Raw genomic sequence first — 240,774 nt, 5'->3', positions numbered from 1 at the left:
TATTACTCACCACAAAAGAAAGGGAGACATAACGATTTCTATGAGTTGTTCCCAAAAGCTCAACAAATTAACTTGAAGGGTGGAGGTTAAATGCAACGTGCGTCATAATCTACGCCTTCATAGATGGCGTTAATTGAATTATTTTATGAAAATACACTTTTTGCAAGTTATACTTTAAAATTTTGTGACGAATTATTTGTTTGCACTCGTACATACGCAATATCAATATAAGAAAAAATAGTTTTGTTAGAATTTAAACTCGATTCTTTCAAGAAAGGCATACAAATACAATAATGTATCGGCGATTCAATCCAATATTGTGTTTGTAATCTTCTTGAAAGAATTGAGTTTTTAGTTTGTATTGGCGCAAACAAATAATTAAATTAACGCCATATATGAACGCGTAGATTATAACGTACATTGTGTTTTAAAACTCTGTTCACATCACTGCATACTTGTTATTCATCTCTATCGCATTTACAATATTTGGTGATGAAGTCTATTACTTCTTTACTGTGTATCACCATACTTACATTGCATAAAGTCCAGTCGTATAATTTAAATCTGTGTTTGCTGAAAATTGGACAGGACACCAAGAAAAATGGAAGGAAATGAGAAAGGTGAAGGTTCGGAAATATACTTAGCACACATTTGGTCGATTAGGGATAGAGGGGAAGGAACGTCAGGACACGGAGAACATTATTTTGATAAGATTCGTCATCAAAGAAAAATAACTAATTGTTTTTTTCAAACGTAGAGTGTACTTTTATATTTAACATTTTAAAGATGTTACCAAATCACTTGAATAAGGCAAAAACATTCAAGAAATAAAAAAGCTGTAACAGATTATTACTTCATTTTAAAACTTATTTCTTTAACAGTGTCCTTCCTTGACCTTGCTGAAATCTGAAAATAAAGAAAAAAAATAAATTAGAAAAAAAACTCTTAATTTTTTTTTTACCATGAAACATCTATTTTTGTTACTAGATGTATTTAAAAATACATATTTTTTAACAGTTTGACTGAGGATTGATCATTCCTCCCCAGCGACTGGCTCTTTTTTTAAAACTTAAAATAAATATATGCTATAAAAATAAATATATGTTATAAAAGTAAATATATGTTATAAAAATAAATATATGTTATAAAAATAAATATATGTTATAAAAATAAATATATGTTATAAAAATTTGGTGCGACTGAGGATTGAACCTTTCTCCCCAGGGAGTGGAATCAATCGCATTAACAAGAAAAACTGAGAAACATCCTGATTGGGTAGGACCGACATTTACTTCGCATATTAACTGCTGTAATGCCGTCTAATTTCAGAGAAAAGCGTATATGTCGGCGTATCTGTGGGTAAATAATTATAAACAATAATTAGTCGCCTCAAATATCAATACAAATTGATGATATCTTCCGAGTAAAAATAAATGCCGCCGACGAGAATTGAACCCGCACCTTCTGAAGTCCGGTCAGGTGCTCTGGACCACTAAGCTTATTTCCAACACGCCAAATAATTCAATACGTACTAGTACTTCAATCAAAAATTACTGCTTTTTTTTAAACTTCCGATTTTATTGTCCGGGTTAAATCTTCCCCATAGGAAAAACTAAACCCTTCCACACACTTTTCCACAAATGATCATCTAGTCAATCGACATTATGCAAGTGCATTATATAAGCAAAGTAAATACAAAACAACACAAGAACAACACGTCAACTCACCAGAGATCAAATGGGAAAATAATTCACCGACTCCAGATATTTTCATATCAGAGGGTTCGGCTCGGTAGAACTTCTAACAGGGCCTATAAATCCTACTGATCCCCCAACATAAATATTTAAAAAATCTTTTGTTATCCTACATGTATTCAAAATGACCGACTTTTGCATCTTTATATATAATTTTTTTGATAGATCTAATACGCTTAAATTTAATACTGAATATTATTGCATATAATAATTTGTTATCCTTTGTGCTATGCTTAAAACCTTGTCTTACAAACATTAGTTTATCATTAAGAAAATAAGTGTTTATATATATATATTTTTTTTTTTATAAAGAAAGACAAACATTCCCGGGTTACGAATAACCTGACACTATTTGAAAATCTCCTACTACCACCACAGAAAGCGGAAAATGTTGCTTGTGTTGTGATGGAGGACTTAGTCAGCCGAGGAATTTAACACGCTACGCCTGAGTGGGACCCAAGCGCGATGTCAACTCGGCCACCGACCGATGCGTGATTTGCACCAAAAGTTCATAGACTAGCTGTAAAAATAGATGTTAAAGAATGTTAGAATTAATAGTACAGTTCATTTATATCTTACAAGAAACTGCAACGATTTTAGGCTTCCTAAAACAAATTTATCGGGAACACAAAACAATATTTATTGTAAAGGTTTTAAAATGTTCAATGAACTCCCGGTATTTGTCAAGGAAGCTAAAAGTCTTGCAGTTTTTCGTGGATTATGTCTCAATGTTGTGAAGTCCAAATTTTAGTTTGTAAGTAGTAAATAATAATAATAATAATAAATTTGGATGATTTGTATAGCGCCGTTTTTGTGTAAAATCACCTCAAGGGCGCCGTACATATTTGTATACATTTCTATTATGTTATTACTAACTATATATGGAGATAATATACAGTACCATACTTACCTGGTAGGTCACTTAAGATTAACACTTAATTAATATTAACTACCTAATTGTTTATTAGCGAAATTTAGATACAGGATTTAGAACTAATTGGATATAACTGGACTTTCTCTCAGGAATGGTATATTTAATTTAAGGGTACGACAGCTTAAAAAGGTAAGTTTTTAGTTTAGACCTGAATTCTGTTGGACTTGTTATGGGATCTTAGTTCTGGAGGGAGTTTATTCCCCTAGAAAAGAATATATTAGGTATAAGATGTAAAATTTTATAACTAAATAAAATATACTTAAAAAAGCATGCCAATACTATTTGTGATTTTCAGCTGATCACAAATTGTTGAATGGCTAAAAAAACAAAATGGCGCTTATTGGCCATTTGATGACAATGCTACAATTGATGACAATGCTACAAATCGAAGACTTAAAATACGATTTCTTATTAAATACTCTAAAAATACATACATTAGAAGATAGACGTAAAATAAACGATTTAACGTTCTTATTCAAAATACCTAACTCTAAATTCGACTGTTGTGAACTCCTGCAACTTATAAACATACATACACCCACAGTAACAACACGACAAAATACAATATTCTACAGCAGCACACATAAGCGTAACTACATTGCCCACTCTCCGATACAACGACTTCACACCATGAGAAATCATTACTTGGGTGATGTTGACATATTCAATACCAACTTGGCAAGTTTTGTGGATCATTTAAAACATTTATTTCAACAATACTCCTAAACACATCATGTAAACCTACAAATAGCTGTAATTTTCTGTTTTTGTTTCTTGTGTTTGTATGACTTGTTGTATAGCTTTTATCAAATGTAATTTTATTCTTATTTTTTATGTTTCAAAGTATATGTCAAATTAAAATTATACTACCAACCATGTAAAAGCCCTCTGGGCGTTAAATAAATAAATAAAATAAAATTGAATTTCTGTGGAACAGGAGTAAATGGCTGGGAGTGTTACTTACTCTGTGCCTTACTGCAGTTTTCCATCTTCATGATACACTCGTTGACGAACTCCTTGTGAGTGCCGTGCAAATCCTTGGCACAGACGATGGAAACATGACGAGGACAAAAATTGGGACAGTCACTTTGGCTGGCCATAGCGGAACCCAGCATCAGAAACACTGTAACATGCAAGGAATAAAATGAGTACGGATAATTTATCAAAATACTGTAATGTGACTGCATGCCCATATCTAAATAAAATATTAGTAATTCCGAAAATATCCGAAGGCCTTGTCCTAATATATGTAATGCTATGTACCTATGTTACATCTCAGCTGATCCGGGCTAAAACTAAACATAAAAAAATATATATTTAAGGCGATGCACTACGTCGTGTAATATTCTGAATCGAGCCGCTATCAATAACACACCTCACGTAGATGGCGATAAGGCTTAAATTCCCGCTTAACACCATCCACCTGTTTTGATTTAAGCATGAAAAAAACATGGCCAAAAAGTGCCTTTTATTTTATTTTGTGGATGTTCAGACACAAACCGTCTACCGTGGGATACACATATCAAAGATATATATTTAAAGACAAACATACTTCCTTTTACGGTTCTACCTAAATACAATATCACTTGTACAATATTACAAATCATACATAGATCCTCACACACTAACATCAAACCAGCATTTAATTCAGACATACACCAGCACAAAACACGGTCCCAAAATCTAATACACCTAGCATCGTCTACCCACACAACAAAATTTGGTATTAACTCATTACAATATATTGCATATAGACAATACAATGCGTTACCTAATGAAATAAAGCAATCAGTAACTAACAAAAAAATATTAGTTAAAACGCTTAAAGATTATTTCCTGAAAATGTTTTTAAACCAGTGAATTTTCGCTTGCTTTCATATGTTGGTTTACTATGTTTCATGTGTATAGATGTCTCTCAGTATTTCTAAAATCTCTATTCTTAAAAATGTATTTTTCCTTTTTTATTTATTTTTCTTGTCCTTTTCAATATGTTGTATTTTTTTAAAAGTGTAATATCCTTGTAAAATGTATTTTATGTGTCTGTACTTCCCGTAATGAGTTTTATCTCAACTCATTGGGAATAATGTGTTACTTACCATGTTTTTTGTAATACATTATGAATAAAAAAAAAATAAAAAAAAATAAATAAATATGTAAATGTTTTTCGATCATTTTATAAATAACTTAATTTGCCACATTATACAATAAAACCATAACTGAAAATGGGTTCGTAAGTAGGAGATATTGAACTTTAAAGCAGTTTTCATAAGCCTTTTACATTATTTTTTTCTGGGCTTATAAAAAGACTTATCTAAAAAATATTCGATTATTTCAAAGGCCAAGATGTATTCTACTCGCAGTATTTAATTAAAGCATCTGAAACATTTCTAGGTGACCAAATTTTCAAACCAAAAACACATGATTTTGTGGACTTAAGGAGAAAACACAGATACAGACAGATTAAAAGATAATTGTATAAAACAATAACTTGAGAATTCGCCTGCATTCTTACTATTTCTCACGGATTGACTTGGTAAATAATAATTAAAAATATTCTTTTACATGTAAATAGGGTAAAAGTAAGTAAGAAAATTATTTTGTATATAGACAATGCTCAATGTCAAATAAAAGTGTACACATATTTTTTTATGGAAGTTTAGAGATAAATCATAATTAATATTGGACAGAAGTTTGTTAAAAAAAAATTCCAAAAGTGTATAGTGAATGAAGTATATACGAATTTTCTTTTTTTTTATAAGAAAACGGACTTCAATTTCCTACTAAAGTACCATATGTATCAAAATATGTCGAAATCTTTCAGGTTTTGGTTTTCATTATACAATTCGCACATTCTTCTGTTTATATCCCTGACACCAGCATTTGTGCACGTCCGGCTAATATGGAATAAGTCGTTGAGAGGAAGCTACAAGCTAAAAATGTGTATATTCTAGGTATACCTTATACTGTAGGTAATAGGCATTAAAATCGCTTGACAAACGGAATTTAGAAACGTTCGATTTAAAGCACAAAACTGGTTTTTATTTATTTTGTAAATAATTTTATATGAAATCAAAAAAGTTAATCAAGTGAAACTGTCACAGATAATCTTAGCTATAATACTGTATTTTTAAGTTGTTTCCTTTACGCGTTCATACATTTTTTTCCATTATTTCTGGTTTTCACCCTTCAAGGGTGTTCTTGGCCATCATTTAAAATTATTGAGAAATGAAAGGTGAATTTAAATATTAATTTTATTTAAAGAGGAAAATTTCAAAATTATAATGAAATTGGAGTCGAGTTCAGACTTAGAAGAGATGAGATGTTGAATGGAGGGGAGGTAATTTTAGATAAGGCTTGATAGAAGAGAGGATATTTGTTTAGAGAGGGACAACCAAAACATATGTGATCTAAAGTTCCCACTTCTAGACCACAGAATGTACAATCTGGGGAGTCAAGGACGTGAATTTTAAAAAGATACATTTCTATTGAAAAATTATTTTTATTAGAAGTTTGCATTTTTTTGTTTTTATTGAGTAATTTAGATTTTTATTTGTATTCTACTCAAGCGAAGCGATAGGAAAACCTTCAATTTATCTATAGCACATTTTTTGGTATTCATAATGTCTGTCCACCAATTCGTTATAAAGATTAATCAAAATAGTGAACGAGTCGGAAAAGCGACCCGTTATCATGTAACAAATTAATGTTAACTGCGCACGAATGTTTGAAATGAAGCGCGTGTTTTGAATATTTTTCCCGACTGTACACCAATGCCGAAGGGATCAATGAAGCTAGTTCCTTTTATTTTATGATATTGTTGACATTAAACAAAACGACCCGTTCTCCTGCGGTAAATTTCAACAGTGTCCCTCAAACTGTGCTCTGGTGGAAAAAGCATTCATTGAGGCTAGCTCTAAACTCCGAAACTTATTAAAAACACGTTTTGTTTTGTTATTTAATATGGCATGAAAAAATTCACAGTGTATCTTTAAATGCAACTAAAGCATTTTTTGAGAGATTTTGGCTCTATTTCAAACGAGTCGTGTTTTATTAAATATTTTCACCATTTTCGTTTACTTATTTAATTATTATGGTTTTTTTAATATAAGCGCCCTCCCTTTAACATTCGTATTTACATATCTCCCTTTCAAACCATCTTTGAACGCTTACTACGGGGCCTTAACCAGTCTCTCCCGATTTTTGGGCAAACGCATCAGCCGCCAAGAACTAGACAAACCTCACCCCCATGAACCTGGGTACGCCTTCAAAGTCGTAAAACGTAGCAATCTACTTATGGCAGAGGTGTTGGCTAACCAATAAATGGTCCCGGGGCTGCGGTACCCACACCCGCCTCCCAAATTATAAATTGTACAAAATGTCGAGCAAATGGCTTATATGAGAATATCTGATATATTATTTTTAGTTCTAATTCTGCCACCTACCTCGCTTCTCAGAATTGTTTATTTATTAATTTTATTAACATTCGATGCACGAAAAACACAATCATCAAAATTTACACAAATTCATCACAAAATTCTATCATAACCGAAGATAACCTTTTGTAGAACCATTAAAATATATTGCGTCATTTAATCTTCGGGTTTTTTTTACATGTAGGTTATCAACACGTCTATAAAACATATACAACGTATAAATAAAAAACAAACTTTTCGAAAACAATATCTTTAAGAAGTGTAAGAACGATTTTTTCACTGAATTTGATGATTTCATAAAATTTTCAAAATCTGTAATAATCCTGTTATTATTTCAAGTATGCGGAGCAACTAGCTCATAGTGATATAGCCACAGAAGTTGATTAGGACTTTTACAGAACTGCCTTTGGGAAAATTATTTCTCTTAGGTCCTTTTTCATCCTTGGAAATCTGATCTATGTGGAGGTTATTTATTCATTAATTTTCGGGAAATCGACAGTTTAATTTAATCAGTTTGTACATAAGTAATATACAGCCAAAATAAAACCAATTATGGATTTCCTCCTTATGACTTTACCTCTACTGAGACAGTATAATATGGAATAAGTAAATTAAATTTGTAAGAAAGGAATATGAATTAAAAAATTATACAAATCAAAAGATTATATGAAAAGAAAAATTTACAAAACAATACATTTATAGCCATGGAGAGAGGTTGTAGATATAAATCAAATCATAATAGAGATATAAACAATAGAGACATAAACAACTGATTAAAAAACAACCATTAATATATGATCATCTCTAAATAGTATAAAATAAAGTCGTTATTCGCGTCTGTCTGTTTGTGCGCTTAGTTCTTCTAAACTACGCAACGGATTTTGATAAGGTTTTCACTGTCATTTAGATAATTTCTTCCGGAAGGTTTATATATATAATACATGCATATTATATATATGGAAAATAGCGAAAAGTCTCGAGTAACGCCGGGTGCACTTTAGCTAGTGCATGATAAATGGTTGTTTATCAGTAGTTTAAAATTTAATTTAAAACACATTATTTAGTAAGGGGGTAGTGAAAGCTCGAAAAAGCTTATTTTCACTTATTTTTTTGATTACCAAGTTTGAACAAAACAGAATCACTCGAAATTCATGCAAACAAAACAAAGTTTTTTATACTATGATACAGCTATTTTTATTACTAGATGATGTGTTTAAAAATAAACCTTTTTTTACTGGGTACTGGAGATAACCACGTTAACAACTGAACCAAATACCGATTGGGAAAGACCGACAATTATTTCGTATATTGATTGCTGTAGCCACATCCAATTTCAGAGAAATTCGTACATTTCCGCGTGATTACCACCAAAAAGCTACGAATTACGGGAAAGCGGCGTTTCGCGTCATTTGTGGTTGCTTCGTTCCTCTCGCATAAGTCGTGGTTCAGCTCGGCAGTTCGGCTCGCGTGTTTATACACACCTTTATATCACCACGAATGCACGTTTTAGGTATAAAAACTTAATGTGCAAAACTGCAAACGAACATAATGTAAACCGATTCATGTAATTAATAATTGCAAATTTTGGAAGTGGAAATCAGCCCACTTCCCGACATCCGATCTAGCTGCAACTCGGCAGATAGACTCGTTGTAAATCATAATACAAGGACGTATACGCATTTCTCTGATATTGAATGACATTACATCACTTAATATGCGAAATAAATGTCGGTCTTACCCTATCGAAATTTGGCGAGGGTTGGTAGAGTAGTTCAACTCCAGTTCTGGGTATGTAGGTTCAAACATTAGTCAAATCAAAAATGTTTTTTTAAACTTTAAATGCCATTTCAAAATTGAAATATGTATTACAGTTAAACAGTTTGGTTTTTAATTAATTTGCAAAATTGTATAAATGATTATATATAATATTTACCGAATGTGAAAAATAAGAAGAACTTCATCTTGGCACGAGTGTAGGAAATGTTATGACAAAATCATTGAGCAATTTGGCCGAAAATAATTTGGTAGACCTTATCTGAGGTCAATTTATGACTCTTGACATGACCTGATTCAAGTATTTGATTCACTTGAACGTGTCGTGTCTTTCTCGGGCGTCTCTGGCTTCTTCCACCATTCATATTAGCGTCATATTCTTCATCTGACTGTCCTGGCTATTTATATCTGGTCACCAAACACGGCTAAAGCCATTTCAGGCAACATTTTGATTCTGCATCGTGTTCTCATCACCAGAGCGATACTTGTATCTACAACCCTAGAACGTGCCGCTAATATACGAAATATTATTTTTAAATTAAAAATGAATTGTGAAATAGCGCAAATTATTATTAAATTTACTTGCGCACGCCGGGATTTAAACCGGCTAGGCCGTCTTCTCGCGCTCCATTCTCTTAATGCTAAATCACTATTTTGATTGATCTTTATAAATAATTGGTTTACATTATGAATACCAAAAAATATGCCTTAGATCAAGGCTGCCCAACCTTTTTAACAGTTGGGCCAATTTGACGATTTTGAATCACTGGCGGGCCACTGAATACCTGACGGTTCCTATTTCCATGGGGGGGGGGGAGGTTGTTAGAGAATTTCTATAAAACATAATTCCCCACAAAATGAGTGCTCCCCACAAAATATTTGAAATCCATGGGGGGGGGGGGGGGGGGGTTGTTACGGAACTTCGCTGAGAAAAAATCACACCCAAAAACATCATATGTGATTCCCCACAACAATTTTTCGAATTCCATGGGGGGGGGGGGGTGGCTACAAGATTCATTTCGGACGCAGAAAATATTATATAAAAAACCGGTGTATTTTTGTTTAAAAAGTAAGTTCAAGAGGTTAGATTTTTTCGTCGCTGATTCTTGTTCTGAGTAGCCTAAATAGCGATAAATCGCCTTCGTTGGCAACACTGGTGACCGCGCGCAAGCTGCATTGTTTGTTTTACCGCGGACCCGCGACACTTTTTCGAATTGGCGGATTGGCGGGTTTTTTGAAAATGGTTCACGCGGGCCACTTATAATTCGTTCGCGGGCCACATTGTGGCCCGCGGGCCTGGGGTTGGGCAGCCTTGCCTTAGATAAATTGAAGGTTTTCCTATCGTTTCGCTTAAAAATATAAATAAAAAATATTAAAAAAAATTTTTTTCAACATAAATGTATGAAAGCATAAAAGAATCAACTTTAAGCGCACTTGAAGTGAAATGACACTAAACTGCGCTATATAAATTCCATGTTATTATTATTATTATTTAAAAAATACAGTATTATAGCTAAGATTATCTGTGACAGTTTCACTTGATTAACTTTTTTGTACATTTTTACAAAATTAATAAAAACCACTTTTGTGTTTGATATCGAGCGTTTCTAGACTCCGTTTGTCAAGCGATTTGAATGCCTATTACCTATATTCGTGACGACGTAAGGGATACCAAGAATATACACATTTTTGGCTTGTAGTTTCCTCTTAATCTGCTCCACACGTCTAAGAGACCCTTTCTTAACTTCTCTGGTTAATTTGCTAGTCAATTGTGCCAACTTATCCGTGCCTTCAGCAAAAAAATATAATAAAAATATTGGACAATTTGTATAGCGTCGCTTTTGTGAGATATCACCTCAGGGGCGCTTTACAGTTGATGCAGGTATTACAAAAAATATAAATATTACAAAAATAAAGTGAATTTTTAAGTCGAATGAAGTATATCAAAAGGTGACAGCAAGAATCCTAGGTGGTGAAGAAACTGAACCAGCTGCTGCAGCGAGAATCTACCGCATCCACGAACAGTGCCAGCACGAGTTTCGTCATCCGTGGTATGTGTCTGCGCTAATAAAGCGCTGACACAATATCCTCACATAGATACCAGACCTTGGCAGCACCGCTGTGACGTTCGACGAAGATAGAAGATGGAGACTCTGCAGCAAAAGTGGTGAAGAAAATGGACCAGCTGCTGTAGCAAGAGAGTCCACCGCGTCCACCAACATGCCAGAAAGCGTGTGACTATTTCCAAATGTGCTATCCAGGGAAAAGAACTGCCAGAGGTTTAAAAAAGATGAGGTCCACCATTTGCACTACGGAAAAAAGAAAATATAAAAAAGAAACTGATGAATAAAAAAGAAAAAAAAATACTAGAGCAATAAAAAATAACACGGAGAATACAGAGAAGAAGAAAAAGCAGAATACTAAAACCGAAGAAAAAAAATCTAAATATTATATAGTTAGCCATTCCAAAAATAAATTAATATCACTAAATATAACATAACGCGTAAATTAAATTTTAACTTGTTTATTTTATTTGTCTCATTATTTTGATTTATTCAACACTATTCCTGTATTGTTTTTATTATTATACAAAAAATGAAGTTGTAAATCACTTGCTACAACATGGCGCAAGCAAGCATACCAAGAGTGGAAATTTATAAAAATATATAATAATAAATAAAGTATTAATAAGCCTTGTTTATTCTGCATAAACTACTGAGGTCAATTACACTGCGATGTCCAGTAAATAAGTCCCCCTTAGCTGCTTCTTCAAAGCTATGAAAAATTGTATAATGTTTGTATTGCAATTTGTAATACCATGTTGAAATACTATTTCATAATAAAATATGTTTTTACAAATAAATCAATATTATTTACAACTCAGCGTTTCAATTTATTTAAATTATAAATAAATGCTATGCACACATTATCCATCAACAACCACATTGGGTCAGGTCCGGCCGCTGCGTATTATCACGTTTATTAATAGTCTAAGATCCCTTAAAGAACGAACGTCACCGAGATGTTTATTTGATGAAACGTATTTTATATTTAATTTAATATGTCATTAATATATTGCATATCGGTTGCCTAGCAAATTTTAGTCCAGGGTATGATTAATTAATAATTAAAAAATTTTTTTTTTTAAACATTTCACCGGTTTGATTATTATACAAATTCTATACCAATCGAAAGTACGAAACCCATAGAATATGCAAATGTTAGGTTGCCTACTCTTTTCCGGTCACAACTCTCAGGTTGCCATGTATAAACAGGTAAATCGAAAAAGCATTTTGCACCGGTCTGATTATTGAATAAAAATTATATGAAATTAAAGATTATTTCATTATGAACACGATGGTATAAGGTTGCCTGCTAAAAATCAGTCCCGAATTCCGGTTGTCGAATTTTGAAAACTAAAACTTTTTGAAAACATGCCGCGAATTCTCGTGTGCGACTGAGAGGTCCCAACCAACCATCCCATGCGATAGAAGAGGACAAAGCATAGCAGCTGTCCGTCCATTAAAACAAAGAGAGTGCGCATGCTATTTGTTCTTGAAAATGAAAAGGATAGCGATAGACTCGTGCACTCTGTGCACTCTAGACTAGATGGTACCTTGTGACCGGAAAAGAGTAGGCAACCTAACGTTTGCATATTCTATGGGTTTCGTACTTTCGATTGGTATAGAATTTGTATAATAATCAAACCGGTGAAATGTTTAAAAATTTTTTTTTTTTTAATTATTAATTAATCATACCCTGGACTAAAATTTGCTAGGCAACCGATATGCAATATATTTATTGACACATTAAATTAAATATAAAATACGTTTCATCAAATAAACATCTCGGTGACGGTCGTTCTTTAAGGGATCCTATACTATAAGGTTTAATCGCGACGCTCGTTATAATCCAGAGGTTCATAGATGGCGTTAATTATTATAATACAATATTAAGAAAAATTATTTGCTGTACGCAATCCGAATATGAATAAATAGTTTTGTCGGTAGAAAAATCTTTTCAAGAGAAGCATACAAATTCAACATTGAATTGAATCACCGATACAAATCTTAAGGCGATACACTACGTAGTAATTTAAAATCATTTGTTTTGGTTTGAAAATTTGGTCGCCTAGAAATGTTCCAGATGCTTTAATTAAATACTGCGAGTAGAATACATCTTGGCCTTTGAAACAATCCAGTATTTTTTAGATAAGTCTTTTTATAAGCCCAGAAAAAAATAATGTATAAGGCCTATGAAAACTGCATTAAAGTTCAAAATCTTACGAACCCATTTTCGGTTATGGTTTAATTGTATAGTGTGGAAAATTAAGTTATTTATAAAATGATGGAAAAACATTTAAATATTTATGCCTGACATCCACAAAATAAAATAAAAGACACTTTTTGGCAATGTTTTTTTCTTGCATAAATCAAAACAGGCGGATGGTGTTAAGCGGGAATTTAAACCTTATCGCCATCTACGTAAGGGCTATTATTGATAGCGGCTCGATTTAAAATATTACACGACGTAGTGCATCGCCTTAATACCGCTTAGTAAAAATCCCTTAGATCCTGCGAGATCCCGCAGGATTTTTAAATGCTATCACGCAATCCCGCGGGATTGTCACTAAAAATGCTGTCATTTTTAAAATCTATTTTAATTTTTTTTTTTGTGGTTTTTATAGGTCCAATGAGACCCTGTCAAGCCAAACACGTGTACATGTGTTTAGGTACATTGATCTCGGATATTAAAATCCCTATATAAAGCAAATATTTTGTGTTTTAATTTCAAATAATCCCTTTCATCGGTTTGTGATCATACACTGTCTGCACTCCTTCCAAGATGAAATTCTTCGTCTTCTTTGCATTTGGTAAATATAATATTCTATATTTTTTTATAGATTGTCTTCTAAATAATGAAATTGACATGTTTTTAAAGTGATTTACTTGTTGACTTTGGTGTAGGTAATTTTAAGGGGATAATTCACCATCCTCTTCGTAGATTATCCTTAGGGAAACCGTTATTCTCTATTTAAAGTTTATTTATTTGACTAGCTGTACCCCGCCTCACGTTACTGTGACTCGGTCTGTCTGCAGATAGAGGAAAAATGGCGTTCTTTGTTTTAAAATACACGTTTTTAACTGTCACATATAATATAATCACATAAAAACACACGCGTATTTGAATGCAATAATTTGTCAAAATTTCAAAACAAACGGTCAAGTACTTTTGGAGATTTAAGATTTTGAACAATCGAACATAATTTTTATTTATATTGATTGATTGGTTTATGATGTCCGAATTTACTACTCAGTAATCGAACCTATCAACAGTAGCTATATATGAGTGCTACTGTATTTTTTTTATATCCCCTTTATATGCAGCTTTTGGTTTAATACCTGACTGTTTTATGGTGGAATTTTGAATATCATAAATATTGTATGCAAGAATTGAGAGAGGTGGGATTGGGCGCAAATTTGAGTAATTTGAAAGTATGTTGCCTCTTGTATGCTGATGATGCGGTGCTGATTGCTAATAGTGTGGATGATCTGCAGTCTCTCGTTTCTAGGATGAACGAAGTATGCATGAAGAATGAGTTAATGATGAATGTAAGTAAGTCTAAAGTCATGGTGTTTGAAAGAGAGAGTACGAAAACAGTGTGCAATATAGCTGTGAATGAGGAATACTTGGAGAATGTGGATAAATTTGTGTATTTAGGAAACATGTTTACGAGAGATGGGAAGGCTGACAGAGATATTGAAAGAAGAGTAAATGCAGGTAACTCCATTAATGGAGGACTGAACGCAGTTGGCGCTAACAAAAAATTGTCCAAAGAAGCGAAGTTAGCAGTCCACAATCGAGTGCTGGTACCTACCCTGATGTATGGAAGTGAGGCATCTAACTGGTAAAAAAAGGATGAAAGTAGATTGAATGCTGTTGAAATGAGATTCCTGAGGCGTATGTGTGGTAAAACCATGTTTGATCGTGTGAGGAATGTGGAGATCCGCAAAGAGTGCAAGGCTGATGTAAGCGTAATGAGTAAGATCAAGAAAGGGACGCTTAGATGGTTTGGGCATGTAGAGGGAATGAGCGAAGAAAGGAGTGTAAGGAGAATATACGATGCAAATGTGAATTGTAGCAGAAGTCGGGGACGCCCGAGGAAGACATGGCACTACCAAGTGAATCAGATACTCGAGTCGGTCCATGTCAAGAGTCAGAACAATAGAAGAGTATGTATAAGACGATGTATGAATGTGAATGAGGCAAGGAGTGTGTGGTGTGACAGGGTTGTTTGGTGGTCTGTCCTCTCTGCCTACCCCTGCGGGGAAACGGCGTGATGGTTAGTTAGTTAGTTAGTTAAATGTTGTAATTTCTTCACAGTGTTCTTGGTGATGGCCACCGCTCTGGCTCACCGATCATTTCCCGACTGCCCCCCGGTCTGTCCCTTGATCTATCAACCCCTGTGCGCCCGGAATAGCCATGGAGACTTCAAGACTTTCGATAACGAGTGTCTGATGGAAGTACACAACTGTAACCACGGAGAGGGTGAGTTCACATAATTGTCTATCTCTATTATTTTTATTCTTTTTCAGTAATCTCCTTACTTCTAAAGATTCAGTGGACAGCCAGACGCATTAATATGTGTTCATTATTGCGAACTGCTACAGAATGGAATTAGGTCTTTAATGTTCATAAAAAATAAATATAAATTAATGAAACGTTGGCTTTAGAAGGGGGTAGTGAAATATCCCAAAAATAAATCACCATAATAATATTATTGAACATATAAAAGAAAAACTAAAATTAAACTTGACAACAAAAATGATGGTCCGTGTAATTTGATCATAGTTTTGCGTTAAATCAGCGTAGAAAACAATATTAACGATTCTAAAACAAAAGATATGAAAAAAAGACAGAACTAAATGCAATGTAGATAGTGCCTTGGATAAATATAGCCATTTTTATTTTAATGTTTTAATTTAACATCTGTTGGCATTTTTAAAAGTTAGGATGTTTTGTTACAGTTTAGTTTTAGGACAATATTAACGCATACTGCTTTCCACTGTTTTCTAGCTCAAAGTTAACAAATTTTTTAACAAATATTTTTTCTTTGTTTTCAGATTACCAAAAATTCAAGAAAGGACACTGTTAAAAAACACATATTTAAAAATGATTTATATGCAATAAAAAGCTGTTTTATGTGTTCATTATGATTTATTTCCCTCCTTCTTTAAATGAACTGTTTCCATCTCCTAATGATAGCACAAAGCAAGCTTAGTGTAATTATTTTCAAACCAATCCCGCAATCATGCATCCCGCAATCCCGTATATTTGCGGGATTGAAAAAATAACTGTTTGCGTTGATAATGCCGCAATACCGCATCCAGAAATCACTTGGATTCGCTGGATTTTCAGTTGCGGGATTTGTGGGACTGAAAAAAAACTGTTTATATAGATAAGCGGCGGCCAATCTTTCACAATGAAGGAATAGCTGAATTTGATGTTAAGAAGAGATGATAGAGCAGCATCTCAAGCTCGGAAACTTCAAGACTTCGAATCAATTTTGAAAAAAGTCATGTCGCTTTTTGAGAACGGAGGTACGAGAGGAAGATACCTTCAGTTACCAGAGTTACCGCACTTCTTCTTGGTGACAGAATCACCAACTACTGTAGAAGCAAAGAGATCGTTTTATGGTGCTGGTATTTTGTGCACAAAAATGTTTGTTCACTTATGGGTAACAGGACTCTCCATAGTATTTTGTACGATCTTATTTTTTTCAATCAACGTCTTTGGCCATTTTTTTACAAAACTTAAATACCCAACCCAAAAAAACATTGAAAAAAAAACTTTTTTTTTCCGACTCTATGTCCGGGTTAAATCTTCCCCACAGGAAAAACTAAACCATTTCTGACACTTTTCGACAAATGATCATCTAGTCAATCCACATTATGCAAGTGCATTATATAAGCATAATAAATTTAAAATAATACAAGAACAACACGTCAAATCACCAGAGATCAAATGGGAAAACAATTCACCGACTTAAGATATTTTCATATCAGAGGGTTCGGCTCGGTAAAACTTCTAATTGGACCTATAAATCCTACTGATCCCCCAATATAAATATTTAAAAAATCCCTACATATATTAAAATTTTATACATAAATTCTTTGACAGATCTGATACTCCTAAATTTTGAATGAGAGAGTTAGGTATAATGCCAGTAGCCGAAATAACAAATGGTAATATTTTTGTAGTCTGAGAATGCCAAATTTTTTTAATCTCATTTTCTAAATCTGTGTATTTTGTTATTTTTTCCGAAACAAATTTTCGAATATTACAGGAATTTGGAATAGTGACATCAATAATTTAAGTTATTTTTAATTTTGTCATGTAAAACTATATCGGGTATATTATGACTAATCGTTTGGTCTGTTTTATCATAATTATTTTATAAAATTCATTTTCTAAAAATGAATTTGGTTCGTATTCATAATATGGTACTATATTACGGCAATCAATCAAGTTATGTTTAATTACCAAACTTTGGTAAAACTTCATAAACTTGATTATGCCTAAATGTATACTCGGACGGTGCTAATATAGAACATCCCGATATAATATGTTCTATAGTTTCCGGATATAATATGTTCTATAGTGTTCTATAGAATCGGATATGAATGACGACGGAGTGAATGTTACCGAAATTAGCATGGATGAGATAGAAAGCTCGATTAAATGTATGAAGAATGGTAAGGCTGTCGGGTTTGACAATATATATATATATATATTTTTATATTAGGCAATTCACCCTAAAGAGAGTGCTATGTGCCGTTAAAGTTAAGGGAGATGGTTATAATTTTATGGGAAATCTATACGGGAATAGGAAATCTCAAATATTGAAGTCATTCAAGTCTATGAACTTGTATAGAACTGAGAAAATGCGAGAATTGTTGAGAGAAAGTAAATAAGGAATACTAAGGGGAGATTGGTGGGTGATTTTTATAAGTAAACGATAAATGCCTTTGAAGGATGAATGATTTTTACAATTAAAGAAAACGTGATCAAGAGTCTCATTTTCCATGCCGTACTGGCAGAGTGGACTATCTAGGACCCGGATTTTAAACAAATGGGATGCAATGGAGCAATGACCAATTCTCATTCTCGAGATACAGGATATAAATCTTTTGGATTTTTTCTTGCCGTGGAACCAAGGTTTACTTGGAATATGATTTTGTATTCCAGCATAAAAAGCACCAGTTCGGGTTTTCGTATTAGTCCAATTTTCTTCCCAGGAGCGGATCATGTTGGATTTAAGAATTGGGATGACGTCAGAGATAGGAATTCTAAAATCTAAAGGATTAGAGCCAGAAATTGTTCCAAGTTTAGCTAGATAATCGGCTTTCTCGTTACCCTCAATTCCTAAATGGCCAGGGACCCAAACCAATATTGTCTCGAAATTTACTTCATTTAAAGATTTAAGGGTGTTTCTGATATTATAAATAATATAGTCTTCTGGTTTATGGATATTTGAGGAAATTTTCAACACTGCGCTTAGTGAGTCAGTGCACAGTAAGGCTCGTCGAATATTGAAAAGCTGGATTTGGCTCAAAGCTTGTTCGATTGCGAAGCATTCTGCAGTAAATATGGAAATTTCTTTAGGCAATTTATAAGAAAAATCTAAATCGAATTTGGGAATGTGTACCCGCAGCTCCACAATCTTTGTTATCAGACTTAGAACCATCTGTGTAAATGAGAGAAAATTCTGGAAACTTAGAAGATGTAATGTTTTTAAATTTTTCCTCAACATTTTGATTAGATGAGGTTAAAATATCAGTTCGGAAGTCTGAAGTTATAACGTTGGGGATATAATTGATAGAATCAAATGGGATGGTGAAAATAGGAAGGATAGGATCTTTTTGTAGATTTTGGAGGGAAGAAGACAGAGATTTGAATGAAAGAAAACTTTTTAGAAGGAGAGGAAGTCGATTTTTATCTGTCGATCTTTTTTCGTTATTTAAGTTATTGTACAAATAATCAAGGCTTTGTTCTAAAGGGTGACGCGATATAGAAAAAGATTTAAAAATATATTTATCAGCTAGAAATTGTCTCCTTAAAATTAAGGGGGGATCAACACATTCTACCTGGAGAGAATTAATTGGAGAAGATTTCATCGCTCCAATAATTATTCTGAGCGCTTTGGACTGAATTCTTTCAAGTTTTTTGTCCAAATATTTAGGAAGAGGATCAAAAAGAAATGTTCCATAATCCAAATGGCTTCGCACTAGAGCACCATACATTAATTTAAGAGTAGTAGGATGAGATCCCCACCACACTCTGGAAACAGCTCGCATAATATTTAGCCCCTTTTCACACTTAGCCGAAATGTTCTGAATATGCGGGAGCCAAGAAAGTTTATGATCCAAAAGTAGTCCAAGAAATTTAATTTGCTTAACGATTTGAAGAGGGACATTATCAAAGCAGACAGAAAAGGGGGGTATTTTTTTTTTGCGCGTAAAAGCCACTACTTTGGTTTTAGACGTAGCTAAATTCATCCCATTTGTCAAAAACCAAACTTTAATATTATGTAAAGCCAAATTCAATTCCTTCGCAGCGCGCGATAGATTTTTGTGTGATAAATATATAAGGAAATCATCAGCAAAATAAAGTCGCTTGATAGATGAAGGAATTACACTGTCTAAATCACTTATATATATATTAAATAATAATGGACTGATTACGGACCCCTGAGGTAACCCCTTCCATAGTTTGCGATTTATCGTTTTTGAGGAAAAGTGGATAATAATGGATCTGTCTGTTAGTAAATTAATAATAAATTGAACTAGTTTTAAGGGAATTTTTATTTTAATTAATTTTTCTTTCAAAATTTTAATTAATACATCGTCGTTGTTAAAAATTGGGGATGATCCTTTTTGAATAAAAACTGGTTTTCTTGATACCACTTTACATTTATTTCAAACTATTGAAACAGGTACAATATTTATAAAGAAACTGTGCGAATAACACTGCTACGATCGCTCTGACTTATGAGCTTGTTTATTATCGAGTTATTGTTGAGAAAAGAACGAAAAAACACATAATGCGAGCCTTTTTAAAGACTTCAAAACCCACTACATGTAAATAAAACACTTGTCATTGTGATGTCTAGCAGTAAAAATGAAACCTGCTATACCGACCAAATTGACACTATTTTCTAAGCAAGGACTCACACCATTTTGGTTAAACGTAGTAACTTCAAATTTCTAGACTACAGATGTCGGTAGACTGCAAAATTGAACATATTGCCAGGGGGCGGGATTCAAAAATTGCACTAAATTTTTGAATGATAATCTATTTAAAAATAAACTATAAACCAAACAGAATAAACTAAAAATTCTTAATCTAAATATACCACAAAAATACTAACAAAATAATTCAAAATAGCAGAAATTAACAAAATAAAACCCCCTTTTTTTATGCCCTACTGGTAAACTTATAAATTTAACTGTATAAATGCTGTTGAATTACTCTATTAATTAACTAAAAATAACTAGAAAATTATTAATCCTATTAAATAACCAAAAAAAAATTCAAAAATGACTAAATTACACACGTCTGCATACTAATTTTTACATATTTAAATAGTTCAATAACACAAATAATATAGTTTACACTGAACACAACACAATTATTGTTCCTTTTTTTTTCTTCTTTCTTCTCAGGTCTTCTGCTTGATCCATCCAAGGTGGAGTCGAGAAGATAAGCATCATAGTGTAATGTAAATAATCAATCCTTGGTAAGGTCCGGGACGTCAATTACAGGTTTAGTGTCTGAATCCAGGGGCATCAGACATATCTTTGTGATGGGCCTCACAAAGACTCCTTGAGGTGTTTTTAGGGTAACAACTCGTACTACTCCATCCGCTCCAGGGTGTGTATGCAGAATTCGGGCCATTTTCCATAAAGGTGGAGGTAAATGATCTTCCTTTAAAATCACCAGATCGTCTTTTTGCAGTGCCCGTTGAGTGCTGGTCTGCCATTTAGTTCTCTTTTGTAGTTCCATCAGGTAATCTTGCTTCCATCTAGACCAAAAAGATTGAATTAGCGAACTGATCCTCTGATATTGAGTTAGTCTGTTGTCCGGTATCGCCCGGACGTCTCTCTCAGGAATGATACAGGATTCAGTGCCTATAAGGAAATGGTTTGGGGTAAGAGGTTGGTAATCATGGATGTCGTCGGATAAGGAAGTTAATGGACGGGAGTTCAAACAGGCCTCAATCTGACAAATTAAGGTATATAAGAGTTCAAATGTTAATGAAGAATTGTTAGTGATTCTATATAAATGGAATTTTGCTGATTTTACTGCTGCTTCCCACAAAACTCCCTGATTAGGGGCTCGAGGGGTTATGAACTTCCACTCAATACCTCTGTTCACTAAATAATTTTGAATATTGTCGTTGTTTTCCCTCAAGCTGGTGTACAGCTCTTTGAGCCTGCTGCTAGCTCCTTTAAAATTACTAGCATTGTCGGAAAAGATCTTTTCAGGTTGTCCCCTACGGGATATAAACCTTTTTAAACTGTTCAAAAAAGCATTGCTAGATAAATCCGAAACTAATTCCAAGTGAACAGCCTTGGTTGAGAAGCAAATAAAGATACATAAATACGATTTTATGAGGGAAGCCTTCCTCAGCGTCCCACTTTTAATTAGAATTGGTCCGGCGTAATCTATTCCGGTGATAGCGAAAGGACGACTCGGCGTAATTCTTTCGGGTGGCAAATTTCCCATGATTTGATGACCGGTTCGGGGACGACATCTAAAACATACAACACATTTATGTAATATCTTTTTAATAGTATTTTTACCAAAGATGGGCCAAAATTTTAATCGTATTTCAGCTAACAAAGCTTGAGGTCCTGCGTGTAGGTTTACATAATGGTAGTGACGTATTATCAATTCAGTTAGCTTATGTTTAGCCGGCAAGATAATTGGGTGTTTTTGTTGGTAAGATAAATGTGTAGCCAAATTCAACCTACCGCCTACATATATTAGACCATCATGTAAGAAGGGATTAAGAGATTTTAAATTACTTTTCTTGTTGACGATGCCATGGTTTTTTAATTCTTTCAATTCCTTTTGAAAGGCGTGTATTTGAGCTGATCTCAATAGACATTTCAAGCCTGATTCCAATTCAGCCACACTTAAATTGTCTGAAATTTTACCCTTAACACTTCTGCAGTTATTGACAAATCGCAATACATACGCAGTAACTCTTTTCAATTTAATAAATGATGAGAATTTTTCAAATATCTCCCATTCTTGAATATCTGTGGATAATAGAATATTTTTGCCTTTGAGTTCAGGAGGGTTTGAACACGAAATATTTGATATAGGCCAAGCGTTGACTCCCTCGGTCAACCAACTTGGTCCATTCCACCATATTGCAGAATTTATCAATTTATCTGTAGTGGTTCCTTTTATTACAGCGTGATGAGGTAAAAAATAGGATTCACGATCTCCCTTTGACTGGTCACACACCTCCATATGACCTAATTCCTCATATTCACGCATGAATTGCATATATTGTGTCTTCAATTCGGGATTTGACACAAATTTTCTTTCTATATTTTTAAATCTTTTTTCAGCAGTGAGCAATGAACTTCCCAGCTGATCAATGCATGCTCGACGCGGTAAACTTACTACGTATCTACCGTCGTCTTGTCTAGTATGAGTACTAGCAAAACTGGCTTCACAAGCCTTTTCTTCATGATTTAGAATCTTAGTGGGATTAATCTCCTCCAATTTCCAAAATTTTTCTATTTGGTGACTTATTTTATTTATAGATAAATTACAACAATCTGATACAGGCCTTTGCTTTGGGTACATGTGGATTGGTCCTGATATGATCCATCCCAGTTGCGTACGTTGAAGTGTTGGTCCCGATTCGAGTTTCAATCTATCGTTGGTTAGGATTTCCCAAAAGCTCTCCACGCCCAACAGGATGTCGATGGGTGCAGCTATATTGAAGTTCGGGTCAGCTAGCTCCAATCCTCGTGGTAACTTGAAGTCTTTTTTCGCCATTGTCACTTGTGGTAAATTTGTTGTAATCTCCTGTAAAATCAGACATGATATTTCACTTTTATAATCAGTATGAAGCGAATTCATCTCCACTGAAATTCTCTTTTTTATGTGAGTGATGTTATTATGGATCCCAGAAACGGGTTTGTTTATCAATTCACATGGTAAATTTAATTTATTAGCAAATTCTGCTCTCATAAAATTTGACTGGGCCCCTGAATCAATCAGAATGCGGGCTTTAAAAATTTTATTGTTACTACCCACAACTCCTATGTTGGCAGTTGACAATAATATTATTTTTTCTGCTTTATCCGATGCAGAAAAATTCGATACTGAAACCTCGTTATCAGCATCCATATTGGAGGCCTCCCGCAGAGGTACCTCATTGTGTAGCAAGGTGTTGTGATTATCTTTGCCACAACGCCTGCAAGAAAAGGTTGCCTTGCAACTCTGTGCCTGGTGACCCACCTTTAAACATTTAAAACAAGCTTGGATTGATTTCGTAGCATCAATCCCCTCATGTAATTTTAATTTTAGAAATTTTTTACAATAATAAATATGGTGACCTTTCTCGTTACAATAAATGCAGTTGTTAGCCTTTACTGCTAAAAATACTGATGAATCTTTTTTGCAATTATTGTTGCCTAGTTGTGTTTTATGTAAGCTAGAAAATTTTTTCTCAGAAGCGTTCATCAGTTCCAATACTTGGGCTCTAGCAGATAAACATTTTAAGAATTCCTTTAACGTCGGTAATTCGTCTTGTAATATATATTGTTCCCAATTTTTTCGGGTAGCTGTGTCTAATTTATTTGATATTATATAAATAACCAATGGATCCCATTGATCTACCTTGACCCCGATATTTTGTAATGCCTTTAAACTAACGTTTGTTTCATCAATTAGATACCTCAATGCTACAGGCTCTTCTTGTTTCATGTCTTTTAATGAAAATAGAGCTTGGATGTGTTTATGAACGGTAGTTCTTAAATTTGCATAACGTTCATTTAATAATTCCCAAGCGGAAATGTAATTTAATTCAGAAATTTCTAGATTAGCAATTATCTTTAATGCGTTTCCCTTTAAAGTTGATTGCAAATAAAAGAATTTTTGTACGTTGCTTAAATTACTATTGCTATGGACTAAAGTCTTGAAGGTTTCGACGAAATTAACCCAATTTTTCTGATCGCCATGAAATTCCCGTAATTGGAGGTTGGGTAGTTTAATTTCCACCTTACTTTGATCGACGGATTCGATCGCGCCTTTGGCCGTTGCCAAAACTGAGAAATATTGGTTTTCGAAAGCTTCTCGTTGACTATAATTTTCAATTTCGTCTGAATCCGGTAACATTTCAATTTTCTGTTGAACTGCTTCGAATTCATCTAACAATGATTTCACCCGCTCATATCTTAATTTAATTTCATTTACCGACAATGCATTTAAGGAATCCGCGAATCGGGTTAGTTTTCCTTTGATTACGCCGCGTTTGTTTATTAATGACTTCATATTTTCCATTTTTAATTATATTTTGTTAATATCGGTTGACAATTATTTTATTTTAGCAAACACCCGTTTGAAAGAATACCACGACAATCTTGACAATACTATTTGAGAACACTATTCAATAATATTATATTCTTATTTTCAAGTGGGTAGTGATTTTATTTATAATATTGACTCTATTTAAGATTAATCTCGTTTAAATTACATGAGACCTGAATAAACATAAAATGGATGATAGGAAGGAAAGCACTGAATACTTATCTCAGATTTGCGATGTGGTCCACTTTCCTTAATGATTTCCAGTTTCAATCAATTTTGTATCCTTTTGGCTGCTGGTTCTTTGTTTTTTTTTTACATAGAATCTCCTGATCGTAATCCGGTTGAAGGATCAAATGTTAAAAATTGGGGATGATCCTTTTTGAATAAAAACTGGTTTTCTTGATACCACTTTACATTTATTTCAAACTATTGAAACAGGTACAATATTTATAAAGAAACTGTGCGAATAACACTGCTACGATCGCTCTGACTTATGAGCTTGTTTATTATCGAGTTATTGTTGAGAAAAGAACGAAAAAACACATAATGCGAGCCTTTTTAAAGACTTCAAAACCCACTACATGTAAATAAAACACTTGTCATTGTGATGTCTAGCAGTAAAAATGAAACCTGCTATACCGACCAAATTGACACTATTTTCTAAGCAAGGACTCACACCATTTTGGTTAAACGTAGTAACTTCAAATTTCTAGACTACAGATGTCGGTAGCCTGCAAAATTGAACAGTCGTAAGCTGACGAAAGATCAAGAAATGTGGCCAGAGTGCAAGAATTAAGGGACTGAGATATACGGATGTCTGTTGTTAATACACTTAAATTATCTATGGTTGATTTCTTTTTCCGGAAGCCATATTGATTAGGAGAGATAATTCTGTGATTTTCAACAAACCATTCCAATCTGTTCTTTATCAAGTGTTCTGCTACTTTCATTAAACATGACGAAAGAGCAATAGGACGATAGGATGAGATTTCAGATGGATTTTTGCCAGGTTTTAAAATCGGAAGGATTTTTTGAACTTTCCAGACTTCCGGAATAAATCCCGTTTCGAACATGTAATTAATTAGGGATAAAAAATATTCAACCGACATGTCTGAGAATGCTTTAATGAAACTATATAAGATTCCATCGGGGCCAGGAGAAGAGTCTGGAAGGGAATTGATTACTCGATTTAATTCACTTACTGAGAAAAAAGAGTCCAGCCAGCTAGAGTGAGATGGATAAGAAATAAAGGAAGGCATTTCCTCACATCTGGCAACTGACGGAGGAGCTATCTTATCAGCAAAACCTATAATAATTTCTTCTGGAATATGTTTAGAACGCTGCGGAGTATATGCCGAACCGAATTTTTTTAAATTGGACCTTACGGATGACTGGGGAGATTCGGGAGACAAGCGTTCACAGAATTTTCGCCATCCAGACCGCTTTTTGTTTTTCAAAACGCGTTTCGCTTCTGCCTGGGCGCGTTTCACAGAAAGGTAATTTTCAAAAGACATACATTTACGGAAAATGGAAATTGCTTCTCTTCTGGATTTAACGACACTAGTGGATTCTTCATCCCACCATGGGGTGGAATGTTTTATCTTAATGTTAAAATTACGTTTTTTAAGTGTTTTTTCTGCAGCTTTTATTATCATGTTAGGAAATAATTCACATTGTAAACTAGTGTTGACAAGGGAAGACTTAGATGCTTGAACAATGGAGTCTAATTCTGAAGAAAAATTTCTCCAATTCGCGTCTTTCGTTTTAAATTTAAAACTATTGTTTGTCGAAAAGGAATGCGTGGAAGATAGATGGTGGAAGGTAATTATTATAGGAAAATGGTCACTGGAAAGGGGATCTTTAAGAATGTTCCAAGAACATATGGGAATCACCGAAGATGAGCAAAGAGATAAATCGACTGCACTTTTCCGATGTTGAGGGGCAGTGAAACGAGTTGGAGATCCGTCATTTAGTATACATAAATTATAGGTATCCATAAAATCTAATAGATTATGGCCAGAACGGTTTGTTAACTCACTGCCCCAAGAAGGGGAATGAGCATTGAAGTCCCCAAGTATCATATACGGGGGACAAATCTGGGATATAAATGTTGACCATTCGTTTTCAACAAAAATTGTAGAGGGAGGGATATATATTGATAGTAATGTAATATCAGATACAACAGCTGCTACTATCTGAAAATTATTGGGGAGAGTGTGGAAAATAATTTGTTTAAAAGGGATAGAATTATGTATAATAAGAGCAGTGCCACCTTTGCCATCCAGTCTATCATGTCTTAGACAATGATATCCAGGAATCTTAAATTGGTATGAGGGTTTTAACCACGTTTCGGAGATGGCAGCAACTGAAATATTATGTTCATCAAGTAACTGTACAAGATCAATTTTGTTGGCGAATAGACTTCTACTATTCCATTGAAGTATTTTGCTCAGTTGCGGATACATCGGGAAGGCTAGAGAGTAAAGATTTCATATAATCGGCAGCGTTGGACGGTACTTTATTGTTATTTGAAAGGATCGTAATTAATAGGGTAATTAAAGTTTGAATAAAAGAAGAATTTTCAATCATGACTTTAGGTAAGATATCGGAAGTGGAACAGTTTTTTAAGGCAGTCCCATTGGAAGCCTGGGATTTATTATTCCCATTCGGGTTAAGTAAAAGATCATTATGTAGTTTTTTATCGAAAGAAGGAATAAATTTTGCATTAGATTTTATGGGTTTGAAAATTGTTTCTTTGTGGGAAGATGATAGAGGGGATTTAGGGGAAGAAAAATGAAAGATAGAAGCGTTAGACGTTATCTCTGCAAAAGATTTTTTCGTAGGAGAGAATAATTTAGAAGCCTGAAAGTAGGAAATGTTGTCTGCAGCCATTGACTGTTTGATATTTCTCTGTCTAGATAACTCTGGACAGGCCACACTAACAGCAGTATGGTTGCCCTTACAATTAATACAAATAATGTTATTCGTTGTATTATCTCTCCGCAATGGAAACAACGAGGAGGGGAACGACAAATAGGTTTTGAATGGCCAAAACGGCAACAGTTGAAACATTGGATCGTCGGGAATCTGTATACTTCAACGGGAAGAGCGTTATAATAAATAAATACACGGGATGGTAATGTTTGACCTTCAAAAGTAATAACAACGGATTGGGAAGGTTTCCATATAGTGGTGCCGGTGGAAGTATCCTTGAAATTCAAACGACGTGCTTTTAAAACTTTTGGAGTTAATTGAGAGTCATTAAGAGCGTCTACTATTTCTGTTTCTGATAGATCGGTTGGGATACCTCTTACTCTGCCCATTCTGGTTAAATTGAAAGTAGGTATGAAAGATTTAAATTTATTATTTGAAAGAGAACCTATTTTTTTAACAAAATCATTAGCTAATGTGGCTGATTTAAATTCTATGAATAGTTTGTATCGATCTTCCGGTTTTATTGATACATTTATAATACCGAGGTTATTGAGTTTTGAGCTAAAAATAAATTTACCAAAATCCAGAGGATGAATTATTTTCCCCTGTTCAGTCCTTTGGACATTGACAATAAATGGAGCTGAAGATGAAATAGAATACATAAGCTCAATGGCTTTTGCTTCTGGAGGAATGGTATCATTATAACTTCCATGAGAGATTGGGGCTTCGTTTGATTGTGAAAGGGATTTAATTTTAGGAGGTACATTAAGGCAAAGCGGAGGACGTCGTTTTCGTGAAGGAATGGTTACAGAAGTCTGGGTATCATCAGTATCGTAGTCGTCTACAATATTAGAAATGGGCTCAGGGTCCGGAGGTCGATTTTCATCTTCCTCCATTTCAACAAATTAAAAAAAATTAAACAATAATTATTATTTAAGAAATAATAAATGATACACGCAACTTCGTCGCAAACCAATAACACAAACAAAAATAATGAATACGAAAAGGTAACAATAAATAAATCTTATCTGTACGCCGCGCCGCCGTCAGTAAGCCGTCAAACACAGAGCACTGGTAAACACGACTGCACACTACCGAGGTTCGGTGACTAATCTTTGACAATATTGCTGCTGAATATTTTAAAGGAGGTAGCCGTGTAATTCTCATTTGGTTAATGATGATGTAAGTAAGTCTAAAGTAATGGTGTTTGAAAGAGAGAGTACGAAAACAGTGTGCAATATAATTGTGAATGAGGAATACTTGGAGCAGGTGGATGAGTTTGTGTATGTAGGAAGTATGTTCTAGAGAGATGGGAAGGCTGACAGAGATATTGAAAGAAGGGTAAATGCAGGTAATTCCGTTAATGGAGGACTGAACGCCGTTGGCGCTAACAAAAAAATTGTCCAAAGAAGCGAAGTTAGCAGTCCACAATGGAGTGCTGGTACCTACCTTGATGTATGGAAGTGAGGCATGGAACTGGCAAAGAAAGGATGAAAGTAGATTAAATGCTGTTAAAATGAGATCTCTGAGGCGTATGTGTGGTAAAACCATTTGATCGTGTGAGGAATGTGGAGATCCACAAAGAGTGCAAGGCTGATGTAAGCGTAATGAGTAAGATTAAGAAAGGGACGCTTAGATGGTTTGGGCATGTAGAGCGAATGAGCGAAGATAGGAGTGTAAGGAGGATTGTAAGGAGTGTAAGGATGCAAATGCGAATGGTAGCAGAAGTCGGGGACGCCCGAGGAAGACATGACACGATCAAGTGAATCAGATACTCGAGTCGGGCCATGTCAAGAGTCAGAATAATATAAGAGTATGTATGAATGTGAATGAGGCAAGAAGTGTGTGCCAAGACTGAGTTGTTTGGCGGTCCGTCCTCTCTGCCTACCCTTGCGGGGAAACGGTGTGATGGTTAGTTAGTTAGTTAGTTAGTTAGTAGATTCCGGAAAAGATATTGATTTGTATCTCCGATTATATGCTTCCTATAAATTTTATTAACGGTCCGCGTCGGCGTGGCCCACGTAAGGTCTGTTTACGCAATTTTTTTAAAATCGTATATTTTAAAATTAAGTAATTGGTTTAAACGAAACAAACGGCAAACGCACGCAAGTGATAAATAAACATGGAAAATCTATGTAGTTGCGGAAGTTCTGGCTTTCGTTCAACAAAAGGTTGAAGTGGTGGATGACATTAGTCTAACCCAAGTGTGTGATATGTTTACGGAACAAGATATCGACTCCACAAGAACTCTACTTACGAGTATTCTGGGCCAACCTCCAGGCCCCTCGACGAGAAGAATCGGTGAGGGAAAAAAGAAAAGGTCAATTACTGATTTGATTAAATACATGAGAGAAACTGACGGCAAACTTCTGCCAAAATTTGTTGTTTTAGACATTAATAAACTTCCACCAGTAACGTTTGATCATGCAGATGTAACTACTTTGTTAAAAGAAATAATAATAATTATTTTTTGGTAAACTAATGTTTAAGACAAGATTTTTTATGCATAGCACAAAGGGTAACAATTATTTTATAAGCAATAATTATTAGCCTGAAACACTCATCCACATTGAAAAATCTCCGCCCTTTAATTGGACGACCTTTTGGTGGGGTCGCAATCCTATGGCGGGATTCTCTTTCTGTCGACATAGTGGAATGCTCTGAGCCAAGACTGGCGGCAATACAACTAACTGTAAACAGTGGCAAAATATTAATTTTTTCAGTTTATATGCCGACAAATAAACCCGAAAATCTCGAGGAATTCAAAAATTGCATGAGTAAGGTAAACGCAATAATCAATGAAAGAAATTCGACGAGTGCGATTATTTTAGGCGATTTCAATGCAGATCCCAAAAGTTTGTTTGGCCGAGAACTAGAAAATTATTACAGTTCATCAAGTTGATGAACTGTAATACTTTTACATATGTGAGTGATGCCCATAGTACCACAAGCTGGCTAGATCACTGTGTCGTCACAAAAGCTCTGGAAAACGCTATAGCTAGCGTAGATGTCCAATATGATGCAGTGTGGTCTGACCACTTGCCAATGTTAATAAATCTCAACCCTCAATTTCTACCAGCCTTTGTGGAATCGTGTAATGATAATATTCCTTCTATATGGAATCCAAAATCGTATGTTGAAATAACAAAATATACTGAAACTATTAATAGCAAACTTCTAAATATAATTCAAGATTTCGACCAATCAGACCTTGATATACAATCACATGAAAATCAAATAAATTCCTCGTATAAAATGTTGTAGATGCACTGCAAAGTGCTGCCTCTACCACATTTAATAACACGAGTCGAAAAAATAGAAACATTCCGGGATGGAATCATTTGGTTGCAGCCAAATATGCAGCATCGAGACGAGCCTTTCTTTCATGGCTCGAGGCCGGAAAACCACTCTCAGGGCCGGCTGGCGAAGACAGGAAGAAGGACCGAACGATTTTCAAAGTAGCTCTGAAAAAATGCCAACAAAGAGAAATCCAACAGCGAATGGATGGTATTGCCATCTCACTAATAAATAAAGATTTCTATAAATTTTGGCAAAAAACCTCTTCAGAATTAAAAACCAACATGAAAACTCCTCTTTGTGTGAATGGAGTAAGAGGAAAGGAAAATTAATTTCGTAACTTCCTCTCCATGGCAGGTGAAGAAGTAGCGGAAAAATCTCTAAATGATATTGTGTCAGCACTTTAAATAAAAGCGCTGACACAATATCCTCACATAGATAACAGACCTTGGCAGCACCACTGTGTCGTTCGACGAAGACAGAAAATTAAGACTCTGCACCAAGAATCCTAGGTGGTGAAGAAACTGAACCAGCTGCTGCAGTGAGAATCTACCGCATCCACGAACAGTGCCAGCACAAGTTTCGTCATCCGTCCAGGTATGTGTCTGCTGCTAATAAAGCGCTGACACAATATCCTCACATATATAACAGACCTTGGCAGCACCACTGTGTCGTTCGACGGAGACAGAAAATGGAGACTCTGCAGCAAGAATCCTAGGTGGTGAAGAAACTAGACCAGCTGGAGCAGGGAGAGAGTCCACCGCATCCATCAACATGCCAGAAAACGTGTGACTATTTCCAAATGTGCTATCCAGGGAAAAGAGCTGCCAGAGGTTTAAAAAAGAGGAGATCCACCATTTACACTCAGGAACAAAGAAAATGTAAAAAATAATCCGATGAATAAAAAAGAAAAAAAAATACTAGAGCAATAAAAAATAACACGGAGAATACAGAGAAGAAGAAAAAGAAGAATACTAAAACCAAAGAAAAAAATCTAAATAACTCTTGGTGAAGAATATAATAAAATTCTAGTAGTTACTGATCGGTAAGTATATTATATCGGCAATGCATGATATTTTCAGTCGCTGAAAGATCCTGAAAATATCATGATCGGTGACGGGTCATTTAAATTAAATTATAATTAACTGTGATGCAAATATTTTTTTAAATATTAAAAATAATTTTATTTTACTTTTTTCTAATTATATAGGTAGCCTTTCCAAAAATAAATTAATATCACTAAATATAACATAACGCGTAAATTAAATTTAAATTTGTCTATTTTATTTGCCTCACTATTTTGATTTATTCAACACTATTCCTGTATTGTTTTTATTATTATACTAAAAATGAAGTTGTGGATCACTTGCTACAACATGGCGCAAGCAAGCATAACCAAGAGGGGAAATTTATAAAAATATATAATAATAAATAAAGTATTAATAAGCCTTGTTTATCCTGCATAAACTACGGAGGTTAATTACACTTCGATGTCCAGTAAATAAGTCCCCCTTAGCTGCTTCTTCAAAACTATGAAAAATTGTATAATGTTTGTATTGCAATTTGTAATACCATGTTGAAATATTATTTCATAATAAAATATGTTTTTACTAAGTAAATCAATATTATTTACTACTCAGCGTTTCAATTTATTTATATTATAAATAAATACTATGCACAAATCATCCATCAACAACCACAGGGTCAGGTCCGGCCGCTGCGTCGTTATAATCCACAGGTTCATAGATAGCGTTAATTATTATTATTATTTTTTAAATACGGATTTTGCAAGGTATTGCTTTACAATATTAAGAAAAATTATTTGTTGTACGCAATCCGAATATGGATAAATAGTTTTGTCGGTAGAAAAATTCTTTCAATTGAGGTATACAAATTTAATATTGGATTGAATCACCGATACGAATCTTAAGGCGATGCACTACGTAGTAATTTAAAATTATTTGTTTTTGGTTTGAAAATTTGGTCGCCTAGAAATGTTTCAGATGCTTTAATTAAATAATGCGAATAGAATACATCTTGGCCTTTGAAAAAATCAAGTATTTTTTAGATAAGTCTTTTTATAAGCCCAGAAAAAAATTATCTATAAAGCCTATGAAAACTGCATTAAAGTTAAAAATCTCCTACTTACGAACCCATTTTCGGTTATGGTTTTATTGTATAATGTGGAAAATTAAGTTATTTATAAAATGATCGGAAAAAATTTAATATTTCTGCCTCAACATCCACAAAATAAAATAAAAGGCACTTTTTGGCCATGTTTTTTTCATGCATAAATCAAAACAGGCGGATGGTGTTAAGCGGGAATTTAAACCTTATCGCCATCTACGGAAGGGCTATTATTGATGGCGGCTCGATTTAAAATATTACACGACGTAGTGCATCGCCTAAATACCGCTTAGTAAAAATCCCTCAGATCCTGCGAGATCCCGCAGGATTTCTAAATGCTATCACGCAATTGTCACTAAAAATGCTGTCATTTTTAAAATTTATTTTAAATATTTTTTTTGGGGTTTTTATAGGTCCAATGAGACCCTGTCAAGCCAAACACGTGTACATGTGTTTAGGTACATTGATCTCGGATATCAAAATCCCTATATAAAGCAAATATTTTGTGTTTTAATTTCAAATAATCCCTTTCATCGGTTTGTGATCATACACTGTCTGCACTCGTTCCGAGATGAAATTCTTCGTCTTCTTCGCATTTGGTAAATATAATTTTGTACATTTTTTAACAGATTGTCTTCTAAATAATGTACCTAAATTGATATGTTTTTAAAATTATTTACTTGTTGACTTCATTGTAGGTAATTTGAAGGGGATAATTCACCATCCTCTTCGTAGATTATCTATGGGATAACCTTTATTCTCTATTTAAAATTTATTTATTTGACTAGCTGTACCCCGCCTCACGTTACTGTGACTCGGTCTGTCTGCATGTAGAGAAAAAATGGCGCTGTTTTTTTTTTTAAATACACATTATTTGAATGCAATGCTGTGTCAAAATTTCAAAGCAATCGGTCAAGTACTTTCGGAGATTTAAGATTTTGAACAAACGAACATAATTTTTATTTATATTGATCGATTGATCGGTTTATGAAGTCCGAATTTACTATTCAGTAATCGAACCTATCAACAGTAGCTATATATGAGCGCTACTGTATTTTTTATATCCCCTTTATATACAGCTTTTGGTTTAATACCTGGCTGTTTTATGGTGGAATTTTGAATATCATAAATATTGTATGCAAGAATTGAGAGAGGTGGGATTGGGCGCGAATTTGAGTAATTTGAAAGTATGTTGCCTCTTGTATGCTGATGATGTGGAGCTGATTGCTAATAGTGTGGATGATCTGCAGTCTCTCGTTTCTAGGATGAACGAAGTATGCGTGAAGAATGAGTTAATGATGAATGTAAGTAAGTCTAAAGTAATGGTGTTTGAAAGAGAGAGTACGAAAACAGTGTGCAATATAGCTGTGAATGAGGAATACTTGGAGCATGTGGATAAATTTGTGTATTTAGGAAGCATGTTTACGAGAGATGGGAAGGCTGACAGAGATATTGAAAGAAGAGTAAATGCAGGTAACTCCATTAATGGAGGACTGAATGCAGTTTGCGCTAGCAAAACATTGTCCAAAGAAGCGAAGCTAGCAGTCCACAATGGAGGGCTGGCACCTACCCTGATGTATGGAAGTGAGGCATGGAATTGGCAAAGAAAGGATTAAAGTAGATTGAATGCTGTTGAAATGAGATCCCTGAGGCGTATGTGTAGTAAAACCATGTATGATCGTGTGAGGAATGTGGAGATCCGCAAAGAGTGCAAGGCTGATGTAAGCGTAATGAGTAAGATCAAGAAAGGGACGCTTAGATGGTTTGGGCATGTAGAGGGAATGAGCGAAGAAAGGAGTGTAAGGAGAATATACGATGCAAATGTGAATTGTAGCAGAAGTCGGGGACGCCCGAGGAAGACATGGCACTACCAAGTGAATCAGATACTCGAGTCGGTCCATGTCAAGAGTCAGAACAATAGAAGAGTATGTATAAGACGATGTATGAATGTGAATGAGGCAAGGAGTGTGTGGTGTGACAGGGTTGTTTGGTGGTCTGTCCTCTCTGCCTACCCCTGCGGGGAAACGGCGTGATGGTTAGTTAGTTAGTTAGTTAAATGTTGTAATTTCTTCACAGTGTTCTTGGTGATGGCCACCGCTCTGGCTCACCGATCATTTCCCGACTGCCCCCCGGTCTGTCCCTTGATCTATCAACCCCTGTGCGCCCGGAATAGCCATGGAGACTTCAAGACTTTCGATAACGAGTGTCTGATGGAAGTACACAACTGTAACCACGGAGAGGGTGAGTTCACATAATTGTCTATCTCTATTATTTTTATTCTTTTTCAGTAATCTCCTTACTTCTAAAGATTCAGTGGACAGCCAGACGCATTAATATGTGTTCATTATTGCGAACTGCTACAGAATGGAATTAGGTCTTTAATGTTCATAAAAAATAAATATAAATTAATGAAACGTTGGCTTTAGAAGGGGGTAGTGAAATATCCCAAAAATAAATCACCATAATAATATTATTGAACATATAAAAGAAAAACTAAAATTAAACTTGACAACAAAAATGATGGTCCGTGTAATTTGATCATAGTTTTGCGTTAAATCAGCGTAGAAAACAATATTAACGATTCTAAAACAAAAGATATGAAAAAAAGACAGAACTAAATGCAATGTAGATAGTGCCTTGGATAAATATAGCCATTTTTATTTTAATGTTTTAATTTAACATCTGTTGGCATTTTTAAAAGTTAGGATGTTTTGTTACAGTTTAGTTTTAGGACAATATTAACGCATACTGCTTTCCACTGTTTTCTAGCTCAAAGTTAACAAATTTTTTAACAAATATTTTTTCTTTGTTTTCAGATTACCAAAAATTCAAGAAAGGACACTGTTAAAAAACACATATTTAAAAATGATTTATATGCAATAAAAAGCTGTTTTATGTGTTCATTATGATTTATTTCCCTCCTTCTTTAAATGAACTGTTTCCATCTCCTAATGATAGCACAAAGCAAGCTTAGTGTAATTATTTTCAAACCAATCCCGCAATCATGCATCCCGCAATCCCGTATATTTGCGGGATTGAAAAAATAACTGTTTGCGTTGATAATGCCGCAATACCGCATCCAGAAATCACTTGGATTCGCTGGATTTTCAGTTGCGGGATTTGTGGGACTGAAAAAAAACTGTTTATATAGATAAGCGGCGGCCAATCTTTCACAATGAAGGAATAGCTGAATTTGATGTTAAGAAGAGATGATAGAGCAGCATCTCAAGCTCGGAAACTTCAAGACTTCGAATCAATTTTGAAAAAAGTCATGTCGCTTTTTGAGAACGGAGGTACGAGAGGAAGATACCTTCAGTTACCAGAGTTACCGCACTTCTTCTTGGTGACAGAATCACCAACTACTGTAGAAGCAAAGAGATCGTTTTATGGTGCTGGTATTTTGTGCACAAAAATGTTTGTTCACTTATGGGTAACAGGACTCTCCATAGTATTTTTTACGATCTTATTTTTTTCAATCAACGTCTTTGGCCATTTTTTTACAAAACTTAAATATCCAACCCAAAAAAAAACATTGAAAAAAAATCTTTTTATTTTCCGACTCTATGTCTGGGTTAAATCTTCCCCATAGGAAAAACTAAACCATTTCTCACACTTTTCCACAAATTATCATCTAGTCAACCCACATTATGCAAGTGCATTATATTAGCATAATAAATACAAAACAATACAAGAACAACACGTCAACTCACCAGAGATCAAATGGGAAAATATTCACCGACTCCAGATATTTTCATATCAGAGGGTTCGGCTCGATAGAACTCCTAACAGGGCCTATAAATCCTACTGATCCTTCAATATAAATATTTAAAAAATCTTTCGTAATCGTACATGTATTTAAAATGACTGATTTTCACATTTTTATATATAAATTCTTTGACAGATCTAATACGCCTAAATTTTGAATGAGAGAGCTAGGGATAATGCCAGTAGCCGAAATAACAAATGGTAATATTTTTATAGTCTGGAAATGCCAAATTCTTTTAATCTAATTTCCTAAATCTGTGTATTTTCTTATTTTTACAGAAACAAATTTTTGAATATTACAGGAATTAGTAATGGCGACATCAATGATAGGATTATTTTTTAATTTTGTCATGTAAAACTATATCGGGTCTTTTATGACTAATCGTTCAGTCTGTTAGTATAGTTTTATCATAATATATTTTATAAAATTTGTTTGAGCAGGATTAAGAGAATGGATTGAATTAAATAATAATATCTATTTTAAATGAAAAGTGTTACTTTATTTAGTCTTTACATGAGCTTAATTAAATGCTGTTCGCGAGCGCGCGATTCGATCCAGAATGACTCGCATCAATGCACGAGCATTGCCGAGGATTACCGAATCGCGCTCGACCCACACACCTGCACAGTTTCTACATAACCGTGCATCCACACATTCGCCTACAGAAACATGCAGAACTCAGTTCGCGTTAATAAAATTCATTTTCTAAAAATGAATTTGGTTCGTATTCATAATATGGTACTATATTACGGCAGTCAATCAAGCTATGTTGAATTACCAAACTTTAGTGAATTATTTTTAAAACTTGATTATGCCTTAATGTAAACTCGGACGGTGCTAATATGGAACATCCCGATATAATATGTTCCATATTTTCCGGAAAAGCCAAAAATTTTCTACAAAAATCATCAATTTGATTTGTATCTTTGATTACATGCTTCCTATAATTTTTAGTATTAATGACTCTATCTTGAATGGCAAGCATACATCCTTTTATTTCTGCTCTCAACTCTCCAATATTCAACCATTTGTTTGACGATAATTTGCGTGATTTGCGTTTTGATTTGAAAAAAGTGTTTTGCGTGAATAATTTTATTTGACCAGGAATCTAATAATTCCGGTTTGGGATTTATAAAAATGTTGGCATTCTCATGTTATAAATTTAAAGGTGCGATGTTTCTATCTGCCTTGCAAATTATTTTGTGCATTTCTGAACTATTAGCTTTCCTACGAAAATTTTTCTTAGCATTTCTACCTGATTTAATTAATGAAAATTAATTCGTTCTATAGCTGAATTTGGACGATGGCAATTAAAATTTGTTAGCGTATTTCTAATTAATCATTCTAAGTTATCTAAATCTGTATTATACCATTTAATTATGCCAAATGAGTACGTTAATAGAGGTATTGCCCAATTATTTATTGCTTTTACAAAATTTTTAGCAGATAGATTGAATTTTTTATTTTTTCTGATTCTAGTTTGAAATTTGATCTTAATTTCATTTTTAATACTAGTATTTGATTGTGGGTATCCTAAATACTTATAAACCTCATCCGTTTTCATACTAGTAATTTGGAAATTTCTAAATATACTCTCGTCCCCATCTACAATTTTGCCTTTCTCTATATGGATCGTTCTACATTTATCTAAACCAAAAGTCATTTTGATATCATCTGAAAAGTTTTTAACTACCTCGATCATTTTCTCTAAATTTTGTTCAGAATTCGAAAATAATTTTATGTCATCCATATATAATAAATGCGAAATTGTACTACTCTCCCTTGTACTACCCTTAACTTTTATTCCAAACTTGCTTTTAATTAAAATTGAGGAAAAAACGAAAAAACTTTTAACGGCAAAATTGAGGAAACTCATCTACTTCTTTAAAAACGTTAGGGATATCTTAAATAAAAAACAACTGAAACAAGTTTACTGTGCTCTTGTACAATCATCCCTTGAATATGGTATTATCAGTTGGGGTAGTGCCACAAATACTTGCCTGGAACCTTTAGCAAAGATTCAAAAACTAATTCTGAAGGTTATTCTCAAAGTCCCATTGAGGACGAGCACTGATTTTATTTTTAAGGCACTTCATGTTCCTAACTTGGAAAAATTGTATTAAAAAAATATCCTGCTTCATCAATTTAAAAATGCACATATGTTTGAAGAACGAATAAGCACTAGAGCCCTAAGACAGTCACATGTAAAATCTTTTAACATCCCAGTTTGTCAAACCTCTTATGGTCAAAGAAGTTTTAAATACAATGCTACTAAACTATTCAATTCTCTACCTACTGACATTAGAAATACGCAAACAAAAAGTTCATTTAAAAGTAAAATCATCGATTACCTCCAATAAACATATCCATTGAGTAATTTTAAATATATTGTCTTATAATACTTGAATTTTATAATTAAAAAAAAAATATTATTTTATTTTATTATTGTGTCATGTTTCTTAGTATGTTAACAACCGCTCTGTAAATTGCCATCTCAACACAGGCGTTTGCACACCTAGTGAGATGGGCAATACTTGATCACTCTGTTTATATGTAATATTATTTTATTATTGTGTCATGTTTCATAGTATGTTAACAACCGCTCTGTAAATTGCCATCTCAACACAGGCGTTTTCACACCTAGTGAGATGGGCAATACTTGATCACTCTGTTTATATGTAATATTATTTTATTATTGTGTCATGTTTCATAGTATGTTAACAACCGCTCTGTAAATTGCCATCTCAACACAGGCGTTTTCACACCTAGTGAGATGGGCAATACTTGATCACTCTGTTTATATGTAATATTATTTTATTATTGTGTCATGTTTCATAGTATGTTAACAACCGCTCTGTAAATTGCCATCTCAACACAGGCGTTTTCACACCTAGTGAGATGGGCAATACTTGATCACTCTGTTTATATGTAATATTATTTTATTATTGTGTCATGTTTCATAGTATGTTAACAACCGCTCTGTAAATTGCCATCTCAACACAGGCGTTTTCACACCTAGTGAGATGGGCAATACTTGATCACTCTGTTTATATGTAATATTATTTTATTATTGTGTCATGTTTCATAGTATGTTAACAACCGCTCTGTAAATTGCCATCTCAACACAGGCGTTTTCACACCTAGTGAGATGGGCAATACTTGATCACTCTGTTTATATGTAATTTTATTTTATTATTGTGTCATGTTTCATAGTATGTTAACAACCGCTCTGTAAATTGCCATCTCAACACAGGCGTTTTCACACCTAGTGAGATGGGCAATACTTGATCACTCTGTTTATATGTAATATTATTTTATTATTGTGTCATGTTTCATAGTATGTTAACAACCGCTCTGTAAATTGCCATCTCAACACAGGCGTTTTCACACCTAGTGAGATGGGCAATACTTGATCACTCTGTTTATATGTAATATTATTTTATTATTGTGTCATGTTTCATAGTATGTTAACAACCGCTCTGTAAATTGCCATCTCAACACAGGCGTTTTCACACCTAGTGAGATGGGCAATACTTGATCACTCTGTTTATATGTAATATTATTTTATTATTGTGTCATGTTTCATAGTATGTTAACAACCGCTCTGTAAATTGCCATCTCAACACAGGCGTTTTCACACCTAGTGAGATGGGCAATACTTGATCACTCTGTTTATATGTAATATTATTTTATTATTGTGTCATGTTTCATAGTATGTTAACAACCGCTCTGTAAATTGCCATCTCAACACAGGCGTTTGCACACCTAGTGAGATGGGCAATACTTGATCACTCTGTTTATATGTAATATTATTTTATTATTGTGTCATGTTTCATAGTATGTTAACAACCGCTCTGTAAATTGGCATCTCAACACAGGCGTTTTCACACCTAGTGAGATGGGCAATACTTGATCACTCTGTTTATATGTAATATTATTTTATTATTGTGTCATGTTTCATAGTATGTTAACAACCGCTCTGTAAATTGCCATCTCAACACAGGCGTTTTCACACCTAGTGAGATGGGCAATACTTGATCACTCTGTTTATATGTAATATTATTTTATTATTGTGTCATGTTTCATAGTATGTTAACAACCGCTCTGTAAATTGGCATCTCAACACAGGCGTTTTCACACCTAGTGAGATGGGCAATACTTGATCACTCTGTTTATATGTAATATTAAAATAATTAAATAAATAAAAAAAAATTAACATTTTAGATAGAGGATTCAATGCTAAGCAAAACCAAAGAGGACTCAATGAGTCTCCTTGAAAAATTCCTCTTTTAATTGAAATGCCCGGTATTACTATTTTCATACCTTTTAAATTGATAAGTAAATTGGTAATTCAAAAGGACATAACATTTTCCAAAAAGCTAATAATAATGGGGTTAATTTTATATATTTTTAATATTTTGATCAGCCACGAGAGCGGGACACTATCGAAAGCCTTTTGGTAGTCTATATAGCAAGTATTGAAATTACGCTTTTGAGTTTGAATCTGTTTTAGAATTACAGAATCAATAACTAATTGTTATTTACATCCCATATGTTTTCTGCGACAACCTTTTTGTTGTTCAGATAAAATATTTTTTTCATCTAAATGAGTATATATTAAATCTGTCAAGCAAGAGGTTAAAATTTTGTATATTGTCGGTAAACATGTAATGGGTCTGTACTGAGAGGGATTATTAATATTTTCGCCTTTGGGCAACATATAAGTAATGCCCTTAGTTAAAAAAATTTGGAAAATTTTGAGGTTGACTGACAAGTTTTGAAAGATTTTTTGCCGAAAGAGGATGTAAAGTAGTCAGACGTTTGTACTAAAAATTATGTATCCAATCGCAACCCGTAGCTTTCCAATTATGAGAATTTTCAATAATTTTGGCTAAAAATTCAACCGATATATTAGAAAAACTCATTTGTTCAAATTGTCTGAACAAGTGATTTCTTCATTTTCTATCCAGGGACTTGACTCGTTATGTCTTATATCTTTCCTCCAAATTTTAGTCCAAAAGTCGCGCATATCTGATTTAGATGGTAACAGAATATTATTATTCGAAATAATATTTTGTTTATCGTCAAGTTTGGATTAAGTTATTTTTTTATTTTTCTGGAATAATCTATTATTGTATTTTTTACCATACGTATAATTATATCTTTTTAAACTACTAGCTTTTATATCCAATTTTTGTTTTAATAAATCTGATAAATCATTGATTATATTTTCATTATTCCCGATTAGTCCGGATAAACTGCTTTTAAGCAGTTTGTCCATCGGGTTCGTTACATTATAAATCTTATCATAGTGAGTTTACAGTTAAATTTTTACAATTATATGTATTAAACAATTTTTTTTTTAATTTACCAAAATAAAGTTATGAAAAACTTAAGTAACAATTTTAAAAGTCGTTAGAATAATATATCATTGTAAGCTAATACAAATTAATTCTTTCAGTGCGCAAAGTCTTCAGTAAGTTCACCAATTGTTTGTTTTGGGCACAGTTTTTAATTTCAGCAGGTAATTTACAAAATTCATAATCTTAATTTATTTACAAAAGTAATTCATAATTAATAATAAATAGTAATATTATAAGTAATATTCATAATTTACAAAAGTACCTTACACAGTATATACGCATCTTAATCGCTCCGAACTAACTTTAAAAATATATGATTTTTAACCCATGAAATAGAAAGTAAAAAGTTTTTGCGGTGTTTGAAGTGTTTACAGTGAAGGATTTCAATTCAATTTAACTCAAAAGTGACTTGTGTACTGAGAAACATTAAAAAACATTTGTGATCCAATGATAAAGTGAAGTAACAATCAAAAAGTGACAGCTCAATGTATTTTACCAGCTACGATTAAAATTTGTCTAGCGAAATACATCAAATTCTATTGATATAAAATTAGCTAACAATAATTAAATTATCATACGAAGTGTATTTGAATCAGTGAAATAGGACTCATCTCTCTAAAAAAAAATTAAAAAATTAACAGCAATCAATGAACACAACAATAAACAACTATTTTTATTTTCTTTGCTGCTCGGTTCCTATTATAATCTGATAAATCCACGCATCGCCTTGCGCCGTTCGTGGGTCAGTGGTATAAACAGCCGGACGAGTTTATGCAGACATTCCGGTGAAGTCGGATCGAATCCTACTGAAACCCATAGAAAAAGTTATTTTATAAATAAATTCGTACATTTTTATTTTTAAATTTAAAATATCCGATCATTGAACCTTTCTTCAAAATGAATAAGCAAAAGAAACCTAAAAAAAAGGCGCCATCTAGCGACTCAGAAGAAGAAGACACAATGACTAATAAAATGATCAAATGCATTGAAAAAAAATTTAATGAATTAACCAGTCAACTTATGAAATCTTTTAATGAACAAATAAAAGAACTTAAGAAGTCCGTTGAATTTTGTTGCGAGAAACTAGACGAATATGAAGAAAAAAACAAAAATAAAGAAATATTGATTAAACAACTCCAGGTAGAAAATAAAGAAATTAAACTACAAATCAATAAAATGGAGCAAAATGAAATAATAAACAACGTCGAAATACAGGGTGTTCCTTTTAAGGAAAATGAAAATATTAAAAAAGTGTTTAATAAAATACTAGAAACACTCAAATGCGATATAGAAACTATTAAAGTGGCAAATATTTACAGAATCAAAAATAAAAACCCGAACAAAAATCCTCCCATAGTAGTTTCTCTACAAAACAAAGATAGTAAAGACGTAATCATAACACATAAAAAAATATATGGTATTTTAAATGCAAAAAACATAAATTTTGAAGAAAACAGCACAATATATATTAACGAACAACTGACCCAACACAATAAACACCTACTTTACCTAGCTAAATCGTCAAGGCTTGGGTATAAATTTATTTGGGCAAAGAACGGAAAAATTTGGATGAGAAAAAATGAAAAATCTCCAATCATACTAATAAGAAGCTCAGAAGACATCCCCTCCGAATAAATAATAATAACACCACATAGCAAACACCAATCAACCTTTAACATGGCTGAAGAAAACCACATACATGAAAATTATAAATGTACCAACCCATATGAACTAAATCTACTTTTTAAAAATGTTAATTTCTCTATCTTAAACATGAATATTAGAAGTTTACGGAAACACTTCGATGAGCTCTGTATCCTTATTAATAACTTAGATTTTTCTCCTAGCATAATTGTTTTGACTGAAACGCAAATGAAAAATGTTATTCCATATAACTTATCAGATTATACCACAATTTCCTCTGCCTGTAAGCATACTGGTCATGATGGAGTCACTGTCTTCTTTCATAATACTCTGAAAAATGTTGCCACTGAATTTATTGAATTTAAGTCAGCCAATGCAATAAAATTAACCTTTTTTCAAAACAACTATAAATATCATGTACTAGCCATATACAGATCTCCATCATTAAATGATCTTTTATTTGTAAAAGAATTAAAATCTTTTGTTAGAAATCTTGACAGAAACAATTTTACTTTTTCCATTTTGACAGGTGACATTAATATAAATATTAATGATAACAATATAAATGTAAATTGTCAAAATGAATATCTAGATTGTTTATCAAGCTCTGGATATATGTCATATATTAGCTCACCAACTAGAGTAACCTTAAGTAACTCTGCATGTTTAGACCACATATTTGTCAAGTCGCACAAGGCGACCAATATTATCTCTTCAATTCTTGAAACTAATATCACAGATCATTACCCGACCTTTTATGGACACCATTTCAAAAATACACCTTTAAACCAAAATTCTGTAACTCTAGAAAAAGTAGACATTGATTATAAAACTTTAAACTCTTTACTTCAGTCAGAAAACTGGGAAAATGTTATATCAATAGAAAACTCACATTTAGCATTAGAGAATTTCTATAATACTCTTAGAGATTATATTCTAAAAAGTGAAAGTAAAATAGTTGTCACTAACAGAAAATATAAAAAAATTAAACCTTGGATTACAGTTGGATTAATTATATCAATTAAACAAAGGGATAAATTATATAGAGAAATGATAAAATATCAAATGGATTGCCAAAATAATAATCTCAGAACAATGCCTTATCTGAAAACAAAATATCTAATGTACTGAAACTTACTAAATAGACTGATACGAAACTGCAAAAAGAAATACTATTGCGAACAAATTGAAAATGCTAAAAATAATACTAAAAAAACTTGGAATATTATAAATGAAATTGCCAACAAAAAAATTATGTCTTCAAATATTGTAAATGAGGTTAAAATAAATAATGAAATAATAACTAACAAATCGACCATTGCAGAATGTTTTAATAACTTTTTTACAAATATAGTAGACGAGGTACTTGAATCTTCCGGCATTAATGTTAATCATGATTATATGGAGACATCTCCTCAATTAGACTCTAATAACGATTCAATTAACTCAATAGAATATTTTTCTCCTATTACATTTAATGAAATTGAAAAATATATTGATAACCTAAAACCATCCAACTCTAAGGGAAATGATGGCCTATCATGTGATACATTAAAAAAAATAAAACAACATGTATTAACGCCATTACAACATATCTTTAATATATGCCTCAAAGATGGTCATTTTCCAGAACAGTTTAAAATCTCCACTATAATACCTATTCATAAATCTGGGGATACGCATAAATTAGACAATTACAGACCAATATCCCTTGTTTCAAACCTCTCAAAAATATTCGAAAAATGCATCAAATTTAGAATCATTGAACACTTAGAAAAATATAAAATTCTATCGAAAAACCAATACGGCTTTCGTAAAGATCTAAGCACTGAGGATGCCATATATGAATTGACAAAAAATATTTATACATCTATCGATAAAAAAAAGAAATGTCTTGCCATATTCCTAGATTTAAGAAAAGCTTTCGACACCGTTAATCATAATTTACTCATTAAAAAAATAACTCAACTGGGCTTCAAAAAACACACACTAAAATTACTATCAAACTATCTTAAAGACAGAACACAAAAAACAAAAATTGGGAATAATTATAGTTCAGAAACACAGATAAAAAACGGAGTTCCGCAGGGAACTGTTCTTGGCCCGATTTTATTCTTAATTTATAGAAATGATTTATGTAATTTTGTAATCCCTGGTAAAATTGTTTCTTACGCCGATGACACGGCAATAATAGTGGATGGTAATAATTGACAGAAACTTTTTCGAATGCAACTGTATGTATTTCACTTGTTTCAAAATGGTTAAAATACAACAAACTTGTCTTAAACTACAGCAAAACATTTTACTTACCTTTTTATAAAAACATCAAAAACAAACCAAAAGACAACCTTAAAATTAGAATCCATAATACAACTTGCAATCAAGAAATGTGCTTCCTGTGCAACGAACTCGCTAATGTCAAAAATATAAAATATTTAGGAGTATCAATAGATATTAATCTTAATTGGAAATCTCATATTAATCATACCACTTCTAAACTAAGATATCTAACCTACATATTTTATAGACTCAAGGAAATATTAAACGCTGAAAAATTGAAAATGATCTACTTCTCCCTGGTGCAATCTGCAATCACTTATGGCATATTAGGATGGGGTGGTGCACCTGATACATTTATTAAGCCTCTACAAATAATTCAAAAACACATAATTAAAGTCATATATAACAAAAATAAAACATTTTCGACCGACCTATTATACAAGGAATCTAAATTATTTAACATTCGTAAATTATTTATATTACAAACTATGAAATATCTATTTAAAAACAAAAACAATTTCAAAATAAATGAAAACAGAATGAGCAAAAGAACAAATAATATATTTTACACCCCCCAAACCAATACTAAATTAATGCAGACGCATAGCAGTTTCATTGGTCCTCGTACATTTAACCTTCTACCACTACAAACTCAAATGATAAATAAAAAGATAGAATATATTAAAGAGGTAAAATTATGGCTGATTGACGCAGATATTGAAACGCTTTTACTATAAATTTATTTATCCTTTCTACAACTCACTTGCTGAAACTTCATAAATTATTGTACACAATGTTTTTCTCTTTAGTTTTTATAATAACTATAAACAAAAAAAAAACTTTTTCTATTAATGTATATTATACTTTAGGTACTTGAAATATAGTAATCGTTTTATATTACCCACACTCAGGCAGTCAGTGCCTTAGTGGGTTTTCATTTCTTTTGTAAACTATTTGGTATTATATATTATGTTATTTTTTACTATCTATTAATATGTATAATATGTGTAAAGAAATGAAAATAAATAAAGTTGAAAAAAAAAAAAAAAAAATTATTAAAAAAAAATGGGAATCATATAGTTTAACGTTCTTTGTCCATATTTATTTGTATGCTTAGGTACAATAAGTCCTTCATTAAAGTTAAAACGATTATTATGATTGTGTTCTAGCCTGTTTATGTATAAGGGGTTATTTATGTGCTGAAATATAATTTTGTACCACAGAATTTCTCTCACTGAAAGAATTTTGACTCTCTGATAGAATTATCGAATATTACGCCTTTCTTTTTTTAAATTTTTTTTAGCTAATAATAATTAACCAATGAAATTTGCACGGATTGAATATGGTCGATATTAGTTTTACAGGAAAATCCCCAAGCTGTTATTCCATACCTTATAACAGATTCAGTTAGAGATAAATGAATTATTCGAAGTGTGTAGATTGGAACAATTTTTTTTAGTTTATACAATCTGCTTACAATAGATCTTCGTCGTGCACAAACTTTTTTATTTGTATATCCCACTTGAAAAAGCAATCAATATTGACACCTAAATAAACGGTGACTGGATAAATCATCAAAATGATAATTCATCACATCTTTAAAAAGTTATATAAAGTCATAGAAAGTGATGTAGGTTAGGTTAGGTTTAAAAAAAATCATGTTTTCTAATGACTTTATATCACTTTTTAAATGTGTGTTGAATTGCCGATGTGTTGATTTATCATGGAACCAAATAAACATATTCTTTAACTAGTTCCATATTTTCACATGTACAAATTGCAGGAATACCACCGTGTAAGCAATCCGAGGTATGGGTCTTTATTTCTGGTGTAATATATACCTTAACATTGGGGGATCTTATGTGTAACGATTTAGTTTTTTTGGCATTTATGATTAATCCAGAGTCATGAAACCATTTTAAGGGTTCAATGTAGTCTTTTTGTAAAAGGTCTATACAAGTTTGCAAATCACTGCAAGAAATCACTAAAACAATATCATCCGCATATATAAAGTGCTTTACATGTCTAAAAATGTATTTAATAAAAGATACATTTATAATATACAGAATTAGACATAATATGGAACCTTGAGGAACGCCGGCAAAAAACTTTTTTTTTTGCTTAAAGAGTTTAAGAGTTTTAATTTCATGCATCGGTTCTTTAAGTAAAATTCAAAAAGTTTTAGTAGTTTTCCTCTTATTCCTATAATTTCTAGTATTTTAAGTAATTTACCATGATCAGTAGTATCAAAGGCTTTTTGAGTAATCTATAAATAAGACTAATGTATGTTTTTTACAGTTTAATTCATTATTTATAATTCTGTACTCTTTTTTTTGGAAAGCTTATTGATTAGTATCTATATAATACATTTCTACAGTGATCTATGTTATTACTTAGTATTTATTTATGGATTTAATATACAGTCCAATACTTACCTGGTGGGTCACTTGAGATTAACATTTAATTAACATTATCTAATTGTTTATTTATGTATGTTTGAAACGGCTCGATAATTACCAAAGTTATCGGCGTCTAGTAGTGAATTTTTCAGTATTGGTATAACTACAGCTGACTTGAGTGGTTCAGGAAAGTCACCCGTGCTCAGTGATTTATTAAAAACGTGAACTAGGAATGGAGCTAAAACATTAGAACATTGTTTTAATAACCATGTCGGTAAAGGATCAAGACTGCACTGTTTACTAGGCGAGCTTGAAATAATTTTTATTACTTCTTCCAGCGTTGTGGGTTTGAAGGGAGACAAAATTCCTTTAGAATTTACAGTGAATATTGGGCGGAGGAGCGTGATATGCGGAAGCACGAATGGATTCAATTTTTTTCCCGAAAAAAAATTTAGAAGGCTTCCGGGGTAATATCTATTTTCGTTGGAACAGTGACTTCGGAAATTACAGTCTTTATTGAGTTCCAGAGACGTCGCGGGTTGGTTCGCTCAGAGATAATCTTTTCTTTCCAATACTTCTTTTGGAATTTATTTTACTCGTATACTGTTTTTGAGCAAGGATCCACTCGTCTCTTGTAGTTACAGAAGGGTTTTTCCTATAGGTCCTCTCTAATTTCCGCATAAGTCTCTTCTGGTTTCGACATTCATCGTCAAACCAGCCGTCAGACTTTCGAACTTTCCGTGTTTTTGATGATGTCGGGGCATATTTATTTAACAGACATGAAAGTGTTTTATTGTATGTCTTGACAAGTTCGGTAGGGGTCTTTGTTTCCCAAACATTGGGTGTACATAAGAGAGTAGGTCTGTAACTCTTCCAGAAAATCACTAAAGCTAAATTTACGCCATTCCATTGATACAATTGTTGTATATGGTACTTTAGGCGGGTTAAAATCAATATCAGTGCAAACGAGCGGATGGTCTGACAGTCCTATATCACGAATATCTGCTGAAAGCGGTGTATCACTGTTCTTTGAAATTAGTACATCTAATGTACCACCAGCATCATGAGTTGGGACGTCGACCCATTGGTGGCATCCAAAGCTGGCTAACAGATCTAAGAATTTAACAGTGTTTGGTGATGTCACGCGCTCGAGACGAATATTAATGTCGCCTGTAATAATGAGTGCGTCGGAGAGTCCGACTGAAAGTTCCAAAAACTGTGAAAACTCATTATAAAATTCGACAGAGATTGGTTTCGATCCTAATAATAATAATTAATGATCCTAATATTTTTTTTTAATCACTCATTATTTTCATTATTACAGAGTGTGTCATATATAGGTCTTATAATACTACATTTTAAGTCAACGGGAATTTTTGCTTGAAATAAGATTCTATTTATAAAATGGGTTATATTTGGACCTAAGACTAAAATATGTTTTTAAATATCTTTCATCCTGATATTATCAATTCCTGGAGAAGAACTCTTCATTTGTCTAACAATTTTTTCTATATCCGCCGCTGTTGCCTTCGGTGCTTTGAGGCATCTTTTCTGGTTCAAATTCAATAAATTGTCTTATGGTTGCACTTATTTATTATATTGTAAACACTTCCAGAGAAATAATCAACAAGATCATTAGTTAAACTTTCTTTTGTTCGATCTTTCATCAGATATTTAGAATCATTTTCATCACAGTCATTTAGTTCCTAAAATTTTATTACACTCCTCCCATTTTTTTTTAATCTTGAAAATAGTTTTTGAATTTATCATTAAAGTAAGAAAATTTTAATATAGGTAACTAATAATTTATTTAATACATTTACATTCTTTCTCGTAATATTTGTTTGTTGGAGCATTTTTCCAAATTTTTTACAAGTTATCTTTTTTTTTTAATTTTACATAAAATATCAGAAGATATCCAATCGTTTTTCGCATAAGGCCGGGTTTTTTTACTTATCACAATTATGCTATTTTTATACCAAGTCATCAAAATAATTCTGAAATTTTGAGTAAATAGTAGAACAGTCATTTTCTTCTAGAAGTGATTTCCAATCATAATTTTGGATATTATTGTCGATATGTCAAGTTTACTTGTTCTATAGAATCTAACTGAACATTTATAGCCGTAGTATGGGATCTGCAATGTTATAATCACATAAGCATTAGAAGATTGAACTCATACCTGCAAAAGTTCCAGCGGTTTGTCTTCCGCTAAACCTTACAAAAAAATTATCGATATACGAGCTGTTTATTTTCTGTTGAACTATAACTTCTCTTGTTACGTCATCTATAAGTTTTATTAAATAATTATTTGCAAGGATATTTTCATAAGTTATTATGTTTATTGTTTATGGTTTATTGCGGTATTTTAAGTAGGTACATAGTTATCTATGTCCTAATACAATCCTTATATACATATAATTATAGTAACACATTTTAAATTAATCAATCACATATTTTCGTAATTTAATTTTAAATGTTTTAATGTTTTCTTTTTTTTTTCTTCTGGTAGCTCTCCAAATATCTTCAACGCCCCGTACATCAATTACTTTTGACTCCTGAAGAATGACTGAATCATTTCTATTTAAGTCACCAAAATATATGAAACTTTCATTACAACACGAAATTCTTGCTTGAACAGACTATGAAATAATTACAATAGCGTTTTATCCAAGGTTGATATTTTCGGTTGCCAACTTACCAAATACAAGAGGTCCATAAAAGAATATTTCTCTGATGGTTTGTGAATAATGTTTATGCCTCTATTGTTTATGTCTCTATTATGATTTGATTTATATCTACAACCTCTCTTCATGGCTATAAATGTATTGTTTTGAAAATTTTTCGTTTTATATAATCTTTTATTTTGAACAAATTTTTCAATTCATATTCCTTTCTCACAAATTAAAATAACTTATTCTATATTATGCTGTCTCAGTTAAAGTCACAAGGAGGAAATCCATAATTGGTTTTATTTTACTATGTAATACTTATGTACAAACTGATTAAATGTAAGCTGTCAATTTTCCGAAAATGTATAAATAAATAGTTAAAATTAGTTTTGGTTACACACTTTGATTTATACATTAATAAACTTACATTCATTTGCTGCCAACAGTATAGTGTGTGTTTACATATCACATACACATGTATATTAAATTGATTATTTTCATTAATGTTAGTTATTAAAATACTAAAATAAAACAACGGATTCTTATTTAAAATATATTGTAGCATTTTTTGATATTTAAAAATTAATATTCAATATTTTGATCAGAAATTGCGAGCATTTTTTAATATACCTCACAGTAGTTTTTCTCATTTGCCCTATGATTAACTGGAAATGTTATTTAATATTTTTCATTTTGAATACAACAATTTTTGCAATTTGGTTGTTTGGTCTTATTCCCGCATTCGCTGTATGTGTGATCAAGACTGCAGTAACTGCAAACAGGCTTTTCGTCCTTCTCACTCTGCAGACATCTTGCAGTACCATGTCCGAAGCGTAGACAGTGGTAACATTGCATAACTGGATTTGCGTCTTCAACAAACATTCTTTGGTATTCGATTTAATTTTTTCTTTGTTTACGGGTATTCTCCGGGTTTCACTATTTACTTCGACCACATAATTAGATGTTTGGAGGATTTCTTATCATCGCCAGTTTAAATGGTTTGTTGGGTTATTTGGGGTTTGTTGGTTATCCAAGGTTGCGTGATTACTCACAGTGTGAAAAAATGAGAATTTTGATAATTCCAATTTAGTTTTTTTTTATTTTAACAAAACTCACTTATAATTATAATTTTATAAACAAAGAGATCGCGTACGCTAGAGGAGGTTTAGGGCTAACCCGACGGCTAGACTGCTGGAGACAGAATAATATTATTGGCAGCGCGTGGTACCGCGTGCAGGTTTGCAATGATACCAGCCTCATATGAATGTGGGTAAAAATAATGTTGTAGTTATTTTCGGGAGATGTAAACTCCCTATAATTTACGCTACAGATGTTTCATTAAATTTATTTTTAATTATTTTGTTGACGTTGAAGACAGGTTTATGTTCTTTATTTTCCAACATAATTTTAATTTCTTCATTTTTTTCGATGATGTCACAAGTGAAATCTTCTTTACCATAATCATTAAATATTCCTTGGTGTTTTTTGATAATTCTTTAGTATCGACATCATTTATTAATTTTGAGATCTCCATTTATAATTTCTTCGCGTCCTCTTTTTTTAAACATTCAAGGATGCTAAAATAATACAAAAAGACATTTTTGTCATTTTGCAAAACAACTTTGAGATGATTTTATCGTTACTGCAACATGTTTTTACAAAGTGAACCAATATTATTTATAACTCAGCGTTTTAATTTATTGAAATTATAAATAAATGCTATGCACAAATCATCCACCAACAACAACAGTAGGTCAGGTCCGGACTGCGTACCTCTACCTCTTAAAGAAACCCATTTTATGGGGGGAAACATTCGTTCCACAGCCGAGCTAATATCAACTCTATACAAATTGTTGGACACGCTTTCCGTTTGTTTTCCGGCTGTATGCGGAAGGGATCAATTCATCTTATTATTCAGAATATCTCCCGTTGAAGTACTTGTAGAACAAGCACAGCATTCCTATTTTACGATTATGTTCTAAAGAATGCAAAACAGAACATGAAAAAAGAATCAAGACAGTATAACCTTTTTAACAGAACTTTATTAATAAGTTTCTTCATAAAATACGCATCACTTTACGTTTCCATATTTATGTATTTATGAAATCGTCCTCTCTGCCTACATCTGCGGGAACAGGCGTGATGGTTAATTAGTTAGTTAGATAGTTACTAGTTACAAAGATGATTGATCTTAAATGATCTCAGATAGAGTCCCGCCAGTGACGGTAATGTTTTTATATTTTTTACGATCTTTTTAAAAATACTTATTATATTCGGTACCCTTTCAATTAATATTACTAATAGGGTAGGGCGGGGCTAGTTGAACATGATTTTGCTAATTTGACCCCAGACTCGAAACTCTCATAGATATTTTTGTTTTTTCAATTTATTAAGATAGCTTCATTATCTGGCTTTATAATGTTATTCATGAAATGATATGATACGTTGACCTTATGCAAGATATTTTAATTTTCACGCAGAAGGAGAAATGGTTCAACTTGCCTCATAGGTTGGGTTAGTTGAACTACCCCACGGGGCTTGTTGAACAATATAGTGTCAAATATTTATTATCATTCACACTCATGGTATAAAACAAATTAAGATATTAAAGTGAATTTATTGAAAGAATACAGAATTAGGTAATAGAACGATTAGTTTATCTAAAAAACCAAGTATAATAAAACAGGTAAGTTTTCTTAGAATTATTTAATCGATAAAATCGGCAAATATACAATGGAATATACTACTTTAGAAAGCTCTCTGAATAAATCTCATCACAAATTAGGCAAGCATATTCTTCACAATTGTCGAATGATGAGTCTGACAACGAAAAGACTTTTTTTCTTGCCTTCTTTTTTTGCTTTATCTGTTCCTGTCTTTTGCTTCTTAGATTGCTCTTGGGCAATAGAATCCTTTTCAGGAGTGTCTGTTAAAATAGCTGCTCTTCTTTTCTTCCTCGCTGTTTGCAGCTGTTTTCTAGGCCCTGCCTTTGGAAATGGTCTAACGGTCTCGGGTGAAAAGTAAAGGCCACTTCTAGATGTAGATGCTACAGTATTGTTGTTGATATTGGGAGAAACATTATCTTTGCCTGTTGTCGGTATACCTTGTACGCATCAAGTAAGTTAAAAAAAATCGGTATTATTGATGTGTTAACGATGAAATGAATGCACTACGTATAAAATTACAGTGAGGAATCTGAATGGGGCAAGTTGAACCAAATGGTTCAATTAGCCCCACCCATGTTTTATTAAAAATTTCATCGGATAACTCATATACCACTAAATGTTTTACAATTTCACAATTGACAAGATAAAGTTAAGTAAACACCAATTTCCAATTGACTTACCTTGACTTGGTACCTTTTTCCTTGGTACCTATTTTCACAAAATCATTCGATCGTCTTTTTTCACTTTTGGAGCAAAAATCACACAAAATCCCCGTGCACACGTTATGGATGCCATGTGCCTACTGAATGCTTGGTGGCGCGGTCCCCACACTTGTAGCTTGCTAGAACATGTTCAGCATTCTTCGTAAGTCTTTCGGCTCCGAAGATATTGGCGTTGCCCAACAAGCCCCTTGGTTCAACTAGCCCCGCCCAATCCTACCAAAGATTGAAACAAAAAAAATGTCTATGAAATGTTGACATCAATTCAATTTTATACCGCTTGGTAAAAACCCCTTAGATCCCGCAAAATCCCGCAGGATTTTGTAATTCTTTCACCCAATCCCGCGGGATTTCTTAATTCTATCACGCAATCCCGGGGGATTGTCACTAAAGATGCTGTCATTTTCAAAGATCGATTTTAAAATAATTTTTATGAGAATTTTATAAGTCCGAAGCGACCCTGTATAGCCAAACACGTGTACATATGTTTTGGTACATTGACCTCAGATAACAAAATCCCCATATAAAGCAACTGTTTTGTGTATTAATTTTAAATAATCCCTTTTTTCTGTTTGTGATCCATACACTGTCTGCTCTCTTTCCAAGATGAAATTCTTCGTCTTCTTCGCATTTGGTAAATATAATATTATACATTTTAACAGATTGTCTTCTAAATAATGTAAATTGACATGTTTTTAAAATTATTTACTTGTTGACTTTTCTGTAATTTAGTAAGTTAGTTAATTCACCATCCTCTTCATAGATTATCCACAGGATAACGTTTATTCTCGATTTACAATTTCCGCCACGCGTTTGCGACTCGATTTTTCTGTGCAGATAGAGAAAAAATAATATAATTACAAAAAAACTCACGCGTATTTGAATGCAACGTTGCGTTGTGTCAAAATTACAAAGCAATCGGTCAAGTATTTCCGGAGATTTAATATTTTGAACAAACGAACGTAATTTTTATTTATATTGATTGATGAAGATTGGTAATGATTGATTGATTGATTGGTTTATGAATTTACTACCCAGTACTCGAACCTATCAACAGTTGCTATATATGTCGGATAAGTAATATTATTTTACTGTTAAGGAATGTAGTCAATGAGCGCTACTCTATATGTTTTCAACTAAATACTGAGGCCGTTTGAGCCCCCTAAATCCTCTTTATATTCGGCTTTGGGTTTGATACCTGGCTGTTTTATTGTGGAATTTTGAATATCATAAATATTGTAATTTCACAGTGTTCCTGGTTATGGCCACCGCTCTGGCCCAACAATCTTCCAACTGTCCAAAGATCTGCCCCTTTAAGTTTGATCCCGTGTGCGCCCGGAATAGCCATGGAAACCTCAAGAATTTCATTAACAACTGCCATTGGAAAATGAAAAACTGTAGGAAGGGAGAGGGTAAGTGTCACATAATTGTCTAGCTCTGTTTTGTCTCTTCTTTTTTAGTAATTTCCTTACTTATAAAGATTCAGTGGACAGCTAGACACATTAAAAATGGTCCATTGGTGCGAACCGCTACAGAATGGAATTATGTTTTTAATGTTAATAAAAAATAAACATAAATTAAAGAACCGTTCGCTTAAGAAGGGGATAGTGAAACACGGCATAATATCCCAAAAATAAAATAAATATAACAATATTATTAAACATATAAACGAAAAACTAAAATTAAACTTTACAACAATACATAAATTCATTGTCGTTTTTTATTTTATTTTTTTTTTTTATTGTACGACAGACAGGTTAATCCAATTATGGTACAATTTTATTAAAACTAACAATACATGTACATATATTTTTTAAAACATGGTATAGTGATATTAAACACATCTATATCCGCTGGTAGGGCATTTAGCAAGGTCATACCTCTTGTGATGCTATGTTGGGCAAAGACATCTGTCCGACCCTGCGGTATGCAGAATAGGTCGTGGCTACGATTTCGACAGTATTTATCAGGAACGACTAAGCCACAGCATTACAGGAATTTATGGACAATCGATAAGGTTTTTTAGTAACTTTAATTCAAATACCATGAGTCCGGCATTACGCCTGGCCTCCAGGCTTTGGTAATTTGTCTCCTTTAGCAGTTCCACGTGATGCATGAATTTCGGATATATTCCGTATGATCGCATGTAAACATACCTTAGGTATGATATATAATTTTTTTTGAATTTTTTCAATCATATTTATGTATTTTAGTTGATAAAGTATCCAGACAGTACTGGCGTACTCCAGCTTGCTTCTGACCACTCCGTTGAACATGGCGGTCATTGCTTCTATGTTATTGAATTGTTTGCAAGTTCTAATTACAAAACCAAGAGTTTTGGAGCAAGCCGAGGTAAGCTGGACTATGTGGTTTGAAAATGTCAGCTTGGGATCAAAGATCACCCCAAGGTCCTTGATGATGTTTACGCGTGTAAGTATTTCACCATTCATTCTATACTGGCAGAATAGCGGATTTTGTGAACGACTATAAGTCATAACAACGCATTTTTTAATATTGAAGTTAAGTTTATTTTCTACCGACCATATCATGATTGAATCGAGGTCGGTCTGCAGTTTCGAATAATCATAATAGTAGGCATGAGCTGTGACGTATGCAATCCTGAATGTCATCTATCAGAATAAGGAATAACATGGGACCGAGATTCGATCCTTGAGGAATTCCTGACAGAGCTGCGAACTTATAGGAGTCGTATCCATTTATATTTACATACTGACTTCTATCTTTTAAATATGACGCAAAAATGTCAGTAAGGGTTGATTAAAACCTATTTTATGCATCACAGATAATCATTTCAAACATTTTTGGAATTGTTGACAGTACTGCAACTGGTCTATAATTTCTGACGTCAATCTTTTCATCAGCTTTGTGAATGGGGCTGACCCTCGTTAGTTTCCAACACTGTGGAATTGTGGAAGACATGATGCAGAGATCAAATATGTACGCAAGGGGTACACAGATATTTGGAGAGATTTTTATAATTATTGAAGGAGGAATACCGTCCGGACCAGTAGCCTTATCAGGTCGGAGATTCCGGATACAAGTTTCTATTTCCTGGATGTTGGTCAATCCGAGTGAGATATCTCCAACGTTCCAAGGTGATGCTGTTGGGAAATTGGTTTCAAGTTTCGGGGTTACTTGACTATAGACGGAATGAAAATAGTCAGCAAACTTATTTACAATTATGTCGGGGTTAGTAAAAGTTACGCCTTCCTCAATCAAGCATGTTGGTGAGGTTGGGTTAACTTTTTGTGACCTAATGTAGTTCCAGAAAAACTTTATGTCGTCTTTGATCCCATTCTGAACATTTTTCATGTATTGTTTTTAGCAAAATTTATTTCAGATTTTAGCTCGGATCTACTCGCTGAAAATATCATATAATCGGATTGCTTTTTGTGCAATAGATATCTTTTTCGGAGCGATTCCGTTTTGATAGTCCGTGCAGTTTGGTCGTAGTTCTGCTTTAAATCGGTGTTGAAGACGATAATAACGATTCTAAAACAAAAGATATGAAACAAAAAAGACAAGAAAATATTCAGACGCATCTTGGAATTGAACCCAGGATCCCATGATTGCCGGGGAAGTGCTCTGACCACTGAGCTAATTCAACAGTATTATAATTCGACTGAGAGCTACCAACACAATGTTTATTTTCTAATTGCAAGTTTTTAGCTGCTATCTTTATGTATAATTGCAAGATTCTACCCTAACTAAATGCAATCTAGACAGTGCCTTGGGTAAATAAAGCCATATTTGTTTTAATGTGTGACATCTGTTGGCAATTTTACAAGTTAGGATGTTTTATTCAATTGTATTATTCAATCATTGAGGACAATAATAACGAATAATACTTTCCACTGTTTTCTAGACCAAAGTTATCAACTTTTTTAACAAAATTTTTTGTCTTTGTTTTCAGATTACCAAAAAATCAAGAATGGATTGTGTTAAAAAAACATGTTTTAAAAATGATTTATTTGAAATAAAAAGTTGATTTATGTGTTCATTATGATTAATTTCAATCCTTCTTTAAATGAAATGTTTCCATCTCCGAACGATAGCACAAAGCAAGCAAGTGTAATTATCTTCAATCTCTTTTCCTCCCCACTTTTTACTCAATTGATCCGGTGTAGCTTGTTCATGTGAATGGGTACCGCATAATAGTCCCAACAAGGGTTTTCATTCCCGCAATCTCTTAATCCCGCAATCCCGCAATCCCTCAAAACCGCATCCTGCAATCCCGCGGATTTGAGGGTTTGATAAATAACTTTTTTTCTTATTTGTTTTTGGGGTTTTATGCCGGGTTGCGCTAACTCCGTCTTTAGCCAACGTTTCGGACAACGTTACAGTGTCCATCATCCAGACATAACACAGCATAACACCCCAAAAACAAATTTAAAAAATACTTTTGGCCGTGAAATCTTCAATCATATTTGCAAATAACTGTTATTTTTTTTTTCTTCTTTAATTGCCGGAAACCCGGGCGTTTATTGCAATTACATGTTTAATATAACAAATGTGAAAGTAACCCGCCTCACTAGAAGGTTTCTGTTCTGAGGCGGTTACATATATTTGTTTACACATACACATACATTTATACAAATATATGGAGCATTCCATATATAGTTACATTCATATATAGTTAAAAAAAAAGAAAACAGGAGGATCGTAGGAACTTAAAATTTACATAATCTAAATCTAAATCTCATAATAATAATATATCAAAGAATAGTTTTAAACAACAGTATTAGGTATTGATAAACTAGGCATGCGTAAAACATAAGCAGTATTAAGAAGAAAGAGTAAATCACTATAAATGTAAATAACACATGTTTGTAAATAGGTAAATAACGAATTTACATTGATAATCTCGCAATCCCGCATTCCCACAATCCCGCATCCAGTAATCCCACGGATTTGCGGGGTTTTCAATAGCGGGACTTGTGGAATTGAAAAAAAAACTATTTATATAGATAAGCGGTGGCCAATCTTTGATAGTAAAAGAATAGCTGAATTTGATGTTAGAGCTGCATCTCAAGCTAGGAAACTTCAAGAATTGGAAAAGACATGTCGCTTTTTGAGAACGGAGGTACGAGAGGAAGATACCTTCAGTTACCAGAGTTACCGCACTTCTTCTTGGTGACAGAATCACCAACTACTGTAGAAGCAAAGAGATCGTTTTATGGTGCTGGTATTTTGTGCACAAAAATATCTGTTCACGTATGGGTGACAGGACTCTCCATAGTGTTTTTTTCAATTAAAGTCTTCTTAAGAGGAACGGCTGCATGACCATTTTCATGAAAAACCAAAATACCCAACCATTTAAAAAAATATTATTATTTATAATCTTATATAACTTTTTTAACACTTTTAGCAAATATTTAACGTTTAGCAAATATCTAGTACGGATATGTGCTTATTTATTTATTTGCATTTTAAAATATAAAATATACTCCATTAAAGAATGGCAATTTTCCATATATTAGAGGCAACTTTGGTGATGAAGAGTTAATGATTTTGCTCTGAAGAAAATAACATTCAATGAAATACAAAATAAATATTAAAGATAATAATAAAAGCACTTTGATGAGCGTAAATATAAATTACAAACGACTGATTTACATTGGTACACAAATTAGCTGTGTATAAATTAAAATATATAGATTTTGCGATGTTTTATTTTATTTTATATAATGCCAATTTTGTCTCTAAAACCATGATCAATTTGAATTATTTAATGTCCTAAATATCATAATATAAAATTTAAATATATAAATAGCACATAGTCAATAAATAATTGGATATTTGAGCCTCAAATACAAATTTAAGTTTGTATGAAAAGGCCACAAAGCTAAACCACTTAATACTCATCACGTTACGTTTTAAATGAATTTTCTATAAAATTACTAGTACCAAGGATTGAAATACCATATAGGATAATATATTGATTTGCCTCTACTCATTTACGGCTCCAAAGACTAAGATGGGCCGGACATGTGCACCGAATGCCAAGCACACGTGTACCAAAGAAGGTTCTAACAGGACACCCGGGAGGCAAACGAAAGGCGGGCAGACCTAGGCTGAGATGGGAGGACGATGTCAGGAAAGATGCCAGAGGACTACTCCATGTTGCAGATTGGAAGACGACGGCCGAGGACAGAGGGCGGTGGAGGCTCATGTTAAAGGAGGCCAAGGCCCGAAATGGGCTGTAGCGCCATTGAAGAAGAAGATTGATTTGCCTCGCCTTAATAATAATTAAGGGGTTGGCACTGGATCAAATCAGCCTCCTAACTTGTGAGAACCTTCAAAAAACGTATTTTTTTATTTTTTTAAATCAACTAAACCATTATAAGATGTTTTAATGAATAAGAATAAATTGAAAAAAAAAAAAACGATTTTTTTGTACAATCCCATACAAGTTAAGAGGCTGATTTGAATGAGTTTCCCGGCTTTGTTATCTAGGAGGTTTTGGCTGTAATATTTTATAACACAATAAATGCATATTACATTCGACTACCATAATACGGACATGTGTCTAGTGTGGTAGTCGAAAAGCATGTAAAAAACCTGTATCCAAATATATTTTTATGAATAAAGAAAAAAAAAAAATTTAGTAGACCCAGTTATCGCCATATTTGTTGTACTCCGTCCCACAAGTTGGCTTTGTTGTGTCATCATAATCACTCAAACGAAAACAAATCCTTAATTTAAAAAAGTTGATCAAGTGCCTGATTGAAAATATTTTTTAAAATTAACAAAATGTCGCTTCTGAAATTTTACTCGCCGATTTTCAATTTTCAAAAGGCGCTAGTTAATTGTTCATAAAAAATAGTATTTTTAGTTAAAAAAACAATTCTTAGATCAAGCACTAGTTTTTTATGATTTCAATAAACTGTATTAATTTAATTCGAATCCGTCCAGTGATTTGAATTATATTTATACAGTTTTTTTGACGGCCTCCTTGTTTGAGGGGTAAGGCTCTCGACTAGGAAGCCGAAGGTCGCGGGTGCATATCCAGGAGTGCGCATATATTTATTATTATTTAATTTGATTAATTTGTGTTATTTCAAAATTTATTCATTTAGCGTTTTAGGGTCAACTTCCAGCTTTATATTATATGACCGGCATCCAAATTTTGTAAAAATATTTTTTTATTTTTTATTACCATGCGGAAATACTCGTACGTATTTTTTATTACATTGGAATAAAAAATAATAATTCTTTCTAGTTTGTGTCAAATATTTATACTAGATGCCACTAATAATATCCTAAACGGTTCCATGCTAACTCAACACAGTGACAATGTAACACACTTTTAAAAAGTGATATAAAGTCATTAAAAACGATAATTTTTTTTAACCTAACCTAACCTAACCTACTTAACCCAGTTAATAAAGTTTTTGTTTCATCACTTTCCATGACTTTATAAAACTTTTTAAAGATGTGATGAATTATCATTTTGATGATTTATCCAGTCACCATCCTAAATATACCCAAAATGAATAATTCATCGGTTCGTAATTCTTATCAAAAGGTTAAACTTTTTGATTTTTTTCTCATTTTTTATTATATTATATATATGTGTGGCACTATAGGTCAGCAGATTGGTTCGGTATGCGGGCCCATTTCAACGCTTTTCCGTGGTCAGCTGTTTGTTTTCGGACTTCGGACCCTTCAAGATGTGCCCAGGAGATTGGTGAAGTCATCAAATCGGCGATGGATGGCTTCATACAATCGACTACTAAAGAAACTGGTGTGGGCTCAAAGCCGTGGTTCAGTCGACAATGCTCCGAAGCAGTTCGACGAAAAAACGCGGCTTACCGAGCCTACAACACATCTCGAACGCCCGAAAGCAGATCAGCATACAACAAATTGGCAAAGGAATGCAAGAGAATCATTAATATGTCAAAATTCGAACACGACCTGCAGATCAGCAAAAAGCTGGCTGCCTGCCCGCATGGCAGCAGAGCATTCTGGTCGCTTGCGGGTTCAATAGGTCGAAATTTTTGCAAACCCAGTTTGCCACCTCTTACCAGACCTGACGGCTCACTAGCAAACACCGCCACCGAAAAGACTAACCTATTAGGGAAAATGTTTGCGAAAACTCGACCCTCGACGACGGGGGTGCTTTTCCGCCGTCGCGTCGGTTCCTCACTGCGGCTTCTATATGAAAAAGCTGAGGATCCGGCATCGGGATGTACTCCACGTCATACGGGGGCTCGATTTTAACAAAGCTAGTGGACCTGATGGAATACCTGCCCTGGTATTGCAGAGGTGTGCTGCGGAAATATTTCAGAGATCTGCGGAAATATTTCAGGTATTGTAGAGGTGTGCTGCGTAAATATAAAAAAAAAAGTTTTGACAAAGCTCTTCAAAATGTCCCTGAAGTGTGGCACTGTGCCCTCTGGTTGGAAAAAAGCGGTCATTCACCCTATTCCCAAGAAAGGTGACCGCTCCAACCCGGCCAACTACCGCCCCATAGCGATCACATCAGTTCTGTCCAAAGTGATGGAACGTGTGATCAACAACAAACTGCTCACATACCTCGAGAAGAACAAAATTATCAACGACCGTCAATCCGGATTCCGGCAGAACCGCTCGTGCGGTGATCTTCTCGCGTATGAGACGCATGTTTGGGGGCGGTGCCTGGAACGTCACGGTGAGACCCAAACGGTCGCACTAGACATATCAAAGGCCTTTGACCGGGTCTGGCACCGAGGACTTGTCAACAAATTGCATTCTTACGGACTTCCCGCATCCCTGTGTACGTGGATTGCTGACTTTTTAAGGGATAGGTCGATTCAGGCGGTTGCTGATGGTTTCACCTCTTCCTCGCACTCCATAAATGCTGGCGTCCCTCAGGGATCGGTTCTGTCTCCGACTTTGTTTTTGTTGCACATCAATGACCTTTTGACATGTGCACCGATTTATTGTTACGCGGATGACAGTACAGTTCATGATAGCTTTTTGTTTGACAAGCCCCCAAAGGGCGCATAAACTCCAACGGCTCGGAGGGCTTTGAAGCAGAGAATGGACGGTTATCTCGAGAGTATTTCCTCCTGGGGTAAAAATAATCTCGTCGAATTTAATGTTTCAAAGACCCAATCCTGTCTGATTACGTCTAAAAGGGATCCAAATGATAATCTAGTCTCCTTCAACGGAAGCAATCTTCCGAACAGGCCTTCCATTGATATGCTTGGTATGACAATATGTAACAATACTAAGTGTCACAGTCAACACGTAAATTTTTGCTCCACACAAATTAATAATTATATTAAAATTAAGAGCTTAAAGTAGTGTTTTTCACCCACGAGTACTTTACCATAATCAAAAATTAACATTGTGTACCAACAGTTGCAGCTGCCTAACCGGTAATTCTTTATTATTAATTAAAATTTCAACTGTCACTGGATTCCATTAGACACACACATACAAAGCCGATTAGAAGGAAGAATACTAATACAATCAAAGTTTCGAAGAGTACAAGTGAAACGCCCACCCACTTCTCGCCATAGACAACGCATGAACAGGGTTGTCACTGCATCTTATATAAATTATTAATATACAAAATCCAATTGCAAGATGAGTACCACTGATGCACTATCATATATCAACAAGGCTAAGGTGGAAATTAGTGCTTTATATAGTAATATTACTGATCCGGCACTTAAACTAACTAAAGATCAGATGACTAAATTACTAAACAAACTTTCCAACCTCTCTGGCACCATGCTGGATGTTGGTGTCAAAGTTGGAATCCTCGAGGGACAGGTTAAGTCATATGAACACATGGTCTCCTCAAAATTGATAGAATCAACCTCACAACATGAATCTTCATATTTACCAAATTTAACAATGTGCGAAGCTGCTGACGAGCTCGAGGAGAGGAAAAAACGTTCGAAAAACATTATTATTTTCAACTTTCCTGAAAGCTTGGCCTGCTCTCAAATTGACAAAATTACAGATGACACGACAAAAATATCAAATACACTAACGGCCATAAACTCAACCATCACCAAGGCCAACATCACAACCTTTCGTCTGGGGATAAAAAAAACGGACAAACCCAGACCTCTAAAAGTGATGCTTGACAATCCCACCCAAGCCATTGATATTTTGCGAAAAAAAAATAGCATAACAGAGTACCCTGGCATTAAAATTTATTCCGACCAAACTCCAGCCCAAAGAAATTATCTCGCCAATTTACGATTAACCCTAGACCAAAGAACCCGAGACGGTGAAATAGGTCTCACAATCAAATATAAGAACAATAAACCTGTTATTGTAAATACAAAAAACTCCCCACGAAACTAACATTTTACTACCAAAATGTTAGAGGTTTGCGTACCAAGCTCAACACCCTAAGGTGTAATATTCCAACGATAAATAACGATGTGTACTGCCTAACAGAAACCTGGCTTCATGAAAATATATCTTCCCCTGAATTAGGCTTCACCAACTACGATGTTTACCGGCTGGATCGTGAAAATATTATTGGCGGCGGGGTTTTAATATCGATCAGAAAGATGTTCCATTCAAAACTATTAAAACTAAAAAATAAAAACATTGAACAAATAGCTATATTAGTGAAACTCAAAGCAACAAAAATAATAATTGTGTGTGTGTATATCCCCCCCCAAGTTAGTGCTGATGTGTATTGTAAACATTGTGATGAAATTGAATCTTTGAAATTGAAATATCCTGATGCAAAATTAATAATTTTTGGGGATTTTAATCTCCCAAATGTAAACTGGGTACAACCCACCGAGTCTTCAAATCCCATTTCTGCTAAAGCCCAATTAATCATTGATATCATCAACTTTCTCAACCTTAAACAATTAAATCATGTTAAAAATATAAATGACAGAATTCTTGACCTTGTCATATCAAACATAAATAATAGTAATGTCAGCGAATCGCGTGAATCAATAGTATCCATTGACTCTCATCATCCCCCTTTACAAGCGACCATTTATTTGGCACCCATTGAACTCCTTAGTCCCCAACCTCCCGTTCACGAACTAAACTACAAGAAAGCCGATTATAATCAAGTGCGGTTATATCTTTCTTCGCTCAATTGGTCCCGCATTTTTATGTCTACAAACGTAGAAGAAGCAACAAATGTGTTCAATTCAAACCTTTATGATACTATTGAAAATTGCATACCAACTTCTATTGTAAAACGTAACGACTGTTACCCAAAATGGGTTAGTACTGAACTAAAAAAACTCATTCAATGTAAAAAAATTGCCCACATTAACTTTAAATCCGATAACTCCACTGACTGCTATAAATTTTTTTCTGTTTTACGAAATAAATGTAAAAGTCTATCTAAAAAATGCTATTCAGATTATATTACAGATGTAGAGCAGACTATCAAGTCAAATCCAAAACATTTTTGGAATTATGTGAATTCTCTTAAAGACAACAACGGCTGTCCTCGATCAATGTATTCAGGGCGAAAACATGCTGACAGTGATCAAGAAATAGTTGACCTCTTTGCTGATCATTTCTCAAGTGTTTATGAACAGAAAAATGATAATGTAACTATACCTGAATTTAAATACACCAATGTAACTGACATATCAACATGCCACATTTCTCTGGATGATGTTAATACAAAGATCAGATCTCTAGATTGTAAGAAGGGGTCAGGTTCTGACAAAATTCCACCGGTATTCATAAAGGAATGCGCTCAGTTTATAGCAGCTCCACTTCAACACATATTCAATCTGTCACTTCAAACTGGAATATATCCTGATCCTTGGAAACTTAATCACTTGACACCTGTATTTAAATCAGGTGATAAAAATTGTGTTTTAAATTATAGACCAATTTGCATACTGTCTACCACCCCGAAAATGTTTGAAAGTATTGTCTTAGATAAAATTGCTGTTAAGTTTAGGCATATTATTACTCCAGAACAGCATGGTTTTGTGACCGGTCGGTCTACCACAACCAATCTTCTATTGTATGAACACTATATCTGTGAAGCTTTCACGTCTCGTGCACAAGTAGATTCAATATATACTGACTTTTCAAAAGCCTTTGATAAGTTAAATATTAATATCCTTCTCGCGAAACTGCAAGCCCTTGGTATACATGGATCATTCCTAAAATGGTTGAATAGTTACCTCTGTAACCGCGAACTGATGGTAAAATTAAATAATAAAGTCTCATATAAATTTAAAGTAACATCTGGAGTTCCTCAAGGCTCTCATCTGGGCCCACTTCTCTTCGTATTGTTTATAAATGATTTATCTTTATGTTTCGAAAATGTCAAATTCATTCTATTTGCAGATGACCTAAAGCTTTTTAAGATTATAAAATGTTTAAATGATGCACTTATCCTTCAGCATAATATAGATAGACTTGCTAGCTGGTGTGAAATAAACAAATTATTCCTAAACGTAAAAAAGTGTTTCCACATGTGTTTTTACCGTTCACGGACTCCAATAACCATATCGTATTCAATTAACAATAATGAAATTGCATTAGTACCATTTATCAAAGACCTTGGTGTTATTTTTGACAGAAAACTTACCTTTGATCGTCACTGTGAAACAATTTCCAATAAGGCCATGCAAATTCTAGGTTTTGTAATGCGTAACACAAGGACTTTTCAAAACATTGAGTCAATTAAATTACTCTACTGCTCTCTTGTGAGATCGCACCTAGAATATGCATCTCCTGTATGGTCTCCGATTTATACCTGTAACTTACACCGCTTGGAGAAAGTACAAAGAAAATTTCTTCGATACGTTCAATTCAAATTGAGACAGCCTGTAATTGATATCTGCTATAATACATTAATGTCTGGTCTAAATCTACCACTTCTTTCTACCCGGCGAACTATTAATGACATTCTTATACTTTTTAAATTACTGAACAATCTCATAGACTGCCCTCAAATGTTAAGTGTTATAAATTTTCGTGTCCCTGTTAAATCAACTCGACTCCACCATCTTTTCCACAGTGACAATCATAGCACTAACTATTTGTATCATTCACCGTTGGCGCGTTTTCACCGCACTGCCAACACGTATACAGACCTTTTTGATATTTTCAAAACCTCACCGTCTTGCATCAAGGCAAAAATACTTGGTTATGAATGTAATTGATATGTTTGTGAAATTTTAAATGTCTGTTTGTACTGCATCATACTGACTGTTGTGTTCTTCTTTATGTGTAACATATATATGGTGTTCTATACATATACATTCCACATATATACATATATGTGAAATGTATATGTATAGCATCAATAAAAACTGCTTGTGGATGTATTATTTTAATGAAAAATGCTATTTCTAATTGTCAAGTCTCTGACAGCCCTGAACTGTGTACTTATAATCCCATGTTTCACATTACTGTAAAAGCCTTTTATGGCGTTTAATAAATAAATAAATAAATGACTATAAGTGACCAGCTCAGGTACGGGGGCTCCATCGAAGCCAGAGTAAAGTTGGCCTCTCAGAAGCTGGGCGTACTGTACGAGGCCCGCAGATACTTTAATAATACACAACTGCTGACCCTGTACAAATCGCAAGTGCGCCCTACTGTCGAATTTGGCAGCCATCTCTGGTCCGGAGCCCCTAAATACCTGAAAAAAACCCTAGACTCTGTGCAAAAACGGGCGGTCCGTTTGATAGATTCCCCAATCTTAACAAACGGACTGCAATCTTTAGAGCACAGGCGTCAGGTAGGTATGCTGTCCTTGTTCTATTGTATTACAATGGAAGATGCTCTGAGGAACTAGCGTCATTGATCCCTTCGGCACCGGTGCGTAGTCGGGATACACGCCAAACGCGCGCCCAACATTTGTACACAGTTGACACTTGTCACATGAGAACGGGTCGCTTCTACGATTCGTTCTTAAGTTCAACAGCTCGGCTGTGGAACGAACTGCCGGCCTCTGTGTTTCCTCCGTCCTACAACATGGGACTCTTCAAGACCCATGTTCACTCCTTCCTCTCCACAAAAAGACCCTCCACACAGCATCCCCAAAGATGACATAGGCCCTGAGGGAAATTATTTTCTTCAGGGCCTCCTGTGTGGAGTAAATATAAAAATAAAAAAATATCAACAAAATAAAAATGAAGATACAGTTTTCTTAAAAATTTCGCAAACAAAACGAACGTGTTTTCGAAATATGAGTTCTTTCGATTTTTCTACGATTGGATTAAAAAATTAAGTGAAAATGTGGTTGGCGTTTTTGACAATATTTTTCAAGTTTGATGAAAAAAAATTATTATTTAGAAATAGTAATGTTTTTGAAATGCATTCACCGGAAACATGGGATTATGTTAGCAAAATATATGAGAAAACCATTATAAACCAATGGCATGCTCGCGGCTCCAAATGAATTATATATCATGCTAATTTCTCAATTAACTGTAAAAAAGCTTGTGCGTTAAATCATGTGACTGTCAGAGGGCAGGACTACACTTAGGTCACTGTAATGGTTTATCGTACAGTAACACGTCTAAACCCTTTGTAGATGGCTGTGATGAAAATAACCTCAACAAATCAGCCTCCCAAAAGCGCAGTACTAGAAGCGCGACCACTGATTCTCTGCAAGTAGCAAGTACCCTCCACTTGTACTGCCTCCAGAGAGAGATCTCATACTTTCCTTGGTCCCTTCATACACAATAGACTAGATCCCCAACTCAAAACATCTTGTTTAAACACTGTGATGAATGGATTTTAATGGTAATATTGTTTTCCTTTTTTTTTTCTTTCAAAGAGAATGGGATGAAATATTTTTTCTCGGTATTAAGTGAGAGACAATTTAGGTCTAACCATGTTTTGAGTATGTTTATATTGATATTGGCTATCCTCATTTTTCCTCACATGATACTTTTGTGAAAACTACAGTGTTGTCTGCGTAAGATATGATATCTCCAACAATAGGAAGAGTGAACATTTGATTTACATATATAATAAAAAGGATTGGACCGATGACAGTTCCTTGCGGTATGCCAAAATATGAGGTTTTGGGTTCACTGAGGGTATTATTGATTTTGAAATATTGAAATCTCTCTTTTAGATAATTTTGGAACCACGATAGCACTATTCCGTCCAATCCAATTTGCTGTAGTTTCTCAGTGCGTTTTGAGTGTGATATGGTATCAAATGCTTTGCGGAGATCATTAAAGATTCCAAGACACTTTTCTCCAGTATCTAATTTTTGCATTATTGTTGATGTTAATTTAGCAATCGCATCCTGTGTGCTGAGATTGTCCCCAAATCCAAACTGGTTTGGGCTCATTATCTTCTTATCTTTTATGTAGTTGTTGAGTTGTTTTTTTAACAATTTTTTCATAGATTTTTGCTATGTTTGATGTGAGTGCTATGGGACGATAAGTAGAAATGTTTTTTCGTCACGAGATTTAAAAACAGGGGTCACAATAGTCTTCTTATAGTTACACCTTAGAATTAGAGAGATCTCTCGGCGGCTGAAGATATCATGTATCCCGTCACGCAAATTAAAATTATAATTTAATGTGGACGGATATATATATTTTTTTAATTTAAAAATATTTTTAATAAAAATTATTAATACTATTTTTTTCTAATTATATAGTTACCAATTCAATAAATAATTTAAAATCACAAAATATAACATAACGCGTAAATTAAATTCTAACTTGTCTATTTTATTTGCCTCTATTGTTTTGATGTATTCAACACTATTCCTGTATTGTTTTTATTATTATACTACAAATGAAGTCGGGCACCACTTGCTACTACATTGCGCAAGCAAGCATAGCAAGTAGGTAAATTTATAAAAAATAATGATAAATAAAACATTAAATAAGCATTGATAAATCGTTCATCCTACACGTCTAAACTAATGAGGTCAATTACGCAATGCGATGTCCAGTAAATAAGTCCCCCTTAGCTGCTTCCTCAAAGCTATGAAAAATTGTGTAATGTTTGTATTGCAATTTGTAATACCATGTTCAAATACTATTTCATAATAGATATGTTTTTACAAAGTGAATAATTATTTTTTACAACTCAATGTATCAATTTATTTAAATTATAAATCAGTCAGGTCCGGCCGCTTCGATTTTTTCTTATTTTTTGCACCCGTACGTACGCAATACGCATATGAATAAATAGTTTTGTCTAAATTTATTTTTCGATTGAGGCATATTATAAACATCAGCTAACATTACATTCGAGTTGTCGATGGCTAACAATTCTATTTATAATAGAATTGTATCATGAAACCGTATTATAATTGTTACAATAATACATTCTAGGCAACCTTGATCTAATGGTAGGAATATGAAAGTGAATCAACATTAATAAATCAGGGCTATCTAATCAATCAAGCGAGGGAGGAGTTGGAACTTTTGTGAAAATACTCCCTGCAGTAGGTACTATCCACCTGAAAAATTTAAGCTCTCCCTAATTTGTTCCGGTTCAATGCGTTCATTGACTGAACAAACTTGATCGATGACTGAATGTATTTATTTCTCTAAGGTGCTGTCATTTTTGGGATGCTTTGAGGAGGGTCTTTTAAGTAAAGGATTTACTAAAGCTACCTCTTAAAGATTCCCATTTTGTGGAGGTAAGAAACATTACTTTCACAGTCGAGCATCGACTGTATACAAATTGTTGGACACGCGTTCAGTTTGTTTTCAGGCTGTACACTGATGCTGAAGGGATCAATTCATCTTATTATTCAGAACATCTTCCATTGGAATACTTGTAGAACACGCACAGCATTCCTATTTAACGATTATGTTCTAAAGAATTCAAAATTCACATTAACAACATTGAGCGAATACAAAAAAATTCTACGTTTTATAAATTTTAAATTAAATATCCCTGTCGAAGACTTAAAATACAATTTCTTATTAAATACTCTAAAAATACATACATTAGAAGATAGACGTTAAACGATTAAACGTTCTTATTCAAAATACTTAACTCTAAATTCGACTGTTGTGAACTCCTGCAACTTATAAACATACGTACACCCACAGTAACAACACGACAAAATACAATATTCTATAGCAGCACACATCAGCGTAACTACATTGCCCACTCTCCGATACAACGACTTCACACCATGGAAAATCATTACTTGGGTGATGTTGACATATTCAATACCAACTTGGCAAGTTTTGTGGATCATTTAAAACATTTATTTCAACAATACTCCTAAACACATCATGTAAACCTACAAATAGCTGTAATTTTCTGTTTTTGTTTCTTGTGTTTGTATGACTTGTTGCATAGCTTTTATCAAATGTAATTTATTCTTATTTTTTATGTTTCAAAGTATCTGTCAAATTAAAATTATACTACCAATCATGTAAAAGCCCTCTGGGCGTTAAATAAGTAAATAAAAACCGAACATGAAAAATGAGTAAAGACAGTATAACCTTTCGAACAAAACTTTATTTATCAATTTCTTCATAAAATACGCATTACGTTACGTTTTCATATTTATGTATTTATGAAATCGTCCTCTCTGCCTACATCTGCGGGAACAGGCGTGATGGTTAATTAGTTAGTTAGATAGTTACTAGTTCCAAAGATGATTGATCTTAAATGATCTCAGATAGAGTCCCGCCAGTGACGGTAATGTTTATATATATTTTTTACGATCTTTTTAAAAATACTTATTATATTAGGTGTTAAGGTCCCGAAAAGAAAAACCTTAAGAAGTTTTGAAATATATTTATTCACTTTTTGACAATCTGTTGGACAATTATTATAATAAGCCTTAGTGTGTTCTAACACGGCGTTTAAATACAATCCTTACAAATGTCTGGAATAAACTGAAGAAAAATGGTGAAAATGTCATATTATATATCATAAGTATTTAATATTGATTAGGAATAAGTATGGGTCTAAATAAACAAAAACTCATGGAAAGTCACTAGTTAGTTAATGAAGTCTATTGATATAAATATTTAATTATTTCTGATAATGACAATTAATTGAAACAATAACAATATCTAAATAAACATCCGATATGCAATGGAAAGTCACAACTTTAGAATGGGAGATTGATAAGTATGCAAATAGCTATGTTTAAAATATGAAATTGATAATTGGGTACATAACATAGGTACCCTTTCAATTAATATTACTAATACCAAAGATTGAATTAAAAAAATGTTTATGAAATTTTGCCATCAATTCAATTTTATACCGCTTGGTAAAAACCCCTTAGATCCCGCAGGATTTTTTAATTCTTTCACCCAATCCCCGGGGATTTCTTAATTTTATCACGCAATCCCGCTGGATTGTCACTAAAAAATGCTGTCGTTTTCGAAGATCGATATCAAAATAATTGTTTTGTGAATTTTATAAGTCCGAAGCGACCCTGTGTAGCCAAACACGTGTACATATGTTTAGGTACATTGACCTCAGATAACAAAATCCCTATTTAAAACAACTATTGTGTGTTTTATTTCCAAATAATTCCGTTCTTCCGTTTGTGATCATACACTGTCTGCACTCGTTCCAAGATGAAATTCTTCGTCTTCTTCGCATTTGGTAGATATAATATTCTAATTTTTTTAACAGATTGTCTTCTAAATAATGTAAATTGACATGTTTTTAAAATTATTTACTTGTTGACTTTTCTGTAATTTAGTTAGTTAGTTAATTCACCATCCTCTTCATAGCTTATCCATAGGATAACGTTTATTCTCGATGTACAATTTATTTATTTAACTAGCTGTACACCGCCACGCGTTTGTGACTCGGTCTGTCTGTGCAGATAGAGAAAAAAATTTTAAAAATATATAAACATAAAAACTCACGCGTATTTGAATTCAACGTTGTGTCAAAAGTAAAAACCAATCGGTCAAGTACTTTCGGAGATTTAAGATTTTGAACAAAACAAACATAATTCAAATTTATATTGATTGATGACGATTGATAATGATTGATTGGTTTACGAAGTCTAAATTTACGACTCAGTAATCGAACCTATTAACAGTGGCTATATATGTCGGATAAGTAATATTATTGTACTTTCCAGGAATGTGGACAATGAGCGCTATTTTTTTTTTCAACGAAATACTATGGCCGTTGAGGGGAGGGGAGGGGGATTTTCACCCCCTAAACCTCCTTTACATACTCCCTTGGGCTTAATACCTGGCTGTTTTATGGTAGAATTTTAAAAATTATAAATATTGTAATTTCACAGTGTTCCTGGCGATGGCCACCGCTCTGGCCCAACGATCTTCCGACTGTCCAATGTTCTGCCCCTTGATCTTTGATCCCCTGTGCGCCCGGAATAGCAATGGAAACATCAAGACTTTCGCTAACAAGTGCCATTGGAAAATGGAAAACTGTGACAAGGGAGGGGGTAAGTGTCACATAATTTTCTATCTCTTTTATTTCTCTTCTTTTTTAGTAATTTCCTTACTTATAAAGATTCAGTGGACAGCCAGACGCATAAAAAAGGGTCCATTGGTGCGAACTGCCACAGAATGGAATCATGTCTTTAATGTTAATATTAAATAAACATAAATTAAAGAAACGTTTGCTTAAGAAGGGGGTAGTGAAACACGGCATAATATGACAAAAATAAATTACTACTATTTGTCGTTTTGATAATCCGTGCAGTTTGATCGTAGTTCTGCGTTAAATCGGTGTTGAAGACGATAATAACGTTTCTAAAACAAAATATGTGAAACTAAAAAGACAAGAAGATATTCAGTCGCATCTTGGAATCGAACACTGGATCCCTTCCTTGCCGGGGAAGTGCTCTGACCACTGAGCTAATTCAACAGTATTATACTTCGACTGAGAGCTACCAACACAATGTTCATTTTCTTATTGCATTTTTTTAGCTGCTATCTTCATGTATGATTGCAAGATTCTACCCGAACTAAATGTAATCTAGACAGTGTCTTGGATAAATAAAGCCATATTTGTTTTAAGGGGGGGCTAGGGTTAATTCGTACGAAAAAAAGGCATTTTTTTGTGATTTTTTTGTGACAACACAGTTAAAATTTCTTTATTAAATCTAATAGGACAGTAAAGTATGACATTTTAAGAATGTTGTATAAAATTTTCACGGAGAAATATTAAAAAACACGGCGATGGCAGCAATTATTCGGACGTGTCTCAAAAAAAAGGAGAATGGCGGTGCCCCTCATAACTCGGTGCTGGGTCATCTGAAATCAAAAAATCAAAGTTCTTTCGTTAGATGTTAGTTTTTCCCAGGTAACGCTGGGAAGGTTTTTTGAAATTTTAATTTTTCACTTTTTTGGAACACTTTGAAGGGAAATACGCTATTTTTAGCGAATAAAATCGGCTAATTTGTTATTGAAAAATAATAATTATTAACAAATTTGAAAAAAAACTCTCCAGCGTTACCTTGTAAATTATGTACAAAAAATAGTTTTCAAAATTTCAAAAGGATCGGTGCAGTAGTTTTGAAGTTATGACGGTCACCGACTTTGAAAACGTGAGTTGTGGGAAAAACGCTATAAAGTTTTGAACACTAAAAAATCTGGTATTAAACGTTTATAAGCAAATTTTATCGGCTTACCTCACACTGAATCATCAATGCCAGGTCCATAAAGGATGTTGCTATCATCCATGATGTCTAAAGCACCTTTTTGCTCCTGTCTACGACGAATCCTGCCTTCTTTAGTTTGTTTCTCAGCTTCCTGCTCTGCTCGGCTTATACGTATGGTCGGGTAGGTATTAAAATCCGACAGGTATAAAAATACTCGGAACTTCGTCAATTTTGCTCCAATCAACTTGAAATTTGAACACAATATTCTTAACATATTAAGCATTTATTTAAAAAAAAATTTAAAAATGGAAAAAAAAAAATTTTAAAACCCTAGCCCCCCCTTAATGTGGGACATCTGTTGGCAATTTTACAAGTTAGGATGTTTTATTCAATTGTAATATTTAATCACAGAGGACAATAATAACGAATAATACTTTCCACTGTTTTCTAGATTAAAGTTATCAACTTTTTTAACAAATTTTTTGTCTTTGTTTTCAGATTACCAAAAAATCAAGGATGATATGTGTTAAAAAAACATGTTTAAAAATAAAAAGTTTTTATTTGCAATAAAAAGTTGTTTTATGTGTTCATTATGATTAATTTCAATCCTTCTTTAAATGAACTGTTTCCATCTCCGAACTATAGCACAAAGCAAGCAAGTGTAATTATCTTCAATCTCTTTTCCTTTTACTTAATTGATCCGGTGTAACTTGTTCATGTGAATGGATACCGCATAAGAGTCCCAACTAGGGTTTTCATTCCCGCAATCCTTTTATCCCGCAATCCCGCTATTTGAGGGATTAAATCAAAACTTTTTCTTATTTGTTTTTGGGGTTTTATGCCGTGTTGCGCTAACTCCGTCTTTAGCCAACGTTTCAGAAAACGTTACAGTGTCCATCATCCAGACACTGTAACGTTTTCCAAAACTTTGGCTAAAGAAGGAGTAAGCGTAACATGGCATAACACCCCAAAAACAAATAACAAAAATACTTTTGGCCGTGAAAATCTTCAATCATATTTGAAAAATAACTGTTTACATTGATAATCTCGCGATCCCGCATTCCCGCAATCCCGCATCCAGTAATCCCACGGGATTTGTGAGATTGAAAAAAAAACCATTTATAAAGATTAGCGGTGGCCAATCTTTGTTAATAAAAGAATAGCTGAATTTGATGTTAGATCTGCATCTCAAGCTAGGAAACTTCAAGAATTGGAAAAGACATGTCGCTTTTTGAGAACGGAGGTACGAGAGGAAGATACCTTCAGTTACCAGAGTTTCCGCACTTCTTCTTGGTGACAGAATCACCAACTACTGTAGAAGCAAAGAGATTGTCTTATGGTGCTGGTATTTTGTGCACAAAAATGTCTGTTCACGTATAGGTGACAGCAGAGCTGTGCTTTATTTCAAGTAAATCCATTTCAAATGGGAATGCTAAATGGGTATTTTTCATTTTGAATTTTAAATGCTTTTCTAAAAACCATTTTGCATTTTGCATTTTAAATGCTTTTTTCCGTGCATTTTCCATTTTAAATGCTTTTTCGCAACATTCTTCCTACTATCTCCACTCATCATTTTTTCTTAAGCCCCAAATATCAGTCGGTCCTCAACCTCGATATGAGAGATAATTTACATTTGTCAAGTTGCTCCCTGGTAGTAGCCCTGGCAATTGAGTGATACCATTACAAAAAATACTGATTCAAATACTGAACATGGGGGCATAACTCTGTAATATTAAATGTTAGATAGCAGTTTCTATGTTTTTACGTTGGCAACATTAGTCCCGCGGAAATTTTTTGTGGTTTCATAATCTGTAGTCGTGGTATTTTTGGATTTACCATCATGTAATACGTTTGTTCTACATTGATGTCCATTATTAAATGGCAAAATTGTTTAAAAGTTCTATAATTATTTGAATTGTTGTACCTGAGAAACCATTTTGCATTTTCAATGCATTTTGAAAATGGGTATTTTGAAATAGGCATTTGAAATGCTTTTCTAAAAACCATTTTGCATTTTCAAATGGAAAATTTTTGACCCATTTCCATTTTGCAAATGGTTTTGGGTACCCATTTTGCACATTTCTAGGTGACAGGACTCTCCATAGTGTTTTTTTCAATTAAAGTCTTCTTAAGAGGAACGTCTGCATGGCCATTTTAATGAAAAACCAAAATACCCAACCATTTAAAAAAAAAAAAAATATTTATAATCTTATATAACTTTTTTTAACACTATGGTTTAGCAAATATCTAGTACGGATATGAGCTTATTTATTTATTTGCATTTCAAATTATTAAAAAAAGGCATTAAAGAATGGCAATTTTCCAAATATTAGAGGCGACTTTGGTTATTAAGAGTTAATGATTTTGCTCTGAAGTAAATAACATTCAATGAAATACGAAATAAATATTAAAGATAATAATAAAAGCACTTTTATGAGCGTAAATATAAATTACAAACGACTGATTTACATTGGTACACAAATAAGTTGTATATAAATTAAAATATATACATTTTTGCGATGTTTTATTTTATTTTATATAATGTCAAATTTGTCTCTGAAACCATGACGAATTTGAATTATTTAATGTCCTAAATATCATAATATAAAATTTAATTTTATAAATAGCACATAGTAAATAAATAGTTGGATATTTGAGCCTCAAATACAAATTTAAGTTTTGTATGAAAAGGCCACAAAGCTAAACCACTTAAAAAACTAATCACGTTACGTTTTAAATGCATTTTCTATGAAATTACTAGTACCAAGGTTTAATATATTATATAGGATAATGTATAGATTTGTCTCGCCTTAATAATAATAAAGGGGTTATTTTTACAAAACCTCCTAGATTACAAGGCCGGAACACTGAATCAAATCAGCCTCCTAACTTGTATAAAAACCTTAGTAAAACGTATTTTTGTTTATTTTTTAAATCAACTAAACCGCTATAAGATGTTTAAATAAATAAGAATAAATAGAAAAAATATTAAAAGGATTTTTTTTGTACAATCCCATACAAGTTAAGAGGCTGTTTTGAATGAGTTTCCCGGCCTTGTTATCTAGGGGGTTTTGGTTTTAGTATTTTACAACACAATAAATGTATAGTATTTAGTAGACCCAGTTATCGCCGTATTTGTTGTACTCCGTCCCACAAGTTGGCTTTTCGGTGTCATCATAAAATCAATCAAACAAAAACAAATCCTCAAATTAAAAAAGCTGATCAAGTGCCTGATTGAAGATTTTTTAAAAATTAGCAAAATGGCGCTTCTGAAAATTAACTTGCCGATTTTCAATTTTCAAAAAGCGCTAGTTTATTGTTCATAAAAAATAGTAGTTTTAGTTAAAAAAAAACTATTCTTAGATCCAGCCTAGTTTTTGTGCTTTCAATAAACTGTATTAATTTCATTCGAATCCGTTCAGTGATTTGAATTATAATTTACTAGAACAATTAGAGATAAATAAAAGAACTAATGATCCAAACATAACCCCAATTAATAATCAAACAAAAATGATCAATTCCCCCCCGCTTAATATTTTCAAAAAACCCAAACAATATAATTCCTTAGCATAATCACCCACGTACCAACAATTAAGAAAACCCTTAGGTCATTAATTTTAACAGGTGTGCAAACACTGCAGGATTACCAAATATTTTGGTTATTCCAATTTCATTTTTGACCATTATTGAAATTTAAATGGGTGGGGATAAATAAAATCATATAAATAAGTCGTCGCCGTGTGGACATATCCACAGTTTGATAATGGCCTCAAAAGCCGAAACAGCTGTCACATTAAAAACTGTAAAAATAACAGAAATACTTGCAGAACTTAATAATTATTATAACATTATAAATTTGATTTATTTTAAATTTATTTAAAAAATTAAATGGAGTTCTACGAATTAAACACCAAAACAATAAATATATTTAAACAGTTTTTTTGACGGCTTCCTTGTTTGTGGGGTAAGGCTCTCGACTAGGAAGCCGAAGGTCGCGGGTGCATATTCAGGCGTGCGCATATATTTATTATTATTGAATTAGATTAATTTGTGTTATTTCTCAATTTATTCATTTAGTGTTTTTGGGACAAATTCCAGCGTTTTAGATTCAAATATGACCGTGAATTATAAAAGCATAATAAATACAAGAACAATACGTCAAATCACCAGAGATCAAATGGGAATATAATTCACCGACTCCAATTTCTCCCACTTCTAACTGGACCTATAAATCCTACTGATCCCTCAATATAAATAATAAAAAAATCTTTCGTAATCCTGCATGTATTTAAAATGACTGATTTTTGCATTTTTATGTATAAATTCTTTGACAGATCTAATACGCCTAAATGTTGAATGAGAGAGCTAGGTATAATGCCAATGGTTCCATGATATATCAACACATCGACAATTCAACACACCTTTAAAAAGTGATATACAGTCATTAGAAACGATGAAAAAAAAATTAAACCTTACCTGACCTAACCTAACCTACTTAACCCAGTTAATAAAGTTTTTGTTTCATCACTTTCCATGACTTTATATAACTTTTTAAAGATGTGATAAATTATCATTTTGATGATTTATCCGGTCACCAATGCCAATAGTCGAAATAACAAATGGTAATATTTTTACAGTCTGAGAATGCCAAAATCTTTTAATCTCATTTCCTAAATCTGTGTATTTTCTTCAGAAAAAGATGTTTGAATATTACAGGAATTTGGAATAGCGACATCAATTATATAATTTTTTTTTTAATTTTGTCATGTACAACTATATCGGGTATATTATGATTAATCGTTCGGTCTGTTAGTATAGTTATATCATAATATATTTTATAAAATTCATCCAAAAATTTTCTTCATAAATCATCGATTTGAATTGTATCTTTGATCATATGCTTCCTATAGTTTTTAATATTAATGACTCTATCCTGAATGGCAAGTATAAATCCTTCTATTTCTGCGCTCAACTCTCCAATACTCAGTCACTATACGTTAGGTTGAGACAATCGAAGTGTTTTGCGAGCATAATTTTATTTGACAAGGAATCTAATAATTCCTGGTTCGGATTTATAAAAGTCTACACCATTGTCTATGTCTATTATTTGTAATTAGTATTATTAAAAAACCCTGAAAAAGTGAGCGTCGCTCATGAAACATGTTGGTTATAAACAATAAAAGTGGTAAAAACGAAGTATTTTATTAATTTCAATTTATAAAAATGTTGGCATTCTCGTCGTATAAAATTAAAGGTGTAATATTTATATATGCATTGCAAATTATTTTGTTTATTTCTCACCTATTAGCTTTCCTATGGAAAAAAAAATTCTTATCATTTCTACCTGATTATGTTTCAAAAAATTTATTTTGACTATATTTCTACCTTCTAAATTTCTAGGTTAATTGATTCTTTCTATAGCTGAATTTGGATGATGGAAATTAAACTTTGATAGCGTAGTTCTAATTAATCGTTCTAAGTTATCTAAATCGTTATTAGACCATTTAATTATTCCAAATGAGTATGTTTATAGAGATATTGCCCAAGTTTTTAATGTTTTTAGTAAATTTTTAGCAGATGGATTGCATTTTAAAATTTTCCTGATCCTAGTTTGATATTTAATCATAATATAATTTTTAATACTAGTTTGGTCTAATCTATTTGATTGTAAGTCTCTTAAATATATATAAACCTCCTCGATCATTTTCTCCTAATTTTGTTCAGAATTCTAAAATAATTTTATATCATCCATAAATAATAAATGCGAAATTTTACTACTCTCCCGTTAATTTTTATTTTAAACTTGCTTTTAATTAACATTTTAGATAGAGGATTCAATGCTAAGCATAACCAAAGAGGACTCAACGAGTCTCCTTAAAAAATCCCTCTTTTAATTGAAATGCCCGGTATTACTATTTTATTACCTTTTAAATTCATAAGTAATTTGGTATTCCAAAAAGACATAATTTCATATGTTTCATATGCAGAACGGCGAGTGATTTCAAGTCACTTGAATGTTTGAAAACATTGTACACTTCTTTAGTAAGAAGCCAGGTAGAGTATAATTCGCCTATTTGGTCCCCATTGTATAAAACGCATTCTGACAATATTGAAAGGGTACAGCACAAATTTCTAAGATTTATTAACTTTAAACTGAATATTCCAATTCAAAATATTAACTATGTTCTATTGATGAAACAACTTAACTTAATAACGCTATCAGATATGCGGATCATCTCTGACCTTGTACTTTTTAATAAAATTATTAACAATTCCATTGACAACCCTGAAATTCTCGCCAAAATAAAATTTTACGACTAGAAATACGAGGCAAAGTGCTACATTTTTCTGTGACAATTTTAAAACCAACTATGAAGCTCATACACCTGTAAATAGACTACATCATTTTGGAAATAAATTTGGGAATATTGTAGACATGCTTAAAGATTCCGTATTAGTTATAAAACGAAATCTTTTTAATCATTTTACTTAGATGTATGAATTCACAACTCTGTAGTGAATACACTTTTGTTTTTACATGTATATGTTCCTTAATACATATTTAGCTTTCCGTAATCTACGCTATTAATTTGAATTTACCTTAATTTAATCAAAAATCATAATTAACTGTAAACTATGTAACACAACTGTATTATTTATTAACTACTTTTGTAAAAGCCCATTAGGGCGTAAATAAATAATATTTTCCAAAAATCTAAATATTTTTGCTTTTAGACAACATATAAGTAATGCCCTTAGTTGGAAAATTTTGAGGTTGTCTGACAAATTTTGAAAGATTTTTTGCCAAAAGTGGATGTTAAGTAGTCAGACGTTTGTACTAAAAATTATGCGTATTCAATCGCAACCCGTGGCTTTCCAATTAAGAGTATTTTTAATAATTTTGGCTAACAATTCAACCGATATATTAGAAAAACTCATTTGTTCAAATTGTCTAAACAATTGAGTTCTTCATTTTCTATCCAGGGACTTAACTCGTTATGTTTTATATCTTTTCTCCAAATTTTAGTCCAAAAGTCGCGCATATCCAATTTTTATTTTAATAAATCATTGATCATATTTTCATTATTCCCAATTGGTTCCGATAAACTGCTTTATAGCAGGTAAGTTTTTTAGATATTCACGGCCAAAATCTTCGGATCTACCGGATCTGCCCTGATGATGGGGACACTGCAACGCTGTCCGAAACGTCGGCTAAAGAAGGAGTTAGCGCAACACGGCATAACACCCCAGAAACAAACAACAAAAATGCTTTATAGCAGTTTGTCCATCGGGTTCTTTACATTATAAATCTTATTATAGTGAGTTTACAGTTACATTTTTACAATTATATGCATTAAACAAAAATTTTACTGAAATATAGATAAAGAAAATTATGAAAAACATAAATAACAGTTTTAAAAGTCTTTAGAATAATATATGATTGTAAGCTAATACAAATTAATTCTTTCAGTGCACCAAGTCTTCAGTAAGTTTACCAATTGTTTGTTTTGGGCACAGTTTTTAATTTCAGCAGGTAACATACTAAAACAACTGGGAATTATATAGTTTAACGTTATTTGTCCATATTTATTTGTTTGCTTAGGTAAAATTAGTTCTTCATTAAAGTTAAAACGAGTTTTGTGATTGTGTTCTAGCCTGTTTATATATAAGGGGTTATTTATGTGCTGAAATATAATATTATACCACAGAATTGCTCTCACCGAAAGAATTTTGAGACTCTGATAGAAATATGGAATATTATGCCTTTCTTTGTATTAATTTTCTTCAGCTAATAATTTAACCAATGAATTTCGCACGAATTGAACATGGTCGATATTAGTTTTATAGGAAGATCCCCAAGCTCTTATTCCATACCTTATAACAGATTCAACTGTAGATAAATAAATTATTCGAAGAGTGCAGATTGGAAAATTTTATTTTATTTTATACAATCTGCTTACAATAGATTTTAGTCGTGCACAAACTTATTTTATTTGTATATCCCACTCACTTACCCTAATTATTAACTTAACAATAATTTACATCTCTTTCATCATCAATATAAGAAAAAGACATTTTTCATTGGAGAAAATTCACTTAAAATCCTACCACCCATTTGTTTAGAATGTAATAGAAGCGAATAAAAATAAACAATTATTTTGAAGAGAAGGTGACTGGTCACAATGTCATCAATATAAAGTGAATTAGTTTTAGTTTTTCAGTTTGAAATATACATTAAAAAAACTCACATTTATTTGCTGTCAACAGAATAGTGTGAGTTTACATATCACAAAATTAAACCCTTGACATCATGGATAAACTATTCAATCATCAACTGCATTCGTAGAAGAAACGCACTACACAAAAAAGTGAAAGAAAATCCATATGACTTAATAGCAATAAACATCTACAAAAAATACAGAAATACGTGCGGTGACGTCATTAGAAAGGCAAAAGAAATCTACTACGGGGGCAAAATCAAAGAAAGCAACAACGATCCCAAAAAATATGGCAAATTTTAAGAGAAGCCACAAATACACAAAACACCAAAGACAAACAGGATATAAGTAAACTCTGTATTGATGGAGAAATTATAGTGTTAGTTTACATATCACATACACATGTATATTAAATTGATTATTTTCATTAATGTTAATTATTTAAATACTAAAATATAACAAAGGATTATTATTTAAAATATATTGTAGCATTTTTTTGATATGTAAAAATTAATATTCAATATTTGGTTCAGAGATTGCGAGCATTTTTTTAATATACCTTACAGTTGTTTTTTTCGTTTGCTCTATAATTAACTGGAAATGTAATTTTATATTTTTCATTTTGTATACAACAATTTTTGCAATTTGGTTGTTTTTTCTTGTTGCATTCGCTGTGTGTGTGATCGAGACTGCAGTAACTGCAAACAGGCTTTTCTACCTTCTCTCTCTGCAGACATCTTGCAGTACCATGTCCGAAGCGTAGACAGTGGTAACATTGCATAACTGGATTTGCGTCTTCAACAAAGATTCTTTGGTATCCGATTTAAATTTGTTCTTTGTTTACGAGTATTCTCCGGGTTTCACTATTTACTTCGACCACATAATTAGACGTTTCATTAAATTCATTTTTAATTATTTTCTTGATGTTAAAGACATGTTTATGTTCTTTATAATCATTAAATATTCCCTTGAAAATTAAAGTAGGTGTATTTTGATAATTCTTTAGTATCGACATCATTTATTACTTTTGAGATCTCCATTTATAATTTCTTCGCGTCCTCTTTTTTAAACATTCAACGATGCTAAAATAATGCAAAAAGACATTATTGTCATTTTGCAAAAAAACTTGGAGATGATTTTATCGTTACTGCTACATGTTTTTACAAAGTGAATCAATATTATTTACAACTCAGCGTTTCAATTTATTGAAATTATAAATAAATGCTATGCACAAATCATCCTCCAACAACAACAGTGGGTCAGGTCCGGCCGCTACGTACCTCTACCTCAAAGAAACCCATTTTATGGGGGGAAACATTCGTTCCACAGTCGAGCTAATCATAATCAACTGTATACAAATTGTTGGACACGCGTTCGGTTTGTTTTGCGGCTGTACACTGATGCTGAAGGGATCCATTCCTCTTATTATTCAGAATATCTCCCGTTGAAGTACTTGTAGAACAAGAACAGCATTCCTGCTTTACGATTATTATCTAAAGAATGCAAAACAGAACATGAAATGTCAAGACAGTATAACCTTTCGAATAGAACTTTATTTATCAATTTCTTCATAAAATACTCATCACGATACGTTTTCATATATATTAATAAATTCGTCCTCTCTGCCTACATCTGCGGGGAAACGGCGTGATGGTTAATTAGTTAGTTGGATAGTTACTAGTTACAAAGATGATTGATCTTAAATGATCTCAAATAGAGTCCCGCCAGTGACGGTAATGTTTTTGTATTTTTTACGGTCTTTTTAAAAATACTTATTATATTAGGTACCCTTTCAATTAATATAACTAATACCAAAGATTCAATAAAAAAATGTTTATAAAATGTTGGCATCAATTCAGTTTAATACCGCATAGTAAAAATCCCTCAGATCTCGCAGGATTTCTTAATTCTATCCCGCAATCCCGCGGGATTTCTTAATTCTATCACGCAATCCCGCGGGATTGTCACTTAAAATGCTGTCATTTTCAAAGTTCGATTATTAAATAATTTTTTTGTGGAAGTCCGAAGCGACCCTGTGTAGCCAAACACGTGTACATATGTTTTGGTACATTGACCTCAGATAACAATATCCCTATTTAAAGCAACTGTTTTGTGTTTTAATTTTAAATAATCCCTTTCTTCTGTTTGTGATCATACACTGTCTGCACTCTTTCCAAGATGAAATTCTTCATCTTCTTCACATTTGGTAAATATAATATTCTACATTTTTTAACAGATTGTCTTCTAAATAATGTAAATTGACATTTTTTAAAAATTATTTACTTGTTGACTTTTATGTGATTTAGTTAGTTAATTCACCATCCTCTTTATAGCTTATCCATAGTATAACGTTAATTCTGGATTTACAATTTATGTATTTAACTAGCTGTACACCGCCACGCGTTTGTGACTCGGCCTGTCTGTGCAGATAGAAAAAGAATAATATAATTACATAAAAACTAACGCGTATTTGAATTCAACGTTGTGTCAAAAGTAAAAACCAATCGGTCAAGTACTTTTGGAGATTTAAGATTTGAACAAAAGAACATAATTTTAATTTATATTGATTGATGACGATTGATAATGATTGACTGGTTTATGAAGTCTGAATTTACTATTCAGTTATCGAACCTATCAACAGTGGCTATATATGTCGGATAAGTAAAATTATTGTACTTTCCAGGAATGTGGTCAATGAGCGCTATTTTTTTTTCCAACGAAATACTGAGGCCATTGAGGCGGGGGGGGGGGGAGGGGATTTGCACCCCCTAAACCTCCTTTATATACGCCCTTGGGTTTAATACCTGGATGTTTTATGGTGGAATTTAAAATATTATAAATATTGTAATTTCACAGTGTTCCTTGTGATGGCCACCGCTCTGGCCCACCCATCATTTATTGACTGTCCCCTGCTCTGTCCCTTGGTCTTCGAACCCCTGTGCGCCCGGGATAGCCACGGAAACATAAAGAGTTTCGTTAACTTGTGCCTCATGAAAAAAGACAACTGTAACAACGGAGAGAGTAAGTGTCACATAATTGTCTATCTCTATTATTTCTGTTCTTTTTTAGTAATTTCTTTACTTCTAAAGATTCAGTGGACAGCCAGACGCAGTAATATGTGTCCATTAGTGCGAACCGCTACAGAATAGAATTAGGTCGTATATTATTAAACATATAAACGAAAAACTAAAATTAAACTTTATAAAAGTACATAAAATCATAGTCGTTTTGATAGTCCGTGCAGATTGGTCGTAGTTCTGCGTTAAATCGGTGTTGAAGACAATAAAAAAATATTAAACAAAAAAGACAAGAAAATGTTCAGTCGCATCTTGGAATTGAACCCAGGATCCCTTCCTTGCCGGGGAAGTGCTCTGACCACTGAGCTAATTCAACAGTATTATACTTTGACTGAGAGCTACCAACACAATGGTCATTTTCTTATTGCATTTTTTTAGCTGCTATCTTTATGTATGATTGCAAGATTCTACCCGAACTAAATGCAATTTAGATAGTGCTTTAGTAAAAAAATCCATATTTGTTTTAATGTGCGACATCTGTTGACATTTTTACAAGTTAGGATGTTTTATTTAATTGTAATATTTAATCATCGAGGACAATATTAACGAATTGAATTAATGCTTTCCGCTATTTTCAAGATCAAAGTGATCAACTTTTTTACATTTTTTTTCCTTGTTTTCAGATTACCGAAGATTCAAGAAAGGAAACTGTTAAAAATAACATGTTTAAAAATATTTATTTGCAATAAAAAGTTGTATTATGTGTTCATTATGATTAATTTCCCTCCTTCTTGAAATGAACTGTTTCCATCTCCGAATGATAGCACAAAGCAAGCTTAGTGTAATTATTTTTAAGCTTTCGCTTCCCTATCTCGTTTCCTCCCCACTTTCACTATTAGCTTGTTCATGTGAACGGGTACTACACAAGAGTCCTAATTAGGGTTTGCATTCTCGCAATCCAGCATCTCTCAATCCCGCATTTCGCAACCCTGCAATACCGCATCCCGAAATCCCGCAATTGAGCATCCTGCAATCCAGCGGATTTACGGGATACTCACTAGCGGGATATGTGGGATTAAAAAAATGTTTATATAGATAAACGGTGGCTAATCCTGCGGCCTCTCAATTCTCGCATCCATAATCCCACAGTCCCGTTTCCCGAAATCCAGCAATCCCACATCCGGCAATCCCGCGGATTTGCGGTTTTGAAAAAAATCTGTTAATAAAATGTCTGTTTCCGTATGGGTGACAGGACTCTCCATAGTGTTTTGTATGATCTTATTTTTAAATTAAAGTCTTCAAGAGGAACGGCTGCATGGCTATTTTCATACTAAACTTAAATACCCAACCAAACTGAAAAACATAAAAAAATCTTATTACTATGTCACTTTTTTCATCCTATTGTACAGCAAATATCTAGTATGGAAATGTGCTAATTTATCTATTTGCATTTTAAAGTATAAAAATCAAAAAATGTTTTCAAAAACGTAAACCACATTTTTACGCAATCTTTTACACAAATCATAGAAAAACTGAGAGAATTCGATTTTTCGAAAACACATTCGTTTTGTTTGGAGAATTTGTAAGAAAACTGTTACTTCACTTTTATCTCATTCATATAATATAAAATAAAAAAATAATTTTTAAAGTTAAGCCGATTGTTACGATAGCGGCGCGAAATATGAATTATTTTTTCAGAAATTTTTTTTCTCACAATTACAGTATAAATATTTGAGGCAAACTGGAAAGAATCATTATTTCTCTCTCTAAAGTCAAAAAAATTAAGTATTTCCGCGTGATGGAAAAAATGATGTATTTTACAAAATATAGACACCCGGTCAAATATGACCCTAAAAAGCTAGAGGGGTTAAAACAAATTAATGTCAACTAAATAATTTAAAATCAATATTAATAGAGCAGGGGTCGGCAGAATTTTTATTAAGAACAGCAAATTTTTAATAAACAGAATCCCAAATTTTCATAACGCCATTTTTTAAGATGTTTTTTTTTTAAATTTCATTAATTTAGCTATACACAGGTATGTACATATATATTACATTTATATTTCACGATAGCCAGCCGGCTACTGAATTCCGCATGCTTCTTTAGCATAGAATGGTCCACATCCATAGTCTGTCTCCTGCTCCTGGAAGTAAGGGAAAAGTGAGCTTACTCTGAACAAGACTGAGTTTCTCTGGGCAGCCACAAACAAACGTCAACATTCCATAGACGATTCACTTATTACTATTTCCGGCAGCGATATCATCCCAAAAACAACAGTCAAACTTCTCGGTGTCAATTTAGATTCAGACTTTTTGTTTAAAAGTCAAATAAATAGGACTGTAAGCACCGGTTTTTTTCACCTAAGACAACTCAAGTCTGTCCGGAGAAACCTTCCTACAGAAGCAACAAAACTACTTATCAACTCGTACGTAGTCTCACGTCTCGATTACTGCAACGGCATTTATGCCAGCCTTCTAAATCATCCATTAAATCAGTGTTTAATGCAGCAGCACTGCTCATAACCGGGGTTTCAAAATATTCGCACATTTCAGAACACCTTCGTAACCTTCACTGGCTCAAGTGCCCTGAAAGAATCCAGTACAAACTGTGCTGGATGGTGTTTAAATCCATCAATGAAATGACCCCAACTTATATCTGTGAACTATGCGCCCCGAAAAACACTGGTCTGAGGCAGTCAACTCTTAGATCAGCAACATCATCAGCTGTAGGCAGAAGGAACCTAAGCGCAAGCCAAATACTAAGTTTGGTGATCGCGCTTTCGGAGTATCTGGGCCGAAGGCTTGGAATAAACTCCCTCCGGAACTAAGATCCATAACAAGTCCAACAGAATTTAGGTCTAAACTAAAAACTTACCTTTTTAAGCTGTCATACCCTTAAATTAAATATACTATTCCTTAGAGAAAGTCCAATTATATTCAATTTTCTAATTATGTCCTAAATCCTGTATCTAAATTTCGCTAATAAACAATTAGTTAATGTTAATTAAGTGTTAATCTCAAGTAACCTACCAGGTTAGTATTGTACTGTATATTATCTCCATAAATAGTTAGTAATAACATAGATCACTGTAGAAATGTATTATATATTTGTACAGCGCCCTTGAGGTGATTTTGCACAAAAACGGCGATATACAAATAATACAATTATTATTATTAAACTCCCACAATTAACTTCTATTGATTTACTGATCTATGGAGATTATGGGATGGCAATTATGTAGGTAATAAATAATTATAAATATTTATTTTATTTAAACATCACTTTAATCTTTTAATAAATTTATAATAAAAATTACAATGCTGGTACATTTTATTTAATTTAAGTGCTTTGTAAATTTAATTTGAAAATATTATATAAAGTTTAAAAAAGTTCTTAAGTATGCACATAAACTCATAAATAAAAGAATGCAGAACCTAGGCAGGGCATTACAGGCTATCCAAATTTAGTCATAAAAAATTACAAAAAATTAAATTAATTAAACTTTTACGAAAACAATTTTAAGCACATCTTCCATGATTTGAAGTAATTATGATGCTTTCTGACCTCCGATAAGTAATAAATCCGATGAATACTGCCCAGGTTCTACTTAAAACAAATTAAGAAAAATGGCCCTTACTTGTAAAAATAATACTTTATTGTTTATTTTGGTTTAGATTATATAAAAAATGGATGATTACATATACCTATTAACTATTAAGAATATATTTTTAAAGATTTAAGCATTAAAGTGTCTACCTAGCTAATTGAGTTGAGGCGAAGCAGCACGTCGTGTAACATTTGGAATCGGGCAACAATAAGTTTTCATTTTTGCAAGATAAAAACCTTGCCAAAAAGTGTGTTTTATTTTATTTTGAGAAATTCAGGCACAAATATATAAATGTTTTACGATATTTTTTTAAAGAACATAATTTTCCACATTGTAAAATAAAATTGAAACTCAAAATGGGTTCGTAAGTATGAGATTTTGAACTTTAAAGCAGCTTTTATAAGACTGATGCTTAATTTTTTTTCTGTGAATCTTAAATATTCTCAAGTGATAAAATTTGAAAACCAAAAACACATGATTTTGTATTACTTCATGGTGCATCGCCTCTTAAAAACATTTATCCACACATCTGAAAGTAACATCTAATTTTGAATACGTAAATTATATCTTAAACAGTTGTAGCTATTTGCTATGTATGTAATATATGTTGAATTGTATATTTCTAACTAAATCTAATCAAACGTTTTGCATTTTATTTGTATAAAACATATAATAATAGGTCATAAGTAAGATGGTTTTAAAAATAAATAATAATAAGAATGAATAACTTTTATAAACAATACTTTGGAATAAATACAGTGGTATTTATTATTTAATTTATTAATAAAATAAGTCATTTATCCAAATTGATGAAATTCAGTCCATCCTTGGCTGCCCTTAGTTATTCTGGAATAAAATAAATAAAACAAAATTAATATTGGATTTCTGTCTTTCCAAATGTAAAAACGGAATGATGCAAGCACCTTCAGTATGGCTAGAAGGTGATTTTAAAGACGATACTAAAACATAGACTGACTGATTTTTTCATTTGAGAATATTCACTTGAAATCCTACCATCCGTATGTTTAGAATGTAATAGAAGCGAATAAAAATAAACAATTATTTTGACGAGAAGGTTACATGTCACAATGTCATTAATATAAAGTGAATTAGTTTTAGTTATACAGTTTGATATTTACATTAAAAAACTTACATTTATTTGCTGCTAACGATATAGTGTGAAATTACATATCACATACACAAGTATATTAAATTGATTATCATTTTCATTAATGTTAATTTACAAAATACTAAAATATAACAAAGGATTCTTATTTAAAATATATTGTAGCATTTTTTTTGATATGTAAAAATAAATATTCAATATTTTGTTCAGAGATTGCGAGCATTTTTTTTTATATACCTTACAGTTGTTTTTGTCATTTAACCTATGATTAACTGGAAATTTCATTTTATATTTGTCATTTTGAATACAACAATTTTTTCAATTTGATTTTTGTTCTTATTCCCACATTCGCTGAATGTGTGATCAAGACTGCAGTAACTGCAAACAGGCTTTTCGTCCTTGTCTCTCTTCAGACATCTTGCAGTACCATGGCCGGAGCGTAGAGAGTGGTAACTTTGCATAACTGGATTGGCGTCTTCAACAAACATTCTTTGGTATCTGATTTTAATTTTTTCTTGGTTTACGAGTATTCTCCGGGTTTCACTATTTACTTCGACCACATAATTAGACGTTTCATGAAATTCATTTTTAATTATTTTCTTGACGTTAAAGACAGGTTTATGTTCATTATAATCATTAAATATTGCCTAGAAAATAAAAGTAGGTGTTTTTTGATAATTCTTAAGTATCGACATCATTTATTACATTTGAGATCTCCATTTATAATTTCTCTTCGCGTCCTCTTTTTTTAAACATTCAGTGATGCTAAAATAATGCAAAAAGACATTATTTTCATTTTGCAAAACAACTTGGAGATGATTTTATCGTTACTGCAACATGTTTTTACAAAGTGAACCAATATTATATACAACTCAGCGTTTCAATTTATTGAAATTATAAATAAATGCTTTGCACAAATCATCCACCAACAACAACAGTGGGTCAGGTCCGGACGCTGCGTACCTATACCTCTTAAAGATACGCATTTTATGGGGGGAAACATTCGATCCACAGCCGAGCTAATATCAACCGTGTAAAAATTGTTGGACACGCGTTCGGTTTGTTTTGCGGCTGTACACTGATGCTGAAGGGATCAATTCCTCTTATTATTCAGAATATAGAAGTACTTGTAGAACAAGCACAGCATTCCTATTTTACGATTATGTTCTAAAGAATGCAAAACAGAACATGAAAAAAGAATCAAGACAGTATAACCTTTTTAACAGAACTTTATTTATAAGTTTCTTCGTAAAATACTCATCACGTTACGTTTTCATATATATATTAATAAATTCGTCCTCTCTGCCTACGACTGCGTGGAAACGGCGTGATGGTTAATTAGTTAGTTAGATAGTTACTAGTACCAAAGATGATTGATCTTAAATGATCTCAGATAGAGTCCCGCCAGTGACGGTAATGTTTTTAAATTTATTACGATCTTTTAAAAAATACTTGTTACATTAACCTTTCAATAAATATTATTAATACGAAAGATTCAATAAGGAAAATGTTTATGAAATGTTGGCATCAATTCAATTTTATACCCCTTAGATCCCGCAAAATCCCGCAGGATTTTTTGATTCTTTCACCCAATCCCGCGGGATTTCTTAATTGTTGATTGTCACTAAAAATGCTGGCATTATCAAAGATCGATTTTGAAATAATTTTTTTGTGGAAGTCCGAAGCGACCCTGTGTAGCCAAACACGTGTACATATGTTTAGGTACATTGATAACCTCAGATAACAAAATCCCTATATAAAGCAACTGTTTTGTGTTTTAATTCCAAATAATCCCTTTCTTCTGTTTGTGATCATACACTGTCTGCTCTCTTTTCAAGATGAAATTCTTCGTCTTCTTTGCATTTGGTAAATATTATATTCTACATTTTTTAACAGATTATCCTCTAAATAATGGAAATTGAGATGTTTTTAAAATTATTTACTTGTTGACTTTGGTGTAGGTAATTTTAAGGGGATAATTCACCATCCTCTTCATAGATTATCCATAGGATAACGTTTGTTCTCTATTTACAATTTATTTATTTGACTAGCTGTACACCGCCATGAGTTACTGTGACTAGGTCTGTCTGCAGATAGAGGAAAAATGGTGCTATTTGTTTTAAAATACACGTTTTTAACTGTCACATACAATATAATTACATAAAAACACGTGCGTATTTGAATGCAATGCTGTGTCGAAATTTCAAAGCAATCGGTCAAGTACTTTCGGAGATTTAAGATTTTGAACAAACGAACATAATTTTTATTTATATTGATCGATTTATTGGTTTATGAAGTCCGAATTTACTACTCAGTAATCGAACCTATCAACAGTAGCTATATATGAGCGCTACTGTATTTTTTATATCCCCTTTATATACAGCTTTGGGTTTAATACCTGGCTGTTTTATGGTGGAATTTTGAATCATAAATAATGTAATTTCTTCACAGTGTTCCTGGCGATGACCACCGCTCTGGCCCACCGATCATTTCCCGACTGCCCCCCGGTCTGTCCTTTGATCTATACTCCCCTGTGCGCCCGGAATAGCCATGGAGACTTCAAGAGTTTCAGTAGCGAGTGCCTGATGAAAATACACAACTGTAACCACGGAGAGGGTGAGTGTCACATAATTATATATTTCTATTATTTTTCTTCTTTTTCAGTAATCTCCTTACTTCTAAAGATTCATGGTCAGCCAGACGCAATAATATGTGTTCATTAGTGCGAACTGCTACAAAATGGAATGAGGTCTTTAATGTTGATAAAAATAAACTTAAATTAATGAAACGTTGGCTAAAGAAGGAGGTCATGAAACATTCCAAAAATAATTGACCATAATCACTATAATAATATTATTGAACAATTATTTTATAAGCAATAATTATTAGCCTGAAACACTCATCCACATTGAAAAATCTCCTGATAAAAGATACAGTTGACGCCAACTGTATCTTTTATCAGGAGATTTTTAAATGTGGATGAGTGTTTCAGGCTAATAATTTTTGTTTATACAAAAATTGTTACCCTTTGTGCTATGCATAAAAAATCTTGTCTTAAACATAAGTTTACCAAAAAATAATAATTAATATTATTGAACATATAAAAGAAAAACTTAAATTAAACTTGACAACAAAAATGATGGTGCGTGTAATTTTATCTTCGTAGTTCTGCGTTAAATCAGTGTTGAAAACAATATTAACGATTCTAAAACAAAAGATATGAAAAAAATACATTTGAATATTCAGCCGCATCTAGGAATTGAACCTAGAACAACTTCCTTGCCTGAGAAGTAATATGACCACTGAGCTAATTCAACAGTATCATAATTCGACATTCGACGAGAGCTACCAATATAATGTTCACTTTCTTATCGCATTTCTTTAGCTCCTATCTTCATGTATGATTGCAAGATTTTACCCGAACTAAATGCAATGTAGATAGTGCCTTGGATAAATATAGCAATTTTTATTTTAATGTGTGACATCTGTTGGCATTTTTAGAAGTTGGGATGTTTTATTTAATTGTAATATTTACAATATTTTACTAACCACTGTTTTCTAGATCAAAGTTATCAAATTTTTTAACAAATATTTTTTTTTGTTTTCAGATTACAAAAAATTCAAGGATGAACACTGTGAATAAAACCATGCTTAAAAATTATTCATTTGCAATAAAATAAAAATTAAGTTGTTTTATGTGGTCATTATGAGTAATTTCTCCCATTCATTAAATTATCTTTTTCCATCTCCGAACGATAGCACAAAACATGCAAAGAAATTATTTTCAAGCTTTCCCTCCCCTATCTCCTTTCCTCCCCACTTTCACTGGTTTGAAACGTACTCTCAATTGATCCGGGGTAGCTTGTTCATGTGAACGGGTACAGCACAAGAGTCCCAAATAGGGTTTGCATCACCGCAATCCAGAAATCCCGCAATCCCACGACTGTACAATCCCACATCCCGCAATCCCCCATATTTGCGGGATTAAAAAAATGACTGTTTTCATTGATAATACCACATCCAGCATTCCCTCGGATTCGCGGAATTTTTAATAGCGGGATTTGTGGGATTGAAAAAAAAACTGTTTGGCTGAATTTGATGTTACGAAGAGATGATAGAGCAGCATCTCAAGCTCGGAAACTTCAAGACTTGGAATCTTTGAGAATGGAGTTATGAGAAGAACAGATACCTTCAGTTATCAGAGTAACCTCACTTCTTCTTGGTGACAGTCCCACCAACTACTTAACTGTAGAAGCAAAGAGATCGTTTTATGGTGCTGGTATTTTGTGCACAAAAATGTCTGTTCACGTTTGGGTGACAGGACTCTCCATAGTATTTTGTACGATCTTATTTTTTTCAATCAACGTCTTTGGCCATTTTCATACAAAACTTAAATACCCAACCCAACAGAAAAACATAAAAAAAAATCTTTTTATTTTCCGACTTTGTGTCCGGGTTAAATCTAACCCACAGGAAAAACTAAACCCTTCCATACACTTTTCCACAAATGATCATCTAGTCAATCCACATTATGCAAGTGAATTATATAAGCATTATAAATACAAAACAATACAAGAACAACACGTCAACTCACCAGAGATCAAATCGTAGAATAATTCACCGACTCCAGATATTTTCATATGAGAGGGTTCGGCTCGGTAGAACTTCTAATTGGACCTATAAATCCTACTTATCCCTCAATATAAATATTTAAAATATCTTTCCTAATCGTACATGTATTTAAAATGACCGACTTTTGCATTTTTATATATAAATTCTTTGACAGATCTAAAACTCCTATATTTTGAATGAGAGAGCTAGGTATAATGCCAGTAGCCGAAATAACAAATGGTAATATTTTTATAGTCTGAGAATGCCAAATTCTTTTAATCTCATTTCCTAAATCTGTGAATTTTCTTATTCTTACAAAAACAAATTTTTGAATATTACAGGAATTAGTAATAGCGACATCAATAATGATTATTTTTTAATTTTGTCATGTAAAAATATATTGGGTCTTTTATGATTAATCATTCGGTTTATTAGTAAGTATAGTTTTATCATAATATATTTTATAAAATTCATTTTCTAAAAATTAATTTGGTTCGTATTCATAATGTGGTACTATATTACGGCAGTCAATCAAGTTATTTTTAATTACCAAACTTTAGTGAATTATTTTTAAAACTTTATTATGCCTTAATGTAAACTCGGACGGTGCTTATATAGAACATCCCGATATAATATGTTCTATATTTTCCGGAAAAGCCGAAAATTTTCTACAAAAATCATCAATTTGATTTGTATCTTTGATTGTATGCTTCCAATAATTTTTAGTATTAATGACTCTATCTTGAATGGCAAGCATAAATCCTTCTATTTCTGCTCTCAACTCTCCAATATTCAACCATTTTTTGACGAAAATTTGACAACATACGTTTGGTTGAGATAATTGAAGTGTTTTGCGTGAATAATTTTATTTGACTAGGAATCTCATAGTTCCTGGTTGGGATTTATAAAAATGTTGGCATTCTCATGTTATAAATTCAAAGGTGCGATGTTTCTTTCTGCCTAGTGAATTATTTTGTGCATTTTTGAACTATTAGATTTCCTACGAAAAAAAGTTCTTAGCCTTTCCACCTGATTATGTTTAAAAGAAGTTATTTTGACTGTACCTCTACCTCCTAAATTTCTAAGAAAATTAATTCGTTCTGAAGCTGAATTTGGACGATGGCAATTAAAATTTGTTAGCGTATTTCTTAGTTATCTAAATCATAACATTTAATTATGTTAAATGAGTACGTTAATAGAGGTATTACCCAAGTATTTATTGATTTTAGAAAATTTTTAGCATATAGATTGCATTTTTAATTTTTTCTGATTCTAGTTTGAAATTTAATATTTATTTCATTTTTAATCCTAGTGTGGTCTAATCTATTTGATTGTGGCTATCCTAAATACTTATAAACCTCATCCCTTTTCATACTAGTAATTTGGAAATTTCTAAATATACTCTCCTCCACATCTACAATTTTGCCTTTCTCTGTATGAATCGTTCTACATTTATCTAAACCAAAAGTCATTTAGATATCATTTGAAAAGTTTTTTACTACCTTGATCATTTTCTCTAAATTTTTTTCAGAATTCTAAGATAATTTTATATCATACATAAATAATAAATGCGAAATTGTACTTCTCTCCCTTGCATAACACTTAATTTTTATTTCAAACTTGATTTCAATTAACATTTTAGATAGAGGATTCAATTTTGAGCAAAACCAAAGAGGACTCAATGAGTCTCTTTGAAAAATCCCTCTTTTAATTGAAATTTCTGGAATTACTATTTTCTTACCTTTTAAATTGATAAGTTAATTAGTATTACAAAAAGGACATAATATTTTCCAAAAAGCTTATAATAATGGGGTTAATTTTATATATATATATATATATATATATATATATATTTAATACTTTGATCAGCCACGAGTACGGGACACTATCGAAAGCCTTTTGATAGTCTATACAGGGTGTATCGGCACGTACCCGAGAAACTTTAACCAGCTATTTCTTAGCACATTTGGAGTAAAAAATCTTATCTGCACTTTGCTGTCCGGTAACACTTTTTTCTTTTAAAAACAAAAAATAAATAAAATTTCCACACTCCGTTACTGCCCACAGTATAGGGGTAAAATAATTGGCAACGCCGCGCTACTGTCATCTCTTTCACACGTATTCTGTCTCAAGTCCCGTGTGGGCTGTTATTAGCAAGTGTGTCGAAAAGCGTTTTCGCTCTTTCCTACACACTAAATAATAATAGTTAAAAATGAGACGAATGGTGCCATACCATTGTGATTGTAAAAGCGCGCCAATACGTAAGTATATTCAACGAAACTCGAATAAGAATTGCCAGGTGGGTTTTTTAATCGCCTTAATCTGACTTCAAACAATAATTAAACAAGTAAAAATTTATTTAAATATTTCCAAGTATTATTGAATATAATATTACAGTACATGACTTTGAACCTTCGCAATAAATTTATTTGATTTTAAGTTTAGTTTGTAGAACTCCACTTCAATTTAGAGAATTTAATTTTTATTTTTAACAGTCTTATTATTAAATTTATAAAAACAGTGTGTTTATAAACAAGTTCTGCTAGTTGTCATTATTATTACGCGTGACAGCTGTTCACCTTCTGACGGCATTATCAAACTGTGGTGAAGCCACTTATAGACGACGTAAGTGATAACTTTCTATTTTTATTATTCTGGCTTTATTGATTTCCGAAAAAACTGTCGTAAATTATTATTTGCTATTCCCCATTATTGCATTGTTTAAAATTTCACTTAATGTCGTTGGTATTTCCAACTGATAACTCAGGGGTTTATTTTCCTGAATAATTAAGTATTTTGGGGTCTAATTATTATGCATTGTGATGAAAGGCTTTAAATCACAGTGAAAGAAAAAACAGATAAACCATAGCTGCAAGAAAATATGCAAATTATTTATGAAAAACGGACATACTAACGACATCTGGCGGAGAAAGAATTGATCCAGCTTGCTTGCAGTAGACTCCTGTAATAGTTGAAATTAAATCAAGGTTCCGGGACGAAAGCAAAGAGGTCGTAAAATCGCCTAGGACGACTGGTACTTCCCCTTTCCTAGGCCTAAAAATAAACAATGAAGGTTGTCAACCAATAGATCTAAACAAAGAGCTATAAAAATTTTGAGTAACCAATCAGTGAACGAAGGGGGGTGTGTCTACGAAAGACAAAGGATTGAACCTTGGACCCGACATTAAAAAAGATAATTAATTGCATTTCCGTTCCCACAAAAATTAGAGGTGAACGCACTATGGCATAAACACTGACGTTCAAGGCGACAAACTCTAGGAAATGTTTACAATAACCGAGACATTTAGGTGATGGCGAACCATAGAAAATCGAGTGCTTTGAAGATTTTACAAATTGAAAAACACACGCACGAAAATGCAATGGAAAATTTATAAACGTGATAGTATAAAAAAGGGACGGGAAAAGCGAAGGAAAGTTACTGGCGGAATTTCAACTGTAGTGCAATTATTTATGATAGAAGGAGGGTGTCATGTTCGATAAAAATCGTACTAAAGAGAGGAGTGAGTGTTGGAAACAATGGAAATTAATCGTTATCAATTTAAGATGAAACGGACATATTGGTAAATCAATTTTGAATGAAAATCTCGCAAAAAAAATAGACATTTTAGAAAATTGCGGCGACCGAATGGAAGGATAATACAGAGATTTTAGCTGCTACGAAGGTTCTAGGGACGTGAAAATCGAGTATCAGAAGAAGACAGTAACACTAAACATATAGCGATAGATTAGATTCAGGAAAAGTAGACATTATACATAATTATTAGGTTAGATATATATTAGAGTTACCCAATATTACGGAGGGATCGAACCAAGATAAAAGGTTGGCGGTCTCATGTATATTTTGAAGGGTAAACAATCGAAATCCGAACATGATTTTTATTTACGTTGAGGTAATAAACGATTGGAAAAGCGATTAACTTTAACGTTGGTCTTATGAAGTATTTAGATTAGTCAAAAGAGATTAAAATTAATAGGTTTGAAATTAAACTAAATTTACGAGTCTAGTACCAAAATTTTAAACGTAAACAGGTGTCCAGACATATAATTTATGTGAAATCTTGTAAGTGAGGGATGGAGGATGGGGCGGAGATTGGATCAGGCAATAAAAATGACAGATATCCCAGAGTCTAATTAGATATATCTCCCATAGAAGTGTGGAAAACTATATATTAATTAATAATAGATGAAGTATGAAATTTTCCTGGAGACCACACACATCGGGAAAAGTGGAGAAAAGATAAAAGGAAGGGTAAAGAACGGAGATAAAGAATAATCCGAGTGGAGAAAAGCGATACAATTCGAATTTATCCGTGAAATTAATAAATACGACTTGGAAAATAATTAGTTATAGAGTTATGAGAAATAACAAAAAAATAAAGAAGAAAATTGTGCAAGAAAACGTCGCGGATAAAAGAAAATCCAAAAGATAAGGAAAAATTCAAATCTGCGGCATTAAGAGAGAAAGTACTGGTGAAAATGGAAAAGCCCATATAAGGGACAATAAAATTGAGTAGAATTTATACGAATCGAAATTCAAAAATGCGTAGTAAAGATTTCAGCATGGATTTAAACAATTTCGCACGAGATGCATAAAATTGAGATCTATATATATGTTATTGAGGACGGACCTATCGCGGATTGAGAAAAAAAAGGAACGCAAAATCATGAGATTTTAACTACATTTTTGTATGAACAGAGGACAAAGGGAGCTTGGGCGATTAACGCAGACTTACCTGATTCGGACCCTATCGATTTAGAATTGTGAGATGGAAACTGAACACCGCCTTGAGCCGGAAAGCAGAACATCTTATGTAGGAACGATCGATATTGATGGAAGGGGTGTTTGGATTTACGAGTTGATAGGAGATAGAATTAAGCATCAAGAGAAATTCAGATACGTCTTTTGGAACCTGAGAGGGGTATAAAAGATGGAACTCATCAGTCAGGAGGGCAGTCGCGCCGAGGGTTTGAAAAGTTGTTACATGGCAGTACTACGTCTATTGGTAAAATTCTAGTGAAATAATCTAAGTGTTAAATTCTGAACAAGTCCCTGGACTTAGAAAGTTTTGTAAAAAGTCTTAAATTCAGTTTCTAAATTCTGAAAACCCCACCAGTGAAGTTTTGTTAAATCAGTTTAATTTGGTTAAACAGTGAAAATAAATATAATTTAAACTCAGTGCTTAAAAGTGTTAAGTGAAGTGCAAAAAGTGAATTGTGAATTAATTAAAAATTTAAAAATAATTATTTCATTCAAAGTGAAAACATTCAAATTAAATTTAAGAGTTTGTTATCGTTAATCTAAAGTGAACGTGATCGCGTATTGATATTTAAAAATAGATTATAATTTAACGTCAATTTGGTTAAAAAATAATAATAATAGTAATAAATACTTCATCTTAGGTTAAAAGAAACACAAAAACAAAAAAAAGGATTCGATAATAATAAACGTTTAAACCTTTGTTCTAAAATTAATAGTAAGAGGGAAAAAATTTAATTTATTAAGAAGTTATTTAAAAGTTTGCACAATTCGGAATAAATTTTCTTATCAATTTAGATAAAAAGAAATTTAGAATTAATAAATTGTTCAATTAAAATCCATCGTGCGTATAGCGACAGTGTTAAAAGTGTTTGTCGTTTAACCGGAATTTTAATCATCAGTCTATCATTTCGAAAAAAGTATTTTAACAGTTATCATTCAAAAGCTTAAACTAGAAAAGTGTTATTAAATCAACGGGTTTTCTGAATTAGGATTTCGTTCGGAAGAAAAATTAAATATCAGCTAATTTATATGATTCAAGCGAGAATAAAATATTAAATAGGAATAAATAGTCGAAAAGATTTATTTTGAAATTAGTTGAAAAATACAATTAATTAGGTAGGATTTCTTCATCAAGGTTGTTGTGTACTACCCGACCGGAAATACCTTGACGTGGGTGAGTTTTCCTTTTATAAATAATTTTCAGGTCCCAGGAGACACAGAAGGGCTGTGAAGTGGAAGTATATCAATTGAATATTAAATTAAAACAACAAAACAAAGAATTACACATTAATATATGTATATTGTATATTTGTATATATATTTATAAATATAAAATAAAATATTGTACATAAAGAATATATATATGAGTAATGTAATTATATATATGTATTTTATTTATTAATCGAAACATCGAAATGGTAGCGATTTTTAATACCTACCCGAGGACATATCTATATTATTGAAAAAGAAAATATGTATTTATTAATATTCAAGACCATGTAGAATCATATACCTTATATTTATTTATTAATATATGTAATCTTATTTAACGTATTTTGACAATCGAGATATGTGTACATATATATATATTTATATTATTTTCACTTAACTTCTAGTAAATTTACTAAATTCGGAAAATGAAATAAATAGTTTAACTTCAATAAAGGATTTAAAAATATTTTAATTAATAGTGCACAATAAAAGTTAAGAGGCACAAATGACTTCTAAGGAATTTTAAAATAAACAAATCTCACATTTAGGTTAGTGTGTCAGGAGATGTTTATATTATTTGTTTACAAAACAAAGGATCACTGGAGAATTGGGCCAACCGCATAGTTTGAAAACGACCTTGGCCATAATTAGTTAGTCACAAAGGATTTTATTAATTACCCGAAACAGCTGGAAGATGCGTGTTCTCAAATACTTATCAATCACAAACGACAATTGAAAAATCACGGGTTAGCCAGATTTATATCGAAATTACATGAAACATTTAAATATCATTGATTAGATAGTCGCATAGATTTTTATTAGTTACCTGAAACAGCTGGAAGCTGCGTGCTTACAAATACTTATCATTCACAATCGACAATTGAAAAATCACGGGTTAGCCAGATTTATATCGAATAATTATACGAAACATTTGAATTTTATTGATTGGGTGCTCATACAAAACCCCATCAGTTGCCTGAGATATTTGAGGGTCGAGTACTCTCTAATGTGGCAATCAACCACTTGAAACAATTGGAAAATCACGGGATAGGATGAACAAAAATTAATGTTGAACCCTGGAGGTAAAATTTAAAACAAATACGGTTCATCAAGCAGGAGGCAGTGGTCGCTCCTACAACAAGACCATTAACCAAACCAAATAGAGATGACGATTCTCTTAAATAAAAACGTCAAAACCAAACAAACAAAAGCCTGGAGTTCGATAGCTCTCCAAAACAAACTATCAAATATGACCTTATTCTACTAGTATTTATTAGTATCACCTTATTAGTACGTATATATTCGGTTACCAATCCTAGAATTGTGCAGAATTCTTCGTGCGAGATCCGAGCTCGGGATGCGAGGTAGATAGCCTCGTATTGCGAGTTATAAACCTTTCCCAAACTGTATGTATACATATATTTATTCGTATGTACTGTTTACTGGAGAATGCGGACCTGCATACAGCTTGCATTTAGGTCGGTAGACCACTCTCGCATCCTCTCTTAAACGTGGAATGAGGATTCACAACCCGTAAGTCCACACCAACCGTGAGTATATGATTGTATATAGGACGAAACCGGTTCGCCCTAAGTAAATTGTAGTCCAAGGAGGGGTCGGAATTTGGGGGTATCGAGACCCGAGGGGAAACTTGAAGGCAGCACATGATGACGTGGAAGGCTTTTTGGGACGAGATAACTTAGGTATCAATCAAAGAGCCGTGTCAAAGGATTGTGCAAATTTCTTGTTGACTCACGATCATCTCGTTTACTTGCAGGAGGATTTGGAGCCAAATTATGCCAGCAAATGGGCTATTCCGAGTTCGTCAAATATGCAATTAACTAATTACATTAACCTACTAAATCAATCTTAACATGTACCTTATAGCAGCAGAATCATAAAGGAGTGGCGCCACACAGACACAAGAGTTTACCAAAATCAAATTTACTAACAATTAACCATTTGAGTTATATCAAATTACCTGTCCAAATAAACATGTATAATATCTTTTATCAGCGTTTGACTACGACTTTGTTAGGGTGCAGGGAATCAGAAATTACAATAGGAAAGTTAGCTCATTCAGAGAATTCATTTAAGTCTAGGTTTGCAATGGAAAGACCAATTAAATTGTGAAACTCAACACCTCGATCAGAACCAAAGGGGTTACCACAAAAATGAATGTAATTAAAATCCTATATCATAAATCAAAAAAATTACACAACGTTTGATGGAATTTAATTACAATATAAATACGGGTATATTTGCGTTCAAGATCGTAAATATCGTATTAATTAGTTAAGTACATATGTCTATAAAGATATATAGTACAAGAGAGCTTTAAGTAGCTTTCTATAGATATCAAGGAAAAGGGTCCAATTTTCATGGAGGCTTATGTGTTGTAGGGGAGGAATTTTCCATCCCTGCGAACACATATGCAAAGCCTTAGAAAAAAATTTTAAATATCGGTCATAGCCAAGAGAGAAGAAAATTCTATATTTGTTTTAAACAAACAAAAAGGAATTATATAAAATTACTCTCACACCCAAAAAGGTGAAACATTACAACTGCATAGCCGTGTCCAGGAGGTTCAGGTTTTATAAGTTTTGAGAGAAAAAAAACAAAGTTATTGGTCAACCTATTGCAAAAACGGAGAAAATAATAATAATAAATAGAACAAAATTAATTAAAGAGTTAACAAAACAAAAACAAAAAAAAATTATCAGAAAAGTGCGACATTACATAAATATACAGTAAAATTTAAAAATAATAATAGATTAACGTAAACAAACAATAAATCCAAAAAGAAAGTGTTAACGAATAAATCTTATAATACAAAAAGTGTCCTTATAAATAAAAATGTGTTAATTCAAATGACCGTGAACTTTAGAGTCAATAAAAATTCTTTTCATACGATAATATAAACAATATGAAAGAAGTAGGTTAATGATGTCATTCACTCGAGAGGAATGCGTTCCGTAAACAAAAACATTGTTTATGTTTTGGGTTCATCGAACAAATCGGAATGTTGATATAAAGCAAGTTTAATAAACAGACAAACCCGAAAAACATCGAACTTATTGGGACATCAAAGAACATCTAAAAATTGATAAGATAAACATCGAGATTTTAAAAAGTCGGAAACATCGTTGAATAATACGTATCACTCCGAGGAACAAAAAATTAAATAACAAACGTCGAGATTAAATAAACAATGACACAAAACGAGATAGCTGGAACAAGTATAACATAAACATTGCATTTGGATATCGTGAAGTATTAACGTAAACAATTATTGTTTATCTTATATCCGACCAGCGGCGGGCCGTGGTACTTAACAAATTATTCACAAAGTCAGGAAAAGAAATTATTATTTCATCGCTAGACATTCGACAGAATTTAGAGAAATTAAATTGATTAATGTTTTACAACACCCAATGTACCTTACTAGATATCATTGGTTTTGCAAAAATAATGATTACGAAAAATATAAAATTGATTAATATCAATTGATTAACAAAAAAAAAATATATATTTTTTTTTGATTAACATTAATATCATTATAAAACAAAAGAAAAACAATTATTTTGAGATGTTGGGGGTAATCTATTATGATCATGTTGTAACATAATAAATAGCGGAAATATTACACCCATATCATGTGATAGATAGATCTATAATAACAATAATATCAAAATAGAAAAGTGTAATTGTATTACATCATAGCTAATCTTTAGGACCACGTGTTAGATTCAAATGGTCGCGCTACGTGCCGCCAATGTAGATACTTGTTGTCAGGATCACAAATCTCGATAGTCGACAGAGACATTAATGAGGGTGAAACAGTTGATGTTTTGTTTTGTGAGGTAAGATTAATCTTACATAATATAATTTACCATATAAACGGGTAAGTTGAAATAACGTAAGATTTACTCATGATAATTTTGTTGACATTCGGATCAGGTAGTTGACTATTAAGACATATTTTAAGACACAGAGAACCCAGTCAATGGATTCGATAAAAAATTCAAGTATAGGCCAAACAAATAAACGTTGTTTTGAAAAGACAAAGTGTTAGTTGAGAATTCGAGTTTCAATTTCAAAGAAAAAAAAAAAAACAATTCAGAGTTGGCTCGAGATTTTAATGTCGTTGACGAATGTTTATGATGGGATATATATATATGTGTATATATATACCTATTGAAAAGAAATTCATGTTAGGTATTGGAAAAAATCATGTTAGGTATTTCAAAAAAATCATGATAGAATTTACAAATTTTGCAAATTGAATATAGATTTGAACTCAACAAGAAATAAATATGGCAGAGAAAAGAAAACTCGATGACGCGAAGGTAAGCACCGAAACAATTCCTTTAGGTGATGAACTGAGAGAAATATTCAAACGATCGCGAAAAAGTTCGTTACAAGTCGAGAATTTGAAGGCACGTGAAAATATGGGTCAGTCAGAGGGGGAGGCTAGAACATATTCGGATGTCGAAGTCAAAGATATACGAGAGCGTGACGTGGAAATCATAAATGAACTTGAAAATTTACAGGGACAATCAGGTGATGAAATACAAAAAAAAAAAAAAAAATCTAGAAAACAAAAAAAAAATAGAAAAACGAGAAGAGAAATATTGTTACCAGAGAAAGGTAAAATAGAGTAGTGATATTAAAAATAAAATAGATCAATAAATAAAATATAAATAAAAGTGAAAAAGTGCTCGCATGCAACAGACTGCGTTACGTAAACAAACGAAAGCAATTAAACACGATTCATTATGACGGGACAGTGAACCCACAAAATAGGACTCATATTGTTTATAAAACTAACCCTCGCGCCTTTGAGAATATAAACAAAGTAAGAAATTTACGACTTGGATTCAACGCGAAGGAATTTCAAACGTAAACCAACTTGGCCCTTCATGAACGAACGGGTGACACATTAAGATAAACAAAGCGAAAAAGGATAAGATAAAAGTGATATTCAGATGAAACGAAGGATAACGTAAATAATCCTTATAGATAAGGATAAACATTGGATAAAGATAAAAGATAAATTATGATTTATCTAACGGGATAAAAGTGTTAGGATTTGCGGACACTTATTATGAAATACAAATATCGGAGCTTAAATCAAGTATAGATCAAACAAATAAGCGTTGTTTTGAAACAACAAAAGTGTTAGTTGTGATTTCAACTTTCAACTTCAAAGAAAAATTACAATTCAGACGGCACCGAGATAAGCCACTTGACAGTGAATGAAAATAAATAAAATGGTCTAGAAAAGTAATAAACGGAAGCGCGTAGAATTGGAATTTGCAGCAACTGATAACACGGAGCAGGGGTACTCAACAGTTTGGAATTGAAAAAAAAAAAAAAATTTTTTCATTAAAGAAAAAAAAAAAGATTGAAGAATAAAACGTCAAGAAACGCTTGTTGTAAGGGAGGTCTTAGTCCAACCAGGTTGAGGACCACCTAAACACGCGAGTCGAGGGGCGTGTTTTTTTTCCCAGAAAAAAAAAAGAGATTAATTTTGAGTTTATCAAAATTAGAGAAAATTCCATAAAATAAAATCTACGCGAAAAGAAAATAGAAAACACAATGTGATTCAAGGTCAAGGTTGTTAACAATCCAAACAGAATGGAAAGAGAGATAGGGAATAACAGAATGAGGGGGGGGAGAAAGGAAATAACAGAATGGAAAGAGAGATAGGGAATAACAGAATGAGGGGGGGGGGAGAAAGGAAATAACAGAATGGAAAGAGAGATAGGGAATAACAGAATGAGGGGGGGGGGAGAAAGGAAATAACAGAATGGAGAGAGAGATAGGGAATGATAGAGTGAGGTAGAGAAAGGAAATAACAGGAAGTGATGTAGGAAAAGGAATAACTGAACGAGGGGGGGAGAAAAGCTAGACTACATTTTGAACACAATTTCGATGTCTAAAGTAGTATACAACGTTAGCCACAGCAAATTGAGTTCAGAGGGGGGAACTGTGATGAAAGGCTTTAAATCACAGTGAAAGAAAAAACAGATAAACCATAGCTGCAAGAAAATATGCAAATTATTTATGAAAAACGGACATACTAACGACATCTGGCGGAGAAAGAATTGATCCAGCTTGCTTGCAGTAGACTCCTGTAATAGTTGAAATTAAATCAAGGTTCCGGGACGAAAGCAAAGAGGTCGTAAAATCGCCTAGGACGACTGGTACTTCCCCTTTCCTAGGCCTAAAAATAAACAATGAAGGTTGTCAACCAATAGATCTAAACAAAGAGCTATAAAAATTTTGAGTAACCAATCAGTGAACGAAGGGGGGTGTGTCTACGAAAGACAAAGGATTGAACCTTGGACCCGACATTAAAAAAGATAATTAATTGCATTTCCGTTCCCACAAAAATTAGAGGTGAACGCACTATGGCATAAACACTGACGTTCAAGGCGACAAACTCTAGGAAATGTTTACAATAACCGAGACATTTAGGTGATGGCGAACCATAGAAAATCGAGTGCTTTGAAGATTTTACAAATTGAAAAACACACGCACGAAAATGCAATGGAAAATTTATAAACGTGATAGTATAAAAAAGGGACGGGAAAAGCGAAGGAAAGTTACTGGCGGAATTTCAACTGTAGTGCAATTATTTATGATAGAAGGAGGGTGTCATGTTCGATAAAAATCGTACTAAAGAGAGGAGTGAGTGTTGGAAACAATGGAAATTAATCGTTATCAATTTAAGATGAAACGGACATATTGGTAAATCAATTTTGAATGAAAATCTCGCAAAAAAAATAGACATTTTAGAAAATTGCGGCGACCGAATGGAAGGATAATACAGAGATTTTAGCTGCTACGAAGGTTCTAGGGACGTGAAAATCGAGTATCAGAAGAAGACAGTAACACTAAACATATAGCGATAGATTAGATTCAGGAAAAGTAGACATTATACATAATTATTAGGTTAGATATATATTAGAGTTACCCAATATTACGGAGGGATCGAACCAAGATAAAAGGTTGGCGGTCTCATGTATATTTTGAAGGGTAAACAATCGAAATCCGAACATGATTTTTATTTACGTTAAGGTAATAAACGATTGGAAAAGCGATTAACTTTAACGTTGGTCTTATGAAGTATTTAGATTAGTCAAAAGAGATTAAAATTAATAGGTTTGAAATTAAACTAAATTTACGAGTCTAGTACCAAAATTTTAAACGTAAACAGGTGTCCAGACATATAATTTATGTGAAATCTTGTAAGTGAGGGATGGAGGATGGGGCGGAGATTGGATCAGGCAATAAAAATGACAGATATCCCAGAGTCTAATTAGATATATCTCCCATAGAAGTGTGGAAAACTATATATTAATTAATAATAGATGAAGTATGAAATTTTCCTGGAGACCACACACATCGGGAAAAGTGGAGAAAAGATAAAAGGAAGGGTAAAGAACGGAGATAAAGAATAATCCAAGTGGAGAAAAGCGATACAATTCGAATTTATCCGTGAAATTAATAAATACGACTTGGAAAATAATTAGTTATAGAGTTATGAGAAATAACAAAAAAATAAAGAAGAAAATTGTGCAAGAAAACGTCGCGGATAAAAGAAAATCCAAAAGATAAGGAAAAATTCAAATCTGCGGCATTAAGAGAGAAAGTACTGGTGAAAATGGAAAAGCCCATATAAGGGACAATAAAATTGAGTAGAATTTATACGAATCGAAATTCAAAAATGCGTAGTAAAGATTTCAGCATGGATTTAAACAATTTCGCACGAGATGCATAAAATTGAGATCTATATATATGTTATTGAGGACGGACCTATCGCGGATTGAGAAAAAAAAGGAACGCAAAATCATGAGATTTTAACTACATTTTTGTATGAACAGAGGACAAAGGGAGCTTGGGCGATTAACGCAGACTTACCTGATTCGGACCCTATCGATTTAGAATTGTGAGATGGAAACTGAACACCGCCTTGAGCCGGAAAGCAGAACATCTTATGTAGGAACGATCGATATTGATGGAAGGGGTGTTTGGATTTACGAGTTGATAGGAGATAGAATTAAGCATCAAGAGAAATTCAGATACGTCTTTTGGAACCTGAGAGGGGTATAAAAGATGGAACTCATCAGTCAGGAGGGCAGTCGCGCCGAGGGTTTGAAAAGTTGTTACATGGCAGTACTACGTCTATTGGTAAAATTCTAGTGAAATAATCTAAGTGTTAAATTCTGAACAAGTCCCTGGACTTAGAAAGTTTTGTAAAAAGTCTTAAATTCAGTTTCTAAATTCTGAAAACCCCACCAGTGAAGTTTTGTTAAATCAGTTTAATTTGGTTAAACAGTGAAAATAAATATAATTTAAACTCAGTGCTTAAAAGTGTTAAGTGAAGTGCAAAAAGTGAATTGTGAATTAATTAAAAATTTAAAAATAATTATTTCATTCAAAGTGAAAACATTCAAATTAAATTTAAGAGTTTGTTATCGTTAATCTAAAGTGAACGTGATCGCGTATTGATATTTAAAAATAGATTATAATTTAACGTCAATTTGGTTAAAAAATAATAATAATAGTAATAAATACTTCATCTTAGGTTAAAAGAAACACAAAAACAAAAAAAAGGATTCGATAATAATAAACGTTTAAACCTTTGTTCTAAAATTAATAGTAAGAGGGAAAAAATTTAATTTATTAAGAAGTTATTTAAAAGTTTGCACAATTCGGAATAAATTTTCTTATCAATTTAGATAAAAAGAAATTTAGAATTAATAAATTGTTCAATTAAAATCCATCGTGCGTATAGCGACAGTGTTAAAAGTGTTTGTCGTTTAACCGGAATTTTAATCATCAGTCTATCATTTCGAAAAAAGTATTTTAACAGTTATCATTCAAAAGCTTAAACTAGAAAAGTGTTATTAAATCAACGGGTTTTCTGAATTAGGATTTCGTTCGGAAGAAAAATTAAATATCAGCTAATTTATATGATTCAAGCGAGAATAAAATATTAAATAGGAATAAATAGTCGAAAAGATTTATTTTGAAATTAGTTGAAAAATACAATTAATTAGGTAGGATTTCTTCATCAAGGTTGTTGTGTACTACCCGACCGGAAATACCTTGACGTGGGTGAGTTTTCCTTTTATAAATAATTTTCAGGTCCCAGGAGACACAGAAGGGCTGTGAAGTGGAAGTATATCAATTGAATATTAAATTAAAACAACAAAACAAAGAATTACACATTAATATATGTATATTGTATATTTGTATATATATTTATAAATATAAAATAAAATATTGTACATAAAGAATATATATATGAGTAATGTAATTATATATATGTATTTTATTTATTAATCGAAACATCGAAATGGTAGCGATTTTTAATACCTACCCGAGGACATATCTATATTATTGAAAAAGAAAATATGTATTTATTAATATTCAAGACCATGTAGAATCATATACCTTATATTTATTTATTAATATATGTAATCTTATTTAACGTATTTTGACAATCGAGATATGTGTACATATATATATATTTATATTATTTTCACTTAACTTCTAGTAAATTTACTAAATTCGGAAAATGAAATAAATAGTTTAACTTCAATAAAGGATTTAAAAATATTTTAATTAATAGTGCACAATAAAAGTTAAGAGGCACAAATGACTTCTAAGGAATTTTAAAATAAACAAATCTCACATTTAGGTTAGTGTGTCAGGAGATGTTTATATTATTTGTTTACAAAACAAAGGATCACTGGAGAATTGGGCCAACCGCATAGTTTGAAAACGACCTTGGCCATAATTAGTTAGTCACAAAGGATTTTATTAATTACCCGAAACAGCTGGAAGATGCGTGTTCTCAAATACTTATCAATCACAAACGACAATTGAAAAATCACGGGTTAGCCAGATTTATATCGAAATTACATGAAACATTTAAATATCATTGATTAGATAGTCGCATAGATTTTTATTAGTTACCTGAAACAGCTGGAAGCTGCGTGCTTACAAATACTTATCATTCACAATCGACAATTGAAAAATCACGGGTTAGCCAGATTTATATCGAATAATTATACGAAACATTTGAATTTTATTGATTGGGTGCTCATACAAAACCCCATCAGTTGCCTGAGATATTTGAGGGTCGAGTACTCTCTAATGTGGCAATCAACCACTTGAAACAATTGGAAAATCACGGGATAGGATGAACAAAAATTAATGTTGAACCCTGGAGGTAAAATTTAAAACAAATACGGTTCATCAAGCAGGAGGCAGTGGTCGCTCCTACAACAAGACCATTAACCAAACCAAATAGAGATGACGATTCTCTTAAATAAAAACGTCAAAACCAAACAAACAAAAGCCTGGAGTTCGATAGCTCTCCAAAACAAACTATCAAATATGACCTTATTCTACTAGTATTTATTAGTATCACCTTATTAGTACGTATATATTCGGTTACCAATCCTAGAATTGTGCAGAATTCTTCGTGCGAGATCCGAGCTCGGGATGCGAGGTAGATAGCCTCGTATTGCGAGTTATAAACCTTTCCCAAACTGTATGTATACATATATTTATTCGTATGTACTGTTTACTGGAGAATGCGGACCTGCATACAGCTTGCATTTAGGTCGGTAGACCACTCTCGCATCCTCTCTTAAACGTGGAATGAGGATTCACAACCCGTAAGTCCACACCAACCGTGAGTATATGATTGTATATAGGACGAAACCGGTTCGCCCTAAGTAAATTGTAGTCCAAGGAGGGGTCGGAATTTGGGGGTATCGAGACCCGAGGGGAAACTTGAAGGCAGCACATGATGACGTGGAAGGCTTTTTGGGACGAGATAACTTAGGTATCAATCAAAGAGCCGTGTCAAAGGATTGTGCAAATTTCTTGTTGACTCACGATCATCTCGTTTACTTGCAGGAGGATTTGGAGCCAAATTATGCCAGCAAATGGGCTATTCCGAGTTCGTCAAATATGCAATTAACTAATTACATTAACCTACTAAATCAATCTTAACATGTACCTTATAGCAGCAGAATCATAAAGGAGTGGCGCCACACAGACACAAGAGTTTACCAAAATCAAATTTACTAACAATTAACCATTTGAGTTATATCAAATTACCTGTCCAAATAAACATGTATAATATCTTTTATCAGCGTTTGACTACGACTTTGTTAGGGTGCAGGGAATCAGAAATTACAATAGGAAAGTTAGCTCATTCAGAGAATTCATTTAAGTCTAGGTTTGCAATGGAAAGACCAATTAAATTGTGAAACTCAACACCTCGATCAGAACCAAAGGGGTTACCACAAAAATGAATGTAATTAAAATCCTATATCATAAATCAAAAAAATTACACAACGTTTGATGGAATTTAATTACAATATAAATACGGGTATATTTGCGTTCAAGATCGTAAATAACGTATTAATTAGTTAAGTACATATGTCTATAAAGATATATAGTACAAGAGAGCTTTAAGTAGCTTTCTATAGATATCAAGGAAAAGGGTCCAATTTTCATGGAGGCTTATGTGTTGTAGGGGAGGAATTTTCCATCCCTGCGAACACATATGCAAAGCCTTAGAAAAAAATTTTAAATATCGGTCATAGCCAAGAGAGAAGAAAATTCTATATTTGTTTTAAACAAACAAAAAGGAATTATATAAAATTACTCTCACACCCAAAAAGGTGAAACATTACAGCATTTCATTACATCCGATATATCTACACAATTTTTATGTTGAATTGGGGTAAGTTTTATGGCTAAGGGAAGGAGTGGAAGGTGAGGAAGTACCTGGATATTCAGATCTGGTCACCAAATACGGCTAGTCATTTCAAGCAACGTTTCAATTCTGAATTAATTAATCAATTGCGAAAAAGCGTGGGGTTAGGAATATTTTTTTAAATTATAGTTGTAATTTATTGTCGAGTTTTTAAATAATATGCGATGTTTTAAATAAAATTTAATAATTATTATGTAAATAACTTAGCAATCTGGCAGCATTCATTTGGCAGATGGTCGATCACATGCTTATCCCATGCAGTCATGACGTGTTTTCCTTTGCGTGAGTGCTTTCTGCTCGCTGTTGAGCTGTTTTATATGAACCGTTTTTTGATTCATCAGGATTGTTTTTAAAACTATACATTCTTTGTACCTTCAAATTAGTGGAAATAAACTTAAGTGTGTCAAGCTGCTCGTTATGTTCCGGTAATTCTGGAAGGCTTTTAACATAAGCAATAATATTCGTAAATCACAGTCCGCGAAGTTGTAAATAACTAAATTTATTAAAAAATATACGCTGTTGGATAGCCTTGCAAGTAACATTTTGACAGAGCACTTACGGTGATTTGAAAAACAACGGCGCTATTCAAATAATCCAATTATTATTATTGATAAGTACCTAAGTGAGGAAAATTGTTTTTAAAAGTGCTCAGAATTATTGGACTTCGATGGTCTTCGATTATAAATTCAGGAAACCTACTAATTAGTTTCTTTGTTTCAAAATTAGACTATTTAATACGTGAAACGCGTAAGAGGTGAAACCAGAGCACTCCAGAGGTGAAACAATTTCGATACAAAAATAAAACTGATGTGTACAATACAAGAAGACAATCAGTGATTCGCATACGAAAAATGTGAATAATAATTATTGTTAAATAAAATATTTATTTTCTGGTACTGGTTGTGTAATACGGGCTTCGTTCGCAGCGACGTCAGGAATCAGTTGCGACGTTGCTTTCAAACTTTGACAAACGATAAAACAGTGGTGACATGTGGTGAAAATATGTTTAGTTAATTTTTTATTAAAAAAAACGTTACCGGACAGCAAAGTGCACATAAGATTTTTTACTCCAAATGTGCTAAGGAATAGCTGGTTAAAGTTTGTCGGGTTAGTGCCGATACACCCTGTATAGCAAGTATGTAAATTACGCTTTTGAGTTTGAATCCGTTTTAGAATTAAAGAATCAATAACTAATGGTTCTTTACATCCCATATATTTTCTGCGACAACCTTTATGCTGTTCAGATAAAATATTTTTTTCATCTAAATGAGTTTATATTAAATCTGTCAAGCAAAAGGTTAAAATTTTATAAATTGTCGGTAAACATGTAATGAGTCAATACTGAGAGGCATTATTAATATTTTCGCTTGTAGGCAACATATGAGTAATGCCCTTAGTTAGAAAATTTGGAAAATTTGGAGGTTGTCTTGACAAATTTTGAAAGATTTTTTGCCAAAAAAGGATGTAAGCGTCATTCTCTGACGCATAATATTTATATCTCTATTATGATTTGTTTTATATCTTCAACCTCTGTCCATGGCTATAAATGAATTGTTCTGTAAATCTTACGTTTTATATAATCTTTTGTTTTGTATAAAATTTTTAATTCATATTCCTTTCTCACAAATTTAATTTACTTATTCCATATTATGCCGTCTCAGTAGAGGTAAATTCACAAGGAGGAAATCCATAATTGGTTTCATTTTACTATATAATACTTATGTACAAACTGATTAAATGTAAACTATCGATTTCCCGAAAATGAATAAATAAACAAATAAAATATAATGTGAATTAGTTAAACAGTTTGATACAGCGCCCTTGAGGTGATTTTTCACAAAAACGGCGCTATACAAATTATCCAATTATTATTATTATTATTATATATGCAATAAAAAACTTATAATGTGAGTTTACATATCACGTACACATGTATATTAAATTGATTATTTTCATTTATGTTATTTACCTAATAGTAAAATATAACAAAAGATTCTAATTTAAAATAAAATTAATATTTAATATTTTGATCAGAGATTGCGAGCATTTTTTTATATACCTTACAGTTGTTTTTGTCATTTGCCCTATGATTAACTGGAAATATCTTTTTTTTTTCATTTTGAATACAACAATTTTTGCAATTTGGTTGTTTGGTCTTGTTCCCGTATTCACTGTATGTGTGATCGAGACCACAGTAACTGAAAACAGAGTTTTTGTCCTTTCTCTGCAGAAATCTTGCAGTACCATGTCCGAAGCGTAGACAGTGGTAACATTGCATAACTGGATTTGTGTCTTCAACAAAGATTCTTTGGTATCTGATTTTAATTTTTTCTTGGTTTACGAGTATTCTCCGGGTTTCACTATTTACTTCGACCACATAATTAGACGTTTCATGAAATTCATTTTTAATTATTTTTTTGATGTTAAAGACAGGTTTCTTTAAAAGAGCTCTAAGTAATACTGAGAAGGGTCTTAAGATCAACGGAGTTGTCATTAATAACATAAGATACGCAGATGATACTGTATTACTAGCTGACTGTATCGATGACCTCCAAGACCTATTAAATCTTGTTAATAATGCTGGTGAGCAACTGGGCCTAACAATCAACGTCAATAAAACAAAATGGATGACATTTGGACGACTAGATCACTCTGAATCAGTGATACAGTTAAATGGTTGCAATGTCGAAAAGGTCGAAAGATTTAGATACCTCGGCAGTATTCTCACGGAGACTCTTGACCCAGATGTAGAGGTTAGGTGCAGAATTGAAGCAGCAAGAACTGCGTTCATTAAAATGAAATCCCTCTTCTGCAATGATAATATCAGCTTAAAACTAAGGCAGAGAATGCTAAAATGTTATATGTGGTCGGTCTTGTTGTATGGATGTGAAACATGGACCTTGAAAGTAAATACCATGAACAGGTTAGAGGATTTTGAAATGTGGCTTCACCGGAGAATACATGGACCGACATGATCACCAACACAGAAATTCTCAGGCGGGCTAGAGCAGAGAGAGAACTGCTTCGATTAATAAAAATCAGGAAAATTTCATATCTGGGTCATGTACTTCGAGGGGAGAAGTATCACTTGCTCCAGTTAATATTGAAAGGCAAGATAGAGGGTCGCAGAGGGCCTGGTAGGAGACAAATGTCTTGGCTGCGAAATATACGAGAGTGGACCGGCATTAGAAGTGTGGAGGAGCTATTCCAGGCAGCGCAAAACAAAGAGACATTTTCTAGAGTGATCGCCAACGTCGGGGGGGACCTGATACGGCACATAAAGAAGAAGAAAGACAGGTTTATGTTCTTTATAATCATTAAATATTGCCTAGAAAATAAAAGTAGGTGTTTTTTGATAATTCTTAAGTATCGACATCATTTATTACATTTGAGATCTCCATTTATAATTTCTCTTCGCGTCCTCTTTTTTTAAACATTCAGTGATGCTAAAATAATGCAAAAAGACATTATTTTCATTTTGCAAAACAACTTGGAGATGATTTTATCGTTACTGCAACATGTTTTTACAAAGTGAACCTATATTATTTACAACTCAGCGTTTCAATTTATTGAAATTATAAATAAATGCTTTGCACAAATCATCCACCAACAACAACAGTGGGTCAGGTCCGGACGCTGCGTACCTATATCTCTTAAAGAAACCCATTTTATGGGGGGAAACATTCGTTCCACAGCCGAGCTAATATCAACCGTGTAAAAATTGTTGGAAACGCGTTCGGTTTGTTTTCCGGCTGTATACTGATGCCGAAGGGATCAAATCCTCTTATTATTCAGAATATCTCCCGTTGAAGTACTTGTAGAACAAGCACAGCATTCCTATTTTACGATTATGTTCTAAAGAATGCAAAACAGAACATAAAAAAAGAATCAAGACAGTATAACCTTTTTAACAGAACTTTATTTATAAGTTTCTTCGTAAAATACTCATCACGTTACGTTTTCATATATATATTTATAAAATCGTCCTCTCTGCCTTCATCTGCGGGGAAACGGCGTGATGAATAATTAGTTAGTTGGTTAGTTACTAGTACCAAAGATGATTGATCATAAATGATCTCAAATAGAGTCCTGCCAGTGATGGTAATGTTTTTATATATTTTACGATCTTTTTTTAAATACTTATTATATTAGGTACCCTTTCAATTAATATAACTAATACCAAAATTCAATAAAAAAATGTTTATGAAATGTTGCCATCAATTCAGTTTAATACCGCATAGTAAAAATCCTTCAGATCTCGAAGGATTTCTTAATTCTATCCCGCAATTCCGCGGGATTTCTTAGTTCGATCACGAATTCTCGCGGGATTGTCACTAAAAATGCAGTCATTTTCAAAGATCGATTTTTAAACAATTTTTTTGGTAATATTTTTAATTCCGAAACGACCCTGTGTAGCCAAACACGTGTACATATGTTTAGGTACATTGACCTCAGAAAACAAAATCGCTATATAAAGCAACTGTTTTGTGTTTTAATTCCAAATAATCCCTTTCTTCTGTTTGTGATCATACACTGTCTGCTCTCTTTCCAAGATGAAATTCTTCGTCTTCTTCGCATTTGGTAAATATAATATTCTACATTTTTTAACAGATTGTCTTCTAAAGAATGTTAACTGACATGTTTTTTAAAATTATTTATTTGTTGACTTTTCTGTAATTTAGTTAGTAAGTTAATTCACCATCCTCATCATAGCTTATCTACAGAATAACGTTTATTCTTGATTTACAATTTATTTATTTAACTAGCTGTACACCGCCACGCGTTTGTGTCTGTCTGTGCAGATAGAGAAAATTAAAAAATAAATAAATACATAAAAACTCACGCGTATTTGAATTCAACGTTGTGTCAAAAGTAAAAACCAATCGGTAAAGTACTTTCGGAGATTTAAGATTTTGAACAAATGAACATAATTTAAATTTATATTGATTGATGACGATTGATAATGATTGATTGGTTTATGAAGTCTGAATTTACTACTCAGTAATCGAACCTATCAACAGTGGCTATATATGTCGGATAAGTAATTTTATTTTACTTTCCAGGAATGTGCTCCATGAGCGATATTGTATTTTTTTTTCTACCAAATACTGAGGCCGTTGAGGGTGGGGGATTTGCACCCCCTAAACCTCTTTTATATACGCCATTGGGTTTAATACCTGGTTGTTTTATGGTGGAATTTTGAATATTATAAATATTGTAATTTCACAGTGTTTCTGGTGATGGCCACCGCTCTGGCCCAACGATCTTCCGATTGTTCTATGATCTGCCCCTTGTACTATGAATCCTTGTGCGCCCGGAATAGCAATGGAAACACCAAGAGTTTCGTTAACCCGTGCCTCATGAAAGTAGATAACTGTAACAAGGGAGAGGGTAAGTGTCACATAATTGTATATCTCTATTATTTCTCTTCTTTTTTAGTAATTTCCTTACTTCTCAAGATTCAGTGGACAGCCAGACTCATTTATATGTGTTAATTGGTGCGAACCGCTACAGAATGAAATTAGGTATTTAATGTTGATAAAAAATAAACATTAATTAATGAAACGTTGGCTAAAGAAGGAGGTAGTGAAATATTACAAAAATAAATCACAATAATCACTATAATAATATTATTGAACATATAAAAGAAAAACTTAAATTAAACTTGATAACAAAAATGATGGTCCGTGTAATTTTATCGTAGATCTGCGTTAACTCAGCGTTGAATACAATATTGACGATTCTAAAACAAAATAAATGAAATAAAAAAGACAGGTATATATTCAGTCGCGTCTTGGAATTGAATTCAGGACCCCTTCCTTGTCGGAAAAATGCTCTGACCACTGAGCTAACAGTTTCATACTTCGACTGAGAGCTACCAACATAATATTCGTTTTCTTATCGCATTTTTGTAGCTGCTATCTTTATATATGATTGCAAGATTCTACCCGAACTAAATGCAATCCAGATAGTGCCTTTGATAAATATAGCCATTTTTATTTTAATGTGTGACATCTGTTGGCAATTTTACAAGTTAGAATGTTTTAGTTGATTGTAATATAATCATTTAGGACAATATTAACGAATAATGCTTTCCACTATTTTCTAGATCAAAGTTATCAAATTTTTAACAAATATTTTTTCTTCGTTTTCAGATTACGTAAAATTCAAGAATGGACGCTGTTAACAAAACTTGTTTAAAAATGATTTATTTGCAATAAAAATCTGTTTTATGTGTTCATTATGATTAATTTCCCCCTTCTTTAAAAGAACTGTTTCCATCTCCGAACGATAGCACAAAGCATGGTGTAATTATTTTCAGGCTTTCTCTTCTCCCAACTTTTCACTGGTTAAAAAGTACCCTCAATCGATCCGGGGTATCTTGATCATGTGAACGGGTACCGCACAAGAGTCCCGTATAGGTTTTTTCATTCCTGGAATCCCACAACTCCGCAACCCCGCATCCCGCAATCCCGGGATTGAAAAATAACTGGTTACATTAATAATCTCGCAATCCCACATTCCTGTAATCTCGCGGACTTGTGGGATTTTCAATAGCGGGATTTGTGGGATTGAAAAAATCCTGTTTATATAGGTAAGCGGTGGCCAATCTTTCATAATGAAAGAATAGCTGAAATTGATGTTACGAAGAGTTGATAGAGCTGCATCTCATGTTTTTGAAACTTCAAGATTTAGAATCAATTTTGAAGAAAGACATGTCGGTTTTTGAGAGCGGAGGGACGAGAGAAAGATACCTCCAGTTACCAAAGTTAACGCACTTCTTCTTGGTGACAGAACCACCAACTACTGTAGAAGCAAAGAGATCGTTTTATGGTGCTGGTATTTTGTGCACAAAAATATCTGTTCACGTTTGGGTAACAGGACTCTCCATAGTGTTTTTTTTTCAATTATGGTCTTCTTAAGAGGAACGTCTGCATGGCCATTTTCATGAAAAACCAATATACCCAACCATTTAAAAAAATATATTATTATTTATAATCTTATATAACCTTTTTTAACACTATGGTTTAGCAAATATCTAGTTTATTTGAATTTTAATTTATAAAATATAAGCCATTAAAGAATGGCAATTTTCCAAATATTAGAGGCAATTTTGGTAATTAAGAGTTAATGATTTTGCTCTGAAGTAAATAACATTCAATGAAATACAAAATAAATATTAAAGATAATAAAAAAAGCTCTTTGATGAGCGTAAATTTAAATAACAAACGACTGATTTACATTGGTAAACAAATTAGTTGTATATAAATTAAAATATATACATTTTTGCGAAGTTTTATTTTATTTTATATAATACCAAATTTGTCTCTAAAACCATGACGAATTTGAATTATTTAATGTCCTTAATATCATAATATAAAATTTAAATGTATAAAATAGCACATAGTACATAAATAGTTGGATATTTGAGCCTCGTAATACGTTTTAAATGAATATTCTATAAAATAACTAGTACCAAGGATTAATATACCATATAGGATAATATATAGATTTGTGTCGCCTTAATAATAATTAAGGGGTTATTTTTAGCAAAATCTCCTAGATCACAAGGCCGGGACACTGAATCAAATCAGCATCCTAACTTGTATGAGAACTTCAAAAAACGTATTTCACATTAACGTTTAATTTTTAAGCTCAATAGTTCTTGGGATCCGGTAATTGACGGCTACACCAGAACTAAGCGAAGAAAATCACTTTAAAAATAATACGTTAATGTTAGCTCAGAGGGTTGGAGCTGGCAACACGGTATCACATCCTCATACATAAGCTCACATTTCACCACAACCTCAAATAACACATCTGCCCTGATGATGGACACTGCAATGCTGTCAGAAACGTTGGCTAAAGAAGAAGTTAGCGCAACACGGCATAACACCCCAAAAACAAATAACAAAAATACCGGGAAAATAAGTTTCATTTTTCAAAAATATTTTTTATTTATTTTTTTTTAAATATTTTCATTTTTCAAATAAAAGGCCGTGAAAATCTTAAATCATAATTTATTGTATACCAAATTATCGCCGTATTTGTTGGACTCTGTCTCACATGTTGGCTTTGCGGTTACATTAAAAACTCAGTCAAACTAAAACAAATCATTAGTTTAATAATGTTGACAAAATGGCAGCCTTTGGTAATTTACTCGCGGATTTTCAATTTTATTAATTTAATTGAATCCGTCCAGTGATTTGAATTATATTTATACAGTTTTTTTCTACGGGCTCCTTGTTTGAGGGGTAAGGCTTGTGATGTTTTGGACATCCACAAAAATAAACGATAAATAATAAAATAACGTGCTCTAAAAATTTTTTGTTTAAACAACGACGGAAGATTTATTGACAGACAGGCCTTGAGTAAACAGATTCCCACGGGAAAGGAGAGATCGGAGGGAGTCGAGTTTTGAACTTTGGTGGATTGACAGCCCCGAGAAAGGGATACAAATCAGAAGTGTTGTTTGAAATTGCAGTTAATTATTGAATTCAAATGGTATTAGAGAATATTGCGGAATATTGAATTAAAGTGAAAGATTATTGATCCGGTGTTTGTGTGAAGTGAAAGTGATTCGACTCAGTGAGAAAACAATTAATAATAATGACAATAAGGAACAATCGGATAATTTGTAGAGCGCCGTTTTGTAAAAACCCACCTCAGGGGCGCCAGGTGTTGTGCAATCGCGATTGTGTTATAAAGTTGTGTTGATTTAAACGTGATTTCGTATACAGTTCGAACTAGATTGCTTGTCTTAAAAACATGAAAATAATAAAAATATTGATTGCGTTTTAAAATAGAGTGAATGTACTTAAAGGCAGGAAGTGTTTAATCGGGCTAAGTTATTGTTTTGGCGAGATGGCATTCTATCCACGGAGACCGAAAACCAGAGAATCAAATAGATTATTAACTGTGGGTTCGAATCCTAACAGATTAGGGAGGTACAATTTTATTTACAGGAATATTTAATTACCCTTTTATAAGCGTAGGGAGGAGGTCGAAAATTAAAGTGATTTAGCTATATAGTGTAACCAGGTAAGTTTCACACGAGGATTTGGAGGTGACTAACAGGGTGAGTTTTTTTATATTATTTATTAAATTTCAGAGGACCTTTTTTAATAATAGGATACAACTGAGGTACAGGAACCGAGTTTGCAACGCCTGCAACCCAAATAATCTTCCCATAAGAAGGGATATGCTAGACGCATTGTCAATCAGCTGTGAGCGAGAGACGAGTCAACGACCTTTTCATATATAGGACAAGACGCAGGTACAGTCAGTCAAAGGGGGAAGTTTTGCTAGCGTATGCCGTCCCAAATTGAAAGCGATCGGATGCAACCAGACGGAACAAAATGAAAACTTTTCTTCTGTTATTTGACTTTCTAATTTAATACTTTTCATCTATTATTTGACTTTCTAAGTTACGAATTGGGATGCACAAAAACAAATCTAAAGTCGAAAGAGGGGGATGGTAATCTCCGAAATAAAACTACCAACCGAACAACTTTTCTCAACAGGTATCTTTCGAGAGGTAGGCAGCCTCTTTAAATTAAATGCAAAACATCAAACCAATTATCCGTTTATACCTTACCTGAGAGGATAGGTATTCAGTAGAAGTTACCCATACCTAATACACGAGGATGCTAGTAACCTCATAAAATAAATACTGGAACCAAATATTAAAATACAGACAGTCCTCATCCTAAATTTGGCATTTCGAGTAGACCTTACATATATCTCACATGATAATTGGCTGAATGGGTAGGCACACAACCTATCGTTAATAAGCGGGCAAAATGTCGACAAGATCGTCGTGTGTTACATATGTATTGACCTAGAAAGGGATGTAAATCCCCGACGACGTGGGAGTTACAACGTTTTCTAGAGGTGGCACGTAACTTAGGACCTTACGTGTCACATTTTCGCGACTAGATTCGTGATAAAGGGATGTTATGGTTTTCCCCTTCTACACTCAGTAAAGTAGTTTATCCTGGAGGTGTTTGAGATTGGGGCAATTCTGAAATTGGTGAAGAGACCTGGTTTTCTTTATTCTGGCGTGAAGGTTGCCGATTTGGAACAAGGGGAGACCCGGCCGGTTGTGATATCCAGACACGCAGATATCGATCGCCTTGCTCAAATTATCATCCATCAGTTTTGTTTGGTAAGCGGAGGAGCCAATCTTAACTTGAAAAAAATTCATTTCCTTTCCTCTCCTTCCCCTCCCAAAATATATACATGGATGGCGCCGACAACTAACACCATAAATTTATCGTATGTATATCACATATATAAAATCTAACACTTTATTAATTCACATTACCCTATGATAGGTAGAATCGAGTAGCTAGGGGGGGTGAGCAGGCGACTTAGAAGATAAGGTTTATGAAATGGTTTTGAAAAACAGCGGTAATGGATTCAACTCACTCTATCTCAAAAGAACCAAGGGATACCACACAAAACATAAATAACTAGGTTTCTAAACCGAGAAACAAAAACCCAACACAACGTTCGGTGAAGCCTTTTTATACTGAACCGTCACGTGAAATGAGTACGTTCAAGGTCGTACGTCACGTAGACAAACTAGGATGTACACACTTGAAGGGGTGTGTAATAAAGAAAAGACGGCAGGGAGGACCTTCCTACCCCGGATATATATATAACCAAAGCCTTATGGAAAAGTTACCTACGGGACTTAAGGAAAATGTATCGTAGAAAGAAGAGAAGGAAAAGTTTGAAGTAGAAAGGGCAGATCATTACAGGCTCTCGACTAGGAAGCCGAAGGTCGCGGGTCGAATTCAGGCGTGGGCATATATTTATTATTATTGCATTAAATTTATTTGTGTTAATTCACAATTTATTCATTTAGCGTTTTAGGGTCAACTTCCAGCTTTATTACGTATTTATTGTTTTGGTGTTTAATTCGTAGAACCCCATTTAATTTTTTTAAATAAATTTAAAATAAATCAAATTTAATAATGTTATAGTAATTATTAAGTTCTGTAAGTATTTCTGTTATTTTTACAGTTTTTAATGTGACAGCTGTTTCGGCTTTTGAGGCCATTATCAAACTGTTATATAGTTTTATTATACGACCGGGCGGCGTCCAAATTTTGTAAAAATATTTTTTTTTTCTACCATGCGGAAATGCTCGTACGTAATTTTTTTTACATTGGAATAAAAAATAATAATTCTTTCTAGTTTGTGTCAAATATTTATACTAGATGCCATTAATAATATACTTAATGGTTCCATGATAACTAAACACAGTGACAATTCAACACACTTTTAAAAAGTGATATAAAGTCATTAGAAACGATTAAAATTTTTTTTTTAACCTAACCTAACCCAACCTAATTAACCCAGTTAATAAAATTTTTGTTTCATCACTTTCCATGACTTTATAAAACTTTTTAAAGATGTGATGAATTATCATTTTGATGATTTATCCGATCACCATCCTAAATATAGCCAAAATGAATAATTCATCGGTTCGTACTTCTTAACAAAAGGTTGAATTTTTTTCCCCTTTTTATATTATATCAACAAGATAAAAATGAAGGTTCAGTTTTCTTAAAAATTTCGCAAATAAAACAAACGTGTTTTCGAAATATGAGTTCTTTCGATTTTTCTACGATTGGATTAAAAAATTAAGTGAAAATGTGGTTGGCGTTTTTGACAACATTTTTCACGTTTGATGTAAAAAAAATATTATTTAGAAATAGTAATGTTTTTGAAATGCATTCAACGGAAACATAGGATTGGGTTGGCAAAATATATGAGAAAACCATTATAAACCAATCGCATGCTCGCGGCTCCAAATGAATAATATATCATGCTAATTTCTCAATTAACTGTAAAAAAGCTTGTGCGTTAAATCATGTGACTGTCAGAGGGCAGGACTACACTTAGGTCACTGTAATGGTTTATCGTACAGTAACACGTCTAAACCATTTGTAGATGGCTGTGATGTAAATAACCTCAAAAAATCAGCCTCCCAAAAGTGCAGTACTAGAAGCGCGACCACTGATTCTCTGTAAGTAGCAAGTACCCTCCACTCGTACTGCCTCCAGACAAAGATCCCATACTTTCCTTGGTCCCTTCATATTCATATACAATAGACTGGGTCCCCAACTCAAAACATCTTGTTTAAACACTGAGATGAATGGATTTTAATGGTAACATTGTTATCCATTTTTTTTTCTTGCAAAGATAATGGGATGAAATATGTTGTCTCGGTATTTAGTGAGAGACAATTTAGGTCTAACCATGTTTTGAGTATGTTTATATTGATATTGGCTATCCTCATTGTTTCCTCCCATGATTTTACTTTTGTGATAACTACAGTGTTGTCTGCGTAAGATATGATATATCCAATAATAGGAAGAGTGAACATTTGATTTATATATATAATAAAAAGGATTGGACCGATGACAGTTCCTTGCGGTATGCCAAAAGATGAGGTTTTGGGTTCACTGAGGGTATTATTGATTTTGACATATTGAAATCTCTCTTTCAGATAATTTTGGAACCACGATAGCACTATTCCGTCCAATCCAATTTGCTGTAGTTTCTCAGTGCGTTTTGAGTGTGATATGGTATCAAATGCTTTGCGGAGATCATTAAAGATTCCAAGAAACTTTTCTCCATTATCTAATTTTTGCATTATTGTTGATGTTAATTTGGCGATCGCATCCTGTGTTCTGAGATTGTCCCTAAATCCAAACTGGTTTGGGCTCATTATCTTCTTATCTTTTATGTAGTTGTTAAGTTGTTTTTTTAACAATTTTGTTTATAGATTTTTGCTATGTTTGATGTGAGTGCTATGGGACGATAAGTAAAAATGTTTTTTCTTCACGAGATTTAAAAACAGGGGTCACAATAGTATTCTTATAGTTATACCTTAGAATTAGAGAGATCTCTCGGCGGCTGAAGATATCATGTATCCCGTCACGTAAATTAAAATTATATTTTAATGTGGACGGAAATATATTTTTAAATATTTTTATTAAATTTTTACTACTATTTTTTTCTAATTACATGTATTTTTTTCTAATTGCACATAGTGTATAATTTTCAGAGTAATTACGTACCACTAGTGACACCTATGAAGGTTAGATTATATTGTTTATGAAATGTTCGCGCCTCTGCTATTTGTTTGTGATTAAATTGGGTCCGCAAAGACGATCCCTATTTTGCGGCCCTTTTGAATTTGAATGTTGTCAACAGTTTTTTGTCATATAAAAGGTTGGTTTTCCTAAAAAACGCTCTCTTGCTCAAAAACAACCAAAGGTTTCACCTTTCCTAAAGAACCACAGGAACTAGCCTGTATCCAGAGTATTTACTGTAAAAAGTGCCTAGTCATATCATGTGATAGTGGATATTTATTGTTAAATAAAGTGATTCAGTTTGCTCTCAATAGCGGAGTTTAATTCAAAGGACCCTAATTCATAACATATAGTAAGTCATTCAATAAATAATTTAAAATCACTAAATATAACATAACGCGTAAATTAAATTCTAACTTCTCTATTTTATTTGCCTCTATTGTTTTGATGTATTCAACACTATTCCTGTATTGTTTTTATTACTATACTCCAAATGAAGTCGGGCACCACTTGCTACTACATTGCGCAAGCAAGCATAGCAAGTAGGTAAATTTATTTAAAAAAATGATAAATAAAAATTAAACAAGTATTGATAAATCGATCATCCTACACGTCTAAATTAATGAGGTCAATGCGGTCAACACAATGCGATGTCCAGTAAATAAGTCCCCCTTAACTGCTTCCTCAAAGCTATGAAAAATTGTACAATGTTTGTGTTGCAATTTGTAATAACATGTTGAAATACTATTTCATAATAGATATGTTTTTACAAAGTGAATCATTTTTTTACAACTCAGTGTTTCAATTTATTTAAATTATAAATCAGTCAGGTCCGGCCGCTTCGTTTTTTTTTTGCACCCGTACCTAGTACGTACACAATACGCATATGAATAAATAGTTTTGTCTAAATTTATTTTTCGATTGAGGCATATTATAAACATCAGCTAACATTACATTCGAGTTGACGATGGCTTACAATCTATTTATAACAGAATTGTATCATGAAACCGTAGTATGATTGTTACAATAATACATTCTAGGCAACCTTGATCTAATGGTAGGAATATGAAAGTGAATCAACATTAATAAATTAGGGCTATCTAATCAATCAAGCGAGGGAAGAGTTGGAACTTTTGTGAAAATACTCCCTGCAGTAGGTACTATCCACCTGAAAAATTTAAGATTCCCATTTTGTGGAGGTAAGAAACATTACTTTCACAGTCGAGCATCAACTGTATACAAATATTTGGACACGCGTTCGGTTTCTTTTCAGGCTGTACACTGATGCTGAAGGGATCAATTCATCTTATTATTCAGAACATCTTCCATTGAAATACTTGTATAACACGCACAGCATTCTTACCTAACGATTATGTTTTAAAGAATTCAAAACAGAACATGAAATAAGAGTCAAGACAGTATAACCTTTCGAACAAAACTTTATTTATCAATTTCTTCATAAAATACACATCACGTTACGTTTTCTTATTTATGTATTTATGAAATCGTCCTCTCTGCCTACATCTGCGGGGAAACGGCGTGATGGTAAATTAGTTAGTAAGATAGTTACTAGTTACTAGTACGACATTCTCAGTCACGTTTTCTGATTCACATTCAGAAATATCATGAGTGGAACCATGTTTAATTTTATTTTTTATTTTGAAAAAGTTAAATGTCGAACAATTAAAAATTCTAGAAAATTTATTTGAATTTGCATCTTGGGATATCTTACTCTTAGGACAGGTTGTTTCGGAGAATTTGAACAATTCATCAAATTTCAACGTTCATTTTCGGGTTCTGTGAAAGTCCTATTCAAGTTCTGTTATTGTATCGTTGTAGGCTAGTTGCATGACAAAACTGAAATAAAAACAGAACTTGAAAAAATCTTTCACCGAACATAAAAATGAACATTGAAATTTGATGAATTGTTCAAATTCTCCGAAACAACCCGTCCTAATTAATATACTTACATAGTTTGTATAAAGCATAAACTAAAAATAATTTTAATATACTCATTACAATAAATGAAAAATAAGAATTGTTAATAACTTTATGGATAATATTGGATTCTTTAAGACTATTAAGATTATTGTATAGCTTGTTTAATGCATGGCTAGCGACTGATAATTCATCCTTATCTAAGGAATATATTCTACGACTTATTTCTAACTAACTAACTAACTAACCATCACGCCGTTTCCCCGCAGGGGTAGGCAGAGAGGACGGACCGCCAAACAACTTGGTCTTGGCACACACTCCTTGCCTCATTCACATTCATACATCGTCTCATAAATACTCTTCTATTATTCTGACTCTTGACATGGCCCGACTCGAGTATCTGATTCACTTGATCGTGCCATGTCTTTCTCGGGCGTCCCCGACTTCTGCTACCATTCACATTTGCATCATATATCCTCCTTAAACTCCTATCTTCGCTCATTCGCTCTACATGCCCAAACCATCTAAGCGTCCCTTTCTTAATCTTAGGGGAGACCGGGGCTAGTTGACCCACTTTTCACTTCGTGATTTAAAAAAAAAAATGAAGGCTCGTCACCATGGACTGTTAATCCAATAATGTAACATACACATTTGACTATGGAATCAGTTGATAAAACAAGTTAAAACATCCACCTACAGGTCAGCAATTATGTTTACAAAAAAACCCTCCCACTGAGTCAACAAACCCCGGGTGTGGGGCTATTCGACTCATAGTAGTGGGTTAGTTGACTCAAATGAGTCAATATCGAATTGAAAAAGAATAAAGTCAAAATTTACACATGAAAATTTATTACACATTATAAACATTACATATCGTCATCTGAATTACAGTTGATGCATTGGTAGTATTACAATCCGTTTTCAACGCCGCGGCAAGGCTTATCACCGGAGTATCTAAATACTCCCACATTTCAGAGCATCTCAAAAATCTGCACTGGCTCAAATGTCCTGAAAGAATCCAGTTCAAGGTATGCTGGATGGTATTTAAGTCACTTAACGGAATGGCTCCGGCTTATTTATCAGAATTGTGTATTCCAGAAGATTCCAACTCCCGACAGTCAACCCTTAGGTCAGCAACGTCATCAGCTATCGGAAGGTTGAAGGAACCAAAGCGCACACCAGATACTAAGTTCGGTGAGCGTGCTTTTGCCGTGTCAGGACCTAAAGCCTGGAATGGACTGCCACATGATTTGAGAATGATCGCAGACTCGACAGAATTTAGGTCTAAACTTAAAACGCACCTTTTCAGACAGTCGTATCCATAATTTCATAAATAAATAAATAAATAAAAATGATAACAAACTAACAATTTGTAGGCTTTTAAGACAGTTAAAATACATTTAAATTAAAATAAAAACTATAGCAGACTTAAGATCATGCGACGACCAGTGTTTTTTGATATAGTGTCCTCTGCGTGCAGTTCTATCTTTTATAAGCATAAACATTTTAATATAAGTGTGTTTGTTGGAAGTGACTTGCCAGGTAAGTATGTTTTGGTATCATTTCTAAATAACAAATGTAGATCCTAGGAAATAAATTGTACAGCGCCCTTGAGGTGATTTTTCACAAAAACGGCGCTCTACAAATTATCCAATTATTATTATTATTATTATTATTTGTAGTAGGTAGCGTTGCCAGATACACATTTTTTGTGAGCCCATAATTGGCAGATCATACACCTCACCCATTCTTCCCCAGGAACATTACATATGTAGGGCTCATCGCAAATCAGGCATGAAGTTTCATCTTCAGAATCCTCGTCGTCATCAGTAAACAAAGTTTTGGTAGCCATTGTTAATTTAGTAGTGTTGGATTTCTTTTTTTGTTAGTTTTTCCAGATTGCTTCTCTTTTTTTTATTTGTATCGCAAGTTTTCCCCTTATCGGTTTTTCTTTTGTATTTTCTCATTGCGAATATCTATCGAAATGAAAAGTTCTCTGTTAAAATTATACGTATACTAGCGACTTACAATTATATGGATTACAAAAATAAAATATTAAGTAAATATGCAAATACTAAATAGTTGACTCAGCGAGTCAACTAACCCCAACGCCACTGAGTCGACTAACCCAAGTCGCCATTTTTAATTTTAAAGCATTATTTCCAGTAAACGACCAGTACCACAAAAAACACAACTATCGCTATTCACTCACAAAAGAAGCATAATTAGCACCCATTTTATGTTTATATGATCTTGATTAATTAGGGCACAGCAATAATAAAATAAATTGCAATAAAAAAGTTACTCACCAAAGCAAAATATCGAAAATCAGAACTATATAAACCGACACGTGCGTAGGGATCCAAAGGAACACAAATACTAATCCGCACCGGCTATTTAAATGATGGGAAGGACTTACAGCGCCCTTTCTTGAGAACCGTTCAAGTTATCACCGCTGAGTCTACTAAGGCCTATAGTCAACTAACCCCGGTCTCCCCTACTCATTAAGCTTACATCAGCCTTGCACTCTTTGCGGATCTCCACATTCCTCACACGATCAAACATGGTTTTACCACACATACGCCTCAGGGATCTCATTTCAACAGCATTTAATCTACTTTCATCCTTTCTTTGCCAGTTCCATGCCTCACTTCCATACATCAAGGTAGGTACCAGCACTCCGTTGTGGACTGCTAACTTCGCTTCTTTGGACATTTTTTTGTTAGCGCCTACGGCGTTTAGTCCTCCATTAACGGAATTACCTGCATTTACCCTTCTTTCAATATCTCTGTCAGCCTTCCCATCTCTCGTTAACATACTTCCTAAATACACAAACTCATCCACCTGCTCCAAGTATTCCCCATTCACAATTATATTGCACACTGTTTTCGTACTCTCTCTTTCAAACACCATTACTTTAGACTTACTTACATTCATCATTAACTCATTCTTCATGCATACTTCGTTCATCCTAGACACGAGAGACTGTAGATCATCTATACTATTGGCAATCAGCACCGCATCATCAGCATACAACAGGCAGCATACTTTCAAATTATTCAACTTATTTCTGGTATCTGTAAAAGAGAAACTGTTTTATTTGTCTTCATATCACAGTCTTCGATTATATTAAAATTTGGAGTTATGGATTTCGAGAAAAATATAGAATTAGTATTTAAATTAAAATTACTACTAGTTATAACGCTTAAACTTGTAAATAGTTTACAAGACGTTTTAAGTGTTATTATACCGACACCATTTAGAGTAGCATCTTGCAAATTATTTTCTTCACATTTTACAGTAATCGATGTTTGGCTGGGTAATATGAATATCCACTGATTTTTATAATTTAGATTGTGCCAAATTTCATAGTAAAATTTACTTATTCTAGTATTACAGTTATCGGGTAATTGATGTGCATTGTTGATAATTTCAACTTCACTAATAGGTCTAGAGTTTACTTGATATAATGCGTTATCTAATGTACAAATAAGTCTATTTATTAGGACTGACTTACAATTATCTAATGTGTCCAAAGTTGTATAGTATATCTTATTTTCAGCAATAGCTAAATAAGGCATTGAAGGTAAAATAAATACAGAAAAACCATCAGGTCTTTTGACAGGCAGCGATATAAGGTTATATAAAATATAGTCTACATAATTAGTTAATGGGATTGTAATTATGAATATAATTTTATCTTTGGAAAACAAATATTTAATATTAATAATTGACAGAAGTTCTGTAATGTGTTTTAAATTGGGAGAAACAGGATAGGATGTAGGTATGGGGAAATATGGAATTGAACTTAATAATTCTTTGATAAATTGTTCGGGGGAGATTACAAAAGGGTGCAATTCAATTGTTTTTGCAAATAAGATTGCAATTAATAATGTTGACAATTCATCTTGAAGTTCTGAAATCATAATTGTTAACAATGCTAATTGACTTTCAACATTCTGTTTTATTTCTATGTCTATTAATTTGTTTTCTCATTGATTTCTAGATTGATAAGTGTGTGATTGAAATTAGTAATTGTGCTTTGTACGATTGTTGTTTAAGCAAATCGAACATTTGTTTTTCATTATCATTGATATTATTAAATAATTGGTCAAAATCAAGGGTTCCAAACACAGCTTTAAATGCTTTACCAACAATATCCAGCCAAGCCCGCTTGGAGCGAGTTTTATTTAGAATGATTTGCTCTAACACTCCATCCTTTTCCAACAAATATGGAAGAATTTCACTAATTATTTCTAGAGATGGTTCACAAAAAAAGTACTTTCATATGTCTTTCATTACACATAACCATTGTTTGTTTATAAGTCATTTGAATTAATTTTAATTTGTGATCAAAATGGGTCATATTGAAATAAGTTACAATATTCCATGACTTTTCAACAAAGTTTACAGTGTTTATAATGTTTAAATATGAAATTGATAATTGAGTACATAACATAGGTACCCTTTCAATTAATATTACTAATACCAAAGATGAATAAATAAATTGTTCATACAATGTTGCCATAAATTCAATTTTATACAACTTGGTAAAAACCCCTTAGATCCCGCAAAATCCTTAAAGATTTTTTAATTCTTTCACCCAATCCCGCGGGATTTCTTAATTCTATCACGCAATCCCGCTGGATTGACACTAAAAATGCTGTCGTTTTCGAATATAATTTTTTTGTGAATTTTATAAGTCCGAAGCGACCCTGTGTAGCCAAACACGTGTACATATGTTTAGATACATTGACCTCAGATAACAAAATCCCTATTTAAAGCAACTATTGTGTGTTTTATTTCCAAATAATTCCGTTCTTCCGTTTGTGATCATACACTGTCTGCACTCGTTCCAAGATGAAATTCTTCGTCTTCTTCGCATTTGGTAAATATAATATTCTACATTTTTTAACAGATTGTCTTCTAAATAATGTAAATTGACATGTTTTTAAAATTATTTACTTGTTGACTTTTCTGTAATTTAGTTAGTTAGTTAATTCACCATCCTCTTCATAGCTTATCCATAGGATAACGTTTATTCTCGATTTACAATTTATTTATTTAACTAGCTGTACACCGCCACGCGTTTGTGACTCGTTCTGTCTGTGCAGATAGAGAAAAAAAATTGAAAATATATAAACATAAAAACTCACGCGTATTTGAATTCAACGTTGTGTCAAAAGTAAAAACCAATCGGTAAAGTACTTTCGGAGATTTAAAATTTTGAACAAAACAAACATAATTTAAATTTATATTGATTGATGACGATTGATAATGATTGATCGGTTTATGAAGTCTGAATTTACTACTCAGTAATCGAACCTTTCAACAGTGGCTTTATTTGTCGGATAAGTAATATAAATGTACTTTCCAGGAATGTGGTCAATGAGCGCTATTTTTTTTTTCAACGAAATACTGAGACCGTCGAGGGTGGGGGATTTACACCCCCTAAACCTCCTTTATACAGGGTGTCCGGAAACTCGTAGTACAAGCGGGAAACTGGTGAATCTACATCACATTTGGAGTCGATTTTGTAGTATATTTTTTTTTTATTTGAGCTTTCGTTATCGAGTAAATCGAGTTTGAAGTTGATTTTTTTTTTTTTAATCAAATTCTTATAAATTATTACTGAAGATCAAAGTACCCAACTAATTAAAACTATTTGAAAGTAAAACAAATGAAGAAACTCGGATTTGAAGCATTATTTTGAAATCACCCTTCATTTAACACGGTGTAATCATAAAATATTTCTGCTCTGCAGGGTTAAAACATCTGTTATTCAACCCTAAACACCAGAAAAAACTTTAACCCTAAAATAGCCGAAAAGTATTTTTTTTGTTTTTTTTTTTTTTTTTTTTTAAATGCTCAAATCAAAAACTTTATGTTTTTTTGGGTTCCCCATGTGGTGTAGATTCTCCAGTTTCCCGCTTGTACTACGAGTTTCCGGACACCGTGTATAAGCCCTTGGGTTTAATACCTGGCTGTTTCATGGTGGAATTTTAAATATCATAAATATTGTAATTTCACAGTGTTTCTGGTGATGGCCACCGCTCTGGCCCAACGATCTTCCAACTGTCCAAAGATGTGCCCCTTGCACTTTGATCCCCTGTGCGCCCGGAATAGCCATGGAAACACCAAGAGTTTCATTAACAACTGCGAATTGAGAATAGACAACTGTAACAAGGGAGAGAGTAAGTGTCACATAATTGTCTATCTCTATTATTTCTCTTCTTTTTTAGTAATTTCCTTACTTCTCAAGATTCAGTGGACAGCCAGACGCATTAAAATGGGTCCATTGGTGCGAACTGCTACAGAATGGAATTATGTCTTTAATGTTAAAAAAAAATAAACATAAATTAAAGAAACGTTCGCATAAGAAGGGGGTAGTGAAATACGGCATAATATCCCAAAAATAAATCACTATAATAATATTACTAAACATATAAATGAAAAATTAAAATTAAAATTTTTAACAATACATAAATTTGTAGTCGTTTTGATAGTCCGTGTAGTTTGACCGTAGTTCTGCGTTAAATCAGTGTTGAAAACAATATTAACGATTCTAAAACAAAAGATATGAAACAAAAAAGACAAGAAAATATTCAGTCGCATCTTGGAATTGAACCCAGGATCTCTTCCTTGCCGGGGAAGTGCTCTGACCACTGAGCTAATTCAACAGTATTATACTTTGACTGAGAGCTACCAACACAATGTTCATTTTCATTTCGCATTTTTAGAGCTGCTATCTTTATGCATGATTGCAAGATTCTACCCGAACTAAATACAATCTAGATAGTGCCGTGGATAAATATAGCAAGTTAGAATGTATTATTTAATTTTAATATAATCATTTAGGAGTATATTAACGTATAATGCTTTCCACTGTTTTCTAGCTCAAAGTTATCAAATTTTTTAACAAATATCTTTTCTTTGTTTTCAGATTACCAAAAATTCAAGAGAGGAAACTGTTAAAAAACACATGTTTAAAAATGATTTATTTGCAATAAAAAGCTGTTTTATGTGTTCATTATGATTAATTTCCCTCATTCTTTAAATGAACTGTTTCCATCTCCGAACGATAGCACAAAGAAAGCTTAGTGTAATTATTTTCAAGCTTTCTCTTGCACATCTCCATTCCTTCCCACGTTCCACTCCTTTAAAACTTACCCTCAATTGATCCGGGGTAGCTTGTTCAATTGTGTTATGTATTAGTGCTTGTTGCTTGGGAATTTAAGTTTTATATGAAAAGGCCACAACGTGATGAATATTTTTACTCATCACGTTGCGTTTTCAATGTATTTTCTATAAAATTACTCGTACCAAGGGTTAATATACTATTTAAGATAATATTGTGGTTGGCCTCGTCTTAATAATAATGAAGGGGTTAGTTTTAGCAAAACCTCCTAGATCACAAGGTCGGGGCACTGAATCAAATCAGCCTCCTAACTTGTATGAGAACCTTAAAAAAACGTATTTTTATTTATTTTATTAAATCAACTAAACCATTATAAAATGTTATAATAAATAAATAAAAAATTGAAAAAAAAAATTAACACGATTTTTTTTGTAAAATCCCATACAAGTTAGGAGGCTGCTTTGAATGAGTTTCCCGGCCTTGTTATTTAGGAGGTTTTGGTTGTAGTCAGTGGCGCAAAACCTGATCATTTTAAATTTAAAAAAATGGCAGTGGGTTAATTAATTATATAACACATTATATGTACATTATTTTATGTTGTAATTTTATTTAAAAAATTGTATATTTTGTCGACCAAGTTATCGCTATATTTGTTGTACTCCGTCCCACAAGTTGGCTTTTCGGTGTCATCATAAAATCAATCAAACAAAAACAAATCATTTGTTTAAAAAATTTGATCTTGTGCTTGATTGAATATATTTTTTAAAATTAACAAAATGTCGCTTCTGAAAATTTACTAGCGGTTTCAATTTTCAAAAAGCGCTAGTTTATTGTTCATAAAAAATAGTAGTTTTAGTTAAAAAAAAAAACTATTCTTTGATCAAGTCTAGTTTTTGTGCTTTCAATAAACTGTATTAATTTCATTCGAATCCGTCCAGTGATTTGAATTATATTTATACAGTTTTTTTGACGGCCTCCTTGTTTGAGGGGTAAGGCTCTCGACTAGGAAGCCGAAGGTCGCGAGTGCATATCCAGGCGTGCGCATATATTTATTATTATTGCATTTGATTGATTTGTGTTATTTCACAATTTATTCATTTAGCGTTTAAGGGTCAAATTCCAGCGTTTTAGATTCATATATTACCGTGCATTATACAGGGTGTCCGGAAACTCGTAGTACAAGCGGGAAACTGGTGAATCTACATCACATTTGGAGTCGATTTTGTAGTATATTTTTTTTTTATTTGAGCTTTCGTTATCGAGTAAATCGAGTTTGAAGTAGATTTATTTTTTTATTTTTTTTTATTTTTTTTATTAAATTCTTATAAATTATTACTGAAGATCAAAGTACCCAACTAATTAAAACTATTTGAAAGTAAAACAAATGAAGAAACTCGGATTTGAAGCATTATTTTGAAATCACCCTCCATTTAACCCGGTGTAATCATAAAATATTTCTGCTCTGCAGGGTTAAAACATCTGTTATTCAACCCTAAACACCAGAAAAAACTTTAACCCTAAAATAGCCGAAAAATATTTTTTTTTGTTTTTTTTTTTTTTTTTTGAAAATGCTCAAATCAAAAAACTTTATGTTTTTTTGGGTTCCCCATGTGATGTAGATTCTCCAGTTTCCCGCTTGTACTACGAGTTTCCGGACACCGTGTATAAGCATAATAAATACAAGAACAATACGTCAAATCACCATAGATCAAATGGGAAAATAATTCACCGACTCCAACTTCTCCGACTTCTAACTGAACCTATAAATCCTACTTATCTCTCAATATAAATAATTAAAAAATCTTTCGTAATCTTACATGTATTTAAAATGACTGATTTTTGCATTTTTATGTATAAATTCTTTGACAGATTTAATACACCTAAATTTTGAATGAGAGAGCTAGGTATACTGCCAATGGTTCCATGATAAATCAACACATCGACAATTCAACACACTTTTAAAAAGTGATATAAAGTCATTAGAAACGATGAAAAAAAATTTAACTTAACCTGACCTAACCTAACCTACTTAACCCAGTTAATATTGAAATTTAATTGAGTTTTTGTTGACTTTATATAACTCTTTGAAGATGTTATGAATTATCATTTTGATGATTTATCCGGTCACCAATGCCAATAGTCGAAATAACAAATGGTTATATTTTTACAGTCTGAGAATGCCAAACTCTTTTAATCTCATTTCCTAAATCTGTGTATTTTCTTCAGATAAAGATTTTTGAATATTACAGGAATTTGGAATAGCGACATCAATGATACAAGTTTTTTTTTTAAATTTTGTCATGTAAAACTATATCGGGTCTATTATGAATAATCGTTCGGTCTGTTAGTATAGTTTTATCATAATATATTTTATAAAATTCATCCGAACATTTTCTACATAAATCATCAATTTGATTTGTATCTTTGATTATATGCTTCCTATTATTTTTAGTATTAATGACTCTATCCTGAATGGCAAGTATAAATCCTTCTAATCCTTCGTCATCATTCTTGTGCGAACTATGGTCGAGGCATCATCGGTTTATTTTACGAAAATGGTGGCTTCTGCTATGAAAACTTGTAAAAATAGATGTGAAAAAGAGAATAAACCCAATTGTCGTATTACATTCCATATATAAGCATTATTTTAAGCTTATTCACATCGTATAATATGGATCAGTTTTAGAAACATACTATCACGCGATGGACGCGAAATGGACCTTTTGCGCTTTGATAAAATACATAATAGTATCATTTGGAACTCCGTCGTATTAATAAAGGATAATAAACCAATCATTTTTAAATTTATTCCACTTTAATAGCGTTATTACAAAACGAGTTTTGAATTTTACACAACTCATAAACAACACTTAATATAGGATAAATGGTTGGTTATCAATTGTGAAAAAATTGTATGTTTGGAAGTAAAATGTAGATACAGTGAGCATGTTTGGAATGAAAAATTCATGTGTCATTTTGCTGTCCGATGATATTTTTTATCTATTAAAATTATAAATATTATATTTTTCTATCGCACGTCACCACCGATCATATTATCTTTGGATTATACTATCCCACGTCGCAACGGACCACGTGTTAGGTACGCGCTTGTTTCGTATGTACGGTACTGCTGGAACGAGAAGGAGTGCATATCACGTAATGCGCTAGGTTATACCGAGTGGCGATGTGTGATAGAAAAACGTGTTTTTGTTTGAAAAAGTGTCAACGGACGGCAAAATGATGTCCAAATTTTTACTCCAAATACTCTTAAGAATCGCTGGTAAAAGCTGTGTGTATATAATTTCATTTGTTTTTTTAGTTGTTTTACATTTCTATTATCTTCTTAAAAGTGAAATGTTATGTATTTTCTTAAAGATTTTATTATTAATAGGAACAGAGCGGTTGTGACAACCCTCCAACATTGGTCAAATGTAGCGATTCTCAAGTGTGCTAATCGTTTTTACTGGGAAGTAAATTATGAAACATTTATAAAAGTGTCTTAACTAAATACTCTGAAACTAACTACGACTCTGAAAATAGAAGAAATTTACTTTGGCGAATTTGGACTTCGCAAATTTGTTCATAACGTGGCGAGTAATTTGCGCTCCCATATAAAAATGTCTATTCATTCAAAAGCAGATTTTACTTTTAAGAACTAAATGGTGATATTATAATGCGAGATGCCTATTTACTGTAAGATTGATTTATTGACGAATCACAGTCAGCTTTCTTCTCTGCGTCCCGCAACTCATGGTTTAACCCCTCGCCTTTAACTTCTCGTCTTTTAATATTCATATGTCTGTGGTTTTGCGAGTCTAATTTTATTTGACAAGGAATCTAATAATTCCTGGTTGGGATTTATAAAAATGTTGGCATTCTCGTCGTATAAATTTAAAAGTGTAATGTTTCTATATGCCTTGCAAATTATTTTGTTCATTTCTCACCTATTAGCTTTCCTATGGAAAAAAGGTTGTTATCATTTCTACCTGATTATGTTTCAAAAAAGTTATTTTGACTATACCTCTACCTTCTAAATTTCTAGGTAAATTAATTCGTTCTATAGCTGAATTTGGATGGTGGAAATTAAACTTTGATAGCGTAGTTCTAATTAATCGTTCTAAGTTATCTAAATCTGTATTGGACCATTTAATTATGCCAAATGAGTACGTTAATAGAGGTACTGCCCAAGTATTTATTAACTAAATTTTTAGCAGATAGATTGCATTTTAAAATTTTCCTGGTCCTAGTTTGAAATTTAATCCTAGTATAGTTATTAATACTAGTATGGTCTAATCTATTTGATTGTGGGTATCCTAAATATTTGAAAACCTCATCCCTTTTCATAATAGTAATTTGGAAATTTCTAAATATACTCTCGTCCCCATCTACAATTTTGCCTTTCTCAATATGGATCGTTCTACATTTATCTAAACCAAAAGTCATTTTGATATCATCTGAAAAGTTTTTAACTACCGCGATCATTGTCCCTAAATTTTGTTGAGAATTCTAAAATAATTTTATATCATCCATAAATAATAAATGCGAAATTGTACTACTCTCCCTTGTCTCACTGCTACGCTGACGATCAGCAAGTTTATTTTTACTGAGCTCCAAACGCAATCAATAGTCTCAAGAGCCGTAACTAAATGTCTAGAAGCAATAACTCGTTGGATGTCTTCAAACAAGCTGAAGCTGAATCCATCTAAGACTGAGTTTCTCTGGGCAGCCACAAACAAACGTCAACATTTAATAGACGATTCACCTATTTTTATTTCCGGCAGCGATATCATCCCAAAAACAACAGTTAAACTTCTCGGTGTCAATTTAAATTCAGACATTTCGTTTAAAAGTCAAATAAATAGGACTATAAGCATCGTTTTTTTTCACCTAAGACAACTCAAGTCTCTCCAAAAAAATCTTCCTACAAAAGCAACAAAACTACTTATAAACTCTTACGTAGTCTCACGTCTCGAATACTGCAACGGCATTTATGCCAGCCTTCCAAAATATCAAACTCACAAACTTCAATGAGTTTTAAATGCAGCAGCAAGGCTCATAACCGGGGTTTCAAAATATTCACACATTTCAGAACACCTTCGTAACCTTCACTGGCTCAAGTGCCCTGAAATAATCCAGTACAAACTGTGCTGGATGGTGTTTAGATCCATCAATGAAATGGCCCCACCCTACATCTCTGAACTATACGTCCCGGAAAACACTGGTCTGAGGAAGTCAACTCTTAGATCAGCAACATCAGCAGCTGTAGGCAGACTGATGGAACCTAAGCGCAAGCCAAATACTATGTTTGGTGATCGCGCTTTCGGAGTATCTGGGACGAAGTCTTGGAATAAACTCCCTCCGGAACTAAGATCCATAACAAGTCCAACAAAATTCAGGTCTAAACTAAAAACTCAAGTCAGGTATATTCAATTTTCCAATTATGTCCTAAAATCCTGTATCTAAACTTCGCTAATAAACAATTAGTTAATGTTGATTAAGTGTTAATCTCAATTGACTTACCAGGTAAGTATTGTACTGTATATTATCTCCATAAATAAGTAGTAATATATTAATAATAATAGCGCCTTTGAGGTGATTTTGCACAAAAACGGCGCTATACAAGTCATCCAATGTTACCCTTAATTTTAGTTCCAAACTTTCAATTTGAGGATTCAATGCTAAGCAAAACCAAAGAGGACTAAACGAGTCTCCTAGAAAAATCCCTCTTTTAATTGAAATGCCCGGTATTACTATTTTTTTACCTTTTAAATTAATAAGTAAATTGGTATTCCAAAAGGACATAATACTTTCCAAAAAGCTAATAAAAATGGGGTTAACTTTATGAATATTTAGGACTTTGATTTTTTTTTTTATATTTACTCCATACAGGAGGCCCAGAAGAAAATAATTTCCCTCAGGGCCTATGTCATCTTTGGGGATGCTGTGTGGAGGGTCTTTTTGTGGAGAGGAAGGAGTGAACATGGGTCTTGAAGAGTCCCATGTTGTAGGAGGGAGGAAACACAGAGGCCAGCAGTTCGTTCCACAGCCGAGCTGTTGAACTTAAAAACGAATCGTAGAAGCGACCCGTTCTCATGTGACAAGTGTCAACTGTGTACAAAAGTATGCAAATTATGATCAGCAAGTATGTAAATTACGCTTTTGAGTTTGGATCTGTTTTAGAATTACAGAATCAATAATTAATTGTTCTTTACGTCCCATATGTTTTCTGCGACAACCTTTTTGCTGTTGAGATAAAATATTTTTTTCATCTAAATTAATATATATCAAATCTGTCAAGCAAGTGGTTAAAAATGTATATATTGTCGGTAAACATGTAATGGGTCTAAACTGAGAGGGATTATTAATATTTTCGCTTCCAAGCAACATATAAGTTTTTTTTTTTTTTTTTTGGTTTGAAAATTTGGTGGCCTAGAAATGTTTCAGACGCTTTTATTTATTTTTATTTATTTATTTATAATGTATTACAAAAACATGGTAAGTAACACATTATTCCCAATGAGTTGAGATAAAACTCATTACGCATTATTAGTTATGCCCTCAGTTAGAAAATTTTGAGGTTGTCTGACAAATTTTGAAAGATTTTTTGCCACAAGAGGATGTAAAGTAGTCAGCAGTTTGAACTAAAAATTATGTATCCAATCGTAACCCGTGACTTTCCAATTATGAGTATTTTTAATAATTTTGGCTAACAATGCAACAGATATATTAGAAAAACTCATTTGTTCAAATTGTCAATAGGGTAACCATACTAACAATTACAACATGGATAGTATGAATAATAGATTATAAGAAAAAATAAAAATAACTAAATAAAAATAGGTAAATAATTACCGATAGGTAAGTAGATAATATTATAATAAAAAGTAAGTAAGTAAATAATTTAGCTGGACAATAATTAAAGTAAATATTAATACGATAATTAAGTAGATAATAATAATAATAAGTAACATAATAATATATAACCAAAAGTTATTTTAGAAGTAAATAAGTACATGCGCAGTAAGTAAATAAGGATTGTATCGAAACAGAGCTTCCACAAGGAATTATGATATAAGCGACAACATGGGTGATCCAAAATCATCACTCTCAGCTAGTACGGAGATTTTGACCATTTTTTTGAATGAATTTAACGTACCTATAGTTTTTATATTTTCTCCAAGCATATTATATAGCAACGGAGCTTTATATGAAAAACTCCTTTGTCCGAAGGATGTTCTGGTATACACCGGCTGATACATTAAAGAAGAACCCATTCTAGTGTCTTCAAGTGCTGCGCACTTGTTGAGATCTTTTAGCAGTAATAGTGTTGTTGAAAAATTTACAGAGAGCCTGTATTATGTACAACTGCCTTATTGTCATAATTTTGCTTTCACTATATAATAACTTTGATGGATACATAAAATTTCTCTTATACATTATTTTTAAAATTAATTTTTGCGCAACATTCAAAGGCTCTAAGGTAGTCTTGTTACAAGAACCCCAACAGACAACATTATATGAAAGCATTGATTGAACAAGAGCATAATATACAGTTTTTAATGTAACTTTGTCCAATATGTTTCTTAGATTTTTGAAAATGTAGACTAGCCTTCTTATTTTGTTTCTTAATATAGTAATGTGATTGTTCCATTTTAAATTTGTATCAATAATTAAACCCAGGTATTTGATGTTGTCTACTCTTTCCAAAGATTGATAGTTACACTCCTGCACACAACAATGTATTTTTAATGAACGTTCCAAAGATGGTTGATTTACAGAGGAAATGCTAAAAGTAATATATTTAGTTTTGTTCATGTTTAAGGTTAACAAGTTTTGATCAAGCCAATTTTTGACTGCCTTTAATCCTGCCTCGCACTTAGCATACGTTTCATTCCATGTGTCAGCAGCAAACACCAAGACAGTGTCATCTGCAAATACAATTGAAGATCCAGACAATTTCAGTTTACAGAGGTCGTTAATATATAACAAAAATAGAATTGGACCCAGAACACTACCTTGAGGAACACCATATACAATTGATTTATTTGAGCTAATGTGATCATTAATTATTACTCTCTGTGTTCTATTTTCAAGATATGATCTGAACCAATCTAAAGATTTATTAACAATACCCATTGAACTGAGTTTTTTTAAGAGTAAACCGTGGGATACGGTATCAAATGCCTTAGACAAGTCTAAAAAGACGGCCATTGCTTTATTGCCAGTATCAAGAGCTTCTACGACTGTGGTGATCATTTTTAATGCAGCATCACTTGTTCCCATGTTCTCTCGGAAGTCAAATTGATTATTTCTTTCAGTGAGAGCAATTTTGTGGTACAAAATTATATTTCAGCACATAAATAATCCTTATATTATATAAACAGGCTAGAACACAATCATAAAACTCGGTTTAACTTTAATGAAGGACTTATTGTACCTAAGCATACAAATAAATATGGACAAAGAACGTTAAAGTATATGATTCCTAGTTGTTTTAATATGTTACCTGCTGAAATTAAAAACTGTGCCCAAAACTAACAATTGGTGAACTTATTGAAGACTCGGCGCACTGAAAGAATTAATTTGTATTAGCTTACAATAATATATAATTCTAGAAAACTTTTGAAATTGTTATTTATGTTTTTCATAATTTTCTTTTGCTATATTTTTGTTAATTTTTTGTTTAATACATATAATTGTAAAAAATTAACTGTAAACTCACTAAAATAAGATTTATAATATAAAAAACCCGATGGACAAACTGCTAAAAAGTAGTTTATTAGGACTAATCGGGAATAATGAAAATATAATCAATGGTTTATTGGATGTATTAAAACAAAAGTTGGATGTAAAAGCTATTAGATTAAAATGATATAATTATACGTATAATAAAAAATATTATATAATAAATTATATATTATTTATTTATTAATTTATGCTTGCCATTCAGGATAGAGTCATTAATACTAAAAATTATAGAAAGCATATAATCAAAGATACAAATCAAATTGATGATTTGTGTAGAAAATGTTTGGCTTTTCCGGAAACTATAGAACATATTATATCTGGATGTTCTATATTAGCACCGTCCGAGTATACATTTAGGCACAATCAAGTTTTAAAAATAATTCACCAAAATTTGGTAATTAAACATAACTTGATTGACTGCCGTAATATAGTACCATACTATGAATACGAACCAAATTCATTTTTAGAAAACGAATTTTATAAAATATATTATGATAAAACTATACTAACAGACCGAACGATTAGTCATAATAGACCCGATATAGTTTTACATGACAAAATTAAAAAAATAACTTATATCATTGATGTCGCTATTCCAAATTCCTGTAACATTCAAAAATCTGTTAATGAAAAAATTAGAAAATACACAGATTTAGGAAACGAAATAAAAAGAATTTGGCATTCTCAGACTATAAAAATATTACCATTCGTTATTTCGGCTACTGGCATTATACCTAGCTCTCTCATTAAAAATTTAGGCGTATTAGATCTATCAAAAATTTTATATATAAAGATGCAAAAGTCGGTCATTTTGAATACATGTAGGATAACGAAAGATTTTTTAAATATTTATGTTGAGGGATTAGTAGGATTTATAGGCCCTGTTAGAAGTACTACCGAGCCGAACCCTCTGATATGAAAATATCTGGAGTCGGTGAATTTTTTTTTCCCATTTGATCTCTGGTGAGTTGACGTGTTGTTGTTCTTGTATTGTTTTGTATTTATTTTACTTATATAATGCACTTGCATAGTGTTGATTGACTAGCTGATCATTTGTGGAAAAGTGAGTGGAAGGGTTTAGTTTTTCCTATGGGGAAGATTTAACCCGGACAATAAAATCGGAAGCATAAAAAAATAATTACAGAAAAATGAAAAAAATATTTATTTCAAACTTGACGATAAACAAAATATTATTTCGAATAGTAAAATTCCGTTACCCTCTGAATCAGTTATGCGCGATTTTTTGACTAAAATTTGGAGAAAAGATATAAAACATGACGAGTCAAGTCCCTGGATAGAAAATGAAGAACTCAATTGTTCAGACAATTTGAACACATGAGTTTTTCTAATATATCGGTTGAATTTTTAGCCAAAATTATTAAAATTACTCTTAATCTGAAAGCCACGGGTTGCGATTGGATACATAATTTTTAGTACAAACGTCTGACTGCTTTACATCCTCTTTAAAAAATCTTTCAAAATTTGTCAGACAACCTCAAAATTTTCTAACTAAGGGCATTACTTATATGTTGCCTAAAAGCGAAAATATTTAGCTTTTTGGAAAATGTACTTTTGGAATACAAAATTACTTATCAATTTAAAAGATAAGAAAATAGTAATACCGGGCATTTCAATTAAAAGAGGGATTTTTCAAGGAGACTCATTGAGTCCTCTTTGGTTTTGCTTAGCATTGAATCCTCTATCTAAAATGTTAATTAAAAGCAAGTTTGGAATAAAAATTAAAGGGTAATACAAGAGAGAGTAGTACAATTTCGCATTTATTGTTTATGGATGATATAAAATTATTTTAGAATTCTGAACAAAATTTAAAGAAAATGATTGAGGTAGTTAAAAACTTTTCAGATGATATTAAAAAGACTGTTGGTTTAGATAAATGTAGAACGATCCATATAGAGAAAGACAACATTGTAGATGGGGACGAGATTATATTTAGAAATTTCAAAATTACTAGTATGAAAAGGGATGAGGTTTATATATATTTAGGAGACCTACAATCAAATAGATATAATGATATTTTCCTTGTGATTTGAACGACACAGTCAATTAAAACACAATTGAGTTTCTCTGTAAGGAAAGAAGAGGTTTATTTTGTTAATCTCACAAGATTTACATAAAGAAAAGCATTCAGTAACAAAACATTACCTGTAAGGAAAGAAACGACATTTAATGTTATTAATTGTTATGTCAATTCCTTAATCACAATCACGATAGCAATTACCAATTATTGAAATTATTCCCATCAATCTGCCTTGTCACAACCCATAGATTATTTTTACTATGTTTTAAAGCATAGATTACGAAATATCGAGTCGACTGTGTAGGTACTGTGGCGTACATCCAGCCAGTGACAGTCCACGACACACACAGCCACAATGACGAGACAAGCTCGGCATTGCCTTGAATTAAAGAAAATTATATTTTTCTTTACATCTCCCCCCTTAGGGAAGACAATAAACGCCAACCTATTAAGTATCCTCTTTTTGGTTCATTAATGCAAGTACTGGAGTTAACTTTGAGATGTGGAAAAAATTTGATTCTGATTTTTGTCGACCAGTATTTATCTTGTAAATTGAGTTTGATCATTTTTCTATAATTTTGTAGGGTCCGATTCTCAATTCGTCTAGCTTCTTCCTATTAAGTTTGTTTCCATTCTCCACAAAAACAATATCACCAACGTTGAAGTTGAAGTGTCTCCTGCTTTTATCGTAAATTATCTTGTTGTAATTATGTGACTTCATAGTATTTTCCAGAGCTTTTTTCCTGTCTTGCATCAAACTGATGTCGGTCTTCTTAAGTTTTAACTCATTTGGCAAAATCGTAACATCTGTGCCGTTAAGTAGATACTGTGGCGCATGTCATTTTATATTTTTCATTTTGAATACAACAATTTTTTCAATTTGGTTGTATGTTCTTGTTCCCGCATTCGCTGTATGTGTGATCAAGACCGCATTAACTGCAAACAGGCTTTTCGTCCTTGTCTCTCTGCAGACATCTTGCAGTACCATGTCCGAAGCTTAAACAGTGGTAACATTGCGTAACTGGATTTGCGTATTCAACAAACATGCTTTGGTATCTGCTTTTAATTTTTTCTTTGTTTACGAGTATTCTCCGGGTTTCACTATTTACTTTGACCACATACTAAGATGTTTCTTTAAATTCATTTTTAATTATTTTCTTGACGTTAAAGACAGGTTTATGTTCTTTATTTTCCGACATAATTTTAATTTCTTCATTTTGTTCGATGATGTCACAAATGAAATCTTCTTTATCATAATCTGGAGTGTTGTGGCGCCCTTCGTGGCAGCCGGACGCGTCAAGCCGTCTTCTAACCGTTTTGTGTTTTTTTAGTATTTTCAAGGGAAATGAGGCTACATCGTTTTGAAATTATTTTAAAAATCAGTCAATCAACATTTTAAATTAACTTACCAATTAGTCATCAGAATTTTATAGTAATGTGATTAGAGTGCAGTGTGTTTAAAATGAATAATCGAAAATTGTGCCAAAAAATATTCGAAATTAGCTGAAGTTGAACTTGGGACGATAATCGGTAACTGTAGGTACGCCAGATGTTTTCAATGGAATTCTTGGAAACTCTTAAAGCCCTTACAAGTGCCCAGGGTAATTTATTATCCCGACCGTCGCCTTTTATTGCGGGCACATTGCACCACTAATATAATCACCAGAAACAAGATTACATGCCGAACATCACAGCGGTGCTGCCAAGGTTTGTTATCTATGAGAGGATATTGTGTCAGCGCTTTATTAGCAGCAGACACATACCTGAACGGATGACGAACCTCGTGCTGGCACTGTCGGTGGACGTGGTGCACTCTCTCGCTGCATCAGCTGGTCCAGTTTCCTCACCACCTAGGATTCTTGCTGCAGATTCTCCATCTTCGTGTCGCCTGTTTCTGTACTTCATTTTATTTAACTTAATTTCAATTTATATTTGTAATATTAATATTTTTTGTAATACCTGCATCAACTGTAAAGCGCCCCTGAGGTGATATCTCACAAAAGCGGCGCTATACAAATCATCCAATAAATAAAAAAATTAATCATTTAATATTCCCTTGAAAATTAAAGTAGGTTTTTTTTGATAATTCTTTAGTATCGACATCATTTATTACTTTTGAGATCTCCATTTATAATTTCTTCGCGTCCTCTTTTTCTAAACATTCAATGATGCTAAAATAACGCAAAAGTACATGATTGTCATTTTACCAGAGTTACTGCACTTCTTCTTGGTCACAGAACCACCAACTACTGTAGAAGCAAAGAGAGCGTTTTATGGTGCTGGTATTTTGTGCACAAAAAAGTTTGTTCACTTATGGGTGACAGGACTCTCCATAGTATTTTGTACGATCTTATTTTTTTCAATCAAGGTCTTTGGTCATTTTCATACAAAACTTAAATACCCAACACAACAGAAAAAAATAAAAATAAATCTTTTTATTTTCCGACTTAATGTCCGGGATAAATCTACCCTACAGGAAAAACTAAACCCTTCCACACACTTTTCCACAAATGATTATCTATTCAATCCACGTTATGCAAGTGCATTATATAAGCATAATAAATACAAAACAATACAAGAACAACACGTCAACTCACCAGAGATCAAATGGGAAAATAATTCACCGACTCTAGATATTTTCCTATGAGAGGGTTCGGCTCCGTAGAACTTCTAATTGGACCTATAAATCCTACTGATCCCTCAATATAAATATTTAAAAAATCTTTCGTAATCGTACATGTATTTAAAATGACTGATTTTCGCATTTTTATATATAAATTCTTTGACAGATCTAATACGCCTAAATTTTGAATGAGAGAGCTAGGTATAATGCCAGTAGCCGAAATAACAAATGGTAATATTTTTATAGTCTTGAAATGCCAAATTCTTTTAATCTCCTTTCCTAAATCTGTGTATTTTTGAAGTGAAACTTCTTTACGCGCGTTATGCAATTTCGAGGACAGGAGTAAAACCAACTCATGACCGTCATGAAAAACCGTGATCATTTCGCTATAGGAGCCTAGCCAATATCATATACCTTTTTTAGGTCGCTCTCCAAACTCAGCTTCGCGGTCTAGAGGCAGAGCGCACGACTCTTGTCGTGAAGAACCGAGGTTCGATCCCCGCTTAATCTATTTTTTTTTCCTTTTTGTTATTTATTTTTTAAAATAATTTTTTTTAAAGTGATAAAATGCTTTTTTAAAAGTGATAAAAGACTTTTAGATATTTTGACTATATGATATTTTGGTCGAATACGTAATAACCGCGGTCTAGAGGCAGAGCGTTCGACACTCGTTATGCAGGACCCGGGTTCGAATCCCATATTTTTATAACTTTTAATTTTTTTTTATCAACGATTTGCATTTTCTTTTTGTGATTTTTTTTAATAATAATTTTTTTTTAAATGATAAAATGCTCTCGTGCTGCGACTTTTAGATATTTTGAGTATATGATATTTTGGTCGAATACGTAATAACCGCGGTCTAAAGGCAGAGCGTTCGACACTCGTTATGCAGGATCCGGGTTCGAATCCCATATTTTTATAACTTTTAATTTTTTTTATCAACGATTTGTATTTTCTTTTTGTGATTTTTTTAATAATCATTTTTTTTAAAATGATAAAATGCTCTCGTGCTGCGACTTTTAGATATTTTGAGTATATGATATTTTGGTCGAATACGTAATAACCGCGGTCTAAAGGCAGAGCGTTCGACACTCGTTATGCAGGATCCGGGTTCGAATCCCATATTTTTATAACTTTTATTTTTTTTTTATCAACGATTTGTATTTTCTTTTTGTAATTTTTTTAATAATAATTTTTTTGAAAGTGATAAAATGCTCTCGTGCTGCGACTTTTAGATATTTTGGTCGAATACGTAAGTACCGCGGTCTAGAGGCAGAGCGTTCGACACTCGTTATGCAGAACCCGGGTTCGAATCCCATATTTTTATAACTTTTAATTTTTTTTTATCACATGCTACTTATAAATATGTGGAAAATAAATATAAATAGAATGAAATGAAAAGAGAGAGAGAAGAACACTAAAAGTTTCACTTCCGTCGTGCGTAGGCTTGCCACACACTGTATTTTTTTTATTTTTACAGAATTTTTTTTTTTAATATTACAGGAATTAGTAATAGCGACATCAATGATATGATTATTTTTTAATTTTGTCATGTAAAACTATATCAGGTCTTTTATGACTAATCGTTCGGTTTGTTAGTATAGTTTTGTCTTAATATATTTTATGAAATTCATTTTCTAAAAATGAATTTGGTTCGTATTCATAATATTGTACTATATTACGGCAGTCAATCAAGCTATGTTGAATTACCAAACTTTAGTGAATTATTTTTAAAACTTGATTATGCCTTAATGTAAACTCGGACGGTGCTAATATGGAACATCCCGATATAATATGTTCTATATTTTCCGGAAAAGCCAAACATTTTCTACACAAATCATCAATTTGATTTGTATCTTTGATTATATGCTTTCTATAATTTTTAGTATTAATGACTCTATCCTGAATGGCAAGCATAAATTAATAAATAAATAATATATTAATTTTCAAAAATTTTCCAAAATCATCATTTTGATGATTTTGGAAAATTTTCTACAAAAATCATCATTTTGATTTGTATCTTTGATTACATGCTTCCTATAATTCTTAGTATTAATGACTCTGTCTTGAATGGCAAGCATAAATCCTTTTATTTCTGCTCTCAACTCTCCAATATTCAACCATTTGTTTGACGAAAATTTGCGTGATTTGCGTTTCGATTTGAAAAAAGTGTTTTGCGTGAATAATTTTGTTTGACAAGGAATCTAATAATTCCGGGTTGGGATTTATAAAAATGTTGGCATTCTCATGATATAAATTTAAAGGTGCGATGTTTCTATCTGCCTTGCAAATTATTTTTATTTCTGAACTATTAGCTTTCCTACGAAAATTTTTCTTAGCATTTCTACCTGATTCTGTTTCAAAGAAGTTATTTTGACTGTACCCCTACCTCCTTAATTTCTAGGAAAATTAATTCGTTCTATAGCTGAATTTGGACGATGGCAATTAAAATTTGTTAGCGTATTTCTAATGAATTGTTCTAATTTATCTAAATATGTATTATACCATTTAACTATGCCAAATGAGTACGTTAATAGAGGTATTGCCCGAGTATTTATTGCTTTTACAAAATTTTTAGCAGATAGATTGCATTTTTTTATTTTTTTATTCTAGTTTGAAATTTAATCCTTATTTCATTTTTAATACTAGTATGGTCTAATCTATTTGATTGTGGGTATCCTAAATACTTATAAACCTCATCCCTTTTCATACTAGTAATTTGGAAATTTCTAAATATAATCTCGTCCCCATCTTCAATTTTGCCTTTCTCTAATATGGATCGTTCTACATTTATCTAAACCAAAAGTCATTTTGATATCTTCTGAAAAGTTTTTAACCACCTCGATCATTTTCTCTAAATTTTGTTCAGAATTCGAAAATAATTTTATATCATCCATAAATAATAAATGCCAAATTGTACTACTCTCCCTTGTATTACCCTGAACTTTTATTCCAAACTTGCTTTTAACTAACATTTTAGATAGAGGATTCAATGCTAAACAAAACCAAAAAGGACTCTGAGTCTCCTTGAAAAATCCCTCTTTTTATTGAAATGACCGGTATTACACGAGTGCGGGACACTATCGAAAGCCTTTTGGTAGTCTATATAGCAAGTATGTAAATTACACTTTTGAGTTTGAATCTGTTTTAAAATTACAGAATCAATAACTAATTGTTCTTTACTTCCCATATGTTTTCTGCGACAACCCTTTTTTTGTTCAGATAAAATATTTTTTTCATCTAAATGAGTATATATTGAATCTGTCAAGCAAGAGGTTAAAATTTTGTATATTGTCGGTAAACATGTAATGGGTCTGTACTGAGAGGGATTATTAATATTTTCGCTTTTGGGCAACATATAAGTAATGCCCTTAGTTTTTTTTTTATGTGACACCTCACAAGAGTGTCCCTGCCTGTGCAGTGTACAGACAGGGGAACTATGTCACCACCTGGTTGGGCGGCGTTGTGAGGCGGAATAAGGTAGGGGCTGTAAGAAGGGATTTTTTAATGCGGGCCTTGAAGAGGCTCGGATAATAGGAGGGAGGAAATACAGATGCCGGTAGCTCGTTCCACATACGAGCCGACTTACACAAAAACGAGTCGTAAAAACGGCCCGTTCTCATGAAGCCAACGTCAACCGTGAACGGGTGTTCAGTTCGTGTCCGTCGAGTTTCGCGCACGTGCACCGGTGCATCAGGAATCAATGCTGCTAGCTCCTTCGAGCAGGCTCCATTGAAATACCTGTAGAACAGACACAGCATGCCTACATTGCGTCTATGCATTAGAGAAGGCAATCGGTCTGTTAACAACGGATTGTCAATCAAACGGATCGCTCTCCTTTGCACAGATTCAAGCAGGTTTATCAAGTATTTTGGGGCACCAGCTCAAAGGTGGCTCCCAAATTCAATAGTTGGGCGGACTTGAGACTTGTACAGGGTCAGCAGCTGGTCACTGTTGAAGAATCTCCTAGCCCTGTACAAGACGCCCAACTTTTTGGAGGCCTGATTTACTCGGGCTTCTATGGATCCCCTATACTTGAGCTGGTCTGATATAGTAACTCCAAGCATTTCAATGGAGTCTTTATTGGGGAGAGTGCTCCCATCAAATTGCACCTGACAGTCATTGATCTCCCTTTTTGCCGAAATCAGACACGCTTGGGTTTTTGAGACGTTGAAACTGACCAAGTTGGCCTTACCCCAGGCACGAACCATATCGAGGTGGTGGTCAATTTTTTGCTTCAAAACTTCCCGGGCTGTTCGGACATCAAAGGTGGAAGGGGGCCTGTCAAAAAAATAACCCTCGTGAACGGTGCTGTCATCAGCGTAGCAGTGAATATGTGCACATTCAACAAGATCGTTGATGTGCAATAAAAACAGAGTTGGAGACAGCATAGATCCTTGTGGCACCCCCGCATTGATTTGGTGCGGTGAGGAAGAAGAGCTATCAACCACGGTTTGAATTGTTCTTCCCCTCAGAAAGTCTGCAATCCAACTATGCAGGGTTGGGTGGATCCCATACGATGGTAACTTCCCGATAAGCACCCGGTGCCAGACTCTGTCAAAGGCTTTGGAGATATCCAACCCAACGGTTTGAGTTTCACCAAAACGTTCCATGTACCGCCCCCAAATATGCGTCACATATCCGAGTAGATCGCCACACGATCGGTTTCGACGAAATCTATATTGCTGATCGCTTAGGATATTGTTATTCTCGAGATGTGTGAGCAATTTGTTGTTAACCACCCTTTCTAATACCTTCGAGAGTATGGAAGTGATGGCTATGGGGCGGTAGTTAGAATGGTCGGAGCGGTCCCCCTTTTTTGGGATTGGGTGGACGATTGCCTTTTTCCAAAGATCTGGCACCTTTCCACCTTTGAGAGAGAGCCTAAATAATTTCGCGAGCACTGGAGTCATTTCTGCAGAACACCTCTTGAGGACCAAGGCAGGTATTCCGTCCGGCCCACTGGCTTTGTCGACTTTCAGCTCGTTCAAGACTCGGAGAACCTCTCTGTTCCGGATCTTCGGTTCCTCCATTTGAAAACCGCAGTGCGGAATGGAAGGGGGAGTCTCTCCGTTATCTTGAAGAGTTGAGTTTTCCGCGAAAATTTTGCCTAATAATTCAGCTTTCTCGCGGGCCGAGTTAGCCAGCCGACCATCAGGCTTGGTCAGAGGTGGGAAAGTGGTTCTGCAGAATTTTTTTCCAATCGAGCTAGCGAGTGACCAGAAAGCACGGCTACCAGTGGGGCAGTCAGCCAGCTTTTTCGCAATTCTCTGGTCGTGATCGCTCTTAGCTCTATTTAGAACTCTCTTACAATCCCTTGCCCGTTTTCAGTATTCCGAAAGGTTATTCATGGAGCTAATCTTCCGGAGTGCATTAAAAGCCGTATTTTTGAGTCTGATAGCTGCAGCACAGTGATGGTCAAACCACGGTTTTGTGCCCGCTCCAGAGGATTTGACGGAGAAGGGAATGTAGCAATCCATTGCTGATGTGATTACTTCTCCTACCTCGCGTGCACAAATTGATGGGTCTTCGGAGCTAAAGCATACAGTACTCCAAGGAAAGGCGCCGAAGAAAGACCGCATGCCGTCCCATTTTGCTGCCCTATAGTGCAATACCTTCCTCTTTGCATGTTTGTCGGGTTGACGGTTCATGGAGGAAGGGACAGAGGTGGTAATCAGGCAGTCGTCAGAGGATCCTAAGGGCGCTGTCACCTCCACTCTGTACCCGAGTGGCTCACTAGTGAGAAACAGATCGAGTAGGAAAGGTTAGAAAATTTGGAAAATTTTGAGGTTGACTGACGAATTTTGAAAGATTTTTTGCCAAAAGAGGATATAAAGTAGTCAGACGTTTGTACCAAAAATTATGTATCCAATCGCAACCCGTAGCTTTCCAATTATGAGTATTTTTAATAATTTTGGTTAACAATTCAACCGACATATTAGAAAAATTCATTTGTTCAATGCCTGAAAAATTGAGTTCTTCATTTTCTATCCAGGGACTTGACTCGTTATGTTTTATTTCTTTACTCCAAATTTTAGTCCGAAATTCGCGCATATCTGATTCAGATGGCAACGGAATAATATTATTCGAAATGTTTTTTTGTTTATCGTCAAGCTTGGAATAAAATATTTTTTCATTTTTCTGGAATAATCTGTTATTATTTTTTATATTATACGTATAATTATATATTTTTAATCTACTAGCTTTTACGCCTGATTGTTTTTATATATCCAATAAATAATTGATTATATTTTGAATATTATGACTATCAATGTTATAACCAAATTTTCTCCCAATTTCATCTACATGTCTCAAAATTTTCCTACTTCTATTTCCATTTTTATATTCTATTATTCTAGCTATGTTACTTCTTAAAAATACAACATCATTTTCTAATCTGATCTGCCATTCTGGTTTACTATAACTATATGATCTATCATCAGAGGATGATAATTTAATTCCTAACTTATTACAAACCGTAATTGCACTAGCATATACTATTTTATGAAGATCTAAAAAACTAATTTCCTCAAATATGATTTTTGGTAAAATTATGTTATTTAATTCAAAAATTAATTAAAATAATTTCTTTGACGTATGCAATTTTGGTAATTTTAGTCTAACTGTTGGCTCTACATCTATATATCTGTTTATAGTATTATGAAGTAAGTTAGCTGATTCTACTACATTATTATCAACATAGTTTAAATTTGCAATGTTGATTTCCCTAAGATTATAAATAACGTCTAAGTTATTTGAATCTACTGTAATATCATTGGACATTTCGACTAGAATATTATCCAAACTATCTACATTCAATGCATCTGATATGACATTACTTGTGTTTATTTGTTCTAAATTATTTCCCATTTGCAATCTATCTGCTACTTTTCTTTTAATCTGTTCTAATGTGACTACAGGAATTAAATTATTTTTGAAAATTGCTCGCTTTTGGTCTGCTAATCTTTGTTCGTTTACTTGGGCAATCGGATAATTTTGTGAGAAAAGTAAATGTATTTTTTTCCTATATAACAACATATCTGTTTCTAGTTTGGTTACATAAAAATATGAACGAACAATGAACATATTGACATCGTTCGTCCATTTCATACGCTGTCTAGGAATATCTGCTTTTGTTTTTTGGGGTCTTAGACTATCCATGTTCATCTGTGTTGACATAATAATCTCCTGTTCATCTACGTTGGTTGCAAATGACATTTTTGTCATTTTGAAAAACAACTAGGAGATGATTGTATCGTTACTGCTACATTCCAGTAACCAAATCAACACATAATTTTCAATATGAACAAATTAAATATTCTAATTAAACTACCTTTCGACATAACAAATCTATTATTTCCAATTCAACTACCTTTCAACATTACAAATCTATGATATATTATGTTCCAGAAAAACGTTAACATAAAAATAAACCTTTAAAATTTATTTTTTTCAAATGAATGTCAAATATTGTTGTTTACCTTGGTTACTGGGGTCCTCAAATAACTGTTTTTAAAAATCCTATTTATTTACCTAAATATCCTATTGCTTACTGGCAGTTTATTTATTGCGTTATCTGATATACTCTTCTTTAAATATTTATATGTTTTGGGATCAAAGCTAATTATTTTCTATCTGATATTACAAAAAATAATCAGAGAGCAAATGCAAAGCATATGCCTTAACTAGCGTTGCTTTTATTTTATCTTTAATATTTATTTTATATTTAGTTGAATTTGTATTTACTTCAGACCAAAATCATTAACTCTTAATTACCAAAGTTGCCTCTAATATTTGGAAAATTTCCATTCTTTAATGGCCTATATTTTATAATTTGAAATGCAAATAAATAAATTTGCACATATCCGTACTAGATATTTGCTACACCATAGTGTTAAAAAAAGTTATATAATAATATACATATATTTTTTAAATGGTTGGGTATTTAAGTTTTGCATGAAAATGGCCATGCAGCCGTTCCTCTTAAGAAGAATTTATTTGAAAAAATAAGATCGTATAAAACACTATGGAGAGTCCTGTCACCCATACGTGAACAGACATTTTTGTGCACAAAACACCAGTACCGGAAAACGCTCTCTTTGCTTCTACAGTAGTTGGTGGTTCTGTCATCAAGACGAAGTGTGGTAACTCTGATAACTGAAGGTATCTTCCTCTCGTACCTCCGTTCTCAAAAAGCGACATGTCTTTTCCAATTCTTGAAGTTTCCTAGCTTGAGAAGCAGCTCTAACATCAAATTCAGCTATTCTTTTATTATCAAAGATTGGCCACCGCTTATCTATATAAATAGTTTTTTCTCAATAGCATAAATCCCGCTATTAAAAATCTCGCAAATCCGTAGGATTACTGGATGCGGGATTGCGGGAATGCGGGATTGCGATATTATCAATGTAAACAGTTATTTTTCAAATATGATTGAAAATTTTCACGGCTAAAAGTATTTTAACTATTTGTTTTTCGGGTATTATGCCGTGTTACGCTAGCTCCTTCTTTAGCCAACGTTTTGGACAACGTTACAGTGTCCATCATCAGGGCAGATGCGCTGTCTGATGATGGACACTGTAACATATGCCCGAAACGTTGGCTTGAGACAGAGTTAGCGCAACACGGCATAAAACCCCAAAAACAAATAAGAAAAAAAGTTGTTTATCAAACCCTCAAATCCGCGGGATTGCGGGATGCGGTTTTGAGGGATTTCGGGATTGCGGGATTGCGGGATGAAGGATTGCGGGAATGAAAACCCTTGTTGGGACTTTTATGCGGTACATATTCACATGAACAAGCTACACCGGATCAATTGAGTAAAAAGTGGCGAGGAAAGGAGATAATTACAATGCTTGCTTTGTGCTATCGTTCGGAGATGGAAACAGTTCATTTAAAGAAGGATTGAAATTAATCATAATGAACACATAAAACATCTTTTTATTGCAAATAAATCATTTTAAAACATGTTTTTTTAACATAATCCATTCTTGATTTTTTGGTAATCTGAAAACAAAGACAACAAATTTTGTTAAAAAAGTTGATAACTTTAATCTAGAAAACAGTGGAAAGTATTATTCGTTATTATTGTCCTCTGTGATTAAATATTACAATTGAATAAAACATCCTAACTTGTAAAATTGCCAACAGATGTCACACATTAAAACAAATATAGCTTTATTTACCCAAGGCACTGTCGAGATTGCATTTAGTTCGGGTAGAATCTTGCAATCATACATAAAGATAGCAGCTAAAAGAATGCAATAAGAAAATGAACATTGTGTTGGTAGCTCTCAGTCGAAGTATAATACTGTTGAATTAGCTCAGTAGTCAGAGCACTTCCCCGGCAATCCTGGGATCCTGGGTTCAATTTCAAGATGCGACTGAATATTTTCTTGTCTTTTTTGTTTCATATCTTTTGTTTTAGAATCGTTATTATCGTCTTCAACACCGATTTAAAGCAGAACTACGATCAAACTGCACGGACCATCAAAACTACAATGAATTCATGTATTTTTGTAAAGTTTAATTTTAGTTTTTTGTTTATATGTTTAATAATATTATTATATTAATTTATTTTTGGGATATTATGCCGTGTTTCACTACCCCCTTCTTAAGCGAACGTTTCTTTAATTTATGTTTATTTTTTATTAACATTAAAAACATAATTCCATTCTGTAGCGGTTCGCACCAATGGACCCTTTTTTATGCGTCTGGCTGTCCACTGAATCTTTATAAGTAAGGAAATTACTAAAAAAGAAGAGAAATAACAGATATAGACAATTATGTAAGACTTACCCTCTCCCTTGCTACAGTTTTTCATTTTCCAATGGCAGTTGTTAATGAAATTCTTGAGGATTCCATGGCTATTCCGGGCGCACAGGGGATCAAAGTTAAAGGGGCACATCTTTGGACAGTCGGAAGATCGTTGGGCCAGAGCGGTGGCCATCGTCAGGAACACTGTGAAATAACAATATTTATAATATTTAAAATTCCACTGTGAAACAGCCAGGTATTAAACCCAAGGGCGTATATAAAGGAGGTTTAGAGGGTGCAAATCTCCCCCCCTCCACCTCAATGGCCACAGTATTTCGTTGGAAATAAAATAGCGCTCATCGACCACATTCCTGGAAAGCACATTTATATTACTTTTTTTATTTTTTATATTTACTCCACACAGGAGGCCCTGAAGAAAATAATTTCCCTCAGGGCCTATGTCATCTTTGGGGATGCTGTGTGGAGGGTCTTTTTGTGGAGAGGAAGGAGTGAACATGGGTCTTGAAGAGTCCCATGTTGTAGGAGGGAGGAAACACAGAGGCCGGCAGTTCGTTCCACAGCCGAGCTGTTGAACTTAAGAACGAATCGTAGAAGCGACCCGTTCTCATGTGACAAGTGTCAACTGTGTACAAATGTTGGGCGCGCGTTTGGCGTGTATCCCGACTACGCACCGGTGCCGAAGGGATCAATGACGCTAGTTCCTCAGAGCATCTTCCATTGTAATACCGATAGAACAAGGACAGCATACCTACCTGACGCCTGTGCTCTAAAGATTGCAGTCCGTTTGTTAAGATTGGGGAATCTATCAAACGGACCGCCCGTTTCTGCACAGAGTCAAGGGTTTTTTTCAGGTATTTTGGGGCTCCAGACCAGAGATGGCTGCCAAATTCGACAGTAGGGCGCACTTGCGATTTGTACAGGGTGAGCAGTTGTGTACTATAAAAGTATCTGCGGGCCCTGTACAGTACGCCCAGCTTCTGAGAGGCCAACTTTACTCTGGCTTCGATGGAGCCCCCGTACCTGAGCTGGTCACTTATAGTTACACCAAGCATATCAATGGAAGGCCTGTTCGGAAGATTGCTTCCGTTGAAGGAGACTAGATTATCATTTGGATCCCTTTTAGACGTAATCAGGATTGGGTCTTTGAAACATTAAATTCGACGAGATTATTTTTACCCCAGGAGGAAATACTCTCGAGATAACCGTCCATTCTCTGCTTCAAAGCCCTCCGAGCCGTTGGAGTTTGTGTGCCCTTTGGGGGCTTGTCAAACAAAAAGCTATCATGAACTGTACTGTCATCCGCGTAGCAATGAATCGGTGCACATGTCAAAAGGTCATTGATGTGCAACAAAAACAAAGTCGGAGACAGAACCGATCCCCGTGGGACGCCAGCATTTATGGAGTGCGAGGAAGAGGTGAAACCGTCAGCAACCGCCTGAATCGACCTATCCCTTAAAAAGTCAGCAATCCACGTACACAGGGATGCGGGAAGTCCGTAAGAATGCATTTTGTTGACAAGTCCTCGGTGCCAGACCCGGTCAAAGGCCTTGGATATGTCTAGTGCGACCGTTTGGGTCTCACCGTGGCGTTCCAGGCACCGCCCCCAAACATGCGTCACATCACTTATCCGACATATATAGCCACTGTTGATAGGTTCGATTACATTACGTTTTATCCATCGTCATCAATCAATATTAATTTAAATTATGTTCGTTTGTTCAAACTCTTAAATCTCCGAAAGTACTTTACCGATTGGTTTTTACTTTTGACACAACGTTGAATTTAAATACGCGTGAGTTTTTATGTTTTTATATATATATATTTTTTTTTTCTATCTGCACAGACAGACTGAGTCATAAACGCGTAGCGGTGTACAGCTAGTAAAATAAATAAATTGTAAATCGAGAATAAACGTTATCCTTTGGAGAAGCTATGAAGAGTATGGTGAATTAACTAACCAACTAAATTTCAGAAAAGTCAAAGTAAATTATTATCAAAATAATTTAAGTTACATTATTTAGAAGACAATCTGTTAAAAAATGTAGAATATTATATTTACCAAATGCGAAGAAGACGAAGAATTTCATCTTGGAACGAGTGCAGACAGTGTATGATCACAAACGGAGTAACGGAATTATTTGGAAATAAAACACACAATAGTTGCTTTAAATAGGGGTTTTGTTATCTGAAGTCAATTTACCTAAACATATGTACACGTGTTTGGCTACACAGGGTCGCTTCGGACTTATAAAATTCACAAAAAAAAATATCTTCGAAAACGACAGCATCTTTAGTGACAATCAAGCGGGATTGCTTGATAGAATTTTAGGATTTTACGGGATCTAAGGGGTTTTTACCAAGCGGTATAAAATTGAATTGATGGCAACATTGTATGAACATTTTTTTTATTCATCTTTGGTATTAGTAATATTAATTGAAAGGGTACCTAATATAATAAGTATTTTTAAAAAGATCATACAAAATTAATAACATTACCGTCACTGGCGGGACTCTATCTGAGATCATTTAAGATCAATCATCTTTGTAACTAGTAACTATCTAACTAACTAATTAACCATCACGCCTGTTCCCGCAGATGTAGGCAAAGAGGACGATTTCATAAATACATTAATATGAAAACGTAACGTGATGCGTATTTAATGAAGAAATTGATAAAAAAAGTTCTGTTCGAAAGGTTATACTGTCATACTCATTTTTCATGTTCTGTTTTGATTTATTAAGAACATAATCGTAAGGAAGGAATGCTGTGCTTATTCTACAAGTATTTCAATGGGAGATGTTCTGAATAATAAGAGGAAGTGATCCCTTCGGCATCAGTGTACAGCCAGAAAACTAACAGAACGCGTGTCCAACAATTTGTATACAGTTGATGCTCGACTGTGGAAGGAATGTTTCTCACCTCCACAAAATGGGAATCTTTAAGAGGCAGCTTTTGTTAATCCTTTACTTAAAAGACCCTCCTCACAGCATCCCAAAAATAACAGCACCTAAGAGAAATAAATACATTCAGTCATCGATCAAGTTTGTTCAGTCAATGAACGCATTGAACCGGAACAAATTAGGGGAGAGCTTAAATTTTTCAGGTGGATAGTGCCTACTGCAGGGAGTATTTTCACAAAAGTTCCAACTCCTCCCTAGCTTGATTGATTAGATAGCCCTGATTTATTCATGTTGATTCACTTTCATATTCCTACCATTAGATCAAGGTAGCCTAGAATGTATAATTGTAACAATCATACTACGGTTTCATGATACAATTCTGTTATAAATAGATTGTAAGCCATCGACAACTCGAGTGTAATGTTAGCTGATGTTTTGAAAAATAAATTTAGCATTACTGATATTAATGATATCACTGTCAGTATCACTTTAAATTCACGTTTAACATAGCATAGTTATAACCTGATAGTTCATCTTAATTCAACGTATCATTCGTCTTAAGGCGACATAAGACAACGGGGATTTGCTCGACGCTCACATTTTAATTATTTCTGTTAAACGTATTACTAAAATCTGAAATGTTTCTAGAGGGATCCCAACGGCTGTAAGTTATTTATATTTAAGATTATTAAAAACAAGACCTTACCGTTAAAATATTTTATGTACAGTAACGGTTTGAAAATTTTATAAAACGTTTTTCAACTAGCACCAGATTTATTTTTTCTAGATGACGAATTAGTATCATCTAAAGCAAGGCTGCCCAACCCCAGGCCCGCGAATGAATTATAAGTGGCCCGCGTGAACCATTTTCAAAAAACCCGCCAATCCGCCAATTTGAAAAAGTGTCGCGGGCCAGCGGTAAAACAAACAATGCAGCTTGCGCGCGGTCACCAGTGTTGCCAACGAAGGCGATTTATCGCTATTCAGGCTACTCAGAACGAGAATCAGCGACGAAAAAATCTAACCTGTTGAACATACTTTTTAAACAAAAATACACTGGTTTTTGATATAATATTTTTTGCGTCCGAAATGGAATCTTGTAGCCACCCCCCCCCCCCCCCATGGAATTCGAAAAATTGTTGTGGGGAATCACATATGATGTTTTTGGGTGCGCGGAATTTTTTCTCAGCGAAGTTTCCTAACTAACAACCCCCCCCCCCATGGATTTCAAATATTTTGTGGGGAGCACTCATTTTGTGGGGAATTATGTTTTATAGAAATTCTCTAACAACCCACCCCCCATGGAAATAGGAACCGTCAGGTATTCAGTGGCCCGCCAGTGATTCAAAATCGTTAATTTCGCCCAACTGTTAAAACGGTTGGGCAGTTTTGATCTAAAGGAATCTCTTAAGAAATATTTGTGATTTTAGTCATACGTTCGTCAGAAATAATTAAAATAAACCCCACGGAAAGATCAATTTCCTAAGCCTGCCAGGGCATATTCGATCGTAGGTCCGTCCGAATATAGATTTTACACGACTTCATCACTTAAGACGTTAAGATTCTCATTTTATTTTAGAGATTTGTTAGGGAAAATTCAACCGTAGATCTGTCCAATACACAAGGGCTGATGGTGATTCAATCCAATATTGTATTGCCTGTGAATTAAAAAAACCTTAATAAACGCGATAATACGCAGCGGCCGGACCTGACCCACTGTGGTTGTTGATGAATGATTTCTGCATAGCATTTATTTATAATTTAAATAAATTGATAATATTGATTCACTTTGTAAAAACATATCTATTATGAAATAGTATTTAAACATGTTATTACAAATTGCAATACAAACATTACACAATTTTTCATAGCTGTGAGGAAGCAGCTAAGGGGGACTTATTTACTGGACATCGCATTGTGTAATTGACCTCATTAGTTTAGACGTGTAGGATGAACGATTTATCAATGCTTATTTAATGTTTTATTTATCATTATTTTTTTAAAATTTACCTACTTGCTATGCTTGCTTGCGCCATGTAGTAGCAAGTGGTGCAATTTGTAGTATAATAATAAAAACAATTCAGGAATTGTGTTGAAAAAATTAAAACAATTGAGGTAAATAAAATAGACAATATTTAGTGATTTTAAATTATTTATTGAATTGGTAACTATATAATTAGAAAAAAATAGTAGTTAAAATTAAAGAAAAATATTTTTAAATTAAAAAAATATATTTCCGTCCACATTAAATTATAATTTTAATTTACGTGACGAGATACATGATATCTTCAGCCGCCGAGAGATCTCTCTAATTCTAAGGTATAACTATAAGAAGACTATTGTGACCCCTGTTTTTAAATCTCGTGACGAAAAAATATTTCTACTTATCGTCCCATAGCACTCATCAAACATAGCAAAAATCTATGAAAAAATTGTTAAAAAAACAACTCAACTACTACATAGAAGATAAGAAGATAATGAGCCCAAACCAGTTTGGATTTAGGGACAATCTCAGCACACAGGATGCGATTGCTAAATTAACATCAACAATAATGCAAAAATTAGATAATGGAGAAAAGTGTCTTGGAATCTTTAATGATCTCCGCAAAGCATTTGATACCATATCACACTCAAAACGCACTGAGAAACTACAGCAAATTGGATTGGACGGAATAGTGCTATCGTGGTTCCAAAGTTATCTAAAAGAGAGATTTCAATATGTAAAAATCAATAATACCCTCAGTGAACCCAAAACCTCATCTTTTGGCATACCGCAAGGAACTGTCATCGGTCCAATCCTTTTTATTATATATGTAAATCAAATGTTCACTCTTCTTATTGTTGGAGATATCATATCTTACGCAGACAACACTGTAGTTATCACAAAAGTAAAATCATAGGAGGAAACAATGAGGATAGCCAATATCAATATAAATATACTCAAAACATGGTTAGACCTAAATTGTCTCTCACTTAAAACCGAGAGAACATATTTCATCCCATTCTCTTTGAAAAAAAAAATGGAAAACAATATTACCATTAAAATCCATTTATCACAGTGTGAAAATAAAAAAAAAGAATGCGACAATGCAAATTTTTTACCAATAACATGCAAAAATAGTATAAAGTAACTGGGTATAATAATAGATAAACACTTAAAATGGAACGAACAAGTCCAAAATACGGCAACCAGAGAAAGAAAACTTATTTACTTATTCATTAGATTGAGAAACATCCTATCATATAATATGATTAAAACTTCTTATTTCCATCTTGCCCAATCTATTCTACAATACAGTATAATCGGGTGGAGGGGGTCTTTTAAAACTAACCTCTTACCTGTAGAAAAGGCACATAGGTTGATTCTAAAAGCCATCCTACGAAAACCATCTATATTTCCAACAACACAGTTATTCAACTATTTTAGAGTTCTCAGTCTAAATAATATATTAAAAAAGAACTCATTGTTACAAACTCACAAAGATCATTTCATTACTACAATAACATTTCCAAAAATAAGTAACCGATCAAGATCACGTGGCAACTTAGAAATCCCTAAATTAAAAATGAGTGCTTCTCAACACCACTATACTTATCAAGGTGTAAAATTGTTTAATGTGCTCCCATATAAAATCAAATCTGAAAAAAATATATAAAGCCATTAAATCACCAAAAAACAACTACTTGATCAACCCAATAATAATTATAAGTTTTAATTTCATAGAACGAATTTTTACGTTTCTTTTGAATACATGAACATATTAGTAGTAATTGATCGAATGCAAATTTTAATATTACGTACTTAGTTTATAATTAATATTTGATTTCATCATTAATTAACATAAAAATATATTTTTCTTTTTTTTTACATATCCTCTTGAAATATTATATCATCATTCGAACTACTAATAGTGTAACGGACGTAGTTGACCATATTATTTAATATCATAAAAATTGTTTACTTTTATAAAATGTCCCTACTCCACGCCACTGGCAAAATCACCACTCCCCGCCACTGGTCATTTTGTCCAGTTTTCGGCCCAAGCGGCTTGAAAACTTTGACTCCGAATGGCTTCGATACCACATCGCCGGCTTACCTGCCGCGTGGATCAATGTCCAGCATTTTTTCTATGTAAATTTTACATAGAAAAATCAATTTTTAAACATTGCAAATATGTATATTTTACTTGTTCATCCCCTCGGCGGTAGTCAAATAAACACTATTTTCGATATACTACCGCTGAGGAGATATTAAAAAAGCTGTTTTTCACCCATATGTAAACCCATTTTTGAACAATATTTTTTACCTTTTTTGCGTGTACAAAAATCCAGGAACCTCGTAGCATAGTGAATCTTATCTCTTTCTGAGCGCTATGTTACGGGGGACCTCGGAAAAATACTAACTTAACATGTTTTACAAATTTGATCGCTTGAGATCATTTTTACACATTTATTTTACAAACATTTCTTATTTTTTGTCGTATCTTGGCAAACAAAAAATCTAGTTGTCAAGATACACATTCTCATAACTACTATGCTTTTAAACTATGTAATTGTCATTCATGTAAGCGTTCAAAATCTTTTCTAACTCGCAAATTTAAGCGACCACTATCACCATTGCTGCCGACAAAATGAATATGCAACAGTTTGTCGGAGGCTATAAACTCATTGTTGGCGCGGGTACAACCCCCCACCACTTTTGGGCTCCTAGCCCAATGTCGGGCGCGAGTCAGGCTAATTAAATATAAGCAGCCACATAATTCAAAATAAATCAGTTCATCTTTACCACCAAAACCAAGCGTTTTATTATCTACAAGTGACTCCTGCCCAACATCTGCCTCACCTCGCCGAGTCTTCTGCTCCAAGATCTTCTGGTGTTACCTCTTCGAGACCAGCCGGCCCTCCTTTGGAAAACCGCCAACACCAGAAGCGAGCAGAGACGAAAGCACACCCAGTGCCCACCATTCACCAAGCCTGGGTGCGGGAGGCAGATTTCATCACAATATCAACTACAATCATCATCATCGGCCGTAAAGGAGCATTCTCATCGGTTGAAGACACGGTTTGGACCCGGCGCCTAAATCTACAGTCTTGTGCGGACTCCCGTCCAGTACAAGTGGTCCTTCGAGCCGGATTCTCACACGCCTTCAACCAGGATGTCTCCAACTTTACGGTCGAGCCGGATCCAAGACGATGGATCCTCAACACCATCTGCAGATGCCCTGGACGCTGGGTCTCAGGCCACGGCTGCGGTTCACGTCACGCCTGACGTAACCCCCATGCCCACGCCCAGCACTACTCCTGACATGGCACCACCTGCACATCATGACTCACCGCCCTCCACATCTCAAGAGGATGCGATGGAGTCATTGCGACAACAGCTTCGCAGTCAAACCGAGCACATTGAGAGACTTAAAGCAGCTCTTCAATCAGCTCCAACAGCAGCAGCCCCTGCCCCTCCTGGACCTTCGAAGCTCCTGGAGAGGTCACCACCATCATGGACGCAGCCCGGCCAATCGAGCCCGGTGCCTCTGGTGGACCCGAGGTACGAGGAACCAGCAGCAGCAGTGCCTGCCCGATCTGGACCCGTACTCCTGGAAGGGTATCCTGCCCAAGGAGGACCCTGGCGCTTCCAAGGGTACAGCCCTGGATGGGTGCAGCCCGGCCAACCGAGCCCGGTGCCTCTGGTGGACCAGAGGTACTCAGCAGCGGCGCAGCCAAGGCCAGCCGGTCCCCCGCCCTCGTCACCCTGGCCCAATGCAGGGTGGCCAAACATGATGCAGCCTGGACCCTCTGGCCCCGTACCGCCCGCCCCTCTGATAGAACAGAGGCAAGCCGTACCTGAAGTGCCAGCCGGACCTGTACCTCTGGTGGACCAGAGGTACGCATCACGAGCGCAGCAAGAGCCAGCAGGCCCTGCGCAACCAGCACCCTGGACCATTCAGGGATGCCCAGTACTGGTGCAGCCTGGACCTCATGGCCCTGTGCTGCCCGTACCTCTGCCCCACCCGGGGTACCCAGCGCCGACGCCAGGATCACCTGCCGGACTGCTGGAGCAGTGGGACGTGCCATGGACACAGCCTGGACCACCTGGACCCTCTGGACCATCTGGACCATCTGGACATGTGCCGCCCGTACCACTGCGCGAACAGGAGTATGGCGTGCCGGCACGGCCAGATGGCCCGCCCACAGCCAGTACCAGCTCCATGCCGAGATTCCCGCCCCAACCTACGGCGGATGAGACGGCCCAACATACCAGAGCCTGGGTTCAGCATGATGGCAGTCCCATGGCTCAGCTGGCCTCCGCCCTGACAGAAGCCATCAGAGCTTCAAGGGCTCAGGACAGCCCCCGTCCCACAATCGAGGACGATCCACGAATGGCGGCCCTTATTGCCAGACAATCTATGGCCAAGGACCTGCCTCCATTCTCTGGAGATCCACTGGAGTGGCCCACCTGGAGGGCTCAGTTTAACCAGTCTACCTCCACATGTCGGATGACCTCCAGCGAAAACTTGATCCGCCTACAGCGGGCCCTCAAGGGGAAAGCCCGAGAAGCCGTCGGCCCCCTTCTGATGGACCCTGCCCAGGTTCCGGAGATCCTGGCAGTCCTGGAGCAGAGATTTGGAGGAACTACTTCACTCGCTGCTCTGATGCTGGACAAAGTGAAGAAGCTGCCCCACCTCACAATTGAGGCCTCTCTGGAGGACATCGCAGACTTCTCTGGCACAGTTCAAAACCTGGTGGCATCACTCCGCTCCCTCAACAATGATGGCTATCTGACGAATCCAGCGCTGCTCAGTGACATCGCGGGGAAGATGCCGCCCACCTTGCGGTTGGCGTGGCTGATGGAAGTGCGGCATTACGAGGCCTCCGCTACCATCTGCCAGTTTGCCGCCTTCCTGAAAACCGTCGCGAACGCCATCCCAAAGTCCGGTTTGGTTGACCCCGCGAGGTCCCGCCCACGCCGTGAACACACGCTCGCGACAACGGAACAGTTTTCGCGCAAAAACGGTGCTAAAAAACGTGATACCTGTGAAAGTTTCTTAAATATGTCTGCCGCGTCAGAAAAGTTTTCGCGAAAAAACAATTCGAACAAAAGTGACACTTGTGACAACAGTTTAAACACGTCTGCCGCGTCAGAACGGTTTTTATCGCGGGAAAACAATGTTTACAACAACAATTCTAGTGAAAAACAACAGTTCGCGAAAAATAATCGAAAGCCCCAAATTTTGTCTGGTAATAATCGAATGCCCCAAATTTTGTCTGGTAATAATCGAGAAAATAATCGAAGCGGGGAAAAAGTGCAAAACAGTTACGATGAAGTTCGCGAGTTCGACAACCGCGCCGGGTGTGTTCAGTGCGGTGAAAATGGCCACCAACTTAGCGAATGTCGTACTTTCGCCGCGAAAGACATAAAAACCCGTTTTGTGACAGTTAAAAGTGCCGGATTGTGCCGAGTATGCCTCAATGGCAAACATTTTACCAAATTCTGCAAAGTTAGTGACTGGTGCGGAGTGGGGGAGTGCAGATACCCCCACCACCGACTTCTTCACAACCCGAACTATCGTGAAAATAACAATACAGTGGCAAACGTTCACAATATGTGACGCCACACCGAAAGTGCCGTGTTAAAAGTGGTGGGGGTCATATTGTCGGGCCCCAAGCGACAGATTAAAACCTTTGCGCTTCTGGACGAGGGCTCAACTGTCACCCTTATTGATGCCACCACAGCACAGAAAATCGGCACAACCGGACCTACCCGTGAGCTACGACTACACGGAGCAAAAAACATGTGCTCAACAGACTTGACGTCCCGCCGCGTGCCAATTACTCTACGCGGCGCCGGAATCTCTGATGAGTACGTCATCAAGGCCAACACCGTCCAGCAGCTCAGCCTTCCTGAACAGAGGGTCCACGGCCGCTACATCACCCCCACACTTCTCATCGGGCAAGACAATGTACACCTTATTGTCTCGAGGGAAGTGCGCGACGTTCGTGACTCTACGCGAATATTGTCACGGACGGCGTTGGGGTGGATCACCCATGGCGGAGGGCCCCCTGAACACGAAGCTGAGGCTACAACACTGGCCCTGCGCGAGGAGAGCCACAAAGACGACCTCATGAGTGATCTCATCAAACACAATTTTGCGATTGACTCATTGGGGATCACGTCCGCCTCTCGTGTAACTGCGCACATAGTACGTGCAAATCAGCTGATGGAAGATACAACCCATCAACTGACATCTGGCCGATGGGAAACCGGCCTTCTGTGGAAGGAGAATAATATCACACTGCCTGACAATCGGCAATGTGCATTAAAACGACTGTGGTCTCTGGAGAGAAAATTATCGAAGGAAAAGGACTTGGCAACCGCCTATGCAGCTAAAATCAACGGACTTATAACACAAGGCCACGCACGTGAACTTACGGATCGAGAGGTAGAAAAACCCTCTGCCCGCAAATGGTACCTACCGCATTTTGCCGTAGTGAACCAAAACAAACCAAACAAGATCCGTGTGGTGTTTGATGCTGCCAGCCGCTGCCGAGGGACCTCCCTCAATGATCAGTTGCTGACTGGGCCTGACCTGCTGACTTCATTGTTAGGAAATATACTCCGGTTTCGAGAGGGAAAAATAGCTCTCGCCGCCGACATCAAGGAGATGTTTTTACAAGTGAAAATCAAAAGTGAAGATCAACAGTCACAATTGTTTTTATGGAGACCAACACCTCAACAAGAACCACGTACTTACATGATGTCATCAATGATGTTTGGCGCTACCTGTTCACCAAGCAGCGCCCAGTACGTGCGAAACAAAGTGGCCCAGGAGAATTCTGCACTATTCCCTGCTGCCGCAGCCGCCATCCAAACAAAGTTTTATATGGATGACTATTTGGATGCGGTCGATACCAAAACTGAAGCGACAGCACTCATCACTACTGTTGCCAAAGTACTGTCAACTGGAGGATTCCACCTAACAAACTGGGCCTCTAACGACACTTCAGTGATGGCTACTATCCCGCTTATAGACCGAGCCAGGTCAGCCATCACCATAAACAGCGGAGAAGCAGATACCGAGAGAATCCTCGGACTTCTGTGGGATCCTGTCACAGATCGATTTTTATATGCATTTCGCGATGCTGCCGATCCTGAACTGATCAGCAGGCCTACCAAACGCCAGCTGCTCAGCATTGTTATGAAAATCTTCGACCCTGTGGGCTTCGTCGCTTGCCTCACAGTCCGATCGAAGATACTACTACAAGCTGTTTGGCGATCCAACATCGGATGGGACGACATCATCACACCTGAACACAACGAAAGGTGGATGGACTGGCTGGGACTTCTGCAAGACTGCAAAGTTGCCATACCTCGGCGCTGCTTACAAAACAAAGAGAGCTTCGTCACCCTCCACCTCTTCTGTGATGCCTCAGAGCAGGCATGCTGTGCGGTTGCCTACCATACCGAGGAGATTGATGGGAACACCACAGCCACCTTCTTGGCCAGCAAGTGCAAAGTGGCTCCTCTGAAACCTCTTTCAATACCCCGCCTTGAGCTACAATCAGCGCTCATGGCGGCCAGACTGGCAGCAACCCTGAAGAAAGAATGTCGCAGCAACATTGCGCGAACAGTGTTCTGGACAGACTCGACAACAGTGTTGTGCTGGCTGCGCACAGATCCACGCACATACTCCGCCTTTGTGGCCAACAGACTCGGCGAGATCGACGAGCTCACCCGCATTGCAGATTGGAGATGGGTCCCTACCAAACTGAACCCGGCAGACATCGGCACCCGAGACGTCAACACTCCTGACCTCTCGCACTCTGGACGATGGTTCAGTGGACCAGCCTTCCTGACCTCAGACGAGGCAGAATGGCCGCGCGAACGGTGCAAACTGCCTCAGCCTGATGATGGCACCCTAGAAGTGAGGCCTCAATACGTCGGCATCACAACAACTGTGGCAGAGACACTGCCCGAAATCAACAGATTCTCTTCATGGCGTCGACTTATTCGAACTACCTGCTGGATACACCGTTTTATTAAAAGGTGTCGTGGAAAACATCACGAACAACCTGATAAATATTTAAGAAGCGATGAAATCAAAGAAGCAGAGGCCCGATGGGCAAAAATATGTCAAGAAGAGACATTTTATCATGACATAAATGCGCTCCAGAAAGGAGATCCACTACCAAGTGACAGCCGGCTCAAAGCCTTGAGCCCCTTCCTTGGACCTGATGGCCTACTGAGGATGAATTCCAGATTACAAGCCCTCAGTAAAGTGCCTCAAGCAGTGCGGACACCGATCATATTAGATGGTGATCACGCCTATACAAGACTTCTGGTGAGACATCATCACCAGGAAGCCGATCACCCAAGTACGGAGAGAACCATGGCTGAGGTGCGAGGCAGCTACCTTGTGCTGCGACTGCGAACAAATATTCGGATGATCGCCCACAACTGCCCCACCTGCAAGATGCGCAGGAGCAAGCCAGCCCCCCCACTTATGGGGCCCTTGCCGCCATCAAGGCTAGCCCACCATGTTCCTCCATTCACAAACTGTGGACTAGATTACTTTGGGCCGATGGAAGTCACCGTATGCAGACATCGGGAGAAAAGATATGGTGCAATCTTCACATGCCTATCTACTCGTGCCATTCACCTTGAGCTGACAACTTCACTGACCACGGACTCCGCCATCATGGCTTTACAACGCATGACGGCGCGCCGAGGCCAACCAAAAGCTCTGTTCTCAGACAATGGTACGAACTTCCATGGTGCCGACAACGAGCTGAAGGATGCCATCGAATCACTCAAAAATGATACCCGGATGAGGGATCATTTGTCAACAAAGGGGATCGAATGGAACTTCATCCCTCCAATGTCTCCTCATATGGGGGGAGCTTGGGAGCGCCTGGTGCGTTCTGTAAAAACCGCCCTAAAGGCCATCTTGCTGGAACGAGCTCCACGCGAAGAGACCTTGAGGACAGCGTTTGCCGAGGCCGAGTGGACTGTAAACAACCGCCCCCTCACACACGTCTCGGTGGATCCCAGGGACGAAGAGCCCCTCACCCCCAACCACTTTTTACTGGGAAGAGCCGGAAACCGACCTCATCTGTCACTATACAACAGGCAGGATGAGGAGGTATGCCTCCGTCGCCAGTGGCGTATCAGCCAACAACTTGCTGATATGTTCTGGAGACGGTGGCTCCGCGAATATCTCCCCACCCTGGCTGCTCGCCAAAAATGGCAACAGCCAGTCATCCCCATCAAGAAGGATGACCTCGTGATCATCATGGACCCCGCTATGCCCCGCAACAGCTGGCCACGCGGTCGAGTCCTTGATGCCACCCCTGCTGCAGACGGCCAAGTGAGGACCGCCAGGATCCAGACGAGCACCGGAATTTACGTCCGCCCCGCTGTGAAGCTCGCTGTAATCTTGCCGGCCCCACCTACCGATGCAGCCTCAACAGTACCACCAGCCCAGCACCATCCCAGAGGGACTGGCCGCCGCGGGCTGCAACGTACCAACAAACGTCCTATTTTTTAGTTCAGCATAGCTAAACGGGGGGAGTGTAACGGACGTAGTTGACCATATTATTTAATATCATAAAAATTGTTTACTTTTATAAAATGTCCCTACTCCACGCCACTGGCAAAATCACCACTCCCCGCCACTGGTCATTTTGTCCAGTTTTCGGCCCAAGCGGCTTGAAAACTTTGACTCCGAATGGCTTCGATACCACATCGCCGGCTTACCTGCCGCGTGGATCAATGTCCAGCATTTTTTCTATGTAAATTTTACATAGAAAAATCAATTTTTAAACATTGCAAATATGTATATTTTACTTGTTCATCCCCTCGGCGGTAGTCAAATAAACACTATTTTCGATATACTACCGCTGAGGAGATATTAAAAAAGCTGTTTTTCACCCATATGTAAACCCATTTTTGAACAATATTTTTTACCTTTTTTGCGTGTACAAAAATCCAGGAACCTCGTAGCATAGTGAATCTTATCTCTTTCTGAGCGCTATGTTACGGGGGACCTCGGAAAAATACTAACTTAACATGTTTTACAAATTTGATCGCTTGAGATCATTTTTACACATTTATTTTACAAACATTTCTTATTTTTTGTCGTATCTTGGCAAACAAAAAATCTAGTTGTCAAGATACACATTCTCATAACTACTATGCTTTTAAACTATGTAATTGTCATTCATGTAAGCGTTCAAAATCTTTTCTAACTCGCAAATTTAAGCGACCACTATCACCATTGCTGCCGACAAAATGAATATGCAACAGTTTGTCGGAGGCTATAAACTCATTGTTGGCGCGGGTACAACCCCCCACCACTTTTGGGCTCCTAGCCCAATGTCGGGCGCGAGTCAGGCTAATTAAATATAAGCAGCCACATAATTCAAAATAAATCAGTTCATCTTTACCACCAAAACCAAGCGTTTTATTATCTACAAGTGACTCCTGCCCAACATCTGCCTCACCTCGCCGAGTCTTCTGCTCCAAGATCTTCTGGTGTTACCTCTTCGAGACCAGCCGGCCCTCCTTTGGAAAACCGCCAACACCAGAAGCGAGCAGAGACGAAAGCACACCCAGTGCCCACCATTCACCAAGCCTGGGTGCGGGAGGCAGATTTCATCACAATATCAACTACAATCATCATCATCGGCCGTAAAGGAGCATTCTCATCGGTTGAAGACACGGTTTGGACCCGGCGCCTAAATCTACAGTCTTGTGCGGACTCCCGTCCAGTACAAATAGTTTACTGTAGCAATTTATTATTTACCTACTCTTGCAATATTATCAGCTTCGCTTTATATTAAATACAACAATACCAAGTGTCACAGTGAGCACATACTTTTTTTGCTCCACAAAATTTAACAGTAAACATTAATCTAAGGACTCTATGTAGTGATTTTTATTACAAAAACTCAACTAAAATCTAAACTTAAACAGTGAAATAATAGTTGCAGCTGCCTAACTGGTAACTCTTTATTTATAACTTAATATCTCAAATCTCAACTGTCACCAGAGCGCATTAGACACACACAAACAAACGCCATACAGAAGGAAGTACTACTGACATACACATTCAGAGTATCGAAGTGTGCAAGTGAATTGCCCATCTAACTTGTCACAGACAACTCAAGTGCAGGGTTGTCACCGCTATATTATATAAAATAAAATTAAAATAATTTTATAAATTCCAACTTGCAAGATGAGTGCCACAGATGCTCTTTCTTATATCAATAAAGCGAAAGAAGAAATTAGTGCTCTATACAGTAACATAACGGATCCCGCTTTAAAACTAACTAAAGATCAGATGACCAAACTACTCAATAAACTGTCCAACCTCTCTGGCACTATGTTGGATGTAGGTGTAAAAGTTGGAATTCTCGAGGGACAGGTCAAGTCGTACGAGCACATGGTCTCTTCAAAATTGATAGATTCAAACTCATCACAAGAATCCACAAACTCATCAACTGTATCAATGTGTGAAGCTGCCGATGAGCTCGAAGAGAGGAAAAAACGGTCAAAAAACATAATTATTTTTAACTTCCCTGAAAGCTCAGCCAGTTCCCATATAGAAAAAAATACTGATGATACAACGAGAATCTTAACCACACTAACAACTCTTAACTCATCCATCACCCGAGCCAACATAACAACTTTTCGTCTGGGAATCACAAAACCTGACAAACCTTGACCTCTTAAAGTCATCCTTGACAGTTCCATCCAAGCCATAGACATACTAAAGAAAAAGAACATCATAACCGAATACCCCGGTATTAAAATTTATTCAGACCAAACCCCAGCTCAAAGAAACTATCTCACCAAGCTACGTTTAACACTAGAACAAAGAACCAAAGATGGTGAGATTGGACTCACAATAAAATACAAAAATAATAAACCTGTTATTGTAAATAGTAACTCAAAAAACTAAAACCTATCATGGCTTACTATCAGAATATCAGAGGCTGCCGCACAAAACTTAATGAGCTAAGATCATCGATTCCAATCCATTCCTTTCATATATATTTCCTGACTGAAACTTGGTTGGATCCGTCCTTTAACACAGAAGAACTAGGCTTCATTTCACACAACACCTACCGCTTAGATAGAAGTACCGCCACCAGCACCAAATCAAGAGGAGGAGGTGTATTAATATCAGTCACCAAATCTATAACTTCATCCAGGCTAAAATGCAAACACAAAAATATAGAACAAATTTTCCTACTACTCAAGACGAACCTAGGAAAAATCATTCTTGGATGTGTTTATATTCCTCCCGGATCAATTACACAAATTTACGTAAACCACATTGAAGATGTAGAGGCCCTCAAGCTCAAATATCCGGAAGCTAGAATGCTGCTAATCGGCGACTACAATACTCCCAATACAGACTGGATTACCCATAGCGATAACTCAACAACTCATTTTAATACATCTGCTAATGCTCGTGAAATTATAAATATGTCAAATTTCCTAGGTCTTAAACAAATTAATAACGTATACAACTCTAATCACCATTTACTAGATCTTGCATTTAGTAGCGATCCTTCAGTAAAATTATGTAAATCCATAGACCCCCTTCTTCCCGAAGATTCCCACCATCCTCTCTTAAACATCACCATTACTAACAACTTCCTAAACATTTACTCTAATAGTGTTCCTAAATATTCATACAATTTTGCAAGGGCAGATTATCCACTCATAACAAAATACTTAGAAAGTACAGACTGGTCCTTTTTAGACAAAAACACAAATGTTAACCAAAATCTTGAATCTTTTTACTCCATCATCAACACGGCTATTGAAAAATATGTTCCCTTAATTCAATTCAAACCATCAAAGTTCCCCAAATGGTTTAATAATGACTTAAAACACTTAATAATTAACAAAAAAATCTGGCACAAAAATTTCAAAGAGAGCAACTCTATCTCAGACTACAAAATATTTCATAAATATAGAACTGACTGTAAAAAGCTCTCCAAAAAATTATATCAAACATACATACTCAACACAGAAAAGTCTATTCCTTCAAATACCAAAAACTTTTTTACACATGTAAACTCACTAAGAAAAAACAAACCTAGCCTACCAACATACATGTATTTCGAAGGGAAAAGTAGTAGTGATACTAATGACATCGTTAATTTGTTTGCCGACTTCTTCAAAAATGTTTACGATAATGATATCCCAAATGTTCAACTTCCACCCTTTCATCCAAAGGAATCAGTCCACATTCCCGCTTTACATATAAATGTTCCTGATGTTATACGCAAAATAAAATACTCGACTTAAAGAAAAAAGCGGGTCCTGACAAAATTAGTCCTGCCTTTCTAATTAACTGTGCATCAATAATAGCCAATCCACTATGTCATATATTTAACCAATCATTAAATTCTGGATGCTTCCCCGACCTATGGAAAAATTGCTATCTAACACCTGTATTTAAAAAAGGCGATATTCATGATGTCACTAATTACCGACCCATCTGCATGCTCTCAACTATCCCCAAACTGTTTGAAAAACTTATCCTCGATAAAATCTCCATACATATTAACAACATCATTGTAACTAATCAACATGGATTTATGCCAGGCAGATCCACACTAACAAATCTCTCCTTATATGAAAATTTTATAGCATATTCACTCGAAAACAAAACCCAAGTCGACTCAATATATACAGACTTTGTAAAAGCGTTTGACAAAGTTAACCATAAAATTCTTCTTAATAAACTTAGTCAAATCGGAATTGAGGGTAAACTATTGGAATGGATAAAAAGCTACTTAACAAATAGAAATCTACAAGTAAAAAATAATTCTAACCTTTCACACAAATTCATAGCTACTAGCGGTGTACCCCAAGGGTCACATTTAGGCCCAATACTGTTTCTCCTTTTCATAAACGATATTGTTACTGTATTTGATAAAAATGTTGAAGTGCTACTTTTTGCCGATGACCTTAAACTATTTAAAATTATAAAAACAATAAATGACTGTATTCAAATTCAATTAAATTTAAATAAACTTCAAGATTGGTGCAAAACTAACAAACTTTATCTCAATATTAGTAAATGCCACATTATAAGATTTTTTAGAACAACACAACCCCTTACCTATCAATACAAAATAATAATGTTTCCCTCGCCTCTGTAAGTGAAATTAACGATCTCGGCATTATTTTCGATTCAAAATTTAACTTTCTTTCACATGTAGAAACAGTCACCAACAAAGGACTAAAAATGCTCCGCTTCATTCTCCGAAATGGCAGAGACTTTAAAAATATTTCAACACTAAAAATCTTATATTCCTCACTTGTTCGAAGTCAAATCGAATATAATTCTCCTATTTGGTGTCCTTACTTTAAAATCCACTTCGACTCTATTGAAAAAATTCAGCATAAATTCCTAAGATACATTAACTATAAACTCGGTCTACCTATAGAATCAATAAATTACAATCACTTGATGAAAGAATTAAACTTACTTAAACTCTCAGATAGAAGACTTATTTCCGATTTGACTTTTATTTTTAAAATTGTCAATGGTATTATAGACAGCCCTGATATATTAAGCCTAATTACCTTCCATATACCCACTAGAATCACTCGATCCAAAATTCTTTTTAATTTCAATAACAATATCAGGACTGAGTCATTTAGAAACTCGCTTATACCTAGATTGCATACAGTTGGCAATGCTTTCTCAGAAGTAGTAGATGTGTTCAACTGCACGGAATATAGTTATAAGAAGGCTATAATAACATACCTCTGTCGTAATTATCAAAGTTATTAGGCATAATACCATTCTATTCATAAGTTATCACAGAACCTAAACTATGCACTTACATCAGATATCAGACAGAAGAGTGTTATCTAATAACTTTATATACTTAATCAAAACTATAATTTTTCCCAAAATTGTTATGAGATATCTTACTGACAGCCCTGTTTCAATAGAGCTAACTCTTAGTTCTCAGCAAATTCAACCAAATCCAATATTGAAGGTAACAATAACCTCAATACTAAACTACTGTACGGATTGAAAATAAAAATGCTATTGTACCTATGTATACCAGATGTTATTCTTGTTTAATTTTCAACATAATTTCTCAGTAATTATTCTGTTTAACATAATACTGTTTCGCTCCTGTGAACCACTGTAAACATAAATCATGTATATTGTAAAAGCCTTTTACGGCGTCTAAATAAATAAATAAATAAATACTCAATATATTTATCACCTACTACCTACTTATAAATCGAAATTTAATAATATTATTTTTATTTGACTACATCCATATTCTTAATTTATTTAAATTTACTGTGTATCTAATTTGGTTACTGCTATATTAGTTATTTCATTATCTATACTTTTGTTATCATGCTATATAAATTTGTTTTTCTAAGGTTTTAAATAAAAACTTGTTTCTTTTCTTTACCTTATGTATACCGTAATGGCACTACTCCCCAACTCAAACACGAGAAATGTTTTTTTCTCTGTTGGATGGGTAGTTACATTAAAAATAAAACATTTTATTGTAATTAGTTTTTAGAACCACATGTTTTTTTCTTTCTTCTATGGGGGTCGAAGGGTTGGTAGGTCGTGGCGGGACACATCAAGCTGGATGATGCGCGCCTCAAGAAATGCTACAAATGACATAGCTGCATCAGCAGCACTACCAACAAGTCCAACTCTCTGGCGTCCACGAGCGGTCATCATGGCCCCGCGATCCCTGGGCAATGTGATCACCGGTGTGGGACGACCATCCCACCATCGAGGTCATAGCCGACAGAGAGGGGGCGAATGGCGAAACTCTGGCGCCATAAAACCAGAACACCCCAGCTAAGGGAAGGAAAACCCCTACAGAAAAACCCTCGCCTCCAGTAAGAGGTTGGGCGAGTGGCTAATAACCACTCCCTGTAAAAACAACATTATTACGAAACCGGAAACTAAGCCTCGGACAGCGAAAACACCCGGCAGACAACTTGGCAATCGAAATATGGACTTGAGAATGGCAACATGGAATGTAAGAACGATGTATAGAAGTGGGGCCCTCGGAGAAGTACTTGGAGAAATGGAAAAGTACAACATAGATATACTAGCAGTGCAGGAAACTAGATGGATAGGCACTGATACATTTGATACTAGAACGCATACAATAATGCACAGTGGCAATGAAAAACACCATGAGTTCGGAGTAGCCTTCATCGTTAATCAAAGATTAAAGAATCAAGTAATTGGTTTTAAGGCTTTAAACGAAAGAATATGCATACTCCGCATAAAAACCAAATTCTTTAATATTTCCATCATAAATGTTCACGCTGAGACAGAAGACAAAGATGAAGCAACTAAGGATACATTTTATAACAAACTGGAGCAGACATATGACACCATACCATCCAATGATATTAAAATGGTTATTGGAGACCTTAATGCTAAAATCGGTCAGGATCCGGCACACCAACAGGTTACAGGAAAAAACAGTCTTCATATGGAAAGCAATAACAACGGATCAAGGGTGATTGACTTTGCAGAATCACGAAACATGATAATAGCTTCAACACAGTTCCCAAGGAAGAATATACATAAATGGACATGGACATCACCTGGCGGCAGATACCATAATCAAATAGACCATATCCTAATTGAAAGAAGAGGGGCGACCAGTATCACAAATGTAAGAAGTTACAGAGGAGCTAACTGTGATTCGGATCACTATTTGGTAGTAGCCAGCTATAGATGCAGAATAGCAAGAGATAGAAGAGGAAATCAGCCAAGTATCCCAAAGCTAAACATCGATGCTCTTAAAACACCAGAAGGATTGGATAGATACCACGACTCACTGTCAACAAACCTACCAAACCAACTGAGTGATCAGCTCTCCTCAAACGATTTAGAAGAGGATTGGACCAGTCTGAGAGATGCACTGCTGACAGCGGCAGAATCAGGCATTGGAAATAGACCTAGGCAGGTTAGAAATCCCTGGTTCGATGAGGAGTGCATACAGAGCGTCTGCAAGAAAAATGAGCTAAGAAAATTATGTATAGAAAGAGGAACAAGATCAAAAAGACAAGCCTACGAACAAGCACGAAGAGATGCTAACCATTTGATTAAAAGAAAGAAGAGACTATATTTTAACAACATATTGTTGAAAATGGAAAATGATTTTGTTAATAACAATCCACGTGAGGCATATAAAGGCGTCAATGTATTTAAAAAGGGCTTCAAACCCAACACATCCCTGTGCAGAGATAGTAATGGAGACATAATAGGAGATAAGGAAAAGATTAAGACTAGGTGGAAAGAATACTTCCAACAGCTCTTGAATCCCAATAACAACCTGACAGTCGAACCAACTCACATTCCGGATGAGCTAAATAATGATGAAACGACTAGAGCGCCATCGGTGGCAGAAGTAAGGGCTGCCCTAAATAAATTGAAAAACAATAAAACACCGGGAGGAGACAATATCCCGGCAGAGCTCTATAAATATGGAAACGAACATCTGAAAAACCTGCTACACAATCTTATTGTTAAAATATGGACCGCCGAAAGAGTACCAGAAGAGTGGCAAACTAGTATAATATGCCCCATACATAAAAAGGGAGACAAATTGAAATGTGGAAATCACAGAGGAATATCGCTACTTTGTACAGCGTATAAAATCTTCACAACAATTTTGAAAGAAAGACTAGAACGTCATTCAGAGAACTTGCTGGGAGAGTATCAGGCAGGTTTTAGGAGGGGGAGATCCACCACTGATCAACTCTTTACTACTCGACAAATCCTGACAAAATGCTGGGAATTCGATATAGATATATATCAACTATTTGTTGACTTCAAACAGGCATATGACAGTATAGATAGGGAGAAGATATATGAAATACTCCTAAATTTTGGTATACCGCCCAAAATAGTCAAGCTTGTAAAAGCAACGATGGTTGGATCACGATGTCGAGTAAGGATAGGAGGTGAAACAACGGAGGATTTTAACGTCTCCCAGGGGCTGAAACAAGGTGATGGCTTAGCTCCCACTCTTTTCAATATAGTTCTGGAGCACGTCGTGAGGAAGACAATGATTGCTACCGACTCAAACATTTGCTACAAAAGCAATCAAATAGTTGGATATGCAGACGACCTTAACATTGTTGGAAGATCCTTACAGGCTGTAAGAGAGGTGTTTGACCCTTTGGAGACTGCAGCAAGAGAGGTGGGCTTGCAAATCAATGAGAACAAAACTAAAATCATGATGCAAACCAGAACCCCACACCGCAGAATAAAAGATAAAGTTAATTTTAAAAACTCCTATAACTTTGAAGTGGTCGAAGAGTTTGCCTACCTGGGCTCCATCATAACGCAGGACAACGAAGACCCAGTAGAAGTAAGAAAGCGCATCACAGCCGCTAACAAAACTTACTTCGCATTGCTGCCAGTGTTCAAATCCCGAAACGTCCATAGGAAAACCAAAATAACCCTGTATAAAACAATTATTAGAACGGTCTTGGCCTATGGATGTGAGGCGGGAACACTGACAGCAAAGTCTGCGGAACGGCTGGACACCTTCGAAAGAAAGGTACTTCGAAGAATCTTAGGAGCGGTGCGAGAGGGAGAGGCATGGAGAATCCGCCACAATAAGGAGCTATATGACATCTACCAAGCTCCCAGACTCTCTACTCATTTACGGCTCCAAAGACTAAGATGGGCCGGACATGTGCACCGAATGCCAAGCACACGTGTACCAAAGAAGGTTCTAACAGGACACCCGGGAGGTAAACGAAAGGCGGGCAGACCTAGGCTGAGATGGGAGGACGATGTCAGGAAAGATGCCAGAGGACTACTCCATGTTGCAGATTGGAAGACGACGGCCGAGGACAGAGGGCGGTGGAGGCTCATGTTAAAGGAGGCCAAGGCTCGAAATGGGCTGTAGCGCCATTGAAGAAGAAGAAGAAGATGTTTTCTTCTGTAAATCTGTCATACAAGTGTATTTCAAATAATTATAAAAAATGTTTTTCTTAAATCTAGTATTGATAAACACTTTCGTAAACAAAATGTTTTGAGTTGGGGATCTAGTCTATTGTGTATGAAGGGACCAAGGAAAGTATGGGATCTCTCTCTGGAGGCAGTACGAGTGGAGGGTACTTGCTACTTGCAGAGAATCAGTGGTCGCGCTTCTAGTACTGCGCTTTTGGGAGGCTGATTTGTTGAGGTTATTTACATCACAGCCATCTGCAAATGGTTTAGACGTATTACTGTACGATAAACCATTACAGTGACCTAAGTGTAGTCCTGCCCTCTGACAGTCACATGATTTAACGCACAAGCTTTTTTACAGTTAATTAAGAAATTAGCATGAGATATTATTCATTTAGAGCCGCGAGCATGCCATTGGTTTATAATGGTTTAATCATATATTTTTGCCAACATAATCCTATATTTGCGGTGAATGCATTTCAAAAACATTACTATTTCCAAATAATAATTTTTTTAATTCAAACGTGAAAAATGTTGTCAAAAACAATAGCCACATTTTTACTTAATTTTTTACTCTAATCGTAGAAAAATCGAAAGAACTCGTGAAATGTTTAAGAAAACTGTACCTTCATTTTTATCTTGTTGATATAATAAAAAATGAGAAATTTTTTTAAAAAGTTTAACCTTTTGTTAAGAATTACGAACCGATGAATTATTCATTTTGGATATATTTAGGATGGTGACCGGATAAATCTTCAAAATAATAATTCATCACATCTTTAAAAAGTTTTATAAAGTCATGGAAAGTGATGAAACAAAAACTTTATTGACTGGGTTAAGTAGGTTAGGTTAGATTAAAAAAAAATTTAATCGTTTTTTGACTTTATATCACTTTTTAAAAGTGTGTTGAATTGTCACTGTTGGGGCATGGCATCTAGTATAAATATTTGACACAAACTAGAAAGAATTGTTATTTTTTATTCCAATGTAAAAAAAATACGTACGAGTATTTCCGCATGGTAGAAAAAAATAAAAATATTTTTACAGAATTTGGACGCCGGTCATATAATATAAAGCTGGAAGTTGACCCAGAAACGCTAAATGAATAAATTGTGAAATAAACCAAATTAATCAAATTCAATGATAATAAATATATGCCCACGCCTGGATATGCACCCGCGACCTTCGGCTTCCTAGTCGAGAGCCTTACCCCTCAAACAAGGAGGCCGTCAAAATAACTGTATAAATATAATTCAAATCACTGGACGGATTCGAATGAAATTAATAAAGTTTATTGAAAGCATAATAAACTAGCGTTTAATGTAAGAATTTTTTTAACTAAAACTACTTTTTTATGAACAATAAACTAGCGCTTTTTGAAAATAGAAAATCGGCGAGTAAATTTTCAGAAGAGACATTTTGCTAATTTAAAAAAAATCTTCAATCAGGCACTAGATCAACTTTTTTAAACTAATGATTTGTTTTGTATGATTGATTTTATGATGACACCTAAAAGCAAACTTGTGGGACGGAGTCCAACAAATATGGCGATAACTGGGTCTACTAAATACTATACATTTACTGTGTTATAAAATACTACAGCCAAAACCTCCTAGATAACAAGGCCGGGAAACTCATTCAAAGCAGCCTCTTAACTTGAATGGGACTGTATAAAAATATCGTTTTTTTTTTCTATTTATTCTTATTTATTAAAACATCTTAAAGTGGTTTAGTTGATTTAAAAAAATAAATAAAAATACGTTTTTTGAAGGTTCTCATACAAGTTAGGAGGCTGTTTTGATCCAGTGCCAACCCCTTAATTATTATTAAGGCGAGGCAAATCTATATATTATCCTATATGGTATATCAATCCTTGGTACTAGTAATTTTATAGAAAATGCATTTAAAACGTAACGTGATGAGTATTTTAAGTGGTTTAGCTTTGTGGCCTTTTCATACAAAACTTTAATTTGTATTTGAGGCTCAAATATCCAACTATTTATTTACTATGTGCTATTTCATATATTTAAATTTTATATTATGATATTTAGGACATTAAATAATTCAAATTCGTCATGGTTTTAGAGACAAATTTTGTCATTATATAAAATAAAATAAAACATCGCAAAAATGTATTTTTTTAAATTTATATATAACTAATTTGTTTACAAATGTAAATCAGTCGTTTGTAATTTAAATTTACGCTCATCAAAGTGCTTTAATTATTATCTTTACTATTTATTTTGTATTTCATTGAATGTTATTTACTTCAGAGCTAAATCATTAACTCTTAATTACCAAAGTTACCTATAATATTTGGAAAATTGCCATTCTTTAATGGCCTTACTAGATATTTGCTAAACCATAGTGTTAAAAAAAGTTATGTAAGATTATAAATAATAATATTTTTTTTAAATGGCCCAAATTTTGGTTTTTCATGAAATTGGCAATGCAGCCGTTCCTCTTAAGAAGACTTTAATTGAAAAAAAAACACTATGGAGAGTCCTGTCACCCATACGTGAACAGACATTTTTGTGCACAGAGTTATGCCCCCATGTTCAGTATTTGAATCAGTATTTTTTGTAATGGTATCACTCAATTGCCAGGGCTACTACCAGGGAGCAACTTGACAAATGTAAATTATCTCTCATATCGAGGTTGAGGACCGACTGATATTTGGGGCTTAAGAAAAAATGATGAGTGGAGATAGTAGGAAGAATGTTGCGAAAAAGCATTTAAAATGGAAAATGCACTGAAAAAAGCATTTAAAATGCAAAATGCAAAATGGTTTTTAGAAAAGCATTTAAAATTCAAAATGAAAAATACCCATTTAGCATTTCCATTTGAAATGGATTTACTTGAAATAAAGCACAGCTCTGCTGTCACCTATACGTGAACAGACATTTTTGTGCACAAAATACCAGCACCATAAGACAATCTCTTTGCTTCTACAGTAGTTGGTGGTTCTGTCACCAAGAAGAAGTGAGGTAACTCTGATAACTGAAGGTTTCTTCCTCTCGTACCTCCGTTCTCAAAAAGCGACATGTCTTTTCCAATTCTTGAAGTTTCCTAGCTTGAGATGCAGCTCTAACATCAAATTCAGCTATTCTTTTATTATCAAAGATTGGCCTCCGCTTATCTATATAAATAGTTTTTTTTCAATCCCACAAATCCCGCTATCGAAAATCCCGCAAATCCGTGGGATTACTGGATGCGGGATTGTGGGAATGCGGGATTGCAATATTATCAATGTAAACAGTTATTTTCCAAATATGATTGAAGATTTCACTGCCAAAAGTATTTTTTTAAATTTGTTTTTGGGGTGTTATGCTGTGTTATGTCTGGATGATGGACACTGTAACGTTGTCCGAAACGTTGGCTAAAGACGGAGTTAGCGCAACACGGGATAAAACCCCAAAAACAAATAAGAAAAAAAGTTATTTATCAAACCCTCAAATCCGCGGGATTGCGGGATGCGGTTTTGAGGGATTGCGGGATTAAGAGATTTCGGGAATGAAAACCCTTGTTGGGACTTTTATGCGGTACCCATTCACATGAACAAGCTACACCGGATCAATTGAGTAAAAAGTGGGGAGGAAAGGAGATTGAAGATAATTACACTAGCTTGCTTTGTGCTATCGTTCGGAGATGGAAACAGTTCATTTAAAGAAGGATTGAAATTAATCATAATGAACACATAAAACAACTTTTTATTGCAAATAAATCATTTTTAAAAATGTTTTTTTAACAGATTCCATTCTTGATTTTTTGTTAATCTGAAAACAAAGACAAAAAATTTGTAAAGAATAAATCGGTGTTGAAGACAATATTAACGATTCTAAAACAAAATATATTAAACAAAAAAGACAAAAAAATATTCAGTCGCATCTTGGAATTGAACCCAGGATCCCTTCCTTACCGGGGAAGTGCTCTGACTTCTGAGCTAATTCAACAGTATTATACTTCGACTGAGATCTACCAACACAATGTTCATTTTCTTATTGCATTTTTTTAGCTGCTATCTTTATTTATGATGGTAAGATTCTACCCGAACTAAATGCAATCTAGACAGTGCCTTGGCCATAACGAATAATAATTTCCACTTTTTTCTAGATTAAAGTTATCAACTTTTTAAACAGATTTTTTGTCTTTGTTTTCAGATTACCAAATCAAGAATGAAAGCTGTTAAATAAACATGTTTAAAAATGATTTATTTGAAATAAAAAGTTCTTTCATGTGTTCATTATGATTAATTTCAATCTTTCTTAAAATGAACTGTTTCCATCTCCAAAGCAAGCAAGTGTAATTATGTTCAATCTCCTTTCCTTCCCACTTTTTACTCAATTGATCCGGTGTAGCTTGTTCATGTTAATAGGTACCGCGTAAGAGTCCTAACTAGGGTTTTCATTCCCGCAATCTCTTAATCCCGCAATCCCTCAACACCGCATCCCGCAATCCCGCGGATTCTAGGGATGGAAAAATAACTTTTTCTTATTTGTTTTGGGGGTTTTATGCCGTCTTGCGCTAACGCCGTCTTTAGTCAGCTTTTCGGGCAATGTTAGACGGCACATCTGCCCTAATGATGGACACTGTAACGTTGTCCAAAACGTTGGCTAAAGAAGGAGTTAGCGTAACACGGCATAACATCCCAAAAACAAATAATTAAAATACTTTTAGCCGTGAAAATCTTCAATCATATTTGAAAATTAACTGTTTACATTGATAAAATAGTCATCCCGCATTCCCGCAATCCCGCATCCAGTAATCCTACGGATTTGCGAGATTTTCAATAGCGGGATTTATGGGATTGAAAAAAAACTGTTTTTACAGATAAGCGGTGGCCAATCTTTGATAATAAAAGAATAGCTGAATTTGATGTTAGAGCTGCTTCTCAAGCTAGGAAACTTCAAGAATTGGAAAAGACATGTCGCTTTTTGAGAACGGAGGTGCGAGAGGAAGATACCTTCAGTTACCAGAGTTACCTCAATTCTTCTTGGTGACAGAACCACCAACTACTGTAGAAGCAAAGAGAGCGTTTTCCGGTTCTGGTGTTTTGTGCACAAAAATGTCTGTTTATGTATGGTGACAGGACTCTCCATAGTGTTTTATACGATCTTATTTTTTCAAATAAATTCTTCTTAAGAGGAACGTCTGCAAAGCCATTTTCATGCAAAACTTAAATACCCAACCATTTAAAAAATATATATTATTATAAAACTTTTTTAACATTATGGTTTAGCAAATATCTAGTACGGATATGTGCAAATTTATTTATTTGCACTTAAAATTATAAAATATATGCCATTAAAGAATGGCAATTTTCCAAATATCAGAGGCAACTTTGATAATTAAGATTCAACGATTTTGGTCCGAAGTAAATAAAAATTCAACTAAATATAAAATAAATATTAAAGATAATATAAAAGCAACGCTAGTTAAGGCATATGCTTTGCATTTGCTCTCTGATTATTTTTTGTAATATCAGATAGAAAAGAATTAGTTTTGATCCCAAAACATATAAATATTTAAAGAAGAGTATATTTTATTTTATTTTATTTTATTTATTTGGGAAAATCAACAGATTATTTACAAATATAAGAATAAACTAAATAATAAAGATAAAATCCAATAACAGATTTTCACTTAAAATTATAATAATAATAAAAAATATTAAAAAAACTAAGGGTTCTGTACCCGTGGCCTGAGAGATTTACAAAAAATACAATATTGTAAATAATAAATAAAAAATAATAACAGATCTAGGAACACAAATAAATAAAAATTTAAAGTTAACTGATATACTAATAACCAGCTAAATTTCAAAAATTTAAATTTAACTGATATACTAATAGCCAGCTAAAATTCAAAACATAATGTATTGTAAAATTTCAACACAACAGCAATCAATAAATGCACTACACAATAGCAATAATAACAATATAATAAATGTATACCTACAACTAAATTGAACACATGAGTATAAATTGGATGGTAAGTAACTGGAAAGGATTCAAATGATAACTTCCAGTAGAATATTTAAAATTATTTAATGTTAGTTATTACATATCTTTTAAAGGTTCCTAAATTACTTGTGAATATGTCCATATCATTAAAATTCTTATTAAATATACTACAGGCTCTGAATATAAACGCATTTTGTCTGATATTAGTAGAACATTTATGGAGATGAAAAAGTGATTTTTCTCTAGTTCTAACGCTCGGGACTCTAAAATTAATTTCAGACAGAAGGGGAGAACAATCAATAAAGCCATTGATAATTTTATGGAGATATATTACATCTGCGGAGTCTCTTCTAGTTTTTAATGGCTTAAGTCCATAAAGGTCCATCGAGCTGTTTACGTCAAGGTTTGAATTTAATTTGAAATTTAAATGGTGGACAAATTTTCTTTGGATGGCTTCAATGCGATTTATGTAAATATTATATTGAGGATTCCATATGGGAGAAGCGAATTCAAGATGACTGCGAACATAAGAAAAATACAATATTTTAAGTGTTATGATATTATTAAATTCTTTTCCAATACGGAATAAGAATCCTAGCATTCTAAGGGCTTTCTTAACAATCATATCAATATGAGCCTCAAATGTAAGTTTACTGTCAAGTATAACACCTAGATCACGAATTTGTGTAACTTTTTTGAGTAGTTGGCCAGCTATATGATAATTATGGTCAAATTTTATTTTATTTATAGTGAAGGTAATAACATAACATTTAGAAGTGTTCATGTTGAGACGATTGCGGATACAATAATCATTAAGCCTATACAGATCTTCTTGTAGTTTAATGCAGTCAATTATAGAATGAATAGGCAGGAATATTTTCATATCATCAGCGAAAAGTAGAAAATTTGCATAATTAAAGCATTTTATAATGTCGTTGATGAAAATTGTAAACAGTAACGATCCCAGGTGAGATCCTTGGGGCACACCTGAGGGTATATTTACAATCTCAGAGATGAAGCCATTTATTGTTACTCCCTGAGTGCGCCCATTAAGATAGGAGACTAACCATCCATATAAATCCCCATGAATTCCCAAAGCTAGTAATTTGGACAAAAGAAAGTGGTCAATTTTATCAAACGCTTTTGAGAAGTCTGTATAGATTACGTCAACTTGGATTTGATCATCCATTGATGTAGTAATATTTTCAATGAAAATGGCAAGATTAGATACAACCGATCTTTTTTTCATAAAGCCATGTTGGTTCACGAGTATTACAGACTCGATGCAGTTATATAGTTGTTCATGAACAATTTTTTCAAATATTTTACTAAAGATTGGTAATTTAGATATCGGTCGATAGTTCTGGACATCATTTTTAGCCCCAAACTTAAAAACAGGTGTGATGAGAGCACTCTTCCAACGATCAGGGAAGATACCTTCTTTCAATGAGGATTGAAAGAGCAATAATAGGGGCTTCGTGATTACCTTGCTACACATTTTGATAAAGAAAGCCGGAATTTTATCACTACCCGCACCCAGTGAGCTAGAAATAGTATCGATTATTTTTTCTATTTTTGTTTTGAAACTGATACCGAGGAGATATTAAATTGATTGTCAAAATGATAGTTGGTAGAGTGTATATCGGAAATAGTGTTGTAATTAAAGCTGGAGACGAAATGCTGTGAGAACAGGTTACATATTGCGAAAGGATTTTCAGCAGTCACTTCGCCCAGTATCATAACATGAGGTAAACCAGAATTATTTCTTTTTCTTTAACAAAAGACCAAAAGTTTTTAGGGTCACGAGATATATTAAGTTCAGCGTTTGTTATAAATTGTTTAAGACATTCTCTAGACAATTTCTTTTGCCTTGATCGAAGGATACAGAATTCATGGTAGTCTAAAGGATTGGACCACCTTTTCCACATTTTAAACACTTTATATTTTTCCTTAGTCAGTTTTATTAGGGCTGGACTAAACCAATAGGGATAAGAATTATTAATATGAACTTCCTTTGACGGGACGTTTAATCGAATGATTTCATATAAAATTGCATAAAAGCGGTCAATAGCAGTTTTGGTTGATAGGTTTAAAAATTCTGCATCCCAATCAATACTACTGAGGACGTTATTTATTGTTTCAAAGTTAGCTTTCCTAAAAAGATTGATTGTTCGTTTGTTGTCCACCATAGGAGTTTCCAGAGATATGTTAATGTCAACAAGAATGCTTTTATGATGTTTACATTCAGGGATGAGATACTGGTCAGTATTTGATACATTTACAGGGATCGAGCTAAAAACAAGGTCTAGGTATGTATGATTATTATTTGGAAAGGGGCAGTACTGTGATAGATCAGTAAATGAAAGGGTGTCAGATAGTTTGGAAATAATTTCAGATTTAGAGCCATTCGTAATTTGCATACTATTACCATTACTTAAAGACCATGTTAAGTAGGGTTTGACCCAGGGTACAAATAATAATAATTGTATAAACTTTGTTCGGTAGAACGCGCCAATCTAGGTTAGAATTAATCATCTAGAATGTTTATACTCAATAATCTCAGGTGTGAAAGTTCGCAACCAAGGTCGCGTGTCAGCATCATGATAGTTTCTTTTGTTTTAGGATGGTATCTCAATGTACATAAATAAAAGGCGGTGCATGGATAGATATTACATGTATTAGAAACCTTTTGGACATTTTGCTGATGAGCCCTAGCTCAACAGATTAACATTATTATATAATTTTGACTTACCCCAAAGACCGACCAGTTTTTAGCTATCTGTATCTAAACTATGGGAGAAGCGACGGAACGTCCCGCACACCCATTCGGCGGCGGACGTAACTCCGTAGAGGCGTGATCCGTCTTCTGGAAAGGTGGATATACTCCTCCTGGCCATATCCACGAACTCCAGCTATCTATAAGCGCGTAGCCGTTCCTGGGGATGCTGCAACCCATACATAGGGCTCTTTTTCGGCCCGTCGAACACGTGCGATGTCGGGATTCAAACTCCAGAAATCAAAAAGAACGAAGTTCCCGCTTGACAGCCATGCATGGCACAAAATATAAATAGCGTATGATCCAATCCTACGTAGGATTGACCGTTACTTTACGGATCCCCGTTCAATTGTATAACGGCGGTCGCGTGGTCCGTTCGTAACAACTTCCGTCCAGCGAGATCACTATTACCCACTTCGGGAATGGTTATTTTACGGTCACAAAAACGTTTACCGCCGTGCCCGTAAGCAAAATCGCACTCATCGGCGACAAAAAATAAGGAATTACATTCCGTACAATTAATTATTCAAAAACGAAAAGCACTGCGACCATCGTCTGTACAGTCCACAAACCCACGCGTTGACTGTCCAGCCAAGAAGTCTTTTGTTTTTCTGTTTCCGCCCGGTACAGATTTTAAATTTTAAATTATGATTCGAAATTTTACCAAAACCAATACCAGCGACAATCGCCCAGTTCCTAACTAGGTTAGAGAATCGGCGAGGATAAATGTGATGATGCAGAATAAATTAATGAATAAAATATTAAAACAAAAGGAGTCTAGCCCTGCATCATAACAACCAGTTAATTTGAGGTAAGTTGAAATCACCCGATATGACAAAATGATCATCGTGATGTAGTCCTCGAAGTTCACATAATTTATCCATGAATTCATTTATATTTTGTGAGTGATTGCCTCCTGGAGGTATGTTAAAACAGCATAAATGAATTTTTATGAAATTATTAATCGTAACAGTCACCCAGATGTCTTCAACATTCGTGTTAAAATCCTTACGTTCATGAGCTATGAGGTGCTTCTTCAACGCAATCATTACACCTCCTCCCCGTTTTTGTTCATTACGGTCACGCCTAAATACCAGGTAACGGTTGTCAAATAGCTCTTCACTGGCAATGCTGTCGACAAGCCAAGTTTTTGTTATCATAATAATATCATATTTGCTATTGGTGACATTAAAATGGAAACTATCTGTTTTTGATCGCAGTCCGGTTACATTTTGGTAATAAACATTCAACATTTTAGTTCATTTTGGTAAAATATATAAAAAAATTAAAGTTGTAGGTATATTGAAGTAAATTGTGTTTTAGTAAAGCAAGAAAACTATTAAGAAGATAATATTGATTTACGTTGGTAGTGTTAGAAGAGTTATTTGTTGAGACAATGTACAAAAAGTGAAAGGATTGCATTGGTTGAAATTTTAAATTAGAAGAAAAGACATAGTAAATATGAAAAATAAGTTGTAAGTATGTAAAAACCATAGGAGACGGTGCTAAAACTAAGAGAATGATCAGCAAAAAACCTTAATTAAGTCAGATTCAAGTGTCACTTGAATAATTGGACTAGTTTCATTTTTGCGTATGAATATTTTGATACGAATATGAATATTTTACCATCCACCTGAATTTGATGTTTTTTCTTTGCTTAAATCTCTTACTTTCTTGAAAAGTGCACGGGTTGCAGCCGTCAGATGCTCGTTGACATATATGTTATTATCACCTGGAAGCTTTAGGTCACCAGAGTTGAGGCTGCCTTTTTTCCTAATAGCAGCAAGAAAGTTGTCTCTGCAGCGGCTGGTTGTGAAACTCACTACGATACGCCTAGTAAATTTTGGATTTTCTCGGGGTACCGTCAATATCCATCTGGAGAATATCAATTTCAGCCTTGGTTCCTATTGTTTTAATTAAATCAAGTAAATTTTCATTTCTTTTTTCTGGAACGCCAATAATTTCAATGTTGTTTTTTAGTGATGTTTGCTCCAGGCGGTTTAATTTGGTTAGAACTAGATTATAATTCGTTTCTAGGTCCTTATTTTTCATTGTGAGATCATTAATTATATTATGACACTCTCTTAATTGCTCATTCAATGTTTTTAACTCCGTAAACACTTTGAATATTTCGTGTTTTATTTCATCTTTGAATGAAATTAGTGCGTTACTTAAGTCTGGCTCTGAGCCCGTGACGTCAGACGGGCTATCAAGCGGAGCATTGCGCCGTGATTTGACACCTGATTACATCAGGTATATCAGATAATACAATAAATAAACTGCCAGTAAGCCATAGGATATTTAGGTAAATAAATAGGATTTTTAAAAACAGTTATTTGAGGACCCCAGTAACCAAGGTAAACAACAATATTTGACATTATTTGAAAAATATAAAAATAAATTTTAAAGGTATATTTTTATGTTAACGTTTTTCTGGAACATAATATATCATAGATTTGTAATGTTGAAAGGTAGTTGAATTGGAAATTATAGATTTGTTATGTCGAAAGGTAGTTTGATTAGAATATTTAATTTGGTCATATTGAAAATTATTTGTTGATTTGGTTACTGGAATGTAGCAATAACGATAAAATCATCTCCTTGTTTTTGTTGTTCGTTTTCGGGGTGTTATGCCGTGTTGCGCTAACTCCTTCTTTAGCCGACGTTTCGGACAGCGTTGCAGTGTCCATCATCAGGGCAGATCCGGTAGATCCGAAGATGTGGTTAGAAGAAGGAGTTAGCGCAACACGGCATAACACCCCGAAAACAAACAACAAAAATGCTTTTGGCCGTGAGAATCTAAAAACCTACCATCTCCTAGTTGTTTTGCAAAATGACAACAATGTCATTTGCAACCAACGTGGATGAACAGGGGATTATTATGTCATCTGTACATGGATAGTCTAAGACCCCAAAAAACAAAAGCAGGTATTCCTAGACAGCGTATGAAATGGACGAACGATGTCAATATGTTCATTGTTCGTTAATATTTTTTTATGTAACCAAACTAGAAACAGATATGTTGTTATCTTTGATTAATCAAAGGTTGTTATATAGGAAAAAATTACATTTGGTTTTCTCACAAAATTATCCGGTTGCCCAAGTAAACGAACAAAGATTAGCAGACCAAAAGAGAGCAATTTTCAAAAATAATTTAATTCCTGTAGTCACATTAGAACAAATTAAAAGAGAAGTAGCAGATAGATTGCAAATGGGAAATAATTTAGAACAAATTAACACAAGTAATGTCATATCAGATGCATTGAATGTAGATAGTTTGGATAATATTCTAGTCGAAATGTCCAATGATATTACAGTAGATTCAAATAATTTAGACGTTATTTATAATCTAAGGGAAATCAACATTGCAAATTTAAACTTTGTTGAGGATAATGTAATAGAATTAGCTAACTTACTTCATAATAATATAAACAGATATATAGATGTAGAACCAACAGTTAGACCAAAATTGCATACGTCAAAGAAATTATCAAAATTAATTTTTGAATTAAATAACATTTATTTTTTTATATAAACTATGTAAAATGGCTATCCGATCGCCCTCGATTTAGCAGGCCACTACAACCTGTCAAACGGAGTATATTTGCTAACAATACTGCCAATAATTATTTCGTTAGCTTTCTAACTCAAAGGCCTCATACACTATGTGTCGTATTGTATCATGTTACTGCTGCCACTACCTAGCATTTATATATTTTTTATTTTTTTATTATTTTAATATACATCATATGGGTTACATTAATATATACATATTTTGCAAAATATAATATTAAGGTTCGTAATTGGTCATGTATACCTTATCAGAAAAGAGAAGCTCTTGTGCCTGATAAGGGAGCCACGATTCTTACTTAGATTCAATGTTATAATATTATGTTTTGTGTAAAATATATAATAATAATATATATATTTATTTTTATTTTTTTTAATATAAGTTTTTTTGGAAAAAAAGTTTGATTTTATTTATTTGTTCTTGTTGGTTCGTAATACAACGCAATTTGGAAAGGAGATTGTTGTAGTTTTTTATGGCTTGGTAAATATAATGGTTTTGCATTTGAGTTGTTTTAAAGATTGGCGTAATAAATTGATTTCCATTTCTCATGAGTTTGTAAAATTCTTGATATTCTGTGTTATTTTTTTCTTTACACATTTTTATAATGGAAGTTTGCTTAAATATATCATCAATATTTGGTACTGGAAACAATTTAAAAAGCAATTTTGTTGGGAAAGTAGAGTTTTTTTTTAGTATTACCTTTATAATAATTTTTTGCGAGACTTTTACTGAGTTTTGGTTGTTTTTATAAGATCCTCCCCAACCTATGATTCCGTAAATAAGCAGGGAGTGGACAAGAGCATAATATACATTTTTTAGTATTTTCACATTTAAAATATTTCTTAACCTAACAAATATATATATACATTTCCTTATTCTCTTTACTAACTCCCTAATATGGCTTTTCCATTTCAGATTTTCATCGATGATCACACCAACATATTTAATTTCAAAAGAAGAGTTGATTACAGTACAATTAGGATTAAGTAGTTCACAGTTGACATTGTCACAATTTTCATCATGGATTATCATATTTACTTTGTGTTTGGGTATTTTTTGTAATGAAAATAATACATATAATAATAATAATAATAATTGGATGACTTGTATAGCGCCGTTTTTGTGCAAAATCACCTCAAGGGCGCTGTACAAACTTATAATCTATGTTCTTACTAAACTACTTAACTAGTTGTTTTTTTAGCATTAAGTGTGAGTAGGTTATTATCAAACCATGATTTTAAGATATTAATACATTCATTTGCAAGTTTGTTAACTAGTTCCCATGTTTGACCTTTTATTAATAAAACAGTATCGTCAGCATAAGAGATTAATTCACCTTTGATTTTCTGTTGGAAAATGTCATTTACATACATTAAAAAAAGTAATGGTCCGAGGACCGTGCCTTGAGGAATGCCAAATGTGCTTGTCTCTCTGTTAAGTAGCTTTCTATCCATTTAAGGGCTAAGTGGTCAATGCCATTTTCTTTTAATTTTAATATAAGTCTTTCATGGGAAATGCTGTCAAAAGCTTTCTTTAAGTCAATAAAAATTCCTATACATTTATTTGATTTGTCCAGGGTACTCTGAATACTAGATGAAATTTTTGCAATGGCATCTTGGGTACTTTTTCCCTCTGTAAAACCGAATTGATTTTCATTTATAATCGAGTTTTTTTTTTAAGAATGCAGTTAGTCTTTTTTTAGCAATTTTTTCAAAAATTTTCGATATATTAGATAAGAGTGAAATGGGTCTAAAATTAGAAATGTCCTCCAAGAAATGGAGAGATTATGGTTTTCTTATACGTGCTCGGGAAAACTCCTGTCTTAAAGCTATTGTTTATAATATGAGAGATTGGTGTAAAAACATAATTTTTAATGATTTTTAGTGTTTTTACGGCGAGACCGTCAAAACCCGGAGCAGAACCACCTCGCATTTTTGATATAATTTGTACAATTTCAGACGGATTGGTTGGTTCGAAGAGTTCAAGTTTAGTTTCTATATTCGGAATATTTTCAATATACATATTATTTATTTTTTTCACGGTAATTTTTTCTGCTAGACTCTTTCCGATATTTGCAAAGAAATCATTAAAAGCGTTTGCTCCTTTTTTAGGTTCTTCAATACAGTTAATTATGTTATTGTTTTGTATTACACTTTTAATAGTATTACTTTTGTTTTTTTGTTTATTTTCCATGATTTCATTGATTATATTCCATACTTTCTTACTGTCATTTTCAGAATCACCAAGTTTATTTTTGTAATAATTTTCTTTCGTGTTTTTTATGAGCGTGGTTAATTTATTTTTGTATTCTCTAAAATGAACATTTAATTTAATGTCTAGTGGTTTTTTTGTATCTTTATAAAGCCATTCTTTGTGTCTTATGGACACAACAAGCCCATGTGTTATCCACGGTTTGATTTTACGAAATTTTGCTGCATTTCCTTTTGGAATAATTTTTTTTGAATCATTTATAAAGTTCGCTAATCTATTTTCAAATTTATTTTTCAAAGATTCGATATTAACAACAGATATTTCTTTCTTATTATTAGCAGTTTGTCCGCAATGTTGGTTTATCGCCTGAGGTATTATTGAATTGTAATGTAGCAAAGTCATGGAATGGTCGGTAATTGAGGTTTTTATAATTCCCGAGTTTAAATTATTTATATCCTTGATATTTGTGAAAATGTGATCAATGCATGATGGACGTTGCCCATTGACGTTTATGGTGTAAGAGTTTATACACGACACATAATTCAATTCCGCCATCATATTTAAGTAATTATCTTTATCGTTCGATGTATAATCGTGCGATATATTTAAATTAATGTCACCTAAAACTATTTTATTCGCGTTTCTGTAGTTTAATAATACACGTCTTAATTCTTCTATAAACAAACAGACAGTAGACGAGTGCGTTCTGTATAGAGAGATAATATCAATTTTTTTGTTATAACACTTCATTTGTACATGTAAGCAGTTTGTTCCATTCACATTTATTTCTTCCTCGCCAAATATGTCACAATTATTTTGTACAAACATAACGATTCCACTGTTTATGTTAATTCGGTTTGTAGTAGATACATAGGTATATAGTACGCCACTTCGCCACTTGAATGTGTTTCTGTTAACACAATGCAAGCGGGCTTCCTGAGATCATTATTTACTGTTGTCAAAAATTCATCCATGTTTCGTTCCAAACTTCTTATATTCATGTGTAGAATTAAAGGACTGAGATTGGGGTCGTTTTGGTGGGTACGATATTCTTGATAGCTGTTATATGTTTTTTCGTCTATATTATTTTTTTCGTCTAGTGCGTTATATAAAAAATCTGTCATTTTTCTTCGAAATCTATTCTGTCCCTTGCTACTTTGAGCATTTTATTTTTGTGGGGACAAAAGTTGCTGAAAGCTGTGTGGTCTGTTTTATTTTTCTCGCATTATTTCTTATTTTGCGATGTGCAATTTGCACAAACCGGTGTTTTTTTTCTTTCAGGGCATTTAGCAAAAGTATGATCACCCGTGCAATGCGGGCACACCGATGGATTCATTCGATTTAGGCATCTGGAGGCTGTGTGCATGAATTTGCAGCAGTGGTAGCACTGAGTTAAAGGATCACAATCCACTATGTTAACCCTTTGGTACTGGATATTTATGTTTTCTAATGATAGCAAATTTTTTCGTGTTGTACCGCTGGTTTCCTCGATATAGTTCGAGAATTTATTTTGTTCTTCATCTTCTTGATCCTGAGTACCACGTTGGTATTTCTTAGAATGTTTGTATTTTATTTCAGTAATCAAATTTATTTTGGTTTCTTCGTTTTTCGTTACAATGTCTTGAATCCCTTCGTTTTGTGTGAGCATCCCATTTACTGTTTCCTCTTCCGTCAAGTTCGATTTGAGTCCTTTCAAAATTAATTTGGGTTTTTTCTTTTTTATTTCATTTATTTCTAGGTTATAATTGAGTTTTTTAATTTCCTCCGTAAGAGTGTTGGTATATTCTTTTTTTGGGCAGGATATGATTACTTGTTCTTTATTTGTTTTTCTTAATCCATTTATTCCAATTTTAAGGTGGTCTAGTTTGATGTCTTTCTGTATCTTATCACATATTTCTGCAGCTTTTGTTGTTTTTTTAGTTGATGATATTATTACAGAGAACCTCTCTTCTTTTGAAATTTCTTTTTTATTTACTGTTAGAACTTGCGCGTAAGATGGTATTTTATTGTTTTTTTCTACGACTTTTTCAATTTTCTTCGTAAGTTCTTCGTAATTTTTGATAATTTTTTTTTTGTAGTTTGATTATTTCTTTTTGGTGTTTAATTTTTTCAGTTTTCCAAAGCTCTTCTAATATATTAACATTTTGTTCTAAGTTCGTTTTTGCTTTCGAATCTTTCACTGTTGTAATTTTTTGTATTTCAGTTTTAATATTATCAATGGCCGTGTCCATAATGTGTTAACTCGCTGCGCAAGTCGCTCGGCGCTCGGCAGCGCTTGCAATTTTTGCGACAATACTTTACTTCGCTGCGCGCGACCGTTCACGTTGATTATAGAACTAATATAAACTTTACATTTCTTATTAACTAATTTAAGTCTGTATAACTTAGGAGAAGAATATTCTTATTTTTATACTATTTACTTGCTGTTATAATATGTCAAATGGATATGGTTATATGTATTTTTACTATTACTTTTGTGAACTTGCAATCTTCAGAATATTATTTTTTTATGAACTATGTATGTAAAAGCCCAATGGGCATATAAATAAACACTTTCAGAGAAATAATCAACAAAATCATTAGTTAAACTTTCGATCTTTCATCAGATATTTAGAATCATTTTCATCGCAGTAATTTAGTTCCTAAAATTTTACTACACTCCTCCCATTTTTTGAGTCTTGAAAATAGTTTTTGAATTTATCATTAAAGTAAGAAGTTTTTAATTAAACTAATAATTTATTTTATACATTTATATTCTTTCTCGTAATATTTGTTTGTTGGACCATTTTTCCAACGTTTTTACAAGTTATCTCTTCTTTTAATTTTACATAAAATATCAGAAGATATCCAATCGTTTTTTGCATAAGGCCGGGTTTTGGATTTTTTGCGTATCACAATTGTGCTATTTTTATACAAGTCATGAAAATAATTCTGAAATTTTGAATAAATAGTAGAACATTCATTTTCTTCTAGAAGTTATTTCCAATCATAATTTTAGATATTATTGTCGATATGTCTCTGCGAAAGAATCGTTATATTTTCAGTTTTGTTCAAGTTTACTCGTTCTATCTATATAGATTCTAATCTAACTGAACATTAATAGCCGTAGTGTGGTGATCTGCAATGTCATAATCACATACGCATGAGGAGATTGAACTCATACCTGCAAAAGTTCCAGCGGTTTTTCTTACGCTAATCCTTACTAAAAATTAACGATTCACGAGCTATTTATTTTCTGTTGAACTATAACTTCTCTTGTTATTGCAACAATAACATTTGGCTGTCATCAGTTGTTTTGTTTTGCTCTATCTAAATATAATTTTTTTTTTTTTTTTTTATAGTGAATACCTCACAAGAGTCCCAACTGCTCCCGTCTGGAGCCAGTGAGACTATGGCATCCCCAATTGGGGGATGTTGTGAGGCTGAAGGTAAGTGGGGAAGGGAAAGAGGAAGGTGAGGAAGTACCTGGCTATTCAGATCTAGTCACTAAACACGGCTAAAGCCATTTGGAGCAACGTTTCAATTCTGAATGGTGGTCTTACACCAGGGCGATACTGGTAGTATCTTCCACTCTGGAACGTGCCGCAAATATACTATATATTATTTTAATTAATTAATTGTGAAATAACACAAATTAATCAAATAAAATTTATTTGCGCACGCCGGGTTTGAACCCGCGACCTTCGGAATGGCAGTCCAATGCGTTACCACTGTACTATGCCGGCCGTCATATATTTATACCATTCTTTTTTGCTTTCTGGCAAAAAAAAGTGTAGTGTGTTGTGCCTTGAGGTTTCTTCTCCCTTCTGATCTTCCAGGAGTCACTTTTCGCTGCTGATTTCCAGATATTTATAAACTTTTTTACTTCTGTCATTTTCCATACTATTGTTGTAGTTGTTTACTGTTGTGAATAATGGAGGAAGATTTCCCTCCTGGACCCCCTACAAAGCCCCCAGATCCATCTCCGGACCCCCGAGATGGGGAAAATGTAGAAATTTCTGACAGTGATTCTGTCATTTTGACTTCTACCAAAAAAAGGAAATTTACTCCTTCTTCCCCAATAAAACTTGACTCGCCTTCGACTTCACAGTCCCCACCAGCACTTTCTCAACTTCCTCCAACAAACTTTTATTCTCCTCATTCCCGTGGCCCATTCATAGTATACGCCCAAAAAACTGAGCAAGGAAAAACCATCCACCCTCTTGAATTTGGCAAATTCCTATCAAATAGCAAGAATCTTTCAATCAAGCCTGGAGGTGTAAAAGCCGAGGGTCGCTTCCAAATCTCCGTCGAATTCCTCTCAGGGTCAGCTGCCAACAGTTTCATCAAAAATATCTTCATATCATCTAATTCAAAGTTCAAGGCATATATCCCTACTTTCAATGTCACTCGCATGGGCCTGGTCAGAGGTATCTCGACCGATCTGTCCTTCGCAGAAATTTTGTCTTCACTTTCAACCCCCCAACACATTGGCAATCCCATAAAAGCCAGGAGGCTAAATTACAAGGACTCCTCTGAGGGTATAATTTCTTGGAAGCCCTCCCAATCTGTCGTTATCACCTTTGAAGGTCAATCTCTTCCCTCCCATATATATTTATTCTTCAACTCATTACCAGTTGAAATGTATACTTATCCCACCACTCAATGCTTCAATTGCTGCCGTTTTGGTCATACCAAAGCTGCATGCAGATCTCAACCCAGATGTTTTAAATGTGAAGAAAACCATGCAGCTGACCAATGTCCTTCTTCCTCCTCACCTAAATGTTTTAACTGCTCAGGCTCACATACAGCCATCAACACTTCTTGCCCAGAACAATCTCGCCAAAAAAATATCAAAATTTCTATGGCCTCTCAGAACTTGTCTTTTCTGCAGGCTTTTAAACTATTCCCGCCTGTCAAAAAATCATTTGCTGAGGCTTTATCCAGCAACTCCTCATCCAACCCTCTTCCCTCCTCTAAAACAACTTCTTCTCGTTCAACTAAATTCACATACAAAAATGCTATCTCCAAACCGGCTCCTGGATGCGATCAGCAACAACACAACTCACTGCTCTTAAATCCCAATGGTTCATCTCTTTCAAATGCCACAAATGGGTGTGAAAATAATTATAATCCCTCCTCAATGAACTCTCATAAACTTTCTGAAAAACTCTCCCAAGACAATTCTTAATTTATCCAAACTCTTCTTATGCTTCTAATTGACCTCATTTCTTCTCAAACTAATCTACCGTCCAACGCTGCTACTATTATTTCCACATTGAAATCATTTATTCAAAATGAATCTTCAGGATGTCAGAATACTTCAGTGGAATAGCCGAAGTGCTGTTTCTAACAAATCTGATCTCCTTAACCTATTAAATTTCAACATTATTTCTTTGGCTGCTATCTCGGAGACTTGGTTTACTCCATCCACCCACTTTAATGTGGGAGGGTATTCCTGTCTCCGCGACGACCGCCCAGAAGGTACGGGCGGCGGTGCTGCCCTTTTTATTAAAAAATCAATATCATTTTCCCCAATAAATAATATCAAACCCCCCAATGCTGACTTCCAAATGGTTGCAGCTAAAATAAAGGATACATCCTTTATTTCAGTCTATCTTCCCCCAACAGCCCACTTCAATAAACAAATTTGGTTGCAAATTGTAAGTCAACTAAGCCCTCCTTTCTTTATATTAGGCGATTTTAATGCCCATTCCCCCGTCTGGGGTTCTGCTTTCTCCGACCGAGATGGTCGAAGTGTGATGGATTTCCTAGATCAATCCAACCTTTTCCTTTTGAATGACGGATCTCCTACTAGGATCTCACGCCCAAGCACAAACCCCAGTGCAGTGGATCTCTCGATATGCTCTACTAGTCTAGCTTCTCTCACCTCGTGGGTGGTGTCCACCGACCCTTGCTCCAGTGATCATTTCCCGATCACCATTACTTATCAAACTTCTTTCCAATCAGACAAGTCTCATATTTCGACAAAGGTTAAAACAAAACACACCAAATGGGATGAATTTAACTCTCATATGGACAAGTTTCTACTCAATTTACCCGCCACCGATATATTTTCCGTCATAGATGATTATAATAACTTCAAATGAATGCTCATAACTGCAATAAATAAATCGATTCCTTCCCCTAAAACTAAATCTCTCAAAAAACTCCCTCCAACTCCCTGGTGGGATGAGAAATGCTCCAAAGTAGTAAGAATTCGGAAAGCTAAATCTCTTACCGATCGTTACAATATGACTATGGAGAACTATCTTATATACAAAAACGCTGAATCCAATGCCAAAAGGGTATTGAGGTCAAAAAAAAGATCCGGATGGTACAACTTCTGCAGTTCAGTATCTCCGAACACTCCAATTTCGGAAGTTTGGTCTATGATCCGAAGATTTCGATCCTCCTTCAGTTCACCATCTCCTCAAGCGTCTCATTCTAAATGGATCGATGAATTCTTGGACAAAATTGCCCCCCCTTCTGTACCTAACTTAGATGAAATAACGCCCATCTATAATACTCCTATGTCTAATCATTGGCTAGACTCTCCGTTCACCTTAATTGAGCTAAAAAATTGTTTATCAACAGTCAAGGACTCATCTCCAGGCAGAGATGGTATACCTTACAGCATAATCAAAAATAGTAATGGTAATGTTCTAAACCACTTCTTAAGCATCTTAAATAAAATCTTCCAGACTGGTATAATGCCTGATGACTGGAGTTGTCAAATAATCATCCCTATTTTAAAAACAAACAAATCACCAAATTCTGGATCCAACTACAGGCCAATCGCTCTTTCGTCCACCCTCAGTAAACTTTATGAAAAATTAATTAAAAACCGATTAGAATTTTTTGTCGAGAGTAAACAACTTCTCTCTCCATCTCAGTTTGGATTTAGGAAAAAAAAATCCACTCAAGATAACCTTGCCATCATCAGTACTGATATTAATTTATCAATTTCTAAACAGGAAGTTTGTCTTGCCGTCTTTATAGATATAGAAGGCGCCTTTGACAATGTTTCCATCCCAATCTTGAAAAAAAAACTTCTAGGCCTTGGCCTCCACCCCATGTTTGTCCAATCTATTATTAATCTATTTCTAGATAGAAAAATTTTCTTTGAACTTCCAGATATTTCTCCTCAAAGTAGGACTATTACCACAAGGCGATGTATTGTCCCCCTTACTGTTTAATATATACACATATGATATGCATGTCACTATTCCCCCACAAGTAAAAGTTATTGAGTTCGCAGATGACATAGCTTTCTTCTTATCATCCAAAATCATTCCTCTCGCCGTCAAATATCTTAACGAAGCCATGAATGCCCTTTGCTCATGGCTCACGCTAAGTCTTGAACTTTCAATCCAAAAGACTCAGTGTGTCACCTTCTCAAACCGCCATAAAAACCCCCCCGTTCAAATTTTATTTAAAAATTCTCCCATCCCCAACGCTTCTGAAGTAAAATTTTTGGGAGTAACATTTGATAGGAAACTTAAATGGTTTTCCCATATTAATAATTTAGTTACTAAATGCGAAAAAAATATAAATATCATCAGATTATTATCTGGCTTTTGGTGGGGAGCTCACCCTACTTGCATTAAGTTGCTTTAGAACGCACTTATTCGAAGCCATCTTGACTATGCCTGCCCACTTTTTAGTACTGCCTCAAAAAATGTACTTGATAAATTAGACAAAATTCAATCTAAATCTTTGCGAATTATAACTGGAGCGATGCAATCATCACCCATCAATTCCCTTCAAGTAGAATGTTCTGATCCTCCTCTTTATTTAAGGCGTCAACTATTTGCTGACAAATTTGTTCTTAAATGTTTAAATTCTAAATGTCATCAGATTATCCCCAGCGTCTCGTTGTTCATTGACTCAACCCATTCATCTACAATCAGAGCTTCAACTAAACCTCTTCCTGACATCTGTAAAAAATTTAAGTCTCATGAAAATGATAAGAAAGAATGCGCCGCGGAAGCAAAGATGATTAGTCACATTGACTAGGCAATGGACATAATTTGGTTAATGTAGAGCAATGTAGAGCGTCTATCACAAGAGAAGTAAGCTTAGATTCGCGAGGAAGTAGGGCAGGATGTTTATACTCGAATTCGAGCCCAGATCGAGATAACCTGCCACCCACCCTGAGCACACCGTGGTCGTCAATGAAGGGATTAAGCTTCCGCATTTGTTTCGACATAAGGTTGCCCTCTTTCAAGCGCGTGATATCATCATTAAAATGTACATGTTGAGTGCGTTTAACTACTGTCAAAAGTGAAGTGTGAATTTCGGCACGGTTTAATGGAAGATACAAACGACGAGATTCTTTATTCTGTAGGTTGTAGATGAATCTAAGACAGTAACCGAGAATGCGTTGGATCTTCTGAATCGAAGAAAATTTAATTAGTAATAGGTCCACCAGATTTTCGTCCTGTTGGACAAATAACGATCGAACTCGTTCCTCAGAGTGAAGTTCAATTTCGTCGACATTGCCATCGAAAGACGGCCAAGAATCGAATGACTGGATCCGCCACGAAGGCCCCGCCCACCATAACGTGTGATCGATCAGATCGGCTGGGGATTGACCACAAGAAGCGATATCCGCTGGATTATCTCCAGATGACACGTGATGCCAGGAAGTCCCGTCGAGAGCATCTTGAATGTGACTGACACGGTTAGCCACGAAAGTCTTCCAGCGACACGAAAGAGAACGTAACCAGGCGAGCACGATGGTTGAATCCGACCACGCAAAGGTATTGGAGATCGGAAGCAATGGTACGTATAAATCTTTGACGAATTTTAATAGATCTGCTAGAAGAACTGCCGCACACAGTTCAAGGCGAGGCAATGAAATCTTTTTTGTGGGGGCGACTCGAGACTTGGCGCAAACCAAATATATTTGGACTTTATCGTCAACATCCATGATTCGCAAGTAAATTACCGCGCCATATCCAAGTTCCGAACTATCTGAGAAGCCATGAAGTTGACATGACTCCATGTGAGGGAATGACACCCATCGAGGGATTTTGAACGACTTCAAGAGCGGTAATTGTTTAGTATAACGATCCCATTGACGAACAATGTCAACAGAGGGGGTGTCATCCCACCCAACCTTTAAAACCCACAACTTTGGTACTAGAGATTTGGCGAAAAACGTCAAAGGGCATAGAAAAACGAGAGGGTCAAAAACCCGAGCGACTTCACTGAGGATAGTGCGTTTAGTAAACTCGCGATCGAGGCATAGGACTTCGAATGAAAATGTATCATGTCGTGGCTCCCACTTTAATCCCAATACCTTGAGAATGTGAGAGTTATCAACATCCATGGACACCAAGTCATTGAGGCAGTATTCCGGAGGCAGATCGGCGAGTAATTCTGGTTTGTTACTTGCCCACTTCCGCAATTCGAATTGACCTCGTTTGAACAGCTCGATAACTTCGGTTTTCGTTTGTTGAGCTTGTTCCAAGATGTTACAACCGGTGACGATGTCATCTATGTAAATATCCGAAGTTAGCACACGACGCGCTAGCAGTAAATCATAACCTTCATATTTGGTCAACTGTTTGACAGTACGACAGGCTAAAAATGGGGCGGAGGAGACACCATAGGTTACAGTGTTTAGTTGGTACTCTTGGATGGGTTCCGACGAATGAAAACGCCAAAATATTCTTTGGAAAGCACGATCTGGTTCTTGAACCAATATTTGGCGATACATTTGTCGTACATCAACAGTAAACACTACCGATGGTATACGGAATTTTAGCAAAAGCTCCAGCAGGTTCTTTTGAAGCTTTGGACCGATAAGCAAGGTATCATTTAACGAGGATCCGTTCACATCCGTCGCTGAGGCGTCGAAAACCACTCTTAACTTAGTGCTAGCGCTGCTTGGACGAAGAGTGCAATGATGAGGTATGTGATACTTTCCCTTGTGCAAATCTGTTCCAGGAACACGAGTCATGGGACCACTGTGTAAATAATCAGTCATGAAAGCAGAATATTGTTCACGTAAGGTTGGATTTGCTATGAGTTCGCGCTCGAGGGAATGGAATCTACGTAAAGCGATCTCACGCGACCCTGGAAAAGAGATATCCCTTCCCCTTTCTCGGAAAGGCAAGGATACGATGTATCTTCCCGAAGTGTCCCGTGAGTGGTCAGTGTAGTACATTTGTTCACAAAGTTGTTCCTCAGGAGTGAGGTGTGAAGACTGGGGAATGGTGTCTAACTCCCACAGTGGCTGGACCTCTTCGTGGAGCCGGTCTTTGTTAGTAACGATGAAAGAATTCGTTTCATGAGCAGTGTTCGAACCAACTGAACCTAGAAGAAGCCAACCAAATGCAGAATTGAAAGCTGATGGCTGACGTGGACCACCATTCAAATTACCAGGTCTCAGAAGAGAAGAGAAAACCTCAGCACCCAAAAGAAGATCAATCGGTCCCGGTTTGTGACAGTCAGGATCGGCAAGAGGCAAGTCTCTCAACTGATGCCACGATGACTTATCTAGACGAACAGTTGGCATGTTGCCACAGATACTAGGCAGCGTAAGTGCCTTGATGTTGAAGAGAACCCGTCCCTTAACACCGATCTCTAATTGAATGATTCCTGACGTGGTTGCGGAAGATTGGTCTAAGCCGCTAACTCTCTGAGAACTGGCTTGACGAGGGATGCCTACGAGCTCCGCAGCACGATCGGTGATGAAGTGAGCTTGACTGCCCGAATCGATCAATGCGCGAAAGGTTTGGAAACGGCCGGATGAATCGCGAATGCCAACATTGGCGGTTGACAATAGTACTATGGACTTGTCTCCTAAGTTGGTGAGGACCTGAATTTTAGAGTCGGAAGAAGGCTCCTGGTCCGTAGACGTCGTGGAGTGTTGATACTGATCTTCCAAAGAAGCGTTTTCGTCTCGATGGAGCAAAGTATGATGTTTTTGCTGACATTTTTGACATGTAAACAAAGATTTACAATCTTTAAGATAATGAGAAGAATGAAGACAATTGAAACACCAACGGTGTGATTGAACAAACTGTAGGCGATCCTGAACTGACTTGAGTGCAAATACCTTGCACTTGGAAATGGAGTGGTCTTCCCCGCAACAGGAGCATTTCAGGTAAGTGGTGGAGTTCGAGGACCTATTTGTTTTAGGCTGTCCTTTCTTAAGATCGCAAAGAAGCGCTGAAGTGCGTTTTTTGGCAGCCTGATTAAAGTTCCGTGCAAGAGGTTTGTCAATAGTACTGCTATCGCGAGTCGAAAAATGTAAGTCTCGTACAAGAGCTTCGCATTTGTTATAAAGAAACTCTTTGAGTTTCAAATATGAAGGCAGGTCGGTAGGAGACTGCAGTTGTTCGAATGCGCATCTTGTAGGTGAATCTTATTTCGACAGAATTAAATAACAAAGCACGAAGTCCCAATTATCTATTGGGAGATCCAATTCTTTTAAAATTGTTAAATCCTCATTAAATACATCGAACACGCGACGAAATTCAAAAGGATCGGTAGGCGGAAAATTTAAATTTAGCATTTCCCGCCAACACGTAAATGCGAGTTCACGCGCGTTACGATAGCGCGCGATTAATCTTTGATATGCTTCAACGTAGTGAGCTCCTTGTACTGGAAATGTCCGAATTAACCCTAAAGCTTCTCCAGATAAACATGAGAACAAATACTGCATGCGTTCGATGTTGGATAAAGATTTGTTTTCATGAATCAGAGCGTTAAACATGTCGTAAAATTCGGGCCATTGCTTGACATTTCCAGAAAATATTGGAATGTTTATTTTTGGTAATTTAACGTTTGTGCACGCATTCGCGGTTTTACAATCGAGAGGCTGACTGGTTAACTCCTGGTAAATTTCGACAATTTGATAATACATCTCGTCAAAGGTTTCACGAATTTTTTCCTCATCAATTTCGTTTGTGTCATCTAAAGCTAATATTTCCGCGTGAGACGTTTCAAATTCAAGAACTATCTTTTCCAGAGTAGTATAATGCGCTAACAGTAAGTTGCACTTAGTTGCATCGTGCAAAGCGCTTTTTGCTATTTCATGTGTCTTGACTAACCTATTATTCGCTAATGTCCGTTTCCGGCGCAATGTTTGAATGGCTGGGGCCATGTTGACTAAACACGATTGGAAACGTACCCAAAAACGAAACAAAATAAATGATAATAATTTAATCTATTATAATTATATGCGCGGTAGGTCGTAAATACTCAAGCGCTAGGTACCTACCTAATTACTGTTCGAATTGATTATTATTCAAAATTTAAGAAACATTCCACAGCATTATCCGTTTTGGCATAGATAGATTATAATCTTAAAGTTCCCTAGTTTCGGCACCAAAATGTTCGAAGAACGAACAGGGGTTGGAATAGCCGCACTTTAAAGGGCTATTCCACACAGATAAAGTATAAATGAATTATATGGCTTGTGACAGGCGATGCAAAAACACAATACATAACGTTAATTCACAATCAACTTACCGGGAGGAGATGGTGAAATCTGCATAGTGAGCATCATCTGTCAGCACTGGGACGTTTAGCGTGGTTGTTAGCACTCGTTATTTTAGATTAAATTGCGATAAAAATACGTCTTATGATTATTCCGATTAGACAACCGGCGATCGAGAGTTGACAGGACGAACCGTTTTTGTGCAACTGCTCGGCCCACGGCCTCCGTGGATCCAGCTGACATGTGCGAAATTTAAACTATACAGTTTAAATTCTGACGATACGATTGGTTATTACACAGCCTGTCAAAAGCAATCAGCGTTACGGAACAATAACTTTTATAATTAGTTTTTGTACCACTTTTACAGAGCTTAAAATTTTTTCATATGCACCTCCCCACCCAATGATTCCATACTGAAGTAATGATTGGACTAGTGCGTAATAGACTTTTTTCAGGTTGTTTAGCTTGAGAACATTTCTTAATCTAATGAATATATAGATACATTTTCTAATGCGCTTGACAAGTTCACATATATGTGTCTGTTCCATTTCATATGTTGGTCTACAATTGCACCGAGGTACTTTACTTCAGTTGTTTGGTTTAGTATGGTACATGATTTATTACAAACATCTTTGTTACATTTTTTGTTGTGTATTATTATATGAATGTTGGGGTAGGTTTTGAATTTATTTATTGTGAATGGTATATAAACTGTTTTTTTGCGTTAATTGTAAGTAGATTTGTATCGAACCAGTTTTTTAGGATTTGGATGTCATTATTTGCATTTTCATTTACAATTTTCCAGTCATTACCCTTAATTATGATAATTGTATCATCTGCGTAAGATATAACTGTTCCACTGAGGTTTTGTTTAAAAATGTCGTTTACGTACATGATAAAAAGTAATGGACCCAAAACAGTACCTCGTGGTATCCCAAAATCACTCGTGAGTGGTAGACTAGATGCGTGATTAATTTTTACTACTTGTGTTCTTTGGTGAAGATAACTTTTTAGCCAACTTAATGCTGTGTCATTAAAACCCACGATCTTTAATGTTTGTATTAGTTTGACATGAGATATGCTGTCGAAGGCTTTTTGGAGATCAACAAAAATACCAACACATTTTAATGATTTGTCTAAAGCGTCTTGTATGGTACTAGATAATTTAGCAATGGCGTCTTTTGTTTTCCATGAATCCAAACTGGTTTTCGTGAATTATATTATTAATCTTTATGAACTGAGTTATTCTTTTTTTGGCAATTTTTTCAAATATTTTTGCAATGTTTGATAGTAAAAAAATAGGGCGGTAATTGGTTGGTTTTTCCGGATTGCCGGTTTTAAATATTGGTATAATTACAGATTGTTTGTACATGGATGGAAAAACTCCGCTTTGAAAACTTGTATTGATTATATGAGTTAATGGTTTTGATACTTGTGATTTTATACATTTCAGTGTTTGTATTGTGACCCCATCAAAACCAGGAGCAGAACCTCCTTTCATACCTGTAATAATTTGTTCAATTTCTTCTGGTGTTGTTGGTTGAAATAATTCAAATTTATGCTAATTATTTACTGTAGTATTTGGGGTAAGGCCTTGTTGGTTTTTTTTAGCGAGGTTTTTTCCTACATTAGCAAAAAAATTGTTAAATACATTTGCGGCTTCTAGAGGTTTATGTTTACAGCAGATTTTTGAATCATTATGGTTTACATTGTTGATTGTTTTATTTTTTAAATTTTTTTTATCGACAATTTCATTTATGATGGACCAAATCCTTTTACTGTCATTTCCAGATAATTCAATTTTTTGTTTGTAGTAGTCATCCTTTGCGTTTTTTATTAGATATATAAGTTTTTTTTATAAGCATTGAAATGTTTTTGTAATGTTATATTTTCCGGTTGTTTTGTATATTGTTTGTAGAGTGTTTCTTTGTGTCTAATTGAGATGATTAATCCTTGAGTTATCCATGGTTTGATTGGCTTTAGTTTTGAAGATGTTTTGTTAGATGTAATATTTCTACAAGCATTTATGTGATGTTAGATAATGCGTTTCCACGGAATCGAACCGCGTGTTAGATAAAGAGTTTCTACGGAATCGAACCGCGTATAGAAATGTATTATATCTTCAAGAATACCTGGCTAGCTCGAGCAGGTACCGTGTTTTCAGTTCGTTGGTATTAAGAGAGAACATACGCCTTCTAGAAGTGGGTAGAACAAAGGGTATCTTGGAAATAAAACACTATTATTGTGGTGCCTTTAAATGCCTTCAAAAAGACTATATAATTACAGCACAGGAATTTACGCGTAGGAAAAGCTTAAATCTCTTTGTGGACGGTTAAAAGAATGATGTTAAATTAGTGGGAAGAAAGCAGAGACAGAAATTAATAAAAAAATAAAGGAACGATACCGCAGTTTTTGTAGTTTTGTAGACGTCCAGGGAGCAGGCAGTAGAAAAAATGAATCGAAATATACTAGTAATGAATTGACAAACACGGTAGAAAGAATGAATCGAAATGTACTAGTAATTAATTGACAAACACTGTTTTAGCAAAGCAAGTCTCGAATTCAAAGTGGAGCACGTAACAACCTCTCGCAAACAGCGCTGGAATCCAAAGAGACCGGTGTCTCTTCCAACCGAGCTGAGGACCGCTCGTTGTCCCCGCCTCTCCCGATAATGGTCAACGCCCCCAAGGGGTTACCATATGAAAGAATTTAAAAATACAAAGTACTTGATTTTAAGAAAATATTACGGGGTTGAATGTTTTAATTTTAAGAAAGTTCGTTTCATAACACTTCCCCGAAAACACAACGAAAAAACTGCCGTGGGAATGAAAGTTTTTGACTCTAAATCGCTTAAAATCCCTTTGACCAAAGCTACAAAGGAGTCATCCACATAGAGATTCAGCATTAAAAACCTACGCCCAAAATTTACATATTATTTTTTCAAATTATTATTTATATATATATACATTTTTTTTTGGTAATACGGTGCACATAATCGTAAGAGCAACAGCAGCAAGTGATGGTGATAATCGTAAGAGCAACAGCAGCAAGTGATGGGGACAATCGTAAGAGCAACAGCAGCAAGTGATGGGGACAATCGTAAGAGCAACAGCAGCAAGTGATGGCATCGGCTCTCAAGTGATGGCATCGGCTCTCTCTGCAAAGGGCCGCAAGCAGTAGCGTAAACTCGTTCGTCATGGCGTAGATGTCTCGATCCCCGGCGGGAACGATTCAAGGAGAAGCGTTAACATGAAAGCGAAACATAAGAAAATATTAAAAAAATGCAAATAAGCAGTGGGCAATGAACCAAAAAAATAAATAAAAAATAAAAAATCGCGTTCACATAAGGAGTGAGAAACTAATATTGAATAGTAAATATAGTTGCACAAGGGGGCAGTATACAGGCAGAACTTCCCATTGTATATCGTGACGCACACACATATGTTTATATTTTATACATAAGGCAAAAAACATACTAAAATCATTAATTAGCACAAAATAATCAATATATGCTGAAAAGCACACACGAGAATCAGTATCCACCTTTTAACGGTTCGAATATGCTTCCGTATGGTCATTGCTGAAAAGAAATAAAAACAAAATGAACAATATACATTGAAAAACACACACGAGAATCAATATCCACCTTTTAATGGTACGGATTTGTTTCGGTGCAATCGGCGTCTACCATTTAGTGGTTTTTTTGTTTTTTTTTTTTTTTTAATCAGCATATCTACCTTTTAATGGTCCAGATAGCTTTTTGAAGACAAGCTGAAAAGAAATAACACAAAACAAACAATATAAGTTAAAAAACACACACGAAAATCAATATCCACCTTTTAATGGTACGGATTTGTTTCGGTGCAATCGGCTTCAACGTTTTAGTTTTTTTTTTTTTAATCAGCATATCTACCTTTTAATGGTCCAGATAGCTTTTTGAAGACAAGCTGAAAAGAAATAACACAAAACAAACAATATAAGTTGAAAAACACACACGAAAATCAATATCCACCTTTTAATGGTACGGATTTGTTTCGGTGCAATCGGCTTCAACGTTTTAGTTTTTTTTTTTTTTTTTAATCAGCATATCTACCTTTTAATGGTCCAGATAGCTGTTTGAAGAATGGCTGAAAAGAAATAACACAAAACAAACAATATAAGTTAAAAAACACACACGAAAATCAATATCCACCTTTTAATGGTACGGATTTGTTTCGGTGCAATCGGCTTCAACGTTTTAGTTTTTTTTTTTTTAATCAGCATATCTACCTTTTAATGGTCCAGATAGCTTTTTGAAGACAAGCTGAAAAGAAATAACACAAAACAAACAATATAAGTTGAAAAACACACACGAAAATCAATATCCACCTTTTAATGGTACGGATTTGTTTCGGTGCAATCGGCTTCAACGTTTTAGTTTTTTTTTTTTTTTTTAATCAGCATATCTACCTTTTAATGGTCCAGATAGCTGTTTGAAGAATGGCTGAAAAGAAATAACACAAAACAAACAATATAAGTTAAAAAACACACACGAAAATCAATATCCACCTTTTAATGGTACGGATTTGTTTCGGTGCAATCGGCTTCAACGTTTTAGTTTTTTTTTTTTTTTTTAATCAGCATATCTACCTTTTAATGGTCCAGATAGCTGTTTGAAGAATGGCTGAAAAGAAATAACACAAAACAAACAATATAAGTTGAAAAACACACACGAAAATCAATATCCACCTTTTAATGGTACGGATTTGTTTCGGTGCAATCGGCTTCAACGTTTTAGTTTTTTTTTTTTGTAATCAGCATATCTACCTTTTAATGGTCCAGATAGCTTTTTGAAGATAGCACAACATACGAGTAAAATCAAAATCGTCCTCCTTTAGTGACCTACATATCGCCAGAAATCTTGTAAGAATTGCTGACATAGGTATAATACAAGACGTATCTTTCAAATACTTAGTGCTGTGGACCTTATTTATTTGTGTGCAAAATCATTGCATCCATACAAAAAAACCTCCCAAAATGAACAACACAAGAACAAGAAAACAAATTAAAAATATTTTGTCGCAAGTCATTGCACTTTGAAGTTTTCGTATACGATGGATTATAATGGGTTAGAATTTATTACATAATAATATATATACCGATATGGGCGCCATCTTGTTTATGGCTAACAAGCAACCATAGGATCGAAGTCACAAATAATTATTTTATAATTTTTTCAGTGTTTTAATAAAGTTGGTGAAGTTTGCACCAAATTAATAGCAAGTAGGAACTGGGTACGAATCAGACACAATGTGAATGTCGTACTGCGTGTAGGAATGTTCAAAGATAGTGTCGTGTATTTAGCCGCCTCCGGTTAATTACTCCGGAGTGACTGTAATGTTAGAGTCTGTATACACTGCCTTCGAAGGGGCCCCCTCGAAGACAGTGCCGTGTATTGTGTGGATGTGCATGTTCAATGAGTACTTGTACCTTATTTATCTTTCCTTGCGAATTTTAAAATAGAATATTTTCCCTTTAAAATAGAATATTTTCCCATCCGGGCAGTCAACAAAACTGGCTTTCCAATATTCAATTTCAATTCAGTGCCGGCAACCCGGGCGTTTATTTATTATTAGTTATGTACATACATGATTTTTCTCCTTACCCTCCTCACTAGACAAAGTCTGTTCTGAGGCTGGTATATTCATCGCATTAACCAGATTTCAAACAGATTTTTCCAAGAATCCAATTGGGGTAGGTTGCCAATTGTTGTTTTTAAATTCCTAAGGGGTCACAGTTAGGGTATAGGAGAATCGGTCTGGTTTTCCGCGGAGCTACCTAATTTAACCATATCTTTTACATGATATCTACCCAAGATTTTTCCTGACTCATCTGCCAACACATATATGACGTCGGAAACCTTTTTAATCACCTTGGTCTTCACAAAGCGCGGGGCGAGTTTGGTAGAAAAGTAAGCAGCGGAATTTGATTGAGCGAAATTTTTCCTCCAAACCGTATCACCGACGGAATACGTCACGCGTTTTTTCCTAAGATTGTATCTTTCGGAGCTCTTTTGATACGCCAGGAACAAAGCGTCACCGACATCGCCGTAAACGGCGGATAGTTCTTCTAGCCGGTCGGCGTATTCGTTCGTTGTTAGCGTGGTTCTGGGGAATGGAGTTTTATGAAGGCCACCGAGGGGTACCTGCTCATAGCCGTGATCCAAGAAAAATGGCGTGTATCCAGTGGTTAGATTTACGGAATTATTTAAAGCCGCCTGAATTTTATCTAGATGTTTACACCATGTCCGTTGATTTTTCTCTACCACTATGGCCAGGGCCGTGCCAATCGTTTGGTTATACCGTTCCACAACGTTATTCATCGGGGTATAATAGCTGTTGTAAAATATGTCGGGCACTCCGTAACTACTCAAAAAGTTCTTAAATATTCGTGAAATAAATACTTTCCCGTTATCTAATATCACGGTACGAGGCACACCATGCAGTAAAAAAATACGTGTTTCTAAAAGTTTGATTATAACTGTGGCCTTGGCGACTTTTAATGGAAATATCCAACAAAATTTGGTGAACGTATCTACGACACTAAGAATATGCATATTCCCGGCGAAACTTTTCGGAAAAGGGCCTATCAAATCCACGGATAACACCTGTAGAGGTCTGTCCACACGTTTCTGGGTGCTCATATGTCCCAGAGGGGCGGACGTGCTATGCTTGTATGCTTTGCATATCCCGCACTTAGATATGTATTCGCTCACCTGGCGATACAGTCCCGGCCAAAAGTGTCTTAGGCTAAGCCTTTTATAAGTGCGATATATTCCGGGGTGAATAGCTTTATCAGAATTGTGATTTTCTACTATTAGAGCTTGCCGCTGTTCGGATGGTACAACGAGTTTCCACGAATAATCCTCCCGTACAGAGAGCGCGGCAGGGCAGTGTCGAAATAGCTGCCCTTCGCGGATAGTGTAGTTCGCGTATTTCTGCGGGGATTCTAGGCAGTTGTTATAAGTGCTTAGGTACCAGGTATCGGAGGTAGCCGGTGGCGTGCTGACAGCTGATATTTTGCCGTATTCTACGCGGGAAAGAACGTCCGGTACCACGTTAAGTGCTCCTCGTCGGTGAACAATATCGAAAGAGTATTGCGAAAGACGTGTGGCCCAGCGGGCCAGTCTCCCAGAAGGGTTATCTAGAGAGTGTAACCATTTTAAGCTCGAGTGGTCCGTTATTATAGTAAATTTTCCGCCTTCTATGTATCCGCGGAAATAACGTACCGACTCCAGTACCGCCAAAAGTTCTTTTTCCGTGACACCATAGTTTCGTTCATTTTTATTTAAGCAACGAGAAAAATATGCAACGGGGTGTTCGCCATCGGAAAATTTTTGCGTAAGTACTCCCCCAATGCCTACATTTGAAGCGTCTGTGTGTACACAGAAATCGAGATTGAAATCCGGACAGTTTAGCACCGGTGCTGATACTAAGGCGGCTTTGAGAGTTACAAAGGCCCGCTCGGCTTCATCGGACCACTTAAAGTTGCTTATGCCTTTTCTACAACCGGTGAGTTTAGTCAGTGGTTCGGCTATGTCAGAGAAACCTTTTATGAAGCGCCGGTAATATCCAGCCAACCCAATGAATGATTTGATTTGCTTGGAATTTACAGGACGGGGAAAATTCTCTATTGCTTCTACTTTGGCTGGGTCGGTGCGGAGCCCTGCGTTGTCTATGACAAACCCTAAGTAGCAGAGGCGAGACTTACAAAATTCAGATTTTTCGTAATTTATCGTTAACCCGGCCGACTTTAATCGTTCCTGCACCAAGTGGAGAGTGGCTATATGCTTTTCAAAGGTATCGCTCACTATTATAAGGTCGTCCAAGTAGCAAAAAAGTTGCTCGTCTAACTCGGGTCCAAAAAGTTTGTCGGCTAATCTCTGAAGCTCGGCCGGCGCGTTACGCAACCCGAAGGGTAGGCGGGTAAATTCAAACATTCCGCGGTTTGGTATCACGAACGCTGTCTTTTCGCACGAGGCTTTAGCCAACGGTATCTGCCAAAAAGCCTTACTTAAATCTACTGAGGAGATGTACCGCGCATTTCTCAATCGGTCTAAAATGCGGTGAATGAATGGCAGAGGATAAGCGTCAGCCTTGGTTACCGAGTTGAGCTTGCGGCTGTCGAGGCAAAAGCGGGCCGAGCCGTTCTTTTTGGTCACAATCAGAGTAGGGTTCGTCCAGGGGCTACGACTCGGACGCACGACGCCTAGTGCTAACATTTCGTCTAATTCTCGCTCCAATTGCTGCTGCCTGATCGGTGAAAGAGGATAGTACCTTTGTTTGATTGGCGGTCCCGTGGTTTCAATGCTATGTTCGACAAGGTGAGTCAGCCCGAGGCCGCATTTTTCAAAGGAGATATCTTGAAATTTATTCGTGATATTTTGTAAGCTATCGGCCTGCGAGGCAGTAAGATTTTCAACCGGGATAAGGGTTCTGATCTCGTCTATTTTCGGAGGCGATAAAAGAACTCTTCTCGCCGTCGGAGTGATGATCTTCGGGGCCACGTTGAAGGATCTCCAAAAATCGGTACCAAGGATAAATTTAGGTGATAATGACGGTATGACTAAAAAATCTATAGTAGCGGTGTATCCACTGCAGGTGACGGGCAGAGATAACACACCTAACACGGTTTGGTGACTTGCATCAGCCGTGATCACCGGAGACCTATACGGTTTCATGGGTACTCCCATATTAATGAATGACGCGTACGAATTTCCTCCTAGGCAACTAACATTTGCCCCCGAGTCTAATAATCCCGTAAAGGGCACATTATTTATAGTAAACTGCGCGTAAGGGCGACCGTCTACGGCTTCAATGCATTCAATTTCCATAAGATGTGCCGTTTCTTCTAAGAATTTTTGGTCATCTAGCCACTCAATACGTCCACGGCCAGCGTCACCTTGTCGTGGAAGGGGGCTATTTGAGTGGCTGGAAATTAGTTTTTTGAATTCGGTATTCTGGGCGGTGGTCGGGTTAAATCTATTCCCGCGGGGAGAAAACTTGACTGAGGTGACGGATGGGAGGATATGTTATTACGCTTATTTTCGTAACGGCGGACACCGCCCGCCCTCATATGTTTATATTGTTCGCGAGTATTGCGAAAACCGCTGTCTGAGCTATTTTTCCCGGGGTCTGCCGGTAAAGCTGCAGGGCTTGATGAAGCCACGCTATTGAGGTAACTATTTCCTCCCGATCTCACCTCACGGGGCGGGCGCGATGCTTGTTTCTGGTAGCTCTCGAATATTGTGCACGCGGTTTCTAAATCTTCGATAGAGCTACTGCTATGCATGGTCAACATACTAGCGTATTGGGGGAGGAGGCCACGTTTGAGAGTTTCCACCAGCTCCTCTTCCGACATGGGCGATTCTAACATGTGGTTTTTATGACGCGTTTCGATAAAAAAATCTCTAGCCGTCTTCCCGTGCGCTTGTTTGGATACGTAAACTTCGAGTTTACGTTCCCATTTAGAATTAGGCGGTTCAAATTTGCTGAGAAGGAGCTTTTTAAGTTCGGACCAGGATAAACTCTCTCTCGGTAAGGAGAGAAACCATAGCAGCGCCATTCCCGTTAAAAGTTCGTTGAAACATTTAGCAACTTCCTCAGAATTAACACCCCGGGATATGGTTAATAACTCCACACGGCTTACGAATTCTCTGACATCGGTCGTTCCGTTAAATTTAAGGTTCCATGAAGCGAAATTCGTCACCTTTGTTTCCTTCAGAATATATCTAATTTCTACTGGCCGCTCCCGGACTTCCGTATCAGCGCACGGCATAGGATCAACCTTGTCGTTTGCGGGTTTTATTCGCCGAACGAAAGCCTTGTTAAACTGGCGGGCTTGTTTTTGTAAAGCTGGCAAATCTTTACTCCCGACAATACCACGTTTTCTCAATGCCCTCTTTAGTTGCGGAACGCTTGAAGAATCAACGTGGACGATAATGCCTTCCTTAAAGCGAATTAAGGCGTCCATTTTATTAATTTTATTTAAATTAGCCGACTTGATTTCTTAAAATTACTTGTGTACTATTGAGACAAAACTAAGTAGTGAATAGATTCCAGGTACACCCTTTCCCTTTATTATTGTCCGCGGTTTTTCTAGTTATCATAAAAGGCTACCGGCTCAAGACGTATTTCTGGGAAGTAATTATTTTTACCAAAACCCAATTTTGCAATATTAAAATGAACACGACCTATAAAATCTGTTACTAACGTATTTTAGGTTTTTCCCAGGTATCACAAAAGGCTACCGGCCCACCTTGGACGTATTTCTCGGAAGTAATTATACTTCCAAAACCCAATTTAGCAATATTGAAATGAGAAAGAAACCTTTAAAATCTTTTGTCTTTAAATATTACACGAATATAACCGCACAAGTAGGTATCTGTATTATTACGCTTTGAGTTTATTCTATAACCTAACTTTATATTACTCGAATGAATCCGCGACAAAATATACACAGAAGTGTAGGAAGGAAATTATAAATTGTTAGGAAAACACGCGAAATTTATTTTATTTTTTTTGAACGCACACTGTCGCAAGATTTAAGTATTTGTCGAAACTCTTCTTATTTTTTTTTAAAGGACACTATGATTCTATGGCGATGCGTGCCGAACACGTGTGGGCTAAACAAAACGGCGCAAGCGTTTACAAAATGGTGACTGCCAACCACATGTGGGCTTTAAACACACTGACGCTATGACTAAAAAAAAATGGCGAAGAATGCAAAACACGTGTCGAATTTAAAAACCAGTTCACGAACGTTTATTAAATGGCGGTTATTACGGAACACACGTGGCCTTTAAAAACACTGACGCTATGAGTAAAAAAAATGGCAAAGAATGCAAAACACGCGTTGAATTTAAACACCAGTTCACGAACGTTTATATTAAATGGCGGTTATTACGGAAAACACGTGGCTTTTAAACACACTGACGCTATGAGTAAAAAATGGCGAAGAATGCAAAACACGCGTTGACTTTAAACACAGGGGTACCTAGATGTAGGAAAAACAATTATTTACACACATATATGAACATCACGACAACAATAAAAAGTTACAACAGGAAAGCGATTCTCTCAAATAAAGCCCCACGTTGGGCGCCAGTGTTAGATAATGCGTTTCCACGGAATCGAACCGCGTGTTAGATAAAGAGTTTCTACGGAATCGAACCGCGTATAGAAATGTATTATATCTTCAAGAATACCTGGCTAGCTCGAGCAGGTACCGTGTTTTCAGTTCGTTGGTATTAAGAGAGAACATACGCCTTCTAGAAGTGGGTAGAACAAAGGGTATCTTGGAAATAAAACACTATTATTGTGGTGCCTTTAAATGCCTTCAAAAAGACTATATAATTACAGCACAGGAATTTACGCGTAGGAAAAGCTTAAATCTCTTTGTGGACGGTTAAAAGAATGATGTTAAATTAGTGGGAAGAAAGCAGAGACAGAAATTAATAAAAAAATAAAGGAACGATACCGCAGTTTTTGTAGTTTTGTAGACGTCCAGGGAGCAGGCAGTAGAAAAAATGAATCGAAATATACTAGTAATGAATTGACAAACACGGTAGAAAGAATGAATCGAAATGTACTAGTAATTAATTGACAAACACTGTTTTAGCAAAGCAAGTCTCGAATTCAAAGTGGAGCACGTAACAACCTCTCGCAAACAGCGCTGGAATCCAAAGAGACCGGTGTCTCTTCCAACCGAGCTGAGGACCGCTCGTTGTCCCCGCCTCTCCCGATAATGGTCAACGCCCCCAAGGGGTTACCATATGAAAGAATTTAAAAATACAAAGTACTTGATTTTAAGAAAATATTACGGGGTTGAATGTTTTAATTTTAAGAAAGTTCGTTTCATAACAGTGAAAACTCAGTTTTTTATCAAATATTTTGCAGCATTCTTCTACATCGTTACATTGATATATTTCTTGCCATTCTTTTTCGTTACTCAATATTTTAGTGAGAGAATTTATATTAATACTATAGTTGTATTTATCGGTATTATTAACGGCCGTTGTGGTTGGTAATGAGAGGTTTTGATGTTTTTAGTCATATTTAAATATACATGCAAAATGATCCGTTACAGCTGTTTTAATTACCGCAGATGATATATTTTGTATATCTTTGGTGTTTGTAAATATGTGATCGATACAAGATGGTCGTTGTCCGATAATGTTTCTGATGTATGAATTTATACATGAAATGTAATTTAATTCATAATAAAAACACATAAATTTGTTTTTGACCACGACAGTTTTATTTTCACTCTACCGGTTTCGGAAGAACCCTTCCTTCGTCAGGAGAATATTCTCCTGACGAAGGAAGGGATCTTCCGAAACCGGTAGAGTGAAAATAAAACTATCGTGGTCAAAAACAAATTTATGTGTTTTTATTATAAATTATGATGAGCCACAAAGTGAATGCTTTTTACAATTACGTAATTTAATTCTGCTAACATATTTAAATAGTTATCTTTATCGTTAGAGGAGTAGTCATTAGCGATATTTACGTTAATATCTCCGATGAGTATTGTTTTTTTTTGTTTCTATGATGTTGTAATATTTTTTAATTCTTCTATGTATGTTGTTATAGCAGAAGAGTGTGTCCGATAAATAGCAATGATATGAAATGAATAATTCATAAAATTTATCTCCAAGTTTAACATATTGACATTATTCACCACTATTTCATTTACACTTGTGACAGCGTAAATATTTGATACAAATATGGCGACGCCGCTATTTCTGTTAATTTTATATTTTGTTGCATAGTACGAGTAACCCGGTATATTATAATTAATTTCACTCGATGAATGCGTTTCTGACAATATTATACAGTCAAGTCTATTTAATTGTTTAATAGTTATTAGAAATTCTTCGAAATTTTTTTCCAAAGATCTAACGTTCATGCGTATTATTATTAGGCTGGCTGTAGGTTTTATATCTATAAAATCGTTTGTATTATTTACCGTGTCGAAAATCCTTTCGTCTATTTCGTATGAATTATCTATTGCGTTTATTATAAAGTCGTTCATTTTGAGGTAGTAATAAAATTAACAATAATGTTGGCACTGGGAATACACTTCACATTTGCAATTATAATAGTACATGTGTTGACTTGTATATTATCACTGCGTGTTAACACTTTGCGGAAGGGCTTTTCGCAATATTTTTTTGAATTATTGTGCATATTATTTAGGTTTTCGTTAGACTTGTAGTTATTAATAATATGCATCATTAGTCGTAATCGATGCGATCCCTCGCAATTTTCAGCATTTTGTTTCTATAGTTGCACCTAATACTGTTGGCTGCGTGGTCCGTGGTGTTTTTTCTCCATATTTAGAATTTTGTCTGGTGCAGTTTACACATGCTGGTTCTGTTTTTTCTCTTCCCGGACATTTTGAAAGGATGTGGTCGCCCATGCAGTGTGGGCAAATTGGAGGGCTGGTTCGGTGTAGGCATCTTTTAGCCGTATGCATGAACATACAGCAATGAAAACATTGAGTTAATGGATCGCAATCTTCAATTTTTACTCGTTGAAACTGTATATTTAGTTTACCGAGTGCAAGGAGACTTTTTCGCATTTTGCCACTGGTTTCCATGATATAGCTAGTGAATTGGCGCTGCTTTTCGTTTATGTTTGTGTTTTTTATCTCCGTTATAAGTGTGATTTTGTTGTCTTCACTTTCCTTGTAAACATCTTCAATTCCTTCGTTCTGGGTAATTATTCCACAAACTATTTCGTCTTCAGTAAGATTGGATTTTAATCCTTTTACTATTATTTTTGGTCTTTTCTTTTGAATTTCATTTACCACCAAATCGGTATTCAGTTTTTTTATTTCGGCGGTTAAGGTATTTGCATATTCTTTTTTTGGGCATGATATTATTATTTTTTCTTCTTTTGTTTTTCTCAAACCATTTATTCCTATCCCTATGTTACTTAAATTTATTTCTTTTTTTATTATTTTTTCAATTTATTCTGCTTTAGCATTATTTTTGGTCGACGAAATGATGATTGAGAATCTCTCTTCTTCCCGAGGAGTAACTTTGGTTGTTGATAATACCTGGGCATAGGATGGTGTTGTTGCGTTTTTCATTATTTTTTCAAAGTTTCCCACCAGTTGGTCGTTTTTTCGATAAGTTTGTCTTGTAGTTGAATTATTTGTTGTTGCATTTTTAATATTTCAGATTTCACTTCACTGTCAAGATCAATTATTATTTTTTCGATGTTTGTTTTGGTTTTTGAGTCTTTAACGGTTTGTATTTTTTGAACTTCATTTTTTAGCGTACTCAACAACTCTTCTACCGTCATGAAAGTGTTACGTTGCGGTGTAACGAGAGCGCGAAGACAGTACCGTGGGACGGGCTGCCGTTACGAGCGTAAGATTATAACTGATTTGCAATGATATTTTCATAAGTTATTATGACTGAATCATTTCTATTTAATAAGTTTAAATTGATGTCACCAAAATATATGACACTTTCATTTGGGTCAATATTATTTTTTAACACAGAATATATTTTAGAAAAAATGCTTGTTTATTGACATTCGGAGGTCGGTATATAGCTAAAAGATTTAAAATTTCGTTATTTTTAAGTGTCAATTTTCCAAAAACGTTTCCAAAATATTTTGTGTCTATAAATATTGGCGAGACGGCGAGATTATTTTTTACATTTAACAAAATACCTCCAGCGGATTTGTAACTTCTGCAATAGTGAATTTCATAGAAACCAACTTGTTCCGAACGTATTGCTGTTTCACAACGCAAGAGTATGGCAATGTGATTTATACAGTTTTTAAAATAAGCATGAAAGAGATCCCAGTACTTGCATATTGACCCAATGTTTAGTTCTACATAAGTTAGATAATTTGTTTCACATTTTCTTGTAGTCTGAGTTTGAATCCATTCATGAAAATTATTAACTTTACAATAATTTACATCTCTTTCATCATCAATATAATTAAAAGACATTTTTCATTTGAGAATATTCACTTGAAATCCTACCATCCGTATGTTTAGAATGTAATAAAAGCGAATAAAAATAAACAATTATTTTGACGAGAAGGTCACAATGTCGACAAAGTAGTTAACAATAATATTCAATGCCCAGAGTTGCTAAACAAGATTCCATTCAATGTACCTGCGCGTTCAACACGCTATTGTGTCCTGTTCAGGGTTGATCAAAGCAAAACGAACAAAACGAACAAGCAGAATTCTTGCCTGAACAGACTATGCAATGATTTTTTTTTTTTTTTTAACTTTATTTATTTTCATTTCTTTACATATATTATACATAATAATAGACAGTAAATAATAACATGATATATATTACCAAATTGTATACACAAGAAATGAAAACCCACTAAGGCACTGCCTGAGTGTGGGTAGTATAAAACCATTACTATATTTCAAGTACCTAAGTATAATATATATAAGTAGAAAAAGTTTTTTTTTGTTTATAGTTATTATAAAAGTAAAGAGAAAACATTATGTACAATAGTTTATAAAGTTTCAGCAATTGAGTTGTAGAAAGGATCAATAAATTTATATAAAAAGCGTTTCAATATCTGCGTCATTCAGCCATTATTTTTACCTCCTTAACATATTCTATTGTTTTATTTATCATTTGAGTTTGTAGTTGTAGAAGGTTAAATTTACGAGGACCAATGAAAATTCTATGTGTCTGCATTAATTAAGTATTTGTTTGGGGGGTGTAAAATATATTATTTGTTCTTTTGCTCATTCTGTTTTCATTTATTTTGAAATTATTTTTGTTTTTAAATAAATATTTCATAATTATTATTTTTTTGGTAAACTAATGTTTTAAGACAAGGTTTTTTTATGCACAGCACAAAGGGTAACAATTATTTTACAAGCAATAATTATTCGCCTGAAACATTATGAAAATGTAACAAGCAGTAACTGTTGAATGAAACACTAGTATATATTGAATCATTTCGCGGGTAAGAGATAAGCCGCCATAGCTCAGTGGTCAGAGCTGTCGACCGGAAATCGAAGGGACACGGGTTCGAGTCCCGTCGGCGTCATGTATCTTTTATCAGGAGATTTTTCAATGTGGATGAGTGTTTCAGGCGAATAATTATTGCTTGTAAAATAAATATTTCATAGTTTGTAATATAAATAATTTACGAATGTTAAATAATTTAGATTCTTTGTATAATAGGTCGGTCGAGAATGTTTTATTTTTGTTATATATGACTTTAATTATGTGTTTTTGAATTATTTGGAGGGGCTTAATAAATGTATAAGGTGCACCACCCCATCCTATTATGCCATAAGTGATTGCAGATTGCACCAGGGAGAAGTAGATCATTTTCAATTTTTCAGCGTTTAAAATTTCCTTGAGTCTATAAAATATGTAGGTAAGATATCTTTAGAAGTGGTTTGATTAATATGTGATTTCCAATTAAGATTAATATCTATTGATACTCCTAAATATTTTATATTTTTGACATTAGCGAATTCGTTGCACAGGAAGCACATGTCTTGATTGCAAGTTGCATTATGGATTCTAATTTTAAGGTTGTCTTTTGGTTTGTAAAATGTTTTGCTGTAGTTTAAGACAAGTTTGTTGTATTTTAACCATTTTGAAACAATTGAAATACATACAGTTGCTTTCGAAAAAGTTTCCGTCCAATTATTACCATCCACTATTATTGCCGTGTCATCGGCGTAAGAAACAATTTTATCAGGGATTACAAAATTACATAAATCATTTATATAAATTAAGAATAAAATCGGGCCAAGCACAGTTCCCTGCGGAACTCCGTTTTTTATCTGTGTCTCTGAACTATAATTATTCCCAATTTTTGTTTTTTGTGTTCTGTCTTTAAGATAGTTTGATAGAAGTTTTAGTGTGTCTTTTTTGAAGCACAGTCGAGTTATTTTTTTAATGAGTAAATTATGATTAACGGTGTCAGTGCTTTTCTTAAATCTAGGAATATGGCATGACACTTATTAACATTAATGCCGGAAGATTCAAGTACCTCGTCTACTATATTTGTAAAGAAGTTATTAAAACCTTCTGCAATGGTCGATTTGTTAGTTATTATTTCATTATTTATTTTAACCTCATTTACAATATTTGAAGACGTAATTTTTTTGTTGGCAATTTCATTTATAATATTCCAAGTTTTTTTAGTATTATTTTTAGCATTTTCAATTTGTTCACAATAGTATTTCTTTTTGCAGTTTCGTATCAGTCTATTTAGTAAGTTTCGGTACATTAGATATTTTGTTTTCAGATAAGGCATTGTTCTGAGATTATTATTTTGGCAATCCATTTGATATTTTAACATTTCTCTATACAATTTATCCCTTTGTTTAATTGATATAATTAATCCAACTGTAATCCAAGGTTTAATTTTTTTTATATTTTCTGTTAGTGAAAACTATTTTACTTTCACTTTTTAGAATATAATCTCTTAGAGTATTATAGAAATTCTCTAATGCAAAATGTGGATTTTCTATTGATATTACATTTTCCCAGTTTTCTGACTGAAGTAAAGAGTTTAGAGTTTTATAATCAATGTCTACTTTTTCAAGAGTTACGGAATTTCTGTTTAAAGGTGTATTTTTGAAATGGTGTCCATAAAAAGTCGGTTAATGATCTGTGATATTAGTTTCGAGAATTGAAGAGATAATATTGGCCGCTTTGTGCGACTTGACAAATATGTGGTCTAAAAATGCAGAGTTACTTAAGGTTACTCTTGTTGGTGAGCTAATATATGAAATATATCCAGAGCTTGATAAACAATTTAGATACTCATTTTGACAATTTACATTTATATTATTATCATTAATAATTATATTAATGTCACCTGTCAAAATGGAAAAAGTAAAATGTTTCTGTCAAGATTTCTAACATAAGATTTTAGTTCTTTTACAAATAAAAAATCATTTAATGATGGGGATCTGTAAATGGCTGGTACATGATATTTAAAGTTGTTTTGAAAAAGGGTTAATTTTATTGCATTGGCTGACTTAAATTCAATAAATTCAGTGGCAACATTTTTCAGAGTATTATGAAAGAAGACAGTGATTCCATCATGACCAGTATGCTTACAGGCAGAGGAAATTGTGGTATATTCTGATAAGTTATATGGAATAACATCTTTCATTTGAGTTTCAGTCAAAACAATTACACTTGGAGAAAAATCTAGGTTATTAATAAGGATACAGAGCTCATCGAAGTTTTGGGGATCTGGTGAGGAGGCACGAAATGAAAGATGTTGTTGTGAAGGTCAGAGTGTTTATTTGATGAGTCAGGTAGCCGTGATGAGATGACGTTGGACAGATGTGGTATCCTCCGGATGCAGGCGGTGATGGCAGGTCAAGCGCGGGTCTGTGAGTCGACGCCGGGCGCTAGTGACCGGACTCGTTGACTGTCAGGCACTGGCGATCTTGGCAATCAGTACTCCAGTGCTGACGGGAAGGCCGAAGGTGCGGTGGACCTTGTAGGCGGTTGAGCGGTAGCTGAGTAGACCAGTGAGGATGCTACGTGTCCTCGTGGTGGTCATGGTGAGTGGATGAAGCGCTGGTCAGCGACGCTGGAACCAGGGCACTGTAATCCATGTAGCGTTGGCCAGGGACGGCGATCTGGGCCAAAGCGCTATGATGATAACGCGATGGAGTCCATGAGCAGAGCCGGGAAGAATGTCCGTCGCGCAAGTGAGGTGCGCGGATGATCACTCGTTGAGCACCTTGTTAACTGATGGCAGATTGATGACTGACTAACTTCTTCATGCTGTCGCTTTTAAAAGGTGAAGAAGCTTCTGGAACAATTTGGTTGCTATGTAGAATTTTCCAAACAAATAAATAAAAGAACATCCAAGAAGCTTGTTTGGAAAAATCGAGACTTCTAGAATTTCGTTCGAATGAAGTAGTTGCGTACCACTACAAAGTGTTTCCTTAAACTTCTAATATTCATGTTTAGTATCGTGAAATTAACATTTTTTAAAAGTAGATTTAGTTCATATGGGTTGGTACATTTATAATTTTCATGTATATGGTTTTCTTCAGCCATGTTAAAGGTTGATTGGTGTTTGCTATGTGGTGTTATTATTATTTATTCGGAGGGGATATCTTCTGAGCTTCTTATTTGTATGATTGGAGATTTTTCATTTTTTTTCATCCAAATTTTTCCGTTCTTTACCCAAATAAATTTGTACCCAAGCCTTGATGATTTAGCTAGGTGTAGATGTTTATTGTGTTGGTTCACTTGTTCGTTGATATATATTGTGTTGTTTTCTTCAAAATTTATGTTTTTTGCATATAAAATTGCATATTTATTTTTATGTGTTATGATTACGTCTTTACTATCTTTGTTTTGTAGACAAACTACTATGGGAGGATTTTTGTTCGGGTTTTTATTTTTGCTTCTGAAAATATTTGCCACTTTTATAGTTTCTTTATCACATTTGAGTGTTTCCAATATATTATTAAATACTTTTGTGATATTTTTGTTTCTCACAACAAAATTCGACGGACTTCTTAAGTTCTTCTATTTGAATAGCGAAAATTGAATATTTATTACAATAGCGTTTTATCTAAGGTTGATATTTTCAGTTGCGAACTTACCAAATACAAGAGGTCTATAAAAGAATATTTCTCTGATGGTTTGTGAATAATGTTTATGTCTCTATTATAATTTGATTTATGTCTACAACCTCCCTGCATGGCTATAAAGGTATTGTTTTGTAAATTTTTCGTTGTATGTAATCTTTTGTTTTGTATAAATTTTTTAATTCATATACTTTTCTCACAAATTTCAATAATTTATTCCATATTATGCTGTCTCAGTTAAAGTCACAAGGAGGAAATCCATAATTGGTTTTATTTTACTACATAATACTCATGTACAAACTGATTTAATGTAAGCTGTCGATTTCCCGAAAATGAATAAATAAATAAATAAAATGTAAAGTGAATTAGTTTTAGTTACACAGTTTGATATGTGCATTAAAAAACTTACATTCATTTGCTGCCAACAGTAAAGTGTGAGTTTACATATCACATACAGTTGAACATTAAATTGATTATTTTCATTAATGTTAATTATCAAAATACTAAAATATAACAAATTATTATTTAAAATATATTGTAGCATTTTTTTGATATGTAAAAATTAATTTTCAATATTTTGATCAGAGATTGCGAGCATATTTTTTTGTATACCTCACAGTTGTTTTTGTCATTTGCCCTATGATTAACTGGAAATTACATTTTATATTTTTCATTTTGAATATAACAATTTTTGCAATTTGGTTGTTTGGTCTTGTTCCCGCATTCGCTGTATGTGTGATTGAGACCGCAGTAACTGCAAACAGGCTTTTTGTCCTTCTCTCTCTGCAAACATCTTGCAGTACCATGTCCAAAGCTTAGACAGTGGTAACATTGCGTAACTGGATTTGCGTATTCAACAAACATGCTTTGGCATCTCCTTTTATTTTTTTCTTTGTTTACGAATATTCTCCGGGTTTCACTATTTACTTTGACCACATAATTAGATGTTTCCTTAAATTCATTTTCTTGACGTTGAAGACAGGTTTATGTTCTTTATTTTCCGACATAATTTTAATTTCTTCATTTTGTTCGATGATGTCACAAGTAAAATCTTCTTTATCATAATCTGGAGTGTTGTGGCGCCCTTCGTGGCATCCGGACGCGTCATGCCGTCTTCTAACCGCTTTGTGTTTTTTTTAGTATTTTCAAGGGAAATGAGGCAACATCGTTTTGAAATTATTTTAAAAATCGGTCAATCAACATTTTAAATCAACTTACCAATTAGTTATCAGAACTTTATAGTAATGTGATTAAAGTGTGTTAAAAATGAATAATCGAAAATTGTGCTAAAAAATATTCGAAATTAGTTAAAGTTGAACTTGGGACGAGAATCGGTAATTGTAGGTACGCCAGATGTTTTCAATGGAATTCTTGGAAACTCTAAAAGCCCTAACAAGTGCCCAGGGTTGATTATTATCCCGACCGTCGCCTTTTATTGCGGGCACATTGCACCACTAACATAATCACCAGAAACAAGATTACATGCCGAACGTCACAGCGGTGCTGCCAAGGTTTGTTATCTATGTGAGGATACTGTGTCAGCTGTTAATTAGCAGCAGACACATACCTGGACGGATGAAGAACCTCGTGCGGGCACTGTTGGTGGACGCGGTGCACTCTCTCGCTGCAGCAGCTGGTCCAGTTTCCTCACCACCTAGGATTCTTGCTGAAGATTCTCTTCTTCTCTGTCACCTGTTTCTGTACTTTATTTTATTTAACTTAATTTCAATTTATATTTGTAATATTAATATTTTTCGTAATACCTGCATCAACTTTAAAGCGCCCCTGAGATGATATCTCACAAAAGCGGCGCTATACAAATCATCCAATAAAAAATAATAAATATTTAATATTCCCTTGAAAATTAAAGTAGGTTTTTTTTTGATAATTCTTCATTTTGTTACTTTTGAGATCTCCATTTATAATTTCTTCGCGTCCTCTTTTTCTAAACATTCAATGATGCAAAAATAATGCAAAAAGACATTATTGTCATTTTGCAAAACAACTTGGAGATGATTTTATCGTTACTGCTACATGTTTTTACAAAGTGAATCAATATTATTTACAACTCAGCGTTTCAATTTATTGAAATTATAAATAAATGCTTTGCACAAATCATCCACCAACAACAACAGTGGGTCAGGTCCGGCTGCTGCGTACCTCTACCTCTTAAAGAAACCCATTTTATGGGGGGAAACATTCGTTCCACAGCCGAGCTAATATCAACAGTATACAAATTGTTGGTCACGCGTTCGGTTTGTTTTCCGGCTGTACACTGATGCAGAAGGGATCAATTCATCTTATTATTCAGAACATCTTCCATTGAAATACTTGTAGAACAAGCACAGCATTCCTACCTAACGATTATTATCTAAAGAATGAAAAACAGAACATGAAATAAGATTCAAGACAGTATAACCTTTCGAATAGAACTTAATTTATCAATTTCTTCATAAAATACTCATCACGATACGTTTTCATATATATATTAATAAATTCGTTCTCTCTGCCTACATCTGCAGGGAAACGGCGTGATGGTTAATTAGTTAGTTAGATAGTTACTTGTTCCAAAGATGATTGATCTTAAATGATCTCAAATAGAGTACTGCCAGTGACGGTTAGGTTTTTTATATTTTTTACGATCTTTTTAAAATACTTATTATATTAATTACCCTTTCAATTAATATAACTAATACCAAAGATTCAATAAAAAAATGTTTGTGAAATGTTGGCATCAATTCAATTTAAAACCGCTTAGTAAAAATCCCTCAGATCTCGCAAAATCCCGCTGGATTTCTAAATTCTATCCCGCGATCCCGCGGGATTTCTTAATTCTATGCGATTGTCACTAAAGATGCGGTCATTTTAAAATAATATTTTTAAGGATTTTCAAAGTCCGAAACGACCCTGTGTAGCCAAACACGTGTAAATATGTTTGGGTATATTGACCTCAGATAGCAAAATCCCTATATAAAGCAACAATTTTGTGTTTTAATTCCAAATAATCCATTTCTTCTGTTTGTGATCATACACTGTCTGCTCTCTTTCCAAGATGAAATTCTTCGTGTTCTTCACATTTGGTAAATATAATATTCTTCGTTTTTTAACAGATTGTCTTCTAAATAATGTAAATTGACATGTTTTTTTAAAAATTATTTATTGTTGACTTTTCTGTAATTTAGTAAGTTAGTTAGTTCACCATCCTCTTCATAGCTTATCCATAGGATAACGTTTATTCTCGATTTACAATTTATTTATTTAACTAGCTGTACACCGCCATGCGTTTGTGACTCGGTCTGTCTGTGCAGATAGAGAAAATTTAAAAAAAAAAATATACATAAAAACTCACGCGTATTTGAATTCAACGTTGTGTCAAAAGTAAAAACCAATCCGTAAAGTACTTTCGGAGATTTAAGATTTTGAAAAAACGAACATAATTTTAATTTATATCGATTGATGACGATTGATATTGATCAATTGATTGATTGGTTTATGAAGTCCGATTTTACTACTCAGGGCTACCTCAAGGGCTTATATGTCGGATAAGTAATATAATTGTACTTTTAAGGAATGTGGGCAATGAGCGCTATTATACTGAGGCCGTTTGAGCCACCTATATCCCCTTTATATACGCCATTGGGTTTAAGACCTGGCTGTTTTATGGTTAAATTTAAATATCAGAAATATTTTCTCAGTGTTCCTGGTGATGACCACCGCTCTGGCCCACCGATCATCATATCGCGACTGTTCGACGATCTGCACCTTGGAATATAATCCCCTGTGCGCCCGGAATAGCCATGGAAACTGGAAGAGTTTCGATAGCGAGTGCTACATGGAAGTACACAACTGTAACCAGGGAGAGGGTAAGTGTCACATAATTGTCTATCTCTGTTATTTCTCTTCTTTTTTTAGTAATTTCCTTACTTCTCAAGATTCAGTTGACAGTCAGACGTGTAGTGGTACGCCACTTCTTGACTCGGAGGTTATTCTAGAAGTTTCCAAACAAGCTTCTTGGATTTTCTTTCATTTTTAATATTTGTTTCTGTAGCAACTGGAATGTTCGAGAATGTTTTTATTTTCCACCTATATAAGCGACAGAGATGTGCAAAATGGGTACACAAAACCATTTGAAATGCAAAATGGAAATGGGTCAGAACTTTTCCATTTGAAAATGCGAAATGCAAAATGGTTTTTAGAAAAGCATTTCAAATGCAAAATGCAAAATACCTATTTTCAAAATGCATTGAAAATGCGAAATGGTTTCTCAGGTCAAACAATTAAAATAATTATAGAATTTTTAAACAATTTTGTCATTTAATAATGGACATCAATGTAGAACAAACTTATTGCATGATGGTAAATCCACACCACGACTACAGATTATGAAACCACAAAAAATTTGCGCGGGACTAATGTTGCCAACGTAAAAACATAGAAACTGCTATCTAACATTTAATATTACAGCGTCATGGCCGAGGCCCCGTGTTCAGTATTTGAATCAGTATTTTTTGTAATGGTATCACTCAATTGCCAGGGCTCCTACCAGGGAGCAACTTGACAAATGTAAATTATCTCTCATAGCGAGGTTGAGGACCGACTGATATTTGGGGCTTATGAAAAAAAGATGAGTGGAGATAGTAGGAAAAATATTGCAAAAAAGCATTTAAAATGGAAAATGCATTGAAAAAGGCATTTAAAATGCAAAATGCAAAATGGTTTTTAGAAAAGCATTTAAAATGCAAAATGGAAAATACCCATTTTGCATTTTGCATTTCCATTTCAAATGGATTTATTTGAAATAAAGCACATCTCTGATAAGCGACAACGTGAACGAAATGGTCAGGACAGTACCAGCAACCGCGACATCGAGATCGAATTATTTTGTCTACGTGACGCGCTTCGGAACATTCTCGAACCTTCCTTTCGTAAATCATTTTGTTGTATTTTCTACGTTTATTTATTGTTTTCGGATGTATTATTAAAAACTGCTTCAGCCTAATTTCGTAGTAATTTATTAATAAAAAGAATACCGAACATAACTACAGTCGCATTAATATGTGTACATTAGTGCGAACCGCTACAGAATTGAATTAGGTATTTAATGTTAATAAAAAATAAACATAAATTAATGAAACGTTGGCTAAGGAAAGGGGTAGTGAAATATTCGAAAAATAAATCACCATAATCACTATAATAATATTTTTGAACATATAAAAGAAAAACTTTAATTAAACTTGATAACAAAAATGATGGTCCGTGTAATTTGATCGTAGTTCTACGTTAAATCAGTGTTGAAGACAGTATTAACGATTCTAAAACAAAAGAGATGAAAAAAAAGACAGGAAAATATTCAGCGGCATCTAGGAATTGAACCTAGGACCCCTTCCTTGTCGGGGAAGTGATATGACCACTGAGCTAATTTAACTGTATCATAATTCGACTGAGAGCAACCAATAAGATGTCATTTTCTTATCGCATTTTTTTAGCTGCTATCTTTGTGTGTGATTGCAAAATTCTACCCGAATTAAATGCAATCTAGATAGTGCCTTGGATAAATATAGCCATATTTGTTTTAATGTGCGACATCTGTTGGCTTTTTACAAGTTAAGATGTTTTATTAAATTGTAATATTTAATAATTGAGGACAATATTAACGAATAATGCTTTCACTGTTTTCTAGGTAAAATTATAAAAAAATTTTAACAAATATTTTTTATTTGTTTTCAGATTACCAAAAATTCAAGGAAGGACACTGTTAAAAAAACATGTTTAAAAATGATTTATTTGCAATAAAAAATTGTTTTATGATTTCATTATGATTAATTTTCCTCCTTCTTTAAATGAACTGTTTCCATCTCCGAATGATAGCACAAAGCATGTGATGTAATTATTTTCAAGCTTTCTCTTCTCCATCTCCTTTCCTCCCCACTTTCACTGGTTTAAAACGTACCCTCAATTGATCCGGGGTAGCTTGTTCATGTGAACGGGTACCGCACAAGAGTCCCGATTTGTTTTTACATTCCCGCATCCGCAATCTCGCAATCCTGCAAACCCAGATCCCGAAATCCCGCCAAACAACATCCCGCTATCCCGCAAATTTGCGGGATACTGCATGGCGGAATTTGTGGGATTGAATAAAAACTGGTTATATAGATAAGCGGTGGCCAATCCTACGTCTTTCAATTCTCGCATCCTTAATGCCGTAATCCCTAATCCCGAAATCCCACAGTCCCGTTTACCGAAATCCAGCAATCCCGCGGATTCACGGGTTTGAAAAAAAAACTGTTTTTAAAATGTCTGTTTCCGTATTGGTGACAGGACTCTCCATAGTGTTTTTATTTATTTATTTTTATTTAAGTACATAAAACAGGCATGGTGTCCAAAAATTTACATAAATGGATGTTTAAATACATAATAATAAAAAAAATAGTAACAAAATGATTAAGCTAAATATGCAGAGGTAAATAACAAATAAGGATGGGTAAAAGGTAAATACAAATATGTTAATAAACGATTTGTTATTGTCACACCTGTACTGGTGGGACACTGATTAGGTAAGTACAATGTTGCTTCTCTTTAAATAAAGTTTTGTACGATCTTATTTTTAAATTAAAGTTTTCGAGAGGAACGGCTGCATAGCTATTTTCATACTAAACTTAAACACCCAACCAAACTGAAAAACTTCAAAAAAAATCTTATTACTGTGTAACTTTTTTTTTATCCTATGATACAGGATATATCTAGTACGGAAATAATCTAATTTTTAATTTTATTTTTTATTTTTTATTTTATTTAGTAAAATATTATACATTTATATACATTATTTAAGAAATGTTTTGACTGCCCAACTAGGAGGATTCCCGTTTTAGGACAGTCAAATTAGGATGAGTATTAACATTTTGATAAGTTGTTTGATAAGTATAGTATTACAATAGAAGAAATAGAATAAAATAAAATATCCAATTAAACATAAGATTAACTTCTGCTTGGGTAGCATTCTAATTTAAAAGTACTAGGTAGGTACATATATACACATAATGATAAAGATTAGAACATAAAGGTATCTTTTACATGGTTTATTTTTTGTTGGAGTTTTTGTTGTTGTTTTTGGTTTGTGTTTGATTTCATTTTTTGTGTAGTAAAAGTTCACTCTCTTTCTATCTAATTGATGAAACCAATTAGTGGTCAATTTATGAAGAATAGCTGTGTTTTCCTTTTTCCAAGCATCAGGCATGAAGTTGTATAGTTTTGGACCTAAGAATAAGAAGTTTCTTTATGAGAAGTGAATTTATCTATTTGCATTTCAAATTATAAAATATAGGCTATTAAAAAATAGAAATAATTTTTCTTTCTTTGTGTTTTAAATGCGCCATATACATATTATTATTCATTTTTTTCTAAAACCAATACTGTTTTAAAAACTAGATAAAATTATATTTCCGGTGTATGCATTTAAAATAAACGTTATTTTTTCAAAATAATATAAAATTTAATATCGAAAAATGTTTTCAAAAACGCAAAACCACATTTAAACCTAATCTTTTATTCCAATTACAGAAAAAATGAGAGAATTCGATTTTTCGAAAACACATTCGTTTCGTTTGAAAAATTTGTAAGAAAAATGTAACTTCACTTTTATCTCGTTCATATGATAAAAAATAATAAATAATTTTTAAATTTAAACCGATTGTTTCGATAGCGGAGCGAAATATAAATTATTCATTTTGGCTATTTTTAGGATTTTATTAATGGATTCCTGTATAAATATTTGAGGCAAACTGGAAAGAATTTGGAAAAATTGAAAAGATCAAATATTTGGGTATATATATTGACACAAATTTAAACTGGCAACCACAAATTAATAACACCGTTTCTAAATTAAGATATCTGACGTACATATTTTATAGACTTAAGGAAGTACTCAATGTTGACAAATTGAAAATGATTTATTTTTCTCTAGTGCAATCCTCAATTATGTACGGTATATTAGGATGGGGTGGCGCACTAGATACATTTATAAAACCACTACAAATAGTACAAAATCATATTATCAAGGTTATATATAATAAAAAGAGGACATTTTCGACTGATCAATTGTACAAAGAATCTCAACTATTCAATCTCCGTAAACTATTTTTACTTCAAAGCCTGAAATACGTCATGAAAAACCAAAATAAATTTCAAAAATATGAACCCAAAATCAACTTTAGAAGAAATCATGTATTTTATACCCCACAAACCAATACCAAACTAATGCAAACTCACAGTAGCTTTATTGGACCTCGCACTTTTAATCTACTACCAAAAAAAATTCAAGTAACAACTAAACTAGCGCAATACCAAAAAGAATTAAAGTTGTGGCTGTACAATGCAAATGTTGAAGCATTATTCATTTAATTTTTACTTTTTTCTATTTTGTTTCTGTATAGTCATTATTATTTTATTTTGTGTTCTTTTAATTCATATATATTATCTTACAATCTTTATTTTTACTTTGATTTATTTTTAATATGCTCCTCTTGCACAATCTTTTAGAATAACTTTAATTATAATCCTACCGTTTTTCTTTATTATGCTTACTGTTTTCTATTTTATTTTTACTGTTATATATTTTTAGGTACAAAAATCTGATGTATTAAATTATATTACCCACGTACAGGCTGCGCCTTAGTGGGTTCCCTTTCATATTATTAAAAAACTTGTATTGTGAAATATGTAAATTGGGAAAAAATAAAGGAAATAAAAAAAAAAAAAAAAATTATTATTTCTGTCTCTAACGTCAAAAAAATTAAGTATTTCCGCGCGATGGAAAAAATGATATATTTTATAAAATATAGACGCCCGGTCATATATGACCCTAAAATGCTGAAGGGGTTAAAACAAATGAATGTTAACTAAATTTATATCAATATTAATAGAGCAGGGGTCGGCAGAATTTCTATTAAGAACAGCTAATTTTTAATAAACAGAATCGCAAATTTTCATAAAGCCATTTTTTAAGATGTTTTTTTTTTCAATTTCATTAATTTAATTATACACAGGTGTGTACATACAGGGTGTATCGGCACTAACCCGACAAATTTTAACCAGCTATTCCTTAGCACATTTGGAGTAAAAAATGTTATGGGCACTTTACTGTCCGGTAGCATTTTTTTTCAATTAAAAACAAAAAAATTAAAAATTTCCACACTACATCACTGTCATTGGCATTGCTTTTCGTGTCCAACAGCTGTTATAAGCAAGTATGTCGAAAAGCGTCTTCGCTCTTTCGCACACACTAAATAATAATAGTTAAAAATGAGACGAATGGTGCCCTGCCATTTCGTTGTGATTGTAAAAGTGCGCCAATATAGGTACACACGTGCATTATTCAACGGAATTCGAATAAAATATTGCCAGATGGGTTTTCAAACTTTGACAAAGGATAAAACAGTGGTGACATGTGGTGAAAATATGAATGGTAAATTTTTTATTAACAAAAAACGTTACCGGGCAGCAAAGTGCACATAAGATTTTTACTCCAAATATGCTAAGGAATAGCTGGTTAAAGTTTGTCGGGTACGTGCCAATACACCCTGTATAAATTACCATTATATTTCGCGATAGCCAGCCGGTTTCTGAATTTCGCATGCTTCTTTAGCATATAATGGTCCACCGCCATAGTCTGACTCCTACTCCTGGAAGTAAGGAAAAAGTGAGCTTACTCTGAACAAGACTGAGTTTCTCTGGGCAGCCACAAACAAACGCCAACATTTCATAGACGATTCACCTATTGCTATTTCCAGCAGCGATATCATCCCAAAAACAACAGTCAAACTTCTCGGTGTCAATTTAGATAAATAGGACTATAAGCACCGGTTTTTTTACCTAAGACATCTCAAGTCTGTACGAAGAAATCTTCCTACAGAAGCAACAAAACTACTTATCAACTCTTAAGTAGTCTCACGTCTCGATTACTGCAACGGCATTTATGCCAGCCTTCCAAAATATCAAATTGACAAACTTCAATCAGTGTTTAATGCAGCAGCACGGCTCATAACCGGGGTTTCAAAATAATCGCACATTTCAGAACACCTTTGTAACCTTCACTGGCTCAAGTGCACTGAAAGAATCCAGTACAAACTGTGCTGGATTGTGTTTAAATCCATCAATGAAATGGCCCCACCCTACATTTCTGAACTGTGCGTCCAGGAAAACACTGGTCTGAGGCAGTCAACTCTTAGATCAGCAACATCATCGGCTGTAGGCAGACTGATAGAACCTAGGCGCAAGCCAAATACTAAGTTTGGTGATCGCGCTTTCGGAATAACTGGGCCGAAGGCTTGGAATAAACTTCCACCGGAACTAAGATCCATAACAAGTCCAACAGAATTCAGGTCTAAACTAAAAACTTACCTTTTTAAGCTGTCATACCCTTAAATTAAATATACTATTCCTAAGAGAAAGTCCAATTATATTCAATTTTCTAATTATGTCCTAAATCCTGTATCTAAATTTCGCTAATAAACAATTTAGTTAATGTTAATTAAGTGTTAATCTCAAGTGACCTACCAGGTAAGTATTGTACTGTATATTATCTCCATAAATAGTTAGTAATAACGTAGATCACTGTAGAAATGTATTATAAATTTGTACAGCACCCTTGAGGTGATTTTGCACAAAAACGGCGCTATACAAGTCATACAATTATTATTATTATTACACTCCCACAATTAACTTCTATTGATTTACTGATCTATGAAGATTTTGGGATGGCAATTATGTAGGTAATAAATAATTAAAAAATATTTATTTTATTTAAACATCACTTTAATCTTTTAATAAATTTAAAATAAAAATTACAATGCTGGTACATTTTATTTAATTTAAGTGCGTTGTAAATTTAATTTGGAAAATATTATATAAAGTTTTAAAAAGTTCTTAAGTATGCACATAAACTCATAAATAAAACAATGCAGAACCTAGGCAGGGCATTACAGGCTATCCAAATTTAGTCATAAAAATTAAATTAATTAAACTTTTACAAAAATAATTTTAAGCACAACTTCCATGATTTGAAGTAATTATGATGCTTTCTGACCTCCGATAAGTAATAAATCCGACGAATACTGCCCAGGTTCTACTTAAAACAAATTAAGAAAAATGGCCCTTACTTGTAAAAATAATACTTTATTGTTTATTTTGGTTTAGATTATATAAAAAAATGGATGATTACATATACCTATTAACTATTAAGAATATATTTTTAAAGATTTTAACATTAAAGTGTCTAACTAGCTAATTGAGTTGAGGCGAAGCAGCACGTCGTGAAACATTTGGAATCGGGCAACAATAAGTTTCGATTTTTGCAAGAAAAAATCCTTGCCAAAAAGTGTTTTATTTTATTTAGAGAAATTCAGGCACAAATATTTAAATGTTTTACGATATTTTTTTAAAGAACATAATTTTTCACATTGAAAAATAAAATTGAAACTCAAAATAAGTTCGTAACTAGGAGTTTTTGAACTTTAAAGCAGTTTTTATAGGACTGATAATAATTTTTTTTCTGGGATTACAAAAAGATTTATCAAAAAAATAACTCAAAATATTTTTGTTTTTTTTTTTTTTTTTTATAGTGAATACCTCACAAGAGT

At 34.2% G+C, this 240,774-nt stretch overlaps 5 protein-coding genes across 5 annotated transcripts; 3 read left to right on the top strand and 2 right to left on the bottom strand.

The window, feature by feature from the left end:
* Positions 1-738: 738 nt before the first annotated feature.
* LOC149409683 (protein pegasus-like) lies at positions 739-9,161 on the bottom strand. Its single transcript, XM_089649586.1, has 3 exons — positions 9,055-9,161; positions 3,653-3,811; positions 739-906 (listed from the first exon to the last, which is right to left on the bottom strand). Exons 1-3 carry the CDS (start codon positions 9,080-9,082, stop codon positions 875-877), a joined length of 219 nt encoding a protein of 72 aa, XP_089505712.1. The 5' UTR covers positions 9,083-9,161; the 3' UTR covers positions 739-874.
* Positions 9,162-20,684: 11,523 nt separating this feature from the next.
* Positions 20,685-22,976, bottom strand: LOC149409682 (uncharacterized). The gene is made up of 2 exons (XM_089649472.1): positions 22,780-22,976; positions 20,685-20,979 (listed from the first exon to the last, which is right to left on the bottom strand). Exons 1-2 carry the CDS (start codon positions 22,974-22,976, stop codon positions 20,685-20,687), a joined length of 492 nt encoding a protein of 163 aa, XP_089505598.1.
* An 11,981-nt stretch (positions 22,977-34,957) lies between these two features.
* On the top strand, positions 34,958-135,312 carry LOC149409681 (agrin-like). The gene is made up of 8 exons (XM_089649471.1): positions 34,958-35,111; positions 55,630-55,791; positions 73,578-73,739; positions 85,976-86,140; positions 93,324-93,488; positions 118,517-118,678; positions 134,370-134,531; positions 135,281-135,312. The coding sequence occupies exons 1-8, from the start codon at positions 34,958-34,960 to the stop codon at positions 135,310-135,312; spliced, it is 1,164 nt and encodes a 387-aa protein (XP_089505597.1).
* A 31,406-nt stretch (positions 135,313-166,718) lies between these two features.
* LOC149409680 (uncharacterized) lies at positions 166,719-173,105 on the top strand. Its single transcript, XM_089649470.1, has 2 exons — positions 166,719-168,528; positions 169,366-173,105. Exons 1-2 carry the CDS (start codon positions 166,719-166,721, stop codon positions 173,103-173,105), a joined length of 5,550 nt encoding a protein of 1,849 aa, XP_089505596.1.
* Positions 173,106-179,175: 6,070 nt separating this feature from the next.
* Positions 179,176-212,187, top strand: LOC149409679 (uncharacterized). Its single transcript, XM_089649469.1, has 2 exons — positions 179,176-181,157; positions 212,061-212,187. The coding sequence occupies exons 1-2, from the start codon at positions 179,587-179,589 to the stop codon at positions 212,185-212,187; spliced, it is 1,698 nt and encodes a 565-aa protein (XP_089505595.1). The 5' UTR covers positions 179,176-179,586.
* The last annotated feature ends 28,587 nt before the right edge of the window (positions 212,188-240,774 follow it).

This window comes from Hesperophylax consimilis, chromosome 30 (genome assembly GCF_061612785.1).
Source record: "Hesperophylax consimilis isolate HC1 chromosome 30, BYU_Hcon_1.0, whole genome shotgun sequence".
Classification (NCBI taxonomy): domain Eukaryota; kingdom Metazoa; phylum Arthropoda; class Insecta; order Trichoptera; family Limnephilidae; genus Hesperophylax; species Hesperophylax consimilis.
Note: the sequence above shows the minus strand (reverse complement) of the source record. Positions and strands in the feature narration are given on the sequence as shown.

Excerpts from the sequence above, each read along its gene's own strand:
- LOC149409683 (XM_089649586.1), bottom strand. The coding sequence starts at position 9,082 with ATGAAGTTCTTCTTATTTTTCACATTCG. Across the intron at positions 3,812-9,054 it reads CTTCTTATTTTTCACATTCG|TGTTTCTGATGCTGGGTTCC; the intron begins GTAAATATTATA and ends TGCATGTTACAG. Across the intron at positions 907-3,652 it reads AAACTGCAGTAAGGCACAGA|ATTTCAGCAAGGTCAAGGAA; the intron begins GTAAGTAACACT and ends CTTTATTTTCAG.
- LOC149409682 (XM_089649472.1), bottom strand. The coding sequence starts at position 22,976 with ATGGCGAAAAAAGACTTCAAGTTACCACGAGGATTGGAGCTAGCTGAC. Across the intron at positions 20,980-22,779 it reads ATATCAGGACCAATCCACAT|ATGGAAGCAAGATTACCTGA; the intron begins GTACCCAAAGCA and ends TTTTTGGTCTAG.
- LOC149409681 (XM_089649471.1), top strand. The coding sequence starts at position 34,958 with ATGGCCACCGCTCTGGCTCACCGATCATTTCCCGACTGCCCCCCGGTC. Across the intron at positions 35,112-55,629 it reads CAACTGTAACCACGGAGAGG|TGTTCCTGGTTATGGCCACC; the intron begins GTGAGTTCACAT and ends GTAATTTCACAG. Across the intron at positions 118,679-134,369 it reads TAACTGTAACAAGGGAGAGG|TGTTTCTGGTGATGGCCACC; the intron begins GTAAGTGTCACA and ends GTAATTTCACAG.
- LOC149409680 (XM_089649470.1), top strand. The coding sequence starts at position 166,719 with ATGTCTCCAACTTTACGGTCGAGCCGGATCCAAGACGATGGATCCTCA. Across the intron at positions 168,529-169,365 it reads CGCGAGGTCCCGCCCACGCC|ACTTGACGTCCCGCCGCGTG; the intron begins GTGAACACACGC and ends TGTGCTCAACAG.
- LOC149409679 (XM_089649469.1), top strand. The coding sequence starts at position 179,587 with ATGGACTTGAGAATGGCAACATGGAATGTAAGAACGATGTATAGAAGT. Across the intron at positions 181,158-212,060 it reads GAAAGAGTACCAGAAGAGTG|CAAAGCAAGTCTCGAATTCA; the intron begins GCAAACTAGTAT and ends ACACTGTTTTAG.